This window comes from Mercenaria mercenaria, chromosome 11 (assembly GCF_021730395.1).
Source record: "Mercenaria mercenaria strain notata chromosome 11, MADL_Memer_1, whole genome shotgun sequence".
Taxonomy (NCBI): domain Eukaryota; kingdom Metazoa; phylum Mollusca; class Bivalvia; order Venerida; family Veneridae; genus Mercenaria; species Mercenaria mercenaria.
In genome coordinates this window covers 34978736-35264316 of record NC_069371.1, presented here as the reverse complement: position 1 = coordinate 35264316, position 285581 = coordinate 34978736, and the positions used below count along the sequence as shown (strand labels likewise).

Below are 285581 nucleotides of genomic sequence, written 5' to 3'. Positions count from 1 at the left end.
ACAAATCACTGTTGGAGATATAATATGAAATAAGACACTGCCTCAGACTGCAACTCATCCCATAACACTTGAAAAGAACTGTCTATTGACGGCGGCACGGACCGAATGACACATTTTTCGATAGTAAATATCTCATTTGGTATATCGCATTAATCGTAGAGGGATCGATCCCGATTTTCGTCGTTTCGCGCAGGATCGATTCCCTATCAATTTAAAGGTAGATTTTGGAATAAAATACAACACTGCCCATATTTGTACTGATGTGGAAGACGTTGCGGTTCGGACAAGTTATGTGGATGCTTATTAAGCTTTCAGTTCAATTATGGAATTTTGGACTACCATACCTTTATTGAACGCAACATTTTGCTATCATTAATACGTACGAAGTGTGGTTTAGAAGTAACTGTGTCCATACGACACAAGTGCCCCCACGTACTGTCACTATACATAGTTTCATGACTCTAGGTGAAATATTTTTAAAATATATGCAGCATAAACTTTACTTGTATTTTTCACTAAGTTAAGGACCATAACTTAGTCAAATACTTTTTGAGATGTGTGCGACATCACAAACATCAGGTGCACAAATTCAGGTTAAGGACAATAACTCTGGTATGGCTGAGAGAAATCCCAAACAGAACAACAGGTGCAATATAACAATCTTCTGTTTTTCAAACGCTATGTCAAACACATTTTGAGAATCGTGCAATGCAAAGTTGTATGCCCTGTATGCATCTTTTTGAATAAACCGAGCTTCATAACTCTGGTCAGACCAAAAGAAATCCAGGTGCCCAACTTCACATGTTGAATAATGGGGTCTCCGTGACCTAGTGGTTAAGGTCACATATTTCAAATTACTGGCCCCTCATCGGTGTTGGTTCAAGCCTCTCTCGGGGCGTCGAATTCTTCATGTGGATTCTACCCAGGTGTCCGCCCGTGAGATGAAATAATGCACGGAGGGCACCTGGGTCTTCCTCCACTATCAAAGCTGGAAACTCGTCATATGACCTATAATTGACTCGACATATGGAAACGAAAATCAGTTTATGAATTAATTGAAATCCGTGGGTAAATTTATTAATACAACAACATTTCTATCTTTGTAAAGATAAACTATTATATTAGAACGTCTGGCACGTTAAATCATTCTCAATAACCTCGTACAATAGGCTTGAAATATGCAGATCCATTTAATTTTGAGCAAATATCTCTAAAACTAGAGCATGGACATATACATTTTATTTCACCATATTATTGGCCATATGTTTATTTACGACTGTGAAAAGTTTCATTAAAATCTACATTTGTACATTGTAGAAAAATTTCTATCCGCCAAAATGTTAACAAAATTGTGATTTTCCCATAGACTCCTATAATGAAAACTTGTATGAAGTCTAAATGTTTCAAATCAGACTAGCAAAAAAAAAAAATATATATCAAGCACACGACCCTATCTTTTTTTTATTTGCGGAATTTTATTAGTATATAATGAAGTTTTGAAAACTCTGGGTTTAATTAAATTCTACACTGTAGATTTTTTTTTTGATCCGAACGTGCAGAATGCAGAATTACCTTAAACAGTACTATTTGTTGAATAATCATGTTAATATATTTAAAAAAAAAACATGCTGCCCCATGTGGTTCTGGGACGATCTGTGTCTGAAAAGAATTGGAACCACTGTCTTACCCTTGCATGATCGTAAGAGGCGACTAATAGGGTCTTAACACTTGGTTTTGCTGTAACTCTGTGATTCTAGCAGGTATACAAATTTTGAATCCATACCTCATGTTTTTATTTCGATGTAAATGAGATGTGAAATCAAAATTTGTAGTCCTGTTTGGCGCCATATAACCTATACTGTGTTGGTGCGCCGTAAAACCCAAATCAAATCACTAAAGAAAAAACATGCTAACGTGACACTTTGTTGTAATAATAATATCATGTTGTTTATTATGCATGACGATACCATGTACAAGGCTTTATTAAAATTATGTTCCGATCTCTTTTTCATATATAGTGGAAGGTATATTAAAAACCGCTTTCAAACAAAATAATAAACTAACACAGAGCAAACAAGCTAAACATGGCGACAGCCCAGCATTACGTGATGATACAGACACTAATGTTTCAATGAAAAAAAGGGGGAACACAAAAGTTGAATGTCTTATCTGTCAGAAAATAGCGAAAAAAAAAACATTACCATTACACTTACGGTCAGTTACCAGTTAATGATCATCTGGCCTTTCCATGATTTATGTTCATTTGATTTTGACATGTTCTGTGAAAGTTCTGTCAGTTCTCCTGATAGCAATGTAACTGAAATATATTAGTTAACATGGAAAATACATTAATGTTTGATTCAGCTATTTCCTCAAGCTGGGATAGGAAAATTGTCTTTAATCTAGTAATGACTTTAGGATTCTAGCATTTACAAAAGTGAATAGAGAGGTTAAAAGACGAAATTGGCAGTTCGCTGCACTTTTTGTCAGGCCCCCAGTGAAGGTGTAACCCCGTAGGAGTCGAGGAGCATCCTCCTAACAGCCTTTTAAATGAAACGTGTTAAAATAGGAATAAACATAAACCATTGTCATGATTTTTTTTACAATAAAGTATAAGTGTACTTTCGAAGTTCTGCACACAAGTTATAATAATTACAATTGAGCATTTGAGCAATAATATAACAATTATTTTTCTACAAAAAATATATTTATCTTATATCGTTCCTAATTATAGGAAAGCAAATCGATGTGATCAGTACGAAACAAATAATTCGCTGTAATATCATTGATTTGTCCGAAAGCCGAAAGCTGATAAGGATTAAAAACGAAACATAACTGTATGGAAACCTTTTGAGTTGCGGTCTTTCATTAGCAAAACGTATATGAGCCGTGCCATGACAAAACCAACATAGTGGCTTTGCGACCAACATGGATCCAGACCAGCCTGCGCATCCGCGCAGTCTGGTCAGGATCCATGCTGTTCGCTAACAGTTTCTCCAATTCCAATAGGCTTTAAAAGCGAACAGCATGGAGCCTGACCAGACTACGCGGATGCGCAGGCTGGTCTGGATCCATGCTGGTCGCAAAGCCACTATGTTGGTTTTCCCATGGCACGGCTCATTTTAAGTGATAAATCATTCACACCAGAAATGTTTAAGAAAAGTCTCCTTGTTTTTACATTTATACTCAATTTGATCTTTTATACGTTAAACACATTTCTGAAAAAGTAGTGCATTGGCTGTCGTGTATTATTACGTTTACAGTTACTGCGGTATTTCCAAATAGTCTATCTTGTTTCAAAGTTTACAGTGTTAATCAATCTGTTGATGTCAGTGTATTAAAGTACATCAGCTTTACAATTGAAAGTAGTATTATTTAGTTTCTGTTAATACATTTCCAGATGTTTCTTACAAAGATGCATGACTAAGGTTTCTCTGTTTGATTTACATAATACAACATTTCCCATCAGACAGATTCATAAAACAAAGTTTGTGTTCAGTAAAAAAAAACATTATGAACAAATTCCATTGATATTGTATTGCTTTACATGATGAAAATGAGTTTTGAATTTGGGCCCATATTTTTCTCTGTGGTAAAGTTATGCTAAGTGCATTCTCCCACTTAAGCTCAACTTTAAGTTTGCCTGCCTTTTTAATCCAGACTTGAGATATTTGTTTCAAATTGATGTTTTCAGGCTTTATTACAGTTCCTGACCTTGTTTTTAAAACATTGCCTTCTAAGAAAATATGACATTTTTTCCGAATTAAATACCTGTCTTTTAAAAGCATTAATATATATTTTTGAAATACTTGATTTGATAATTTGCCATTCGGCAATCCAGTTCTGCCTATCTTTTAATATATCTAAAACATCATCTGTACATATATTAAAATTATTGCGATCAGAATCCCAAATATCACATTATGTTACTTTTGATGTAAGAACTGAAAAATAAAGGTTTGTTTCGAAATCTTATATCAGTGTTACAGAAAGAGCATGTGTTCTTTATATCTTGTATCCACGAATTGGTTTAATTTTATTACGAGTTCTAGACGGCTGTGCAAAGGTAATTAAATTCCATATATATTATTATTCTGTAAATGTGCCTCAACGCTATCTATCCCATTGAAGTGTTGAATTTTCCCTTCTATAAGTTCGCTGCACTTGAATATAAACCAAAATCTAATTCTTGTCAGTTAGACACAGCCACCATATATATGTATGACCAATTTAATGGTATCCTACAGATATCTAGCAATTTGACTGAAACATTTTAATTAGCTTTGTTTAAAACTAGAGTACATTAAGGACATCTGCATAGACTGTAATTGTAATTAGTTTACCAACTGCATCATTACAATTATAATGATCTAAGACGAACTCGGACATTTAATGGAAGATAAATGTACACAAAGTTGCTTTTACAGTTGAAAGTCGTAATCTTAGTCAGACAGTACCGAGAAAAACATATTACTGTCACATGAAAAAGTCCTGAACCGGTTCAGTAGGCGTCCATAACCGAGAAATAAATGTCGCTGACTTCAAAGCACTTGTCCCATCACCAAAGTGGGTCTGGTCCCAATTCACGAAAAAACTTAAGTAATTTCTTAGCTAAGTCTGTTATTTCTAATGCTTGTTTTTGCCCTTTATGCGTCTTTAAAATAACAGACTTAAGTATTTACTTAAGTTTTTTCGTGAAATTGGGGCCTGGAGCCTTGCCTAGGGTGAAGAAATCATATGACGACGCCATCTAGCTAGCTCACGGACAGTCGGTAGTTTTACGAAGGTGTCCGACCATACCTAGCACCATGCCCATAGTAACAATTAAAACCCCGAGAAATATTCTACATACATACAGATTAAATTAACATTTAAAACAAATAGCAATTGTGTTGATATTGCCACGGTAATTATAATAATGTCTTTTAAATGGAGGAAATGCATCCTATTAATAATTATTTTTAAAAAATACGTAAAGCTGTTAAACGGTCTGTAAAGAATCAATGTTTATACAGTCAGGATTAATTACATTTCCTTGTCAATATTGGTCTTAACTTTGAATCGCATACATGCTTGCTTAACAAATAGATCTAATTAAAAGAAGAGGTGAAAATTTGCTCTGGATAACAGAATGAAGCAAACCAGCAGCACTTATATGACATAGTGACGTCACTGATATAACGCAGTGACCTCACTGTTAATTTTCTAATTTGGGATAAAATCAGCAATTGCAAGAGGTATTTACATATGCTTTTGAAATTCTAGCTACTTACATCAACTTTATTACACACATAAGTAAATTATAAATCAGATTTTTTTCAGTTACATTTGTTAAAAAAAATAATAAATAAAAACAGGAACACTTTACTAGACAGCATTCAACCGAGGGAACATACAATATGATTAGGATACGGGATTTTTCATGCAGACATATGGACATGTAGTAAAGTCCTTCCCAGCTGTGCTCATACTTTGAAATACCTCATAGCAAATGACTCTTTAACTAAGAGATTTAAATTTCATTCATTCTGATGAGGTATCACAAGCGTAACAGGGAACAAAAATCAACCAGAGGACGCTTGCGGAGATTTTTTTCTTTTCAAATAGTAAGACAAATGTCCCTTTTAAAAGTTTCGTGTTCTTGTAGCAGTAATCAAATGCAACGAAATTATTTTTTTTTTCTTTTGAAAAGCGAAGTTTGGGGTTAGGATTGTCAAAACGATAGCCAATTTACATTTTCGTTTTATATCAATGTTTCCGCGCGCATAATTTTTCCATCCTACGCCATAGTTTAAATTCAAAGAGAAATTAGATATTAAGTTCCACGCCATTTCATGTCATTTAAAGATATTGCAAGGATAACAGCTTATGGTCTATGAATATCGTTAGAATAAATTGAATCTGATCTCAGTTAAAGTTAAAATCTTTACATAAAATAAAGTAATACAGGCGAAATAATTTGAATTATTTAAGTATTCTGACGGAGACATAACGATTAATACTGCATTGTAAAGAAACGCCTTCTGGTAGTAAATGCCAAAATTCGGCCGAAAAATGACCGAATTTATGTAGCGATCATCATCTTCACCGTCGTTACTATATTTATCAATATTACTACTATAATTTTCATCATCATTATTATCATCAATTCGGTCATTTTTTTTTATACCCCCACCAAACATTTTTGGTGGGGAGTGGGGAGGGGGCTATATAGGAGTCAGTTTTGTCGCGTTATCTCAGTTGTTACTGAATGGATTTGATTCAAACTTAAAATAGATGTTCCACCTTATCACCCACATCATGTGACACAAGGTGTATAACTCTGAGACCAATTTTTCATGAATTATGCCCCCTTTTACTTAGAATTTAAGGTTAATTTTGATGCATTTCACTAGATCTCAGTTATTACTAAATGGATTTGATTCAAACTTAAAATAGATGTTCCACCTTATCACCCACATCATGTGACACAAGGTGCATAACTATGATACCAATTTTTCATGAATTATGCCCCCTTTTACTTAGAATTTAAGGTTAAATTTGATGCATTTTCACTATATATCATTCTGATTGGCTTAGAGCCAAAGGGAAGTAACATTTTTTAAAAACTTTTGTACTGAGTTACTTCCCTTTAAATTCCAAGAATTAGTCTATTTTTAGCAATTCTATTTTTAGATTTTCAATATTTTAGGTATTTTGCTAACGTTTTTATTATTAGTGCTATGTAAAAAGTAAATACATTTTTCTGTGACATGTGTCGGTAAGACAGTTTTTTTTTATTCATTTTTAGTGTACCTTTAATATAAGAGATTTTTATATTTACCTCATCCCTCATCCTGGGCACATATACTAGTATTACTTACAAGTGCAGCGGAAGCCCAGGATGAAGTACTCCAAAGACGAGGAAAAATTTTTTTTTAAGTATTAAGTTTTTTTTACGTTTTATGTTATTCTAAGTATTTTTAAAATTTCTTATGGTTGCCATTCTTCTGTGAAAAGACCGTATTGTTGGGGTATAAGTCACTCCTGTGACAGTTGTAGTTATTTTTCGCTGTGGACGGACGTACAAAAGCATTCACCTCCTGAACGTTTTCGGTTCGTATAAAAAATTATAAGCAATATGCGGTTTGAAATAGCTCAAGTACATGAAAGTATTTTTAATCCTCTCCTCATTATGCCTTATATGACGCCCCAAAAAGTGTTACAGTTAACTAAAATATTGGCGTCTGAATAACTGGGAAACATTTATCTTTTAATATTTTACTACATAAACAGAAATAATTACACTGAAATGTTATAGTCAGAACCTTTAATAAAAAGTCAACGAAATTAAGTGCCCATCAGGTAATATAAAGACAACGCCTTCTCCAGATAGGTAAAACCCATAGTTTGTGATTTACTTTATCGAATTTATCGAATTGCAAAATCGTACTTCTTCCAGATGTCGTTCAATATGGATGCGTTCCATTCTACAGTTTTTGACGTCTTTGCATTGAAATCGCAGGTTTTTAGATCAAGAATTAAAAAAAATATATTTCCACAGATCAGTATCTAAACTGCTGAGTATTTTCAAAGAAAACCAAGTAATTGTGTAAAATGTATAAGTATCACAATTAACTGTTAAATAGAGTACATTTGCATTGGAGCGATCTCAAAGTTAAGGGGCGCGAGGATTAATTAAAAATAATAAAAAGAAAAACGTTCTCTTACACTATTCGAAGCGGCTATTAAAAGAATATGCATAAGCCTGTGCTATGGGTGTTGCATGTATCCTTCTCAATCATAGGCAGACTCGGTCAAACATAGTTTGCTATTGTGTTGCTAGGGCTGAGGTAAAATAAGTGCTTGGCGAGGACATATGACTTGTAAATAATCTTTTTAGTTTCATCAAATTAAATGTTCACATCTGTTTTAATCATGCATTAAGTTATAATTTTTCAAAGTGAATTAAATAAAGCAGTGCATTTCCCTCGTTTATATGTACCAACTGCAACATCTAGCACATAGGTGTAAGAGGAGGGGCCACAAAATCTACATTTTCGCAGAAGACAAACATTAAAAAAAGGTAAAATGTATCTTATTCAAAGATCATACAAATAGAAATGCATGTACTATTCACTGAAGAAAGGGAGAGTGTTTGTCCAAAATAGGTCGGGAAAAAGCATGGCCTGTTGTGAAAGGTTATTCTTATCCTTCAAGTGTTCGTCATAAATCTGGGAACCATTGTTTAGCTTTGGAATTTGAGAATGTGGAACGTGCCCCGCCCCCCCATTCTCAAATTTTAAAACTGCTCCTACGCAAATGTTATGCGATAATTTATTTCTCATTTTATTAGATTTGCCTAAGTGTACAGTCATTCCGAGCACTTGAATGAAGGAACTAAGTATATGACAACTAAATTCCCTCTTTATAGTACCGTTATTACAAGTTACGTAAATACTCTGCTACTCATATTCGTATTTACGGTTTGTTAAAAGTAAAAAGACTTTTTAACGACAATGAATATCACAATCTGATTTTTATGGGGATGTTTATTACCATTTTCTGCCTATATGCCGAACATATAAATGGTTACCTAGAAAACGCAACCATATAAATTATCGTACATCTTAATTCTAACTATATTTCTGTGTTGTTAAATAGTAATCTGGGTACAATTGTAAGATAGCCTTGTAAAATGCCTTTCATTTACATGTTATTGAAAATTATGTCTACTATAAGAGAATAACTTCCTCAAAAAGTGTAAATTATAAACGTCGCAAGTCATGTGTCGTCCGCTGAACGTTATTTACGTTATTTTTGTATCAATTAAAATAGTTTGAATGGTACATGCCATTCATTGTTCTACTTCTAATTTATTGGGATCCAAAATGCCGTTTGCTATTTTTGAACGACATTTATTTTTTTATCAATAGACAAATTTTATGTGCCTTTTAGGTATGTCGTTCACTCCTCAACATTATTTAGTTTTCCAACGTCGTATGTCTTTTAAGTTTTGACAAACAAATTTTAATTTCAAAGTCAGAGGTCGAATGTTGTATGTGTATCACTATATAGTATACACTTATTTTTCACAGTCGTGTGTCGTCCTCATTTCTATTTCTTACTAAGAATTTACCTTTTATCTTCCCCTATATAAACACTAGTAATCACACAAAATGTACTAGAATACCTGCCCAATTTAATTGTGGTACTAAACCACCCACTGAGACCAAACAGCTGGTTGAGGGAACAAATGTTCTGGTTATTCAATAACGCTTATTAGATAAAAGTAACGGTTCTTTTTTAGGCTTTCATTTTTTATACTGTAAAATATCACAGACTGTTAGCAGACTGAAAATCTAAATATTTGTCTCGGTAATTACATGAATGTCTTGGAAGTGAATAAAACAATCCAATTACACTTCTATCATTAAAAGAATGCTTCTTTCTGCCTGATACATCTTTCCCGTACTAAGGGTTTTCTCTTTCAATGTAAAATGTGTATTTCCCCATTGTATTGTTTTACATTTTGCTTGATAACAGAAATATTACTTTTGACTGTATTTGTGAATGGTATGCAGTAAGACGTCAGGATATCGTATCGTTGACATAAATGTAACATTTCTGTGGATTTTTGTTTTGTGAGTAATGTTTTTAAAACTTTTGTTTCCAAAATTGGAATTTTGCTCGAGGTTTTACACAGGAAAAACACATTTTTGGCAATAAAATTGACATAAAAGATATTTTAAAAGTTACCAATTGATGCTACTATCAGCCTTAGAAAACCTTTAGAACGTTTTTTACAGTTTGTATTAAGATCTATAATTTATGTATTTAGACCTTGCAAAGAAAAGCTGAAACCCCAAAAAACCCTGTTACAGAAAAGGTGGATCAAACAGTAGCTGATTAGAGCAAAAGGGTGATTCCGAAATAAGAAACATGAGATTTGTGTGATTAAAACAATAGTTCTGCAATCTTGTCTTACGTATGTCAAGTATTATAAATATATCTGTCAATTTATTCATTGGCCCATCTGTTAGAAAATTCTGAATCTCTATTTAATACCCGAAGCCGTACATCTGTTTCCAGCTCAATGAATTGCACAAAATTTGCTTACTGGTGATCTTAATCAAAACTCGAAGCAATGGAACGAAAAAACCTAGTTATGTTAAGAAATGTTTTAGTGCATTGTTACTTAATACCACTGAAAGAAGTAGTACACATTATTGAAGTTTTTCAGATTGCTTGTTACTTCGACAAGAAAGATTCCGTTACAACCTTTTTGACGCGAATTATCCAATTGTTTGTACTGAAAGAGGTATTGGGTATATGCCAGTGATATATTATTATTATTGATTTTCATCATTGCTAAAAAATAAGTATTTTCATGTAAGGACGGACCCAACAGCAGTTTCATTCAACTGCTTTATGTCGGCATTTCTCTGAGCCCAAAGCCCTACTGTTACGTTATTTGTCGTACCGGGTTGCTTATTTGTCGTTCTGACGTGTTGTCGCCGCCCCCTACAGAACGACAAATGCCTTATTTATCGTATCGACGCATTTATGTATCGTTCTGACGTGTTGTCTCCGCCTCATACAGAACAACAAATGCCTTATTTGTCTTATCGGCGTCTTTATTTATTGTTCTGACGTTTTGCGAATTGGCGAGTCAGCAGGGCGTGAACACGCAAATACGACAAATTATTGTATTGCCATGATAGGAGTCCCACCATAATAACAATTATTTGCTTTGTCGTATTGGCTCGCTAATTTGTCGTTCTCGCGTATCGACGCCAACACGACAGAAGGAAATGGCATTCACCGTAATATGTAGGCAAGATGTTTCCACCGATGCTCGTTATCAGCTCACTTAAACGGGTGAGTTATTGTGACTGTATTATGACCGTCGTCGTCTGTCGTCAACAATTTTACTATTAACAAACTAGAGGTTATAATTTCGGCCAAATCTTAGAACTTAGTGATAATGTCTCTTCTAGTAAATTTCCGGATGAATTTGAAACTAGTTAATCTGGGACCAAAACTTAAATCACTACGTCAGATAATTAAAAAAAATGATATCATTCTTGAATCTGCATTTTTTATTTGATTTTGTTTTTATAAAACTTTCTTTTTTAGAAAAATTATCTTAATGAAATCTAGTTAGGAATTTCAAGTATTTGAAAACAGCAACTTTAACCACTCGGCCGCGCAGGTCCCAACAGCCTAAATAGTAATGATAATAACAAGTGCTAAAATCTCAGTTAATTTGTATGTTATTATGATACATTGCAATGCATGCTTAAGTGCACTAGTATTTCATAAGAAGGCTAGACTATTTTGAGCAAATTAAATACTAGGAAGTTCTTAAACTTATTTCTCAACGGGTAAGTATCCTCTTGTAAGAAATTCAAATGATAAGATGAAAAAAGATTCACAGGCATTAACAACATTGAATGTAGCTTTTTTATTTTCTTATATAAATGTATTATTTGACTATCAGAAAAACAGTCTCTTGTCATGCATTAAGACCTTTTGAAACTATTGGTCCTCTTAGGAAACACATTATTTGCCAACAATTCACCAAATAAGCCAAAGAAATAGATCATTCAATTTGACATTACGCTTTTGTATTTATTCAAGATAAGAATTTTATAGACCTGATAACTGATAAGGTTAATTAATATTTTCCCTAAGAATTATTCACGCAAATAATTGAATTACAGTCTTGAAAGAAACATTTCACAAATAAATTCAGTTTCACGCTATCATCCACAATATGCATGCATATCTTACATCTTTGTATTTGTTTCCTTCAGTATTTTTTTCATTCACGTTCAGGAATATTATAGGATTTCTTTCCGGGCCAGAAACTTGAAAGGAGGGCTTTGCGTGTATCGGCGTAATATACTAGACACCTTTAAAACTAGGTTGACCATTTGCAAAAAGCTACGATAATATCTCCAGACATGCCTGTTTTAAAAGGTTTTTCTCTCTATTCTTCTGACTTTCTCCAGCTCTGTCTTCTTGTCAGATCGCTTTTGTCTATATTAGTAGAGGATGAATTTGGCGCCCTGAGTTGATGCCTCCGTTGTGTGTTTGAACATGTTGATCTTGAAAGGAGTGTTTATAGAAATGCTGAAATGATATATTTGATATAAATATGTCGATTAGTAAATGTCGCTAACAGTTTGAAATACCACCATGGATCAATTGCCTGCAGTCACGATATGGTTTATGTTAACTAAACACATAAAAATGGCATTCAGTTCTTTACATACATACAGCAGCTAGCTACAGAAATAAGTAGTTTTCTTTCCATGCATAGTATCAAAACAAAATCAAAATAAATAATGCCAGAAAGCACATCCAGAAAGATCAGCCCACGTTGAAAAGTACGGTGCCCCTAAAGTGACATGTTACACACTTTTTTCCAACTTAGGTAATGTGAGACTTTTTTTATTTCGTTTAAACGAAATCATTTCGTTTTAACGAAATAACTATTTCGTTTAAACGAAATCGTTTCGTTTAAACGAAATAAGTTTAAACGAAATCATTTCGTTTGAACGAAATAACTATTTCGTTTTAACGAAATCATTTCGTTTGAACGAAATAACTATTTCGTTTAAACGAAATAACATTTCGTTTAAACGAAATGATTTCGTTTTAACGAAATAACTAATTCGTTTAAACGAAATCATTTCGTTTAAACGAAATAACATTTCGTATAAACGAAATGATTTCGTTTTAATAAACGAAATAGTTATTTCGTTTGAACGAAATCATTTCGTTTAAACTTATTTCGTTTAAACGAAATGATTCCGTTTAAACGAAATAGTTATTTCGTTAAAACGAAATCATTTCGTTTGAAATAGTTATTTCGTTTAAACGAAATAAAAAAAGTCTCACATTACCTAAGTGGAAAAAAGTGTGTAACATGTCACTTTAGGGGCACCGTAGAAAAGTAATTCACTTTGTGATAGAAATACAGTTCCTGATTTTAATTCATCCTCAAATTAGGTTAAAAGCACATAAATGTGACAAAAAGTAAATTAAGATGCAACTTAATGTTCTTTTTGAAATTTCTGTCGCTAATTATAAAAATATGTTGTTTTTGGAACGATGCCATTTTGAACATATTCTTTTGAATTATATCAGATAGCGCGTAATATAATTGCACTAATAGTGTTTAAGGACGCTCGCTACAGTTTCGTATTTTTTTTTCACAATAATAGATTTTGATGAATGTTCTGTATTTAAAGATCATGTTATGATGTATTGAAAAATGAAATAAAAATACTAGGTCACCAGCTTTGTTTCAATCTAATTTGCCCCTAGATATGGTGCTATTTTTAACATTTTTCAAAATTTCTATACTCCTAAAATATATTTCCGTAAAGTACAATAACCAGCATAAATTTGATATCTAAGCATTTTTATAACGGAAAACAATATATCTAGTTGAAACATGCTCATAGAAATCAAAAGAAAATGATTTTGTAAAGAAAGGAATACTTGTTCTGCAGGCCCAAGGGCTATTTTTGTCAATTTTAAGTTGGAACTTCTGCTATTTTATCGAGTTTCACATAATAGAATTTAATCAAACTCTGCACATACCTTTGGTTATGTCTACCTAATCTAAAACAAGAAGAAAATTGATAGTCACCATATTAGATTTCGCTTAAATCAAATTACAACGAGGTGGTGTGTGGCGGGCATTTATACAACGCAGGTTGGTACGAAATTCTCTTTCAGTGTTTGAGCAAATGACTTAGAAATATATCAAATTATCAAACGGCAGATTTCTTAATAAGCAGATTTTAACGTGTTTCTGAAGTATTTTGATGTCATAGAACGATGTAAGTTTCAGCCTGTCTCCGAACAAAACCTATAGTTTACGAATACGGATGTACGGTATGGGTACGGTACGGGATTAGAAACAGCTGTGACTCAATGCAGAGTTGGAGCACCGGTATAAATTACAGACTCCAGTATATGCCGGATTGAAGCAATTTGAACTAAAAGTACTTTAAATGTATATATTTTGTAACCATGGTGATACTAACCCTAACCTCTAGTCAGTATATCATACATATTATACACTAAATGCATGCGAACATGCAATAATTTGGGCATTTTTGCCGTACGCTACATTAGATAATCACTTCCGGGCATGCGCAGAAGACCGCTCCAACTCTGCAATGAGCTAAAGGTATGAAGGTATTAAATGCATCCGCTACTATTTTCTATATAAAATTAACAACTTTAACAAATTTTATCAAGACTTAGCCTTTCACTTTCCTGCAGACTACCCATTTCTTGAAGGTCAGTCTTAGCAATCAAAAATATCCAAAAAATATGGGGTCGACCTAATGCAGCGAAACATGGTCAACGGACTGAGACACGTGAGAAACGCTAAATATTGGTAGGAGACATCAGAAATACCTACTTTCACTTTCATTTTACAAGCAGCTTCAAATCACTTTTGAAGCAAGTAATAGGCTTTAAAATACTGCGACATTCCTTTACAATCAACATCATAAGCATATATCTGGCAAAGAAAAGCCTTTACAGGGTGGAAAAATGCACTATAATATATGACTACAGTCGAGTGACCACGAGCCATTTTTCATATGCCCACTTCATCCTAAATCGTAAGAAACACAACCAAATTGACACGGTGTTAGGGTAAATATCGACCCGTCCGAAAAAACTATCGCGAGCGCCTTTAAACAAAAGTCAATTAAAATAAACGCTTTCTGTATTTCTATACAAAACAAATAGCGATTGTTAAAACATTAGCTTTTATGTGATGATGTATAGTTAACTGTTAGTGTTAACACGATTCATTGGTGATATTCCTTGAGAAGGGCGGGTCACATTTGTTTTTGAAATTCAAGTGGATATAAGTAATGAAAAACTACTGTGTCTATTACACTATTTACCTCACCTGAACCGAAGGTTCAGGGTGAGCTATCAGCATAGGTGCATGGCCCAGCGTCCATCGTCCGTCAATCACAGTTTACATAATCATCTGCTTCTCTGAAATTATTGGTCAGAATTACATTTAACTTGGTCCGTAGCATCCTGGCAAGGCCCTCTCACCCAAGTGTTCAATTTTAGGGGGTGCCAGAGCTAAAACGCTTGATAGATCTTCATCATACTTGTATGTAGCCTCACTTAAAGGTCCTCTCCTTTCAACTTAGATCTAGGTATAGTTGTGTCCCATTGATAAATAGACTTGCTAATGTTTTCTCTATAGCAGCCTTTGGTAATATTTGAATATCTTGGCTTCTTATTTGTTACAAATAGATGTGAATTATTCAGAACACAATTATACCTAAGTGTGATATTGATAAAGAGTACGTGGGTGTTTTAGCCCATTTCGTCAAAAGGGTCTGAAAGGGAGCTATAGTGATTGCCTTCTTGTGTCATTTGTCTAATATTATCATCAAGTCAATGTTTTTTGTACTCTCAACATTCTAGAGGTTACAGTTTTGTCCAGAATTTAATTATAACTTGATATACGGTGTTTTAACTGAAATCCCTTAACATTTAATCTCAGTCCGGGAAAACCGCTGATAAACACACTACGCCAAATTGACAACCATGCAGCGTTTAGCTCAAATAATGGTAATAGTTTGATTTATTTTAAACGCTGTATTACATTTCTTTTAATTTGCTGATACTGATCGCTGAAATATTGCAATGGATAGTTCACCTTTGCTAGATCAATTATGCGAATGAAAAACTTCTGCCTCTAGGAATGATTTACGCATAAGGAAATTAAAAATAAGATAAAAGCATCATGTCACAGGGTAACGAAAATGTGCGGTGAGTCCGATACTCGAACCCGTGGCATCAGAATATCATTTTAATGCTCTGCCGAATGGGTTACCAGCCGTCTACACTGTTTTCTCTCAGTCTTAATATTCAAGTTTTTATACCATGACATAACTTTGGTCCTAAAGTGATTGCTTGAAATTGAAACACTTTATCTGATCTTATAATTATGTATTTACAGGATAGGCAACGATTGATCCTGTCTATTTGATATATATCCGAGGGTACTTATCGTAAAAACGTTGCCGCTAATGTGTCAATCTGACTTGCACCACGTGACATAAAACTGTAATTCTCCCAAAACTGTCACCTCTGTTTTATAATAATAGGATGCTACTATTTTCTACTAAGTGACTTTTCTGCCGTGAAAGCTTATTTGCTTGATGTCAAACTAATGTCTTCTTTCATCAAGGGACAGTACCCTGTATTTACCGTTGATAAGACAAATTAGATATACGAGTTTCTCCCCTTATTTACCCGTTAGGTAACATAACGTATCTTATCACCAATAAACAGTGTTGTCATTATCATCTATAAAAGAATAGGAAGGACGAAATGGGAGCCCGTATAATTAATGCAAAAATTTTATTGGATAAAATATTTTCATGATCACCTCAAATATGAACAGAATCAATAACCAACCTCATGAAAAGATAGCTATGATGTAATTATAGTCATATAAATTATAATCGTTTTCAACAGTGATATGTGATTGAAATTTCAATTGAAAACATTCAAATTGTGAATTAAAGATATCCGGATAAGATAATTTTGATCATCAACAGCTTTTAAAATTCGATTTGTAACATTTAGTGTTGAAATAACATTTTGCTTCAAGGCTTTCTTTCGATGCGGAGATACCCGGTTATTAAATGAAAGTTCATTTTTGAGTACAGGCTGTGGAATGGACTAAGGCAGTCTGACATTGTGGAAACTTTTACTTGCAGCGATTAAAAACACATGTATTTACAATATGTAACAGTTTGTATGAAGTTATTATAGAGTAACTTAAGTTCAATTTTCAAGAAATCAGTTCAAGTCGTCAGTGGTGAGCAGTTAAAATATGGAGTTCTCAAAATTATTAGAAATCAAAACTGCTGGACGATAAATATTTGTGAGGACATTGCACATTGTCGAAACACAATGACAGAATCTTTGATTCAAGACGATAGATAGACTCTGAAACCATACAAAAGTTCACAGCAGATCAGATGTGAACAAGTTTGATAAGAGAGATAAAGAATAATCAGTTCAATGAGGTGGACTGGTATTTCAAGTGTGTAAAGTTGAGACCAATAGACATGAGAAGTTGAATAAAGAAAGTAGAATTATGCTTCAATCGTTTATTGTCCCATGGATATAAAAAGTCTGTGTTATCCCAGTGTCTATCATTGTATATGAAGAAATACGTAACAGTTTAATATAGCTCAGTACTGAATAATACGCAGTAGTTTGTATAGCTCAGTACTGAACAGTACCACTTACATAGACTGGTCATGCTGGTTTTAAGGCCACTGACAAAATGGATGGTCATATCGCAATTCCCCAGCTTTTGGTAGTGGTTGAAGACCCCAGGAACCACAACGGGCATCAGTTCAGGCACAGGCGGGGACCTTGATAGAACAACCGAGCTTCCGTCAGTTAAATGGTTTCCCGACATGAACGAATTCTACACCAAACGAGGTTTCGAACCATCAGCTTGAGGGACAATCGACTAAAAGTCAGTGGCCTTAAGAGACGCCTACTTTACTTAAGGAATATATTGTGCCTTTGTGTATTAAAGTGTGTTCTTTAAGCAGTCCGGTGTATTCTAGCTTCCATATGGTTACTAAATAATAGCATTTAATTCCTTAAAACGTCAGTATTGTTATCTTGATAATTGATTTAATTGGTCCCAAACTGGAACACATAATTATGCACGCTTTCCATGGTCATCTTTCGGTAAAATGCCCGTTTTCGATATGACGACAATCAAAGTGTAGAAGCCTAGAAAAAATCTACTAATTCATAAAAATTGGAATGCATCAGCTGTGTACAGTTTTATCTCAGGAAACACAAATGCTCCTGGGAATATAGTGTGACAATTTTCATTTCTCTTTTTCTCAGAAAACTCAATCAAAACCAATTATTACCAATGAAGAGGTTCTTTAATACATATATACTTGGTATGTTTAATGGACAAAGCATAAATTATCAACGACTACGAAGGCTAAGGAAAAGGTCGGACTAACAACATAATTCCTGTTTGAATCATTGTTTTTCGAGACTACCTTCAACACAGTTTAGTCAGCGGATCTAAATAGATAAGCGCGCTATAAATAGCCTACAGAACAGAATTATGTCACTCGGGAATGTGAGATGTTACATTTTGAGTAATTATGTAAGTACACTTTTTAGCTGTTATAATTCAGTTAATTTCAAATGTAAACAAACGTAACGGTTATTGGCCCCACCCAAACTATTGTCAACATAACTCGACCCTGGGATGCATACCTCAACCTCAATAGTAGTACTTGGCAACATCCCAGTGTAGACATCTACGCCAAGGGTGACTTTACAGTTGTGCACTGTGAAGTGCTCCAGAAAATAAAAGCTATATACATTTGATATCGGTGTTGTAATGACAGTATCTAGTGTTTTGTTTCACACTGCACTTTAAAAGACAATCTGATGATCAACTTGTTTTTACACTATAAAGTTTCCAGTTTCCTTACACTGTGAATGGTACAAGCTGCACAGAGGATTTAAATGCCTCCAGGCTCGAAGAAATAACACAGGAGTCCGGTAGGAGGTTCCAACTAATCACTGTCCTTGGGAAAAATGAGTATTGATAAGTATTTATCCTTGTCTGATAGGGAATAAATTTTATACTATGGCTTTGGCTTGGGGATTTCACAATTGCATTAACTGGATGGAAGAGTTCGGAGCAGCCACGAGGAAGTTCACATCTTTGTACATTAGTGCAACATCTGCCCAAAAACGTCTTTGTTGTAAGCTAGGCCATGGCAGTCTTTTTTATTAACTCCGTCACACTGGTTGGATTGTGTTGATTAAAAGGTAAACACAAAGCTAGAGAGATTCAAGGATTGGGAGAGTTTACGTAGGGAGGTTTGAGATGGGAGGGGGCGGTGTTCAGGCCCGATCCAGTGCTAGGTGACCCGTGCCTCGCCGCCTCCCCTTCCCCTCTCCTTCCTCCACTCGGCTGAAAATTTTCAGAGGAAATAGATTTCGGCAAAATATTGTTAAGTGTTTGTTTGTTTATAACGTCATTTCAGTTATGTAACTGCGGGCAGTTAACCTAACCAGTGTTCCTGGATTCTGTACCAGTACAAACCTGTTCTCCGCAAGTAACTGCCAACTTCCTCTCATGAATCAGAGGTGGGAACAACGTCATTTATCACATCGACACGGTGAACATATGCCTCGTCCGGGGATCGAACTCACAACCCCGAGATCCGTAGATCTGTGCTGTGATCCCCATTGAGCTAAGCGAGAAACTGCATGAATTGAAAGAAACATGGTGAGCACAAGGGATGTTACTAAAGTGTCTCAGAGAAAATAGTCAACATTTCAGTACTTTGCTAAATGTTAAATTTACAGCAGATATAATAAGTTAAACTAGCATTACAAGAACCTTTTCACTGTCTGTTTGGTGTTAATGAAATTATATAATCAGCACAATTAAATATACATGTAGAATGTCAGTTTGCACACATTGATTAACATTTCGCTTGAACATTTTCTAATCTGAAACCTGCCACGAATGTCTGTCAAATTATGTTCGTGCCTTTGAATTTTGGTGTTTTGCAGCTGATATGTATTTTACAGGATTTTTTTCTTCAGAGCATTGTGGTCTGCATTTGTCATTTGGATAATGTACCTGAAAGTTCATCACAAGTTACTGGTGTTCTGATATCTACAAGGTGTTGTGTTTAAGCCTTTAATTAATTCTAAAACGAATGAACACTTAGCTTTTTTACATTTGTTAAGTATGCGTTTGTTAAGTATTGGTCAGAATAGTCTTCAACAGCATTTAGTTTTGTTATGATGAAGAAAAGTAAAATTGGTCATACTGAAGGATGAATAATATCAAAATATCATTTTATACCCTGTTTTCGAAACGGGACGTATTATGTGATCACCTGGGTCGGGCGGCGTACACTAACGTTGTCCGCTCTCTAACTTGAGCAGTCCTTATCCAACGTTACAATGTGGATGTATCTTAGTATCATATTTCGAAAAAGTTTGGTAGTCAGCTGGATTATCCAAGTGGCTGTTGTATTACGGCCCATGGATTACTAAAACTTGAAGAAAAAAATAACTAACCGTGTAAACTGTTACTTAGGTACTCTTTATCCAATATTCACCAACCTTGTCACAATGTTTATGAGCATAAAATCTCAGACAGATTCGATAACCTGGTAGATACTCCAAGTCATTCTTGAGTTATAGTCATTTAACAACGTCGCAAACTTGAGTCACAGTGTCCCTTGTTAATCATATCCAGTCTTAATCAAACAATGTTTATGGGCGTGTTATAATGGCGAAGTTCAATAACAAGCTGTATAGTGCTTGAGTTACGGCTCTGGAATCAGTCGACATTGAGAAAACTGACAACTAGTCTGCTCAATAAGAATATTATTTAAAAAATCAAAAGTAATGTTCTGTGACGCGTGTATATTGTAACAGTTTGGCTCTCATGTTTTACCAGTATTGAGAAAAATGAAAATATTAACCAGGATTGTTTGAAACTATTTCATGTTAATGAAAAAATGTACAGCTTAATTCCGTCTATTTTTATCACCATTCAGTTATTGCGCCACAAGTTTCTGTATATTTTATTCACTAAAGTGTGTTCTAGTGAAACAAAATTTTCTGAGATACGAACAGCGTAACTGTGAAAATGTTTTTTTAAATGAAATCATTTTCTAACGTTCGAAAAAAAAGAAGAAAAAGAAATGAAATAAAGCGAGGCTTGATTTCCGATGTATGGACTTTTACAATTCAAAATTATTACTGACTTATTTTACCCCATCTCTTTCTGTGTATTTTTATGTCCAATACCATACCTACTAGTAGATAAAATTAACTGAGTTTGATGATTTTGCGATTTTCACAAGATGTTGCTATTTTTGCATAGTGTACAAAAACGGCCTGTAAAAGCCACGTGGCGTCTTATAAAATGCTTTTTTGTTCCTTTTATATGTCTCAGAATACAAATACAACTATTGCCTACAAACTAGAAAATCGTTTAGACATAAATGACACTTGTATCTTTATCAAGGAGAAAATAACGCAATTTATGCCATCTTCTTTGATAAAATACAATGCTGTTAATATAAATTACCTTCAGTGGAGAGAAATATTGTAGAGAAATAATCAATGAAAATCTAGTCTTTAATGCAACTCTCTTTGGAGTAAATCACGAAACATGTGGATAAAATTGTTTAACCTTTAGCCTGCTGGCGGCAAGTGATTCTGCCTTTGCGACCAGTGCAGATCCGTGCAGGCTGATCATGGTATGCGCTGTTCGCTATTCAGTCAATCAATTTTCAGTGAACACCCCTTCGAATAATAAATGGTATTGTCCAGTCCATTTTGAAAATTTAGCAGGCTAAATGTTAATGCAATATCAAAGTCATTAGACTAAACCTATACAAAATATACCAGACAACTCAGACGTTAACAACTATTGACATTGTAAAAGGAATTGTCATACTAACTTACATTTGAACACGAGATTACTGTTTCTAGGAGAAATATGACCTACGATATCAATGCCATTGTTACTTAATAATCGCAATGTTATTTCGTAAAGCAATGTTTCATAGTTTATTCAGTTGATTATCTGTCCTAACTGTACATATCCTTTCAACAAATGGGTTATTAGAGTTTGTTATACAACATATTTTGTATTTTTGAAACAACAACATAATTCATTCGATCTTGTAGTCGTAAGTACCCCGTATATATCAGGCTCTATATGAATGAGTCTGTTCATGAGAGGTCCCCTATTCTGTTACGAAGACATTGAATCATCATGATTCCAAAGAACCCGAAAATATAACAAAACCGAAAGCAACTACAACACGCATGCAAACTGTTGATACCTACAATTAGAGAAGTCTTATATTTTCTGAGCTGATATTTTCAATTTATTTATTGATTTATTTGAGTTTTACGGCACACCAACACAGTACAGGTTATATGGCGCCAAACAGGACTACAAATTTTGGTTCCACATCTCATTTACATCGAAATAAAAACATGAGGTATGATATTTTCAAAGTGCTATTTTATAGAATCATGTATGTTCTACAACACGTAAAAAAGCTGTCATTCTCGATTATTTTGAGGAGTATTGTCAGGATTTGATGGTGGTCGGTGCGAGGCGTTACCAACGGTAAGGGAGGTAGTTGCACCGCCTGACGATTGCTAATCTTTACCTTGGAAACTAGCACTTAATTGATTCCTTATCTATTTACGTGTGTGTATGTTTTTGTGGTTTTTCTGTATATGTTTTCAGTGTATAAACATATACTTAAGCATGGTGACGTACGATTTACACCTAAATCAAACACGCACCACAAACATTCTGTCCACAAACATAACTAAATTTGCACCGCTTTTCGTCAAGCTTTATCACATATACGCAGGTATATATGATGAACAAAATATCGCAAGTATTTCAATACTTGTGCTCGGCTAGCACAGGCTTTAACCAAGAAACATTCAAAACCAAACAATCAATCTGCAAATCTCAGAGCAAAATATATATACGAAACAATACACAATCAAACTGCAGAAATTCAATTTATACACCTCTAATACTCAAAACAACCCATCAACACACAAATTCAAACAAGCAACCAAATTATAAACTTGAAATTCACAAAACAATCAACAATTTAAACCGCCAACAACCAAAGTATCAACTTCAAAACAAAACCACAATTAAACAACCAAACAACCAAAATATTCTCCGAGCAAATCAACAATTATGTACAATGAAATGTACACCACCAATCTCCAACAAATAAATCAAGAAACAAATCTTTCCTTCAAAAATCGAGCCACCAGTTGACTCTAACACACTTTATAACTGCATGTACGACATGCGACTTCACCGCCATTTGAATACATCTGTGGATGTCTCTAAATTGCTTTTTGTACTTTTAGCATGTGTAAATGTTGAGTTCTGCTCAACCCGGGGCTAGAGGGCGTGGACGGTAGCATGCATTTCCACTACCGTCAATGAACAGGCTCAATCAAACCGAGCTTGCAACATTTTCGTTTTTGTCGTGTTGAGCGACCTGTGAAGTTTCCACTTTTTTTCTATTTTCTCTCGCTAAAGTGCGATCTAAACTGATAAAGTCTCATAAAATTGTGTAAAATTCAAACTGTTTGTTGTACCTGTCAACACCTTTTATTTGGCACACACACTCTCTCTCTATACTGCAGTGATTATTTTATCAGCCTTACAATATAGCGTTTCAGCTGCTGTTTAAGCTAGCACACATGATATATTTACAACTTATGGTTTAACGCCGTTTTGCAACAAGCAACAAAAATTATTCTGACAAGTATTTTGTTTAACATTGTAGGTGTTAACTTTCTTTTGGATTTTGCAATGTTTCATGTTTGTCTTCTTTTAATATTATTATTGCTTCAAATGCTCTTCAAAACCAAATGACAGAGTGTAACATATGTTTTCCTTCAAGGAAGAATGTTTTCAATTCGAGAAATTGATCTTACAACGGAGCAATTTTCCCTGATGTAATTTCTGTCACTATATTTTAATGAGAGAAAGAAATTGAAAGAAATGTAATACACAAACACATATAAATCAAATTGTCTTCATTACCTGACCTGAGCTAAAACATTACATGAGCCGTGCCACGGGAAAACCAACATAGTGGCTTTGTGACCAGCATGGATCCAGACCAGCCTGCGCATCCGCGCAGTCTGGTCAGGATCCACGCTGTTCACTAACGGTTTCTCTAATTGCAATAGACTTTGAAAGCGAACAGCATGGATCCTGACCAGACTGCGCGGATGCGCAGGCTGGTCTGGATCCATGCTGGTCGCAAACCCACTATGTTGGTTTTCTCATGGCACGGCTCATATATGTATCCAAATTCAGATTCAAAATTGTAACAGATTTGTCGTAATTGGTTCATAATGATTTACTTGAACTGAGATTAAGTATCCCATCACGTGCTACATGTACAGTAGTTAATATACAATATCCGAAAGACATAAACGACACTTACTCAGTGGTTGTCAAATTAAGTTAAAGCCAGTAAATAAATTTCTCATTCAAAATTAATTTCATAGAATGTTGTTATTGCTAATAAACAATTTCATAGGTCCATGCCGCGTCAGATTGTGTATAATTAATTGCAACATTTAGTCGCACTTATAGTGCGTACACATTTGGATTGCACTCCGTCAAAAAAAAAATGTTTTATATCGTCTTAAGGACATTACGGTGAAAGTAAATGAAATAAAAAAATGTAAGAAGAAATAATAATATTTGTATGACCATGATGTCAGATAGAGCGTCATATGTTATTTAAAACAGTTTCTGTTACAGTAACAAAAATATATTTCTGCAAAATAAGACTTAATACACATCAAGATCAGAAAAACTCTGTTATGTAGCAGAAGAGTTTATGTCTGTGCCTTCTTTATCCACATACCTGCAGTGTCTCATCTTGCTCTATGTCTGAAATTTCAAGAAACGCTATTTCATTTTTCCACGGTTTCAAACAAGTTTTTATTAAATATAAGTATATGGTTACTCACATTGAGTTTATACTACTCTAATTTTACAAAACCTCATAGACTGGTAGCATCTCCATATCTATCTGTGTGCAACTAGACACTTTTGTAGGTTAGTAATTGGTAAGCTAATTAGTAATATGTTAGGGAGATATATAGCTTAGTTACAGTGATGAGTGATAAGTAATAGGTGAGTAATATATAAGTAACAGGTTAACCAGTCGTTAACAGATCAGTATTAGGATAGGTATTATGTTAATGACAGGTTAGTTTTGTAAAAATAATAGGAATGATAGTAACATAGTTACTGGGAAGTAATAAGTAAGTAAATGGTTTTGTAGTAAGTGCTTTGCTAGTAATAGGTTAATAATAGGCTAATATTTGGTTAGCATGTTAGTTTGTTATAAATAAGTAACAGTTCCGTAACAGTTTAGTAATGGGTGCGTAAAAGGTAAGTTATAGTTAAGTCATTGTTTATCTAGTTTGTAATAGGTTAGAAATAAGTAAGCAGTGGTCACGCTAGTTAGTAGTAGGTCAGTAAAAGTTTAGTTACATGTTATTAAGGGTTAGTAATAGGTTAATAAACGGTGGGTATTTGGTAAGCTATTTAATAAAATATTAGTAAAATAATAGGTTTTTAGCACGTTTACAATGAGTAAGTTGTGGGTATGTTCTATAATGTCAAAAAACGGATAAACTAGTTGGAAAATGTTAATAACTGCTAATTATAGATTAGTGAAAGGCTTATAGCTGGTTAGTAGTTAAGTATTTGTAATGGTTTAGCTTATTCGTTATATGCATTGTCTTTCTGATATAAGCTTAAAATATATATGTTGCGGAGCTCGTGCTTCAATGGTAACGTATTTACTCTCGTATTAAGAAACTTTAGATAATAACAAGTTTTTCAACAACGTCAGTGTCATTTTCTTAACGACCTAAATGGGACATCGGTGTAAATTTATGAGCAGAATATGATACATTTTACCGACAACTCCATCCTATCTTTAAGTTATAAGTAATCGTAGCAACATTGATATTTCAAATATCTTACATCTTGCCTTTTTTGTACTTTGTTTAACAAAAGTTTCTAAAAATTTATCTTTCATGTTTCTTGTTGCTTCAACGCTTAAAATACTTACAGCAGTACTCCTAATTTGAATTGTCTATGGAACAATCATGTGTACTTGCAATTATTATTCTCTTAAACTATTCTGAAATGTATTTGAAAACCTAAAACCGTTTTAAGTAGACCAGTGTCAAAGCCTTTGATTTTAAAGTGTGATTTACATGTGGGTCGCTTGGTTCGTTTCCATGGTAACCTTAATTTAGTTCTCAATATTATAATTTTCTTTGTATGGACATTTTCAGCATAGCCTTTAGTATAAAAAACAATAAATTATCAAAGAAAAATGGAAAAATAGATACTAGAAATAAAACTGTCAAATTTATTTGAAAATAGCCGTGAGATTGTATTCTTGCACCAACCTATCTTTTCAATGAAATCAGCTACAACAACTATTGTCTTACATTTAGCGCGACACTTAAATGCTGCAAAATATGGATCATTATTCAAAGCGGCCCAATTTTGAATCATATTTTGGCAAAATGTTTGTTCGATTTGTTCAAGCATCAAAAACATGCTAAAAGATAAGTACTTTCAAGATAAAAGCTATAACCGCAATTATGTTTTGTAGCGTTACTGTTCATTCAGCATTATAAACCATACAGAATAAAACCGGAGACAGGTCAGTATTACAGTAATTGTTTAGAAAAATTATAATAGTTTGTTATAAGTATTGTCGTATTTCGGTTGGGCATGTGCACATTACACTTTTATGGTATACTATTTCTCATAGAACTGAAAATGACGATAACAAGGTTATATTGAACAAGTAGGGCTCGTCTCTCTTAAACCACATGCTATTATCCAGTCGCCTGTAAATGATTAAATGATTACCAAATGGACAATACTGCAAAGTAAAACCAGTACAAAGGTAAGCTCGAATCATTCCTGCAGGAAATCATATTTATATAGAAAATATTATAATCAGATATTTTTTTAAGCTTACAGAACATATTAAATGTATCTCAAATAATACTACTTCATTGACATTATCAATGTCATTTAAACAGCACTTATTGCCAATATAAACGGAAATGGTTTAATGTAAATCTGTAAGGAACATCCGTCTGCCTTCGTATTGAGCTGATTATTTAATTGAACACTGATTGTCATCGCGTTGACAGCTTACGAATGCGTCTTATCAGATAGCAATAATTATGCGACAGTTCTGGTATTATAGACCTCGTTCATGAATCTATGCATTGTCTGGTATTAAAGTGTCATTTTATTGTATGAAAGTATTACTTGAACCACAAAGAAATAATGTATGATGATGCAAACCAGTTGGTATGTCATCATGAAATATTCAGTTATAAGTAAAGAGATGACCGATAAATATACAGACTAGTCATTTCATTATAAGCTTACATTAGTATCACTTTTGCTTAAACCTAATCAATATTCACATGAAATATGTTCATCGTTAAGTCGTGAAATCCATTTAGTGCTACTTTGAAAGTGTTCTGCTCAAGCCGATGCTAGGGGACGTGAGTAGTGTTGCATATTCAGATGACCAGACTCAAAATGAAACCCACGGATGAGTTCTATGCTTCCAAAGGATTTTTATATAAGGTTTATTTCTTGTAAAACATGACATAAAAACGGTTAATATATAATTCTGTCTGTTACAGATTATTATATTAATGAAAAATAACATTTCAGTGCCACAATGTATGTTACATCAGAATTTCAAGAGCTGTATTAAAGATGATCGCTTAGGTAAAATAGTACATCAGTTTCGTGTTAAAATAAAGGTGAGATGCCTAAGTGAACAATAGCAAGTCGTAACCAGACTGAAGTTAACAAATGAAACATCTGGGATTCAAAATTGTGTTTGCACAAATATAACAAAGCTATTGTTTCAAATCAGGACGATAAAATGTAGTTCAAAGTTACAAACCAGGTTTGAATGAAAGACACCATTGAAACTCTCCAATATTCGTCAATATATTAATTGCATGAAAATGAGAAAACGAAAATGATATCAGCATAACACATTTCTTTATTTTTTCAAGCTTTCTTACACGTACAGGATTGTAAAGAATGATAAAGACATATACTGTATGCATGATCCACAATACTAGATAAAAGTTCCGTTAAATTAGACTGTACGAAAAAAAAAACAATCGATTACACCAATAAAAAGGTGTAATTTTATCATCAGTTATGTCGCATTATCGGTCAAAATGATAATTTGCGAAAAAGCTCCTCTAATATGTGTAAGTGTCTCTTTCGAATTTCGGGACAATTTTTGCCTGACTGGTAAAACCAATTCGTATTAGAAAACAACTCGCTATAGAAAGTCTGATCCTGACTAAATAAGAAACCATACTTATCATGATTCTGTAAAATTGAATTGGAAACCGGCATAAAGAATTACATTATTCTTAGTAATGGCGTATGAACAAGGTTTATGTCAAACAAAATATAAAATTTCTCTGTCAAAAGCCACCTATTATGCATCGTACAAAGTTAAATATAACATGTAATTACCAATATTTGTGTAACTTGGTCATATCATTTTCACAGTGTAGGTAGAGCACAAGACGCCTTGCATATTAGACAGACTATCTACTTCCTGTTTTAGATATCGGGCATTAGTCGTTATTCTGTTTACAGTATTCTAAACGAACAATTAATTATGACTTGTGTTTAGTTTATAGAAATTTTAAGAAATAATTTGCAAATATAAGCTAATTCAAATCCACGTAAGGCCACAAGCCAATAATATCATTTAAATATGATCACATCGCGCCAGGTCAATGTTAGGGAATGTTTACTAGGAGGCAGAACTTCTTACAGTACGAAAATAATTACGACAAATATGCAGTTAGTCGGAAGATTGCCTCTAGTGATGGGGTATATCATTATTTTATTTTTTTCACAGTATATTAGAGCTGGAGACAAAGTCTACAAAATGTGAACATACCAAGTCCTACAGAATAATCACAAAATCATTGCACATTGATTTGGTTAGGAAGGGAATATCAATTTTTGAAATATATCACAAAAGGCAGATTTCGTTTTTTTTTTTTTTTTTTTGGCAGAAGCAAATACATTCATGTTTGAAAACGATAAGATTTCAACCATAGTTTTTTCTTGCGCCTATATTCTATTATTCATTATCTTACTGATTAATTTATTGGAGAGGACTTTCACTTTGAAATATTAGTTTACCGAATGACGAACGTCTCGATATTTATGCTTCCAAAAGCGGCACGAGAGCTTCAGTATGAAATAAATTATCACGTATAAATAAACCGGTCTTCCTCAACTGAGCTATAAACATTATCTAAGATTGGATAGTAACAAGTTGTTCGTAATTTGCTTCTAGTAACAGAGATAAATTGTCTGATTACAATTCCATCAGTACCAGCAAATTACTGAATTAAACTCTATTGAATTGTCCTAATGGTGAATTAAACAAGTTTTCCTATTGCTTCTTACCTTTATTTCACTCAGTGGTAACATCATGCGCATTATATGCTGTCTATAGTCAACTATAGAGTACCATTATTTTAATAACTTGTTACACATTGTCAAGAATAAAGTAAAAACAAAGTAAACAGGGACAGATGGAATTATCTTATTGATAAGAAATGATATATGCAGATGTCTGTAATTTTATAAACGACACTATTTGCAATGCTTACCCTGCAGATCTAAACACTGAACTCTACTTTGAAAACAATCGACTTTAACAAAGACATTAAAAAGTGCTATCGATGAAGCTGACGAATGAATTAAAAGTTAAGTATAAAATTATAATATCAAGTTAGTGAAACTGCTGCTTCTGTGTTCACTTCAATTCCATCAGTACCAGAAATGAAAGCAAGTTCTTATTTCTGGTCTCTTAATATTGCTACATACAATTAACTGAGGGACTTGTTTTCTGAGTCATAACTTGTCTAGTCTTTTTCTTCTTAAAAGTTAAACTTTTGTTGCTCTGACTTAAGATGATGTTATCAAGTACAAGATTACTGAGTATACTGAAGTTGATCTTATTTCATTTATCGTGTGTAACTTTTGTAAAACTAAGTATTTTGTCTGTTATGTAAGACCGTTGCCCGTGATTCTGAAGGGCTCCCGATAAAAATTAACCTTAAATATTTAAATGCTCATTACCATGGAAAATTATTTTAATACATAATATGTTACTCGTTTCTATAATAGTCATTGTACCTAAAACCGTTCATATTTTACTTATTGTTTTACTCCTTGTATGAATAATCTTAGATATGCTTACTTATATGATACATTTGATTTAAAGACAGATTATATAATGTTTTGCCCGACTTGAGATTGGACTCTTCCATAATCCCTAATAAACTAACAGAAGAATTTGTCTCTATGAGATGTCAAGTCTAATTTCATCTTTGTTGACACTTCCCAGACTAATATGGAATTAGCTAGACAAAACTTCACATCACAGTCTACTAACAGGCAGTTGGTGATAATTTATCGTGTTAAAAACTAAAACAACAGTGTCATTATATCTTACAAGAAGGTATTAAATAACCACTGTACTTTCTAACAAATCCGTTTGGGATAAGAATTACTTCCCAGTTAGACAGATGTTACAATGCATTGTGTGTGATAAAAATGAGTCCTGCAGTGGATGACAAACAATAAATGACATTCGAAATTTGAATGCCATGCGATTGAAGATCTTAAAACATGTGAAGAAACACTGTCAATTATTAAGCCACATACAACATAGAAAATATTTAAATACTGAGCAATAAACTTAATATAACATCCAAGCCTGAACCATTTTATACAAACAAAGTAATGTTATGGAAAAATCATTCTTTCGTTTCAAAAGTTTTTGTATTATTCTGGAATTCGTTATAAATATTTTTTGTGAGGTATCTTGTAAAGTCCTAAAACTGAACTTAAGAGTCTATTTTATGGTCAGACGTTTACAAAACGTTATAAAATGTAATAATGTAAACAATTTAAATAAATTGTAAAAACAATACTTTTGATTTTGTATTTTAGCGGCTATAAAGATTTTTCTCTTTGTAGAAAACTTTTTCAAACATAAAAAAGGTCCCGTTAACGTTACCATGTCATAGAATGTGTAAATGTAACTTTTATTCTATTATTTATGATATTTATTTCAGATTGTGAGGACACAATGTCGAATTATTTTACAACATTACTAGTAAAGGTTTATTTTGGAAATGGATTAGTAGTTGTCACTTATATTCTAATTGACAGACCAAAACTGTTTATATCACAAACCGGAAATCATGTTAAGGTAAAACACTTAAGAGGAGTTACAAGTTATGTGCCATTATTATGAACAATTTTCTTGCCACAAAAATATTTATATATTTGATTTCAATTGGAAATGAATTATATGTCTATTTATATACTACTTTTATTACTTTTATACGCCGTGGATATGTCGTACAAAGCCAGTTACTACATAATTACATCTTTTTTCAAATCTTTAAAGATAAGACATTCACTTATTGTTATTTACAAAAAAACAACGTATATCGATTACAATACAATCAATTTATATACATGATTAATGAGAAAAAAGAACCAGAATTATACCCAGAAAAATACATATTTATTATACGACCCAAAATTCCGTTATGCATGTATTATGTGTTGTACATACAAGAGATAAATGTAAAAGTTCGCGGTTGCAATGCAAAATGTGGAGAAAATGCATTTATTTAGATAAACAAAAACTTAGAAAAGGAATATATTTGAAATATCACCTATATACTGTCCCTACTGGTATCAGCTTAAAATGTGTTAGGTATAAAAAAATGAAATTTCACTCCCATCCCTAATATTTCTATAAAAGACCTTGTTGTTATAACTTGGATAATCAGGTAGCATGTCCTGAATCAATGTAAACTAGAAGCAATTATTTTCTTGATTTACTGACACGATATAATGTACTTCTACAAAGAGCTCATTTTAATCGGTTTACTTAATGGACATATGGCTGTTTGTGTAACATACAACTGCATTTAACGTCTGATATATCATCAAAGAGCATGACAGCACAATTGCATACCTGTCAATTTTATAGGAATACTCGTACTGTATGCACTCTTCCTGTTTGAAATGTAGTTAACATGTTGACATGAAGCTTAAGTTAACTTGGGGAAATTTACTTAAGTTCCTTAAGATAAACATATTGTATTACAATGCTATTAGTATTTGTCACGTTTATCCAGGAACAGAAAGATTTTAGAGACAGAAGGAGCGTCATGGCAAATAAAACGTTTTGTATTTATATATTTTTTCAAGTATGCAAACAAAGTTGGCACTTCGTTTAAAATAGAATTGTACTGCAAATATACTGCATTTATGAAAAAACGCAAAGCAAACTAAAAAGTCAATAACAGAAGAGTTATGAAAATAAACATGAATATCCAACAAGAAAAGCCACTGAAATGCAGCCTTCCCACACCAAGTTTGGACAATGTACGGACAAAATCATGCCTAGTGTCTGTTTCAAATCAATTACACAACAATACTTGTAGCGTATCATGTCATACGTCTAAACGGACCTTTGACTATCCTAAGTCTTAAAACTAAGAAAGTCAATTTTCAAATTGCCAATTTATTCAAAATTAATGCAAAGGAGATTATACAATTCTGCTGCCTGGATTATAGCATTTCAGAATTACTTATTTCAATAGCCGATTTCGAATGTAGCATTAATTGTTGTCTGTATGTTGGTATAATACAACTCCCCTCATAGAACATTCTGATATGGAAGACGTCATTCAGCAGTATCAGTAAGGCCAGAGGTTATGATTTCTGAAAGAGTTAACTTACATAACGTAATAGAGGAAAAATTAATAGAATTCACCTATGTCGAGTTAAAGTCAATATGAAAAAAACAAGAATCTATCATATTTCTCTTTATTTACCATGTTTAATCAGTGCCTTGAAATGTAATGTGGCTGCTGCAAAAGTATCCCCGTCCTTTTATTCAGTGCTGTTATTTTGTCTGATCCTTTGAAGGCATGGAGACTATTCGATTGTACTATAATTGATGCCGCCCTTCCCGCTAATGCCGGTGCTAGCGGGCGTGAGGTGCCTTGCATGCATAGTTACCTCTCGTGGGCAGACTCATTTCATTCAAATATGCTATTAGTTTGCTTGGTTGCGTTCTATGCGTTCAAAATATCTTTTTACAGATATTATTTCTTTATTCGTTATCTTAGATATGTCACACACGATTTTTAGGTGTACGCAAATTATTGCTAAAGTTTACTTCATATTATTAATATTTTCTTCCTTTTTCTGGAAAATTTATAATTGTATTACAGAGAACCCCTTTAATATTACTGTTACACTTGTATTAAACAATAAATTGGCACAGATATGTCAAATGATTTTTGTGCATTTTAAGATTCTTTTTCGCCTAATATCAACATGATAAATGTATCGCACCAATAAAAAGATCCCTTTCATTTTCCTTGTAACTTACCGTGAATATATTTCAATGACGAATGAGCCGTGTTTAAGTTAAACTCATAAAGTCTGTGGATTTCCTATAATAAAATCCTTAAAAACGATCCTTTCGAAGCATAGAATGCAATGCCCTGTAACTTTAGAACACTGTTGGGATAATCTGTGAGGATTTGCGCGCAACTAACCGATTAGAGCTTCTCAGTGGAGTTTTTGTCACAGACCATTCCAAGGCGGCTTCCCTTTTTGTTCCTTTATACACATGCTACTACTGAATTATGAGCGTGTGGGGGATGTGGTGGGGCTGGGGGTTGGAGGGAATGGCTGCGTTCTTGGAACGTAGTTATTCCAGTTGAATCCTTGACCACAAACTATCCGATGTTTGTCCTTGAATATTCCCTAATGAAAAGTATACTAGTTTCCCTTCATAAATAATCGGGTTATGTTTGGTCCTCAATAATCTGAAAAGCAATAGAGTACAATTTACATCTTAAATATCCAATTTCCCTACGTCGATATTCTTAATGGTGTAAATAAGCATCTCATTTATACAGTCTCTTATGCAAATGTATCGTATTGAATGATTCAGTTCATTATGCTCTTCTTCTGAGAAAAAATGTTTTCCCTAAACAACTTTGAAATCACGGTCAAACACGGTCACTCGAAGTGTGTCATGACTCATTTAGTTTAAAGTTCCTCAAGAATTATCAAGATAGTTATCTTTTTAATGTAAGATAAGCAGCACAGTTTTGTTATATTTTCCGGTCCTTTGGGATCATGGAGCCCATTCAATAGATGTGTAAGTTCCGCTTAAGCCGGTGCTAGGGGGCGTGAGAGGTGTTGCAAATTTTATTACCTCTCATGAACAGACTCAATCAAAGTTGCATTCTAGTTGCATTCTTTGCTTCTAAGGGATCTTTTTATAGATTTTACACACTTTATAAGATATGTTTAGATTTAGGGTCAGAGAGAGAGAGAGAGAGAGAGAGAGAGAGAGAGAGAGAGAGAGAGTTTATATGAACAAATCACCATCACAGACACATAAATATCCCCTTCCCATGTGCCAGTAACGTATGTTCAACATTATTTCCTCACCTTGAAATAACGTTCCATCAATGCTATCTTGCTAAGCAAAATTCATGATCAACGGTAATAAGTTAATATAAATTTGCAACAAACACTTTTTGTCATATTCAAATATAGACGCTGTGGGATGCTGATGATTTTGAATTATCACGAATGGATTTGATCAAATAGCATTTAGTTTGCCAAAAACTTCGAAATGTGACTTTATGGACAGTTGACTGGTTATAAGTTTTCTCTTTCAGTCTATATGTATAAAAACAGAGTTCCGATGAAGTCTTTGCCAAACAGTGTAAAAGTCATTAAATAGACACTATCTTGCTTTGTTGCATTCTAGGCTTCAAAAACACCTTATAGATTTTATTTAGAAACGCTCTTGAACTGACATAGTTTCGACAGATCGAGCCACATATTTGAAATTTTAAAGCGATTTATTTCAATTTTAGATGACTCACTTTTTGCAAAGAAAAAGAAAAGAACAAGCAGAGCCACGCAGCTATTCATATGGCACTTTTTCCTATTTTATATGAACAAAGCAAGTCCAGGACCAGTTATTCGAAATTTAAACTGGCTGTTAAACTAACCGCATGTTAAATTTTGATTCATATTAGTCTTGGTGGGAACACTAGTACGACGTTTTGCTTTAACTGTTTAAACATTTTAATGTTGTGTTCAAAACCCTTAACTCATGTATTTGTTTTACTCGGTCTTCTAAAATGTTGAAATATAACCGTAAAAGTTAACCAACTGTAAGCTCAATCCTGTTAAAAATTCGAACAACCGGGTCCTGAGAAATAACAAAGTCTATGATCATTCGTATTTCTTGATCAACGTCCTTGATTTAGTTTTTGCGTAACCTTCTTATATAAAAATACAAGGTCAAAAACTAAAAATAAAAAAATAGGGTTAGTATATGAGTAATTGTTTGTCAATCTTATATGACTGCCTGTGTAAGGCAGGGTTTTCCAATATCCGAGGGACAGTAATGAATTGAAAACCGAAAACTACCGAGGTATTTTATTCACGCCATCCCGAGGGTTTGGCAAACACGTGCCTTTCTTAGTTATACATGTAAATTTCACATACATTATTATAGTAATATTCTAAATTGAAACAGCTTTTCAAAAATGTCAGCTAAAGTTAGACTTTGATACGGGTTGTGCAGAATTAATGGGACTGTAAGTTACTAGTGTATGTGTTATGATAATGTTTGTTTTGGGTTCAACGCCGTTTTTTTCAACAGCATTTCAGTTATGTAACGGCGGACAGTTAACGTAACCAGTGTTCCAAGATTATTGCCAGTACAAACCTGTTCTCCGCAAGTAGCTGCTAGCTACTCCTACTGAATCAGAGGTGGAGTACAAATGATGTCTGACACAATGTCTTTTATCCAGTCGTCACGGAGAACATATGCCTCGCCCGAGGATCAAACTCACGACCCCGCGATCCGTAGATCCTTTTGAGCTTTTCGGGCAGGCTTTATTATAATGCAGTAGTTATTATAAATACAAATATATTACTCTGAACGGATATGATCATATCAAGTTGTTTGTTTATTACATATTCATTTTAATTGTGCAAAATGTATTGAAATATATTGTCCTTAATATTTACTGTCATGATACAATTCTACAGTGTACAGCCTAGCAATATCCATCCTTCATTATGCTAAATGTTCTCAACTGCTACACATCAAGTCATGTTTTTACCTCAATAAATTATCATGAAGACAAATATATTTTCTTCCCTCGAAAACCATGCATTGCTTAAGGTTTCGGTGTAAATTGAAGCATCATTTAATTACCGAAATAGATATCACTTGTATCGCCGAGGAACATCTGTCTTACAATTAAAAGAGTACGGAAAGGGATGTCTCTGTAATATGATTACAACTATGAAACAGTTTTTGAAACAGATCTATGCTTATAAAAAGATAACAATTTAAAACAGCTTTTCATTACTGAGGCAATTGTTTTCTTTCCTTTTTGTACATTCACTTGAACTTCAACCGATCGATTAAACTATCTAATAGGAATTATAGCTTTCTTGGCCAATTATTATACGCCCGTTTTGAAAAAAACGGACGTATTATGTGATGGTGCGTGCGTCTGTCCGTCCGTCCGTCCGATATAATTCGTGTCCGGAGCATCACTTTATAAACATTAAAGGTCTTGGCTTTGAACTTGGCATATAGGTAGATGACGTAGACAATGTGAAGAGCGCTTGAACCGGCTCTGTAGATCAAAGGTGAATGTCATAGATTGAGCTAAAAATCGTATTTTGTGCCAGGAGCATAACTAAATAACCATGCGCGGTATTGACTTCAAACTTGGCATAAGAGTAGATGGCAATAAGACAATGTACAGAGCACGTAAATCGGTTCTGTATGATTAAGGTCAAAGTCACAATTTGAGCTCAAAGTTTAAATCTGTCCGTCATATTTAGTGTGCGGAGCATAATTCATTTACCATTCAAGGTATGACTACAAACTTAGGATGTAGGTAAGTGGTGATGAGACGATGTGCAGAGTACTTGAACTAGTGTAGTAGGTCAAATGCCTAGGTCAAATCTGCCCAACATATTTCGTTTCCAGAGCATAACTTAAAACATATTAAAGGTATTGACTTGAAACTTGGAATATAGGCAGGTGGTGATAATCATCTGCAACAATCTACATTACACCCCCTTAAGCCCCCACCCCTGATGAAAGATACCCAAGTGGTTTAAACAATTTGATAGGATATATCCATTACAAGTGTGAACATCGATTGGTCAAAATGCATGATGGACGTTATTGCATACCCTAAATAACTGCTAGTCGATTTTCATTGTATGCAGTTTCTTGGGCTTTGGTATTGAATCTTTGGTTTGAATGCTGAAAGAAAAATGAGTTGTGGTGGCTTAGTGGAATTTTTCACCGATGTCTACTTGATCGAAAATAGTCTGTTGTCTTCGTCTCCCATTAAAGGCCTTCGTTAAAAACCTTAGAAATTCCGGTTAATTCGAGGCTAGTGAACTCGACTGGTTGAGAGAGAGGTACATTCCATTACCGCTTTTTACAGACTCAGTCAAACCTTGTCTATTAGAGTTGTGCTTAATTGTCTATGTTTTCAGAGGTCCTTTTCCTAGATTTTTTAGCACTACACTTGTTGACAATGGACGAGAATGAATATTAATCTATGAAAACGCCGTCATGATAAACAGCACCGATAGCTATTGACATCAACCCAATCACACTAGGCATGTTAACATGAGCATAGTTTGGCTAATACGGAGATATTTTTGGCAATATTGAAATTGTATTTGTTAAAATCACAAATTAAACTTTTATTAAGTGTAGTTAAAAACAGCAGACTAGAAGATACGCCGCATGTTTGTTGTTTAGCCCTTTTATAGTCACAGACTCAACGTTTTCCTTTTCGATTTGGCTAACGAAACATGCAGAAATCTCCATGAAAGGCTTTTTCAAAATCCACATAGGCTGATCTGTTTTGGTTCTTGTTTTCTTGTCTGTGTTGTTGGGCTTAAAATGTTTCTCTTGTTGCTCAGGCTTCTGTGCAAAGGCTTTGTGTGTACATGGTAAATGCTTATTTACGTTTGTTATCTATACATATTTTTTTGTTTTGCATATCATGCCTTTGATTACCATTGCATGTGTAAGCCTTGTTGCAAATTTATACATTTTACTGATAATACAATTATTATGACTGTTTTAGTAACATGTCCTGTAATCTTTTTGTTTCATAAAATATCTATTCTAACACGACCAGCGAATAACCTACATACATGTAGAGCAAAATCTATCTCGGGTTATCCTGCAATAAACCACTCGCGTGCAATGACGTCATCCGATCCAGGTGCGTAGCACGGTCGTAAAAAGTAGTTACCGTCTTTTCTAACACTGTTGATACTAGTATGTCGTGTTAGAATTAAAATAACAAGTTCCCAAGTGGGATTTATCATAGAATAACCCGAGTTTTTCGTTCTTATGCGAAACAATATATTCTTACGCATAAGAACTCAAAACTCGGGTTATTCTACGATAAACCACGTTTGGGAACTTGTTATTTCTTAAATAACATGACTAGGTTACTCTAATTCTTAGAACTACTAGCCTATGATAGTAATGAAATCAACTTGCCTATTGTTTAAGAAAGCTTTGTACTTCGATTTGCTTGAGAAGAGGATCAATGTTTGTAACAGATCTTGTTTAAATACTGGACTAGCGACTGATCATGTTCCTGTCCGCAGTGTTAGAAACACAAATAGTTTGATAGACAAGACTGCAGTGTTGATACAACTGTGCTGTTCACTTTCTATAAAAGATGTAACAGATGGTGAAGTATCATACATTACCTGTCATATTAGCAGAATGTAATGACACAATAGAAAAAGGTAAAGTACACACGGATTTCAATTGTCTAGAGATGAACACTTCAAATGCATAGTTCAAAGATATTTTCTAACTGTCTGAATAATTTTTCAATTATCGTGGTAGTAGACAAACGTCCTTCTGACCTAAGTTACCTATAGTTTCTATAATTCTTTTCATTATTTGAAAAAAGTAATAGAATAGAAATACAGACTGATTAATATTTTGTTTGTTCTAAAGGCACATTTTAAGTTCTTTTATAAGTGTGATGCAGATACATGTAAAATCTCTTCATTATGAAATTAGATAAGCATATGCAATATCTGACATCACGGCGGAAGTAAAATAGAGAACAAGTACAGATACTGACCATGAATTGGTAAACATCATAAGTGCCGTCTGACACCGTTACTTACTATACATCTGTTTATATTAGTTCGCAGTATCGGCATAAAATGTTGTCTAAACCTGTATAAAATATAATGTTAAATACGCTCAATGACTGTTTCCTGTACGTTATACCAGTACTAGTAGGGTTGACAGATAATACAATACCAAACAAAGTGTTCCACTAGAGATTGTTTTAAGTTCTACATAAAGGAGGAAATATTGTATGTTTGACGAGATTCATTCATCTCACACCTGAAAGTAGCTTAAAGGCATATGATATCCTTATTTGTGTGTATCTTATTTAGGCCAGAGCTACAAAATAAATTTTAAAACTATTTCCAAACGCATATATGTAAATTTATTAATTCATCAGCAACCACTTTTGAGCAATTTATTTCAAACTATTTCACAAAATCAAATTATTCTTCAAAATATATAGGTAACACAAACTTCGACTCATGATGTTAAATAATTAGCATTACAAACAAAAGCAAATGAAGAAATAAGACTGTTACAATAATGTGAACTGTTACAATAATGTGAATAAATGATAATGCGACCGAGTTAAGAAACCCTAAATAAGGTTTTTCTCATTTTCTTTGAATACAGCGTGAATAATCATTAACAGGCCGAGTCTAACGATATTCATACAATAAATGCTATAAAACAATTTATTTTTATTTTTATTTCTTCTAGTTAATATTTTATTCAAATGTTTAATCATAAGTCTTTTAATTGTGAAATATTAGGAGAAAACAACCTGCCAACTAAAAACAGTCGAAAGGAATGCATTTATTATACGATCAAAATTATTTATTTATTTTGTTGGGTTTAATGTCGCACCGGCACAATTATAGGTCATATGGTGACTGTCCAGTTCTGATGGTGGAGGAAGACCCCAGGTGCCCCTTCTTGCATTATTTCATCACGAGCGGGCACCTGGGTAGAACCACCGACCTTCCGTAAGCCGGCTGGATGGCTTCCTCATATGAAGAATTCAACGCCCCGAGATAGGCTCGAACCCACATCGATGAGGGGCAAACGATTTGAAGTCAGCGACCTTAACCACTCGGCCACGGAGGCCCCTACAATCAAACTTAAGTCACATTTTATTTATGGCAAGAAAACTAGAAAAATAAAAGCAAGATTGAAGAGAATTGTATGATAAATCATCAATATTATACTCCTTATGCTTTCTGTTATCAAATTGTATCTGGGGAGGTTTGAATAAACGGGTCCCCCATCAAATCCTTTAGAGTTTATTTCCATAATTTTAACACAATCATGCAGCTATAAGTCATCGAAATAATATAATTCTATCAACAACATCCGCAGGTCAGAGTTTATTTCATTGTTATTTTTTATAAGAATATCATAAAGTCAATTTGCTTCAGAAGTCAATTTTTACGAAATAAGAGAAGGGGACATATGTTGTTCTAGACAGGTTGTATGAGTTTCATGATCAATAGAGTAACAGACAACAATGTTATCAGGATCGGCAGATATGGGCGGAAGTGGTTCATTAATATCAAAAGACAGTAGCCTGTTATTCTCTATGTATAAGTATTGAAATCCAAATTTTTAGCGCAGGTATATATTATTCGAAATCATATCAGTAAATACCTGGAGAGTCTAGTGTGAGAAGATCAGTCAGTCAGTAGAACTTCATTCATTTCTCAGTATATTAAATGCAAAATACCTGTATTATAAATCACGTAGAAGACATAATTCATGAAAATCATAAACGTCTGAAATTTAGTGTTTTTGTTTTTTTTTTTTATAAGTCACGTTGCAAGTTTGCCAATAAGCTTAAGATCGAAATTCTGTTCCGATTGAAATTTACAAACAAATACATCTACAAAGTAAAGAATTTTTTATAATGTTTATATAACAGGGCTTCAAATGCTGATAACTACGTGTAAACTTGGAACAAGAGACTGTAGCACTTGGAAAGGTTTCTATAAACTGAAAATTATCTAGATTATATTTGCAGAAAAGAGATATGTTTATCGTCTTTAAATAAGGATTACATAGAAGACATAATTCATGAAAATCATAAACGTCTGAATTTTAGTTGGTATCATTACTGGAATACGTAATAAAACATTAATATGTATGAAACAAGAAATGAGCCGGAAAAAGAAGGCGATATAATTTAGAAAAAAAAGTAATAAAATATATAAACAGATAAATAAAAATGCTTGTTCGAAAATAGTTAGAATGACAATTAAAAATTTTGAACGTATCAACACTTATAAATAATATGACAACAGTCAAAACACAGTTTGTATTATATAGAGAGTGGGACAATAATGTCTTCAACAATATGATATATTTCCATATTTAACCACCAACGTGGCAGTAATAGCTCAAATACAGCCAAGTTACTTTAGAATAGGTTTGAAAATCTTTTACTGGAAATTAGCAACATGTACAACAATATTTTATATTTATTACATACTCTATTTCTATTCCCCGTTAAGTTACACTGGTACCGGAAACGTCAATATTTTTCAATACACTGACGCCTGAATTTCATATCGGGTGCGTGACGTAATTCAGTGTGTGTTATTGCACTACTTTTTTTCTATTCAGTTCAATTGTCAATCCTATTCAGGCTATTAAACATATTTATGATATTTACATTATATTTATAAGTGTAGATGCGTATGTAATAAAAAGGTTATTATCTTTGCATCGGGAAATATGCACTCGTTCTTCATCGGAAGAATATTGCGCTCCTAAAGTCGCGCAATATTTTCGCTGAAGAACTCGTGCATATTTCCCGATACAAAGCTAATAACCTATAAATATAGACAACTCGTTGTCTCAACCTAAGCGTAAAGAATATTTGAACATTTCTTATAACAGATTAGATTTAAACAGTAAAAATGTTCAATGAACATTACTAGGTAAGCATATATATACCAAAGTACTGAGGTCATGATTATGTTATAAATATGAAAATGTTGACTGCATGGTAATGAAAAAAACCTACATAATAGATATAACAATATAACAATAAACACACCTATGTGAAATGACGGAAGAGTCGTTGAACAATAATTACTGACTGTCTAACAAGACGTAAAAAGTCTACACTGGAATTTCCTCAATTTGTCGATTTAATTTTACATTGTGAAATGACATTCAGTAACTGTTAGAGAACAGAGTCATAGCAACCGACACATCTAATTGTGATGATAAAAGTCATTGTGACACTTTTGACCACAAGTGGTGATACATTTATAGTGTGAACTGATATAGAAATACTGCGTTACGGAGCCCATGGAAGACACGCACTCATATTTTATTTATATTGCGAATCAGTAATAATCAGCTGATAACAAACCACTGTCAATTCATTTATACATTTATTGTGACATAGTAACATTACAATACACTTTGTGAAAGGAGAACATCAGTTGTTACAGACCATGAATCACCCACATACCCTGGCGTTGTAATATATTTATATCAGATAATTGCATACCATTTGTAATCCATACAGCTAATACATATTTTAAGGCAACAGCTATCTTACAGACAATGAATAGTGCATACAACACAGTGTTGCAATACATGTTTAGTATGAAAAGTAACTGCTTATAAACCTTGAATAGTCCATACAACCCGATGTGGTAATACATGCATATTTTGAAACAAATTATCAATTTCTTACGGACCACGAATACCCCAAACATCCTACTGTGGTAATTAATCCATGTTTTCAGCTAACAAGTACAGTCTACCAAACAGAACACAATAGATACCTACACACCACAACGAGAATATGAGAAAAAACATTGAGTTATTGGTAGTCCGATACTATGAAAAACTTGTAAATGTACTCGGGTAAACATTTAAATGCTATTCCACACAAATACATCCATAGGAAGGATCAAGGTACTTAATGGTGCCTTTATGGACAGGAGACGATGGATCACTGGTTAGCATCTTACTTCATTTCGCCATTTCTTCACTGCATTTACAAGAACACCTGACGTGAAAATCTAAATACATGTCTCTATTCTGAACCTATCAGGTTTGTCAGAGAAATGTAGGTAAGTTACCAGTGTCTATGGCTTGCCGGAATACATTACGGAAAGTAGAAACACGAACGGATTGATCTACATAAAGTGGCCCCAGTGACAGTATTCAAACTGGTCAAATGATAACGGTCAATGACTTTTCTCAAGTCCTAAAACTTTTAGCTTCTATATGTATTTCATTATATAATGGTTTAATTTGTCGACTTACCGCACGTACAAATGATAAGGGCTGTACATAGATTTGTTAACAACACTAAACTATGTATGTATTAGCACAGGTTGAGAGACCTACATTTCATTGTGATAGTTCATTTGTTTCGCAAACTGATTCTTCAAAGCTAGAACGTAATGACATGGTACATTTACATATCAAACTATTCAAATACAAGGCTGATTATTTACATCATTATGAAAGGAGTCGTATGGAAATTAGATATCTAATAATTATGCAAATTAAATACTCATGTTTTTTTCAGTTTGTTGTCAACCAAAGAGAACTATATTATCAATGAAACTTAAATCCAAAGCTCATTTTCCAGATCACTTGCTGCTATAACTTTATGCCCTGTTCGTGAATCTTTGTCTGCAAAACAAGGTGAAGTTTCTTGAATATTCCAGTTTTTCTACATCCTTATAATAAATTATATGTTTAAAACAATACAGTTTATATTTTCCTGTAAACTGTTTTTAAATTCATGAGACTTTAACCTCATTCTCCCGAATCAGGCTTGAGAAGAGCTCTTTGATTAACGCCTACAAATGATATGCTAGTATAGACTACATGTACCTATCTATTTTATTTCATCTAAGTTATCTGGACAATTTCACAAAGACATTTTCTGCTGATATTACGTTTAACCACATTTAAAATAATTTAAGTATAATTTCGTGCGACCTGAGGAATAGTAGTTTTAATTCATTTCAAGAAAATATCGCTATGTTATTCTTAAATCTACAAGTATGAGAAATAATATAGTGTTATTGGCAGTCCAATATAATAAAAAATATGTGTTACGGTATTTCGTTATAGAGATTTAAATTTTGTTTCGTACAAAATGATTACACTGCTTTGAAGAATGTAAGAGACTGTGGTATAGAAATGAATGGAGACAGACGAATGTACTTCTGATAAGCATTTGACTTCAGTCTTCTAATTCACTATATCTACATGACCACCTGACAAGAGTACAGTCTATGAGGTTTGAAAAGGTTTGTAAGTTATCAATGATATGGTCAATAAGAAACCTTTATGGAAAATACGGAATGTTGAACTACAAACGGGTTGAACTGAGCAATTTATGTAAAGTGGTCCCTGTGGCAAGGTATGGTACTTAAAATGTTCATATACCAAAATCATTAAATGCTTATCTGTTTATATCCAAAGGTGAATATGTGTTCCTGATATTCTGTGTTTTATGGTGCTTTATTTAATATAAATAAAGTGATCTGAAATCTGAATGTCTTAAAAGTGCATCACATTCTTTTTATTTCAATACGTTGAGTGAAATCGTTCACTAACTCTAACGAATCCATGATATTGAAACAGAAAAGCGACCTGCACATTTTCTATCATTTCTTATTAGAGCACAAAACAGTTCGTGTATTTTGGAAGTAATAATGGCAGTCTGTAGCCGTTACGTCCATAATCTGTTTAAGAAAGTCTTATATGCAATAGCTGGCGAGTGGCCTTAGACGTTTGATGAAACGTATCCCTTTGTGGGAAATAATAACAGAAGGAAAGGAATAAAGGAAGTCACATCTTCTGTCATTATCGGCAGACAGTGTATACAAAATTAATCCTTCTGAATGACAAAAACGTTGTAGAAGAATAAACGCTCGTATGTCTTAATTTTGAAAAGTGCAATGATATATAGTGTATGATATTAAATGCAACATGTTTGTCCCGTCCGGCTGTTGAACGAGAAGAGATTGCCATAATTACTCGTGTATAGCAAAGGATTCATCGCAGATCAGAAAACGTGAATTTCTAGCTATATCATCCGAATCGATTTCACTCATGAATTAAACATTAGAAATTGTACGCATTTTACCTAAATTAATTTGTTATTTAACATTTTATATGAAATATTCCTAGTAATATATGCTAACAGAACCACAGAAAGCGGGTGTTGTTGAAGCGTTCAGTGTACTTATCTATCCCAAGTATTAAACTATTCGCGTGTAATATCGATATTTTATTCAATTTGTTTGAAGAATGGGTCGTCCGTCTGTTGGTTTTGATTACATAGATTAAAAACGAACTAAGTTACAAAACTGGCTTGATGATAATCAAAGCTAAATGATCTACTGTTTTGAATACTTTTGTGACTAGTTTAATTGCAAGAACTAAACATGTTATGTTCTATGGAAATTGCATGAGAGTATTTAACAACACAATGACCTACTAGTACAAGACATATTGATCTGAACATAATTAAAACTTTAAACGAATTATTTGAAATTGAAAATAATATTTGCTGTGGCGAATTATATTTATTACACACTGTAAATTATTAAAGCGTTATAAATTATTGAATGAATCATTAATATAGCATGATAAGACATATTTCAGAAACATATGTAACTGTCGTATTCCAAAAAAGAATTCCATAACAGTGTACACAATGTACAGAGGCAGTTTTATATATTAATTTGATATAGCAAGTATTTGTGTTTTTCTTTTACTGTGGACGAGTAGCTTCAAGGTTTATTTAGTTTTTTTTTAATTTTAAATAAGGTGTTTCTCCATCGGCTGTATCCGGGGCCCCGAGTACGTAGAGGGAAAATTTGGACAATACTTGTACAACTTTAAGTTATGCTTTGAAGTGGTTCATGAGAAAAAAATTCGCGTTTCCACCTATCCAAGTATTGTTTTAGTGGATTTTGAAGTTATATTGACTTAAACAATAGGCATAACTCAACAAGTAATTTGGAGAAAGTAATCGCCAAAAGTATAAGAAACTTTTATCAGAATATTATATATAGGAATTTCAATATAAATAATTCTTCTTTGTTGTTTTCATGTACTTTTATAAAGATGCGTCTTTCATTATTTGAATAGATTTGAATATCTGTTAGCTCATTTGTTTGATCTTTGTTACTGAAAACTTTCTGACCTAATTTGACCATATTCGATTCACAGTTAATTTGATGCTGAATAATAACTAACGCATACGTTCAATTTGAATGACTGATTGATTTGTTTCTATGACAGTTTCTCAATAGCATGAAATATTTCATTAAGCTTCGGACATTCGTATCCAGTGTTGGCAAATAACATGATCAGTAGGAGATTATATTTGGTTTCAGTAACAAACCCTATAAGAATATCTTTGAAAGCATATGACGCAAGCGAGCAAACTGATGGAAAACTAGGTTTGATGAAGCCTGCTCATGAGAGGTAATGAGTTGAGCAACACTTACCATGCCCCTATCACCGTACTAAGTGAGAGTCTAATTACAAAAAGAAACTTAAATGGACTTCATGGTTCCAAAGGACAAGAAAATATAACAAAACTGAGACCAGAGTAAGAGTTTCCGTGAAGTTCTTTTAGAAAATGATTTGCAGCGGTGAAAGACGGTATTAATGTTAGCAACAGATATTTTAAGTTAGCATGTACACTTATCTTTATTTCAAGGTAATGAGGGTTACATTATTTGACGGAATCGTGCAATTTCAAAACGAATACGAAAATCACCAACCTGGAAATGACCAATAAACTAGTATCGAATTACTCTGTGAATTGAAAAAAAATAAAAACCAGACCAAAATTCAAACAGGAAAGGCAACATTTTAAGAACGCAGCATTCCGAAACCAAACCGTACCAGTGGATTTGTAAAATTTAACCTAGTTTTCTTGTAGTATAATAAATAAATTAGAGTGTCATGGAAACGTTACGCGTCACAAATTTTAAAACTAATTAACCCGTTCTTATTTCTCTATCACTCACAAAAAACCCTAATGCGATATCAAACATTGTACGAAAATTATATATTACATTTCGAAAACAATTCAGAGTGTTTTTGATGTGATGTGTTTTTCTTGCAAATACTTTCGGATGTTTTTTATCTACAATATGTGACTTAAAAGCTACCGCTGGTATAGATATGAACCAGAAGTATTGGCATTATTCCACGTATTCATCAAACGCTCTTTACTACATAACACCAGTCTAAAAATGCCTAATGTATATGTAAAGAAATATCTTACTTTACTTAATCCCTTGTATATATAAAACTTATAAATACCATGTCAACAATAACTGAATGGGGAAAAAAGTGCACTTACATTATTTTGCAAGGAGCGTGAGAGCAATATTTTACAATGTATTGAGATGGCAATATAAATAACATAATATTTTTGCAATATAATGCCTTGTATAAAAGGATTAGCTTGGTTAGAATTTAACGGCGAGGCTTAGAACATACAACGTATTTATACAGTTTTCGCAATTGCCTGCACCATCCTGTTCATTGTCTGCTCAAACAGAAACAGCGACATTGTAGTTTAAAGTAGATAATACATTTGCAAACATATATTTTCACTACCATACCAGACATGTTACGAACATAAAATGGAATTTAATTTTTATTTGCATGATGTTATTCCGTTTATCAAACATAATCTAAACTTGTAATAACGAGATTGCCGCATTTCAATAGAAGAGCATTACGTTTGGAAATAGCATGCTATCTCACATTTACAACAATCTTTCTTTCAGAAATGGTAACTTTTCGTGTGACTTTTCAAATCTGAAATCTTCTGTCTCAAGTATGAAATAGTGTATGTCATGTTCAAATGCTAGAAGTTCGTGCACCATGCCCATTATTGAGAACTACGAGGATGTGCATGATATAACAAAAATTACATTATTATTTTTCAGTGGTAAGCCTCTCGTTAGCGTTATGTATCTTTTATAATCGGTAGACAGCAGTCATTGTTGGTATACGTTTTTTCTGACCCTTTGGTTTAAACAATATTCATTCATATACATTTACAACATGAAACGTTACATAGTTACAGCATGAAGGATTGAGTAGAAAGCCAAGCTTATTTGAAACTCTCTCCTTGTGTATTTTGGTATTTTGTTTCGGTAACATATTAACTTCACAATAAACAGTATTGTATGTAGACCGGTTAGACATAAAATGAAGGAAAATAAATATACGTGTATTCATTTAGTATTTAAAGCAAATGTAAAGACAAAAACATATCAATGAGATCGTACAGGAAAGAAAGGACAGCTAGAAAAGCAAGAAGCAAGAAAAGATAGGTTGTAGTGGTCACTTTAAAGCACTTGGTTATGTTTGACGGACTTATATCATACTCATAAAGGGTCATTCAATAAAGTACATTCTCTATTACGACTACGCATGGATCTGAGAAGACCAATATCATTGTCTTCTTCTGAAGACCTTTCGCTAGCCATATCGATCTTTAAACGGTAACAGCATCTTTGTACAATCTTCTGACCTTGGTTTTAAAAATATTTAATTCTTGTTTTTATGAATTCAATTACCGCCTGAAGATAGTGAAGCCACTTGCTTTGTAAGGATTTGTTCCGGTAAGCATGGAATTCACAATAAACATTTTATTACCCTTGACTATAGAAAAAAGTGTCTGTATTGAAAAATAAGAAAAATACAATAACTGGAAAAAACCAAAATCTACAGAAGCAGAAAGATGGTTGTAGTGTCATCGTTTAAAGATCGTTAGTTACACTTATCATTGTAAAGGGTCTGAATTAAGAAATTAGATAATTTGGAGTCGTGTTATGTTTTAAATCTGTTTGTTTGCTGTATGTATTTTTAAACGTGTAGAAAGATAGAATTATTTTGTGTGTTTGTGATTGATGAATTACCATATAGCAAAGTATGTAGTGTCATGTTGGAAATTAGTTGGACGCTGTTGAATAATTCCGTGCGCTTTCTTGTGTAAATAGTACAGTTGAAGAAATAGTAGTATGTATTTTCAACCTCGCCACATGTACATAGTGGGCTATTAACGATGTTCTTGGAAAAGACGTCTTCATTTAGAGAACTAAATGTGTTCTGAGTCTGCAATGGAGAATTTGGTATTTGCGGTCTCCAACATAGTAGTAGTCGGGGGCTTTATGTCCTCCAGAAAAGAGTCTCCTTTTAAAGATGGCTAGTGTGGGAGAGTTTCGCAGATCTAGTGGTAATTGATTTCATTCGGTTATGGTTGATGGTAGGAAAGAGTTAGCATATAGTTGTGTATGATATTGAAAGTTTCTGATATTGTTTGCATTTCTTAGATTGTATACAGATGTTTGGCCAACGGCATCTGGAACCAAGGAGGAGAGATAATAGGGAGTCAGAAGATTAGTCATTTTATAGAAAAGGATCAGATTATGTTTGTTTCTCCTGATTTTAAGGGGCTCAAATCCAATATTATTGTACAGGTTCTCAAAAGAAACTAATTTGGTTGCTCCAGTAATGATTCAGCAGGCTTCCAGTTGAATTTTCTCAATTTCCAAATTCTTCTGGTGGGTAATATTACTCCATACACATCAGAATACTCAAGAAGAGGTCGTATGAAAGACAGATAGATAGTTTCGATGGATTTGCGATCAAGAATAAACTTTAAGGTTCCCATGATACCGATACGTTCCCACGCCTTTTCCTTGATACTATCTATGTGTTCGTACCATGTTCCGTCTTTAGAGAGGACAACTCCAAGATGTTTGTTGGATTCAACCTCATTGATCTGGACATCATGCATGGTTAAAGGAGGATGTAAGGGTTTATTAACTTTACTAGAGATAAGAAGAGACTCTGTTTTTCTTGGATTAAATTCTACTAGCCAGTCATTCGACCATTTAGTTATTTTTAAAAGATCAGAGTTCAAAGATTCAGCAACTGATATTGGATTATCTACAATGATATATAGACTTGTATCGTCAGCAAAAAGTTTGATGGTAGAAAGTATATCATGAACAATATCACTGATGAAAACAATGAAGAGAAGAGGTCCCAGAATAGAGCCCTGTGGTACACCAGCAGAGCTTACAACTGTATCAGAAGAGCCACCAGGAAGAACTACTTTTTGTTTTCTTTGTGATAAGTAGTCACGAAACCAGTTTAAAAGACGTCCAGAGCTACCTGTGGATTCGAGTTTGAAAAGAAGACATTTGTGCCAGACGCGATCAAAGGCTTTAGAGATGTCACAGAAGACTGCACGGACTTCTTTTCCCACATCTAGTGCTTGACAGAATGTATTGTATATCGAGACAAGTTGGTTTTTTGTTGAGTCATTGGGGACAAATCCAGATTGGAGAGAAGAAATAAAGTTATTTTCTAAGAAGAAATTGAAAACATGTTTGTGGATGATTTTTTCTAATACTTTACTGATGGTGCTTAGTAGAGATATTGGTCTATAATTTGATACTAATTGCGGGTCATTCTTTTTAAAGATAGCACAAACGTGTGCAAGTTTCCATTATGATGGTAATTTTCCAGTGTGAAGTGACATGTTAAAGAGTTTACAAAATGGATTTGCTAATTGCTGTGATAATTCCTTTAGAATTCTATCATTTACATTGTCTGGTCCTGCTGCTTTTCCTTTTGAAATGACTTGAGTGTTACAGTTATTTCATCTTCTGTGATATTGATAGAGTTTAGTGTTGTTCGATTCGGATTTAATTGTATGTGTGGCAGTGTTTTGTTATTGTCGTTAAGTAATGTTTGTGATTGGAAAAAGTTATTAAGTAGGTTTGCCTTGTCAGTGTCTGATGTGATAAGATGCCCATTATCATTTAAGGTTTGAACTGCTGGGTTATTTAAAGGTGATATAATTTCTTTAATATTTTCCAATAATCTGTTGGTTTGAGATTTTCATTTTTTGATTTATCTGACAGTTTTTGAGAATGATGTGTTTTAGCATTTCTGAGGAGCTGGGTTGTTTTATTTCTTATTTGTCTGTATTTGATCCAGTGATGTTCGCTCTGTGTACGTTTTTCCTTGTCGTGTGCTCTTTTTCTTTTTCTGATGAGTTTTCTTATTTCATTGTGCATCCATGGAGGGTCGGCTGGTCTAATTGTAGTTATTTTATTAGGAATATGTTTTTTTTGATATGGAAATGACATGTTGAGTGATATTACTTGCATATGTATCAATATCATCATCTACTAGGGAGTCCCAGTTGGTAGATGCTGCCTCTTGTCTTAAGTTGTCGTAGTCACCTTGGTCAAATTTCCATACCATTCGTTTGTAAGTCTTTAGTTGGGGCTTAGAGTAGTTGAGACAGCAATATATCGGACAGTGAAATCTGATATTTTGATCAAGGAATGGATCTTTAACACCTGACATGTACACATCACATGAGGATGAAACAAGAAAAAGGTCTATGAGAGAGTTAGATGATTCAGTGAAATGTGTGGGTTCATTTATTAATTGTGTCATGTTATATTGTGTGGCTATGTCATTAATTTTTCTTTGTGTTCCAGGCTTAAGCATATCTAAGTTGAAGTCACCTGAAATTATTATGTTACTTATGTTCGTGTCAAAGAGCCAATGAGTTTTCTATACTGGACAGAACAAGAGGAGTGGAGTTGGGAGGACGGTAGAATGTTCCATAAAGACATTTCTTGTGACCAGTTCTAAGTTCTATCCAAATACATTCAATTCCATCCGGCTCCAGGTCATATCTTCGAATAGCTGGTATATGACTTTTTACATAAACAAGGACCCCTCCATGGTTATCTCCTGATCTGTCTTTTCTGAATGGAGCAGTAAAATTTTCAAAGCTAATGGAACCCGACTCAGTATTACTGCCTAGCCATGTTTCGGTAAAAGAAATGACGTCAAAATGTTGAAGTTCTCCTTGCAAAATATCCTTTTTATTCAAAAAGCTTTGAACATTATAGTGTACAAGTGAGAGAGAATTTCGAAAGTCTTCTAGGACTTCAGAAACAGATAGAACAGATGAGAGTGTGCTACATGAATCAGGACCTGGATTCTTGTGAATATCACCAGCACATAATAGTGTCATGGACATCCAGGTTATCAGCTCAAAATTTGTGAAGTGGCGTAGTCCCTTTATATTCATCTGAAAAAAGGCAAAGAGTCCAATCCTCACCCTATACATGGTTAGTTCTATAGCCATTAGGTAATACCAGGACTAAATGCTTCATAGGGTGAGGTTAACCAGTATCTAAAGTGACTAAGACAAAAGGGTAGTAGAACAAGGATAGAGAGAAAAGTAGAGAACGGATCAAAGATATAGAGAAGTACGAGTGCGCAACTGGACATAATAAACATAGATTTAATATACCTCACAACAATTTTGATTTTTAACAAAATATATTTGTTATTACATGCTAGAACTTATTCGACTGTTCTGTATTTTAATTCTCGTGGTCATTGATGTGTTTTGATTGACAGGGGTTACACGGGATGTAACAAGTGCTTTTCATTGGCCGGTACTGCCAGGCAATTAGATGAAGTGTGTATGTTTCATTGTTTGGTCATCGGATTATATAATTAGTAATGAATTAAATGTTTTACAACCTGTTATTACTATAATTGTCCAAATTGTGAGTATATGGAATATTATATTAAATTTAATACAGTTTCAAGTTTTCAACATTACTTACAATTTTGAATGATTATATTTATATTGTGTGTATATTAATTCTCGTGGTCATTGATGTGGTTACACGGGGTGAAACGAGTGCTTCATTTTCATTGGCCGATACGGCCAGACAAGTATATGAAGCGTGTATATTTCATTGAATGGTCATTGGATTATGTAATTAGTAAGGAATGAAATGTTTTCCTACATGTACCTGTTACTATAATTTTCTAAATTGAAGGCATATGGAATAAGATGATGAATTGACACAATTTCAACATTCGTTACAATTATAAATGAATATATTTATCCTGTGTGTAAGTGTACAATATTGTGTAAATTTCAAAGATGTGTGCGTCAGAATTTGTTTATGTAAAGTGGTTATTTTCAAAATGGATTTACTATGGATTTAGGTGCAGTTGCGTTGGATATAGCGTGCCGTACATCTCTGTGAGTAACTTATATATTAAATAGTTTGGTATTGCTATCTTGTAACGTTAGAAAGTATTGAGTACAAAATGTATATAATAATATATGTTTGACAGGGATGACACAGTGAAGTTTTATCTAAAGCAGTTAAAGTCTTGTTTTTTAGTTTCAAAAAAGCTTAGCTCTCCACTACATACTGGTACTTACTAAACATTTATGATACAAATTACATAATACAGTGTATGATATAAAATAATGCTATATCAAATATAATATTATAGCCCAAATTATAAATCACTTCATACAGTACATAATACATTCTCACACAGAGTACTTAAAATTCACACAAAATACAAATATTTCATTTATTACCAATCTATCAAATATATGACTATTCAATTTACACATTATTCTCATGCAGATCTTATTCTAGATTTCACATCAGTATTCCTAATCATCATCATATTATTATTGATTTTATTATTGTTATTTTTATCATTAATATCATTATTAATAAAAAGCAAATCATCACAGGATAGACAATTGTATTCTTATTATTTGACCTACATCTCATGTAATCATTACACTTATTTCTTAACTGTCACATTAGTAGTCATCAATATCATCATCATCATCATCATTATCATCATCATCATCACACACTCATACAAATATTTCTTTTATCACAAATCTATCAAATATATGACTACTTAATTTACACATTTTTCTCATGCAGTTCTTATTCTAGCTATCATATCAGTATTCATCATCATCATCAGCAGCATCATCACCTTATTATGATTTTTTTTTCATTATTATTATTTATAAAAATTTATTCATCACAAGACCTACATTTCATGTAAGCATTACACTATTTTCTTATCTGATCTTTTGGGATCATGTAGTCCATCCAATATACAATAGAATCCTGCTTTAGGCGCGTTAGATGGGTTGCACAATATCAAGACAATAACGGTAAAATCAATGGATACTCCCCGAAATATGATCATTGCATATTAAAAGAACAAAAGTGGAATCCACTGACTGGCCACATATAGTATAGTAATATTAAATAATCAAAGGTCAATATCATCCCACCCAAAAATGATCACCATCTCTTTAAAGTAAAGCATCCTATGAAATGTCGCTGAATTCCAGCCAGTGGTTGCTGAGACATACTCCTGAGTGGGATGGCGATATAGTGTATTAATGTTTAATAATCAAAAGGCAATATCTCAGCGAAAATCATCCGAAGGGAACATGAAGACAATATATGCAACTCCTTTTGGGATTGAAGATTCCTATGACGTTTGATGAATTCAAGCCTGTTGTTGCTGAGGAATACTCCGGAGAAGAAAGGTACAATAGTATACTAATTTTGAAGAAGCAAAGAGCAATAACTCAGTGAATAATCATCCGACCGATACACGAAGACAATATGCAGATCTCCGCATAACGATTAAGCTTCCTGTAAAGTTTGCCTAAATTTCAGCAAGTGATTGCTGAGAAATGCTTAGTACAAGAATTGTGCTATAGTATACTAAAGTTAAATAATCAAACGGCATTAACTTGGTGAAAAATCAGCTGACCATAACAGGAAGACAATATGCACATTTAGTTAAGCTTCCTATGAAGTTTTGATACATTCCATCTAGTGGTTGCTGAGAAATACTCCGGACGAGAATTGTACTATAATAGTACACTAATGTTGAATAATCAAAGGGCAATAACTCGGTGAAAAATCAATCGACCCAAATACGAAGACGATATGCGCATTTGCTTTTTATAGTTAAGCTTTATATAAAGTTTGTTTCTTACCACTGGTGGCTGAGAAATACTCCGGACAAGAATTGCGTGATAGACGGACGGACGAATTATCGAATATATGCTTCCCCGTCGGGGAGCACAAAAGGGCATGATCCTTAAGCCTTTTGTTAAGTGCTGTTTTGCTTTGTTCTAATTTCACGGGATGCGTTGGAGTAGGAGCGGGTTTTCGTATTTTAGTTTTAAATGTAAACCTTCCGTTAGCATCATTATTCATATTAACAATAAGACAAAATGCTTACGCCAGAACATTTATTTTTAAAATCTTGTTTGTACTGTTGGAACTAAAAGTAAACAATATTGCCATTTTGCTATTTAGTTGTGCTCTTGCAGCAAAAAAAAAAAAGAAAGAACAGTTTGGCAAAAGATATGCTGATGAACTGACAAATGTAGAAATGTCTAAAAGGAGTCATAAATATTGTTCTGCCAAAACGGTCATTAATTTGGCAAGAAGCAGAGTCGCTATTGATAATCAGAAGACATATTCCCGGGAGGTTTCTATTAATGTTTCTTTTGGATTGATGTATGAATGGTGTTATTAATTAAAAAAAATACCACATGTGGTATGTCAGATTTACTATTATTTTGAATATTAAGGTTGAAAAGGTTCATAAAATGATGTGTATGAATAATAAGCGTTATCAAAATAATTCAGTTTGACAATTATATCACAAATTGCTGTAGTAACATGCAGCTCTAGTTAGCTTTAATTAGAAATAGTGCATGTCACCCTGATGTGCGTACGTTCCCCTCGCTGATATTCAGATTTGGTACGAAATGCGTATTTAAACGTTACTAAGCATAGATTTAAAACCAAAACAAAGAGATTTTTTTTTTTGGTAAATATGGACTATATCTCACATCGGGGTAACGCGCGCTACGCGCTAATGAAACTAAGCAACTGCCGAAATTTTCCTCATTTGATATGAAATATATTCCGAAATTTACGAAAAACAAAGATAATTTTCACCAATATTCTATACCCAAACAACAGTATGTAAGCCAACTTAATCCTTAACAACTTTTGCCATTTTGAAAGGGACTGTCACGTGAAATGACACGAGATTACTTTTAAATGCACTTTCTCGAAGAAATTTCATAATCTAATTTGATTAAACAGAGGAGACAATCAGTGTTCATAAAAAATCTGCCTTATTACAGGTTATATTTCGCCCGCTTACAGACAGATATCATACCTGCTTTATCAAGAGACTAATATAATTTGTAATACAACACACTGCAACGTTTAAAAAGGCTAATAACATTCATAGCTAAACAAAAGAATATCACTTTACTATGCGTTAAGTTGAAAAAGCACAGGCTAATCCTACATGGTTCAATTGTCTATGGTATCAATTATCTTCATAATGCATTAGGACATGAGTATTTTAAACAGAATAATTGTTAATTGTAGAACTTATCCTCCCTTAAACACAGTTAATGGACACTATAAGATTTTCCAAAGTCATACAGTTGGCATGCGTTTGGTATATGCCTCACAAACATATTTTATGTCCGCCTATCCCAATGCAACTGGGGATGCATATTTGTCAGTTGTTTTCAAAAGAAAGCGTAAATTTTCTATGATGTCTATGATGCTCTTGCAAAATGAATAAGTTGTGATGCATACACATCAAATGATGTCGCTCGAGGGACAACCCCATCTAGGTGGTTCAAACATTGGTTGTAACTCTGGAAAGCCCAAGAACTGTTTTTAGATATCAACGATGTTGAGAAATTGTCAGTTTTAAAACGTTCAGACTAAGATTTCAAGATTGTGTTGGTACATTATTCAGAAGTTGAATAGCGTAGATTGTATGCTACATAAAATACCACTTATTCAGAATAAAGTTATGTATAGTACTGCGGGGGATGAACTCCATTTCGTTCGATTGTACACTGTATCAAGATATTCAGCTAATATTAGATACTTTGCCAATAGCTGTCATGTCTTCTCACTATTGGCATATGTTTTCAACAATTTACAGTAAAGTACGAAATCATTTTCTATATGATTGTTATTTACTAACATGAACAGTGACCATGGAAACATTTGAATATATTCAGCTCAAAAGAATTTTTTTCTAATAGTTTTTAATCTCACTAAATCTGTAATATCAAATGATTTGGTATCTATGGAAATGTGTCGAGTGAGGCAGTGCATTATAGAAGCTAGTGGTCCCCGACTTCGCATGAGAATGCACGATTTCCATGGGCAGCGTCCGTAAAATGAAAGTATTCAACAAATATTGCCAATCATTTGTTTTGGTTTTATTTTGGGTTTAACGCCGTTTTTCAACAGTATTTCAGTCATGTAACGGCGGGCAGTTAACCTAACCCGTGTTCCTGGATTCTGTGCCAGTACAAACCTGTTCTCCGCAAGTAACTGTCAACTTCCCCACATGAATCAGAGGTGGATGACGAATAATTTCAGACATAATGCCTTTTATCAAATCGTCACGGGGAACATACGCCCCGTCCGGGGATCGAACTCACGACCCCACGATCCGTAGACCAACGCTCTCTCTACTGAGATAGGCGGGCGGGCTATCATTTGTTTTGTCTTGTGAATATGCCGCATTTGTGGTAAAACATTTCATGCTAACTAGCATACAATTGCTTTTTACTGAAGTTCTGATTTACTTTTCTAGCATAATCCAGATCGGCTGGTTCAACATTGACACTTCGAGTATCCTTAGTTTTATGCAAGAATCTGAAATATCTAATTACAAAGTAACCTTAATGAACATGTTGATTTTCCTTCCCTACAAAATCAAGTCAAAATCGTTTATTTCACAAATATCATTTATACTTAACTGACTTAATGAGTTGATTGAACAATATATTTGAGACGCATAAGTAAATTAACACCTTTTAAACAAGAATAAGACAAAAGTTCTTACAAAAAAAATGTATCTTTTCCTATATTAAGTTTAACATGTAATATATCAATGATACCGCCATCTAGGCATCTAAGAGTTACAATCGAATTTTACTCAGTTGTTAATCATGGAGATGGAAATATACTCACAATATCAGACAACATAATTTCAACAAACTTGCATTGTTTTATTAAAGCAACTTCTTTTTTTTTTCATTTTCAGTCTTTTTCAATTTTAAATACATTTTGATTTCTTAAGAAGTCTTTTAAACAAAGCAAGGGATAAAGTAAAACATGCCATTTACAAGGGCAGATAACTCTTTTTCAATACCGGTCACCTGTGATTTTTATTGCATAGTTTTGTTTCTTAGATGATTGTCCTTCAAAATCAAAAGTTTGAAGAAATTCTATTATTTGGAAAAGTTTCGACCATCTCATATTCAGGGAATTCTAACGTACGCCTTTAATGCCTTATTTCACATTAATTAAAAAAAAAAAGAACCGAACATTAGCAATTTAATATCCCAACATGGCAAAAACGTATCACTCAGATAAATCATAAGAACCAAACAAACACTGTTTACAAAAGAACCTTTCTAACAGTACAAGGAAAAAGGCAAAACCCAACATTCAAGAGAATTTATGTTACTCATGTTAGAGAATAGTTCTTTTTCCTTCTTATTTATATGCAAATGTATTCGTAAAAACTTCAAAACTTCATTACTAACCAGAAATTGCATCTTGTTACATGGAAATTGAATATTTTCTTAATAGTGTTTTTTTTTTCATGTACTCTGATTGCTAAAAGGGTTTGCATGTCTCGTTCTGTAGACAGAAAGTACATAAGACCTATAGCGTCTGATTCACACGCAGGGATCAGCCTTACATGCTGACAAACAACCGTAATAAACATTGCTAACGGGAAAACTTAATATCTGTTCAATGTCTAATTATCGTTTTCACAATCAAAACATAAACGAAAAACTACTTTAGTGATACTTCTAACTTGTTTCAGTTAAAAGCTAAAATCTATGAGATTTTGTAAATACATTTATTTTTGTACGGATTATATTACGTTTATGCATTATTCTTGATGCTTTATACCTTTCTCGTTAAGGAAATGTCAGGCACTGAATTGTCTCAGTAAACAGGTCGTCTTATTTCTGTAGGCAAATATGGCAACGTGAATGTCACTGTAGAGATTTTAGCAGGCTTCCGTAGTTTATATGAGATATCATCTCACAGAGTCAAATGTCGCCTGCAAATAAACATTTAATTACAGCGCAAACAAGTCCCCCAAGACAAGCTATTAAGGACGATACACAAACGCATTGTCATACGGGTTGCGCGTGTCTCAAATCCGTATTCATGCACAGGAAATAAGGACAAGGACTTAGAAGGAATAGCAACGTTCCCGGAACGCAGTCTCCAAAGACCGTATGTAAACAAAAGGCAAGCAGTAAAGAGCTTATTTTAGTATGAATGTTATTTAATTTAATTCTGTAATTGGTCTTCGTATGCCTTAATTATCATTCAGTTCAAGGCAATATCCCATCAAAATATTCTCTATGCAGGAAAATACTTTTTTTGAGTTAGATGCTACAAAGAAGTCTCCCTCTGATATATATTTTACCTAACAAGGGAAATTGCAAAGAGTCACAGGGACTGAGGTCAGGAGAAAAAGGTGGGTGCTGAACGTGGATTCTTTCCCTAAAAATGACAATACAGTTTTACGTTTGTGGGAAGACGCATTGCCATGAATAAGTTGTATGCCTTTTAAACCTTTATTTGGACGTTTAAATTGACAGAATGTTTGACAGCTGTATACATTTATAAAACATGCGTGTGATGGTTGTACACTTTGTACAATAGTATTATGTTTGCAGCTGATATTTTAACACACACGTATATACATTTTTACATAACTGTTTTTAGATATGCTTTACATTTTTACATGGATGTTTTTAGATATGTTTTACATTACTCATAGTGTTCTTTACATTTTTACATGGATGTTTTTGGGTGAGCTTTACATTTTTACATCAATGTTTATGCTTTGCAGTTGGCATCTGCAATATGACTTCTTCTCGGCGATATTTGACCATTTTGTGTCGATTCGCCGTACAACCCAACTCACTCACTCACTCACTCACTCACTCACCCTTTGTACAACTTGGCCACTAGAATTGACAAAAATAGCATAAAAACTTTCCTTTTTGCAATGACCGGTATAGTTTGACTTTTACACAGCCAATGTTAATTATCTTTGTGACGATGTGGCTCAAATAATGAAACCAAATGAGCAACCAAGAAATATTATTGGACTTAGATGCTTGAACGATTGGTCTGTTATCAACAAATGGGGCATCAGTTTAGCATAAACGTTCTTTTATTCCAAACGGTAAGTAAGAATATTATGCCGATATTTTGAACTATCTGGAAATTAGTATATCTACAATATTCTTCTACAATACTCCTACAATGCTTTTCTTTGTAGCAGCAACAACAAGCCTCCCCAGGAGATTACTGTCTTGAAGACTATTTTGCAACCACTTGAATGTTTTAACCCAACACTTTTCACCATAGAACTACTAAGAATACGACTCAATTCAGAAAATATCTCTTTTTGGAGATACAAGCAAAGAAACCTGGGTTTTAATGTAAACCCGAGTTCTATTTTTTCTCCACACGTTTTATCACACAAAATGTAACATTGGAATATAATCACCCATTATTAGTGTGTATGCATAAATATAAACGTTTTCATTGTTTGTATACATATACCAGATTTATACTTGATTTATGTGACAGCCTGAATAAGACAAATGTTTTGTGATATTAAAGGCTCTGCTTAAAGCTTAAAAGTGTTTGACATATATATAACCAATTTAATATTATCTAATGTAATGGTGTACATGTATGTTTGGTCTGTCTTGATTTCAGTATGACACTAACAGAGAAAGATAAGAAGGCGGTGTTCGAGATGCTTGAGTAACCTTTCAATGATAAAATTGATGATGGAATTTCATTTCTGTTATTTCTAGAGCTCAAAAGGGCAACGTGCTGTCTTAAGAGGGCAGGGTGCTGTCTAAAAGTCTAAAAAGTGTAGGGTGCTGTTTTGTATGGGAAGGGTACCGTAGCATTGGTAGCATTTTCGGCGTCTTTTCTTTCTCCACTATTGCGAACTTATTACATAATACAGTGATAAATAATTTCTTTGCAAAACCAATAGCAGAGCTTACAACGGGACTTACATTACATTATAATTGAATATTCAATTAACAATGTCACCAAGAATGTTAAGCTAATTATAACAAATATCGATATATAAAAATGGTGGGCTCTAATAAGCTTACATTCGAACTAAAATTATTTTACAATATGCTAAAACGGGTCTGTTTCCGCATTAAACAATATTCAAAAGTTCATAATTGATCAGGCAGAACTTTGAGTGGTTACAGAAATTTTGACTTGTGAATTAGTCGAACAAGCCATGCAAAAATGTCTTTTATCAATATTTCATTAACAAGCTTTTTCCAGTTCGTAATACAACACTATGCCATCTTCAGTACACGAAACTTAGAACATATTTGAAATAGGGTTATATGGGATATAAAACTAGGTCACTAGGAAAACTTTTTTAGCACTCTTAAAGTCTATTTTCACCATGATTGAAATAAAAACGGTCAGAAAGTTTGTAGGTTTATTAAAGATGGATCAAGCTTAAAACTCAGTCATAAAGGGGTCAATAACTAAGTCGCTAGGTTAAATCATAGAAAAAAACAACTTTTTAGCACTATAGAGGCAATATTTCCTGTTTGATCTAATAAGTGTATGTTTTAGTCAGAATACTTGTCTTAATGAAGTCTAATTCAATTTCAATATTGCTTTATCCGTTAAACATTAGGTCATTTTGCCAAATTATAGAAAATCTTTTTAGCCATCTACAGCCCTAGTTGCCAACATTTGACCTGATTTCAGACCCGCACGGAACTCTGTTAAGACAAACATTCTTACTAAGTCGAAATACGATCTGCCATAATTGTAATCTCTGGAGTGTTCAAACCGAAAAAATGATTACGTCAACTACTGGCAAGTACACTAGCTCACCTTGACCACTTTATCTCAGATTCATAACTTGTAATGTTGAAGAACATTTCAATGAAGTGTATTGACGACGGTTGGTCACAAACTGTTGGCGATACGTATAACACAAATTTGCTCTTACAGACAGACGGACGGACAGACAAAGCCAAATTTATATCCCCCATCAAAAAGTGGTGGCATAATGAGCCAGACCTTATCATCATCATGAGTATATGTTTCCTTTAGCACAATACAATCACTTTAATACTGTTGAATGTTCCACTATAAGTTAGGATTCTCTCAAAACACTCGAAGGCAATGGTAATGTGAGTTTACCTTGTACTGGATTTGCACTTTAAATGTCCAGATGCATAGCGCCAGGTTTCCAAAGAATGAGAAAAACGCTAGAATGATTTTTCAATGCATTTAACTTTTCCTCGTGAAAATGACATGCACTTTAGAGGCCAGTGAATGAAAACCGTAGAGGCCACTCTCAAAAATATCTTTTCATATTGCTTCATCAAGGTCAGCAAAAATAGCTTTCTTTGTCAACAGGAACGGAAATAGTTAGTAATCATCCGTTCATCCTTATATTGGTCTGATTAATTAAAAGTACACTAGTGGCTTTCGCGTTGATATTTCGTCATTTATATAGCACTACTTCAGTAAATATTTTCAAACACATGCTGGAGAGAACATGTCTTTTAAGATACCACTTGCATTAAGAGACCACTTTTCAGGTTCATTTTGAGAAGTTAAATATCAAGAGACTATTGAGTTAGGAGACCACTTTTGTCCTTCCAATAGGTGGTTTCCTCATGCAAGTTGTACTGCTGAATGTACATAATTCATGATTTCGTTGTGTTTTTGTGACACTTTATGATGGTTGTTATAGTAAAACCCTACTTCCTGCAATCATTTTAATATTACAAACATCCAACTAAAATAACAACGAGAACATTGAATGAGAAATATTATCAGATTAGTTGTTTTCTGCATTCCGTAATCATCGTTACAATATTATACATAATAGACCAGTTGTTCAAAAATTTCGTTAAATATTTAACGATGATATTGCTGAAGGCTCGTTAATTATTTCGTTAAATTTTGCTGTTAAACTGTTCGGTTGTTAAAAAATTTTAACAATAAAAAGTTTGTTAAATTAGCGCAGCTTCGTTAAATATGTCGTTAAAGTTTTTCGTTAAAAAATCTGTTGTTGATGAAAGTTAGTACAATAATTCTGTTAAATTATGCAGTTTAACGATAAATTTAACGCAAATTTTTATTCACCTCTGGAGGTATTTTAAAATGTTCGTAAAGACTTAACGAAGAAATTCTAGATGGCTACCATGTCAAGATATTTCCCAATTATTTTCAAAACTTGTTTATTTCACAACATTTCTTTGAAACACAGGCCTGAAACTTGTTTTGAGAGATTTTATCAACAGTTCTGATGATTTCATGTCATTTCATTTAGTTTTGAAGGACTGACAACACCAAACTCTTCAAGCATGCTATGTATATCTAGTACAGTATAGTATGAAAGATAAAACTGATATAAGATAAGAGAAATTTTACTACGGGTATAGCATTTATAAAACAATAAACAAATATTTCATCCTTATACTTCCTGGCCTTCTCGCTGAATATGGTTGAAATGCCAAATAGTTTATTGGAAAAGCCAGTAATGCAGAATAAGATAAAAGCATGAGATACCCCTTCACATTAGTTCAGAAATACATGTTGATCTCCACTTCCTTTGTATTTATTTTCAATCGTAAACACAACCTCAAAAAATATCAACAAATTTTGAAGTTGCTTACAACAATGAGAATATGAAAATAGGCAAATACACAGTGCCTAACAATCAACTGTCCTAATTTTTTCGTATAGAAATCTCTATAAAGTTCAAGCGCATACTTTTATTTATTTACTAAATTATTTCGATTTATTCTGCTTACAACATATCAAAATAAAACAAGTGAATGAGGCCCTGACAAGAGTAACGAAAAAACTTGATCCTGTGCAATTGCCCACCATCTAAAATGTTCTTTATTCTGTATAAAACTAACCCAGATGTGTACTATGTACCTTTATTTCTCTTGCATTAACTGTTAATACTAATGATAAACATATATTTAAGTAAGAAACATGCTTGATTTATGTGCTATATTTATAAAGGGAGGTAATAAAAATTGTTACTTATTGCAATTAAATACCAACATTTAGAAGTATTAAAATATTTAAAGTGCCAATAAGTTTGGTATAGTAAATATTTTGAACATGTACCTATAGTTTTTATTTAAATTTATATTAAAAACTCTTTTAATTGCCAAAATAGATACAGTATATTAAAACAAGGGGTCATGATGACCCTAAATCGCTCACCTGAGTAATATGTGTCACATGTTTCAAATGGCAAACTGATGCTAAAATATTAGAAAGTAGGTCAGTAGGTCAAATGTATGGTAACTGAAAGTCAGTTTTAAGATCGGTATGCAAAACTGTACATGTCATCCAAATTTCAAGGCTGTATCTCAAAAAACAAGAAAGTAGGTCAGTAGGTCAAGGTCACAGTAAGGTGACACGTAATCACTTGGGTACTTCAGGTAAATATAATTAAACAGTCTAGGTAATATGATCTGATAACTTTTTAAAGTATTTTTCCTATATAATTCATATAAAAAGTGACCACCAGGGCGGGGCCTCTTTTAACCCAAGGGGCATAATTTGAATAATCCTGATAGAGGTCCACTAGGCAATGATACACACCAAATATCAAAGGCCTAGGCCTTGAACTTTCAGACAAAAGGATTTTTTTCCCTATATAAGTCTATGTTAAACTTGGGACCTTCGGGACAGGGCCTCTTTTCACCACAGGGTATTAATTTGAACAATTTTGGTAGAGGACCACAAGGCAATGCAACACACCAAATATCAAAAGCCTAGGCCTTGCAGTTTCAGACAAGAAGATTTTTAATGTTTTTCCCTATATAAGTCTATGTAAAACTTGGGACCCCCTATGCGTGGCCTCTTTTCACCCCTGGTGCACAATTTGAATAATCTTCAAAGAGGACCACAAGGCAATGCTACATACCAAATATCAAAGGCCTAGGTCTTGTAGTTTCAGACAAGAAGATTTTTAAAGTTTTTCCTATACAAGTCTATGTAAAACTTGAAGCCCCCGGGGCGGGGCCTCATTTCACCCCAGGGGCACAAGTTGAACAATCTTGATAGAGGACCATAAGATGTTACATGCCAAATATCAAGGCTCTACGAGTCTACGTCTTGCGGTTTTGGACAAGAAGATTTTTAAAGTTTTTCCTTTCGGTTGGCATGGCAACCAGAGTTCTGCATGGAATTAATTTATTTGAACAATTTTGAAAGGGAACCACCCAAGGATCATCCCTATGAAGTTTGGTGTAATTCTGCCTAGTGGTTTTCAAAAAGAAGATTTTTTTAGAAAATGTTGACGGACACACGACGCACGACGGACAACTGACGACGCACGACTGACTGAGCGGTCACAAAATCTCATCATGAGCCTTTGGCTCAGGTGAGCTAAAAATTGGACAGTTCACTATATGATTGACATTTATGATACTATGCAAAATAAATAAATTTATAATTATTAGAAGTATAATTATGATAAACTATTATATGAGTGTGACAAAAGCTTATAAAATCATCTGAAACAATCCCTCAAGTTAAATGTTGAGAGTCAAGCAAGGGAGTTACCAGTACTTTTCAAACATCTTCGGTATAACACAACAGAGACACACAAAACTATGGCCAGCGCCAATTCCCAACGAGCATGAAGCGCGAAGGTACGACGGAATGATAGCGAAGCGTGACAGTACAATGGCAAAGCGCAACAGTACGATTGTGATAACAAGCCAGTATGAAGGCGAAGCGCAACAGTATGATGGCAAAGTGCAACAGTACGATGGTGACAGCCCGTCATACTGTTGTGCTTTGCCATCATACTGTCACACTACATCATCAGTGTCATGCTTCGCCATCGCACTGTCGCGTTTCACCATTGTAGTATCACCATTGTACTGTCGCGCTTCACCATTGTACTGTCGCACTTCACCATCGTACTGTCATTCATAGCGCTTGCCCTAACGGAACACCTTATACAACCATTGAGCCATTGAGCCAGTGTATCTCCTGTAACTGTTGATTTATTATTCTTTATTTTGATGCCTATTTGGAAGTATTTAGTGGTTGTTTAAAGCAGGTGACTGCTTCAGACAAGCTGAAATAAGAATGTGAAGTCAGTTTGGGAAGTTAGCTGATTGGCTGCTTAAGAAAAGTGGCTGCTTAAAAGGTGGCCATTTAGGCCTGTTCAACTGTAGTCACTTTAAAAAAAAATGTTGAGTATCTGTACCTACTTAATGGTAAGTGTTATGAAGAGAGTTAGAGGTTATAACACACTAAATAGCTTTTGTTCTTTATTCTATATAAATTTGACCTATTTCCAATGTCCGCAGCACACATCAGGACCCATTTTAAATATCTGTAAGCTACATTTTTCTTGAAGAATATTGTCAGTGCTAAATAAAATTCAAAAGAAAAGTTGGGGTCATGATTGATGCAAGAAAAATATTTTCAACCAAACACACAAACTGCAAATCAGCTAAAAAATGAGACCCCAAATTATACTGGTGGTGTATGATCTAAGTTTCCATGAAAAATTTTGTCATGTAGTTATTTTATTATAAAAATGCTACCTACATGTCAAGCATAGATCGGTCATGTGATTTTAGTAAAACAAAAAATGCAAAGAAAATAAGGAAAATGGCTCTACAGAGCAAAAAAAAAAAAACAAAAAAAAAAACTGAGGACTATTTGAATCTGCTATTATGCGACTACCATTTTTTTCGCGCCATTTTTCTATTTAGTGTCTGTATGCCTAGAAAAAGGCTAGCCACTAGACTGGTAGTAAAGAATTTGTCACAAAATGGCAGATTTTTGTGATTTTCTTTTGTTTTCCTTAATAGTGACAAAATTAGTGCCAGTCTATTTTACAGAATCTGATATTGTCGTAGAGAAGTGATGGTAATGTTGGACCTAGGATAATACAGACTAGCTATATTCACAACTTTGAAAACAAAAATTAAATGAAAAATATCATAGTCAGGAGCTAGTCAATGTTAGATGTTGCAGGAATATTTGAGAGAGGACCATATGCATGACCTTAAGATGTTAATAAAATGGTTACTTCATTCATTCAGAATACTTATTAACTCAAATGCTGCCTCCAGAAATATTGCATAAGCATAACCGTGATAACTATGGTTATTATTACATTTTAAACACCAAGTCCCCACAACTGCAAATCAAAGCTTGTGTTTATCAAATTTAAGTCATGGTGTAAAATTAAAATTGCTGTTATATGTCTGCTTAAAGATTTATATAAAATAGTACTTCTTAATGACTGTCATGTGAATTAAATTATGGTATCACACCTAATATCTGATAATCATTCTAACAAATTGTTACTTTTTTCAGTCTAGATGTCCGATGATTTAGATTTACCCAGACATCTCTGTTCTAGCTGTAAGCTGAACTTGGAAATGAATTTAGGTTGCTAATATACATGCATTCTAACAATATATTTTTTGATAATACAGAATTTAAGTAGTTTTGTGCAGTCAAGGACCTTTTACATATTAAATCATTGTTATTTTATAAATCATAAAAAGAGAAGCTATGAAATCTTACACTCACAAAGATCATGACATGCAAAATAATGGGGACAAAAATTAGTTGAAAAGGAGAAAGCAGATAAAGGATTTCTACAGCTAGAAATTAATTAGTTAGTTGCTGGATAATAGTTTAAAATTGTTTAAATTTAAATATAAAACATAGAGAAATCTTTAACTTTGTTTAATCACAGCTGCTGCTTCCTGGACATGTCACAGGCTAGTCCACTGGCAAAGTATCTAACTAGTACCTGCTTGGATTTGAAGTTTTCCACAAACATTACAGTAACTGTTGATATTAATTGCATGTACTGCATGCAAATGATTTAGTGAAAGGATAATTAAGTTGGACTTTTTAGTTATTTTTCTGTCCAAACTCATTTATACATTACATCTAGGTATAATACACCAAAAGAATTTTATTTTACATAAGTGTAGGAGAATGTAATGAATGGTGGAGTAAGTAAAATGTTGTCAGGTGCCACATTTACACAAATAATCTACTTCCTTATAGTTTACCAAGGCTGATCTATATTGTTTCCAAATAATGCAACAGGATTTTTGGGTATGATAAATATATTTTAAAAGGGCACATATTTCCAGTTTCACTGTGAGTCTGTTGTTCACTGGGAAAAAAAAATTAAGAATGCAGAAAATAAAAATTTATACACTTGGACTAGGAATTGTTTTTATCTATTTTTTTTGTACAGTTCTATCTTTTATCTTTTTATTTTGTACCTTTGAATGATATAGTACAAAAATGCCAAATCCTTATTACTTCGTCAAAAAAAGTTTGATATTGTGTACATAATTTGTTAAATACATAATACATAATAATATATTACATTTTGATATTTAATGTTTTCACATTTGCGCAATATAATGTCGAGTGTCGTTGTTCATTGTCGTGTGTCGCAACACTCAATTTTTACTGTAACATTTTTTGCCAAACCCTAGCGCGACAATGAGAGATTCAAATGTTAAAACGTCGTGTGCCGTTGTACATTGTTGTCCGTCGCGTTGCAATTTCGTGTGTCGTTTCGTGTGTCGCGTTGATTGTAGTGTGTCGCCCTTTGATGTGGCATTAACCGTATTCCGTAATACGGCGATAGAACTTATATGATATTGCATGTGCAGGTAGCTGTGTGGTCAAAACCTTTACCTGCCTTGATTATGAATTCGAGACTTACGTCTTACCGTATTATTTATATAATATCCTCCATATATATATGAAGATTACACATATAAATACAATTTCAGACAATATTGAATACCCGTATATCCAAGTAAACACATATAAACATATTAGCAAAATAACTGATCTCTGGCTACTAAATTCTACGTATGTACATATACATAATTGCAACTTTTAATCAAGCATTAAATCTTGCTTTTTTCAAACTTTATCTGTAAAATTAATAGACAGGAAAATTCTCACATTTCCGATCAAATTTATACTTCATTTATTGAGTGAAATACGCTTGTTATCACTACTGTTATCCAGTTAACCGTTGTAGATAATGTCGATTAAAAAGCGTCTTTACTGACAAATTACTGGTCACCAGCTTTCCCAGAAAATAAATACTACAAGAGAAATCATTAAAATTTGTGAAATATGTTCATAAAATAATGTAAGTGTAAAAGCAATATTGTTAACATCACATTACAGTTTTTAAAATGTATTTGAGTTGATTTCGAACCCGAGATAACATGCGTGGAAGACTGACACTTTACCACTTCATCGGTTAACTAACTATACTAGTATTTTTTTAGTAATACAGGTACAAATATTACGTAAACTAACGAAAACGCCGGAAAAATAATTCATGATTTTATATACCTCCATGTGGTTTTATTCTGTCTAAAATCATAACATGGAATATTATCCTTGTGATATTTATCACAGACAATGAAATGGATTTTTAAATATATTCTATTATCTCCAAAAATTATTTTGGCTGATTCTCTGTTTCAGTTTTTATTCTTCTAACCATTTTTATCTCAAACGTCTGTCTGTAACACTTTAATTAATTATTACTGACAGACAGAGACATGTTCTTATTTATTTACATTACCAGGTTCTAAAATACAAATATTATTAAAGAGAACAATTTGATTAATTGTATACACTAAGGGATGTTTAGACCACCACTTAATAATAAAACAATCACACAAGTCTGTATTCCCCATGTTTTGCAGTATGATGTAAAATTACCTCCCTTTAATTGATATGCACTTGAAATCATTGTGAAGTCATTTATAAATGATTTTCTGGAAATTAATAAGCTGAAAATTGATTCTCTCATTGTAAATAGACAAATATTGCAAAATTTAACCTTAGGTAACTTCATTTGAGAAATCTAAATACATCAAATACTAAATGTCATAACCACTGAAAACATGCAGTTTTACTGCATTTTGGAATTGAAGTTCCTATTTTCATGTAGATAAACAGACTGACATTGAGGTTTTTTTTAATGTAGCTGAAGTTTTGGGTAATGTTAAAAATATATTTTGTTGGAAATTGTGGCAGAAGGTCAAATTCTTATCAATGGAATAAATACAAAATAACATATTTCGAGTCATTCCTGTCTATAAAATGGTACTTGATGTAGCTTAATTTGAAACATTTTTTCTTAAAAACAAGAGGGCCGTGATGGCCCTTTATGTCGCTCACCAGAGTTGATCTGGCCTACTGACCTAGTTTTTGACCCCACATGACCAAAAGTCAAACTTGACCTAAAGATCATCAAGACAAACATTCTGACTAAATTTCATAAAGATTTGGTTATATCTGTGGCTTCTAGAGTGTTCACAAATTCTTCCTTTGATTTGTCCAGGTGACCTAGTTTTTGATTCCACATGACCCAGATTCAAACTTGACCTAGAAATGATTAAGACAAACATTCTGGCCAAGTTTCATAAAGATTGAGTTACAACTGTGGCCGCTAAAGTGTTCACAAGCTTTTCATTTGATTTGACCAGGTGACCTAGTTTTTGACCCCACATGACCAAGTTTCAAACTTGACCTAGAAATCATCAAGACAAACTTTCTGACTAAGTTTCATAAATATTGGGTCACAACTGTGGCCTCTAGAGTGTTCACAAGCTTTTCCTTTGATTTGACCGGGTAACCTAGTTTTTGACCCAACATGACCCAGTTTCGAACTTGACATAGAGATCATCACGAATAACATTCTGACCAAGTTTCATAAAGATTGGATCACAAATGTGGTCTCTAGAGTGTTCACAAGCTTTTCCATTGATCTGACCTACTGACTTATTTTCTGATAACATGACCCAGATTCAAACTGGACCTAGAAAGCACCAAGACTAACATTCTGACCAAGTTTCATAAAGATTGGGTCACAAACGCGGTCTCTAAACTGTTCAAAAGCTTTTCCTTTGATCTGACCTAATGACCTAGTTTTTGGCCCCACATGACCCTGTTTTTAACTTGACTTAGAGATCATTAAGACTAACATTCTGACCAAGTTTCATAAATATTAGTTTACAAATATGGTCTCTAGAGTGTTCACAAGCTATTTCTTTGATCTGACCTACTGACCTAGTTTTTGACCCCACATGACCCAGTTTCGATCTTGGCCTAGAGTTAATCAAAATAACATTCTGACCAAGTTTCATAAAGATTGAGTCACAAATGTGATCTCTAGATTGTTCATCAGCTTTTCCTTTGATCTGACCTACTGTCCTAGTGTTTGATCCAACATGACCCATTTTCAAAATACACCTAGAGATCATCAAGAATAACATTCTGACCAAGTTTCATAAAGATTGGGTTAAAAATGTGGTCTTTAAAGTGTTCACAAGCTTTTCCTTTGATCTGGCCTACTGACCTAGTTTTTGATCCCACATGACTCAGTTTTAAACTTGACCTAAAAATCATCAAGACTAACATTCTGACTAAAGATTTGGTCACAAATGTGGTCTCTAGAGTGTTCACAAATTTTTCATTTGATCTGAACTACTGACCTAGTTTTTGACCCAACATGACCCAGTTTTAAACTTGACCTAGAAATCATCAAGACAAACATCCTGACTAAGTTTCATAAAGATTGGTTCACAAATGTGGTCTCTAGAGTGTTCATAAGCTTTTCCTTTGATCTGACCTACTGACCTAGTTTTTGATCCCATATGACCCAGTTTCAAACTTGGTCTAGAGATCACCAAGACTAACATTCTGACCAAGTTTCATAAAGATTGGATCATAAATGTGGCCTCTAGAGTGTTCACAAGGCAAATGTTGACGGACGACGCACGACGCACGCCGACGGACGCCGGACAATGACATGTCACAATAGTTCACCTTGTGCACTTTGTGCTCTGGTGAGCTAAAAGTGTAAAAATTATACTTTTTATTGTTTGGGATAAGATTTCACTCTTATAATCTGGCTTCATAGTATTTAGATATGTCTGTAATTTAAATGTTTGACATAATCATACTGGTCACTTAAATATTGAGGCAAAGTACATTTATTTTTTGTCTTTGTAGACTATACATTTGCATTTTTAACAAATTTCCAAAATAGCTGTTTATTGTAGTATGGAACAATCTTTATTACTTTTTGGTATAAATGTATAGCCCCAATTTGTCATGCTCAAAGCCCTGGTAACACTTAGGGGGTCAAGTCTCATGTAAGATCTAAAGTGTTCAAATTTGATATGAATATTTCTAATCATTCTTATTTTATTAGCATAAAACTCTGCCTTAAAATGAGACAGAGCTTCACATGTAAATCCCAGGCACCTATCTTAAGGCATAGTGCTACACTTTCGGGCCATGCACATTTGATCAATTGTACCAAGAGCTATAAAAAATAATTTTATACATATACTTCTTTGATTGTATCTAATGACATTTTTCATTTTTAATATATTTTGTTCATTTTTAAAACCAACATAGTGCGTTTGCATCCAGCATGGATCCAGACCAGACTGCGCAGATGCTGCTTTCAAAGCCTATTGCAATTAGAGAAACTGTTAGCGAACAGCAAACCCACTATGTTGGTTTTCTCATGGCGCGGCTCATATATTTAGGAACATAAACTGCTGCTTTTCATTTAATTTTTAAAAGCAAATCTGTGTCATTCTTGAAATAATTGTTTCTATATTCCTAAATAATATTTGAGAAGTACAAGTGGTCAGTGATAACAGCTTCCACAGGACACAAATCAAATTGACTGTCTTAAAGATAATAACAAAAAAATATACCCCGAGGTGGGGGCCTCAAAAATCAAAGGGAGTTAATCCAGTCAATACTTCATTTGAGGTGACATTTTGTCAGCTGTAAACATTAAAAATGGAAGAATAACAAAAGTGCTTGGATAATATCTTGGATATAACTTGCAGACTTATATCTTAATGTGGATGTATTACAAATAACTAGGAAATATTGGGTTCTGAAGTGGATAAACTATGGAGAATAACAAACAAAAGAGAAGGTAGCGAAAAAGTGTGACAAAACATGAAAGATTACTGGCTCTTTACATGGTGTTGACTTGTTGTTTTGTATTTTGAACTAGAACAACAATCAACTAAATGTGCTGTCGTCAGTAAAATCTACTAAAACAAAAGTCAGTGACATTACTAGTTAAAAGAAAGAGGGACTGAATACAATTATATATGCAACAAAAACAGGAATATGGACAACATGAAAAGCTACATATTGAAAGGTAACACAATTTTTGGTATTGAAGCATTTTTTCAATGTTATAAGAGGAAGTGTAAAAGGTGGTGTATTATGGGATATGATGTCCTTGTTAAACTTTTAACGATTCGTTAAATGATTTAATGCTTCGTTAGCTAACGAAAAGAAAAAATTAACAGCACTTTCAACAACTGAAAATTAAACAATTCATTAGCTAACGTAATAATAAAAGTTTAACAACCGTTAACTTAACGATTCGTTAAATTTAACGACAGTTTTGAACAACTGGGCCAATATCTAATGAGCATTAACCAAAAAAAAAAAATATCTCCTAATTTCTTGTTTGATACTGTAAGAAATGTTATCGAGAATAAACGTTTCATGTGCAGTGGTGTATAAGTTGACATGCTTTGAAGATTGTTCTTTTTTTTGTGAGAACACAGACATTTAACGAGAGAGTTGTGCTAAAAGATACAGCTATTTACCGAGAACGTAACATGACTAGATAAATTCATCCAGTTTTAACTTTGAAGTAATAGTTCAGAAAATAAATTACCGTTTTAATTCAAAGTGATACATAAATCAGTTTTTCTGGGTTCGAATCTAACTTTGCAATAGTGTTTATAACATCATAACGTAGTTAAAGCATAACGTCGAGGAAATGAGCCAAATAACAGATAGCAAAGGCTACATTTCAATATCAGCAACTAGTTATAAAATATTAAAATTTTGTCGGCTATGTATGCTGCTAACCGGCTTGATTAGCACAAGAAGTGCCCAAGTGCATCTCTGGACACACGAATTCTAAAAATGGATGTCGAACACACTTCAGTGAATGCAAGTGAAGAATTACCATTTAGCAGTCGGTGCGCTTATATAACACTATTGTATGTAAAAAAGCTAGTATTCTGATATCTTACAATACAGTAGTACAATATTCTGACAATACCGGGCAGAAACAAATAAAAGTTATTATGCAATCCTCATATAGTAGATAATGATATATTTATACTCTGTTGTTTTTTTCTTTCAGAATGTAATGATCCAGTTTTTTTTTCCGCAGTTGTAGTGACTCACGAATATATGAACTAGAAAATCCAATATTGAATAAATTCAAAAGCCTCCTGACAGATATAATGTTTGACGGATCTCTTTCTTAATCTTACTTGGTCAACCCAGTAATGACATGTTGGTAGATAAATTGATCACTGTACTTCAGGACGTATAATTTCCAAAGGTCTTATCTTATAAAAAGATCTATCTATTTTTATACAAAGATCCTATTTGATATAAAGATCCGTATTTATACAGAGGACTTATTTTATGCAAAGGTCATATCTTGTACAGAAGCTGTTTTCCTGTTCGTGTCGGAAATAAGAGACAGTCAAATGGTTTGATGAATTTTCATAATAAAAGATATTTTAGGTGCTATACAGACACAGGAAAATGGCGCGATAAAAGTGGTATCGCATAATGGCGGATTCAAATATTCCTCAGTTGGGATTTTATGCTCTGTAGAGCCATTTTCCTTAATTTTCATTGCAATTGTTTGTTTAAACCACACGACAGATCTATGCTTGACATGTACGTAGCATTTTTCTTGATGAGATAATTTCATGACAGAACTTATCATGGAAGCTTCGATCATAAACCTTAATTAACTACAATTTTTGGTTTAATGTTTTAGCTGATTTTGCAATTTGTGTGTTTGACTGAAAATATTTATCTTGTATCATGACCCCGACTTTTCTTTTGATTTTTATTCAGCACTGAATATATTTTTCAAGAAAATGTAAGTTACAGACAATTAAAATGGGTTTTAATGTGTGCTGCAGCCATTGGAAACATGTCAATATTATATTGAAAAAAGAAGTTTTGCGACAGCTATTTTTGGCAACATTTGACGTGTTGTCTAACATTTCTGAAACTGTTGGTATCAAGCATAATCCTTGTATTTGTTTCATGCATTAAGCTTGCTTGTACATTTCTAATGAAACTGACACAGTCTTAGAGAAAACGTTTTTACTTACACCAAGGTCAAGATATGTTTGTGGATAAGATTCGTGGTATATCTGTACTATGTTAAGCGGGTTTAGTTAACCAATCATCGTATATAGTCTTAAGTTTAATAAAGTGTTCTCTACGCGTATTTGAACTTTTTTTTTTAAAGTTCAGGTTGTTAATCAGATTTTGATCAAGTGATGGATTTGTTTGAAAGTTTCAAAAAACGATCATTTACACTTTATTGTGTTAACTGAGTAATATAAACATGTAAAATTTTTACAGGAAGTATTCTTAAAATTCGATTTTCCTATCCTGCTTGCACAACCAAGATAAGAGTTAATTCAGCCTATGTATATATTTAATTTATAAACCTACTTGCCTATGGAATGATATGAACATAAGAATTACTCAGTATTTTAACTGTATCATAATTGTCAAAGACTTCTATTGACAAATATATATTTAGCCAAAATTTATAAGAAATACAAAATTGTAAAATTATTATTACCTCTTTCTTTCTTAGTTGCACAACCAGGACAAATTAGAAATAAATGAATAAGGAAACTACATACTGTCTTAAAACTTGCCTTTTGGTTCAGATTGTAGAAATATCCCAATAACTATCAAATGCAAATGTTTGTTTGTTTGTTTTGGGTTTAACGCCGTTTTTCAACAGTATTTCAGTCATGTAACGGCGGGCAGTTAACCTAACCAGTGTTCCTGGATTCTGTACCAGTACAAACCTGTTCTCCGCAAGTAACTGCCAACTTCCCCACATGAGTTATTAGAGGCGGAGGACGAATGATTTCAGACACAATGTCTTTTATCAAATCGTCACCGAGAACATACGCCCCGCCCGAGGATCGGACTCGCGACCCCCCGATTCGTAGACAAACGCTCTCCCTACCAAGCTAAGCGGGCGGGCTAAATGCAAATGTAAAACTAGAAATCATATGGAAACCAAAAGAAAAAATACTTTTTAAATACTTTCATATTAAAGGGGAATGGTTTCAACATTTCATAAGAATGATAAAATATACATTTTCAATAGCAGTCTAATACTATGTAATGGATCTTTTTGTTCATTAAATAACTCTTTAACAGAATATACTAAAAATGACAATCCTCATAAAATTTGCTCAAATGTGATTGACCACCTTTAAGATAACATAAATGAAAATTCAACGATAATAGCTTTCATAAATAATAAGATCCTAAGTAAAAACTCAGTACAAACTGTAACTAATCTCTTTAGGTTTTTAAATAAATTTAATTAGTAATACATAAAATGTGTTTCTCTCAATGGGTGACAATTTCTTAATCTACAATACTCCTTTAAACAGTTAAAACGGGAATGTTGAAAGTGGTAATCTTCAAAGGTAAAGGAGATTAATGATGCCTTCACCACGTTTAGTTTGATAACAGAGAATATTTTTACAACCACTATCATTAAACTCTCATTATAGCATAATATTTTCTTTTTTTTTTTCGAAAGCTCATTGAATAGTTTTAGTTATTTAGAACAGATGTTGTTTTTGTGTGTTTTTGTTTCGAAAGTCGGTTTAAGTGTATTTGAATATCACACAGTGAATGTGAACTAAATCTTAGGGGTCTCCTCATTTTTTTTTATTTCATGTTGCGAGCATATTTGATGATTCTTTCCTGAAATCCCGTTCAATATGGATCTCTTACATTTTAAGACTTTTATGCACTTGCTGCCTGATATCACTGTACAGTTGTCGACCTTTTGCTACTTTTTCTGACATTCTGATCCTCTTTGTGTTCAAGTTTGTTTTAGCAATATGTCTTCCCTTATGCTTTTAGTGTTGTTTTTTTTTTCATCAGAGACTTCAGTTTTTTTAACTTTAGAGTCTTGAGAAGTCTTTTTGTAGCTCACCTGAGCACGAAGAGCTTTTGTGATCGCCCTGTGTCCGTCGTCGTCCGTCGTCAACAATTTGACTGTTAACACCCTAGAGGTCACAATTTTGGCCCAATCTTAATGAAACTTGGTCAGAATATCACCATCAATAAAATCTTGGACGAGTTGGATACTGGGTCATCTGAAGTCAAAAACTAGGTCACAAGGTCAAATCAAAGGAAAAGCTTGTTAACACTGTAGAGGCCACATTTATAACTGCATCTTCATGAAACTTGGTCAGAATGTTAACCATGATGATTTTTAGGTAAAGTTCAAATTTGTCTTATGTGGAGTCAAAAACTAAGTCACCAGGTCAAATCAAAGGAAAAGCTTGTTAACACTCTAGAGGCCACATTTATGAACATATCTTAATGAAACTTGGTCAGAATGTTAATCTTGATGATTTGAAAGTTACATTTAAATCTGGATTAGGTGAGTTCAAAAACTAGGTCACCAGGTCAAATAAAAGGAAAAGCTTGTTAACACTCTAGAAGCCACATTCATGATAATATCTTAATGAAACTTTGTCAGAATGTTAATCTTGATGATCTTTAGGTCAAGTTTAAATCTGGGTCAGGTGGGTAAAAACCTAGGACACCAGGTCAAATCAAATGTAAAGCTTGTTAATATTCTAGAGGCCACATTTATGAAAATATCTCTATGAAACTTGGTCAGAATGTTAATCTTGATGATCTTTAGGTCAAGTTTAAATCTGGGTCAAGTGGGATCAGAAACTAGGTCATCAGGACAATCAGAGGTAAAGCTTGTTAACACTGTAGAGGCCACATTTATGGTATATCTTAATGAATCTTAGTCAGAATGTTAACCTTGATGATCTTTAGGTCAAGTTTAAATCTGGGTCAGTTTGGGTCAAAAACTAGGTCACCAGATCAAATCAAAGGAAAGGCTATTTAACACTCTAGAGGCCAAATTTATTACCATACCGTGATTAAACTTGGTCAGAATGTTAAAATAAATGATCTTCAGGTCAGGTTCAAATCTGGGTCAGGTGGGGTCAAAAACTAGGTCACAAGGTCAAATCAAAGGAAAAGCTTGTTAACACTCTAGAGGCCACATTTATGACTGTATCTTCATGAAACTTGGTCAGAATGTTAAATCTTGATGATCTTCAGGTCAAGTTCGAATCTGGGTCATGTGGAATGTGACCTACTTTTTTAAGATACAGCCTTGAAATTTGGATGACATGTACAATTTTGCACACCGATCTTAAAACTGACTTTCAGTGACCATGAATGTGACCTACTGACTTACCTTTTTGTTTTTTTAAAATACAGCCTTGAAATTTGGACGACATGTACAGTTTTGCAGACTGATCTTAAAACTGAATTTCAGTGATCATGAATGGGACCTACTGACCTTCTTGTTTTTTAAGACACAGTCTTGAAATTTGGATGACATTTACAATTTTGCACACCGATCTTAAAACTGATTTTCAGTGACCATAAATGTGACCTACTGACCTACTTTCTTAATATTTTAGCATCAGTTTGCATTTGAAACATGTAGCTCATATTACTCAGGCGAGCGATCCTGGGTCATCATTACCCTCTTGCTTCTTACTAAACTTCGATGATTTTTACTTTTAAGGCTAGACTGTCTGTCTCTATTTTAGTGTAAACAATTCATTGACGATTGATTAACGGAGGATTCAGTGGCGCTGCGATCAAATGAACTAATATCCCACTCGGCTGTCACAACATATGAATCAGCCTGCATGCCTTCGGTTATGATAAAACAAAATCTGACCGCGTTGCAAACGATAGTTGCTCATCACGAAAATAAACAATGGTGTTTTAGTGGGGTTTTCAGTTGACATTACTATGGACGTTCAAGACCACAGCGTTTAACAAAAACATGATCAAACCTTGCTGTCTGTAATCCAACCATTTTTCTGCTTGGTCCATACTGTACTAGGTTGGTTTTAAGTCGTGTTAAAAGGATGAAGAGGTTTCCATGTGTTCCTTTTCTTATTATTGTGCGTTTTATTCGACCTGGCGGGGCGGAGTTAATCTCTGACATTGAAAGGGCGGATGGACCGTAATTAAACTTAAACACTTTCCATTAAGGCATATGCCTAACTGTGACGCCAGTTCCACATTACCCACAATCTTGGTTTTTACACAGAAACAGGTAGACCACGGCTTGCAGTCAACGAGTGCTTGCCATTATACGGTAAGCAATAGCTGACATTTCAAATTCTTATGCTCATATTTCCTTTTCCGCACGTTCTCAACATTATTTTGCAGGCCGAGCGACTGTACAGCAATAGGTTTCCTCCTTTTTGTGTGCACGTTTGCTTTAAAGTTATAATCATGTTCGGAATAGATTCCATAGCGAATGTAATAGAAAGGTCCTTTTTTCTACTGCAACGCATAAAACTTCCGTTAACGAATAATTTTACTTGTAAATGGATATATTCTGACGGTGGAGATGGATATATAAATGTTAAGTTTAGATTTCAGTTACACAGAGGCCATCATTCGGATACGTCCGTAAGATTTCCGTAAGGAGTCGGAAACGGCTAATTTGCATACGTTAAAGGAAGTGGCTCTCAGGCTAGTACGAATAGTGAAATCGCCCGCAGGTGGCTATTCGGACGGCAGTTTTGTATTACATTGTACTGAAGTCATTCAACTGATATTTTCAACCGATTTTTTTAAATTTACAAAATTATGCATTCTACGAAAATAAAAAAGGAGCACATTTATTACATTTTTGTATTAACGTATCTATCCGTATCTTATGTATTATCTTACTTCATTATGTATACGGGAGAGCCGTAATTATTATTAATATTTCATTACCGTATATCTTTATTCTTATGTATTACCTTATTTCATATTTCATACTTATACTTTATGAGCTACGATTGAAAGTGCCTCCCCGTAGTTGAATACAGCTACTCAACTGGACAGAGTTGAAACTGTTATTCAACGATAACGGATTCGAACATTTTCTATAACTAATATTCACCGTACGATGACTACAATATTACACATAGACATATAATAAGCATTTTCCTATATTCAAAATCACTTCCTGTTTTTTGTCTTCTCTGGATGTGCGACTGACAAAATAAATAAAAGTAAAGAAATCGGTTGAAAATATATCAGTTGAATGACTTCAGTACCATGTAATATAAAACTGCTGTACGAATAGCCACCTGCACTATTCGTACGGAAAAGCAAAATTAACACATTGTTTCCTCCTTAATTGTAAAACATTTCACCAGCCACAGCATCCTCTACCACCTACAACATGGGGTTCGTGAAAAAAGATCATGTGCCACTCAACTAGTAATGATAGTAAATGACCTGGTTAACGCAGTCTATGATGAAACAAGTTGATCTCATACTACTAGATTTCAATAAGGCTTTCGATAAGGTAAACCATGAGAAAGTCTGAAAATGCACAATTATGGAGTCAGAGGTCAAACTCTCAAGTGGATTAAAAGTTTCCTTGATAACCGAATCCAATCAGTTGTCCTGAATGGCAACATTTCAGATGCCATCTCAGTCCCATCTGATGTGTTCCCCAGGGGTCCGTCCTTGGTCCCATGCTCTTTTTAGCTTATATAAATGACCTCCCATCGGCTGAAGCGGGGTTTTTTCAAAAGATATTGAATAGCTCTGGTATAACAAAAGAGCAGAACATATAACAACACTGACTCCAAGTACGAGGAGACTTGTTGCGGCTGAGGCACGACATTTAAAGACAACTGTTCTAAATAGGTCTATAAATTAGAGCATTGTGAACAACAATTTTTTTACTGGTAATAGCTTAAGTACTGATTTTGATGTTCAACACTTACGCCAAATACGGAATAACTTGCTATACAAGCAATGCTTAAACCTGTTTAATGAATTTCGCTGTGATATTTCGCAAATATTTACTCCAGATCGAAACAGTAGCTAGTAGCCGCAAAACTATTGAGTTTCAAATTTTATATCTTGTTGGATATTTCTCATTTAAGATGTTTCAAATGCTTTAATTAAGTGTCGTATTATTATTTATTAGATATTTTGCCTAGTTAGTGGTATTACGAAACAACGAGCAGTATTCTTGTGTAAAGTTAACCATATCAAAGAACCGCAACTGTTGCAACTGCTTTACAGCTACGTTGAGCTGGAAATATTGTGTAAGATACACAGAAACTTCGGTTTTACAATTTATTGCCTAAAAAGTAATCACCGGTACCTCTTTTTACAAAATGGATCTATGCTATATTTTTGGTATTGCTACAAACAATTTATAAAAATTCCTTACTGACAATACATGTTTTTAAAATTGCTAAACAGATACTTAAAACCATCTTAAATATAACCATAATTATTTAGTCAATGTTGAAACAAGAAATGCGATGTTTCACGTGTAAGGTTATTTGTGAAATCCTAAACTTTGCACACGTATGTCAAGAAAGCAAAATCAAAGAAACACTGCATTCAACAACTCTTAGTAAACAAATTTTATTTGGTCTTATATCACATGTCAGCAAGAGGTGAAAAATATGTTTTCTGTGATTCATGTTATAAGGAGTTTGATTTCCTTCCAAGTTTAGGTTGGAATCCCCCTGTAATCCTCATTAACTAGCCGAAAGCCTTTTTATACTATGAGGTCTGTAGTCTGTCTAATTCAATAATGCATCATTTCTGAGGTTGTCATGTAATTAGTGAGACAAAAGCATCGGATGTTCAGTCTACCTACAACTCTATAGCGTTAGAAATAATAGCCTGCAAGCTTGCAATTGGCCTGTCTTCTGGTGTTTTTATAAGAGTGCACTAAATTGCCTAAAAACGGTGTGGTCTCTGATTGAGAGCTAATATCACTTGTCTGTTAGACAGGAATGCAAATACAGTGTGCTGTGATAATTCATTTCAAGTGTTGCTATTTTCTTTATTAAAACATTAGGCCAAATTATTGAAATGATTTGTGTTGTTGATGGAAGGATCTCACAAATCCAAAACATAAAAAAATAATGAGAAGTCTGACATAAGTTTTGTACCTTTATGTAGACAGCGTTTGTTAATGTGACCTCGGTAGTCCCAATTCTGGCATATGTGCACTTTTAAAAGTGTGTCTCCAGCTGTCAAATTTCATTTTTCTCGAATAGTTGTGTGCTTTCCCTCAAAGAATTGCAGCTTTTTTTAAGTGACAACAGTCATAAAATATTTGACTGTTCCCATTCTATAACTAGACATCGGCAATACAAAATTGATTATCCCTTCGTTAAGACATTTCTAAATATGAAGATAGCATTACATATCATGTTGCAGGGATCTATCTTCTCATAATGAGAATAATTAAAGGGAAATTTATAAATATGTTTTAGAATTATTGTTAAATGATAACACTAAATATGTCAGTTTTGTTATTAGTATTTATCTAACAAAACGATATTTGCTTAGTAATAGAAAAGACTGTAAAGTATGTACATAATGTATTATACACCATTTAAAAGAATACAAATAGTGTTCAAAATTATTTGTACATTTTTAAAACATTAACAAGCTGGAATGTGGTATTATCATTTTGATGAATCAGTATTAAGTCTGTACACATATTTTCAAAGTTGAATTTCAGACTCAGTTTTGTAGTCAATTCATTATAATACCTAAAATCTTAATCATCACAGAAGCAATATAATTCAGAACAAAATGCACATTTTCACTGATCAAATCTATCTATATAAAATTATTTCTAGTTATATCATAGATTTTGGCTCAAAATAGTTTTATATTGTTTGAATTAATACAATAACGACGTAATACGCTTTAGTGTTGTACATATAATACGATTAGGGGGTAAGCCTTTTGAGTTTTGACAGTTACTAAATAACGTAATGAAAAAAATGATTTTTGAGTACAGTGTTGATAATGGTTTAACCAAATCTTATGTTTTCGTGTTTTTTTCAAGAAAGTAAATTAAAAATGTATAAACATGCTTTTATCTCATTTAGAATAATCATGCTTCTCAGTTTAGCTACAGTTATTACTAGGCCTCCATTCGAAATAATAGGCCGATTAACACAATAGTTCAAGAGTTTCTAAGACCTTGACATTGTTTTTAGTTTACGCATATTTTTCGGCGAACGCCGTCTAAGAACGAATTCGTGACCTGGTCTAACCCATACCGCTTGACTTAAGTTTGCAAATCAGATTACTTGATAACGCATTTTTATAGATAATTTATCAAAATGAAAGATTTATGCAACACTCTGCCTGATTGGACGAGAGTGTCTATATTTTTCAGTCTGCTGAATGTGCAACGCTGAGTGACGTTTACCGTTAATGACGCTGTTAACAGTTTTAAAGTTACATTTCGCTCAGTATATTTAGCAAAAATATTGTTATATCTAAAAATGATAAGTAAGTTTAATACATATAATAAAAACCTGTTCAAATACCAGCAGATATCAATTAACAGAAAGAGAGAGCTGAATACGGTCTGCGTATCACATGAATAAGAGTATGATTAGCCGATCGATGAAAGTCCTCTAGGTAGAGAAGTGTATTCCAGACCACAGCTGTAATTATTCGTCGTAGAAAAAAACGAAACAAAATTGCAACCCCTACGAATCTTTTGTGAAAAAGAGAACCATATAAATTGTTAAAGTGTCGTGTTTAGTTTTGCTATTTGCAAAATGTTAGAAAGATGATAGAATAACACAAATGATATGAAAAACCTCATAAACTTCATGTCTTATCACAAGTTGCCGACCATCGTTTTTTAAAGATATTCCTTGTTCGTTTTAATTTGGACATGTTTTGAAAGTTATTCTAAACACAAAAAAAAATGAACAACATAAAAAATAAAAATAAAATAAACAAAAAAGGACGAAATATTGTCTGTTATTGTCACAAAGTACTGAAAATTCGTATAATATGATTGCCTTGTGTGCACGTGCAAACTATTCTGATTAGACCTACACAATGCATTTCTTCCTAAGAACACGCTTAAAGATTCCTTTCACTTGAAAAGCAATAATATTTCTCAATCGGTTTATCAGTGTTCAACTTTGAATATTTTATTTAAAATCAACAAGCAAAATCATTATATTCCTCAATTATTTGAATATTACGAATCGTAGAAAGTGAAAGCATCGCTAGAAGGAAATAAAAATTGATGCGTTATTATCATGAATAATTCTCGTCTGCAACAAATTCTATTCTAAGTTCTTGATATCAGTTGCAAATGAAGAAATTATGTTAAGAATGAGGACGAATTAGGATTTTATTAAATGCAATTTCAAATTTGGTGCTTTAGAATTTGTTAGATTAGAAAATGCATATGTTAGTGATGTTTTAGCGTGTTGAATATATTCTTGTGGAATGGCTTATTCAAGATTCATAAGTAAATAAAATCAGTAAAAGGATCCTTTAGAAGCAAAGAATGCAACCAAGAAGAATAATTGCAGACTCGATTCGATTGAGTCTGTTCATGAGAGGTAATGGAATTGTGCAACGCCTCTCACGCTTGAGCGGAACTCTATTTCACATATGTTGAATGGTCACCATGATTCCAAAGGACCAGAAAATATAACAACACTGAATCCAAGTACGGGGAGACGTTTTACAGCCGCGACACGGCACTTAAAGATTGTTGTTGTGACAGTTAATAAAATCTGTAAAATTATCCTTTAGAAGCAAAGATTGCAACCAAGAAGAATGACACAGACTCGGTTTGATTGAGGCTATTCATTAGAGGTAATGAAATATGCAAAACCTCTCACTCCCCCTAGCACCGGCTTAAAGGCCTAGATTTTGGCAGTGGGCCAAGGGATTTCTGTTTTCACCAGCACAGTTAGGGACTAATGACCATCACAGTATGGTTCCAATAAACAAGGGTCATTGTTTATTGGAGAGTCAGTCTACCTTTCAAGTGTATCAGTTAGTGAGAAGGGGAAACAAAGTAATTTATTTTAAATTAATGAATAATTAATAACATTTAAAGTTATACTAGGTTTTTTTTGGAATTTCTATGTAAAGAAAAATATTGTTGATCAAACACAGTAATAAAATAATGAGAAATTTATTTTCACAACAATAAAATAATGAGAAACTTTCTTAAAGAAATATGCAAGTTTTTATTTTTTTCAAATTCTGTCTGGAGAATTGTGATATTTCAGAAAAATGTGACTTTCACTCATCTAAAGCTGGCAGAATACTGTAGATAACATTTGTCTAAAATTGAAAACAGTATGTGCATTTCAAAGTTACAAAGCAAAGCATGAAAAAAGTCACTTTTGGAACAAACTGAAAATGAAAATTGAGTATAGAACACAATAATTTTATATTAATTTTTTTGTCAGCACAAAGAACTCATGAAGTTTTCACTATACTTGTGTGTTTTATTATCATTATTATTTTCAATATCATTACTGTATCTTTTATCATCCTATATGTAATATAATAATAATAATAATAATAACTATGATAATAATAATAATTATTATTATGATTATTTTTATTATTATTATTATTTTAACATTTAAGTAATAGTTATTATCAAAATAATAATAATTATTATTATCATTCCACATTCACTGAAGAAAAATTAATTTCTTTCAACTCCACTGCACACATCTTCATGGTCTAGTTGGGGTCCCTGCTGTGCTAATTGCCCTCGAATCAGTTACTGTTACATAATCGCTGATAAGCAGCAGATAAGATGGGAGTTGTATATTGGATTTTTTTTGGGGGGGGGGGGGGACACTTATATAGTAGTGAATCTAGGCCTTTAAGCGGAACTCTATTACACATCCATTGAATGGACTCCATGATCCCAAAGGACCAGAAAATATAACAACACTGAATCCAAGTACGGGGAGCCACACGGCACTTAAAGACTGCTGTTGTGATAGTTAATTAATCTTTAAAAATATCACTTAGAAGCAAAGAATGAAGTATTAGTATTAATAGAAAGTATTAGTCCCTATTTTGACTTCTGGAATAAAGCCTACTTATTGTATGTGTATCTAGACATATATGAAACTTTAATCTAAACAAAAAGACTACGCATTTCTTACAATAAATACCATTTTCATGATGGAGGGGAGATAATTTATTACAAAACAAAAATGTAAAATAATGCACATAAAGTCATGTAATGTATGATGTTTCATTACGAATTTTGAAAGGTCATTTCACATTTGAAAAGAAAGAAAATTGGTCTGCTAAATGTTTACCTAAGATAAAAAATGTAGCGTATATTTTATTTATTTTAGAATATACATTTGGTTTGTACAAAACCTCTTTTCAATGATTTTCTAAATGTATTTAAGTTTTTCTTCGTGTTTTGTGCATATAATCCTGAAATGTTCTCTGAGACCATTTTCATTATCATTATGCTATGGTCTTACATAGAAGTAACTTTCTGCCAAAATGAATGAACATTTTTCCACTAGAAAAACTTGAAGATGTAGTTAAGACGGACCAAAAATACATTTATATGGTACCTGAAGACTTTCAGAAACAAGCTTCTACACTTTTTTTTACATATTAACACAATATTGCAACATTAAAAGGTTGAAGCTTATGTAAAAATATTTCTTTTGAACTGTCCTGTTGTTCGTTTTACTTGATAAGCCTTAGCTTGAACCAAGAATAAAGCCTAGATATATAGATATATAGCTAAAGATAAGCCAAGTTCCAGTCGTAATTGTCGAAATTTGTATGTAAAGCCAATGTTACAGCAACGCATTCTCTGTTGCATTGTTTAACTAACTAAAACATGTGCTTTCAAGACGCACTCGCCCTTGTATTTTTGAATTTAATTTAACTAAATCATGTGTTGTTGCAAAGCCCTCCCTACTGATTTGTTGAACAAACATTGTCCGAACTAAACATTTTGAAAACGTAGCTTCAAATGTTCCATAACATATTTAGTTTAGTTTGGCTTAAACATTATCGATGCAAATTAGATGAGCTGTAAAGATAACTCATAGAAATTATAATATTTATGAACCATAAATATACCCATGATTTTTTTACCGGAGATTTTGGTTATGTTCTCGATGATTCCAAAGTGTTGTACAACGAAATTAGTTCCTAACAGATGTTTAAATTTACTCAGAGCATTAGCATGTGAGCGCGTGTTAAAGCGTGAATGCCATGTATAAAAATCTCCGGTTGCTATACGTTATGATAGTAGTGCCATGCACCACAAATGGCAAGGTGTCTTTAGTTCGTATGTTACAGACCGGGCTGTAACTTCTAGCATGATATTTATACAGGCTTGAGAATTCTCCTGAAGAGCAATGAATGTGTGGACATTACCATAGTCTAATCGTACAGTAACTATGATATTGATAATGGATTTAGTAGCATCATTAGTCAGGTGCCGTTTGATTTTAGCTATTCTTCCATATCAATATAAGAATCGAGTACTGCCCCTAGATTCTCCAGAAAAGACTGTAACTGTAAATGTGTCTTCCAACCATGATGTTTAGCATAGAAGAGAAAATAGTGAAATAGTTGCACCTGACACGCCACGTTATGAGCATTTCGCAGTACCGAAGAAAGTCATCCCTATACTGTTTTGGTGCGCCGAAAAACCCAAATAAATAAATACATAAGAAAGTCACCCACTGACCTTTATGATTGCCTTATTTTCGCCACTAATGACGTCATATCCTTATTACATCACTGTATACGCATTTTATTTAGCATCACACACCGGTGCCGGATAGCGGTAATCACAAAGCCTCCGGCAAATTCTAAGAGCTTTGGACTAATTGAAATGTATTTTCATAAGAAGCTATTATTAATTGACAACATTTGAACGTACAAAAAAAACTGCACGAAGCGTTTTTGCACAGAGATAAAGGTTTGTTACGCTAACGTTATTTGAATTGTATCTCATATTTTACAGTATCAATAAGGCGTTTCCATTTTAGATGTGTTTGGTTTGATTAAACATTCTTTCTTCATGTTTCTTTATATCTATTTATGCAACGTGAAACAGACTAATAGACTAATTTCTTTGTTGATGATAACATTTACATAGTCTATGTTCCGGTTCAAGAGACAATCATATTATTCTGTGTATGGGTAATGACATTTATATATGTTCTTGAAAAATAACTTCTTATTTTTATGTTATAATAATGAATCAGAATTATCACTTAAGTAAGTAAACGCGATTCTAAATATCTGTAAAACTCTATTTACATGAAAAAATATGACTATAAAGGAATCGAATGCATTCACTGTGTGTCAGTCAAATTTGATTAAATTCAAATTTATTACATTTTCATATCTAATATTTTAATTTGCCAATATTTATGTGCACTTCTGTCAAAATCATGCACCTAAAACGCATATTTTAGTACATTGTAACCAGAAAAGAAGTAAAATACGATGTGTAATGTTTTTGTTATTATTTCATTGAGAATAAAAGTGTAAATCTAGTACAGACCCTTAGTTTTGCAGAAGATAGGAAAGGTATATTTTCCTCTCTAAAATAATGGCAACAGAAATTACATGTTTTTTGTAAAATATGGTCTGGTACATTACATTTGACGGCGTGTCACTACAACATGCTATCTGTCATATAAATGTTCATACACTGGTTATATAATGGCGGTAATTGACATGCAGATAGATCAAGGGCGCCTGAAAATGTACTACATTATGAAATTAGATACGTGATATTTGAAGAATGTCTGAACACTTTTTTCAGAATTCTATCTATTCAATTTTCAAATTGTATTGCAGTCTTGTCTGTCGGAGTGCTCGATCAAACAAGTAATTTGTAATTTAAATTTGAAATATTCGTGGAAAATATAACCAAGCACTTATTCAAAGCAATGTGTGCATATTATCGGAAACATGTTTAAAGTTTAATAACAAGATCTCCACTGTGATTTAATACAGTGAACATTCTCTGTACTGCAAAAATATGTAAAAACTGCAACATGTAGTTTAGCGAGGGTAATTTAATATTGTTATTATAACACTATCCTAATCTGTCAAGTGAAGTTTGCCAAAACTTATTCCCACGAAAAGAAGAGCACAAAAAAACCCAAAGCTACTCATTTCAAAGTAGGTCAATCAAAAATAAAACTTGTAGTTGAAAGACATAATAGTCGGAATGCTTCAAGTACTTACAAAGTAGTACTTTTAGTTATATGGAATTATATTGATATTGGGATGGGGTGAAAAAAAGGAAAAACTGCAGTGGAGAGTGTTAGTAAAAGATGGAGGCATAAAAAGTGCTGGGTATAAAAAGGGGGATTTGAAGGGAAGAAACACCATCTTCATACAAGGCAATATACGTATGATATATAACAAATCGGATAAAAAGCTAGTTGAAAAAAGGGGCACCGCATTGGAATGGTCAGAAACCTACAAAAAAAAAGAAACTGGTTGTTTAAATTCGTTTACTACCTTACACTCACCATTTTGAACTAGTTGGACGCGACAGTGTTAATAAAATATTTCCTCGATGAGGTAAGCTTGTTATTAGACTGGATAATATGGAAAATGATTTAGGGGTAAATCATACATATTAGTACACAAATGCAGTCAATAATTTGTCTAAAATCAGCGCACCAAGACCATAATTTTAAGAGCACAACTACGCAAGTTTGCAAGACAAAAAAAAAAAATCTACTTCCTCCGTTTTGTAGAAGAAAAGCGTCTTAGAGCCTCAAAAGTGTGTAATCATCACATCATCAGATAGGTGTAGTGGACCAGTCATAAAATAGGCACTGTACTTTACAATGTTTGTATCGCACCAGCTTTTGATAAATGTTTGGACATACATGTTTTCTACAAATATTTTATTTAAATATAGTAAATGTCATTGTTTATTAAATATAACACAGACGGACTTTTTTTATCGGTGAAATATCAAGTTTTGCTGATATCTGGTTATAAAGATTTGAATGAACATAATATGACTTTTAATATAAAAGAAACGAAACTCTATATTTTGAAAATATCTTCATAGAAGACAGACTATTACGTGAAATTGGTATGAATCTTTTAAGTTTTTTTCCGCAATTAAATGGGTTGTGATAATGTGTCGAAACATGCTTCTTATCGAAATTACGGAACCAATAAAATACAGGTATATTATCAAAATTCTATTCAGAATTAAATCTTATTCTCCGCGCAAACACAGGCGCGGTGATGGCTTTTTGTGAGTGCAGTGCTGTGTATGTCGTAAATGACGAATGTTTCTGTTCGATTTGCAAAATTTCAAATTTTTGTTTTCAATGTCTGATCTGGCCCATAATAATTGCATTAGATTTAACAACACATTATTGTCAACTTTTTTGACAAATGTCACCTAACAATTTGTCTCACTTTTTAAATTAATTTACTTGAGGCCCTTTTTATTAAATTACTTTGTTTAAACCTTATGAGCGTGGTAAAGAACAGGCAAGGAACTTCAGGGTGTTACTATTGCATAGCTAATGAAAATAGTTGTTCTTGATAACATTCTTAAATTCTCTCACAAGTATGCATACAATTCATTATTTGAAATTTCTATCTGTGTATAATAATCAATTCAGTGACAATTAAAATCCTGTATGTGACAAAAATGGTTGTAATTCCGTTTTAATATAAAGCCTGAAAGGGGCCATCAAATTGAATATTCTCAAAATATGTGATAATAGACGACTTTTAACACCAGTTCCTAAGGCTTAGATTGATGATTTGAGTAATTAGTCAGTTATAGCTATTTGACCACAAAATGAGTTACAAATCCTTCCTACTTCACACTAATAAAAAGTAAGAGAGCTTTGACGCGGATAGCAGAGCATTAGCGAAGAACTTAGGCAGTGCTTGAAAGGAAGGTAAGTATCAAGTGATATAAGAAAAAAAATCCCTGACAACTGCTGTAATTTCAAAGAGTAATGAAAGTGAAAAGTTATAAAAGCTGATCACCATGTAAGCAGCGTGTGGACTGATTATATGCAAACAATATTTTGTCTGAAATTTATGTGTAGCAGGTCCATTATGGATATGCGAAAGGTTGAGACAAATCACTACGTAGATAAATTCTGAAACGGACCGGTATTTTGTGGTATTTTGGCACTTTAATATATCTTACTATAACAACAAAGCTTGTTTGAAAACCTTTCTAATAATATTTTGTAATACCGTGTCAATTATTCATAGAAAGATTAATCTAACTGTCTGGTATGAAAAAGGCTACTTGCCTTTTAATTTAGGGCTGTATGGTCGCAGGAGTTATAGCGGAAGTAATTCGTTTCATCATCAGAATAAAGCCACATTCAAATGAAATAATGGAAGGGAATTAGGGAAGATATAATGAAAGTTTCCCTAAACGATATTGTGCAAATTGGAGAAGATTAAGATTCCAGACACTTTCTTGTGATAAGGCTCGTTACAATTTGAGTGGTATATAATTATATTTGCATTGACAAGTTAAATGAAAAGTCTTAGAAAATGACAATTGGCTTCACAATATTTATATCACATAATTTGTTTGCTTATAGAATCGCATACAGTTCAACGGAGAGGAAGTTTTTTTTTCCAAATTACTATTGATATAAAGATCCATCTGCCGTTTCACAATGTCGTATTGCAGATGCAATATGTTCACATGTGATGTTGACTCATACAATCTGGCTATTATAGACAAAGTGAAGTTTAAATTAACGCTTAACACAAACATTTTAGTGTGCTTTCATTTTTTATATACACATTTATTTACCAACTTACCGGTGTCATATGTAAGGTCAAGAAGTTAAAATGGTGACGTTGAAAAATAGTTCTGTAATGATTTTGTTTCTTTTTTAATTATATACTAGATACATACGTACCTTCAACGATGAAATACTGTCGATGTTCGTAATATTATCGGATAAAAACCGTATAAAATTCTAGGTAATGCTATACAATCTATGTTCGTCCTAAATTACGTAAATTTCGTCACAAACGTATGTCGTATATCGATGGCTGCAATGGACATAGCGTATGACTGCAATGGTAAGAAATCAATTTCTCCGCGCAGTTCAACAATTCATTGTTAACAGACTTCAGTCAAAAATGCTTTTAATGGGTGCTAACAATTTTTGTTTGGATTCTGTACCAGTACAAACCTGTTCTCCGCAAGTAACTGCCAACATCTGCACAAGTATGAATCGGGGATGGCGGACGAATGATTTCAGACACAATGTCTTTTATCAAATCATTACGGGGAACATACGCCCCGCCCGGGGATCGAACTCAGGACCCAGTGATCCGTAGAGCGCAGCCGGCGGGCTACATATTTAGAAGCATATACATTTAAAAATATATGAAATTTTAACCAAATCCAATAATGCCTTGATATAATTTCATTCATTTTACGAATGAAATTTTTCATACATTTAGAGATCTGTCAACTCTGTTAATAGCATATCAAAAATTCAATAGTATCGAAAAAATGATACATAACCGAGCAAAGCTACCCGATAGTTATCCATGACAGAGGAGCTCAACATGGAAAATGGACACTGTCCTTTTTAGCAGCACCTGCCCTTTTACAGGTCTGTGAAAATACTACCGAAAAAAAAAGAAGAATTTAATAACGGTTGCTCAGTGAAGAGAAATCGTTGGAATGTAATTAAGTGGTTAGTAAAATACATTTGGTCAAAATCAACATTTGCATTTAGTGATATTGTGATCCAATTTTAGAAAAAAAGTAAAATAAGACAAAAAAATTGTAACTTGGCTAGGATGATGCTACAACGCTTGGACGTATTCTAAATAAAATTTCTTTTTATCAGTAGCATTGCTAACCCTTTTACCATGAGGAAAAGTGACGAGGTTTAGTACTCAACTTCTTAACATCAATCAACATTTATGTTTGACTTTGGAATGACGTTTACGACAGCTTTGTTGCCATGGTATCAATAGGTTTTCAAAAAGCAGCGATAACATTTAAGTTACCGGCAATGACTTTTAACAGTTTTAAAAGGAGAAACCATGTCCTGAGGAAAAACTTAGGTGTACGTTGACGTCTAGTGAGTTATTTTGATATCGATTCAGACTGTGCGAATTAAGTGTAAAATCGTTCTGTTATGATATAATTTTGCTTCTGAAACGTCCTGTATCAAAAAAGTAGACGAAATGTGGTAGCACTCTTTCTCAGCGTCTATATGCCGCCAAATAATACGTAGACGTGACATAAATATTGCCACGTTTTAATGAAAATGTGTATGGTCTCTCTCCATGTTAGAATTATTATTGTTTGTACATTTCCTTATGTTCCGTACAATTTGGCCCAAATTTGCAACTGTTTTTAGAAACAGCACCTGTCCAGTAAATGATAAGAACGAAACTTGAGGCTCAGGAATATGAATATTGCCACGTTTTAATGAAAATGTGTATGGTCGCTCTCTCCATGTTAGAATTATTATTGTTTGTATATTTCCTTATGTTCCATACAATTTGGCCCAAATTTGCAACTGTTTTTAGAAACAGCACCAGTAACTGATAAGAACGAAACTTGCGGCTCAGGAATGTGATATAAAAAATTAAAACACGAGGTATTCCAGACAGCTTTATTTACAGCAACACATCGTTTCACTGAAGCCAGCCATTTTGGTCGAAATATTTATATACAGATGCAAGAAAGCAACTCCATTGTCACATCATTCAAATGAGAATTATTTCATTCATACAAGTTCTGTGTAATATGGACTACTAATAACAAAAATAGTACTTAATGCGAAAAATTGAAATGTAAAACAGCAAACTGAAGTTTGTTTTGGGATCGAAACTAAATTGAATCTAAGAACTGATTTTATCAATAAACTTCATGTATAACAAATGTTTATTATTGTTAGACAAGAACTCAAGAATTATCAATCGTGCTAAATAATATATCTTGGTTTGTAAAATCCATACCACTGTTTGTCAGGTCCGTTTTTCATTGTGCTCATACACAAATGTATTTATGTAAGCATTATATGCACATGTTTTATTTAAGTAAAAATACATCCGCATTTATGTATGCAAACGATGTCAACATGCATTCAGTATAAAACTATGTTCACGTCAACATGTATAAGATAAATGATTAGATATTCCAATCAGTAATTCAAGCATTTACTATGAGCATAGAATAATTAAATTTAAAGTAGCTGTAAAAATCAAACATAACACTTATGGACGAATATTCTACATTTATGTGAAGTGTGAAAAAGTATTCGCAAATTTGCTATTCATTGTACGCAGAATAACATCACTGAAATGGGATATATTTTCATGCTGCTTTACAAGTCATTAGTACTCTTGCTGTCGTTTTAGATCTATACAGGGAATGTTGTCTTTAGCATTTCCTCTAAAAACTAGACATAACCTTCGTCAGCATCTTTGTATCCCTTTTCCTCGGCAAGTGGAGTCATTTGGAAGGCATCGTGGGTTGCCTATAAGTAAACAGTTCAGAATTACTAGTGTTTATTGAAAATGTATATGACTGTTCCAGATACGATTAGCTGAGTCTTTCAATACTATAAGAATCATCCGGATTTCAGTTTAAGAAAGTAATTTAACCAACCCATGCTAAAATCAGTGATAAAGGAGTTCAAACGTTATATAAATTTGTTGTAATTGTCAATGATGTCTTTATAGAAGAAACTATTAAATGACTTCATAATAAAGGTATATTTGACTGGACATTCATAATGGTTGAAATCATGTGTATTAGAATAAGTATGTGTCAACGCTCTTTACAACCATCACTTGCCAGATAGCTTTAGATAAAAGAAACATCTATGCCCCATATTAAAACGGACAGTATTATCAAACACGAGGCATTTCGTGTAGCATGTAGCACCTTTGCTTCGTTTTATATGGCATGGAACGCATCCGCTGTTTAGCACAAGAATACCAATGTGGAGTTGCCTTGTTCGATTATCGGGCAAAGTGGATGTTTGTAATTGTATACGTTTTACATTATTTTAGCGAGAAAAATCTTTACTTGCAGGCTTGATTTCAATGGAATTTTGAGTGAAAACGAGCTCATGAACGCCTCGCGGAACTAGTATATAAAGATAGATAGTGTATAAACTCCATGATCTACTCATCCAAATAGGGGGCGACTTTAAAGGGACATCACACTGTACTTACGATCTCTTCAAGGAATTGGGAAGGGTACACATCGCAAATACATTACCAGTTTCGCACTTAAGAGGCCAAACGTTGCTTTCATGAAATCAGGTTTGCCAAGGAGCTCCGATTAATTGAATGCCACTGAAAGTCAGCGTATCGTCCTGGAATTTCGTTTTAGGTTCTCACGGACATTATTAGTATACATATTCTAGTGATATTGCATAAGAATAAGCCGATTTGAAATATCATTTCTTCATCTGTGCTAAGTTCTTACCTTACTCACTATTCCATTATAAGACACTGAATTATCTGAGTAATAAGGCCCATGTCGCTTGAGGATTCCTTTTCCGTTAGGCAAATCTGGTAACGTAAATGTCATTGTAGAACTTTTGCGCCGGCCTCCATAGATTCTACGACTTCCTTCCCGACGAAACATGTCACACCGGGTCAGTTGTCGCCTTAGTATAGTTATTACCTGGCGTATAAAATAAACGCTTTTCCATGTTATAGAACCCTTTAAATAAACTATATTTGAGCAATCGTTCAAGTTGATAATTAACGTATTATCGAAGCTTTTTGTCCTTTGATTGTTTATATATAACGATAAGAAAATTCAAGTTACAGTTCATCTAGCATTTTCCCTTAACTATGGCATGTAATATTGTTTATAAAGATTTATCTTGCAACACAAGTTTTTTAAACAGTAGTAAAATTACATGACTAAATCCAGGTAATGGGGCCGCCATGACTGAATGGCAGAGGTCGCTGACAGTTAATCAATTGAAAATAAGTTACTGTTTTGGATGTGAAAAGCGTTTTGGACGTAGTCCTTTTATGTATATCAAGCTTGACGGAGGACGTTCTCTTGCCTGAAAATGACCCAGGCACCTGTCGTCATCCGTCGTTATTCAGCTGAAAAGTTGCCAAATGACCGAAACTTTGTTGGTGTGACTTTATGCTCAATGATTACAGAAACCAAAAACTGTCAAAAATCGTGCTTAACTAATTGTTTAAATCAAATGAGTGGCTGCACTTTCTTACCAATACTATAATCTCATGATTCTAAGTAAGAAGTAGTATTTTATTTCTGTTGATATTGACCCAATGTGCGTACAAGGCAAAGACTTCAAGACATATCGAAAAGAAAGGTGTATATTTAATTCTTGTCGTAAAAACTTATCATTTATGCACATATATATGGAAACACTCAGACAAAACTGTAATATTTTTACTGTCATTGTACAAAGGTGAAACATTTGCCTTAAGATACCGGTATGTAACATTTGCAAGTCCTGGCGGCATCGATTTAAACATTAAAACATATTACATATACGGGCTTTAGTAGTATGTTATACCATTCTGTACATCCCGAAATGTGTACCAAATTAAAAATTAAGTGAATGCATTGATAGCATTAACTTTTAAATGCGAGTTTAAGGAATAAGGAACATATCACATAGTCTATCCTGTGAACGTCATTTACAAATGAAGCAGCAAAAGACTGAGTTCTAAAATTTGTCAGTGTACCAACTTATGATAATGTTTATCGATTCTGGATAAATCTAGGTATTTATGCTTCTTTTATTGCCTTTTGCAGATAAATAAATGCTGCTCGTATTATATATTTTATACCATGAAACATTTAATAGTTTGTACTAATATCTGACTATACTATACAAAACTGAGTCGTAAGCAAACTTGAAACACGAGCATTTTTGTGTCTTACATACCCTTTGTTATAATTGCCTGTTGGCGGGTATTTACACTGTCATGTTGTTTTAGAATATTCTAGGGGTACAGTCAACTGACCAGGGAAGACTTGTGGTGCTTATGACACTGTCGGTTCTAGAGTGATACAGTATGCCTTATTTTTGTGTAGTACTACATGTATATGCAAATCATGTACTTATTCATAAATACATTGCCTGCTCAAGAGTTGCTTATTGAGAAGACTGCGTTCATCCTGATGTATACAATCCTTGTTTTACAATAGGCCGTTTCCGAACAAACGTTATGAGAAGAAAAGGCTTTGTTGTTGTAACAAGTCCTAAATGCAGAATGACAGAATGTTAAGAAACCCCCGTTATGAAAATATTCGCTTTATTTCGTTGGTTTCCGTGCCCCCATCCCTTCAAAAAGCAAAATAGCTATCTTAATAAAGACCTTTCGAATTGAATCTTTTTAACTCAATCATGTCAATCATGAGCCTGAAAGCTAATTCTAAAGGCAAACAAGCCCTGTTTTTTTACGTATAGTATCATGATATTGATTTTAAACAATTCACAGCAATTTCGGAGTACCACGTCATTTGCGTTGAAACGAACAAATATTTAAAGACCAGAAATTAAAATTTGTTTGTAAATTTATACCAATCCGTCTAATGTTGATTCGCTATCCATTCGAACACATTTAAATGAAACAAAACCTGTTTAAAATCAATTGTTGTAGAACGTTTAAAATGCTAGTACTGAAACACTGTCTATCGAAAACGAGTGATTCGTAATTCTGCATTGTACACATGTGACGAAAACTTAAAACGAACACGTTTGTTTCTACAAAAGGACATGTTCTATATACTTGATATTTGACTAATAAATACATTTAAAGAGACTACTCGGCAAAACAATACATTTTGCATGTTAAACTGATATGCATGAGGCTGAAAGTGTTTTGCCTACTGGCACCAGATCAGAACGAAAGAAACACTGTACATGTTATACCCTAGCCCTAGGTATACTATAACTTGGACTGAACTTCCCCAATGTTTTTTCTAGTCTAGATAAAAATACTCTGATGTGGAAATGTATGTCAATCTCCGTTTACTACACGTGTACGCTAGACTGTGTATATGTAAAAACATATGTTCAATATGAATTAAATAAACAATACAATTGTGTATCAATGTACGACTTCAAAATCTAAATCATTTCTAAGATGACTTTCATTCATCATTTTAAGTACTACTGTGAATATTTTACATTCTGTTTTTGTTTGTTTACATTTCGAAATTCGCCAAATATGTGCTCACGGTCGTGTCGTCTAGACTAGAAATTCGTTAGGGAAGTTCATCCAAGTTTTTTTTCTGTAACGTTGACGAAAGCAGAAAATCTGTGGCATGTCTCTGCGATATATAATATTGAGACAATGTGACTGGTGCATGATGGAAGATGAATTACCACTTGTTCAATATGCATAGTATTCATTTACCAAACTTCACGTTTTAGGTGAGAAATGCGCGGTTGATGTTGATTAATATATTTTCCAGTTTATGACCATAGTTCCAATGGTATACCTAGGGTTAGGGTATAACATGTACAGTGGCTTTTTCTTTCTGGTCTGGTGCCAGTGGTTTTACAACATTTACAGTTAGGTTTACTGATCTAACCGCCAGGTAGGCATCAGGTCCTTAAAAGCTTTAGAAAATATGATGAAGCAGGTTTCCTTATCATTAATCTATCTCTTATTCTGTATTTTTATAAAGATATTATAAAATAAGCTGACAAACTGCATTTTTACTGGACAATTCTAAAATTTAGTCTTACTATTGTTTGAGGAGGATTTTTGAAACCATAGTCGCAGAACATGTTATTCCATATTTTTAGAAAATACAAGGGCTGAGATACTTGAAACATGCAAACAAATAAAGCGAGGAAAAACAGCTGCTCACCAAGGCGTACATGTAACATGTATAATAAATAGTAAAAAAACAACCAAAATATAATGAAATATCCTTTATTTCAGTTAAAAATGAACTATTTTATAAATGTATTTCAACAAATCAGTATCAATAGTTTGATAATACGTTGACACTCTCTGAACATAAATAGTGTTAATCTGATATCATTATTTAACTTTGACATTCCACTTATCGAGAAGGAGGCCTCCGTGGCCGAGTGGTTAAGGTCGCTGCCTTCAAATCACTTGCCTCTCACCGATGCGGGTTCGAACCTCCCTCATTCTTCATGTGATGAAGCCATCCAGCTGGCTTATGGAAGGTCGATGGTTCTACCTAGATGCCCGCTCGTAATGAAATGATTCAAGGAGGGGCACATAGGGTCTTCTTCCACCATCAAAACTGGAAAGTCGCCATATGACCTAAAATTTTGTCAATGCACCTTAAACCTAACAAAAACAAAACAAACTTACCAAGAAAAAAGTTTCCTTTCATCAAATTAAAAAGATGTGTAAAAATTATATTCTTCATGTTTTGCAAACAATCACAGATAAAGAAATAATATGTATTTACATGCTCTTTACATGCTCAATCATACAAAAGGTTTCGAACCACATTACCGTAATATGGTATGAATATGACATCATAATATACAATTTATACAGTATGTCATCAATGTCTTCTAAAGCATACTAAATACTGGACGAATATTTCTAGATTGTATGATTTATATATATTTGCTTTCCTTCAAGTTATCTAATAGTAAGCAATGTAAGTGTGTTTCTACTTCAGAAATGTAATATGACCTGTTTCAATAATATTTCACTGGAATTTCCAAAGACAGTTTATAACAACAGCCTGTTGACTCGTATTTGACTAAATTTATTTGTACCACTGAATGCATTATTGATCTTTATCAAAACCCATAACAGATCTGGTAAAATCATCTATTAATATTATCGTAAATCAATTAATAACAGGACATGGCTTCACACGATTTACCTTCGAGTAATGTTGATCATTCTGACATCTTTAAATCACTTAAATCATCATCGACAACATATTCATTTTCATCGGTCATTATTTTACATCAATTCAATTGAGCAAATCTTACATGTACGCACTTCAAAGTCCTTCAAAAACAAATCAAGAAAACTTATGACTTATCATAAAAGAATGACAAAGACATTAGCATCACCGCTACTATGTATGTCCAAGTGCAAACCTAATCTTGATTAAATGTTGAGCAAACAATAATAAATAGTATAAAATACAAATGTTAGTAAATGAAAGAAAAGTAAAAAGTAGATCCGAATTAAGCGACTTTCAGAACCAAACAATTAACAAATATTTCCCGTCATAATTTTTCAAAAGCAATTCTTAAGTAGTGTATGTCAATAACTAGTCGTGATTGCTTTTAAACAACACATTTCATCCAATGCTTTTTCAATTAAATGGAAGCATAATTGTCGGACCACAAAACATGACAATGATTTTTAATTTATATTACCAAAAGCTGCCCTCTTTATATCATCTTGTTGTGGTTTACATCCATGCACAGTAATACTAAAAGTGTTGAAAGAGTTTAACAGATATAGGAAGGACACAAACTACTGACCTGACTAGGTAACCTCTGACTTCATTGTATAAATTTGATAATGAAATTCCATGACTGTATATGACATTTGGAATATTTTAATTATAGTTAGTATTTGTGCAAAGTTATTTGAAAATGCTCTCGCTCAAAAATAATGCTTTCCGGCCTTTGGTCCCATGCACTGAAGTGACCGAACGCGTTGTTTTTCTTGCCGACACGTTTTGATAAAAGTAGTTCTGCACGTTCGGGTAAATTGTTTTTCTACTATGTAGAAATTTATTAAAACCCGAGTTTTCAGATCTTCAGAATATACTTAGAAAGCCTAGCAAATAAATAAAAGATTCGGATGCTTGATATTTTGCTAGCCAGTTTTAAAACATTTGAACCTACAAGGTTTTCATAATTGGAATCCATGTGGAAAATCAAATATTTAATACATTTTCGCGAATAGAAATTTGTCTACGATGTAGATTTTAATGAAACTCCTCACATGCGTAAATAAAAAATAATCTTTTATAATATTATGGTAAAATAAAATGTATAGGTTAATGCGCTAGTTGTTTGGAGACAACTGACCATGATTAAAGAAATCCTCACATTTCAAGCCGATTGTGAGACACAATCTGTACCTGTTTTGTGATCAATTTTTTAAATATCATACTTCATATGTAGAAAGATACACAGCTTTATTCTACGTTGTCCGGATAAATAACGTTGCAGCATTACTTTTGGTTAACCAAAAGTGCAGAACTTCCTTAACATATGTACCAAGTTATTCCAGAATTGCTCAAAAAGTTTAAAACATTTGGACTGCCTATTTGACATTTGACCTTACCATTTGCTAATGATAATGAACGCACATGTCTGAAAGTTGCGTTCTGCATGTCGTCCAATTACTTGTGCCGATGTATACGAAGAGAGGACATAAAATACTGCTTACCTGAACTTTCATATTATCAATTCAACCTGACATGGCCATAGTTTAAAGGCTGCGAGTCGTCCTACTTGCAAAGTAATTTTAAAATCCGTTCAGGTATTAAAAAGAACTAGTTCTACTTTTGCAACCCAGAGGAACTACAATTGATCTTATGTTGACAGATGAGCACATCAAACATTTTAACTGAAAATAACAGTTAATTGTTTCGGTATAACGGCGATCTATGGAACTTAATCCATTATCTATTGAATCAGTGTTTGCAAACACAACATAATCTTGGCAATCACAAAACGATTAAAATGTGATTCAAGGTGTAGATACACTTCATTACCGTTTGCTTTGCAGCTCATAAAACCCCAGGCAGTCAGTCAGATGTAGTTTTATCACTTTTATAATACTACCGTCACCTATGAAAGGTTAATTTACTGATTCCATTAACATTTAGAGTCAGTGCCTGTTGAACCATCTTTCTGTTCGTACTGCGCAACCTTCCAGCAAGGCAAGTTACTAGATATTTAATTAATGCACATTACAACATTTACACTTAGCTGTTGAACGTATGAATGTAGCAAGTGTCTACACGGACGCAGTTTTTAAGAGAATGTCCTAGAGCTTGATTCATGTACTGTACATGTAAAGTAGTTATGTGGTACAACTTTACAAATAAGCATGCAGACCTACACGTCTTTCACACATGATGCTAGTTGAATTAGATCCTGTTTACACAATGGTCTACCACAACACTTAAGCACAGTATGAATTTGCTGTGAGTGCCTAGAAGTCAAACTCTTTATTCATAACCTTAAACTAATGAAGACTCAATCACAGTTATTATTAGTTGAGATTGTCTGAAGAGTGACCTTAGTTTCTCCCTCAGATGTCATTGATCGCAACATGGATCGGCTTTCACCATTTTGTTTACCGCTATTTTTACTATCGCGGTATTTTTTAGATCTCTCCATCCTGAAGCGGTGCCACTTTTTCTTGAAACATCGGATTACCTGCGAAGGTTCAAAATTTTAAGACATATACGACATTTTTATACCACAATACACTGCCAGGCGTTATTCAATATCACAGTCAAGCAATGTAATCTCTATAATCAGTCATTTCATGTACTGTCCAAAATGGCAAAAAATAAAATCAAATATCGCTTAAAATTTCAACATTAACCTTACGCTGCCGATTTTTTGCACTTGACTATATATCACTAGTACGTATTTCAAAAGTTACATTGCTTGCTTGTCAAAAGGAGAAAATGTTTAAAGACATTGGTTTAAGCACATTTTGCCTATAGTTTCATTAGACGAAAACGTGGAAATGTCATAGCTGACTCCATGCCATGTATTAAGAACCAAGGTCTTTAATTTCAGAAAAGCATGATTACAGGTCTCACAACTGTTCAACCACAAAAAAAAACAAAACTGTCGGACTTAACTTTCAACACAATGAATGGATAAAAAGGATAATAAAAATGTAAAGTTTGCATGCCTACTTATAAATGCGAATAGTAAAATAGTACAATCAAATACATTCTAAGCATTGTAATTTACGTATCTCATCATATTGTAATATACACAACATCAAACAATCACAAAACACATCTAACAATTCATTCAAATATTTTAAGAACTTGGTATGGTGTTACAAAATAAAACCAATTTTGTATAATGTAACTTACCTCTCCATTGAAGAAACAGAAAACAACCGACACAAATACACCCTGAAATTGTAAGATATACTAGTTTTAGTGAAATTAATGACGTTATCGTTACCAAATACACACCCTATTCAAACGGATTTTTGTTTTTCTGATTCCCTAACAAGCTATGTGCCTCTCCATTGATATCTCTTATTCGATTTCCTGTTTTAAAATTTACGTATTAAGAGTCCCAACTGATTTACTTTTTACGTATCAAGAGTCCCAACTCATTCACTATTTATTTATCAAGAGTCCCAACTGATTTATTCTTTACGTATCAAGAGTCCCAACTGATTCATTATTCAGGTATCAAGAGTCCCAACTGATTTATTTTTATACGTATCAAGAGTCCCAACTGATTTGTTTTTATGTATGGAGAGTCCAAACTGATTCATTTTTATGTATCGAGAGTCCCAACTGATTTATTTTTTATGTATCAAGAGTCCCAACTGATTTATTTTTTATGTATCAAGAGTCCCAACTGATTCATTTTTTTATGTATCAAGAGCCCCAACTGATTCATTTTTTATGTATCAAGAGTCCCAACTTATTCATTTTTTTATGTATTAAGAGTCCCAACTGATTTATTTTTTACGTATCAAGAGTCCAAGCTGATTCATTATTCAGGTATCAAGAGTCCCAAGTGATTTATTTTTTATGTATCAAGAGTCCCAACTGATTTATTTTTATACGTATCAAGAGTCCCAACTGATTTATTTTTTATGTATGGAGAGTCCAAACTGATTCATTTTTATGTATCGAGAGTCCCAACTGATTTATTTTTTATGTATCAGAGTCCCAACTGATTCATTTTTTTATCTATCAAGAGCCCCAACTGATTCATTTTTTTATGTATCAAGAGTCCAAACTGATTCATTTTTACGTATCAAGAGTCCTAACTGGTTCAAATTTTATATATCAAGAGTCCCAACTGATTTATTTTTTATGTATCAAGAGTCCCAACTTATTCATTTTTTTATGTATCAAGAGTCCCAACTGATTCATATTTTATGTATCAAGAGCCCCAACTGATTCATTTTTTTATGTATCAAGAGTCCAAACTGATTCATTTTTTACGTATCAAGAGTCCTAACTGGTTCAAATTTTATATATCAAGAGTCCCAACTGATTTATTTTTTATGTATCAAGAGTCCCAACTTATTCATTTTTTTATGTATCAAGAGTCCCAACTGATTCATTTTTTATGTATCAAGAGCCCCAACTGATTCATTTTTTTATGTATCAAGAGTCCAAACTGATTCATTTTACGTATCAAGAGTCCTAACTGGTTCAAATTTTATATATCAAGAGTCCCAGCTGATTTATTTTTTATGTATCAAGAGTCCCAACTTATTCATTTTTACGTATTAAAAGTCCCAACTGATTCATTTTAAAGCAGTTTTAAATGTCAGAATGTTGGTTCTTTCATGATATATGCAACGAAACACAGTACAACAGATATATCTGTAATGGTACGTGTACATAACGTAAGAAATCATCTGAAACAAAATTTAATATAATTATATAAAAAAAGATATATGTACCTGAAATGACACTAAAAATGCCGATATCATGGCATAGACATACTCTCCGTCCGATCCTGGTGGTGGTTTGAAAGGGAAGGCAATATACTGAAGTCCTAGCAACGGTATCAGAATCAATGTGGCTCGCACTGCTCGTCTACAATTATAAATTAACACACTTCAGTAATGAGGTCCGTCATGCTGCAAGCATTACTAACTCACCCACTCAGAAACAACTTACAGACAAGTACATATTGACAAAACAAAATTAATTGTTCTGAGACAATTCAGTCATAATTAGAATGTTTGACAGCGTCGGCGTATTATAAAATATATGAAATTAAAATGTTCATGTACTGCATTGTTCAGTGAAAATTAATGCTACTTTTCAAAATGTCTGTAAAGCGTCTCGTATGTCTACTTTTCATCCGTATATGGGATAATGACAGTGATATGCATGTTCTGAGCTAACAACTCTTTATGACATTACGCTAGAAAAAACCTACCTTGTCTGCATCGTCTCGTTGGTGTGCACTGAACGCAGCTTTGACAGTAGTATTCTCATTATATTGATAGAAAAGATGAAATTCACCTGTATTAAAAACACATGTAGATGCAATTAGACATTGTCTCATTAGGGGGGACACTTGTGTCAAGTAATATTAAAATCCCTTAATGGATGACAGGGTTATGGACCAGACAGGAACAAAACTCTATTGACATTTGACCTCTAAGTGTTATCTTGACCTTTGGGATAGGGATCTTGTTTTTAAGCATGACGTGTGGTCTCATCCAGGGTAATATTTGTGCCAGTTAACGTTTAAATCCTGTTTTGCATGACAAAGTTATTGACCGGGAAACTGAAACTGGTTTTTAACCAGTAGGGGACTAATAAACGGATTCTTTGAAGCAAGACCTACATCAAAAAGGTAATAAGCTATGCCTAAATGAAAACCCTTAATACATGCATCGCTGAAATAAATTTTAGTGTTTAAATAGTACGAAACACGTAGAAGTGATAACATGGCTGTATTACACTACGAAATAGTTGATGTCCACCAGAGCACAAAGGAGAGGAGCCTTAACATTTCAGATTTACATAAATGTCTTTATAATAATTTTGAAAATTATTTCTCCTTGTCTCATGGAATGATTTATGACCGATATTTTCAACGTTATGAAAATGCTTGTCCTTGATATATGCTAATTGGGTTAGAAAACGTATAAAATTAACACAGTGGTATATATAATTGCAATACATTTAATATTCACGTTATCAAGTTCTAAAAAACTGACATTATATGTAATGTGTTGTGAATAGGGGCAACGGTGTAATAGACAAGGTAGTGCCACCCAATCCGATAGGGCTCAGGTTCAATTCCGCTTGGAATGCTGTCTTTTGCCAGAAAACAAATCAACACGAATGTAATTCAGATAAGGTTTAAACATTCTTTAAACAGTCAAACAGAACGTATAACAAAACACAAATACTAAACAAAATCGAAAGAGACTCACAATAAGTGAAGCATTAATTGGTCCAGCCAATATCCAATGCAAGTTTGAATCTCCTGTCCAACACCTATAAAGGCAGCTCATATAGTTATTGTCTGTTAATGTGAAAACTTTCCAATTTCAAAATTAATAAAAAATACTCTTGAGAAGTTATTAATAATTCATACTTTACTAGAATCACTGATATTGACATTTTAAACTTTACGGTATAGACATATAAATCTCGTGGATATCAATATTTATTTCTTCAAATGTAACGCATATCTATTTTATTCACAAACGCGTTATATAGATTTAAATTTTACCTATTATTGTCATCGCTATACAGAGCTCTAATAATCGTATAGATTAGTGTTGGTAGAATGGGGAACACTGCAAATTCATATAGAAATGATAAATAATAATCATAACATATTTGTGACTTCAATTCTAAATATGTCGTGTTAAAATGCGTCATGTATTAATACTATCCTAGGGTTGAGATGACTGCAATTCGCCATCAATAAATTATTATTTTATTATGCAAATAATTACCTTGACCTTACATGAAACACTGTAACATTATACTTACTATGTGTAACATTGTCTGTGCTTACATAAAGTATGTTTTCTTTATTTAGATTGATATAAATTGCAAAGTACGATATATGAGAAATCAAAGTAAGTACAGTAAATTTATTGTAGTATGATATTCTTTCAATGCTCCCAAAGGCTGTACATTAAATATTGAATATATATTTAAAAGTATCGGAACTTACCCCATCCAATAAGATAGCATATTATTAACAACTTCTTGTCTTTGGTGAAAGCTATTACCATAAGGGCGTGTAAGTAGAATCCTTCACAGAACATCCACGCATAATTACACACCGTAAAGTAGTGGGTCAACACATGAAGAATCTGGCACCATAGCTGAAGACAAAATAGTTTTAATTGCGTTTACAAATTTTAAAATATTGGAAATGGAATGTGGTGAAAGGATGTTAAATATGCGAGTAGTGATTGAATATATAGGCCTGATGCTAGAGATGAATGCTGTCATTTACCCTTGCACCTGTAAGACACCGGTTCAAAGCATAAATGGCCTACCTGTGTTCATAAATACTGGTTTATAATTCACTCCGGCGAAAGCCTATTTTCGTAGCAAATATTGGCGAGTTATTTTCTATATAACTTACTAAATGACGTACTCAACAGTTTGCCTAAATTTAACTGAGTGGATCTGTATTTACATGTACATGTACATGATTACACTTCAAACATTTTCTGAAGTAATATGATATGCAATTATGATAATTAGTGATTATATATTTTTCAATGGCCCGATAGGTAGGACTATTCAGAAGAGGAGCAACATAAAAATACAACACGCTTTAATTGTTCAAAGTTTTATTTTGGTGTTAAATTTGGTATTTAATGACATATATCAACATGTTCCTAATTCTATTCATTATTGTCATAACTAGAAAGTGTAGGTACTATGTCTTCATTGTATACGTTTTGGTCTAATGTCACCATAATAACATATTTTTCTTTTATTTGTATCAATTTGATAGGTACATACACTCCATTGCGTTGTTTATTTGTGGGTGGTGTGGTTTGTGGTGTGTGGTATTATTCTGGATCTGATATGCTCAATAGATTCAGAAATTCCCCTTCACTTACTTTAAAAATACAGCACAGAACGAGAATAATATAACAATAAAACACAATCATATTTTAAAGAAAAAGCCTGTCTTTATGCTAACTTCAAGGCAGTATTCAACTTTCTAAAATATTACTCATTTGAAATTCATAGTTTTGAAACGACTGAGATGAACTTTTAACACTTCCAGAACGACATTTCTGATAATCATTAAACTTTATAACAAAATGTCAAGGTTTAGCATGAAATCTGTCATTATTTGCATAAGTTAGTTGTTACACAAAACAATATTGGGCATAGCAGGAAAATCGTTTATATATCCGATGTTTGAAGACGAAAAATGAATTTCAAGGACATGACTGTATGTCAAAGGACATGTATAAAATTTATTAATTAAGCCTCATCATGCTGGACACGACTGATTCTGCCTTTGCGACAAGTGTAGCTCATGTCATCATTCGTGCAGTCTGATCATGATCTGCACTGTTCGCCGCCATTCAGTCAGTTTCTTTTTGGTAAGCACCCCTTTTAAACAGTGAATGGTACTGTCCAAATTGAAAGATGGATAAGTTCATTAAAGAAATTTAGAAGAGTAAGGTTTAAGCAAGTCTTGCAATTAATCAAAACATACCAGGACAAAGACACAATGAGAATATTTGTACAATTTAATTTATTCACTCTGTGTCCCCTTTAAATATATGAGCCGCACCATGAAAAAACCAACATAATGCGTTTGCGACCAGCATGGATCCAGACCAGCCTGCGCATCCGCGCAGTCTGCTCAGGATCCATGCTGTTCGCTTTCAAAGCCTATTGCAATTAGATAAACCTTTAGCGAACAGCATGGATCCGCGCAGTCTGGTCTGGATGCATGCTGGTCGCAAACGCACTATGTTAGTTTTCTCATGGTGCGGCTCAATTATGCTTTCTTTACAACCAATGCTTACCTTGTTAACAGAGCTTCAGATATGGAGATATGCTACAATGTGCACTATTCAACGATTTCGAAAAAAATACGGTTACCTTTTCAGCTGCAAAACCGTTATATCATGTGTATATTTATTAATTAGGGAAAGTGGCTGTCCAATGGTTAAGGTCAATGCTCAACTAGCTGGTCGTGAGTTTCGAGCTTAATTTGGATTATAACCGTAAGTCATGTGACACCAAAACAGAAACTTTCTAGGAAGTGTACTCGAGAGTCGTTTATAAATTATAGTGCCTCTCTTTTTATCTATTTTGCATTTTCACTTTGGACTGGCATTAACGTTTATGTTCCTAAACATTTATGTTCTTAAAGCTCATACATCGTTTTTAATTTTCTTATCTTTTGAATTATTTTAATTTCCCTTCACTATAAGTCTATCCGCAGGGAAGAATTTCACTTTGCGAAATTAACGTCTTTCCATTACTTTATAATGCCTAGCAATAAATCAGCTTTCTAAAAAGACAGGAGGACTATCAATATCAACAAATTGAAAGAAATGTAATACACCGTCAAAAATAAATCAAACCGGCGTCGTTAATTGAACAATAAACATTACAAAACTGTTCAAAGTATTGTTGAAAATATTAACAAGTTGTCCGTAATGTGTTTGGCGGTTTCCTGGAACTAAAATTAATTGTTAGACAGTGTGAGGCACGGACCGAAAAAAATACCTCTAAGCCATAATTAATAAAATAACACTTAAAAATGCTTGAAAAACGACAGTTTACTTAGTAAATGACTGACAGTGTTTGCTTTGATGCTGTTGTTGAATTATAATGTCATTGTAAAGAACTTGGTAGCGATCAATGGGAACTTTAGTTCAATACAAATTCATAAGTATTGTAAAAAACTTGGTAGCGATGAATGTGAGCTTTAGTTTAATGCAAATTCATAAGTACTAGTATTGTAAAGAACTTGGTAGCGATGAATGGGAGCTTTAGTTTAATACAAATTCATACGATCCGTAGTGGTATCATTTGGAATCATATAGTACAACAAAGCAAAATAGTAGTACAGTACGTTCGACCAATGGAATGTATAACATCCACGTAGGCCCTTTTCAATGACTTGATATATTCCAATATATATTATATATATTTAGATACAACTTTGAAACAAAATCACACGAATTGAGTATTTTGCAAAATAACTATCAAAGGTTAAAAAAATCTTAAAAACATTTATGCCCTAAAACTTCTTCTCAGGAACTTGTGTAAAATAACTTGTAATCAACTGATAATGTACCGGATTGTGTAGAAGCACATCTGAGCTCATAGGTACCATCGCGTAGTACATAATCCAGAGAGCACCAGTAACGATGTAAGATGAAAACAGATGTTTGTGCAATGTTACACGAACACATTTCAACTGCCTGAAAAGAAATACATAAATAACAATCATAGTCAAATGGTTATTATGATAATAAGTTCTCTTACTTGAATGGAAACATTTATTCTACTCCAGCTGGCAATGTATAGCAAAACAATTAACATTAGCACTCGTTTTAGCACAAGTCGGAATAAATAAATGAATTTTGTATCTGGACGTTGCCAAACATTTGGCTGTTTATCTGACAACGTTGCCTTCTAAGTACGTTCCAATTAAATTTTGAATTAACAATATATTGTTCTTTCTGCCGCTTCCGTTCTCGAAATATAAACTGATAAAATAAAGCAAATATAATGTAACAAGAACATTTAGGTGCATAGAATGTAACTATTTTAAAGTAATCGCAGAATCAGTTTACGTAATGAGAGAAAGAATGAAACCTGCAACATGCCTTTATACCCCTCATACCAGTACATTCCAGAATACGAGTATACAGAATGCTCCTCCGCGTATCTCAGTAGAAATGCACAGATCTACAGATTGCGGGGTCTTGAGTTCGACCCAGGCGTATGTGCTCTACGACAATTTGGTAGAAAATATAGTGTCTGCAATCATTTGTTCTCTACGGTAACCTCTGATTCATTCAAATAAGTTAACTGCTATCCATGAACACTGATTATCAAACCGCCAGCATTCTGTTCAATAACTGAGTAAACCCAAAAACAAAGCAAACATTTCACATAAAACCTGAACTGATTCCATGATCCTAATGGACCAAACGCTGAAACAAGCCTAATGAAAGTCCCAGACGATGTTAGCCTCCTACCAATATATCATTTGCTTGAAACTCTTCAACCTGAGATAAATTATATTAATATGTTTATTTCTAAATACTGAAAACGCTTACTCACCTAAATAATGAGAATATTATCAAAGAAATTATGAGAAGAACAATAGAGATGCTAAAACCATAGTAGTACATGTATAACACACGCTTGTGGTTCTGAAAAAGAATAAAATGCACAAAATACAGAATCAGTCGTTGTTTGACATATGTATCATGCATCATGTATGAAACCCACTGCCTGATTTAAAAAGATCAAGTGAATATAACTAAGTTTATGCATTGATTTTACTCACTAGAGATTTAATCTCAAATGCTTATCACACTGCTCACGTACAATTTGTCACATTGTCACAAATTGTGGAGAGCCTGAATTTATTTTCCAGAGTAAGACAATATATCACTATCCTTGTGAAATATTTAGCAAATTTTATTGAAAGGCAGTTATAGAGATGTTTTTTTTTTAAATGGTTATGGTATGAACAAGGCTTTTTACAAGCTCTTTCCAATTTCAAAGCTCGCACGGAGTTGGATTTTGATATAATATGAATCTTGAAGAAACGACTGCAAACGCTGACTGTTAATACTTTTAAAGAACTTGATCTTATGGACGAGTGGAGGAACCAAACAAATTATGCTATTAATAAAAAAAATCTAGGGTTTTGTCTAAGTGTTGAAGAATAATTAATTTCTGATCACGGGTCACAAAAAAAAACAACATAACAAATCAGATATAAAACAATAACAACAAAAACAATTTATATAGTGCATATCATAAATGTTGATAATGCTAAGCGTATACAATAAACTACATAAAACGTCTGCATTCAGTTTTAAAATCATTCTAAATATCTAAATATATTCCTGTAATAAAAGGGGGGGTCCCAGTTAGGTGTCTGCGCAGAATGTTTTTTGATTTTATTTATTTACTGGTTTTCAATGGACGAACTTTACCAAAAAGCTAAAACATTTTTCATTAGTTCAGATATTAAGGTGTTATTTTCAGCAGATATTGTAAACTAAATAAACATAAAAATGACAGTATATCAGTACACTCTGATTAATATTGGAAGAGTGGTACACTCTCAAACTGGGAAAAAGTGGGTGGGGTAAATAAATATTCGAAGCAACACTGCTGAAAGTAACACCTTAATATCTCAACTAATAAAAAATGTTTTAGCTTTTGGGTGAAGTTCGTCCATTGAAAATCAGTAAATTTGATTAGACCACTTTGTGCCTCTGTGATGAAAAAAGTATTCGGTACAATTTAAAATGCAACATGTTGTGTGAATGCCCATTGCATAGTTATTTTATCGTGAAAGTTTCAGGTAAAAAGTTAGAACCATTTTCAAAAAGATAACAGAAATTGTGTTCCTGGCTGGTCACATGTCAGATTACCCCACCCACTTTAAATGTGAATATCTATAAAAGTAAGTCAAAACTGGTAACAGTAACACTTGTTAATGAAACTTAATACATGTAGGTATATTACCACGAAATATAAATAAAATTAAAAAACATTTTGCGCAGACACCTAACTGGGACCCCCCCTTTTACTGCTGTGAAATTGAGAATATAGACTTAAAATACGAGGTGTGTCTGACAGTGTAAACAAACACCAGGCTCAAAAATGAAAAAAGAGGCAGTTTTGTCAACAGAAACAAAAAATTGTACCCTTTTGTTTTATATAAACACTTTGTTTCAATCTGATTTAAATTAGTATTTAAGGTAGGCTATAATTAGCGGACATATACCATAAATAAAAAGCGTCTGTCAAATTTATATTACATATACTCGTAAATTTGCTTTTAACGACTAAAGCAGAATAATGGAAATGCACTGTAGTAAAATAAAATTACTTTGTGTTTACAAGCTAAGTCTTGTCCAAATGTTTTCATTATATATTTTATCCATTGAAATTCCAGTAATTGCCAGTCAAATACACTCTTCTGAAGCTGCTCTTTCTTTTGTTGCAGACTTAAATACACAGCTTTAAAATACGTCTCTATCCCTAACAGGATAAGTTATTAAGAGCAAATAATTAGCGAATATACAAGACCATATCCTTAAAACAATTACAGGTTGTAAGAAAATGTATCTTATTTTGATAAAGAAATTTATTAGTTGAATGTGTGTATTGAAAAGATCATTAAAATGACCTACTTCTACTAAGGTATGGTCATAACACATTGTGTAGTTTGTCCAGACTCTTCCTGTCACTGGATGACTGAACCATGTGCCGTCACTGTTGCAGACTTTTTTTGAATACGCTGAAAAGAAAAATGAATTAAATTTATTATTAATCGGCTGGAAATTCCTGCATTTTAAAATTATTTATTAATTTGACTGACGTGAGCTTGTTCTTTCATTTGAACAACTGAAATCAATACATATAATAATTTTCAAATTTTAAGTGGAAAGAGACCACATATGCCAATCTGCAGAGTGGTGAAGTCACGGGCGCTGGTGATGGTAAAAACGCAAGGTGACACGCTAACATCGTCATACGACAGAATTTTAACCATCGACCTGGGTTCAAATCTTCTGCGGTGAAAGGCAAATGATTCGAGGTCGACGGTTTTAACCAATAGGCAAAGAGTGCATATACTGGCTGTGAACAAGTAGCCGGACAATATGCTATTTTATACTGTGAATTCCCCCCCCCCCCAAAAAAAAAAAATATTTGACAAATAAAACTCACATTAAATAAACTTCAGCGCCATCACCATTCGAAGTTCTCCTTTGTTTTAAACCAGTGGCGTAAGACAAATTACTGGTATTTTGCTACCAAAACATTGTCAAGTACTTTGAATATCATACGCAACTTTTTTATTCTTAACCCTCCCAAAAATGCACCTTTAAATAAATTGACTGTCAAAAACATCTTTGAAGGCAGCAGAAGCTAACCCATGACACGAATACTTGATGATTTAAATAGATCAAACACAAATACTGCTAAAATCGACAGCCCTACATTTCATGTGAAAATAAAAGTAACCCATGCCATCATCAAAAATAGAATATATGGTTCCGATTATTTTCCCCCACTTGGCCTCATCAAATTAAAAATAGTGCGCATGCTCAATGCTATCTTCATGTCCTAAAATATTCGGATATTATTGGAAAACGCAGGTGTCGTTAAACAGTTTCTGGACAAAGACATGTTCCTAACTAGTAGTTTTTATTTTGTTTTTTTGTTCATAAATAATCTTTTTGACAGCTGAAACTGGTTAACAAGGGATGGAATATTAGGTTATATTAAATTAATTTCTCCTTGAAACTCGCCTTTTTTTTCTCCTTACGGACATATAATGGAAATCTAATACCCTCGTGACAAAGGAGACTGCTACGAGTTTTCCACAAAGTTTAAATCTAATACACTGTGACTGTAGGTCTTGAATATAAATTTACAAATCTCAGGGAAAAAAATAAACAAATACCTACATCAACTGAAATAAGAAACTTATAAATTTTCTTCACCGAGATTAAATGTCAGACATCGTTTGAATAAACAGAATTTCATGAAGTTTAATTCAAGTGAATTACAATGTGATTCTAAAGAGAGTTTAAAGCAAACAGAAACCCAAAATAGAATATCTAATTTTAAATTATATCTTCTGTAGAAAACAGAATCCTATATTAAAGATTTATATATGAATGTAAGGAAACATAAATTTTTTGTCTGAATAAAGATTGTGCTATACCACCTGTGAACATAAACTACATGTATCTGAAAACACTAGCTTCATTTCAAACTTAAACATGGTCTGTTTATTCAAACCTGTGCTTAGAGACTGCACATAATGACTACATTCTTGCTTCCCTAACATAATTTGGTCTTTATGTACAAATGTTATTGTATTACATTTCTATAACAAAATCTGTCTGTTTTCATTTTCAGTTTGTTTAACTTAACAAGGTATGACAAAGCTTTTATCCAAACCTAAACACAAACATTCATATAAGTTGAAATGTAATTGTCACTAGTTCTTTTCTCAGACTAGTAAGCGTTAATGGCCAGCTATTGTCCCGAGCACCGAAGTGATTTACGACGGTGCGTAGTCGCCTTTGTATTAACGGCTTAAAGACTGTTCCAAACACCCGACTTTATATTCAGAGTGGCAAGGAATCTAACGGACTGAAGAACATTGCAAAATATTAATACTTAAATTTACGGGGGCATAATATATGCATTCAGGGCTCTTGAAAGTTATGTGACACCATATGGATATTGTTAACAATATTACAAGCTTAAACAGGATTTAAATGTCAGCCCCAAGGCAAACAGACAAAAACGATTAAGGAATGGTAAGGAAACATATACCCAATCATAGACGTTTTCCCAAGATTGAAATAGGCCCCAAACAGCTAATATCATGCAGCACTGGAGTAATGAATCCTTCATTCGTTTATCGTTAAAGATATTTTTATATTTTTGTAGTTGTAATACTTTCTAGATATTATCATTTTCTTCTTATTCTTATTGTACTTCCCCTATGCTTTCCTTATTTCTGGCCCTCTAAGATAATCAAGTCCATTAAATTTAACTAGATTCCAGAATTACAGCGGGTCTGAGGGCCGGTCGTTGAACAGTTCATTACCTCTCACGAACATACACAGTTAAACAAAGTCTGCTTTTCTTGTGCTTCCAGAGGATTTTTTTTCATTTATTTAGTTGATAACAAATTTTCGTAAAAATAAGTTGTATGCTTTGCTTGTTTAAGTGAGAATGTATTGTAATACATCCAAAACGACAAGTATGTATAATTATACGAATGCAATTTAAGTTGGTTTTAAAGAATATCAAACTCGAAAAAGACAAATGCAATTAAATTTGCACCTGCCCCATGGTTGTTTACAAAGAAATATGTCTAGCAGATTTTCGGAGTTTAATTCCACTATCATCCAGTCTAACATTATATTACAAACTGTCTATTATATTATATATTTTTCTCAAGTTTTTTTTTTTATTAAAAACCACATACTATTAGTCGGAAAAGTAATCATAGATTAAAAACAATGCGATTTCAATTCACGTACAGACAGTTAGTAATACACTTTTCCTCATGATTAAAGTTGAATAGTTCTTTTAATTTTATGATGAAAACAAGCAAAGCTGTTGTGCAAATAGAGAGTATAATATAAGTCATTGGTTATAAAACCCCTAATTTCAATGTTGCACAGTCATGAACTTACAATATGAAAGTCATAAAGCCATAAAGCGATGTCTAAAACAAGAACTGTCTATATGATTTTTTCTGCTATGTTAAGCCTATGACAAAAATACCGAAAACAGCAAATAACAGAAAAATAATTTATAGTTCTTGTTCTAAGCAAAAAATGGCAGTCTCATTATTAAAGTTCAAGACTTGCAAATGATCTGGCAAATAATCGTTGTGTTAAGTGTATGGTCTGGTATTAGAAAAAATATGTACATAGAAATTATTTGTTATTGATCGTTTACGCAAGACAAACATTAATTAATTAAAATTTTACAACATTTCCGTGCATCTATTTAAGATGCTAGAAAAAATCATTTTCATGTCAACAAGCATGTACATTATGTATGTGCATACTGATTAAGCAAGCGTCACATTAAGTTTATTTTCTACGACAATATTATTTATGATCAAAGCGTACTTTAATATTTTGTGATATATTTTGAAAATGTTTGAGTCTGTTCTTTTCAACATAGTTATCATATAAGAGGTGTAAGATTTCTCCCGTGTACGATTGTGAACCAAAGTGATCTACCACATCCGGCTTTCATAATTAGGAAGCAGAAGTGACACTATTCTCTAAATTGTTACGTAAGGTGTCACCCCGGTATAGAAGTACTTCCGGGTCGTTGTATCCTAGAAAGTAGTTCTTTGAAATTTTGAAGTTCCCAATTTAACGCTATCCCTACTTTGACATGTTATATTCCAAATGTATTTATTGATACTGTGTACATTTTTTGTCATTTCTGATGTCTTTAACAGTTGTTTTATGTTTGTTTTTCAGGATTACATTTCTGTGCGGAAGGATTAAAAAACTACACCAGACTGGTGGCCATGACAGATGTCAGTGGGAAATTTAAACATGGACTAGATACTTTGATGTGTAGCAAAAAAGTTCATCGTTGATGTTGGTGTTTTTCTGTGATATATTGCCTGGGATAGTATTACTCTTAAGAAATACAGAGCTGTCAATGCTGCAATTTTGTTGTGAAATTCACAATCCATGTCCAAAAGTGCTTGTTTTACTATACAGCAAAGAAGGAGAAATTATACCGGGCCGACACCTATATGGCAAATTCAGAAAGTGGAATATCTCAGCAACCACAGGGTTTACAGTCATGAAACTTCACACACTAGTAGCTGATAACAATACAAATCAGTGGCTAAAAGGATATTTCCAAGGTTTGTGAAATTTTAATTTTATTCAAATTTTAAAAATTCAGTAGTTGAATTTTCTTTGAAATTTGAGTAATAGTTGTCTCCTCATGATTTGTCAGTCTTCTACTATAGTGCAAAGACACTGAACCAGCAGGAAGCTTTAAAAAGGCTATATAAAAAGAAGACACATAGTTTTTCACTTTAATTTTAAGAAAAAAATATAAATTTAAATTTCTTAAATTTTTTTTAAAAAATTTCTATTTCGCATAGCGTCTCTTTTCCGAAGAATTTATAAGTATATATATGTGAACATGTTACATAGTGCCGCAGTAGACCGTGGATGAACAGTGTCGTATGTGTGGAAGCTGTTCATTTTGGACCGGATGGGTTTATAAATGAGGCTATAGTCGGTTTCGTAACAGGAGTCGGAGAGACTGATTGCTTGTCGGGCCTGGATCTCGAACCTGTCACGGTGTTATTACACTGATGTTAAAGCCAGTCAGCAGGCGTCTCATATATGATATAAAGAAATTGCGTGAATGTTCGTTCCCTTGCGTATGAGACGCATAACTAATATTGCACGAAATAATTATTTTTCTCATTTCAGTCAAATCCAATGTGCTACCGGCATTTTGGTATTGAAGGATATTGCTTACCGGTGTGCCGAGTGCACTTGTCGGCATTATTAATGTATAACAAGTTTTCTTTACACTGACAGATCATTGGTTGTATTACACAGGGAATTACATGGAGGTTGCTTCAGTGTGATAAAATAGTTGTTGTTGTTGTTGTTTGTGTATTATTTTATTTATTCATTTGTTTTTTTCAGTTTAGAACATATTCCGAGCTTTCAGCTTCAGCCCGCATCAGGCCGTCGTCAGATACATTCTGTCTTGAATGGGATGCTTCTATTCTGATTTGCTTTTCAGGTTTACAACACAGGTCTGTGTTACTAAGAAAATATTTAACGGGGCTGATTTCCTGGGTCGGCCTCGTGCAGTTTCCTTAATATGTATTTGTCCTGGTACCGACTGGAAACACAACTTGACGGTATTTGTATTTCAGTTTTGCTCGATTCATTCTACTTCATTCTTTAGATAGGACATTTCCTGTTGGGACTTTTATTCATGTGTTTCTGTATGTTGTTTTTTCATAGCATAAATGTGTTTCAATTCTTTTAAATGTGCATTTCAGATACTTTGTTGTCTGTGCTGAAAGAGGTTGTCTGGTAATAGTTATTTTAATATTCTTTTCACTGTTTCAGCTAACATATATGTAGAAAATTATTCAGTTACAGTGTTTTAATGACAGACTTCCTGTAAAGTTCCTGAACCAGTTGATATCAGAATGATAAAGAAATGATAGATGGTACCAATCTGTGAATATTATGTCACTTTTTTATATAGGTGTTCCTGATCACACTTAGAACTATACACACACACTCAGCTGTTTCTCAAGAAAGGCCGACACCGGTTCACAATCTTTCTTTTGTCATTTGCAGGCGATGAATTCCATATGTCAGAAGGAAATTTAGAATCGTACAACCAGTCAGCAGCTACCCATAAACCAGACCAACCTATTAAGTCGAGCGGGCAGAAGCTGTGATTCCCAGTGTAACACCGCAGAATGACGGCTAGTTTTCGGTAAGCGATTACCATGTTCCACTGGTGCATTGCCCTCTGGTCTTAATGTCTTTAGTCAGAACTGTAGCCTAAAATGTCAGTAACTGCTTGACAGTTTCAGGGGTACCCTGAGCTGTGTCTGGCTCCAGTTGGAGTTCTTGACCTTCCGCACTTGCCTGCTTCCAAGATGGCGCGGATCGGCTTTGCATTTGGCGTTTTAGGCATTATTCGGCTTAGCCGAAGAAATAATTCATTTTAAGATAGGCTGTGATGTATTGATCTGTTTTACTTCCAGTAATTGTCATAAATATAATCACATATTGGTCTTTGCTTGTGGGTTTTGGTCTTTCAATCATTAAAAGTTTCATTTTTCTGCAATTGTAGTGGGTAAATTATGCATTTTTTACTAAAAATTGCATATTTTTAAAGTAAATACTCATTTTGATACATCATTTTTCAAAATAAATAAGCTTAAAGTTACATAAAACATACTATAAGCATTAACTAGTGATATCACAGTTGATTTCATGAAAATCTGATTGAAATTTTCAGAAGGAAGGCAAATTTTGTAATGTGCCTTTTTTCTTCAAAATTCCGGTTTCCGAGCCAATTTCTCCGCAAAGTAGGTCTAATGTTTGAAATGTTTCTGCGGGACAAAATTTTCTTTGCGATCACAATGTCTTGTGTAACTTTTCTCGCAAAACCCTAAGTTACAAGATTTTATGGGAAAAAATTGGCTAAATTAAAAATTTGATAAGATTTAGGTGTCACCCCGGTATAGAAGTACTTCCGGGTCGTTATATCCTAGAAAGTAGTTCTTTGAAATTTTGAAGTTCCCAATATAACGCTATCCCTACTTTGACATGTTATATTCCAAATGTATTTATTGATACTGTGTACATTTTTTGTCATTTCTGATGTCTTTAACAGTTGTTTTATGTGTGTTTTTCAGGATTACATTTCTGTGCGGAAGGATTAAAAAACTACACCAGACTGGTGGCCATGACAGATGTCAGTGGGAAATTTAAACATGGACTAGATACTTTGATGTGTAGCAAAAAAGTTCATCGTTGATGGTGGTGTTTTTCTGTGATATATTGACTCGGATAATATTACTCTTCAGAAATACAGAGCTGTCAATGCTGCAATTTTGTTGTGAAATTCACAATCCATGTCCAAAAGTGCTTGTTTTACTATACAGCAAAGAAGGAGAAATTATACCGGGCCGACACCATAAATTGTCATTATTCCCTGTCTAGTTAGATTTGTAACTAATAGCTTTCAAAATATCAAATAATGATATAATTACAAGTTAAATACGTGATAACGGATACAAATACACATAATATGGCATAGATTAGGCAAATTAGCTTAAACCTGGCCTTTTAGTTTTTCATTTCAGAATGTGTTAACTTAAACCTTCCCTACGAACCATGTAAGAGGTCAGATAATGCTATTAGAAACAAGGATTCGGATTGGCTGAAAAGTGTGTAGGGAAACCCGTAAGAGTCAATGAGACATCAGCTGATTGGTTAAAAAGGTGTTGCCTTTGATCATGAAAATATCCTTAAAATCTTGAAATGTAATGTTTTCTGTGCAATTTGAGGTATTTTATAGCTGCCTGGCTATATATTTCATTCTGGAATTAGCAATTTAGTGAAGTAAGTACTAGTTGGAAATTCACCACTAAATTCCATGCACAGTTGAGGGTGGTTGTCTATGAATTGAAATAGAAAAAAAATGGATCCTGCATGCCCATATGAAAATGGTACTTTTTTGTGTCTGGAAGGCTATTTGATAGGAAAAATGACACCATATGAGCCAATGAAAGTTTTAAGAGGGTCCTACACTGTCATTTCTTACAATGTAAGCCTATGGGAAAATTAATAGCAGTGTCTGACCAAGAAGGCTTTTTGGTTATAATCTTTCCCTATTCCGGACTACGGAAGCAATTAATCTTTCGAACAAATAAGATAGACATAGGAATGCATTAAAGCGCTGATTTATGTAAAACCAAAAACATACATCCGCTTTTGGTTATTTAGCCTTCACAATCTTCACCCCGTAATAGATATCTTGGTCATAATACCATAACACTAATATATGCAAATTTTGTAATATTGTTGAGATTTGTATTCGGTAAAATTGGAAACGAGGTTCAACATATAGTATTATTTATTTTTTTTTTCAAAACAAAAACCAGTAAATAAGAACGGTAATAAACCTCATTTCTACGGATCAATTAGTCATTTTGCAATACAGTAACAGCTTTCTTTTCCAGACAGAAGAAAGATTTGATTTTAATTAATTAGTATAAGTAGCAAACGGCATATTTTGTTTGTATATAACGATGAACCAATATGTGTACAAGTTATCGTAATAAACTTGTCTTGTCTTGCCTTGCCTTGCCTTGCCTTGCCTTGTCATATCTTTAAAAAGACCTGAAGTTAAATACATTTTGACTGTTCCATTCTGGTAACTATATGTTTGCACTCATTTTTTCAGAATAACGACATACATGCATTATTTTTTTATATTTACATTGATTGACAATTTGTCATTTGTTGTCAAATAGTTGACTAAAGTCAAATATATGGACACCATAAAGATTATTGTTACCAAATGAATAAGATGTTATTTTGAAAACGTTCTCTCGTTCATTTCGTAATCAACCGTTGAATGGAATTACAGCAAGCAACTTATGTACCACTGTGTTGAGAAAAATGGCAGAGCTCACACGTTTGACAATCACACAGTGACCGAGCTTACCTAATGGATTGGAAAGTGTAATGTACGCCGGACATGGTTGTAGAACAGTTTCACCTGCCTTTGTATAGCCCCAGCACTGCATGCGGTCCCATGTTGCATTACAGTAGGTTCCACCTGAAAATAAATATAACAGAAAATAACATGTACAAGTATACATTGTATTTCTCGAATATAATTCATATAATACAAAGTTAACATGTATAATTATGCTCTGAAGTTATGAAACACTTGACGTCTACAAAAAAACTCAATAGATGTTTCAAAATAATGAGACACTCGTAAGTCATGTTAAAATCAAAAGTGCATGTTATACATTTTGTATTAATAAACAACGGTTACCTATTTTTGACATAAAAATATTTAGCTTGTGACTGTAAGTAAGCTTCGGATATCAAACTATATGACAACTTATTCATTCATTTTAAAAACGCGTTTCATGAGTCAGATGCTGAAGCAATGCAATGCTAAAAGTGGTGTTTACAAATATGCATTTATTTACAAAACTATTAAATGAATTTTCGTACGAACGAGAATGAACAACAAGGGAAAGTAAATACACCAGTGAAACTGAAATCTGTTCATTTGAACACACTCATATGTATTGGTTGTCATATAAAGACGTTCTTTCATACCTTAGTAGATTCAACTTGAAGCTTGTTTAATTATAATTGTAATGCTTATCGTTTATAAGCTTATATTTATCAAAGTTTTTACACAATGCTCTCATATCAATAAATAGGCAAAAACGGTATCAAAGATGCTATTTTTGTTTAATTTTACCAATCTTCGTGGTGCGAGATATGTCCTATAAAAATAAAGTAAATCGTACATATATTTATACGCTATTTCTCAAATGCTGAAAATGAAAAATGATATATAATGCACTTAAGCAGAAGCAGCAGGAACAATATTCGTAATTACATTTGTACACAGCGAACGTGTACTTCATAATTTTGGATACAAAGTTATTTCAATTATTTACGGTCCTAGCTTGAAGAATGATGTAGCATTAACATGAGGTTATTATACCTTGCTTACTATGTCAAAGGAATGTAACAGGTTATATTAGTTAAAGAATACATCAAGTAACAACTGATTAACTGATTATTTTAGTACTGCTTTTAGTATTTTTCATGTGGAATATTATGTTATATTTCATTTGCTACACTCAATACGGTGAATGAATTCGAAGGAGTTTTGCCAGTTTTTTAATTCGTACGGAAATCAAAAGTGTCTCCTGAAACATGATTTATTGTTTGGCAAACACATCTTACTGCGTTATTTCTGTCACAAACAAATATAATTGTGACAATAATATTTAAATGAAATGCCTATAATATTTAAATGTAATACCAATTACGCAGTTTGTTTATATACCAATACGTTGATGTGAATTACTTGTTAAATGCCGTTTGTATGTACAACATAAGAACTTTGCCTGCGAGTTCAGGAGAAATTATCTCTAATATTACTTCGTAAAACCCCGGCTGTATAAAACATTGCATCAGATTTCTTTTTACCCAGATGAGACTACTTTTAAGATTTATATACTATACATTCAAAGGTTTTTTTCTCAGGTATCAACTTATGAGATTCCAGAAACTTATATCTAAAATTTATCTGCTCTTCGTACTTGCTTCCTCTCGTATTTTATCTCTCGGTCCTCGTATAAATAATTTAGAATACTATATAAGAAACTGCAAACTATGTTTAATTATGGAACGCCGCGGCTGTCTTATATGGATATTTATTTTTTCATGTTATTAATTCGTTTAAAGAATATATAGATTTATTCACTCATTATTTAAATTGGAAAATGCAATATATGGAACCGTTGCGTCTTATATGGAACCAGCTTTTCATTATATGATAGCAAAACATTATATAGATTCTTAAAACGGATGAATAACATGAAAAATGTCCATATAAGACAGCCACGGCGTTCCATATTTAATCATACTCATAGTTGTCATCATATGGGATCTAACGTAATGATATATGTTAGTTTCCCCAGGTAGATAATTAGTTGTCTTTTGATTCATTACTTATCATTATATGAGCCGCACCATGAGAAAACCAACATAGTGCGTTTGCGACCAGCATGCATCCGCGCAGTCTGGTCAGAATCCATGCTGTTCGCTAACGGTTTCTCTAACTGCTATAGGCTTTGAAAGCGAACAGCATGGATCCTGACCAGACTGCGCGGATGGTCTGGATCCATGCTGGCCGCAAATGCACTTTGTTGGTTTTCTCATAGTGCGGCCCATATATCAATTTACATTATACTAAAAGCTGAATTTCCATAAGCTGTCTTCAATATGGCGTTAAATTACGATCCGTTTATGTAACTCAAGTAAAATAAAAGAGACAATTATACTACAATGGCGAAATGTATATCTGATTTATGTGTACGAGGGTATCATAGTGTGACACATAGAATTTAACTAGGGTTTGTTATTGCTCGAATGAAAAGATAAAACTTCGTATAATTTCTCTAAATATTCCCTTATAAATACTATTGTTGATTCGTTTAGATTTATGTAAATGATCTAACCAATACTCTCGTCACCCACCTTCCATGCTTCAGAAAAACAAACAACTACATCCTTTTAGAGTATATGTTATCAAGTTTGTACTCACAGGACTCTATGGTACCATAGTCATATAAAGAGAAAATTATGCATAACTTGAAAAAAGTGTCATTTCAGATTATTTTCTGATATAAGCCGATATGTGTAGATAAGCCATGAAAGTAATACGGAAGAAAACTTAAAAATCGTAACCATAAGCCTTTATGTTGTACAGCATTGTACAGTATACTCAAGTTGTTTGTGTGTTGGGTTTAAGGATGTACGAGCGTTTTTTTTTTCAGGATATCCGCCATTTTGAAAAATGTTTCTTCGAACATTGCTTTCTAACAAAAGGTTTGCCAAAAATTAATGCTAAATAGTTAAAATATGGCTAATAATGTACCATTTAACCAAATAGATTCTACTTTTTGCGAAAAAAAAATTTCACCCTTATTTTTGGCTGATATTTGCCTAAAATTGACGTAAGATTTACAATGGGTAGGGGTAGGTAATTTCAAATATCTATTAAAGAAGATGAGGTTTGGTTTTGATATTTTCCTGACTGATACATGTAATGATAAGCTATAATTGAAATAAAAGTTTTCAAGATAACACTTTACATTATCTAGAAAATATAAATTAAAACAAAAAGAACAAAAAATACCAAAGTTCACCAGTTTTTAGCAGTTTTTTCTTAATAAATCCCTTAGATGCACGGTGACCACAACTTTTTTTCATTCCATTTTGTAGCATTTAAGTGTGTCATTGAACCTGCAAAATATTTTGAAAATCTTCATGTCAGAATTTGTTTAAAATCTAAATACGTTTTTTTCTGTTGAAAATAAAGTGGGTAGGGTAATTACGTCAACATGCAAAAATGTAAGAGATTTGTTAGTAACAATTATTCTTATATCACACTAACATCATCTTGCATTCTTATTAACCTGAAAGGCCTGAAATCCCTATAACATTAAGTGGGATAATATATGTTTTATAAAGTATCACCATTTTTAAAATTTCACAAAATTTCAGAAATGCTTAAACAGTGGGTGAAGAAAATGCCCTATAAAATTAAAACGAGTTAGGTGACCTATGTTTTTTCTTCTGTTGTTTGTCTTGTAAACTATTGTTCTTCAAGCTCACGGAGTATGAAAAAATTCTTGACGTTAGAAAAAAATCGATCCTTCATCATGAACGTCGCACTGGCGCAATTCAGGCCATATGGAGACTTTCCAGCTTTGATGGTGGAGAAAGACCCCAGGTGCATCACGGGTGGGTACTTTGGTAAAACCACCGACCTTCCGCAAGCCAATTGGATGGCTACCTCACATGAAGAATTCAACGCTTTGAGCGAAGCTCGAATCCACATCGGTGAGGGGCAAGTAATTTAATGTCAGCGACCTTTACCACTCGACCACAGAGGCCAAGTCACAGTTGTTTGATGAATAATGGTTTCACAACGTGAGAGGTCAAAATACTAAACATATGTCTTCTGAAAATGGGTTTTGTGCATCTGTTCTTCTGATACGTCTTTAACAGGGGTTATAATGTAAATTATTTTTTTGTCATTACTATCAGAATGCCCTTCATTCCTATCACTAATATTAATGTTACAGAATGAATGTCCACCAGTTTAATTACGTACTGAAAATCTTACAAATTACATTCATTAAAGCAAGAGAATAGTATTTCTGCTACTAAATACATCTGAGCAAAGGTCATGAAAAAATAAAAAAATAAACTAGAAACGATGCCTTAGAATTCGCACACTATCATGTTAATTTCATTTTGTTATATTTGTATGTAAACTACTAATGCGAAATCTGATCAGCAAGGAAACGAGTATGTGTAGGACTATATTACTTATGAGACGTCAACTGTATAAAAAAAGCAGTAGGCAACCAAAATGTTTCTAAAACTTATACGAAAAAATGTGTGAAGATTTCCGCAAAGCGAGCAGCTCAATTAATTCTTTCAAGCATATTTTAGCACAATTTTAAAATGCACAAACAGTTACTACATGCTACAGTTTGAATTCAATACCTCTCTTATTTATTTATAAACTGTTATCCCATGTGCCTTGGCCTTTTTCCATCATATTTAAAACCGAAAAGTAAGACCAAAGGAGAGCAATCAGATATGAGACAATTTAAGGTAAAGCATAAGTCCAACTGTTAAAACTTTACGTAATAAGCCTACCTTTTTAAATATAAACGACCATGTAGGTAATCAAAATTGATATTACAATAATGCATCACCCACTTCAAGTCTGTTTAGAAACTTTCAAAAACATGATACATGTCAGTATTCCAGTTCTATTCTGTATCTTATGGTGAAAGTCGCAAACATTTTAGTTATAAAACACATGAAATTTATTTTGAGTTAAAATCCAGCGGATCCGTAGTATTGTATAAATAATTTATTTTAGAATTTCCCACACACAATGTACATGTATAACGTGAAAGAGTGAATAAAAATTCGTTTAGTTTATATTCAAGACAAGCAAAATTACGGTATCATATATTATTATTAGTTAAATGTGACCTCCTTATATAAAATATATAATCGGGTTTTCTGTGTTTATCACTATTGCGTATTTGATCACATATTTTCTATGCTCATGAACTGAAAAGGTTTAATTTCTATTGGCAAAGAAAATCAAATTTACGGGATCAAATCTAAATCAAAATCAATCTGCAAATTATAATATCATATTTATTACTTTATCTTTTTTTTTTGCATTGAAACATACCTACGAAGCAAATGCAGTCATAAATGATTGATTCTTTATAATGATTACTTTGCCAGCTGTCAGATAATAAATCAATTTCTGGTAGCTGTATTAGTGTAATATTTTTACCATACATGTATGCATATTTCCAGAAGCTTCTTCTAAAATATTATCGTAATTACATGGGACAACTTCATGTTTTGTAGCGTGATAGATCTGAATACGATTTCTCCGTGACCTGATTATTTCTCTAGAAAATTAGATCCACTAAAATACTTAGGATACTGTCAAATCGAATGATTCGTTTCCAATACATTTTGGTCAAAACCGTAATTCATGGTTTCTTGCAATGCTGTATGTATTATTTGTTGGCAAATGGCAATATCACAGTACAGCGTTTAGTTCAGAGAAAGATTATATGTTACAGCTAGGTCTATAAACCTACACATTTTTGAAAGGTCTTTGAATAATAACACATATCATTATAGTGTTTATGAGAACAAAAACGCAAAAGTCACTAAATGGAAAAAATGGCTTGTTTATCATCACCAAAGCTTACAACTTGGGATTTAAATTATCACTAAACTGTCTTTTGCTTTATCTAACATAACAATATTACTGAATTTTATTTGAATGGTTTTGGTCAATTGTGGGAACCATTTATCACTGTGCCTATAAGCGCATAAAACCAATGTGCTGACAGATGTAAACATTCTGTGACACTGTTTACCGAAGACATCAATACTGTATACAGTAAAGTAAAGCATTTGAGCAGGGAGGAGGGGTGGGGGTGTACCCTAGCTGTAAATAAAATCTGGAAATTAGATCCCTCGGAAGCACCGAGAACAAGGCAAAGAGTGAAAATTGCAGACTCGGTTTGATTGAGTCTGTTCATGAGCAGTAATGGAAAATGCAACACTGCCCACGCCCCCTAGCACCGGCTTATACAGTATTCAATCTTCAAATCTAAATGAGTTTAAATGAATTTTCAGATATCAATTATAAGTGTGAGTGTTTTGACGGGTATAAACATACATTAGTACACAAGTACAACGAATGTGCAATAATACGAGTTAATTAGTTAATGTCTGATGTAATCAGCTGGTACCTATAAGTAATTTATTCTTTATTAATATCACTTATCATTTTGAATCATCCAGTGCAACTTCGTTCATTGCTAATTCTTCTTGCCATATTTCTATTCATTTGTTGAAAAAACTACTGCAACTACGACTTTCCAGAATTCCTTGTTCATTTAACCCTATATCCTTTATCCCTTGGCACCATGAGTTTCTTGTTAGTAGAACATGTTACCTGTCATATTAGCGATCGTGCACTGACTAGACAATTACCCAAACTGACCTACATAGAGTTACTTGTCACAACTGAAACATGATTAAGTTAAATGACAAACACGGTAGATAACTGATTATGATATGCGCGATACCTTTTATCTTTGATTTCGGCGTCTTTCTAAACGTATTGACTTCTATTTAATTTGAAGTGCTACTACCATACCTACACCAACGTCCTACTCTTAGCAGTGCGTGACTTTTACATTATTGCATTCTTGTACAACTATATTACTTACATGACGCTAAAGATAGTCTTATAAAACGATTGTTTAACATTGACATAGTGTGATTCCTGTTTTGGGTTCATTAATCATACTCTAGAAAACGTACAGTTTTTTCTATACATTCACAGCTTTGCTTATGCAATCAGGTCTACTGATCTGTTTCCCACACAGTGCTCCATAGTTATTCAAATCTCTATTTTCCGTTTACGTTTGCATGTCTTTCTACTATTTTTACTTATAACTGGTAATGTGGCAATGGCTGTATGGCTGTGCTATAATTACAGAGTATGAATTTCTCATACAGTCAAGCTGCGAGGTTTCCAGATTTGTCAAGTGCTCAGTGTCAGGTTGTCAGTTTTATGCATGACGTTCATTAATTTAATTTGTAATATATGTTGCAAAATGTTACAAAACAGCATAAAATTTAGATTTATATTAATAAGAGAACATTAATACGTTAAAGTACTTTATATAATGTTATCAGGTACCTTTGTACATAAGTCTTGTTTCCTTAATTCAGTAGTAATCTTTGCAGCTTTTAAAGTAATGAGATATCAAATGTTTAGAGGGACATGACATTGTATTTTTAGCATATTTTTTCTTATACGCACGTATATGCATTTCTGTGCCAATACGTTCAGATGTAAGTATGATTCGCTTATGTCCGTACCGACGTATGCCCGTTCTTTCTGTTCGAATCGAATTAGTACGTTGTGTATGTCGTCTTTTATGTAAGTGGTGTCGCATCCCCCCACCCCAATTACTACATACCCCTTCCCTTTGACCTTACCTCATTTTCATTTCTTCTGTAACTTGTTAGACGGATATAAGACGAACTATGTCTATTTTTTCTGTGTCTATTTCCACTACCACTTCTATAATTATGTAATGACTTGCGGAGAACAATTTTGAAACTGGACATTTGAAACTATGACTATATTTAGCATTGGTCTTGTCTTCGAGAATCATTTGAAAAAGCCTTATTAATTGCATTGTTTTAAATACTTCGGAAATATTTGAAAGGTTTGTTATTTATAAACGTCTCGAAAGTTTGATTTGTATAAAACGTTAAAACCTTTTATCACATTGTCGCATGCTGCACTTAAATCTAAAGGCGATAAGAGCTGCTGCAGTACAATGCATTTCTGTGCAGTGTTTCTTTAACTTTAAGACTGTACAAAAAGATAAAATCAATTATATTTCATACTGTAAAATACTGTTTTGTAAATGTCTGGGCTTGAGAGGTGCTTCGCTACACTCTAAAACACTGTGTATTAATAGAAAATGCTATAGACTGAACTGATACAATTTAGCAACTATATTTGTCAACAGATTATCTGGAGCTCTTTAGGCGTATTCAGCAATGTCTGTGCTCTTTACTTCCTTAATAAAGTACAGCAGACGTATTCTGGCGTCTGTTAATAGGTAAATCACGTTCATTTGAATATTTATGTCTGTATTTATTAACCTACACATTCAAGCATTCATTTCCACACTGAACGTGATTCTATTTATTGGTATTAAAAAGATCGATGGCAAATCAAGAATACACCGTAATTTAGATATTTATTCCAGACCGGAGTCATTTGCTACTATATTTCTTTGGGAACCCAACCGTTTTAAAACGTTTTCTCAATTATGACCACACAGACTGTTATAGAAATACGTTAGTACCTGATCACATGTTCCTTTACGTGGCTTTCAAATGTTTATTAAGACTGCATTAACCTCCCGAGCGTTCTTTCATTGTCAATAAGTTTACTTGCAGCTTATTTAATTACAGTTGTAATGCTAATCGTTTGGAAAGCCATCTTTTACACTCTTCACAGATAATATATGAGCCGCGCCATGAGAAAACCAACATAGTGGCTTTGCGACCAGCATGGATCCAGACCAGCCTGCGCATCCGCGCAGTCTGGTCAGGATCCATGCTGTTCGCTGCCAGTTTCTCTAATTCCAATAGACTTTGAAAGCGAACAGCATCGATCCTGACCAGACTGCGCGGATGCGCAGCTGGTCTGGATCCATGCTGGTCGCAAAGCCACTATGTTGGTTTTCCCATGGCATGGCTCATATATCATGTATATCAAATAATTCAAATACTATTAGGCCAAAAAGGTATCATGCATACTATTTTCGTTTAATTTTAAATTGACAGCATTGGGCTAATATAATCTGTATCGTTGAAGTCTTATGACATAAAAATCAATCGCTTTTATCATAAGATGAGAATAAGAGATGGTATGCAGTAACTTAAAGGTCCAATACTAAGGAAAGTGAACATTTTAATTTCTTTTAAAAAGCACAGAAACTATTTCTTTTTATTGGAAAATGAAAGTTGGTATGTAGAAATTCGAAATAAATCGCAGTATATGTACAATTATTTTTCTATGAGGTATGAAGAAAGTTAAAAAGACCTGGGGGGTCATTCTGTCGATTCATTGAAATTTCAACATAATACACATACATTTCTTTGAGTTCCAAAGACCTTCTGTAAATTTATACCTGCCAATCTTCATTATTTAGTGTCTTGCAGAAGTCTATGCACTGGCTATGAAATAAATTGCCAACTCACTTTCCCTTAGTAATGGACCTTTAATGTGTAAGTACATATGTATTAGATTACAATGGGCATATACTACTTTAACATTTTAATAAGAAAATAAGAATTATTTCCGAGCTAGTCTCAATAATATTTAAGACGTTAACATAAGTTTATTAAAAAGTAAATATTTTCGTTCATGTTTAAAAAAATCTTCATTGCCCTTCATGACGATAAAGGAAATGAGCAGATATATCGTGTGTTTGTGTGTGTAGCTGCATTATGTGGGAATGACTAATATGGATAACCGAGAGCGACTGCTTCAAAAACAAAACCGATACAGTAGTGGACATATGGTTATGCAAATGCAATAAACGCAATTGGACACCGCTTTTTAACGGTCATTGGTAAACCAGCTTCAGAGGTATTTAGTTATAATTCTCGAGTATATTATAAAATTCTTTTACTTCTTTTACATAGCAGAATTCTATTTCTTTTGTTTGAGGTTATGTTGTTTCCATTTATGACTATTCCTATCGTCATCATCGTCATTATCATTATCATTAACATTATAATTATTGTTATTATTACTATTGCTGTTGCTACTGCTGTTGCTGCTGTTGTTATGGATGTGTTTTGTGTCAAATGTCATATGTATTCTGTAAACATATTGTAAACTGATATGAATCGCACTTTATGCATATGAAACCGCCGAGACATCACTAACGACTATTCTTTAAAGTAGAGTTTGTGTCAAATAAAAGTTAACTTGCAAAACAATGGAACCAAACTGTTATTGTGCTGATAATTTATTTGTTCGCGAGTTAAACATGTGACTTACAGAAGGAGTGGCACTCATCAAGATATAGTCTTTGAAAGGTCAAACAAGGACAATGTCCTTAGAAATATGTAGACAACAGCAAATTGTTGAGTTTGATCAAGCATTTTGTCCCACGTGGTTAGCCTAACGAAATGACATTCGATCCCTTGCTTATACTTAAAATATATGTCCGTTGTCTCTTGAATGACATAATTTTAGGAGTATGGGTATTACATGTAAAATGAAATGCCGCAATACTCATTTGTTAGATACAAGTATGTTGACGTGCCATAAGCTTTGTATATATCTTGGTAATATTTATGCGTGATACCATATAATAGCTTTACTGTTAAGAAGAAATGATTAATAACTGTTTCTCATGAAACTGTATAAATTATTGCACTCCATCCCTATGTTAGAACCTTTCCCTGAATTGTTCATATCTGTCAAGTGAAATCATGACAGTCAGAAGGCACTTTGTCATACTTAACTCATTATTCTCTATTTTGAGCCGCATGGAATGAAAAGATAAATTTCCAGCTCTTCAATTTCAATTTAAAGTCTTTTTTTCAGCAGACTGCTAATCCATAACCGGAGGTTGTTTGTTAATAAAAGTTAACTTCTATAAGAAACCGATAAGTGTCTCAGACGCTCGTCGGTATGAAAGGTCATTATCTTTTTATTTTTTTTTCTATCAAATCAAATACAAATGCTACCGGTTTTGATTCGGATAAGTTCTTTCAAAGCCTTTATAAATTTATGACTTATCTTGCACGAAGAGAAATGTATAATTATTGCCTGTGATATATACTAAGTTTGCGAGTATGGATGCTAAAAGCCGTTTTGTTATAGCTCCTTCTATCAAGACTTCTTTTTGAAAATTTCTTTTTAACATCTGTTTTGGTTTTACTTTATTTTACTATAACCACAATTAAGTAAATATTTAAAGGATAGTTATTGTATCAATTATGGTTTCTTTTCAAAGTCCTCATACTCAAAAACTGATGGTGGTATAATATTCTTCTTTGAAACAACTATGTTTATCAATTAAACCTTTGTAAATAATTCATCCAGGATTCGTATGACTAAGCATAACGCTGTTAGAATACAAAGCTAAACAAGAAGGGGTTTGAACATAGTACAAATTTAAGTACGGCGTCAAAAATACATGAAAGGTTGCCGTAATGTTTCATTACAGTATCGAAAGATGCATGTAAATTACATACAATTCAGAACAATCAGAGCATTAGTGTACATAACTGTGTTGATAGATAATGATTTTAAAAGAAGGAAATGTTACAACTGTATTTGGGCATCTAAATACAGCGTTTCTTGATAGAGCTGTGCTACTCAGTGTGGGGAATCACATGATCAAAATAATCTCTAAACCAAAGTTATATTTTGAAGAACATGAATAAATTTCCTAACATAATAAGATATGGAATTTAGACATTGCCTAACATATGACAAATGAAAGTGGTTAAATAATTATGTAGTTAACAACGATGATATATTTCCTGTAATTACAAACACTAAGGAAAATAAGAAGTCTCACTCCCTTAAATAATCAGAAGGTGACTGTGATTGAAATCTGTAGTTTCAGGATACATCTATGTTGCCATATGATAGGCTATACGTAAGATTTACAGCAAAACTTGCTACAGTATTATCCCATATTATTCATAAATTTATTTTGGTTTAGAGATTATTTTGATCACGTGATTCCCCACAGTGCACTGTATTTATATTTATATCTAACTTCGCAATTCAATTATCATAAATACACCTTGACATTAGAAGGATTATATTCTCCTTAATCAAGAAGTAATATATCTCATTTAATGATTTGTCGTTTCAATAAAATCATTGTCTGAAGTTTAGATTCGAAGGAATTATATCACGGGGGCGTGGCCCGAGTGATATTGTAATACGCATCTGAACTACAAGCAATTGTTTTATTCAAGAGCAAATCACTGTTTGAAATGTAATACGTTATCAAGGATCATTATGTACATGATATCGCGAACATTTCTTTTGTTGTTTCTTCGAGCGCGCGCTGTGTTACGCTTGAGTAGATTAACATTGTCGTACAATGTTTTCAAAGATTATACACGCGTCCCATGTATTTGTAATGCGAATAACGATAAAGAATTTTGATAAATCATCTGTGAATGCATAGTTAAATCACATGTACATTATTAAACCCTATGTCATTTTGTGAATAACTATTTCATGAAACAAGCAAACATTCAATTTAATGTGAAATATCGAGAAAAATTGTCAAGTTGAGGAAACCGGCAAAAATTAACCACATAATTTTATGAGAAATATTTAAACAAGAAATTCATTGAATTGAATTATCAATAGAGTCAAAATATTAACAGCAAAAAGTTAAGAAGTACAAAATGCAATGGAATTTTTATCAAAAGCAAATAAGAAAATGAATGGTTGTTGGGGGGTGGGGGGGGGGGGGGGTGAGGATACAACAGTTTACATGTTGATTATAAATATTGATAGAAAATGAAAAATGAAAAAAAAAAAAAAAAAATGGTGGGGGGGGGGGGGGGGGGGGGGCAAGGTAAGGTGGTGACCAGGTGTAGGTACACAACATCACATGTTTCATAATAAATGTTCATGAAAAGATGAAAGAATTTAATGAAATCTTCCAATTGTTGGTTTGTTTTGTAAAGATCTGTGGATTTTTAAACAATTAAAGGGCAATAACTATATGGAAAATTGACCAATCGAAAAAAACCTTGAAGGGCATCGTCGCAGTATGTTGGTTCATGTCTGTTTCAAGTTTGATGAAATTCTACCTGCTAGTTACTGAGAAATGGCTGCAGACGGACATTTTTCATTAAATCAAGGGCAATAACTCTGACGGAAATTGGCCTATCAAAAAAAAAAACTTGACGGGCATCAGCACAGTGTCTTGGTTCATGTCTATTTCAAATTTGATGAAATTCTACCTGTTAGTTACTGAGAAATAGCTGCAGACGGACATTTTTTATTAAATCAAGGGCAATAACTCTGAGGGAAATTGCCCAATCAAAAAAAAAAAAAACTTGACGGGCATCATCGCAGTATGTTGGTTCATGTTTATTTCAAGTTTCATGAAATTCTACCAAGTAGTTACTGAGAAATGGCTGCGGACGGACGGACGGACTGACGGACTGAAGGACGGACAACGCCATTTCAATACCCTCCTCCCGATTTCATCGGCGGGGGATAAAAATATCTACAAGTTTTTATAAGCTATTGTCCATAACTATCAACTCGTTGCGACTATAACTACTGTCAAAACAAATTCATTAACTGCTCATGGACAGAAGTGTCAGTTTCCTCTAAATGCCAATCTAGTAGATCAACTCTGGTTTCAAGAACGAGTGAAAACTAAGTTTAATTCCATTTGTCATCAGACGACATCTGACTTTGTTGTACTAGGAAATTCTCTAATGAGAGCTTATGTTCGTATTTATCTTAGTTCGCTCCTGTGAATAATCTAGATGTCTATAAGCAGAAAATATCTTGATCCATTATACGCTAATTTATATCGTAATAAATGTCAAGTTTCCATAAACCAATGGTCCTGTTATAGTGTCCTTTTTCATATAAATGTTCCCACCTAATCTGTTGAAGGCCATTATGTTCCTATTTTTGAAAGCGCTGTATGTTGGCATGCCATAACATTGATTTGTGGTTAGTATCGTTTAAATTAATTATCTTTATAAAGCTTTACAGGGTATCGTTAAAATTTTACAGACATTCCCTATTGAATTCTACTCGCCACTCTTTCAAATCTGTCATAATAAATGCAATAACACGTGTAAATGATTTCAAGGTATCTGTCGCAAGTCATTAAATTACTGTCACTGCAAAATTATTTCCCAGAAAATCGTCAATATTTTGAAAGCTGCTGTGTTGTACTATATTTAAAGTAATAATTCCATGTATAAGTTTTATTGTGCTTTTATTGTGTCTAGGGTGGTACCCCGCTGTGCTTGTACGTTTGCAGTGTGCGTGCGTGTGTGCGTGCGTGTCTGTTTGTCTGTCTGTAAGTTGTGTGTTTGTCTTGTGTACGCCCGTGTTTGCGCTGCTGCGATTTGCGGTGCAGGGAAATAGCGTTTTTGGAGTGTGGCTTTCACTGTTGAATAGTCACCCTTGCTTGTTCCATTTCCCCAAAACCCAAACCATTTTCTCTACCCCTTAGCTATTTTTGCATTTTGCGTATAATTAGAATGTACGTCTGCTATATTTTACCGTTACATTTTCTTTTTGGAATGCATGGCTTTATGGTTGAGTTTTGGGTGCTCTGTGCTTCCGAGTAATTCTCAGTATATATCAACTGATTTAACTGTATTTTGTAGACAACGCAGAAGAACAATGTACATATATTTTATTACTTTCTGTTCAAATGTGGTCCGTCAGGATAAATGGACTATAGAACTGCTTTTTTAGTAGAAAACATTTATAAACAGACTAGAGTGTAGTGAGGCACGTCTCATAGTACTGATTCAAGGGTAAACAACCAGAAGAACAAAAACCTTTAAATTTAAACATGTGACGTAACTTTATAAATTTATAACAACAACAACGTTACTATCTTTCTAAAATTAAATTATGATATTAAAACATCTGACATGTTATATAATTTCATAAAAAAGTCCTAAAATCAGTGAAGTTCCATTAAAATCTATATTGTAGAAAAAAATCTACTGCGAAAATGTTATCAAAATTTTGATGAAAACTTGTGTTGGGTCAAAATATTTCTAATCAGTCTAGCAAAAAATCGAGCACACGACCCTATCTTTTTTATTTGTCGAATTTTCTAAGTATATTCAGTATAAGTTTTGAAAAAAGGAAGGTTTACTCAAATTCTACATTGTAGAAAAAGAATTTGATCCGAATGTGCAGAACTACCTTAATTCATAAAACGATTTTCTTTTCAGTATACTGAGTCCAGTCTTTATTTAAATGGCGTTACGCAATTACTTCCGGTTTATCAAACGTTCAGAACTACCATAACGGATTTCAAGTTTAATCTCATACAAGATTTCTTTATTTTCCCTCAACACAGCATGTCTGCGCAACTTTTATCGTGAACAGATATACTTCTGACAATGCTTACCAGAAAACTTACGGAACTGCCTTGACAGACAGACCTATCATTGTTACAAATTGGTTGATTATTTATTAATTTAAGTTGCATAATTTACATGTTGATGCAAGACAATAAGAATGTAGTGTATTATATGTAAGAAGAAACTATGAATAACAGTTTCTCATGAAACCCTCATTATATTTAGTACTGCTTCGGATTACATTTAACCAAACTCAAAATGTTTAACCAAGGATGCCTAATCATCAAGTAGACTCCAGACAGACAGAAAGTACTTTGTTACATGTAATTCATTATTATTTTCAGCCACGTGAAACAAAAAGATAAAATTCCAGTTCCTAATAATTTCACTTCTGGTTCTGTTACAATTTAATAGGAAATCTTTCGATAGGTGTTTTATAGAGATTAATATTCTTGGGAAGGTGATAAGTGTACCAGTCTCTCCTCACGTTGGAAGGCATTTACCTGATTGTCGTCTAAAAATAAAAATGCTGACGTTATTGCATTTTGATTCCCGTACTTATTGCATTTTTATGAATTTGTCAATAATCTTGCAAACAGCAGACACTAATTAAACATTTCAGATACGTCGAGGTTATAATTATTTCGTGTTATGAAGTGTAAATATTAGCCAAAAGCTTTTGTTTTAAAAAAGATCTAATACATGAGCTGTGAGTCTGAATAGCTTAGGTTGTTTAAATGATAGTATGGCTCTACCTAACTTTCTAACCCAACTCGTATTGAAAAGTAATAACTCACAGATATATTTCTTGGGCTTGAATGTTGAGTCATTATAATAATTTTGCAGTTTCTTTTTTATCTTCTGGTTTTTTTGTTTTTTTTTCAAACATTTTGATATACAACTTGGTATGTCAGTATAATAGTTGTGTATCCTACAGGATAAAAGAACATGGTCTAGTTACCGGCCGCAGGTATATTGGAATACAACAAGTAGTATAGCACAGTATTGATAAATCACTATTTGATTGATGTTTACTGACATCACAGACATACCGCAATGTAGCACTGATAATAACATGCATCGGTAACATCATGCATTTCAGAGCAAATGCTTTAATTACTTTGTTGAATGTATATGATTTACGGAAAGGAATTGCTGTGGCTAAACAAAACGTGCGTTGGTTTTCGAAATCAAGAATATCGATTTATAACATATCTGATCTCATAAATAAGCTATGAAAAGAAGATATAAATCATATTCACTTTAATACGGAATAACTTTATTATCCATTGTAGAATTAAAATACATCGGCAAATTTATGCCTTGTTACTCTTTTAAAATGTTCATATGAAAGAAAAAAATGTATATTTGTCAGACATACTGTGACATTTAGACAAAAATTAACTTTTCACATTTTGTTTCGCAGCACTTTACTATCTACTTATAAGCGTTCTACATAAAGTATGAACTCTAGCAGACTACTTTCAAATTATATTTATGATATTCAGCTGTTTAAAGGAAAACGTTGCAAACATCAATTGCCCTTAATGAGTTGTTTGTTCTCTTCTTTTGAATTTTTCTCTCTGTATGTGAAAACATATAATTTGCTTGAATTACACTTTACATTTATCACAAAGTGTCTGACTTTGTTGTACCGTGAAAGTCCCTATTGAAAACTCATGTTTGATTTATGCTAGACTTCAATTTTTCTCCGAAAAATGTTCTAAAGATTTTAGACAGCAACAGTCTAAATCCACTTTACTTAAATTTACATCAGAATAAATGTCAAATTTCCATAAACAGATTTCAGAGTCGTGGAGGAAATAAACATGTTAGAGTTGCACTTGAAATGAGCAGTATGTTCAAGTTAACACACTTTTGTGGGTACTTGGTATATATAAAGTGTAAGGGAGATCATTTTAAAGCATTAAAGAATATGCTCTAAATGTTCATTTTCTGTTCCCATATCATGGCTACCATTGCAAACTTATGTAGTTGGTTAATTAAACTTCACTAATTATACTGTTATAATTATGCCAAAATCAAGGTTCCCAACACCATGTATTTTTCATATTTTATTCAACATTACAACTTCTGCAGTAATATGAAATAAGGCACTGCCTCAATCGGGAATCGATCCGACTTCATCTCATCCCATAACATTTGAAAAGAACTGTCAAATGACAGCACGGAAGGACACATGTTTTAATTAGATAGTAAATATCTCATTCGGTATATCGCATGTTACCGTAGAGGGATCGATCGCGATTTTCGTCGCTACGCGTAGGATCGATTTTCAATCAATTTAAAGGTAGATAGGCGCACCCTCTGGAGAGGTATATTTATTTATATGAAATGTGCTCAATAGGTGCTTTTACTTACAAGTGCACACTACGTGTATATATACCATATATCCATATTTGCACTGATGTGCAAGACGTAGCAGTTCGGACAAGTTATGTGGACGGTTATTAGGCACGAGGAAAACGCGTATTCTTCCAAAAAATCCGAAGTCAGACGCTATGGCACGTGTCAAAAGTGCACATTTTTTTGATTCGATAGTATATCTCATTCGGCAAATCGCATGTTACCGTAGAGGGATCGATCCCGATTTTCGTCGATTCGCGCCGAAAATCGGTAGAATCGATTCCCTATTAAACCAGCATTCACAAAGGAAATATATTGATAAGTAATTCGGTTTTAATCATTTTCTATTAAAACAATCAACAAATAATCAAAGCATTCGAGTGGTTTGTCGCCTGATTTATCACGTTTCAGAGTAGTAGTTGAACCACGAGGGAGTAAGCCGGGGTGTTTAAATGAACATCTGAACAGTGAATCGTCGTAAATTAGACGACAAACCACGAGTAGACCTTGATTGTTTTCATTCTTACGTGTTCATTAAAATATACTGTTAAAAATTATGCTGGGCTTGCTTCAATTATCAGAGCAGCAATGAACCGTAGATATTAAAGAGTGGTCCCTATCGTTAGAATCTACCTTTCATAGCTTAATATCATTACGTAAATGAGTAAAGTTATTCGACCACAAAATACTTAACATAGTAATATAAATATGTGGTTAAGATAGTAATATAAATATGTGTACATTATCAATTTATCATAAGCCGCAATCACGACTGAGGTCTGAGTTAAAAATGCAATATGTAACATAAATTTGAATAAGACTGAAGCAAACGGATAGGAACGAATGACTTTGCAAACAAATCCAATAGGAGAATACTATATCTAAAATAATAATGAATACTCCTAATGTAATTTACAAGTCACACTTTGTCTGGCTATTGCGTCGTACACATGGAACTCTGTTTTGTTACTAGTGCTTGCTATGAAAAAAAATATACCATGCGATATCTTATAGTTAGATATTAACTCCAGATATAAAACATCCTCTTTTTCCACTAGCTCAATCTAAAACTAATTGCGTATGTAGAGCTACTTTCGCAATTAAGGTTCAGGAGTAGATCTATATCAAACCACAATACATTTGGTAGACAAACAGAATCTTTACCAGCAATCTGCCTGTCCATTACATGTTCTACCGTGCTGTCCCGTACGACTGGCTCTTTTCAAAATGAATGTCATTTGTAAGAACCTTAAAATAAGAAAATGCTGAAAACTACGTTCGAAGACCTATTTATGTGCAATTTCTGCACTGGAACATTATTACAAATGCATCAAAACGTGGATATGTGACAGTTCTTTGAAAATGGTGCGATTTTAAAAGGCACTGAACTGTCCAAAAATACGGCCTTTTTTTATGCAATCATTTTCAAAAAATAAAGGCATGTATCAGTAAACTGACATTGTTTAATAGAGTAATATACATGTCATTTATACTGTTCAATTTCCACGTAAAACAATGCTTTCTTTCTATGACATTCTGTTGTTTCTTTTGTTTTTGTTTATATATATATATATATATTCTAAAATCATGGGACTAACCGTTAACTGACATTTGGTAAAAAATGCCAGTTTAATGGTTGTACGAATTCATTCTATGGCTACTTATGTATCTGTTAATTGTATACTTTTTAACCTAACACACAATGCATTTTATGTACAGAAACTAGTTTATTTAGTGTTTATGTACACGGTGTATGGTGTCTTTTCATTTTGGTTCCAGATATAATTATGTCTCCCACACCACTGTGATGGGAAACATATTGATTTACTTCGTCTGTCTGTTTGTGTGTCCATCCGTCAGTCTGTTTCAAATCTTGTCCGCGCTCTAAGTCGCACATTTCTCATCCGCTCTTCACCAAACTCGAATAAGATGTGTTTGCCAATAAGTCCTCAGCCAAGTTCGATAACTAGCCAAATCGGCCCAGGCACTTCTGAATTATGGCCCTTGAATTACCGAAAATACTGATGCCAGTGATACAGGTCTTGGTGCATGGTTGACTCAGATACATAATGGAGAAGAAATGCCAATCTAGATGATTAGGCAGTTGTGGGAGACATGCGCTTTTCTCAAAAGGAGCTCTAGTATTTTTGCAAAAAATCCCATTAATAACAACACTGAGTCCTAGTTCGCAGAAACTTGGAAACTGCGCATGTCTCGGTAAATGGCACTATGTCTGGTGCTGCAAAGTACTAGTCAAGAAGAAATATTATCTACTTGTCTAAATGTTCTATTTAACATGTTTAATGACAAACGTCTCACGTGAAGGCGGATCATTAATTGAATACTTAAAGACTTGTTAACCAACGCGTGCAGACGACACCGCACTTTGCTAATTATCTCTTCAACATCAGCTATCATCTCTTGAACATTAACTGCGTGGAATGACCAATTATGAGTGCAAATGTTGACATAAGTTCACCCTTAACAAGTAAATTCACTTCCATTCTGGCAGCAGGTCACAAGAACATGTGGATATCAAGTTTGGTAAATGTATCCCTATGTCCGGTTGACATCTTGGTTGAAGCATGAATTGCAAAAATGCTTACAGGTGTTAGAAGTAACCATGTACTTTCTTATTTGCATTGCAATACTATATTATTGTGTGTAGTGTACACCACAGAACGAGCATATAAATAAGTTAGACCGTTGCATGAATTGCCGGATTTCACCGAGAAAGTAACATTATTTATGAAACATGTAATCTAAAGGTCAGCTTCATACCACGAGTACAAGAATTATATATAGGTATGTAGAGTTTCATTGAGGAAAAATGACAAGAAACATGAAGATTGGCATGACTCGTCTTTTTTTGTTTTTGTTGGGTTAACAGTAACATTAACACAATTCATATGACATTTGATGGTACATGAAAACCTTAGATATTCCTCTGGGTATTTTTTCAGGCTTAGGCGGGCACCTGCGTAGAATCATCGGCCTTTCGTATTCCTGTGTCCTCATTAAAGGAATTCTACACCCAATCAGGTTTTCGAACCCACAAATGGTTCGAAATCAAGGACGTTAACGCTTTTATTGACGTGAGTGATCGTTTTTGGAACCTTCTATTTCTTATATACATATATATGTGTTAGAAACTGTGTTGACAATTTTGCGTATACCTGTATTAACGTGTGTTTTTATCGTTGATAATAGCTGACAAAAACTGTTAACTATGTGCTTTTTTTATTGTATATCCATCAAAAACACGTGAAAGCTCGAGGAATGACATTAATGGAAGATATAGAAAATATTCATTTACGTAAATGACATTGAAATTCATAGAAACTTATGTAAATATATTCATTTCATTACATATCTTTATAATATATGGCATTTAAAATAAGCAAAAATACTTAGTAGCCCCATCTGCAAGTAAGATAATGTCTAGTGTTTGTGAAAGTATACAATGAGCATTAAACACATACAGCTGACTTGCTACGTTCTTTCAAAAACACAGCTTACGACGGCTAATATTTACAGCCAGGCAGCAAAATGTTGAAAACATACGCCAGAAAGAAATGATAAAAACTTCTTCGCTTTACAAGGAAAAACCAACACAGGCAAAAGGAGATCAACTCCCAACCAATCCGGCGTGAATTATGCAGCAAAACTGTTGTAATGGGGAAAATGTCAAACATTTTATATATATGTACATGTGCTGTAATTCCATGATTAGTTAGTGTAATTTTGTACTTCCGTAATTTCGATTCTTTTATTCAATTTTTTGTAAAGTTATTTCGGTTCTACGCCTATTTACATCAATTCGGCATACACTCATCGGCATTTGTAGATGTATCAAAATGCTAACGATTCAATTTCGCGTACTTTTCACTTGGGGAAACCTTTGCCTTGACTTATTTGTAAGTTTTTTGTTTTTTTTATTAATACAAGATGTTTTCTCAATTTCTGCACAATGCTTAGTAAAACAACAACAATGTTCAACCATTCAATACTTGTGTTAAAAATTAAGTTATCTTTGAATTAATGAGATTAACCAAAAATTTAAATATCAGTATACTTAGTACCGTCTTTAGTCATGTTGAAATAGGTATACTGAACAACATTACGTTGATACGGAAACGAAAGGATTTAGGAGAACAAAATATATTTTTGGTGTGTTTTTCATGAATTTCTGTTAAGACTATAAACAAGAAATATCTTTAAAAAAGATGGTCGGCGTGATGTAACTGAAGCACAAGTAATCTATGGGCAGAAACCTGTATTTTAAATCTTTTGGCAATGTTGAAAGGGGCCTCTGTGAAGTTTTGTATAAATGAGGACAGTAGTTCTGAAGAAGACTGTGTTTAGAAATTGTAGAGGGACACACGACGGACACCAAGCAATCACAAAAGCTCTCTTTGAGCCTTTGGTGCTTAAAAGATGGTAACAGTAAGCAAACAATATTGAAATACGTTCTATACTTTATTTCTGGAATTGTTGGAAGCAACATGAACCCTTATCCTACTTCAGCTTATTATCAAATTTGTCTATCATTCAGAATATGTACAGTACTGTTTTCATCGGAAAGATTATTTTAAAATTTAGAGTCTAAAATTTAACAGTATCGGACATGTTTTTGCAGGTTACTTAATGATTTGCACTGGTTAGAAATTGTTGCTGTAATGCAGGGTAAGAAATAATGACTGTATACAACAAATAACCTTTTTGTAAAAACAAAACTTAAGGAAAGGAAACTTAACAAAACAGAAATAACTTAACAAGAAAACTTAACAAAACAGAAATATGTCCGGATGAGCAGATGAATATTTGGTTACGCACACCTGTTCAAGTGGTACGCATACAACCCGATGGTGCTGTACTTATAGAGGTTATAGATGATGAACGCGTTGTCATTTCACTCAGTGTCAAACATGACTCAGAGTGAAGCATTTTCAGCCTTTCCTCCAATCAGCGCCACTCTTACAAAATCTCTCATTATGGCTGAAAATACCGAGAATACCTTACCAAGAAATCCGATTGGTACATTATTCAGGCGGCATAAGGTCATACGAGGTCATAAAATCGTGCTTAATACGGCACCCCGAATAATTTATTTTAGTCAGAATAAAGAAAGTTTGCATTTAACTTAAAACACACTCGCGTGCACTTCCTTAAAAACCAGCATCGGTGTTACTCGTATTATACATAGAGATGCAATGTAAGGCTCGGAATTACAACTTCGTCTTAAGTGACTGACACCGTATCCACTAGGTCACTATCCCAAAACTGAAATTTTGTAAATAGGGTATATAATAACGTCTTCTGCCATTTCTTGCTTCTTTCCATCTTGCCTCTATTTTTCTTTTTTTCGTTAGATTTTTCTTATCATCCTTTTATTTATTTTCGTATTCCTCCTTTTCTCGTATCTGCCATTTTTCATCACTGGCATCCCTATTGTCAATTTATGAAGGAGAATTCTTTTGTACGTTTTGTCTAATGTTCGAAATTGTTCCAGTAAATTGTGTATGTAAATTATTCATAGAGAAATTAATTCAACTGTCTGGTATAATAGAGAAGTGCTAAAGGTCTCATTTAAGGATTTTTCGATCGAGAAAATTACTTAGGACATAATTCATCTTCTTTTCAAAATCAAGGCGCATTCAATTGAATATCAGAGAGGAATTAGAGAAGATATGATTTGTAATTGACGGTAAAGCCTGCTTAATAGATATTGTGCAAACTATTGGTTTGTAAATAAAACTAGACATTTTGGATACAGCTGTCAGAGAAGACTCGTCGATTTACTATAGGAATGATGCATGGATTTTCTAAAAATAAATGGAACGTATATTTTGTTCAAAAATTATTTTAAGTATCGTATAGTTTTACGTGATTTAAATATTTGATAAACATTTTAGAAACGTTCACGTCAACAGCTATAAACAGATAACAGCGTTCATGTAAATGGTCCCCTTCTTGCATAACATTTAACATATCGAGTTTCAACCCGTTTTTTACGTTTAAATACGCATTTTATTTTACTATAAATATTCATGTTTAATTTTTATAGAAATTCTCCGCTGTTCTATGTTGTTCAGTTAATTTAACATGTCAGAAAACAGAAATATTACATATATTTGGTCTTTACCATAAAACTTTACCAACCGAAGGTCTCTGGAAGAAGTCACGAATCGAGAAGCTGACAAACAAAAAATTAATATTTTTAAAAGTCATAAACAAACTATACAAAGAAAACAGTTGTCACATGCATGACCTCATTTTTATAACATTATAAACTTTCCACTACAATGGTAGTGTCCTGTTACAGTATGACAGATACTTCATAGTTAAGATAGCAAGTTAATTAATTAACAAACTTACATCCTACGATAGATACCGTTAAAGTTTTATGCTAACAGATACAATACATAGCGTTTCTTTTCTAAATATAACATAATATATGATAATTGCAACTCTTTGTTACGTGTAAAGTAATAAAACTCGGATTTCTCTCTTTGTCTAACGTACATAAAGTAGCATTTGATTATGAGTGTTTACGACTTTTAGCACATTCTCTACATTCTGAACTAGATAAATTTGTTCACAAAAATGTCCTCAACTTAACATATAAACATGCTATAGTTACAATTAAATATCTGTATAAAATAAAAGGACACTTGAAAAACGTTTTTTGATTTTAAAGTTCTATTAACTTCTCGTGCACAACACGAGTACTAAAAATTTATCGTTGTTTAACCCCTTAGCCTGCTGGCGGCAAGTGGTTCTGCCTTTGCGATCAGTGCAGACCAAGATCAGCCTGCACATCCGTGCAGTCTGATCATGGTCTGCACTGGTTCGCTTTTCAGTCGGTAAATTTTCAGTGAACACCCTTTAAATAATAAATGGTATTGCCCAAATTGAATGATGGACCAGTCCATTGTAGAAATATAGCAGGGTAAGGTTAAAAAGTGTGGAGCGTATGAAGTATTTACCAAAAGTTATCATGTCAAAAAGTGAACAGTTTAGATTTCGTTTAAATATGAAATTACTCATTTTGTTATATTTCGAACTTTCCTCTTACCAACGTAGTGAAAAGAGCAAATTTCCAGAAAATACGTTTTACTTTTTGATATTGTACATGTATATGAGAATTATTTTCATTCTAATAAATGATGAAACAGAGAAGACACTGTCGCATATATCGTTAAAAGTAGCAATTGCCAAGCTCACATTGCACATGTTTTATATAAAATGTTGCATAATGGTAAATGAGCCGCGCCATGAGAAAACCAACAGAGTGCGTCTGCGACCAGCATGGATCCAGACCAGCCTGCGCATCCGCGCAGTCTGGTCAGGATCCATGCTGTTCGCTAATAGTTTCTCTAATTGCAATAGGCTTTGAAAGCGAACAGCATGGATCCTGACCAGACTGCGCAGATGCGCAGGATTGTTTGGATCCATGCTGTTCGCAAATGCACTATGTTGGTTTTCTCATGGTGAAGCTTAAATGATGAAACAGAGAAGACACTGTTGCATATATCATTAAAAGTAGCAGTTGCCAAGCTCACATTTCAAAATTTAAATGTTTTATATAAAATGTTGCATAATGATAAATTATGTTTTGTTTTTATTTAAATGATCTTCTACTTTCTAATTCCTAATTGACGTCAAATACACAAATGTTAGGTTTTATAAATAAAATGCATTACTGTTTACATTATGCAATACTGCAAAAATTAAATAACACATCAATTACCTTGACGTAAAAATGCAATTTTGGTTTCAGTTTTATTTCAAGCCAACTATATAGCTACGATTAAAAAGTGACGAGCACGCTGGCGCTGAGTGAGGTGGATGACCGTTTATAAGTCATTTACGTATCTTAATAGAACTTGATGTATATTATACACTTAGAGAATGGTTTGTCTTGCAAAAGTGCAGAAGGACCTTTATTACATGACATGGGGGTTAATTTTTCATAGACGTTGACTTATTAGCTGTAACCATGTGTTAGATATAGACCGGTCTTAAGACACAAACTATGGACCCTCAATTTATATAACTTCTTACTCTACTATAAATTGTATTTCTGCTCTGTAAAATAATTACTATTATTTTATTACTATTATATATATTTTATATATTTAATAGATATCCATAGGGATTGTTTTAATAGTTTTTATTTTATCACTCTTTGCGACAACGTTTTGGCCCAGGGCCTGCACAAGTCTTAGATTACATATTTTGCAATTATTCTTGCTGGCAAATAAATAAGGTAACGTTATATTGAATCACGGAAGTTACGTGTGACTTGATAAAGGCCATAGGCCGAAACGTTGTCTCAAAGAGTGATAATAAAAACTATTACTTTAAAATATTATACAACTGTAACCGAAACCTCAAAAAGGAAAATACTGATTTGTACTTCCGCGGTTTATGACGTAAATAGCTACAATATATCAGCCCCCTTTCTCAGAAAATGGATAATATTGATAAAAACAAAGTTAAGTAAACAAATATTTCATATCTTTTTGAGTATGGCGCTTATTTATCCCTATCCCTTCAGACATGAAGATTAATGATATTATTGTTTAGGTCTAGTCTTGTTATTTATTGTATAATTTACGTTCTATTGTTTCGGTCCGCCTCGGCGGGACGATATTTCGATAGGAATTTTATATGAAAATCTACGATAAAGTTCGAAAATCTCGGTTGTGGACAAAAGAAACTTGATTAAAAGGTTCCCGTCAAGAATAAATTCTTTGCATCGGACCAGCAGCTGTGCTTATTTTTATTTAATATGTAATGTTCACAGCAAATAGTTAAAGAAATCGATCCTGGAAGCATTTCGCAATTTCTTCGGGAGAAAACTTTATCATATTAGGTTGTGTAACTGAAGGCCTTTTTTACAACAAATGATCTTGTTTTTGGGATGTAACCCGTATTTCCCTAATTTACTGAAAAGTGTAAAGTGTCCCGCTTACCCCATTGTCCCAGTTACCCCATTTTACCCTAATAGGAGACTTCCCATGCGTGGTTTGTTTAAAATTGGCTCGGTGGCTTAGGAGCGGATAGAGTTTGAATAAAAATGTTGACGACACTAGACGGACGAGGAAAACAGCTTAAGTTCAGTATTTTTAAATCATAAAGACATTGTAAAGAGAAAATAATATCACATCCCTTACCTTACTTATACTCTTAGTGTATGCTACAATAAAGTGTCTTATTATTATAGTTTAATCGAGTTAAGATAGTTATTCTTCCTTAAGAATGAGCAAGTGAAATAATTACAAAAAAAACCCTGCTTAGATTGATGTCACAAATGTTTTATGTTAATAGTTATTATATTTTAATGGATAGCGTTTTGTTTTTAAAATAAGATATAACGTATGACATATTTACACTTTCTGTAACAAAAACTTTGATAAAAATAACATTTTGACTTTTTACATGAATTTTCTACATTCCATACAAACGACATTTTTACAAAATTATGCAGATTAGATAATAATCTTATAATTTAACAGTTACATATATAAAAACGGCACTTAAAATAATAATTGAGCCGCGCCATGAGAAAACCAACATAATGGGTTTGCGACCAGCATGGATCCAGACCAGCCTGCGCATCCGCGCAGTCTGGTTAGGATCCATGCTGTTCGCTAACGGTTTCTCTAACTGCAATAGGCTTTGAAAGCAACCAGCATGGATCCTGACCAGACTGCGCGGATGCGCAGGCTGGTCTGGATCCATGCTGGTCACAAACCCACTATGCTGGTTTTCTCATGGCACGGCTCATTTACATTTTCTATGATTCTGATACCGTAAGTGATTTTGATGGAGAAAATGAGCACACGGAACGTGACATTGTTTAAAAGATGTAAATTATTATAACGAAAGCGTGCTGGCATATATCAAAATCTTCTGTCGTATTACAAACAAACATAACAAAAAATGGAGCCTCCGTGGCTGCTGATCGCTTTCTCGGAAAATCGGTCATATGGATACAAACAATTTTTAGTAAATACATATTACCACTTCCGCTTTATAATTCATATCAAACAGAACATTTGATGATATTATCGTTTCATTCTATTGCTCTTGTTCATTTCATACAATTTGTATTACTCACGAAATTGTCTGGACACGAAAATTAATTTACAAAATAACAAGATGTGTTGTCTGATAAAGTTTTGTTGTAACTTTCAATAGCATGACATTTATCTTTATCAAAATAACAAACGTCTCACATGTACCCTCGAAAGACGAATTATATGCGCAAACGAATATGTTCATTATGTAATATGAAAAGATACGATTTATTCAAATTTGGAAAAAATGAAGTGAACAGTGTTGCCGAAAATTATGTATTAGCTACTAATATTGATGGTCAACAGAACCATGATGAAGAACGCGGAGGTAAAATAAATTTAATTTATTAATAATTGAAAGATTCATCACAACCTAGCTGGAATAATTCAGCGCGATGTAACCAGAGATGCTATTAAAAAAAACAATGACTTTATGTGCATCATTAGATGCACATAAAATATCATGGACATTCCAAACAAACAATAACGCTAAAAACACAGTGTATACCGGAGCAAGTCATGCTAAGATGATACCATTGTACAATGTTTCCACTGAAGAACTCGTGCATATTTCGCAATACAAAGCTAATAATTATTTCACAACATTTATTTTAGTCTAAATAAAAATGGAATTATCGTCGTCAATGAGCTTTTTAACACGGGGACAAACATTTAGAATGACGACGTAAGTGACATCATGAAACCAGTATGATATCTGAACGTCAGTATGGAAACAATTAACCAAATGGACTTACTGAATTACCAAAAGCGTAAAAACACTAATACCGTGTTCACACTAGAAGATCGGTTTTATTTTTATCAGGCACTAATTGGCCATAATTGGTATTTGACATTTAAAACCCATCAAATATAATCTAGTTTGCGTCCACACTAGGCAAAGAAATGTGGTTTCAATATATACATGCAATATTGGAAGTTAACAAATATTTTGCAATAAGCAAAAACGGTTACAAAGAAGGTGGCAAACAGAAACAAGAAGGAGTCATTAATGTTTAAACTTCTGTGTTCATCTAAGACTTTCTGTTCATTCCATCTATAGTCCAATTTGAGCAGCAGCATGACTCTATATTGCAATTTAATGTTTTTGTTTCATCAACACTCCAATTACTTTTGCCAGTCATAGCATCAATTGTTTGATACAACAGAGAAACACATTGTATTCTTCCGCCAAAAGGTAAGATCTGTGGTTTTTTGGATTGTAAAACCAGTTATAACTCACATTTTCGTTCACACTTGTAAAATAATGTAGTATTACTTTTTAATATAGTATTAAAACCACCTCCAGTTTTAATGTTATATTACAGAACCTACTTGACCTTTACATAATTCACGTTAAGTTAACGTAGAATTAAAAACGTAGTCTGAACACGGTATTAGTCTAGTACACTGAAGTGTTATCCGGTTACTACAATCGGTTTAAAGATGAATGGCACAACAAGTGACTTGTAAGCTGCCACAATTAACATAGCCACCGTCTCTCTAACAATTATTATAACACTTCCAATTTTTATACACATTGACAACGTTTATACACTTGTTCAAATATAATATATCGGCGATTTTACGTTGTTTGTCTTAGGATGTGTCAATTCTGTTTATGTTTTAATATCAGAAGTGCATGCATAAGCCTTTTAAGAGATAAATATTTTAAGTTTGCTTGCCACTTTATACAGATAAGAAATAAATATTGATAATCATGATTGTTTGCTGTGTAAAACGTCCCAGCGACAGTTATACGGCGACTTTCCAGCTATTCGTGGTGGAGGGCGATCCAAAGCGCCCGTCCGTGGATTATTTTATAAAGGGAGACACCTGGGTAGAACCGGCGACCATCCGTAAGCCAGCCGGATGGCTTCACAACATGAAGAATTCTACGTCCCAAGTAAGGCTGTAACCCACATCGGTGAGAGGTAGGTGATTTTAAGTCAGAAACCTCAACCACACGGCCACAGATGCCTCTAATGTTTTTATGTACTTTGACACTTATTCATTTTGTTCATTCGCCTCCTTAATATATAAAACGTATTTGTCATAAACCATTAATAACATAAAAACTTTAAAAGAGATAAAATTTATATTTTTAGCAGTTAATATGTCACTGTCACGTCGTGATACTGTATTTTTACGGCAAGCAACTCTGTAGATAAATAGACATTTAAATATTTAAAATACTAGTATCGAGAAGAAAACGTTAAATTACTTAAAACGTTACAATCTTTGTTTTCAGTAATGTGTATGTAACAAGAAGGAGAAGTGTTGAACACGTTTAACAAATTAAAAAAAATAATGAAAACATTTAACTAATAGTAATCGAAAGCATCTTTTGAATTCTAAATTACTGCGCATTTCAATTTCCTTTATCGCAGCTTCCGTTTAATGGGGTCTCATAAACGGCACACGTTTGATATGCTTGAATTTCAATAAGGATCGTATCAAGTCTTGCATGCTAAGAGGAATTTCAGAACGATTCACAGAACACCCTGATACACGTGTAAAGCACCGGCACAAAGTCATTACAATGAAACAATATAGAAACACCGTGTTACACCACCTTTCGACATTAAGTGGCAAAATACACTTTGTCATTGGTCATATGTACACTAAATTCAACAACGATCAAATGTTACAAAGTTATCCCCGTCAGGTGCGTCTCTTCAAGCACTGCAAGGCCTCATAGTGGTAACAACGAGATTCAGAAGTGGATTATATGGTGGCATATTTCTGCAAACCACATATCCACTTATTTATCTCGATTTTTTTCGTAAAAATGTCACTTATTCAGTTATTATCTGGCAAGTGACAAAACTGCTTGTTATCCAAGACAGGACAAAACTGCCTGTTAGTGCCCACTACTGCCATCCACATATTCACTTTCGTTAACTAGGTCAGTTAGTCACGTCATGATTCGTAATATCCCGTAATCGTCCCCTACCATTATGGAATAAATGAAAATGCATAAAGGGGCATAACAACTATGCAAATTTATCATTCCAAATCCTGTCTACAGGCACAAACCATTAGGGGTGGCGGTAAGGGATTAGATGGATATACACTCATTCATTCTGTCACAGGGTGAGAAAAATGTGAAGCCAGACCGAGATTCGAACCCTGGACCTCGGAATACCGTTCCGATAATCTACGGACTGAGCTACCCGACCGTCTACACATTTTCTCCACGTTTTGTTATTCAAGTTCTATATTGTGACATATTTACCAACCATTTTGAAATTCGTCCTCGGATTTCAGCGGGTACTTTATAAATCAGGGAATTACAGGCGTTGGAGACTAACCAGTGTGATGCCGTCAAGGCCCCACGTTGGGTGCCAAATGTCACAGGATGAGAAAAATGTGCAACCAGACCGGGACTCCAACCCGGGGCCTCGGAATACCGTTCCAATGCTGTACCGACTGAGCTACGCGGCCGCCTGTAGATACGTTTTCTCCCCGTTTCAAAATTCAGAATCTATACCGTGACATTTACGTATAGCGGACGAAAAGTCTAACCGTTAATCGCCAATTTGGGTACGAAATTTAACTGGATCACAGTAACTACTTATTTATGTAAATATGTTGATGGCAGAAGTGGGCACTAACAAGCAGTTTTGTCCTGTTAACATAGTTATCTGGGTAACACGCAATTTTTCCACTTGCCAGATAATAACTGGATATGTGACATTTTCAGAGAAAACTGTCTACATAAATAAGTGGATATGTGGTTGGCAGAAATATGCACCATAGGATTGTTTTAAGAGGAAATGCGTTTCAATGGAGCATATTGGTTTTTGAAGTCCCCCATGTCAATGTATGAACGTAAGTTTTAGAAAATGACGAGCTAAATTTAGGGATGGCATTTAGTGAGTTCGACCAACTCGCATTTTCTTTGACAAATAGTTACACTCAAACAATTACCTGAGCGTACTGATTTTCTAAACACAGTGCGAAAAACAGGCTCATCATCATCTTCACCGCCATTATTATCATCATCCTCATTACTACCACCACCACCACCGTCACCGTCGTCATATTTTCAACATGTTCATAAATGAACACCATTTTTGTAATTTATTTTACATCACTTCAAGTTGATCAAATCTATATCATAATAGCTCTCTTGTTTTATTTTTCCAGACGAAATCGTTTCATAATATTTCTCTCATTGGTCTTATTAAGACGGGACGTCAGTACAAACACCAATTTTAAAGATTGTCACTAATACCGTTATGTTTTTTGAGTCAGTGAGTACATGTTTAACGCATTTTAGTCTACACTTCTAAATTACTTTATGCCTATGGCAAGCCAATTGTCCAATAATTACGTGAACCCTAGTTCACGGTCGAAAAACTAGGATTAACGATCGATTAACTAGGTTTTTCGAACGTAAAACTAGGTTTTTCGAGTACTAACTTATATTTTCGAGCGAAAACATAGGATAACCATAGTTCAGGCTCGTAAATGTAGGTTCACGATTGTAAACCCCAGTTCACGGTCGTAAACATAGGTTCACGTTCGTAAACTATGGTTTACGAGCGTGAACCGGGGTTAACGAGCGTAAACATAGGATAACGATCGTAAACGTATGATAACGACCGGAACTCATAGTTCATTCGAGAAACCTAGTTTATCAAACGTAAACCATGGTTTACGGTCGATATATTAGGATTATAGAATCAACAATGAATTTCGGGCGTGAACATGGGTTTACGGCCATGAACCTATGTTTACGGACGTGAACCTATGTTTACGACCGTGAGCCATAGTTTACGGACCTGAACCTATATTTTCGAGCGTGAACCTATGTTTACGAACGTGAACTTGGGTTTACGAGCGTGAACTTAGGTTTACGTTCGATAAACCAGGTTTTTCAAACGTAAAACCAGGTTTTTCAAATACTAACCTATTTTTTCGAGCGAAAACATAGGATAACGTCGTAAACCATAGTTCACGCTCGTAAACGTAGGTTCACGTTCGTAAACCCAAGTTTACGGTCGTAAACACAGGATAACGACCGAAATTCATAGTTCAATCGAGAAACCTAGTTTATCGAACGTAAACCTGGGTTCACGAGCGTAAACTATAGTTTACGCCCGGTATCTGATGTTTTCATTCGAAAATATAGGTTAGTATTTGAAAAACCTAGTTCTACGTTCGAAAAACCTAGTTTACCAATCGTTAATCCTAGTTTTTCGACCGTGAACTGGGGTTCGCGTAATTATTGGACAATTGGCTTGCCATATATGCCTAATAAAATATGGTAGCGAATATCTAGATCTAAATTCTGGCACATTTCTTTGGTATTTACTACCCAAAAGCATTGCATCCATTTTGAGTTAAATTCTCGCCTTTCTTGTTTTCTTTATTCCTTTCCAATCTCAGAACGGATTTTTTATGGAACACATAATTCTTTAATATTGTATCTATCTTTTGTCAATATACCGATAATTTATAACTTTAGAGAAATGGTAAGATTTCTTAAACACGTCTAACACTTTAATTTCTTCTTGCTATAATGTTTTAGACAAAAATATTATTTTTTTTAAACAAAGCTCTACTCACCATCTGACGGATATGGTGTTTTGTGAATAGAAGCATTGCAATCTTCTAACACGTGTCTATATTCCACGTAATCCAAAATATAATCCTTGGGCAACTCCATAGCTCCATGTGCATACTTGTTCTGCTCTGCTACAACTATATCATTGTCCCTTGACTGCACTATCTTACCTAACTTCGTAGTGGATTCCTCTACACGAGCCGTGAAATTTACATTATTCATTTCCATTTTTTTTGTTATTTATTTACACTACTTTAGATGGTTACTTTAATGTGTCAAACCACTTGTAGATTAATATGGTGTCACATATTTAGGCAGATGATATATCTTTACTCGTAAATCTGAAATTAAATGAAATTAGTATTAAAAAGTAAAATGACAAACATGTTTAACCCGTTGCATTGTGTTAGCTGAATGATAAACACGCATTGTAATATGAAATGCCGTAAACAGCTGTCTAAATTGTAACATAAATTGTATTTAATTATGTATATCTATATTCCTATTACTCACAATATGCATTTTAATCATTGAAATATGCGTTGAAATGTTCCATCAAATGAGCCACCTTCCTTCAACGCCGGAAAACGAACTATTTAAAGTACTATCTTTTACTCCACTCAATATTTGAATTCCAGGCGAAACATGTAACAGAAACGCATAATGCTAAATGAGGAAACCTTTAACAATGGATATGTAGAAACATCTTAAATGGCATTTTTAGCATGACTTGTCACAAATCTAACTAAATACTAATGAAACTAAAATAGACTAATTTAGTCTACAGTATGCAATGTCTACAATATACGATGCAAACTTTTTGCGATATTCTCCTTATTTATTAATTTGAATTAAATTATTCAATACAATATCATTTTTTACCTTGCTTACGGCAAAGGTACAATAACAAACACACAGTTAAGCAGATGAAAACATTATCCAGAAGAGAGAAAAAGAAAGAAATCATAAATTTTATATTTCTGCATATTATTGAGAATCTTTGATTTTTAAAGAAAATGAATTTGGCTTATTGAAAATAATTAACCTTTTAGATTAACAATTCATTATCAAATCGAACTTGTCGTACTTATGTTTCTATGTTACGTTTGTTTACAACTCTATACTAAAAGTATTGCATCCAACTATATAAGGATGAATTATGCGCCCCATGTGGCTGCATTTGAACTATGTAAAGCGCCTTTGAACGTGAAATTGATCATGAAAAGGGCGCTATATAAATCTGGTATAATAATAATAATAATAAATAATAATAATAATAATAATAATTGAGATGTACAATTTTATTACACACATAAAACGCTTCGTTTCAATAAAGTGGATGTATGCGCCGCAATGTATACATCCTGCACGCCAGTGTTTAAACAATTTAAGGATATCTAATTAGGTCATTTATTAATGCAAATTTTGTGTAAATGAACTTATAATTATAAACTTTCCAATGTAGAGATCATCATGTGAGATACCATCTGGGACTGACTACCATCTGGGACTGACTACCATCTGGGACCATCTGGGACTGACTACCATCTGGGACTGACTACTGGGACTGACTACCATCTGGGACTGACTACCATCTGGGACTGACTACTTCGCCTATATTCTTTATTAGATAAACAGATTAAACCTTTATGAGATAATAACTGACACATTATACGATGAATTATACTCTGATAAATGATACTTAATATAGTAAACATAATATATATCTTTTTATACGAATAATATGTAATAGTAGTACGGTTTGGGCTAATACAGGACTATATTACATTATCTTCACATGTACAATATTTCAAAATAGTTGATATTCTGGCTGTTACACTGACGTGCCTTTTAATAGGCTGTTACACTGACGTGCCTTTTAATAGTTCAGACGTATGACCCTTGCGATTTAAGTCAGTACTTTTGCAAAAGCTTATTAATAATTAAGGAGATGTTGCTAAGACAATTGTACTCTAGTACAATGCGTTTCTTGAACAGTTACGGAACAATAGGAAAAGAAATGGAAAATGACTAAGTATGGTAGTTTTTGGCTGCACTGCTACTTTATGTTTATAATATTTGAGATAACGAAAGTTTTCATTTATTCGGTGTTGTATTACCGATTGCCTTACAGATAGTGTCATATAACTTCATTTTTGTACGTAACAGAATGTTGATTATAACATGCATCAATAATTTCAAGGGTATTGACCTTGACTAAATATTTGAAATGTTAGTAGCCGTTACCTTCTACTTGTTAAAAGTTTTGGACTTCACGATATGAGCCGTGCCATGAGAAAACCAACATAGTGGGTATGCGACCAGCAAGGATCCAGACCAGCCTGCGCATCCGCGCAGTCTGGTCAGGCTCCATGCTGTTCGCTTTTAAAGCCTATTACAATTAGAGAACCCGTTAGCGAACAGCATGGATCCTGACCAGACTGCGCGGATGCGCAGGCTGGTCTGGATCCTTGCTGGTCGCATACCCACTATGTTGGTTTTCTCATGGCACGGCTCATATATTGTTAAGTAAAAGTCGAAAAGAATGACGTGAAGTAATTATTAATGTTCTGTCACAGTTAAATGCCATTTTTACGCTTAGGAATCTACATATTCCCTTCGAGCTTGTGTGGCGTATATTATTGCTTATTTAGATAGTGCAGAACGATAAAACGTTTTCTACTATGTAAAATTTGATTAAACTCTGAGATTCAAAAACGGCAAAAAAAACAACACAAAACAACAACAACAATAACATAGGGTTGTGTTCTTGATTTTTCACTAGACTGATTTGACAATTTTCTACCGCATATAAGTTTTCATAATTTTTACGGGAATTCGCAATTTTGTTTACATTTTCGTCATTTCTTTTCTACAATGTGGACTTTCATTGTCGTTAATAAACGTACGATCTATAATCTGTTGAAATAGAGTGTATAGGACCGTGTGCTTGATTTTGTTAGATATTTGCCCATGATTAAAGAGATCAGCAGATAAACAATAGTGTCTTCAATAAATCTCTCTACATTGCATACAGCATATTCCGGTGTATTATAAACGAAAGGATTTGAAAATATTGGATTCAAGGATAGATGTCCATTGGTACTCCTGTCTTGTTCGACTGTAGTTTGTATGCGAAGTCTGGAATATCATTAGGCCTATAGATACTAGCATTTCAGTATCCTGTGTATGTGTAGTTGAAAGAAATGTTAAATACACGTTTGTATGAACTTCCCATCAAATCTACCTATGGGAACTGCAGCAAATGCATTTGAATGTCTGATACTTTTTACGGAACAACTGTTAATTTTACCCATTTTAAATCGGTTCAATAATGCATTCATGCACTAAAATATTTTGTTCATGAATTTGAAATCTGTCTGAACCCGTTAAAATTGTTTGCAATTTTTAATAATCATAGTAACTGTTTTTAATTTTGATATCGTTTTACATACCAATCTTGAAATTTTACTACGGCTATTTCCAATTGCATTTAAGCACTACGAAAAAGTAAACTAATTATCAGCTATCTTTAAATCGAATTGTGAAACTTGAACTACAGGTCAACTAGAAACAGTCCTCTTTCTTCTTCCTTTCGTTAGAAATGAATTAAAATGGTTACAGGCACGTGCTTATTTGTATAATACCAACACCTTAAAATGTCTCCGTCGGGCTAGAAGTATGCCACTCATCTGTTTACTTATTGAAACATATGTCTTGCATTGACTTGGGTGGGCTTAATTATTACATAAATCTTTACATTACATGTATTCACTTTTACATGCATCAAGTATTTATGTGCAAACGCATTGACCTCCTTGATATTCTTATTTCAAACAATAACATGTTTAACTCGAGTAATAAAGTCTTTTGTTTATTGCCTTGTAAAACGTTTATGGCGTTATTATGCATTTTATAGACATAAAATCTGAAATAGACTTTGAGTGCAAATTCAATGCTCACAAACTTAATATGTTATGATGCGTTGTAAACTGACTAAACACCCAACCTGGGTTAACTAGTAACCTTCATGGTTATGCTGAAAAGAATTCATAATGACATCTTGTTTTCGCATGAATAATTACTATTTTCTCCTACCCAGTATCATTATATCGGGGAGGAAGCCATCCAGCTGGCTTACGGAAGGTCGGTGGTTCTACCCAGGTGCCCGCTCGTGATGAAATTATGCACGGAGGGGCACCTGGGGTCTTCCTCCACCATTAAAGCTGGAAAGTCGCCATATGACCCAAAATTGTGTCGGTGCGACGTTAAACCCAACAAAATAAATAAAACATTATATCGGGTATAGTTAGTTTAGATAGTGCTTAGTTGTTTGAAGTTCATTGTTTCATCGCTTTTCATACTACGATAGAAAAGAGTGAGTGAGTGAGTGAGTTGGGTTTTATGGCGAATCGACACAAACTGGTTATCCATCCGTACAGGGATATTAATATTAGTTTGCGCAATTTTTCACCATAATACGACCAGCTGATGTCAGGCACAAAACCAAGATCCCTAGCTCAGATGTCCAGGTCACGCGTGGAAGTCAAAGGTCAAAAGATTTTCTTCCAGTTTGGACTATAACTCTGACATCGTTAAAGTGATTTTGAAATTACTTGGCACAAATGTTCGTTATAATAAGATGACATGTCAAGTGCAACTCTCAGATCAACAGGTCAAAGGTGATGTCAGTTACTGGTTATTCCCACAGTTATACCAAAAATGCATGTATTAATGAAAATTTAAAGCAAATCAGAATTATATTTTTTTTTAACTTTTAATTCAAAAAAGCCGAAGCAACTTTCTTTCTTACCCTTTCAACGCCAGTAAATGTTGCATAGTGTTATTGCTAACAATGCTTTTAGACATGTCATCATACATCAATTTAAAAACCACATCTGTGTCAAAAAGCATCAAAAACATTATATTTATAATACTGACTTTATCTCAAAGTGTAAAAACGTTTACCATGATGTTAGTTTCTATGCTCATTTCAGAAGAAAACGCAAGATTATATGATTAACTGAATGATAAATTTCATATCAGCATATGTTATCCTTTAACCCTTAGCCTGCTGCAGGCGAATTTAACAGCCTTTGCAAACAGCTTGGAACCAGATCAGACGCCGATTAAACGGGCGTCTGATCAGGTTCCAAGCTGTTTGCTACTCTGACAATATTTCTTCCAATTTTGGAGCAAATTGAATGAACTTTACAATTTTAGCAGACGACATTTCCAGCAGACGACAATTTATCTAGCATGCTAAAGGTTAATATGGTCTGATTACATCTTTTATCTTAAATTCTAGTGTTACTTAAAACTGTGCAGTATGTCATCCCTTTGCAATTTAATCCCTGTAATCATATTTACTTCCTGTTCTTTCATTTCATACTGAGATACTACCATTAAGCGTAACATTTTAGTAGACATTAAATGAGATCATATTTTCTTTAGGCATTCAATGCAGTCACCTTTAAGTAATTTCACTGTGATGGTGTCATATGTAGATTTAATTGTAATAAAGCTTGCATCTTCAGCAAGGTAGTCAGATAATTCTAAAGCAAGTTTTTGAAAAGGTCAACTATAACGCAAAGTTTTGAAAATGTCAATATGTGTGAGCTCCTTTCTGAAGGTTGTTAAAGTAAAACGGAGGCAACTCATCGCAGGACAGAGCAGGACATTGGTCGCAGTACAGAACAAGTCAACGATCACAGGACAGAACAGGACAATGATCACAGGACAGGACAATGGTCACCTAACAGAACAGGATAATGACCAAAGGACAGAACATTGCAATGATCACAGGACAGAACAGGACATTGACATATATATTATATATATATTATACCGGATTTATATAGCGCCCTTTTCATGATAAACACGTTCAAAGGCGCTCTACATAATTATAGCAAACGCAGCCACACAGGGCGCGAAATTCATCCTCTACTAGTACAGATACAGAGCGATCTGACTAGAGGGACAGACATGTCCGGCTAACTTAGCCTAGCTCTTTGCGAATGGACTGTCTGGTTCTTTAACGTGTCTGGTGTATAGCACCGATACACGCGAAGCCGTCTTTCCTGGGAAGAACCAGTACAGGCCTCTAAGTTAGGTGGGAGACACTCAAGAGCATCTCAGAAATTTCCAGTGCCTGGGCCGGGATTCGAACCCCGGACCTCTGGATTGACAGTCAAGCGTGTTACCACTAGACCACCGGCCCACCTGATCACAGGACAACAGGACATAACAGGATATTTGACACAGGATAGAAGAGGACAATTATTACATGACAGAACAGGACAATGATCACTAAACAGAAGATGTCATTGAGTAAGATAAGTTTCAGAAATTTTCTCTATAACAGACAAACTTGGGTCAATCCGTAAGTTTAACGTTTGTACAAAGATGCATCGATGTATACATAGCTTTAGACAATGTTTTTACGCATCTTGTATATGGACATTCTGGCTAATTGCTGATCAATGGCAATAATATTAAAGTTAAGGAAATACATTTGTTTTGTTGATGAGGACACTGACTAAAGTCACTCTTTTAACGAAAACCTTTAATTTCTATGAAAGTGAATATGTAATAGATTTAAACACCTTGGGCCATATACACTAAAAATATTTTTCGTTGTGTTATTTGGTGGTGTTCTATTTGAATAAGCAAAGCAAATTAATATCTTTGCCTGGTCATAAAATGTAACAAAATGTTATTAAATATGCAACACGCATAATTCTTCAGTACATCAACTTATTATGTTGAACTCTGATAAACAGACACATTGAATTAACTCCATGATCCCAAAGGACCAGAAAGTATAACAACACTACTTGTTGCGCTTTCAAATCGCGTAAGGATTTCACTCAACTGTATCCAATATATGTCATATATAACAACATACGCTTGAAATCAACTGATGTACTAACTTTAAGAAGACTTATAAAGTTTATAACCTGTTTTACAAGTCATTTTAATTTAAGGAATGTTGTCGCGGAACAAGGATAATAACCAGTGAGAAAAGGTCAAAAACTAGTTTGTCTTACTTAAAAATAAATAATTATCATCTGAATAAAAAAGCAAAAGTTGACCCTATTAAGCTTAGCTGAAATGTCTTTTTAAATTCAATATCACAGAAATTAGCATGAGTTGCAAATGGAATTTTAATTTTGTGGTTGTTTAGTAATTATTGCAATTCTTTTGTTTTTCTAAGTCCACAAAAAAACTCCTTACCAGGTAGAGATACCTTAAAATACACCTAAACTTTGAAAGTAACATCTATGTTGTACCACAGAAAGGTTGTCTTGGTTTTTTCCTACGGACAATTATAAAAAAGTTACAATATAAGTTATTTATAGTAACAACTAAGGGAAGTTAATCCTTAAAAAAAATCCAAAGCAAAAAGTCCACACAAAAAAACTTTACAAGGTAGAAATAGGTCAAAATACCCCTCAAAATCGGATGCAATATGCATGTTGAACTACAGAAAAGTGGTCTCGATATTTCCCTACGACTAGTAATGAAAAAGTTACAATATAAGCTATTTATAGTTATTTAACAAATGGAAGTAATTCTAAAGAAGGGACCTGCGCATGACACTCCGTCTCATGTTGGTGTACAGTTGTGCCAAGTTACATCAAAATCCCTGCATGCATGAAGAAGAAATGCTCCGGACAAAGTCATTCTTGTGTCTGACCTTTGGCCTCTAAGTGTGGCATTGACCTTAGGCCTAGGGACCTGGTTCTTGCGCATGACACTCCGTCTTGTGGCGGTGAACATTTGTGTCAAATTATATCGCAATCCCCACAAGCATGAAGAAGAAATGCTCCAGACAATGTTTTCATTCTTGTATCCTTTGACCTCTAAGTGTGACCTTGACCTTAGACCTAAGGAACTGGTTCTTGCACAGGACACTCCGTGTCATGATGGTGAACAACTGTACCAAGTTTCATCAAAACCCATCCATGCATGAAGAAGATATGCTCCGGACAAAGTCTGTGGACGCCGCCCGCACGCCCGACCGCCCGCCAGGGGCGTTCCCATGATACGTCCCGTTTTTCAAACGGGCGTATGAAAATGATTAAAAATGACACCTTATTTCAAAGCGAGGTGATAAAAGATCAGTCATGACCTCAAACCGTCTGAAAGGCTTCTTGCATGTCTGAGCCACAATGATCCAGCTTTTCCACTGTATACGTTATAAGAAAAAGACGGCATGTTCATCGCGGCAATGTTATTCAACATATCAACACGGCATTAACAATGCTAGTCATGTACCAAAAATGAGACGGAAGTGAGGAATTGTTCTTATATCGAACCAGCAGTTTGGAACATTAGCATTTATATACATATATAGAAAGTAAGTCCAACCTATGATTAGTTACAATGGAACTGGACATTTATAAACATATAAACAGACCATATTGTAATGCGATAACTACTCCAATAATGCGAACAATAACTATTTTTATTCTATATCTATTTTATTTATCCAATCGTGAAAATTTATTTGCAACACGTGACCGTACAATATATTACCGTATTGGACGCACGTGCGTACAAAAAAAAACCCTGCATTTTTTCCCGTATTTGGACGGTTCAACAGTCCCATGTTAAACAAACGATAAAGCCCGAAACGCGTGAAAATGCTCCGACTGTAAATCGGGTGAAGTAGGCGCTCTATGTACAGAGTTTGATAATGCGTCTTGAAATCAGAAAAGGCAGAAAAACAATATCCAGTGAATCATTTTTAATTTAAAATAAAATGAAATAGATTTAGAATTAAAAGGTTAATATTTAACATTGTACTGTACAATACGAGATATATTTGGACTCGTACCCAGCTGGGAAAACCATACTGGACGAGCCGCTAGGCGCGTCCAATATGGTTTTCTCAGCTGGGTACTCATCCAAATATATCTCCGTGTTGTACAGAACAATGTTAAATAACCTTATAGTAATATATTCACAATAATGTCCCTATCCTTTCTATCAAGTTTAGATTTTAATTTGTGTAAAAGTTTCTTATTAGTACTAAATCTGACATTTTGAAAACGTCCAAGGAGTAAGGTGCGTACAAGGTACCAATAAAATGCCCCAGGAAGGTTATTTTAAACAACTTTGTTAACGGACCGGTCAACAGATCGTTTCGATACATTAAAATCATGGGTCAAACTAGAAATTGGCATTTTTAGAACATATTTAAAGCTGAAAAGGTTGATGAAAACGTCTTCTTAAAGCATTTGCCTTCTCATTCGAGGAGGATGATATTTTTGATATCTTGATATTCTTTTGCATTTGAGCATAAAATGCACAACTCTTGGATACTTCTGAGGGACTTCTTGCTTCAGTCATTCTGGCTTCTAACTTCCTTATCTTCCAGCTTCGAACTTACCTACTTCTAAATACACACTTCCTTACTCTTCAGACTTCGATGTTTATTACCTCCTGATTTCACCTTCCTTACTTTTAATTTCAAAGTTTATTAACCTTTAACTCTCTTAGTTCTAACTTCAAAGTGCTATTGACAGTATGAGTTAAATACCCTTATTCAGGGTCCATTTTCATCAATAGGTGTCTTATGTTTAGACAAAAGCAAAGTGTTCTCTAAATCAACAGGGCTAACTTATCTTAACAAGTGCATTATATCATGCATGTCCTTATGTCCGTTGAAAAGTAAGTTCTCCTGTCAAAAGTAGGTACGGTAGGTGAAACTGACCATGACAAAAATATAATGTCTTTACGACAGAGCTAGTGTTTTTCAATGTCTTTATAGTCACAGTTCTGTCTCGCAAATATATGTTCGTCTGCCCCCACGACTTTAAACTTATCTATTTTTCGCTGTATTTTAGGTTACAGGGCCTACTTTGAAAGGGCGTGCAGACCTACCAGCGAAATGCAGAAAAAATCATCAAAATGCACGTGCTAATTAAGTCAGCTTGATTCGCAAAGAATTCACATAAAGATACCTCTTAAAAATGTGTTTTTACCAATTGCAACACTGACCATGAACAAGCCGAAATATAGACTATAGTAAATGAGAGTTACATGTCAGAAAGTTGGAGTTAAAAGATATGGAAGCTGGAAGTTAGCACCTTACTGGTTAGGAAGTTAGAAGTCACAACAGTAAATATGTAATGACGATCGAAATTAGATAATTATGAGGAAGTCAGAAGATAGAAATCGTGAAGGTAGAAGTGAGGAAGTAGAAACATAAAAATAAGAGGTAATGGAGTTAGAAGTTAGAAGTAAGGAAGTTGGAAGTTAAAAGTTAGTAGTAATAGAGTTAAAAGTTAAAAGTAATCGAGTTGGAAGCTAGTAAGAGTTGGAAGTTACATATCAGAAGTAAAATTCCTAAAAGTCCCTCCAAGGTTGACATAATATGCATATAACAAAAACCTGGTGATACTAACAGACATGGAGACGGTAATGTTATGTTTTGTCATTCAAAAAAAAACCGCTATTGTGTCAAATGAAAATAGGACCTGTTAAAATATCTCACAGGATTTTAAGTCTAGTTTTTCAGATGCTGTTTTAAAATGAGGATACGGTATATGAGCCGTGCCATGAGAAAATCAACATAGTGGGTTTGCGACCAGTATGGATCCAGACCAGCCTGCGCATCCGCGCAGTCTGGTCAGGCTCCATGCTGTTCGCTTTTAAAGCCTATTGGAATTGAAGAAACTGTTAGCGAACAGCATGGATCCTGACCAGACTGCGCGGATGCGCAGGCTGGTCTGGATCCATGCTGGTCGCACACCCACTATGTTGGTTTTCTCATGGCGCGGCTCATATATACTAATGATCGTCGTGTTAATAAACCAACTGAAAAAACTGTAGTTCATTTTTAAGTAACGGTCTTAGATAATGAATACCGTAGTCTAGCTAGGTAAGACATAGCAAATTCTACAATACAGAAATTCGCAATTGAATGTATTTAAAACTGACACTTCCAAAGCAAAGTTAAACAACAAAAGCACATGTAGAATTTAACAATAAACAATGTCAAAGCAAGTACAATGATTGCTGCAAAGGTAGCTTGTTGGTCATTTTTATTTTCAATTATCACATTATGCTTGACAAGAGACCATATTTAATAATATGCCTAACAAATACGGCTAGTATTTCACAAGTAATATACAAACACACAAAAAATAACTTCCGTTTTGTACTTTGTTGAAACCCAATCCCATATCATGCGTGTGTCCTAGTATCTTTACTTAATATTCATGACCCGGCTTTAAAAATGTTTAAAAAATTCTTCCGGCACAAGTTTTCTAAATGCTGATAACGACATAATTTTGTACATCATTTTAAACATTTTCTTACGCTTTTTGAGCAATAAATTCCATGTATGAACGAAGCAATCGGGTATACGTCGTGCGGAAATATGAAAGACATCATAACGTTTCAAAGACGAACTAAACGAATGTGTTCCAAAACACATGTCACATCGCGCTAACGCCCCACGGGCAATCCAGGTCTGGCAAAATCCGCTCGTGCCAAATAGATTACAGGTCAAGTTACTGTTATACTAACATTATTACATTCGGTTTAACATAGCTATATTTATGATGCGGTCATAAAAACTGTCTCAATTCCTCAGTTGTTGAGCGGTCGGACAAAAATTATTTAACTTGGCTGATGATGACCTAGCAAAAGTCTCCTTATTCAGCTAATTATCACACATCAAATAAATGCAACTGTGTCTAATGAAGAATATTAATCCAACTTTGTAAACGAGAATAGATAATGCAAAAGAAAACTTAAGCTAAATGATACGATATACTAACTAGTAGACTGAAGCATGTACTCAATTGGACCTGTAATTTTTTACGCTTCGTACAAAAGCAATTTATGCTTATCTTTTATATTTGTATTCGCTTGATGTTTCTAATGAGGATCGTTGTAATTGTAGTCCTGAATAATACGATATAAAATGGTACAGTTAAGAATAATTCTATGTCCAAATATCCAGGGAAACGAACATGTACCTCCTTTGCTCCTTTGGTGGCTGACTTAAGTAACAAATTGGTTAACATTATGGTATTATCATCATTGTAAACATATTTTACTATTTGCAGCGCGTGACATATGAATAAACTATCAAGTCTATTTTAATAGTGACACTGGTTATAAATGTTCTTTGATTGTGTTTTATGATATTATTTTTTAGTCATGTTCACTGCCTTTTAATATGTTTTAAGTATTAAATACAACACATCAGTTTACGACCTCGAACAAACATTGTGGTTTTCAGTTAAACCATTATAATTTCATAATCTGATTCTGATTTGTATAATTTGCATCATTTTACATTACTTCAACAAATGGAACGTGAGTGTATAGTTAATACATCATTTATTTTATGGACTTTATGGATTCTAAGTGTCATATCAAACAATTAAGTCTGATATATATTTTAAGGTGGATATCCTTTTGAGCCCTCCAGTTTTTACTTTTGTCAGTATGCTTTTTACATAAAAACTGGAGGTGGATCTACTTTAATATTCTATATCTAATGCATCCTTTTCTTTTATCTATATCAGTGCAATGTAATATTCATTTCCTGTCCTTTTAACTGAAACAATATTATCTTGATTTTGTTTTTTAGGTATTAAATAGAAAATAGATATTAAAAGGACTTCTTCGTGAAACTGAATACTATGCGCATAAAATTAGTCTTTCAAAATAGAAAAGCACAGCGCAGAGGCGAAATTAAATGTTAACATAATTATATCAATACAGTCTGTGCATTTTGTAAAAGGCAAAATTGTAAAAAGTCTACGCAGAGGAAAACGCCAACCGCCAGAGGTCGCAAGAGGACGAGCGAATGAACGAAAAGAATGCTAAGTGATGAGAATTGTAAGTTATCGACAAATTACGTATTCCACGTTGTCGGTATCCTCCCGTTTTTACGGAGAGTAAACAAATTGAAGCTATTTAATGTTTTGCCTCCAAATGTGTCCTTGACCTTGTACCAAGTGATCCTGGTTGTGGGTTCTGCATGTCGTCTTAATGAGGTAAATATTTAATTCTAGTTTTATTAGAATCTTCGACAGTATTTAGAAAATATGGACTGGACATTAAGTTTATCCATCTAACTGTGACCTTTGCCTTGGAATGAGTGACCTTGGTTGTGTGCTCTGCAAATTGTCGTGATGAGGCTGATATTTAGAGTTACGAAAATCCATGAGGGTTAGACGATATGGAGCAGACAAAAGTGAAGATTTGTGACATTTGACCTCTAAGTGTGACCTTGCCCTTCGCCATAGTGACCTGATTTGTGCGCTCTGCATGTCGTCTTGAGGGCGATAATTACTGATGCATTTTTTATGAAAATATTCCTAGCGGTTAAGGAGATATAAAGCGAACACGAAGTTAAGTTTTGCGCGTCGTCTTGAACAAGATATTTACTAATGCAAGTTTATGAAAATATTCCCAGCAGCTGAGATGATATAGTGCAGACATTAATACGGACGGACGGACCACCTGACATGTGTGACTTCATCATAACCCTCATATACTATGCATCATGAGGAATTTTGAACCAGATATCAGTACGGAAGATACAAATCAATCATTCGTAGAAATTAATGGCTGTTACACAGGTGTGCTAAACACTATTCTACGTTCGTGCACTCGAGAGGAAAATTTGACTAGTGACAAAGGCATGTTGTGTTGTAAAGAACTGTTACTTGAAAGGGGCTTTGGTCTGGCGTTAACAGTGTATATGCATACCCATTTGGCACTACTTTATATTGGAATTTTGAATGGTTACATAGCCAAAGTTAGAACGTAGCTGCCTGAATTTCGCAGAAATCAGCAATTGAAAGTAGTACACACTATCAAATTGTTTTTCAAAATGTATTTCACTGAGCTCTCTAAATTATAACACAAGTACATTCAGTCATATTATAATGAAAGGCAGGCTTGCAGTCGACTGTGACCTTACCTATAGATCGGGTTTTATTCGGACAACATTGTTGTACTAATGTGTCTTCGTTGTGGGTTACTGTATGACCGGTAATGACCGGACGAAGGTCATATTATTTAACAATCTGTCAAGTTTGTTGTCAAAATATGTCTTTATGTATGCGGAAGATAAATTGACAGCTTGTATACAAACAGATAAGCGAAACTAAGCCTTTCAAGCAGTAATTAACCCTTTTGCTGGACACGACTGATTCTGCCTTTGCGACCAGCGCAGATAATAATCTGCACTGTTCGCCATTTAGTCAGTATCCTTTTGGTATGCACCCCTTTTAAACAGTTAATTGTACTGTCCAAATTGAAACATGGCCAAGTTCATTTAATTTATACAAATTTAGCAGGCTAAGGATTAGATAATGGTAATGCAACACATTTAACGGGGCTTAAAAGTGGGTTCTTATAACTAACTAGACTGTATATATTATACATATGATGTTTACATGTATTTATATAATATAAAATTAACGTAGGAATACAAACTCTGCAATATTATAAAATAACATTAACTATATGTATGAATCCTTCAGTTTGACTTGAGAGTAGTTGAAGTTTTGTCATATATTTCTCTAATGACTTTTGATATCCATTTTCTCTGGTTAAAGTGTTTTAACCATTGATTTATGACAGGTATATTTTACAGTAATGTTTATATATATAACTACATGAATTTCTGTCTAAAAATCTTTCAATTTTTGTCTTTCCCCGTTTTTAAAAAAAATTTTTTGCACACGAAAACATGACAAATACCTTATCTGTCCAGTGTTTGTGTTTTCTCCCCGCCTACACGAAAACACGACAAATACATTACTTTTGAGTTTACGTGTTTTCGCCCCGCCGACATGACAACATGAAAAATGCTACAAATACTTTTCAGACATCGTAGAGTTACTCTCCTTCTTTTAAAATGTTGTCAAATAGTGTTCATACATAAACATGTGATATTTAACATTTTCCAGCTTTTTAATGGTGGAGGAAGACCCCAGTTGCCCCTCCGTGCATTATTTCATCACGAACGGGCACCTGGGTAGAACCATCGACCTTCCGTAAGCCCGCTGGATGGCTTCCTCACATGAAGAATTCAACGCCCCGAGTGAGGCTCGAACCCACATCGATGAGGGGCAAGTGATTTGAAGTCAGCGACCTTAACCACTCGGCCGGAGGCCCCTTCGTACTTAAATAACACTTTGATAAATGCGCGTAATGGATAATTATCAAAACATGTCATTCGATCAGATTACTTATTTATGTGGAATAAATAAATAACTTAACGGAAAAATTCGCTTATGTAGTGCTTTACATATAAACTAAAACAACAGCTATTGATAATTTGCTAAATATTTAGAAATACAGCTTACTTTATATATTAAATATATACATAATCATTTGAAGGACTACTTTCACATTCACCAATACATATAACTTGATTAAACCTTTCCATTCGTTTTATATATTTTGAATATAAGGGGGGTCAATATACGTTTCCGTAGCTTACGGAAACGTATATTGACTCCCCTTATATATGCACCATATAACTTGAATATTAATGAAATATCTAATTTCTAAGATATGAAACTAAATACATGCTATAACTTTTACCACAAATTATTCTTGTAAAATCATATAAAATGTATTGATCGAACATGTTTATGTTTATAAACAGAAGTATGTATGTAACAGATGTATATATTGACGTATGTTTGTAATCTCAAATGTGCGGAAACGTATGTTGACCCCACTTATATTTAAAATATATAAAACGAATGGGAAGGTACGTAAACTCAAAAGTAATGTATTTGTCGCGTTTTCGTGTAGGCGGGGTGAAAACACAAACACTCGACAGATAAGGTATTTGTCATGTTTTCGTGTTGGCGGTGCAAAAACACGAAAACACGACAAATAAAGGGCGCAAACACGAAATATTTATACCCGCCAACACGAAAACTCGACAGATAAATTTGTCGTGTCGGCGTCCTCTTGACGTCGAGTTTTCGCGTAAAATGTGTCGTTTTTGCGTTTTCGCCCCGCCGACACGACAACACGAAAACACGACAAATTAGGTTTTAGTCAAGTTTTCGTGTTTTCGCCCTGCCAACACGAAATGGCAGAAATCATCCACCATAGAAATCAATGGCAAAGGGTTTTAGAAGCATTTTCTTTCTTTTTGAACCAAGAATTCAGAATTTATTTATATTCACTAAAGCTGCATTAGGAGATCTGAGATTTAAAAAAAATACAATAGTATGTCTGATATCAGCTATCGTTTTACGAATAGAAAGTGGATGTATAACAGACCCGGTTCAAGAAATATTTCATTGGGGTGCGGTTAGCCATCTTCCCTCTTGACTGCTGGAAAAACGCGCGCGCTGGTGACGTAATTTTGTAATTATAAACGAATATTTAACAGATGTTTATTTACGGAGATAAAAATCATCTTTAAAAAAAGGGTTATTTGTCTTCATAAAACGTAACTTCTTTCATTTAAGATTACAAACATACGTCAATATATATACATCTGTTACATACACTTTCATAACTATTCTTTTTTAATATTTAAAAGCAATGTTGTTGTTCGGCCAGCGTTCTGTTTATAAACATAAACATGTTCGATCAAAACATTTTATATGATTTTACAAGAATGATTTATGGTAAAAGCTATAGCATATATTTAGTTTCATATCTTAGAAATTAGATATTTCATTAATATTCAAGTTATATGATGCACATATAAGGGGGGTCAATATACGTTTCCGTAGTAGCTAGGGGTGAAAATCTTCAATATTTCGTATTATCATCAAGTTTGGCATAAAATGTATGCACAGAAAAAGGACAAACGGAGTGCAAAGAAGCATTACGATAGTAAAATTTAGCAAAGTATTTACGTAATTCATAGTAACAGTAGCCCTGTTGAAGAAGCTTATTTGTAATATACTGATTACGTTCATTGAAATCCTCAACATGACGTATACACGCTCTTGCAAACCGAATTAACTGCTAAACGCCCACAGTAGCTAGGGGTGAAAATCTTCAATATTTCGTATTTTCATCAAGTTTGGCATAAAATGTATGCACAGAAAGAGGACAAACGGAGTGCAAAGAAGCATTAGATTTTGTTCAAAAGCAAAATAATGTTAATTTTCTGCATTATTTCAAACGTTCTATAGTTTACTCCTTTAGGGTTAGGGTTTAGGGTTAGGGTAAAGGTTCATGCATAAATGACTTTTGTTGTTTAAGAAGTTACAGCAAATTAATTCAGTTCATTGAAGCTTTTCAAGACGTGGGGTCCAACGAAATAGATACAACTTCGCAATAAAGACTATTATGGATATTCAGAAAATTTATACTTGACGGCAAAAACTGTAAACATCAAACAAATAAAGATGCATCAAGCCAAATAGTTACATAGAGCGTGCAATATAGCTAACAAATCAAGGACTAATAACTACATACCTTATATGCAAATACCACGTTTGTTTTGAACAAGGTGACAGCACAAATGCATAAAATACATTTAAATGAAATATGCATATCTTTCATGGCGTTGACACTTTTACAATATAACTGTCATGAATAAATAAATTTACCATCTATTTCCTTTACACAGCGTTACACCAGTTACAATTTACAAAAAAAATGTCTTGAATATACCCATTTAAGTTTGCATTTTTAATGCAAAAGTTACTTATATAAATATTCTTCTACGCTAATGAACACAACAGAACTTAAATTGTAGAAATTTATCATTTGTGTATGCAATGAAAACGTATGTTTCAAATCTGAAATAGACATTGAAGAATTGATACATAACAACCCTACATTATCGAGAACGTTCGCTAAAAATATATATGTAATATTATGACACAAAAAGTGGAATTGATTAAATTTGAAATAAATAATGACTTATATTTCAACCTCTAGCAACGGAATTGTCACTTATATAAAAGTTTTCTGGTCTACTTTTATAATTTGTATAAACTTCTTTTTCGTTATAAATTCATAAACGGTATAAAAAGTTTGACACCATTTTTAGTTATTAAAGACTTATAGCGAAACAATTAATGGTAAGACATTAACCAAGCGAGCTCATAAAAAAGAACGGACTCAGCTGCTAGGTCTCAAAACAATTAATGACAAATCTAACCCTGTCTGTCATGTAACATATTAACATGTCCTTCGACATTAATGGTGTGTTTGTTGTGATTTTTTCGGCGACGCCGTCTAAATTCGTTTTCGTTACCTATGCCACGTGATTCAGTTTGCGAATCAAACTACTTGATAACGCATTATAGATAATTTATCAAAATGGAAGATTTATGCAACACTCTGCCTGATTGGACGAGAGTGTCAATTTCTTTCACTCTGTTGATTGTGCTACGCTGAGTGAAATGTAGACAAAGCGTTTATCCTAAACGACGCTGTTCACAGTTTTAAAGCTAACTTTGGCTCAGTATATTTAGCAAGAATATTGATATATCTCAAAATGATAAGTAAGTTTAATAAATATGATAAAAACCTGTTCAAATACCAACATATATCAAATTAAAGAAAGAGCTGAATACGGTCCGCGTATCACATGAATAAGGGTGTGATAAGAGTCTTTTTATGTAGAGAAGTGCTTTTTAAAAGATTTTCCTTGTTACAATTGTCGTATGTATATGAAAAGGTTTCTTGCTTTTGTGACTTATTCAGATTGCATATTAAAATGAGTACTTGTTTGCTTTGATATATTTGTTATAAATTATTTAACTGATTTATTATATATGAATATTTTTCTTTAGTATGGTATGCAAATATTGAACTCAGTTGAAATCTGTTTTATTATGTATATGCTATATAATGACTGAATCTCATCACACTGAAATGAAGGTACGCTGCATACAGTTTATCTATGTGATATGACCACGGTCAAACTTTGCTTATGAAACAGAAATATTGAAATAATTACAATTGTATGTTTTGCTTGACCTTCACTTTTTATAGGTGTGACGTCATTGTCCAAAGATTCATGAATAGCGAATATGCATTTGTTAAAGCGGGATCAGTTGGCCTGTTTTAGAAATAAATAAAAATAATAGATTAAAAAATCCTTTAATTGATTTTTTCTCATGTATTCTAATCAAACTTGATTTGTAGCATCTTTATTAGGCCCGCAGCCAACTTTGTTCAGCTGGGACATTTGACCCCTTTTAGGGGCTGCTAGAGCTAAAACTAGAAATGCCTTTATACAGCGTCTCATGAACAGCTTGGTGGATCTTTGTCATACTTGGTCTGGAGCATCATTATAAGTTCCTCTTTCAAATTTATTTATATAGGAACTTGGGCCCTATTAAGGACCACTATAGCTAAAAGTAGATATGCCTGTCTTCGCATTAACCACTAAAATGTAATGGATTTTTATCAAACTCGATGTGTAACAATATCGTAAAGTCTCTTGCTATTTTGTTACAAATGGGGATAGGGACCAATTTAGCTAAAAATATAAACACGTTTAATGACCTCTTCTCATGAACCGCTCCATGAATCTTCATCAAACTACTGCTGTAATTATTCGTCTAAGGATAAACGAAACAAAGGACCTCGTACATTTTCCTATTCAGATTGCCTATCTGATTAAGGAAAACGTGACATAGGGATAGACTTCTGAAATTGCATAGTTATGATAGTTGAAGACCATTTCTTGATAAATGCGACTTCATTTTACAAGTTTATGAACAAAAAAGAAGACTTTGTAGACATTTCTCATTTTCTTTTCTATTAAAATATGAACATAAATCATTTTTACGTTTTAAACATCTTTCCCACCAGTGACGCAACAAAATAGTTCACATGCCTTTGTAAGTAATTATTATGTACATATGCTGCAAAAATGGCACTTGGTCACGGGTGGAAAAGCGTTTAAAATTGAAAAAAACTACGTACAGGGTGTCAGCAAATAAATTTTTACATAAATATTTGACACTTATTGCATGTGTTTCCTAAACCTTACATATATACAGCTTTATTCATTTTTGTAAATATTTCAAGCACAGAAAACACTAAACTAAATAAATAGGGGACATAGAATGTGAAGCTAGAAAGCAGACAGATCCTTATAAGTATATCTTATGAATTTTTCAATCAGATCTGTTACCTCTTGACAGTCTAAGTCCGTCGATTGAGTGTTATCAGGATTGAGACAACTGCATCTGTCATAAGTCAAGAACCAAGCAAGTGGCATCGACATATTACATAATTGTGTCTTCAACGTAAACTTGACAAAGAAATACAAACGAACTTTTATGGGAATAGTGCCACTTAGGTGCAACTTTTTACCTTTTGTAGGACACAGTTGAAGCGAACCTAGAATGCATTTTAAGAGCAACATTTGCTTTTATTCGATCCAGCATCCTATACCCTAACAAAAACTACACCAGACACCATCTCATTAACTAACCTAATTGCTTCCAGAACTTACACTGACACCCATAGAACTAATACTGACTCGCCCATAACTAACACTGACACCCCCAGAATTAACATCAGTTCGCTCACACGTCTGAAACTTATTTCGAAGCCAACCGAAATACTAGTAAGGACCTCAAAGAACTAACACAGATACCCCAAGAATATTTATATAAATGTTGATACTAGCTAGTGAAGTTCCACTGATATAAAATGCTAAAAGTAAGGCATCCCTGAACCCACAGTGGAATAGGCAGTCTCCTTCACCCCTCCGTTTCAACTGAAAAAGGTCAACTACGCCAGTGTATGGCCAGCTACACCACTGCATGTATTCAATAATAATCCTCCACATAATGCCCGGTCAGTATTGTACATGCGTATAAATACAGTATAGCAATAGATGTATAGAAAACAAACAATATGATATGATTAATGCATCAGTGTTATCATGGGCACTCGGGTGGAAATAACTGAAGTACAGTTAGGGACCAAATGTTTTGTTCCACTTTTATTTTTTCCGTTTCGTTTATTTTGAAAAATGTCAATAAAATTGATAATCTGTATGGTATCTGTTTATCTATTGTGTTAAAATATTTCATAGTAGACACACCTTAAATACCAATGCTTATTTTAACTAAAAATACACATTTTAAATTTTTTTAAAAATATGACCCTTAGTTACAAACTGTTCGAATTTCAAGAAAACGAATATAAAATAAAACTATTTTTTGTGACAGTTTGATAGGAATATAACTTATTTATCAGTATTTGAAGCTGTTATATAAAACTATCAGCTACTGAAGTCAAGAAATAGCATTGAACTTAGGGCAAAATCCCTAGCATAATGTCCGATGTCCTTCAACCCTACGAAACCTTTGCGAAAAATTAAAAGAGAACCATTTAAATTGTTAAAGTGCGGTGTTTAGTTTTGCAATTTGAAAAATGTTAGATGAAAGATGAATGTTAGATGAAAATTCATAAACTTCTTTCCTTATTTCAATTCGCCGACCATCATTTTTAAAGATATTTCTTGTTTTGGCTGTAAATTCGTTGTTATTCCTTGGCTCATTTAATTTGTTTGTTTCTCATCCGTACTATTTAATGCCCTGTCTATTATAACTTTTATAACTTTGTTTGCCATTTTGCAGTGAGGCTGCATTCAATTTTATTATTATTATTATTATTATAATGTTATTATACCAGATTTATATATCGCCCTTTTCATGATCAATTTCACGTTCAAAGGCGCTTTACATAGTTCAACTGCAGCCATTCATCCCCTGCTAGTACAGACACAAAGCGATCTGACCAGAGGGACAGAGTGAGACAAAGGCTCCCACGACAGAGAGATCAGAAATCAGATACAGGCTTGTCCGGCTAACTTAACCTAGCTCGTTGCCAATAGACAACGTGCCCAGTGTATAGCACTGATACACGCAAGGATTGCCTGGGTTCCTGACCAGTACACCTCTAGTTGGGTGGGAAACACTGAAAAGCGTTTCTGAAAATTCCCGAGTAGCTGCCGGGGATCGAACCCCCGACCTCTGGATTGGAAGGCCAGTGTGCAAACCACTGAGCTATCCGTCCACCACGGATATGTGGTCCTATCTAAATTAATTCCTGTGAATCCTTTACTACTTTAGTGAATACGTTTATGAAACACCCAGTAAATAAAGATAAAACATCTAGCTTAATATAGCTTAATATGTCGTCTTGTATTACCAGCATCAGTGTCATTTTCGTAACAGAAGTTGCACTGAACTGTATTGTCAAGAAGAATGTAAAACATAATAACATGCTTCGCCACTTCTATGAAAAATCTTACGAGTACTGAGCTCTGAAAAATGGTTGCTTTTATCATGCATGATCATGCATGACCTGTCAATTATGCGAATACCAATATACCCTGCTACCCGTAACCCTAAAATGTGTAAAATTGAATCAAAATTGATATTTATGCATAACATATGCGTGTATTTGGATGGCATTATTACTTCCATATATGGAAAATCAATTACAAAAATGTATAGAGTATATTAAGCTGAATTAAACTCCCTTTAATACTACATTCCTCGCTCAAAAAGAAAAAAAAAAAGCTTTAAAAGTGTAGCTGGTGTCAAACGAAGATTTATTGTCACCAGAACATGTATACACAATGTTGAACCCTAAAAATGAGCTTTAGTGTTTTAATTGCTAAACTACCCTTTTGCTCTGTCATGCTATTTTTTTGGGTCACAGATTGTGATAAAACTTTCCAAGAATTTGCTTCCGACAGCTTTAAGCATCTCCACAGAACTTGTACGTGTATATAAATATATGCAAAACCAAGATATTGCAAATAAAATACATGTACATGCCATTCTTGTAGTCTAAATGTATGTAAATATGCTTGAACGTTTATCCACACCTATGTTGTTTACGTTGTAATCTGACAGTTATTTGAAGCCTTCAGCCTACGCATCCGTAAAAGTAATATAAAAATAAGCATTTAATTTGAATTCATTCATCTTTAACCTAAGTATATAAAATGCATTTTAAAATGTTTTGTTTAATTTCAAAGGCATTCAGATTCCTTTTTTAAAATCTCAAACTAGGTTATTTAAGTATGCAAATGTAGTAATTTGCGATGAAACATTGTATCATATGTCGCACACCTATTGTGTTAAGGTATCAATTATAGGGTAGTATCATCACCGAAATCTGTCAAACCATACACGTTTTACGTTTATTCTTTCCTTGATCATACTAGGTTTGTTAGTTTGATACAAAGTTCAGTTAATTCTCAAGCTTTGCTGTAGGCAATATTTGTTCTTTAACCGCTGCGCCTGATATAATATGTAATATATTGTAAATATATAATTATTTAGTTTATTACTAAACTACTTTGTTTTAGCTTGATTGTGATGAAAGCTTCAAGTGGCAGGGGCCAGTTACGTACTTGGCCCGGGTACGTTTTTTTTTTAAGAAATAAAATAGACAGACGTACTTTAAAGGCATTTTTATTCAAGTGGTTATTTATGATGTTTATAGAACTAAGGATTCCTGCGTACGAGTAATTATTGTGTAAAATAAAATAAATATGTGCTTGAATCGATTTTCCTAGCTCCGTGTAGACGGCCGGGTCTAAAATCTTACATGAGGTAACGGAAGTCTGACGAAATGGAAACGGTCATCCATCAATCCAGATTCAGCTCAAATTTGCGGAAAAAGTAAACGGTTATGAGACACTTTTCTTCCCACCATTATTTCCGTCTGGTCACATGCTTTAAAATATATATATCTTGTAGGCCAGTCATTTGCAGATAATACGAAACAGGTCGCACAAGGTGTGCATTTTGGGCCATTTTTGCCTAAAAATTTAGTGTCCTGAAACCGGAGTTTTACTCGTTTTGATCATAGAAACAACAGAATGCTGAAAGTGTCATATAATGAAGTGCTAAGTATATGCAATACATCCGTTCAACACTTACCTGGAATTTCTCAAAATTGGATTTTTTTTATGATTTTTTTTTTCGCACTGGTATCACTGGAATTTTCAAATCTACTGTCCCTTGCCCCATCAAGCTTATTTGAAGCACTCTCGAGTCCGCTTCCTAGAAAAACAAAACCAGTACTGGTGTCATGAGGAATCATGGTCGTGACTAATGTGGGGCTAGAACAAACGACCCCCTGGTTGAGCGGCCGACACCTTATCCACTGGAATATTTTGTTTTCACATGTTCAGCTATACCGTGTTCTGCATATAAGTACCCTAAAGTACATAACATTTTTCCGTGTTTCTGTTGTTTAAATAAGTAAATACTTTAACATATATAATTATGATCCAAGATTATGAAATACACATTCATTAATAGAAATTCGTTTTGATCCGAGTCACAACGGTTGATGAGTGGGGGTCCCCGAGTAGCTGAATATATATATATATTTTTACATTACTTCCTTCTATCTTCGTATTTTTTTTCATCCGTCTACATTAGGTTGAAAAATACTCAGTTTTTACCAGTTTCTACTTCAATTTTCTTCTAAGTTCATTTTTCTACGACGTTAATCATTTAACAGTACTAACCTTGTTGCAACCTGTCATAACAAAAAATTATTTGTATGTATTAGGAAATGGATTCATATAAGTTACCTTGTTACTTTTTTCCTAATCCTAACTGTATTTGTTCCAATGATGTTTATGTTATGTGTACTTGATTGATTGAAATAAATACTGTTTAAACTAATAGAAATTACAATGACTGAGCATGCATCATTATATCAGCTCATTGCAGCTGGAATACAAAATATTAACGGACATGCATTATTTGTTTACCAATTAATACACTTTTTGTTTGATATCGTAATGAAAAATAAAAGAAATGCATAATTAAATAAAAACGACTGACATTTGAGTTATTAGTTAAAGTAAGTCGTATTCAACACACGACATGAATAGTTTAAGTATCATGATCATGGTGAGTTAAATATTTTTGGCGCTGAAAATAACAAGGTTAATACTAATGACATTGTTAACAATAATAATAGTATTTTTATTATTATTGCATGTATTTGAATAAGTTATTAAAGTAAACACTGTTAGTGATCATGATGTAAAAACTGTTAGAGTTTTTATACGAATCAAATTAACAATTATATTGAAAAACAGAAACATTCTCGTTAGACAATATGAACATCAGAACAGAACATATATTTTATTCATTTTAGAAATGAGCCTGAATGGCTCTTATTCTATACAAACACATTTGATAGTATTATACAAGGTCAAAATATATTATTTACACACACAAATACAGTTTAAATTACAGAATGTTAAATTGAAATACATAAACAAAAAATACAACATATCTATCTAATTTGTCAATCATATAAACCAATCTAGTAAATCAGTCTAACGAGGTGAACTATCATACTTTTACCTCATGGTATGATAACAGACATTGACACTAAATTAGAACTAAAATGCAGACATTATGTTCTTACATGAAGCGTAACTGTTCTCATTTTCAACGCCTTTTCAATAAAACTACATAAATTTTTTAAGACTTTGTTATTTTCAGAGCTCAACAGTTCCAACAGTTTAAACATGTTTGGTCTGATAGAATATTTTTTTGGTATATATTCCTTTCTAATATCTTTGTACTTATCACAACGCAGGATAAAATGATATTCATCTTCAATGTCACCGTTATTGCACATCTGACATTTTCTCTCTTGCCTTTCCAGCCTGTTTTCTGCCATATCGAGCTGACTCTACTCGTAGACTGTGAGCCGATATTCTTAGTTTTGTTAGCAAATGTCGATGATGTTTGTTCTTGGTAATATTTAGGTATGGAGCGTATCCAAAGTCCGGTTTAAGATACTTATACACTATAGACAATACTTGATTGGAATTAACATTTTCACGCCAATTTTGTAAAAAACTGTCAAATAGTCTTTGTTTAAATTGCAAAATGAAGGATTTGGGTTCAACTGAAAATGGGTTATCCCATACATAACCAAATTCATATCTGCATAACAATAGTTTGACATTTGATGACCAGTTTGTTTTACCATTATCACAATCTTCAAGAGAGCTTGAATATATATATTGTAATATACAATTATCAGTATATAATAATTTGAACCAGTATTTCATAATTCGTATATATCTATTAATATACAGGGGAAATCTTCCCAATTCACCATACACACCTGCATTACTCGCAGAAATTTTAACATTTAGTATACGTTTACAAAAACGCAGATGTACTCTTTCCATTTCCTTTGCCTTAATCATACCCCAGACTTCACACGAATAGTTAAATATTGAGCTAACAAAAGAATCAAATAACTGTAAATAAGTTCTCGGAGAAAAATCAAAATATTTAATATTATTTAATAACATATTCATGGCCTTAAGTGCTTTGCCTACAAGCATTTGTTGATTACAGTTAAAAGAACCTGTGTGACTAAATACAACGCCTAAATAGTTAAACTGGTTAACAACTTCTAATCTCATACCATTATATGTGACTTCAGCCCTACGAGCAATAAAGCGTATCGAGATGCAGATCAAAGTGATTGCAAGTGATAAAATCATCATGGCGATTCGCTCGACATGAAATGTGCATGATGCATCAAATTCCTCAGGGGATATAACAATTGTAAAAGTAAATACCAATGTAAAAAACAAATGAAATCAATTTTACGGACCAACAATCAATAAAATGCTCGAAAAATTTGGCGAAACGTAAACAATTTATGAGATACCGTTTTACTTTTTTCACTATTCTGTGATATCCTAAATTCATTTATGGATCACACTTTCATTTTTTGGCTATCAGTTATTCATGTTTGGATAATACAAAATAATTTCATGATATCATTATTTTTCTGTTTATCATTAAATGCATAGATATCACAAAATGATCAATGGATATATCTGATTACCTTATGAATTCTTTTTAACCAGTTGTTTTATGAAATCTTTTTAGCGATATTTTTTAGATAAACTTTATGATATCTATAAATGAGTTTCGGATATCACAATATAAACTTAAGATATCATTTTAGGGTATCATCACATGAATTATTAATATTCAAAATCAAAAACTATATCAAAATATCTTTAAATTGATTTTAATGTTCCATAACAATCGTACAATACTACTACCGTGTGTGAATTATTGATATCCGTAAATAGAATTATCAAGTTATTGAGATATCCTTATATGATTCAATGAAGCTGATTTTATTATATGTATTTCGTGATATCGTAAACTGATTTAAACATACCATTAAATCCAATTAAGGATAGGAAAAAGTATCCAGACCTAGAGATATCCAATATTCTTCTTTTTGTGATATGTTTAAATCAGTTTATGATACTTTTAAATCATTTTAAGATATCACAAAATACATTTAATGATAATTAGTGATTTCATTCAATCACTATATCTAAAGATTTGAAAAATATATTAATGATATCATAAAATGAAACTAAGATCATCAAATAAAATTACATTCACTACAGTTTTTGTATGGAAAGAAAAATGTGTTTATTTTCTTCTAAATGACATTGGTGTAATCATATCAAGGACTGATTGCATGCGTTATCTGACGTCATTAACAAAAATAACATGAACACAATGGCACCGTTCGTATAATTCTTCCAAAATTGGACGCGCAATTTCAAAAAAAGACCATTTATTTATAGCTTTAACTAATTTTTCTGAACTGAATCGACACGAATGTATGATTTTTTTTTTCACTGGATTTAACAACATTTTAGATAAAAACCGTGAACTGTGTTTTCATTGGCAGACGACGTGGGTGGGTCTTTAGCCTTTTTTATTTAGATGTTAAAAGACCAATATTTTTATTTTCTTATACACGTGGAAAGTAATTCACTTATTTTAGTAGCAAGCTACCGTAAAAATTGAGTGTTATGTGCATTTATAAGGGTATGAACCACATTTGAACTGCTTCCATATCATCAAAGAATAGTTAGCATAGATTTGCAGGAAGTCCAAATGTGGTTTATCTCATAACAAACGCACTATAAATAGCATTCAATTCTTAAATGAATTTAGTATATCATAAAATAGTGCAGAAATAGCAAAACGACACCCGACACAATTTGTTTCCAACTTGTTACTAGCTGTAATCCTATTTATGTTATATCATTACTTCTTACTTCGAGCTCGGTATAAAGCTTTTGTTCATTTTTACAATGGTGGTACAAGTTATTATGTTATGCTCGTATAACTTCTGGTAGAGGAAAATTACAATACAGAATAAAACCTTTTTTTTTTGTTCTTACAGTATGACAGAACATTCTGATAAATCGAAGAAAGGAATTGAGTAGCATGTATTTTTGTTTTGGTAGTTTTGAAACGTACATTCTACAAGCTGTTACAAAATATAGCAAGTCGTCGCAGTGCACGTTACATGCACTTAATACATATTCATAGGATAGAGGGAAACTAATTGTTTTGGCGACAAAGAACGTCTTTACTCAGCAAAACATTAACCAATCCATTTATGTATTTTCTGGTACTTAAACATTTTAAGATAAACCTAAGGTATTTTATATGCACTGAATCTAAGCTTACATCTGAATATTTGAGTAGCACAACACTTTGTCTTTGTAATGGTTGCATATTTATTTATCATCTTCCCCCCCCCCCCCCCCCCCCCCCCCCCCAAAAAAAAAAAAAAAAAACAACAACAACAAAAACAACAACAATTTCATAACATTTTCCTACCTTGGTATATATAATACAGAAATCTAGATATAGCTCCGGCTAGTCTAAAATTTTTAAAAATCCAATTAACAAGATGTTGTATCATTCAAAACATACGTGCTTAACATATCAAAATGTTAAACAGACAACTAGGTGGATTTTTCGCACGGTTATTATTTTGTTTAAATACAAATATTACTTTCAGTGCAAGTTTCAGATTTACCGCTTTTTGCACACAGATGAACTGAAACATATCCCATTAAAATGACAGTAATGGTCATGAAATTGTGTCTTACCTGACCCAGCCAGGTAAATACTGCCCTTTTAAATGAAAGCTTTATTTCTGTTTTGGTGCATTGATTTATGAACTTCAAAATAAAGACAAGGAGATGCACGGATAAAAAGAAGTTTAAACATTGTTGAACCTTTAAATATCATTAAATTTCGACTGAGTCAGCGATAAACTTGTTACTAACTGAATGAGCTTACCGTTGAAGATTATATCAAGAATAATTGGCATAAACGGGGCGGTCTTTTCGAAAACAAGATTATGTGAGCCGTGCCATGGGAAAACCAACATAGTGGGTGTGAGACCAGCATGGATCCAGACCAGCCTGCGCATCCGCGCAGTCTGGTCAGGCTCCATGCTGTTCGCTTTTAAAGCCTATTGGAATTGGAGAAACTGTTAGCGAACAGCATGGATCCTGACCAGACTGCGCGGATGCGCAGGCTGGTCTGGATCCATGCTGGTCGCACACCCACTATGTTGGTTTTCCCATGGCACGGCTCATGTAATAATGTAACGTTTAAGGTACCGGTACCTAAAGGCAGTAGATCGGCATGTTTTGTTAGATGGCGTATTCTTTATTTTCGATTTTAGCAATTTCCGTTTTTTTAACGTAAACGATATTCATAATTATTCATTGATATTTAGAAGAATGCTTGTTCTTTGACTTACACTTACAGTATGTACACTATATAAATATTTCACTACGCAATGTAAGATATGCGATCAAAGTAGATATGTTATACATGAAATTGATACTTAACATTATCAATATACTGATGTTTATATCAAGAGGGAAGCAATGTAATCATTATATAATACCCTTGACCTAGATTTTTTCTTGCGATGTAAACATGACCCTATTTATTTTATGCACCGCATTATCAATCTTCATAATCACACTAATGTCCTACAAAATACTGGATCGTACGTGTAATTAGATAGGTAAAATGCTCTTTACGTTGATAATTAATCACGTAACGGGGGCACTGCAGTTGCTCTTTACGTTGATAGTCACGCTTACCTCTAATCAAAGTAAATATAACAATGATACTTTTCATGTGTCATCCAGACATATCGTATAAATAGTAACGATAACAGTTATAACAGTGGATGCATATATAAAACGTAGAAATTGTCTGTTTTATTGAAAATTCATGCTCTGTTCTGTATATCAAATGTGGAAGATATGACGTAAGATGTTATTGTTACACGTAGAATTGCATTTATTATTATACCACGATCAATTCACTAATAGTAGGTTGCGCCAAACTGTTGTTACTTATTATTTTATTGATAACTTTGTAAAAGTTTACTGATAACAGGGAGTTTAATGTCTTAAAAACATTTGTATTTGATTCCATTCCCTACTGATACCCTAAATTGTCAGCAAACACTTTTATTCTAGACATAAATGCCTGTTTTTGTTTTTATAAACGACAAAATATTTGGTCATTATGAACTGAGATTTGGTTTCAAAATTGACGAAATAATTTTTAGTTTTTACGAAAAATTACGAAATCTTGTTCTGTTTATACGTAAAAAGTTGTAATATCTAAAGTAAATTGCTAAGGGGCACCGCATTCGAATGACCAGTGTGAACGTTCTAATCAGTTCAGTTCTAATCAGTTGACCTCAGTTAATTGAATCCATGTCCAAAGTCAGATAACAATCAAGTTTATATTCTTTCGCGTTCTCGCAGATTTCCTTCCACACCACCAAATTATTATATCTAATAATCTCCCTTGAAAATAATCTTGATTATAATCTTCCATCACATTTCAGAATACCACTTAAAAGAACAAAATAAATGCTAGGACATAAATGACACAAATACCAGTCAATGAAACCAAAACAAGGCAAGTGGCCAAATATAAAATGAAAGTCTTGCATAGATATCTTGTAAATTTCTCTTTACGTTACCGTATTTCATCGATATAACTACATGTATAACATTCTTCATTAATTTACTTATTAAAGAGGTTAGGTTGAAACATAGCTACAGCATATACACACACAAACATGCATATGCAATAAAATGCAACCAAATATTACCTCATATACTAGTTATAACTGTATGAAGTACTGCTATAAATAGTTTACGAGTACCTTCAATGTCATAAGAATAAATCCATTCGTAACAAATTATTTGCAAATATGCCCTAGATTCAAAAGTACAAACACTTTTATTTCACATTTGAAACATATATATAAACTAATCTATCTTTTGAAGTATACTTTAACTGGATCAATTTGCTTATCTCAATATACTGAATTTTCTTATCCAATTAACTGATATCAAAATGTAAATGAATAAAACACCTTACATTAAAATACTTTCTGATAAATTCGTCAAAAATGTCATTTAAAGTGACCTTGGCCTAGATAATGGTATAAAGTTAACTTCCAAGAGTTGTGGCTAAGAAAATAATTGAGATGGTTGAAATTCATTTTCCAGTACTTAATATCGCGGTAGATTATTTTTCTCATCGGTTGGTATACCGTTATGTTTTATGTAAAGGTTGAGACATAAAGGTTGAGACAAGTGACGCGAGGTAAATTTTGTCTAAGCTTATTTATAGCCGCCCATACGATTAAAACCTCCACAAGATTGTTAGACAGTGTGAGGATAGTGTAAGATACAGCAGACACTCCAATTCCAGAAGTACATTGTATCTAAACCGTGCCAGCTGTATAGCAACCATACAGAGTACTCTTTTTCTAAATGTTTATTATTTTTAGCTAGAATTCACGATACCCGATTTTGTAATCAGTGTTACCACTTGGCCACTTTGTTAGCTTCCATACCCGTCCTTCCTTTTTGATCAATAATCATTCTTCCAATATTTCTAATCAGCACTTTACTTTTCTCTATATTATATATCGTATACCGCAAAGACAAATAAAGGTCAAATAAAAACTTTTTGTCAAGAATAATTCTATGTTTCAAGGATGTAAATTCGGTAAAGTTTATTTCACTGACAGCATAGTTACAAATCATAACCCATGTGAACCCGAATGCATTTTCGTTTTATTACATATCTATGTCAAAGAAAATTACTTCATGTTGCGCTTTTCTCCAAATACGCATTCGGGCGTTATTATTGCTTTAATGCTGTATCACGCTAACTGAATTTTATTCTAAACGTTGTCAATAGTATTCTTAACATTGTCATTTTTTGCACCAGTGGTTGTTATATTTATTCAAGGGAATTTCTGTTCGGATACAAGTTCCCACGGCATTCCTTTCGATTTGAACCACCCACATACTTCATGCAAATTATGTGAATAAGATATGATAATGATTTTAGACTTCATGTAAAATATGTGAAAAAGAAGTGATTTTGATTCTAGACGTCATGCAAAATATGTGAAAAAGAGATGATTTTAATTTTAGACTTATTAATTTTCTCCATTTACCTGGAGATGTATCCTCAGCAACACCTGTCCTGTATCCTCAGCAACACCTGAGGACAGCATGTAATCATGCTGGATACTATAAAGAAAGTATGCATATATAACTTATGAACTGCTTCGGCTAGGATACCGTCCTCGGAGGATGCATGGCAATTTCACCAAATTTTATTATCGCAATTCAGATCTGTGCCCCTATGTTTTTCTTTGTTTTGTCATCTTGAAAGGAGTTGCGTTCGTGGAAAATGACTACTAGTATTCCATATATATAGTTCGATCTTACAGAAATGCCGTCGTCTTCTTTTGATGAACGTGATATATATTTAATACATATAAATGTCTCTTTTATAGCATTTGAATGGGATAAAGGCCTGGTTGCTTAAGGTGATTTCACTTACTTTATGCTTTAAATATCTTTAATCATTCGAAAACATTTACTTTATAACTTTTGAAAATCTTCCTTTTCCATATCAAGATATTTATGTTACTACTAAAGCTAAGAAATGAGCTTACTATTCCCAAAGTAAATCAAAGTCTTTTAATTAAGGATTTTTTTTACATAAATGGACATTGCATTAGCATTTAGAAAGCTACATTCTTTATTGAACATCTGTAGTAAATTTAAATTCATTATCAATTTTTAAGAGTATGTGTTCAAACATAGAAATATTATGATAAAATTTAAGACAGATATAAAGTATAGTTAGATATCCCATTATTGACATATTTGATAGCTGTATCTTATATAAATAACTTACCTAGTTAGTGATATTGACACAAAATTATAGGTTACATTTTATCAAAATTCGACCTTGGTTTTACGGATATTAGTTTTTTTTTTGTGTTTATCTTACATAGTTTATACTAAGTTAAGCCGACTGAATCAAGGCATTTTTCAAGCCTTATGTCAAATCTTCAATGAGTATGCATTTTATCGAGAACCATGCCCTGTGCAGTATTATGCAAATCAGCATGCAAATTCATGTTAATATGACAAAACACATGCACATTATTACATGTTCTTTTATATAGTATTACGTTTTATGTAAAATATATTCTTTTTGTTGCAATAACTGGACTTACTTATAACAGATATAACCCTTGTATCTAAATAACTGATAGAAAAATATGTGTCAGTTAAGTGCAAGTTAGATATATGATAATGTTTCATTAAACAAGTACATGTACCCTAGTTTTTACTCGTGCTAAGGTTATATTTATTTTCTATGAAAATATCGGTCTCCGTAGCCAGAATGCAGAGGCAGATACCTGCAAGCGGCAATCGCATATTTTTTTTTTATTAATAAGTATAAATGGTGCAATGTTGGCAAAATCTGTATCAGTTACGACCAGTCATTCATCTGTTTTGATTAGTATTACCAACAATGTCATTCTTTTTTCATCGTTAAAACCATCTAAAAATTAGGAATGTATTGACAAAGATTAAAAGCAGACGTTTTTCATTTTTTGTATTCTTTCGAGACCACACGAAACCGCGAACATCCTAATAGTATATCATATGTAATATAAACGACCCACTTGCAACTCGTGAATGGTGTAAAACTAACGACACTAACAGGCATGAACATGGTTCATTAAAAGCGATAAACAATTTCCACCGTGACTAGAACTACAAAATAGACTATTTTGCGAAGTGAGCTGGTTCTCTTGCATCAGTAGTTTCGAAATAAACATACATGTATATATTATATACTTGTATTTGTTGTGTTTGTTTTGCATGATTTATAAATGTCGTAAAGCATGAATTATTGCTGATTTGCCACTGAACTTGAACTTGTTCATGTTAACATAGTGAACTTTATGTACTACCCTTTGACAGATATTACTGTGATAATATATGCACAATGTCAGCGCAGCTAGAATACCGAAGAATTCACGAATTTTAAGAGATAATATCTTCTGTATAAATACTGCCAAGTCACAAAGATTTACTCACGGACGGACGGACAGACGGACGGGAAAAGCAATAACAAACTGCTTCATTCTTCATTCACTGGCAGCATAAATGACTGTAGGCCATATGTAGTGGTGTCCTTATTAAAAGATACGTAATCGCATTGTCATTACTGGTCCATTAGCTTAAGTACCCAATTATAGCTGGGAGATACTGATATAAAAGATACATCGGTGATAATTAACACAGCAGAACGACTGGGGAAAACAACCGACGATAAAATCAAGGACGATAACAAATGAACTAAAGAATGTTTACGAGTCAACAATTAATCTTAATAAAAAAAACTTCTGAAGATATCTACATTTGACAGCTTTATTTAAATTCTGGATTCGATACGGAAAGAAAGTCTTGGCACTTTTTATTACACATAATCCTGTTTATTACTTGTCATTTATTTTTGCAAATTTATTGGCAACTTTATACATTTTTGTGTTTCCCTCAATTAAATTAGATGCATGACTGATATTAATAAAATCAATTAAAATCATAGACTTTCAGTACACTCGGTTTGATCGAGTCTGTTCATGAAAGGTATCAAAATGCGGAACACAAATCATACACACTATTACCAGCTTTTGTAGAAAGGTTTTACATTGTATCCGACTTAAGGGACCGGCTCCATGATTCCAAAGGACACGAAATGGTAACAGTCATGTTGTATTACTTTAATGATAGAGGTTTGTAAAGTGCGCAAGCTTTTGTTTCTGTAAGTCAATGTGTGTGCTTTGGCAAGTTATATCATAATAAATATAGTTAGTCTTTTGTCCTTAAAGATTAAATTTGGTGCCATTGATAAAATTTATAACACTTGTAGGAATGAAACGGTACAAAACATAGAAATATACTGCAAGCGTCACTGTTATCCAAAAACCCAGCTAACTTATTTTGACAAAGCAAACCAGCAAGTAACAGCTTGTTTTATAGACCAGACAATAATTCAGCAGTAAATCTAGCCACTAGAAGAACAAATGATGAAAAAAATGACTGTCAACCGGCAAGCTAGTCAATAAGTATATTATACGAACTACCTTTTAACTCTTTTGTGTGTAAAGAAGGTCTCTGAAGAAATAAAGACAAAGATAATCTACTCTCTCATGTCATGAATAGCTATTTCAAAGCTCAATATCTTATTGAGCTTTTATCTTACGGCCAAAGGATGATGTCTATACAACAAATTATATACATCATAATTATGTATTGCACAGTATTTAAGATACGATTGTATACATCATAATTATGTATTGCACAGTATTTACGATACGATTTTCTAATAGTATGTTATTTCTCACCTTAGTTTTTTTTTGTAATCCGGTAAGTAACTTCAACGAACTTTGGCTAACATTAAAAACGTTTAGTAGGAGTAAAAGTTTGTTGCTTAGTTTCAACACCAAAGTCTAAGAAATATACATATTCACATGAAAATGTGTAAGTCACTGGGTATGTGTGTCATTTAATCACTCTACAGATCATTCCAATATATTTTGAAAACTAGAAACACCCACTAAAGCTAAATGACCAGTTTCAAATCAACCACATTATAATAAGTAAGCATGAAGCGAAACATTTCACGTTGTAAGTATAATGCTATCTGTAATATGACTATACCAAGGTGTTATCAAATTTTGTTTAACCCTAACTCAAGATGTAAATATTGTCCGTACATAATGACAGCGTTATTTTTTCTCTTTTTGATGAATTGATGTATAAAGTTCAAAATCAGGGTTATAAACCGGTAGCGCACAGTTTTAAAAGATTTAAATTCTTTCCTTTGCTAAACATCGACCATTAGCATTCTTATTAAAAATACAACATTGCAGTACAAATTTATAATAATTATTACTACAATCGCCGGTTCGTCGAGACAGGCCGGAAAATATTATTATGACAATCGCTACCAGTGATAAAGTATTATAACAGTTATGCAGTTATGTCCTAGTAGCAGAAAGTTGGTATAATTGTAGATTATTCATAAAAGCATAGGTACACTAGTCTCCATAATTTTCACTTCATTAAAGTTTTAAAAAAATTGATATCAATCTTTTTCAGCATAGCATGTCAATGTACAAAATATTTCTTTTGATGCTGTGGAATGCATACCTAGGTCAAATATTACAGCATTACGGATGCGTCTTTGATGCCTGTTATGATGCAGAATAGTCCCTGTATTTGCATTAAGTTACCACCCACCCCCACCCGACGGTACCTGCGGCGGCTATTTTATATGTTCTCTTTATTCCTTACAATACTAGTATATGAATTGATTAAAACAAATAATTATTTTCCGGAAAAAATAAACAAAAAACGTTCACTGCAGATGATAAAAAACGGAACTGTTACGTTGCCTTTGTCTTCACAACGTCATGACGCACTTACTCTTAACGGCCATAAACTTGATAAAGCGTCCGCGCTTTGTTTAATACACTACTGTAAGAAAAATGTCCTGTAAAAATGTCATTTGTTTGATTTTATTTTTACTTTTATTTGTTGAATAATGGCTTCCAGAAAAAAGATTCTAACACTGTTTTTAAGTGCGGATGGGAATAGCTTGCTCTCGGATGACAGTTTACGCGGTAACGTGGCCTCGTTACCACCTTATCAGTTATCCTTGAGTCAGATATTCCCACCTACACATAAAACCAGTGAAAGAATCTTATAGTTGGACATGATTTCTCCATGTTCTTGGGACTTTCTCCTGTGTTCCCCCCCCCTCCTCCCCCCACGTCGGTCAGATCGCTCTGTGTCTCTATTATTTGAATATAATTTTGGATATGTTAAGTCCAATTAAGCGCTATATACATGTAAATATGGCATAAAAGATAAAGTGAACATTTTTTTTGATATCCAAAGTCATAAATAAGAGTGATGTTCTTATACGTATACAGATGACATTCTGATCACTGTCTCATGTAAATCACAAGTGAATGTCTTTGTGCATGTTTTTTATTTTGTATTGTATTAGGTAGTTGATGAACAAAGATTGACCAAACAGCATAAATAAATCATAAGGCGAAATAAAGTCAACGGCCTCATTTGAACTGTATAATAAAAAACTAACAATAACTATGTATCTGATAAAATTAATTCTGCAAACATAAGCAACTGCTGGGTGGCTGCTGTTAAACAGTCTATCCCTACTTGGACCCATCGCCTCGGTAGCCTAGTGGCAGTGCGTCCGCTTCGAGTGCGGGAGGTCGTGGGTTCGATCCCCGGCCACGTCATACCAAACACGTAAAAAATGGTACAAGTAGCTTCCTCGCTTGGCGCTCAGCATTAAGAGGATAGTGCTAGGACTGGTCAGCCCGGTGTCAGTATAATGTGATTGGGTGGGGTATCATGCCACGTGTTTACGGCGTGATATTCCAGTGAGGCAGCACTATAAAGTTGGGCATTGTGCTCACTGCTACAAGCAGACACCGTCGTTTATATGACTGAAAATTGTTGAAAAAGACGTTAAACCCGAACGCGCACGCACACGCACACGCACACACGCACACACACACACACACACCTACTTGGACTCAGATTTTCTGTTCCTTTTGGATACTGGAGAATATTAAATAAAACTGTAGAATGACGACACAATAAGTATTTTATCCAATGTAGAAAGGTACAATTTTAATGCCGATGTTCAGTAGCATTTAACTCAGAAAGTTTGCTGAAACTAAAGCAATAAATTGAGCACTCGAGCTTCCATTTTACAAATATATAACACAGCAGGTTCAGAGATACAGTATAAGTAATTAGAATAGTGAATAATGTTCGACTTGCAGACGTGTCACCTTGCATGAATTTTAACCAATGAAATAATCAAAATAAAAGCAGACTAAGTATGATGAGTCTGTACATAAGAGGTAATGTATACATTACATTACCCCTCACGCCCCTAGCATCAGCTTTTAAAAGCTGAACTCTATTATACATCATTCAAAGGTCTCTCTTATCAAGATGACTAACATGTACCTTGAATGGACTAAATGATCCTAAAGGACAAGAATGTATAACCAGCAGTATATGCCCCCACAAGTTCTACTTCTATTCATTGGAAGTGTTGTGTCACATTTAAGAATTATTGCAACTCCGTAAATGTACAAGTGTCGATTATGTTGCTACTTCAGTGGGCATAGCCATTTAAGTACAGCCTGTTTAAACAATCTCAATTAACCTTAAGGTTCATAAGGTCAGAATTCAAGATATAGTGTAAATACCGAACACAATCCAATACATACATTCGCCAGTTTATGAACGTAGTTTAGTCCTTTTTCCCGTGTTAAGTTTTATCTGTAACACGCTCCTTTTGATCAAAGAATCAGTGACAGCGAACGTGGAGTCAAAGATTAAACTTGACATCTACAACAGAACAAAATAAATATGATACTTATGATGAACACATATCATTTTTTTAGACAAGAAAATCCTATCTTGATAAACTGTATCTTAAAGTGATGTCGCAACGAGCAGGTTACAGTCCGCTACGCACACAGTAATACAGACGGGACTGCAACTTTTACTTGTTATTATCGTTGTGTGTAATTTTTTTAAACGTCACTCGCTTGAAAAGCAAGCTATTTTGTGACAGTAGGGGCCTTTCTCTATTTCCACTAAAATCTGTTAACATGGATTATATGTTTACGGTACATCCTTAGCACTGAGCAATAAGAGTAGCTGCTACTTTCTTGTTGTGATCACGTGATTCACAGGTTATCCCCCAAAAGTGTTTTATTTTCCTCGTTATCTCTTACTTGTTTTCACTTGAAGGTGTCAAGGTTAACCTATCAACTGCACGTACAGTGTGAACTGGAGCATTCTGACTGGTGTTGTGTCTAATGTAAACTTGTTGCTTAAAATTGAAACTGAAGTGAAAGTAAAATTTAAAAAGAAGTATCTTTAAAAAAGATACACGATCGCGTTAGCACACTTATGCTACGAAACGTGCATGCACTCTGCACGTTAATATACAATCGGGTATTTATAAAGCAAAACAACGTGTAGTTTTTAAAGTAAAATTTTCTGTTTTTATATAAGACATATTTTACTGAACACATATTTTACATCATAATCATATTTATAATCAAGGAAACTTTGACAAAAAATAAAACTAAAAAGGAGGGGCCTAAAACTGGGGGACGAATGACCATTTTGAAATCGTCAAGGGATACCAAATGACCAAAATGGGGACGAGTTGACTGTAAATCGTTTACGGGAGATCAGTCCGTATCATAAGGTTTGTAGTCGAACTCTGTCGCAGTTTTACTACCGAGGGGAGTCAGGTTCATGACGTAAGCTATTTCCACAGGAGTCTTGCAACGGATTATAATGTCTAACAATACAGCTCAGAGCACTTGCACATCCCTTAAGAAAATATTATCTATTCCATTCGAAACCCTGTGGAATTTTTCATCCACCAATCAAAATGTACAGTTTTAATCAGCTGTTAAATAACCTTGACCCCAGATATTTACAGGAAGTAAAGGTGAATCTAATTCCGACCGCAGGCCGGAAAGGGGACAAAAGTCTCAATTGCAATAGACCCGAATTAATTATTTGCATAAAGATTGTGATCAAAGGTAATAGGTCATCTGTTAACACAAAAGTGTCTTATTTGTCTTGCTGGTACAATAATACTAAATAGGTAATCAAGCAGCACTTCCGGGCTAGAGAGATAATGGCGAAACGAAAAATATCCGTAGTTTTTCCCCTGTTAAAGTGGCATTTTCATGTTTTATGTAAGCCAGTTCCAGTTTTTATTTCATTGTGAACTTATACTTGACACTTTGGTAGCAGTTTCAAGGAGATTATTTTTTGCATTTACAGAAATGTAAACAAACCTTATTACTCATGTGTTCATACCCACATTTTAGCTGTCAGTTTGAAAGCAATTCCATGACCTGTCGGACAAACAAAATCTCTATTACAAGATACGTGACCCATACTTTTCTTGGTGTTTTTTTGGTGGTTTAAAGGTCATTTAAGAACATAAGGCTAGTAAATCTTTTTTAAATTGGGCCTGGCTATATTTTACAACTCTCCGAAGACTGATAATGTTGTATAGAACATATATCAAATTTATTTACTACTGTATACCGAGTTCGATCCGAGGGCGAGGCGTATATTTTTCGTGACAATTTGATAAAAGATGTTTTGTCTGAAATCATTCGTCCTCCATCTCTGATTCATGTGGAGAAGTTGGCACTTACTTCCGGAGAACAGGTTGGTACTGGTAAAAAATCCAGGGATACTGGTTAGAATAACTGCCCGCCGTTACATAACTGAAATACTGTTGAGAAACGGCATTAAACACAAAACAAACAAACAAACAAACTTTTTTATCAACAACACTATTACTACCAAATTTAAAACTAGAAAGAAATCAAGTTGGCACACACCCTGCCAAAATCTTTCAACTGTTTGCTATAGATATAAGTGCAACTATGACCCCCGCACTATGTTATTTCCTTTATAAAGAAAACACCTTATTTCAAATGTGAAAAAAATCATGATAAAAGGCTTAGAAATTAATGAGTCCGACAAAATACCATGAATTGCACGATGCGACATCTTTGTACATGTCAGTAAAAGAATCTGTGAAAACGTTGTTCATCTGTAGTCAATACAGGTTGAATGGTAATTTTAAAGTGAAAACGTGAAAAAAAACAAAGAAAAATATCAAACAGGGAATGCCACGCATCAAAAACGCAGCCTCCCCAAAACGAAACCCCCAGCACGCAGACGCGTGCACCACACACACACACACACACACACTCAAAGCCAACACATAAGGACAAAACGAACAACACACACGCACACAAAGCAAACACATAAGGATAAAACGAACAAACAAAGGAACACAGTGGGGCACCGCCTTGGAACGGTCAGTGGCAAAAACACCACTGGTGAGCTTAAACCGGTTTATGGTGCACCTAACCTCACTCTTACCCCCACCATGTTCCAAAGACATGGGACAGTGTAAATAAAAGTAATCCCCTCCAGGTGAATCTCTTACACACGTAATGGAAACAAAAAGGCATGGTATGTAAAACACAAAATTGCTCGTGTATAAATATATAAAAACAAACCTTAAGAACCAGATACGTATGTACTCAATGCCTTTTCAGAAGACAGAGCAACAAGAGAAACACCCTTAAGGGCCGGACGAAACAGGCCAGAAGACAAATATCAAAACAGTTAAGTCCTGGTAGGATTTAAAAACTGCTTATCATAGAGTCCTCCCCCTCTTCCGTCAGACGCAATCAAAGAGGGAAGCGTGTGTCCAACTGTAAACGGGTTGAACACTAAACATGCGGTATGTCTCAAAACAGTTGGGTCGTAACCTCTTTTAATAAAACGTTTGATAATCTTTCCAAATACATTTGGAAAATTACCATGACCCAAGATCTTACGAAGTTTGTAAACCACATCCCCATAAAAAAGTTTCCAGTACAAGATATAAACCAAGAAACAGGAACAATTCTTCTTTCTGCTATGGAATAATACAAATGAGCACAAGTTTTACTGACGCCAATGCTTCTGTGAGTGATACTGGGACAATGCAGTTTGAACACTGAAACAAATATAATGGATAACCACATAATATCTAATTCTAACCATTCAGTGCACTGCGGCCTTGATTCATTGTCACATTCACTTATTAAATCACAGGTTTTATTCTGCTAAATTTGCTATCTAATCTAAAGGTGATATCTCTACTCCACATTGTGAAAATGGCCGTTGTTGAATACCCACGGGAGTGTTATTTCAATTCTTTTCATTTGAATGAATAGAAATGGGGTTTTGTCTTACACTTTGTAGCTTGAATAACGTACGCCATTTTGAGACGACATTGTTTAGTTCTGACATTAAATCAAGGGATTACGACACTAACTTCGCAAAATTTTATGACTTTCAGTCACCACTGTTAGATACAGGGAATAATAGATAAGTTTGACCTCAAGCAACTAAGGTTTGTTTGTTCTTTAGTCTAAAACATATACCTCTAACAAGTGTTTCCCAGGAGAAAGAAAAATCTATTATTACCTAATTTTAAACCATAAGGCCTGTTGTGTATTGTCAGTACTTGGTGGCTTTGACTTATTTGCTCTATAGAGTCTGAACGTTATTTCCTTTCACACTTCCAATGCTTTACCTTTCTTGTAATTTTCATTTGGCATTGTATCAAGTCATAGTAATTTTTTTCAAGGATTAAGGACTCGACTGATAGGTGACGTACTGAAATTTGAACATCACCAAATCATAGAAAGAAAGAGTTGTTTTACATGAAAATTGAACAGCGTATAAAATAAGTATATATAAATATTCTAAAAACCAATTGTCAACCTACTGATGGATTCTTGAATTTCCGAAAAGGAACCACATTAAGGGGGCACCCTTCTGAACAGGTAGTGCCTTTAAAATCTTACCATTTTCAAAGAGATGTTGCACATTAATTTTTTTTAGTTTTAACTCGAATACTATGTAAGATTTTACGTATTCATAGAGATCATTGAGAGGGTGTGCAGTGTTAAAGAACCACAACTCTTGCTGATCACAACCTCCGTGACTTAAAAGCCCCTTATGCTACAGAAATGTTGGAGAGCATCCACCGATGTTACCGATCGCCTTTTTTTATTTTACATTGTCGATTGCCAAGAGATTTACCTCATCTTTGATTATTTACTAATATTTTATGAGGCTTGTTCATGTCATAACGCACTATGTCGTTATAAACTGTCAGAAACAGAGACTTGGGTCAGGACCCACTACCACCACTGTCCCGCGCCTCTGCAGCCAAAGGTTAGCGAATATTTGTGCATTTTGTAGATGCCATGGTGACGATCAAAACACATTTCTTTTTACAAAAATTCAGCGGTTTAAACAAATTCACTACAATGCTCCTAATATAAGAAGACTTGCACTTGCGAAACTGACACTAGGAACACTTGCTTGCGCTGGAGCCTTGTTCTTTTATCTTGCGTGTCATTAACAGGGTACCAAAATTGATATGCTTACGACTATAATTATACTGGATCATCACTTTCTATTTTGGTACCCGATTTCAATATGCGCAGTACAAAGCAGGGGAACAATTCGCAGGGAAGTTCTCCATAAAATTTAAATTGATCGATTTATAATAGTTATTGAATTCTCGTCGGAATCCGAATGTCAGTTGTCAGGACTGGTGTCATTTGACAGAATGAGAATGGTAACAGACCCGTCGATTGATACCAGGGCTTCATAGGAAAGTGTTAATTTAAAAGTTAAATCAGCTATTGTTTCCTATTGACCATTACACAGTTGCAACTCTTCTTATTTTCGGAGCGTTGATGGTAAAAAATGTTCTTTTAAAACACGCTGAAATTGTAAATTAAAATGCGTTTTATGATCTTCACCTATTTACAATATGTGCTAAAATGCTAAAAAATGTTCGTTAACCTTTGGCAGGAGCGGAGGACATGGGGTTGGTAGGGGGGCGGGGGGGGGGGGGGGATTGTCCTGACCCAAAGTGTCTGTGCAGTATATTTGTTTTGACGATTCAACAAGCCACTGAAGCTGCAGGTAAGATATTGTTATTGTAACACGGCTTTGGATTGGTTGAAAAGTATGCAAGGAAACCCGTAAGAATCAATGAAATGTAAACTGAATGGACAAAAAGGTAATGTTTACAGTCATAACATTTGTGTATCAATCAAGCAATACAATGTTGTTTTTTTTTTTGTGAAATTTGCAAGTGTCTGACTGAATGCATGACCTTTTATTGGCTGATTTGAATAGCAGGTGTCAGTGGATGGGCATTGTACACTTAATTTCATTCAACAAAGCTGAAGACACATTTTCATGTTAAATTTTGTAACGTGAACGAGTAAACAACATTGAATGCACGCTAGCCTCAACATTAAATCTCAACATTAAATCTATCGATTTTTCACGCCCAACCTGGTTTCAATTAATGTTACAATAATAAAAATACGTAATAGCATGAATATAATTAACAGTTAGCTTAGATAAATCAAATAACAACAGTAATAAGTCTGTACCAGCCATATCATTTGATCTGAAATATATTTATGCCTTGCTACTGTAACTGATAAACGCTTTGAGAAAATAAACCAATGCTTCTCGTGAAGGAATTGCTTACTAACTTAATCAGATATTTCTTGAAACAATATTTAATTATCCGATCGCTTGTTGGACGGTTTTGATATATTACCGTTCATCTTTTCAGGAATATTTTCTTCACAGTTTTCCGCTGTATCTTCATTCTGAAGATTTGCAAGTTAGACTGAACAGGAGTAAAAGCTTAAGTGACAGGGGGTCAGTTTCCTATTTTGACTGGGTACGTTTTCTGAATAAGAAAGGAAGATGTAGTTTTAAGGCATTTCTTTTCAACTAGTTTTTATGATGTTTATAGAACGGACGGGTAGTTGTTGTATGCTAGAGCTCTGTCTAGACGGTCGGGTCTAAAACCTTACCTAGGGTATTGGAAGTCAGGCGAACGGAACCGGTGACCGATTCACCTAGATTCAGCTTGTATTTGCGAAATAAAATTAAGCGGTTATGAGACCATAACTTTCATCTGGCCACATGCTTTAAAAATACACATGCATTTTAGGTCAGTCATTTGAAGATATGGGACAAACCCGGGTAGGTGCGCAATCTTTGCCATTTTTTGCCTTAAAATTTAATGTTCTGAAATGAAATTGAAATGTTACTTGTATTTATCATCAAAAGATTTGTCAGGTTTAAATGTCACATGATGTATTGCTAAGTATATGCTAAGTATATGCAATACACATGCAAATTATTTTGTATGATTTTTTTCGCACTGGTATCGACAAAAAAACTGCGAAATATTCAAATTTACAGGCCTCTGCCCCCATAACAAGTATTATTATCGCTTTTAGTAAGGTTATTACCAAAGTTCATGCATTAGCAAAGGAATATAAGTAGACACATGTGTTCTGGGACTTCAAACAAGTTTTTCAAAATATTAAATTTACGTTAAAGAGAGTGTAAATTTAATCTTTCACAGTGTTCATTATCATTGATGTGTAAAATATTCATATTGCCTGGCACTCATGAGTAATTTACGGTGTCCGAACCTATATAGCGACATAAATATTGCATCGTATGTATCCTTTAACTCACATAATGTCACTTGCGCAGGTAGCTCTGCGGACAAAGCGTTTAACCGCCAATCTCGGGTTAATAGGTGCAAGTTGTATTTCTGACAACACCTTTTTTCAATTTTTATTCTCAGACTTAACAGACTTTACAAAATAATATACGAATGAAAGTAATACCGACAGCATTACACTAAATGATCTGAGGTGATTTGGAACCCATCTTAACGTGACTTTACCACTGCGCCACCGCGTCATCAGCTATCTATTTGTGTTATTTTAGTAAAAAAAAGATATTTTCAGGATACAAAGACTGCGTAAACTAATGAAAACGCACAAAAATATTGTGTGTGTGTGTGTGTGTTAATGAGTGTCGGGTAAAAAAACAAGGACATATATCAAACAGGGAATGCCATGTTCCAAAAACAAAGCCTCCGCAAAACGAAACCCACAGCACGCAGACGTGCACACTACAAACACACAAACACAAGCACAGGCATACAAAGCAAACACACGATGACAAAACGAACAAATAAAGGAACACAGTGGGGCACCGCCTTGGAACGGCCAATACTTATGGACAAAATATGCAGTAAACTTTACCGTGTTTTTATGAAATACATGCAAGTACAAATTCTGTATAATTTCACAAACCACGTTTTAAAGCCGCGCCATAAACATCTGTTTACACATAGGCATAAATTCGTTTGTCATTTCTGGTTCACAATTCAATCAGGTGGTATACATTATAATTGCATCAGGGAATTGCTTCAATTTTCACTATTTTCGAGAGCAATTATTTCTCAATTTAGATAATGGAATTAGAGGCAATACGTTCAAATCATTATTTCACCGTGTTTCCTGCAAAAACAACGTAATATATCAATTGATTCGATATAGAGTTGATAACGTGTGACCACAAGATGTGTTTTAGCGGTAGGTTATGGTAAACTAAGCATGCATTAATGGCAAACTAACTATTAAAATATTCATTTCAAAGAAAGTTAATTTAACATTCCAGCCTCGGCGGTGTTTCAATAAAGCTTAAGTACAATTTTAAAGTAACGAAACAGACACAAAACTTTTATTCAAATTTTCAACTGCCGCAACACGGGGTTTTAACACTGTTGCTGCGATAGTTAATAAAGTGTTGCAGCATATAACGCAACAAAGTCGGAGACATTTATGCGTTACCATTTTATTAGTCATAGAGCAGGCTAAGCAGCACAAAGATCAATTTCAGACGGTATATCTCCGAACTTCATACATGTAGAATTGCTGTACTAGTTTCTTATATTACCTCGAGGTTTTGAGCGAGTCGAACCCTTTTTCCAAGTAAAATGTTATGGACAGGTGCTTTACACGTATAGTTGATAATTTATCAAAAATAAATATTAAATGAAGGATCTAGAATTCTTCAAGAAGTTGGCCATGTCCGTTTACTTTATGCAAAAACACATACTGTTTCTCAATATTTTAACGCTACGTCTTCATATAAAAAAGATATTTAAAATGGGAAATGGTGCATTACACGCCAATGTTTCTGATTAAAGAAGATGGTGCTTAACACGAACGTTTCCTTTTTGTTAGCTTGATGCAGAAGTTTTGCTATGAACAACTATTCTTATAACAACAAAATTGATTTGAAATTCACAGTTTTCAATGAGATATTTACGCTAACGTGAAACAAGAGCGCCATATTGGGAAAATTATCTCTTTGTTAGAGTAGGCAATTAGACCCTTAATAAAAAAAGAGTTGGGTAACATGTGAATGAAACAGTTCTTAAATCTGATCAGTATCTATAAATGTTATTCCTTGAATGTATTAAAGCCATGATTGCCTTTCTTTTTTATAATTTCCGAAAAAAATTCAATTCAAAATCGCTACGATTTTAACGTGAAAAAGTAGGCATACATAAAGTCAAAGGATTGAGAGTTATGCACCCGCTATTCAGTGGTGGAATTGTACGATTTAAACTGAACTTTAGGTGGTGATATGCGTTATTTTCTGATATAAATGTTTGCATGAGGTCCCTTTCAACCATTGTTTTGCATTTTATATTTTAGCACAAACAGTCTTTGACAGGAATGCAGATAACTATACTGACAGCAAGTCCGACCTCTGTGATCCTGAAAGAAGACACAGTAGAAAAGAACCGTGCAAATTATGTGGACGTAATTTTTACACTAAAGCTAGTTCAAAACACGACAAATGTAAGTTTTCTAGTAAAGAATATTAGACATTTTTCTAGTTAAGAATTGTAATAGAGTCTTGTTGTCTTTTGAGGTAAAAGTAAAAAAACACTTGAAATGTGATATATTTATGAAAGAACACGTATGTAAAGAAGGTTTAGTTACATTGGTCTATATGACATATCATTAATATTAACATTGTGTCGATATTATAATCACATAACTTGTCAACTAAATGGTCTGGTAGTCATTTAGTATATCAGTATGCTCCAATTTCTCTGATTTCAGGTAAAGATGGGGTTATAAAATAATTATCTGTTTTGAAGGGAGAAATCAGACATATTAACTCTTAGTTTTAAAACAAAAATTAAAAATGCAGACGTGTTGTTTGCATATTTAGATGCAGTGCCCATGATGAAGATTTCAGGCGGTAAATATCCAAAGAACTTCGGTAAATATTCAAAGAACTTTACACTGCATACGGATTACGCTGACGTGAACGCTGGCACAGCTGGATTCCAAAATGAGAATTTGTTATCATAGAAATGATCTCACAAAGCATATTGACAACTGAAAAAATGTGGTTCATGTGAAAGGTCTACAAGTACCACTCAGAGATAAAACATGTAAACCCGACATTGATGTCAAATTGTTTTGCCTTTTTTTTTAATTCAAGCATTTTATGAACCAGTGTAGTCGAACTGAAAATTTTCAAAGCTTTTACTTAATGTGATATACATTTTAAATGTTTGATAACATCAATCTGCATTTTGTTTGAGTAAACGATGTTTGATGTAAGACTGGTGACTTTCAGCTGTACTGTGTATAACATTAATTAACATAATATCAATTAAAAGTATTATGAGTTTTAAATGTTTTGCTATTTTGACGAAAATTTAGGGTTATGTCTCACTATAGACAGTAGCTGTAATGAACTAACCTAATTGACTATCTTATAAAGTGCAATTTATCTGTGACTTTTCATACATCTACAGTAATATTTGTCAAAGTTCCATTAACAGTAAAGCACTGAAACCTTACTGAGTTGGCGATAGATCAAAATTAAGCCAGAAACCTTTTATGTCATTTATTGTCGTCTTGCGTTAGGGTTGTCACTTATAGCTTCATTCGTTTAAAAATGTCAGAAGAAAGCAATTATCAGGGCTTGTAAGATGAAATAAAAACTGTAGCACTGCAATGTCCGAAATAAAAGAAGTACGGATTCATTTGCTCAAACCAACAACTTTGATTATAAAATAACCATGGACCATTTCAGTGTAACTAAATGATACACTGAAGTAATGGCTGTTTAATTGTGATATTATATATATATATAATGCGGTCTGTAGAACTTCTATGAAAAAATAACAAAGGTATATTTTGCCAAAACAAGACGTACTTGGACCCGGATCTAGGAGATGGGAGTGGCCTACCCTTCCCCAGTCGTCTGAGAAGTGAGCTATACTCACAAATGTTAAGACCCAAACATACACCAGAGGCCAATATTTTAAACATATATTTCAAACATTTCCTGAACTCACTCCTGTACCTACGCCAAAGGTTGAACAGCATAGGGGCTTCTACCAAAATCAGTGAGGGCATTATATGCCTTAGTCTATTCCTGCATCCAGTTTTCATACAAATATTTCTAAAGTAACAAAATGTTGGCTGAATTCAGGTCGTCATACACCCCGGTCTCTCCCAGCATCGATATTTCATATCTGTCTTTTTAAACTTTCCAAGGGAAGACCTCCTGACCCAATTTAAGGTACCCTCTCTCGTACCTACCCCAAAGATTGAACAGAATTTAGGGTTCTACGATCTGCAATGAGGTCGATATATGCCTCGGTCCCTTTACATTTATGATAATGTACCAGCGACTAATATATCATATCCATATTTCCAAACTTTCCTGGGGACCCCCCGCCCCCCCACTAACAGGAAGGGCCTGTCCTTCATGTACCTACCCCCATTGGCGGGTCACGCATTGTCCGTCCGCTCATTTCCCCCACCCCTCCCCCCACCCCTACCAGTAAAATTTTTCTGGGTCTGGTTCTGTCGCGCAAAGGGATAGTAGGATTTTGAAGTTAGTGTCTCGTGAACCTCATTAAAAATAACGCACACTTTTAACCTCAGCGCTTCAGCAATAAAAAAAGATTTACAGTTGCATACTTTATCTTATTATTGAAGCGTAATTATATCAGACTGAAAAGGAAATTGTCTATGGCATTCGGTCTATCATAGCGTGAACAGATATATAAATAACATATTGCAAGTGTAATAAAGGGTAATTTCAACAGTAAATTAACAGGCGAATACAGAACAGATCGTCTGATTGCTATTAAAGCTGTAATAAGGTATTAAAATACCGCATTAATTGCGATCTACAGCCATACTTAGAAGCGATAACTGAACAACCAGTAATTGATAAATTTCATAAAGTGATTACTAAGTCTTCTACAAAAGGGATGAACTATAGAAGTATTTGTCTTATTTTATACTAAAGCGACTAACGCACACATTTTAGGCGAAAACTAATTTATCTCGAAAATCCAGAAAAGGAGTACTCTGAAAGTGACTAGTGGTACATATGTACAAACTTACTGACATGTTAGATTATTAAGACTTTTGCAAGATATTCTTATAAATAACCAAACTCTTTCGAAATTAGGCAGACAATTTACATTCTTCTTGTAGCATTTTTACCAACTTCATCCACTTATCATTTTTCTGTGTCATATATACATTATATGCCAAACTTGGTTGGAATGGACATGTTGAAAATTTTCACTCAAACCACGGGTGAATAGCTTTAATATACTGAATTTTGGTTAAGCCACTGACGCTTGTCGAAAACCTTTGGTTTTCAGTACATTTTATGAAATTAATATTTTAGTTTTTTTTTTGTTTTTTTTTTGTAAATGTATGACAGACGATGCATGTCTATATTCTACGACATTTAAACTGTTGAAGCACAAACGATGTTTTGTTGTATTATTGTTATTATAAAACAAAAATCGTAGATTCACACTCTATGATTTTTATCCACAAGGACGACGCAGTGTGGATTGATAAAAACTGCGTTTGTTAGGTATTACTACTCGAGCACATATAGCGACGTCATAAACATTCAAACGATTGGGACTTCACGACCGACTATGTCATTTATATTTCAACACGTATTGTAAACAACGTAAGCAGATGTCCACACACTACTTTTCTAATGTTATTTGAGTACAACTTAGCTGACATCTAGAGTCATCATTAAAAATATATATGCGTTGTTTCCAGATTTGCTTGGTAACGTTTGACTGAGACGAAGGGCTAAACATTTATGCTATGATTAGTTCCTCTCCATGTGAGTATAGTTAATGCAATAAGAAAATGATACAAACAGACCTATCTCTGACCTTAACGATAATTTCAGTCAAATATACTGTCAATAATAAAGATACACGTAGTAGAGAAAATCTTGACAGTTTCAGGTTCATTAGAATGAAAATGCTTTGGTAGTGTTTAAATGTTACATCAATTTTACTCTTTCTACTTAACCTTTTTTTCACATATTTTCTAGGTAATATGGGTTATAGTCATAATGGTAGTTGAAATATGATATATGTTAAGTAGAAGTTTGCCATACTCTAAGAACTCATCTGATCTGCTAGGCAACAATCAACCATTTATTTTCCATACCGTAATATGCATAAACATATATTTATTAAAATACAATTGAATTCGAAACACTAACAAACAATTCTATATTAGATTAAAGTATGTAAGATTTCCTGTATGATTCATGAATAATGGCAGCAGCTTCATTCGACGGCTTCTTTTAACCTTTCCTTGATTTGATTTTATCGTCAGTAAAAACGTCACAAAAGGTCAGATTATTCAATTAGGACTATAAATTTTGTGGACACTGACCTTTGCCTTTTAGAACAATGTCTACTTATACCCACAAAGGACCATTAACTGAAATGGTGTAAAGGTTACGCATTTTATCTGTAAAATGTTTTACTGGGGATGCACTGGTTTTTTTTCGGAATCATATACATCGCTCGCCGTGCATCGGAATCATATACATCGCTCGCCGTGCATCAGAATCATATACATCGCTCGCCGCGCTTTTCAAATGCTTATACAGACATGAAGAGAACATTAGTGTAAGCTTTCATCTGTTGAATGTTTTGACGTTGGTATGTGTGCTACAATCAGAGAAAGGTAAGGAAATTACATTTGAATAAAACAAATGAAGATTTTTGAACGAACTTATACCTGTGATAGTACGAAAGGCATGTATCTAGAGACCTGTGATAATCTGTGTGATATTTTCTTTAAACTTGTCTACCAAAATGTAAACTCAGGCTTCGATTATAGGCGACACCTTTTGCACAATAAATCTACAAGGCTTAGGTCGGTATTTGAGAACTTAACGACCCATCTGAGAACCTTTGTTATTTCGTCTTGTGCAGATAGCCTGTACTTGACGACTTGTGTAATATTAATCGTTTAAGCGATGAATTCCATTCAACATTTTGTTCAGATGATAGAAAGAAAAATATTAAATTGTACTTTTGTCGTAACTCTAATTGTATTAAGTTAGATCAATTAATGAACAGTAAAATTTAATGCAAAAAAAGGACTTGTTAAATTGGCTATATTTGGTAAAAACAAGGAAGAATATCCAACAGAGAAAGCCACGTTCCAAACACGCAGCCTCCTCAAACGCAAACCCAGCACGCGGACGCGCACACGACCAACACACACACACGCACGCACACAAAGCAAACACATAAGTACAAAACAAACACATAAAAGAACACAGACTCTTTTTATCTAATGTCAAATAGTCATTCTCCCTTAAAATAATACAACCTTTTGGTCTTAGTAATTCCTATTATATGAAACTGCAAATTTTGTTTTTTTTTTATATACATGTTTAGTTACTTGTTTGTTTTGGTGTTATTGTTCTGATCAAATGGTTGTAATAACCCAGGATCTAAATAAATATTGAATCTTGACATTTTTAAATCCTTTCAAATTATTTCATTTGCAAAATAATAAGGAATGCCTTTGATAATAACCTATGAAAATTGACAAATCAAGGCTGGGCTAATATAAGTCTTACGCATCCTCATACTTGTAGAATTCACACTCCTTTTTTGTTAATATGCATATCCAAAACAGGTTCGATAATAAAGAATGTTTCTATTTCAAAGCTTCCGCCAGTTGGCTTGTTTTAGATAGAAAGTGGCCAGATTTATGAACTTTTCGCTTTCATATCCAGACGTAACAGAGCCAGTCAAGTGGAATATCGCCACGAGACATATTTAGTATTATGGAAGGAATGAAAGGTTTCACTTGTAGCAATATCTAGATATTTATATATTTAAGTGGGTGTAGACAGTATTTATTAATTTAATCAGGAACTGATTTTATACTTAATCTATTACTGGATCATGTGTTCTAACTGGTTGTCAGGCAATATTATTAAATAAATTGGCTGGGATCTTTGTGCGGTTTCCCGTCATAATTTAGTCTGGGAGTGCAGTCAGACACTTTACACTTACTTTCTCAGAAAGTAAATCAACACCAATTCATATTTAATTAGCGGTGCATTTATATGCAAACGTCGTTTTGATAAGCGGTACTAGACAGATGTTACATAAAGAACAATGTAGCTTAGGCAAATTGGGTTGTATGCTCCTTGAATGCCGCTAATTTACAAAGGAAAATGTGCATCAATATTGTATTTTTTTTGCCTTCCCTTTGACAGCTTTTTTCGATTTACTGACCTGACTTTCTTGCCTAGAGTTGTCTAAGAAATAAAACAACACTTTAGGAGATTTATAACTAATGTAACTGTTGGTGTTTATATATAGATATATCTTTGTATCAATTTCAAACCATTCAAATTCAAGAGAAAATGCTCCAGAAAGTTCAAATATAACGAGCACTATCATAGAGTTTGGGATTAAAAGATGCCAATGCCGACAACAATGGTCTATTTGTTAAACACTGCCGCATAAAAATGTTTCAATGACCAGACTAGGGGTAGTATTAAGTTATGGGCTCTTTGTGACGTCTGACAAATTTAGTTCTTCTGGCATTAAGTCAGATGTGGTTTGTATTTTTTATTTTCTCTTCCACCTGGTTTCTCTATATCATTGTTACTGTAGTAAACAAGATCATTATGTACGTTAACTAATAGTTTTCATTTCTACAATCTTTAATTCCGTAGGGTCATGTTTCTGCATGAAAATTCATATATCATTCTGTGGTCAAAGCCTTACGTGATTGTGCAATCTCCACACTCTATAATGTGCATTATTCAACTTAATAGAGGAAAAGTATTCTGAGATCCTTAATTAAAAAAAATGCTGGTTGATCTGCCATAGGGAATTTTTTTTGTCTAATGCCACATTTGGTTGGATGAATGTTTAAATCACGCAGTAATATAAGACACGTACAATTTACGGGACGTTGCCCGCATAGGGTAAAGTTATAACGCGACATTTGAATGTTCGCAAGAGCCGTTATTGATTGTCGATTGCTTGGCGTAAATGATTCGTTACTTCAAATGACAGCAATATTAAACAAAGCAAAGGTAATAACTGTAAATACAGTGTTTGATCTGCGGTAATAACTTTTAATATTGTACATGATTCGCAGTAATAACTGTAATATAGTATATGATCCGCGATAAAGGCAACCATGCGGTTCCCTCCATGTCTGATGTTATTCGTGTAAAAAACACGACTTCGTGTCTGCCTTCAAGTAAGTAACTATATACGGCTGCTTATGGCTTAGCTGCTAAATTATTCCGATAAAATGATAGATCACCCTTCTTTATTCAGACATGGTAAGATTTATTTGGCTTTTAAAATTGTCTGGGAAAATTTAATCAGCTATCACTTGTGTTTAATTCGTTTTATTATTGCTGTCTGGTATAGAATTAAATGAACTAGAACAAATACAACTGACAACACTTATTAGCCCACTACCGGTGAAACACCGGAGGGGACTATAGGAATGTCCTCCGTCCGTCCGTCTGTCCGTCCGAGCTGACAATTGCACAGTTAGGTAGCTATAGGAACAATTGGTAACTGTACTTTTTCTTTGATGTCATTTATTCCGTAAGCGTATATGTTGCTTTTTTCTTTTACGCGGCTAAAAGAACAATAAGGAGTAGCAACATAAATTCCACCCGTATGTAGGAAGTCGATCCGTTTTTCCGTCTGTCTGTCGGCAAATCTAGATCCTGCAATTACTCAAAAGGTATTCAAGCTAGGTTCATAAAACTTGAATAGAAAGCAATCTGTAGATTATGCATGTACATGATTTATGCTTGTAGGTCCTAGGTCAAAGTCATTATTGAAGGCAAAGTAAAAACTGTTTATATGCATTGATGGATTATCTCAGTGCTACACATAAGTTTACGTTCCCCATGAGGAGAAAATGTGTCAGAGCTATGCTGGTCGGTTAAAGGTCAAAAGTCACTGTTTAAGGTCAAGTTAACTTTTTTCTGCTCCATAACGTTTAATTGCATTGAAGGATTTTTTATTACTACACAGAAATATTTCCCATGATTAGTATGTGTCGCGCACATGACCCATGGTTGTCGGTCAAAGGTCAAGTAAAAGTGTTTCTGCTCCGTAACTTTTATGTGCATTGAAGGATTTACATAGTAATGCACACAGATGTTCCCAATGATAAAACAATGTGTTACGTACATGGTATATACACGTAGATTAAGGTCACTATTGAAATTGAAGTAAAATGTCTTGTTTTAGGTCCTAAATGCCTCGAAGTCTTTTAGTCCTAACATTGTTGCCAACTTCCACAAGGGACGTGTCAGAATAATTTGTATATTATATATATTGCTAACGTAATAAGTAAGCACAGATAGTGCTCGACTCCTTTTCATTGTATCATTACTATAATTATAGTTTAATTGCTGTAAATTATAGAATTTGGGTCATTTATGGACGATTTGGGTTAATTACAGAGATAGCTGGATCCCAGCATCACACATTGTGTTATATACAATAGTAAAAAGGAACCGACCATTTGTTAGAGCAAGTACTCGTTGTAGAATACTATGTACTAATTTAGACCAATCAGAAACAAGTTCTATAAATAGCACCAGTTAAAGCTCACTTCTACTAAGGTATAAATAGGCAGATGGACGACAGAGATATCATTCTGTATCCAGCGATTGAAAAGACACACCGAAGATTCAACTAATAATTCATCCCAGTACCCTGATAAGGAAGTTATTGCAACTACACTGTCAGGGCGGATAAATTATTAAAAAGAAGACGTTTGAAGTTCATAGACTAAAGAAGAGTTGCAGAATTTCAACAAGGTTTTGAGCTATAGGGCCAGTGCTTAGGAGTTTTACCTTTAGGGTAGTTGAATGCTATAGACGATAGCAAATATAGGCTGAGCATCGGAAAGCTGAGACAGAGACCCAGAGTTTGGTAATCTACTGAAATAGTAGGAAAGTTCCAGCTTATAGACGAGGTTCAGCGTTGTTGGCGAAGTACAGCAAAGGCATCGGGGATATACCTATATGGTAGTTGAATGCTACATGTGATAGCATATAGACGCTGAGCATCCAGGAGTAAGTTAAGTTAGCAAGGAGAAAATTTTATATATATGAGATATATGGTCTCACCAGCTATACGTTTTAACAAAGGACATTCTACATCGTTTGTCAGGTAGTCTAAGACATAGTCACCTCAGCGACTGGACCCATTTCATTGTTCAAGATACTAAAGGCGTAGGCACTTCCCTGGGTCATATAACAAGTATCCTGACAGGACGAACACTAACAAAGTTTTCCACCAGTAGGGGACTTCTGTGTCGTCTCCTATGTATTTAATATGGAATGCTTTACTTGCAGTATTATGTAACTGCTTACTTATGAAAGTCAATGTTTGCTCCTAATAATTTCCATTCACTATATTTTCATACTAACCAAATAAATACTGATATTCCCTGTAAATCGTAAATGCGACCTTATAAAAATAAATGCAAGACGTTTTGTTTTTAGCGGGACTTGACGGTGACGTCAACAAGCATTAGTCTGAATTTGAATTATTTCAATTGTTGTTGTTTTAAAAGAACGCCATGGTGTAGAAAAATACTTGAAATTTATTTGTTTGATAAACTAGTCAATGAGGGCGAAACATTATTGAAATATGAGTGAATATTTTAAAGTATTATAACCTGGTAGCTTTTCAAGTGTAACCTCAACACATTGTTAATGCCATATTAGAAAACCTATAGAATACAGAGTTTGGACATAACCATAACACACTGAAATGAACTATCCAGATTTGCGATGAATACTCCACGATAATTTCGACAAAACTTTAATGCAATTTTGGTAGAATTATATGTTTATTATAAAATAATAATTTAAAATTGCGTTTCGATAAGAAAACAGGTACATAATAACAATAATTAGTACTTAGAGGCCTGTACTGGTTCTTCCCAAGAAAGGCGGCTTCGCGTGTACCGTGCACGTTAAAGAACTAGACTGTCTACTCGCAAAGAGCTGGTCTAAGTTAGCCGGACACGTCTGTATCTAAAAAGGTATTTCTCTCTATCTGTTCTGAGGGCTTTATTTCACTCTGTCCCTCTGGTCAAATCGTCTGTGTCTGTACTAGTAGAGGATGAATTTCGCGCCTTGTGTGACTGCGTTTGCTGTATATAAAGCGCATTTGAACGTGTTTATCGTGGAAAGGGCGCTATATAAATCTGGTATGATAATAATAATAATAATAATTTTACAGTTTACGAAAGTATCTGTATTCAATATTTTAAGTAAAGAGTCTTTTCTATCCTGGTGTAAATGTTGATAAACTAACTAACAGAAGAATTACTTTACATGTAGCCAAGCGACTTTAAAAGGTCAAGCATTTAACACTAAACATCCCTTTTGCAAGTAAACATTTAGATGGCCATGAGGACCCTGGGTCGCTCCTCTAGTTTTATACATCAAACATGTTATCAAACGGAGTCGCACAAGAAATAGTTCAATAATCTAGCCTGAGGATTCTTAGCAAAGTATGTCTGACAAGCCATTTTGGAAATCGAGCCAGCGGTTTCAAAACAGATGTTTTTGTTTCTGTTATAAGCTCTGGCAGGCTTGTTTTTTTATGAATCCGAAAATTGCAAACATTCTTAGTAAATGACACGACAGGAAAATTCCTAATTGGGTCAGCAGTTTCTGACATTACTTTAAATTTCCCCATTATGTCTGTGTCTTTTACAGAAAAAAGAGAGATATGAACAATGCACTCGCAACTGCTGCGAGCGTATACATTTGTATTTATTTCCAGATAAATGTTACATTTATTTGTTTGACAAGACTTCCTATTGGGCCTTTCATTCATGATGGGGACGTGAAAAGAGGTTTTATACGCGTAGAAACTATACTTGTTCCTGAGTAATAATATGTAATACCCGCCAAACTTAACCAAAACGTATAAATTATGCTAATGGTCATGTTTGTTCCCTTTTAAGGATATTTCGTCCAATTTATATCTAAGATGGTGAAGCTGAGGAAACGCTTTTATACGCGTAGAAACTGTATTTGTTCCTGAGTAATAAAATGTAATACCCGCCAAACTTAAGCAAAACGTATAAATTATGCTAATGATCATGTTTGTTCCCTTTTAAAGATATCACGTCCAATTTATGTCTAAGATGTTGAAGCTGTGGAAACGCATTTATGTCAGTTATTGTTCTTGTAGCACTTGCTACAACATGTAATACCTGTTTATCTAAATTATATTTCAATCTACATAAAGGCCAATTTTGTTGGGTGCTTGTTTTTATGTTTTTGAAATTCTGTTCTACAGAGTTAATGCCTTTATCACTATAAAATGGATAGTTTGTTACTAATTTATACTAAACTGCATTTATATTTTGTGAGTTACATTAGTTCTGCAGCTTCGTGCAACCGTTCTTTTCATTAATGTTCTTAAGGAGGTAGGTTACCTTGTTACAAGGGTAAATTCAAATTAGTTGAACCGCAACACATTTTTGTATTTCGTGTAATATGAAGTTTTAACTGCTACAATCTTAATTTCGTTCGTCTCTGTCCCTTCAAGTTCAATTTTTATCCAGGTTTGAAGAACATGACCCTCCAAAGGTATTTCATATTGAAAGAAGAAGGAAAATATGGATATTTAACACTTTTCAGTGTATTTTAGTTTCATTGATATCCGTAGAAGTCTGCATAATTGATAATTTTACTAGAATGCACGCTATCTTTCTAACAAAAGCTTAGAATGTATATGTCGCGGGGCTCGTGTTTCCATGGTAACGCATTTTCTCTCATTTTTAAACAACTGTGTATAAAAGTAGGGATTTTCGACGGCTTCAGTGCCATTCTGTTAATGACCAACATGGAATATTTGGGTAATATTATTAGCAAAATACCAAGCCCTTTACATGGTACCCTATTTTTCTTAAAGTTTAAAGTAACCATCGCAACAGAGATGTTTAAAATAGCTTATATCTTGCTTTTTGTCGTAGCTTCTTATAAAAAATATTGAATCAGATTATCTTTATAGTTAATGTAGCTATAAAACATATTATTTCTAACGTAAGTTATATTTTCGTGTTATTTGCATTTATTCAAACAAATTTCACAGCTTAGAATACTTACAGCAGTACCCCTCGTCTGGCATTTTTCATGGAAAAATCGTTCAGCATGCTGCTATTATTGTCATGGATGTTGTTGAAATGAAAATAAAAAGCCGAAGCTGTGTTTCTTAAAAAGACCAGTGTCAACGCTTTTGAATTTTACATTTAGATACATAGGTCACAGGCTTCGTGTCCATGGTAACATCAATTCAATTCAAGAAACCACATTTTTCTACCGAAATTGGAACAATTTTAGATCTTAGTTTTAGTATATAAGTAACAAATTATCAACGGAACCTGAAAAATAGGTATTACAAATCAAACTGCTAGATTTTTTTATTTGAAAATGGCCGTAACAAGTAACCTTTCACCCAACTATATTCCAAATAACATTGATTACCATCATCCATTTCCTTACATTCCGCATAACATTTCAATATAACTACATAAAAGAAGCAAAATATTGATTTTTATTCAGAGCAAAAGACTCATAAAAATATTTCAGCAAATAATGGTTGTTTGAAAATAGTTAAAATAAAAAAAATGCACAGAATTACGTACTTTCAAGATAAAAACTATTAATTTTGCGCGGTAACTGACACGTCAGTGACGTCATTTTAAGGCAACATTGTTTTGAAACGTTTCTGCGGCAATTTATTCATTATTTCTGAATTATTAAACCATAAAGCATCAGATCGAAGACAGGTTCATGATTTGTTTTCAGAAGAATGAATATACAAACACATTTAGTTTGTCGTAAACGTCGTCGTAAATCGTCACGTTAGCTTCCGGTTGGACATGCGCACATACAAATATGAAGGTAACCTACCTCCTTAAATTAGACAAATACAATTCATTCAAAGGAAGCAGACAAGTGTCTAGATGGTAATATATCCTCAAACACCCAAAGGACTTTTGAAGGACATTAATTGACGGGATGTAATAGAATGGTCACTTACTTTATATCTTTGTGAAAGTAATGAATGACGCCGATTTCTCTTTTTAGCTTAGCACTTATCGACAACTTACGTTAATCAAAGTTACATATCGTTAAATGTACACTGTATTGGACCTTTGTCATAAAAGTAATGAGCCTACAGAAACGTCACATACAAATATATATTTGCCTTTCCTGAACGCATCGTAGAACGCGTTATGAAAACTTTATTCACTAAAATTAATTATTTTACATTCTTTATTTACTATCTAATAAGCATTTCAATACTAACATCTAAATCAATTTACCAAGGTAGCTAGCTAAATAAGCTAATATCGTTCCTCAGCTGGCTGTGGAAATGTTTTATGTAACGAAGGTCGCGGTATTAATGACACAATCTTTATACAAGAGTATTGTACGCAGGAGAGACACTCTTGCCTTAAGCTTGCAAGTAAGCCTAGTGCTTTCATCAATATGGAGAGAGGGATAACTCATCTCTTTTTCAAGTTCTTCACCTCAAGATTATCCAACTAATAGTGTTTCATATTAGAAAGAACTGGAATTATTTCGTTCTATTAATTAAAATAAAATTTTGTTCTCTCTGATAGACATTTTCCTCCTCTAAATGTTATAAACAGTATTGTAAAATGATTGTGTTTTTCATACTGAAAATAAACAAAACAAGATTCTTAATCTAAGAACAATAGATTATTGGGGAACATAATTTCAAATTTTCAAGAAGTATTGAAATTTACGGCAATATATGTCAGGTTTCGGATACTCAACAAGAAAAATGTAATTTGGTTGTATATTCCCTGACATATGTGTCCCATTTTGTGCTGGTATCATTATATATTACCCGCATACATATTATTATACAGTTCATAATTTAAACAGATGCAGCGAAATAATAAATATGAAATTAAGCTTTCGCTGTAGTACACCAAATGTTACACCATGATGTCATCTGTAAAATATAAAATGTTCATCTCAGCCCCATTACTAACAAATGAGCGTAAATATTTTGCCCTCAAATGTCTGGTTTATTTACATATTACATTTATTTTCATGCGTTTTTTCCAACGTTGCTTTGCAATTTCACATTATAGATATCCAGTTGTATTCAAAGTCATTATTGTTGGACAATGAGATGTGATCCATTAGGTAAGTAACACACGAGCATTAATTGTACTAATTTTAGAATTACTTCTTTCAGTAGGTGTTGCCAAATGTATTTGTAAAGATTTTTAATGTCAGAGCCTACTATAATTGTAACTACAATTCTTGAAAATTGCTTTCATGCATGTAAGTTTATCTAGCATATAAATGTCTGGTGTAGTGAAACTAAAGTATTTAGTCTGGTAGCCTGGTATAAAGTAAAAATCAGCCTATAATATTAGATAAACATACAGGCTGTTTTGTCAAACTTTACTACGTACATTTTTCCACGTTTTGCATTCTGTCTCAATTTTTATAACACTCTATTTGCATTTGATTCTTTAGAAGAAGTATCCAGCAATGCAGCAGCTCCATTTGATTGCTACTTTTTTGTTTCGTTTACATTTGAGCCGTGCCATGAGAAAACCAACATAGTGGGTTTGCGACCAGCAAGGATCCAGACCAGCCTGCGCATCCGCGCAGTCTGGTCAGGATCCATGCTGTTCGCTATTAGTTTCTCCAATTCCATTAGGCTTTGAAAGCGAACAGCATGGATCCTGGCCAGACTGCGCGGATGCGCAGGCTGGTCTGGATCCATGCTGGTCGCAAACCCACTATGTTGGTTTTCTCATGGAACGGCTCATTTGATTTTAATAAAGCAGGCATTTGACTGTAACAGAAATATCTGTTTGAATGACAGTCATGCAAATACAGGAAAAAAAATGTTACTAATTAATGTCTCTGTGAGATGAGAGCACTGCATAAGTTAATTAACATTTTGCAAGTAATCTTTAAAGGGACAAACCTACATATTTTAGGCGAAAAATAATTTCTCTAAAAAATCCATAAAAAGTGTCATTGAGTATTCCAAACGTGTCTTGTGATACAAACTTATTGACATAAGATTTTTCCTGTATATTCTTATAAATAACTAAATATATTGTGCAGAAAGGAGTATACCGTTGCAACGCTTTTGAAATAATGCAGAAAACTTACATACTTTTTCCTTTTTTATCAATACCTAACTCTTATTTTCACCCACTTTTACATTTTTAAGTGTCATATATACATTATATGCCAAACGTGTTGAAAATGAATATGTTCAAAATTTCACTCAAATTGTAGGCGAGTAGCTATTATAATTTTGGATGTGCCAATAATTACGGAAACCTATTAGAACCATTTTGTCTTAAGTTATTATGTACTCGGTCTTATGACTCATGTGTTAATACAAAAAGGGGCGATTTTGTGGCTAGGTCACCTCGCCAACCAGTATTCGTGTTCTTTTTTGTTGTTGTTGTTTCTGTTTTGTGAAGAATAATCCGAATATGCAATACTTTATTTTTTATTTATATAACTATTTTGGACTATTTTTAGGCCAACACTTAAACTAGTTTATGCATTATTTTACTTTCATTACAGAAAGAAGCTAAATTTGAACATCAGCACTTTATAAATTCCCAAGGTGTCAACTTAATATTCCTAATAATTTATGCAAAAGGCCTATTAACTAAGTCATCATACCAAATTACTAATGCATAATATTTAAGTAGTAAGTATGGCATTATACCTTATTACAAAGGCAAAATACTTAATAAACGAATGCATGACATATTAACTAAAATAACTGCCCCAAAAATATGATTATATGAAGATATGCCAAGTAGTTACATCAATTATGAAAATAGACAGTAATATAATTAGTAACAATTTTTGGTGCGCAAATGAAATATCATTTACAAGTCTTAAGGCCATTACCATTACTTAGAAAGCTCGAAAATACCTTAATAAGGCCTAATAGGCTTTCTTCAATACTCAAAATACTTTAGAAGTTAATTTTCAATGTATAATTAACTAAACCCTAATAAGACACATAAACATGAAGCTGTGAAAAGTCATAAGGAATTATCTAGCTTGAAAAAAAAAATCAAAATGTTAATTGTAAAACAAGCATTTAAACATATTGAAAGGTAATGTTTCGCTCTCGTTATCATTTTGAAAATACATGAAAAATTAAATTCTACTTAAATCTAAAATTATATTACTTTGTCTGATAAAAGGGGTCTTTATTACGCTATCATGTTATTTGTTGCAATGTCAGCTTCTAACGAGAAATGTCGAGTATTCTCTCTCTTGATTATCGATTGTGTTAAAGCAATTTCCTCTGATTGGATTGTCTCCCTTACATTAGTTAAAAGTCTTATATCAATAGATTTTACATTAATGTTAATATTGCTTTGCGCAATGCATTGAAATAAAGCTGGCATATATATTTATTTATTGAATAAAACGATTTCATATGCTTTTCCATAAGTATTTAATTACAACAAAATACAAACTGGCTATCGGCTCATCAGTGTATTGTTAAATAATTAAATACTGTTGGAAAGGCACGTGAAGTCGTTTTATTTACATAATTTATAGACTTCCATCTTGTGTCATGTCTGTTCATTTTCAAATATATATATAATTATATTTAAAGTGAAGAAATTGTAAATTCTAGTGATTTTCACTATTTGCTCAATATAAGTGATGGTGATACTTTAAACCATGATTGGAAGTAAAAAGATAGTCATTATAATAAATATTTTTACATCAAATTGAAGAAGATAAATTAATGAAATATACTTCCATATCTCCTATTTTGGAAAACATGATTATATGAAAGAAATCGTAAATTTTAGAGATTTTCATTTTGCTCAGTGTAAGTGCTGGCGATACTATTAAAGCAAAATTGAAAGCAAGAAGATATTCAGTTAGTTAGTTAGAGTAAATATTTTACATCAAACTGAAGAGGAAAAAATGATGTATTCTGTCATAACCGCTAAAACATTCACAAATTAAAAGAAATAATTGAAATTAACCATTGAAAATAGTTTCCCTGTGTAATCTATAGCTCAAAGTTCGGGAAACAATTTTGATTAACGGCTTACATTTATCATTTATCAAACTTTACAACTACAAAGATATGTTGTTCTAAGTTGTTGCATACAGTAAAGTTCATAAACATCTGATATGTTTTAAGATTTTCATGATGATAGTTTCTTTATCAATACAGAATCTTTAAATCTTAAGGAAATTGATTTTCTTCAGTTTGAGTGTAAAACTCTTGATAGATTATAAGAAGCAATTAGCGTTAAAAAACTTTTAACATTTCTAAGTAATTATATGAAATCTTGATCGCATAATTTAAATGCTAATTATTATTATGACGACAGATGTATTATATTTAATTTAAATGATTACTGTACGTCAGACCTATTTTTCAGACACCGGAACTAAAAATGCTAACTTCAAGTAGGCTGTTCTTATCTTAGGTGTGTGTGTGTTTCTGGCATCAAATATCAAAATTTTAAAATGCAAAATTAAAAAGATCATTTATTGAAAAACAGTTCTCTGAACTGAAAATACCGTGACACCCGTTAAAATATTTGTGAAAACTGGAGACAATTCCGCTAAATAAAGCTAATGCTATGTGGTTCTTTTATTCGTCTGTACACAATACATTTTTACCAGTGGGCATGGAAAAGCATACATACTTACTACATAATAACTTGAATGAAACAACAATTGTAAAGATCAAATCAAGTAATGACATAGAGAAATTGTGACATATCCAGTAGTAAAATTTATCAACAAACGTATTTTTAAGATAAAACCCAAAGAGTTTCCAGTTAATAACGTTGCAGATGGAAAGAACACAATCTGTATATTAGGAAATATATCTAGAAAAACAGTACTGTATGAGTAAGCAGAGACTGTTTTATGCATATGTTGTTTTGCAATGCATGTTACAAAGACAGATTACTTCTCTATTGCATCGAAATAAGATTTTGACAGATGTTGTTACTCAAGTACCATGCCAGCAATATATAAACGGAGAAAGGATGATTTATGATACTTTATAAGTAATGAGATTTTTACCTAATACGCATCCAGTAATATAGTATATATCGTAAAAACATCAAAATATCATAACAAAAATGAATGTATTCTTACAAATACAACTGAAAGTATCAACAGGTTTGTAGAATACATCATTTTTTTCAGAAGTCAAGAATTATACTTTAACAAGAAAGAATTGACACACACAATCTTTACCGGTTTCATAACTTCGGGCGTAAAAGTTTCAATCTTTCGAACCAAAATAATGATTTTGTGCCTAATGCATTCTAAATGCCTAACTATATAAAATTATACTGTTTTGTGACCTGTCACATTTCATTTTTAAATTATAATCATTCAGATTTGTTTATTGTTTATTGTATGTTTATGATAATTTGCCATGTTATATTGAAACATTTATTTATATATTGAAATAATTCCATTAATCAATCAACTGACATCATTGTAACTTTGATTGTTAAGAAAAAACATGTTGATTAATTTACGTTTATAAAAAGTTTTGTTAGTCTGCAAATATCAAAAGGAAACAACGTTACGTTTTTTCCGCTGGGAAATCAGACGGACCTCTGACAAAGAAAACCATTTAAGGCGTCCTTGCAAGAAAGAAATGACAGTAATTTTCTATTACGGAGATCATTCTCATAACTGAATAAAGTTGAATAAGCAGTAAGGGTTAACTTTCTTTCTATTTAAAAAATGGTATATATTCTCCTCCTGAAAATATGTTACACAATTCAAATCACTTTGAGAAAATGGTTTTAACTCTTACTTGATACTATTTTAATTTTCTTTGCTTTCATGAATGATGATAAATAAAATAATAAAATAAATAGCAGTGGTAGTGGTAGTAGTAGTAGTATCAGTAGTAATAACAATAATAATAAAACCTTTTTTTGAATAAAGGTTACAGACAAGTGGTACATTGCGTAAAATGATATCTGTTTATTATCAGCGCCATAATGAAATAGATTTTATGCATTGTTAGTTAAAATGTTTAGTGAATTTATGTGCATAATTCTTACGTAAATTTTGCATTTTGTGGTTGGGTCATCGGTAAGTCTAGTATCATTCTAATATGTTCTCTGATTATAATGTTCAGTTTGCACAAAAATCATGATTGTGTTTGTTTCTGCGTCTAAGTTTTGAAAGAACAAATGTTAAAATATGTATGAAAATTATGTTAGTTTTCTTACACATATGAATTACATAATTATTTAATCACTTCCGTCTATTCTTAAGTATAATTTTACCAGCGTGTTATTAAATTAATATTTAGTGAGTGTTTAATGTTTATCATCACATAGCCTTGAAACAAGAGGAGGCAATATCGTAGTTGATTGGTTTTTTTTACATTTAAACCAGGACTTACTTCAAAAAATAAAACAAACGTTCTGTATTGTATTAGTACACACAAGTTCTAGTTTCGTTACTTCTTATATGAATTTGTCTAGTTTTGAAAAGATGGAGATGTCAGGTATCTACATGTATATACCAGATAAATAGAAGGGAGGTTTAGTGAAAGAGTAGAAAAATATCTTTATAGAATTAAATACTTACCAACATGTTATGTCCATTTAATTAGACCTAAATTCTCCCACTATATCACTCTTATACTCATGCATTGTTCCCTAATGACCATTAATCTAATTATGTCCAACTGAAAATACCAATTTACCTTAAAAACTAAAACATTATTTGTTCTTAGCTGTTTGATAAGTAAGCTGCTGATACTGGACTTCTATTACAAAGCTGCAGAGATCTTATATATAGGAGTATTAGCCTCTAGAGAGGCGCTACTGTCTTCAGTTTGTCTTTTATCGGCTAAGTGCCGAGCGGATACTGAGTATAGTGTTCAGATAGATAATAATTTTCGTCACGAGTTATACTTCGCTATAATTCCTCTCTACAATTGACTTCTTAACCAGATTGTTTTTTGAAAACGAATACTAGTGTTTATTTTATATTGCTAATTTCTGGCATCGTCGGAAGTTTACTTGATATGTATACAGTATAGTTATCACGCACATCTGACAAAAATGTGTATCTGTTTGGTTTGTCTAACTGACAAGAGGTACGACAGTTCTGTAGAAGCAAAATATAAGACAAGCTTTTTCATAATCAGTTGTACAGGATCAAGTTTGTTCATGTTGCTGTCTTCTCTATTCTGTTAACTTGACATTGGATATTTTTGTTCAGATAAATATTTAATTACAGTTGAACCTGCATAAGTGGCCAACTACGGACACTTTAAATATAGGCCGTTCCATGAAAAAACCTGTATTAGTGACAAAAGATCAAAATTGAGATAAAAATACATTCATGAAGAACACTCCTTTTCCTTAGAAATCCCAAAAATTGAAGAAATTATCTCAATTATTTCAAGAGTTACAATACTTTCAAGTAGGTAACCTCAGAAATTTTGAGACGCGACTTTAGGAACGTCATGAAAGCTGTATGACGTCGTCGGACATAACGTGTATTTTTCAAGTCATGCGTAAAAATAAGTTAACCGTATATTTTTGGTTTCAGCCTTTTATCTTTACACCTCTATCATTTCATGATACATAGCTGCTTTGGAATTGTAGTTGCCACGACAACACAAATTACATTTATTTGTAAAATATGGTAGAATTTGGTTTTGCCTAAAACAGTTTCTGATGCCATACAATATACATGTATTTGAAAACTGTTTCAAAGTCCGATAAGTCCTGTCATCAATAATCAGATTATCAGTGGGGATTTAATATTAATCAATGAAGAGGGCATTGTTTTATTTCTCGACTTCAAGAAGGCTTTTGATACAATAGAATGGAATTTTATGTTTGATGTTTTGCGTAAATTTGGCTTTAAGAATACTTTTGTTACATGGGTTAAAATACTTTACAATGATATTTATTCTTCCGTAATTAACAATGGCTGGAAGTCTCGCTTCTTCTCAGTTACACGTGGTATAGACAAGGATGTCCATTATCACATGTCCATTATCTGCTCTATTGTTTATTTTAATTGCTGAAATTCTGGCGACTAAAATTAGATCATCAGTTTGTTTATCTGGCATTAAAATCGAAACAGGCACACAGATTAAAAGACTTTTAATCAGCCAGTTAGCTGACGATACAACATTATTTTTACACAATACAGATGAAATACCAATTGCACTGAAAATTCTGGATACCTTTGGAAAACATTCTGGCCTTCAGCTAAATCGGTTAAAAACAGAATTAATTCTTATCGGAAAATGCAAAAATGATAACAAAACTGAAATCTATGGAATAACAATTAAGAAATATGTAAAAGCACTGGGTGTCTATTTTAGTACAAATAAGACTGAATGTGAAAAACTTAATTGGGATAATAAATTAGAAGACTGTCAGCTTATGATAAACAAATGGAATAGTAGAAACTTAACATTTTATGGAAAGACAACTGTAATAAAATCGTTGTTTTTGCCAAAACTAACATATCTAATTCAATCGTTACCGACACCAAAATACGTCATTTCAAAAATTAACACAATGATATTTCAGTTCATTTGGTCAAATAAAAAAGAAAAAATCAGAAGATCTGTCTTAATTGGGCCTAAAGTTAATGGGGGTTTAGATATACCTGATATTGCATCCTATAACAAATCTCTGAAAATGAAATGGATCCAAGCATTGAAACAAAACAACAACGCTAACTGGAAAGTTATCCCTAATGTAATTCTTAACCAATTTGGTAAAAATTTACTGATTTTATATATGAATATTGACTCTATAAAATCCCTTCCAAAAACTAGATTACCATTGTTTCCATTTTATTACGAACTGTTAGAGAATTACATAGAATTTAATAATACTCTCAATTCTCAAAAGCCAAAGACATATTATGATATTACAAAAGAAATCATATGGGGAAATAAATACATCAAATATGCAGGAAAACCACTATATTTTGAAAGCTGGATTAATTCCAATATTGTATTTATTAATGATATTGTAAAAGATGGGAAAATTGACGAAAATGTTATTTTAAATAAATTGCAAAATAAAGTGAACTGGGCAGCTGAAACTTTCAAAATAAAGAAAGCAATACCTAGAACATGGAAAACAATTATAAATACTAATGAATCAATAAAGACAAAGATCAGAACAAATTTATCGTGCATAAACTCTAAAATAGATACAATGACTAATAAAACTATACGTGCAATTTTCCTGGAGAATAAAATAGAGAAACCCTACCAACATAATTACTGGGAGCAGTATTTTAAAACAAAAATATACTGGCAAAGTGTTTACTATATAATAAACAATGTAATCGCCGATAATAGGGTCAAACAACTACGAATGAAAATAATTCATAGAATAGTACCAACAAATGAAAATCTTTATATCTGGAAAATTCTCGACAATCCTTACTGTAACTGTTGTAACAACATAGAAACTGCAGAGCATTTTTTTCTTGACTGCCAGTATGTAAAACCTCTATGGGAAAATATTCAAAACACTTTCCAAAGGCTACACATCAATCACTCATTTAAATGTATGAAATATCTTGTTATTGGTTATAAACCGACATATCATAAATACGCAGCTATTAATATCATACTCAGTCAGTTAACCTATAGTATCTACAAGTCGTACTTTTTAAGTAACAGGCGTTCAAATTTTATTAATGTGACTAAAATATTTTATGATGACCTCCTTGTATTAGAACAATATTACAAAAACAAAATGTCACGTAATTATCTGTTGTCCAAATATTTGCATCTTTTTAAAGATATTGTTTGAGTATCCACAAAATATAAATACATCAAACAGACCTATTTTTTTCGCTTTCAACAATAGGTATGTTATATGATGTCTTTTATATAAAGTTATTTTTAATTTTATGAATAATCGTCGCATAAAGACAACTTCAAAATTATTTTGAGGCTGTCCAGATATTGTGCGCAATTTAAAGATACAAACTACATACCGGTTTTGATAATGTTATGTTTATTTTTTTTTCTTTAAATAGTTTGACAAGTATGAGAATATCTTAGAAATTCAAATGTATTATGAAACAATAACGATTGTTAATGATATATATTAGCATACTTTTTTATTTGTAACTATTATTATTGTACATTATGATGTTTTTAAAGAAAATAAACGGACTGCTTCAGTAGTTCCAAAAAGAAAAAAAAAAAAAAAAAAAAAAAAAAAAAAATATTAATCAATGACTAGATAGGTAGGACTATCTGCAAGAGGGCTAAATGGAATAATAAATCGATGTTCGACAAAAGCTTAAGCAAAATGATATAAAAAGACCCGATCAAAACTTTAGTATTACACTTAGTCTTATATGTTACACGGCATATATAAACAATTGTTTTTCATAATTCAAAATTTAGATACTATCTCTATTTAATGAATTTACTGAAATGTATGAACCATTTGGTAAGACAGATACGACTCTTTAAATTTAGTCTGAAATATAATCTACAAAGCCATATCTAGATGTCTATTAAGAACTCTGTGTTAAACCCGTGAAGGCGACCTACCTAAATATCTTTATGTGAAAACCTGTCAATTCTAAACGGCTTCTTCTCATATACCGCTTGATGAATCTCATCATTTATTGGATCCCAAGTTTGTTCAAATTGGAGAAGTTAGCCTCTTTTAGATGCCACTAAGGCTAAAAATAGAAATACCTTTCATTAAATTAAAGAATGTCTCATTAAGCTTTCGAGGGATTTTTACCAAACTTGGTCTGTAGAATTTTTATAAAATCCTGCAAATCGGGAACTTTAAGGCTAACAATAGCTAACAACTGGAATATATTTAAATGACTTTTCCCTTTGATTGAGGATAAGTATGGTTTTAAATGATCATGACATTAAAGGTAACATTTCAAGTTAGACACTAGAGGTTGTTGTTTTTTCATTGAAAACGCATGTCCCCCGAACCTTATTATTCCAACTAGATAAAACAACTGGGCTTGGCGGTGGTAACTGTTGTGAAGTGAGGTGGAATTTCAACCAGTGGTATCGGAGAAGTAGCTAGATCATAGAATTTGACAAATCAAGGGTCATGATTCAAATAGTTCAATCGGAGGATGACAATAAAACGCACAGCTACACTTCACACTAATCACTTAAAGGTTTTAGTGAAATTCAGTTGTATACGGTAAGTAGTGTTAACATTCTAAAATATGACAAATAAAGGGCCATAAATTCGCCGAAATGCTATGTATAACTAGACCTTGCAAAGAAAACTACTGTTGGCTTTGGTGGAAATCTGCCTAGTGGTGCAAGAGAAGTTGCAAACATATCATAAAATTGACAAACCAAGGGCCATAACTCCCCAGAAAATCATCTGCTGAAAAACACCAAACCTGAATTTGCCCTCGTTACATGTACGAACAACTAGGCTTGACAATCATACTATTGTGAAGTTTGTTGTGATTCCTCCTGGTTATATCGGAGCAGATGGCCGGACAAGGTAAAATACAACAAGGCAAGGACCTTTACTCCACTGAAAATCACTGAATCGTATTATGCCGACAACATGCATAATGAGGCTTAGCAATGATCCCTCTCTGTAAGGTATGGTGAAAATCTGCCCAATATTATAAGAGAATTGACCAAAACATCATAAAATTTGATGAATCCGTCCAGTGGTGTCGGATGGGCAGCGTGAAGGGCTGCGTTTTCCAGAATTAGCTCAATTAAGTAATAAAATTAATTATATTTATCACAGTCAAGCCGACCAATACATTCTTCCTATGTTGAGCTGTTTTTCATTTTATTCCACAAGTTTAAGAAGCTTCGATATATTTCCTAGTTTGACAGTGCTTAGATAAGAGTGACCATTCTAAATTACATTTCAAAATCAGGTTAATACAAAAAGTACCTTATTTCGTAAAAAAGTCTAAAACTGCCAAAAGGAACACCAAGAAATATGGTGTGTTTTTTTTCGGATTTCAAAATTTGAAAAACTTTTCTTTACACTGGTGTTTTTTTTTTGTACAAATCGTAAGGTTTTATCTGCGCTAAATCTCTCTTTCTATCTCGACACTTATGACTAGAAAAGCAAATCTGGTAAAACATAACTGTAGAAATTGTCTTGAAAACAATGTTAATAGGTAAAAGGTCTTTCTAAAATGAGCGAGTACATTTGGGATTTGTGCCCATTGTTTGAAACATATCGTCTAATTGTGAGCATTTCCTGTTTTACATCTTTATATATTTTCTTCTTTTGAAGTCACTGATCACCTACAATTTTAAATTCTGCTCCTACTAGTCTTTAGTGAGCATACATGCGCTCTCTATGCCTAGAGGTAAAAAGTGAACACCTATGCATTTTTTTAAAAATGTAACCATCACACTTTTAGAGTTTGTAACAAAGAATTTCTTGAATTCATCGATTGTTTCAGTTTATTTCAATTCCCGAGTAAGCGTTTCCAATAATATACCCAGGGGAGTTTTTCTCTGAAAGATCAAAAGTTTACACAATTATATTTTAGAGCGTATCACATTATGCTTCAGGCAGAACTGCTTGAGAATATCAATTGTCTGAGGTGTTGAAATAAACTTTTCAATTAAAAGAAAAATTGCTCCCTGAAATTAAGAAAGACACGAGTGGCATGTTATTAAGTGCTGAAATAAATTGATTGTTTGAGGTTTTGAAACTTTTCAAAAGGGAATTAAGAAAGACAAGGGTGGCATGATTGATAGTGTGTACATTTTGTAGCACACAAATCGCTGTAGTTATTAGAAAAATACGAATCCTCGTCTGATAACAAATATATTTTCTTTACGTCCAAATACGTCATTTTCAGGTTTTGAAATACTGTTCTAATTGCGCAAAAACGCTTAAACGCAATAATTATATATAAGCACGAATGGAGCAGCGTAAACAAGTTCAAACGTTCTCAAGAGAACAAGGAAACAGGACAGTTGTCCACACCCATACAGGTCTTTTACTGACGATAACGAGAGTAAACAGGACAACTGCTGTGATAAAATTAAGGACAGTATCCTTGCGACACAAGCATGGTTGAAGGAGAGCATTTACTTGTCATGGCGCATTTCCTTGGAATTTTACAGATGTTTATTTGTCGTCAACACAAACAAAGTTTGTTTTGTAAAGGATTTTTATTGTAAGTATTAACACAGTACGAGAAAAGCATGAGGGTAACACAGAACAAGGAAATCATAAAAATAACACAGTACAAAGAAATCATAAAAGTAACTTAGTACAAGGAAAATTATAAAACTAATAAAGTAAAAGAAAGATCACAAAAGTAATGGTTCTATTGAGCTGGTTTATGTATCATTTTGTTTATTTAGTACAATAGAATCTTCAGCCTGTCTTGTTTATGCAAATTTCTCGCATAAACATTTCGGAGTATTGGTCATAGTAATTGAATGGTAGCAGTGGTAAGGATACGTCCTATAAGATTCTCATACACATAATTTCCTCGGCCATGTTGTTATTGAAGCTGATCTCGAATCACTCACCAATCACATATAAGGGCTTGAAAATTCGCTTTTGTTGCAGAATTTTTCAAGTGAGAAGCCACCCAGCAAGATTATTGCTTGACGTATTTCATCCATTCAATAAATCTCTCACCAAATTTATGATCATGCACTTATTGAATCACACTAAATTCGAAACTGAGCACGTTTTCCATGGAACTGTTTCGCTCTGGCCGTGCAATGTGTATCCCCTTAACTTGTTTACTAGAATGTTATCAAAATTATACCAGATGTTATTAATTTGCTTAATTATCGGATTTATTGGATTCTACATTCATTGATAGATTAAGCATCGTCTTACTTAGCCACATGTACATGTTGGTATTCAGTATGACGTCATTAGACGTTCGACTTCTTAGCAGAACAAGTGAAATAAGTATATTGACATTGATTGCAACGTTGAGTTCATAGAGTGAAAAATGGATAAAATAGATAAGACAAAGCCGTGCGACAATACTTGACAAATTACTTAAAAGCGACGTGGAAGTGGTATGATATATCAAGTAACATATAACAATGTACTTGTGCTTTAAAATATATTTGTATTTTTCGGCGAACGCCGTCTAAGAACGAATTCGTTACCTATGCCACGTGACTTCAGTTTGCAAATCAAACTACTTGATAACGCATTATAGATAATTTATCAAAATGGAATATTTATGCAACCCTCTGCCTGATTGGACGAGAGTGTCAATTTCTTTCACTCTGTTGATTGTGCTACGCTGAGTGAAATGTAGACAAAGCGTTTATCCTAAACGACGCTGTTCACAGTTTTAAAGCTAACTTTGGCTCAGTATATTTAGCAAGAATATTGATATATCTCAAAATGATAAGTAAGTTTAATAAATATGATAAAAACCTGTTCAAATACCAACATATATCAAATTAAAGAAACAGCTGAATACGGTCTGCGTATCACATGAATAAGGGTGTGATACGAGTCTTTTATGTAGAGAAGTGCTTTTTAAAAGATTTTCCTTATTACAATTGTCGTCTGTATATGAAAAGGTTTCTTGTTTTTGTGACTTATTCAGATTGCATATTAAAATGAGTACATGTTTGCTTTGATATATTTGTTATAAATTATTTAACTGATTTATTATATATGAATATTTTTCTTTAGTATGGTATGCAAATATTGAACTCAGTTGAAATCTGTTTTATTATGTATATGCTATATAATGACTGAATTTCATTACACAGAAATGAAGGTACGCTGCATACAGTTTATCTATGTGATATGACTACGGTCAAACTTTGCTTATGAAACAGAAATATTGAAATAATTACAATTGTATGTTTTGCTTGACCTTCATGTTTGTTATAGGTGTGACGTCATTGTTCAAAGATTCATGAATAGCGAATATGCATTTGTTAAAGCGGGATTAGTTGGCCTATTTTAGAAATAAATAAAAATAATAAATAAAAAAATCCTTCAATTGATTTTTTCTCATGTATTCTAATCAAACTTGATTTGTAGCATCTTTTTTAGGCCCGCAGCCAACTTTGTTCAGCTGGGACATTTGACCCCTTTTAGAGGCTGCTAGAGCTAAAACTAGAAATGCCTTTATACAGCGTCTCATGAACAGCTTGGTGGATCTTTGTCATACTTGGTCTGGAGCATCATTATAAGGTCCTCTTCCAAATTTATTTATATAGGAACTTGGGCCCTATTAGGGACCACTATAGCTAAAAGTTGATATGCCTTTCTTCGCATTAACCACTAAAATGTAATGGATTTTTATCAAACATGTAACATGTAAATATGTAACAATATCGTAAGGTCTCCTGCTATTTTGTTACAAATGGGGATAGGGACCAATTTAGCTAAAAATATAAACACGTTTAATGACCTCTTCTCATGAACCGCTTCATGAATCTTCCTCAAACTACTGCTGTAATTATTCGTCTAAGGATAAACGAAACAAAATTGCAATCCTACGAAACCTTTGCGAAAAATTAAAAGAGAACCATTTAAATTGTTAAAGTGCGGTGTTTAGTTTTGCAATTTGAAAAATGTTAGATGAAAGATGAATGTTAGATGAAAAATTCATAAACTTCTTTCCTTATTACAATTCGCCGACCATCATTTTTAAAGATATTTCTTGTTGATATTTGTTTTGCAATAAAATCTTAGGCGGTACTAAGCTATATTTATGTGCACAGATAATATAAAAGCAATATATGTATTAAGCGGGTGATTCAGGAAATTCTGTCATTGATCTTCATATGTCTAAATGATCAATCAGATCAAGACAATTTTCACGTCGTCCCTTGAAAGAATACTCTCTAAATTGGAGTATTTCTGTCCATTTCCTAAATACAACAAAAACCTACCCTTGATATACTGTTGTTGACATTGAACAATTGCAGAACCAAGGGCACCTTTAGCAAGGAAAAAAGGGGGAAAGAAGTCAAAGCGACTTAGGTCAGGTGGAATCGGTGGGTGCTCAACGTGAATAACCTATTCTTGTTCTAAGAATAACTGTACAATTTGATCTTTTACTGGCGTAAGCATTGTCATGAATAAGCTTTATGCCTTTCAAAAGGTAAGTTAAGGGTATCTTTTGAGTGAGTGAGTTGGGTCTTACGGCGAATCGACACAAAATGGTCATATATCGCCGAGTGGGTATATATTGATGGTTGATGGTTGTTTTAGCAGATATAAGTAGTTTATTTTGTGTGATGGTTTTACCTTCCTTACAAAACATTTGTACAACGGGGTCATTAGAATTGAGGAAAATGGAATGTGAAACCTTCACGACACGTTTTGTTCTTTTGGCAATGACCGACCTTGTCTGACTTTCACATAGCCATTGTTTGTTATTTATGTGTCGCTAAAGCTCAAAAAATAGTTTTAAGTTTCATCTTTCAGTAAGCATCTCAGAAACTAACTTCCTTTGGATTATCATTTTATTCAGCAAGTTTTGTTGAGCAATGTTTTTATTGTTTCTGTAACAAAAGGTCTTGAAGACTGACTTGAATTCCTTTAATTGCTCATTCGGCACTACAGAACAACCATGAATACGACTCAATTTAGAAATTATCTCTTTTTGAGATACCGAGAAAGACTATTATTTCATTATAGCATTGAAATATATTCATTGTAAATGAGTGTATAGCTCAACAATAACTTGGTCAATTTTAACTGGTATAGAGTAAATCGATATTTTACAGGTATGTTGAGAACACATCAAATATCAGTTATGTACAGTGGCTCCTATGGAAGACCATTGGTGACAGAATTTACTGAATCATCCTCATAAGAAATTGTCGTCCGAATGTATTCAGTATAAGCCTCTCATCACAACAAATGTATAAATTAGTTAAAAACTCCACCAGTAAAGAATTGTTAATTAATGTAGATGATCATGCTAGAATCAGATGTCTTTTATTGCCGATTTTTACATACCCATGGCCAGGTTAAACAATCTACGTAACTGCACTTTAGTTGAATCGGTTCATCTGTTGCAGAAATAATGTCAACCAGCTTATGTAAGCCATGTCCGACACATTCTTGTCCTTGTGTTTTGTCTAGCATTAAAAGCCTGGCTCTTCTTAAAAACATGTAGAAGACTTCTTATGCAGCAACTTAATTAATTAATTAATAATTGCATTGCACTACTACCACATACTCATAAGAATAATTCAATTAACCATTGTATAAGTTCTTCAACAGAAGTTCGAATGTCTATTCGGCATGAACTGTGAATTTGATTATTTGCGGAAGCTTTATGTAGACTGGAAGATCTAATTTCAATTGAATCAGCCTCGATTATACCTGCAAAGATCAATATTATAGGGTAATATAGCTATGTATGTACATATTTATAAATCATGATATTCCATGGAGACAAGTGGTTAAGTTTATCACAAGACATAGACTGAGGCACAGCAATTTAATTTCCATGGAATTAAAATATATTGGCAATCCCAAGACAATAGTGGGAAGACATATTGCGAACGTTATATCGTTTCAAAAAGAAAAGAACATTATCGAACATATTAAAGCAATACGACATTAATTTGAAATTCGAAGAAACAATACTTTGACAGTAGAAATGTAAAATATTTTGTTTCAGTTTTTGAATTGGTGGTTTCTCCTGTAAAACTTTTTACAGACAGATGCAGAATATTTTTTCGTTAATATATTGCTGAAACTCCTGATTTGCGCGTTGTAGAATACTTGTAATAACTCTGTTATACGGAATAACCACATATATATTGTTTTGAACTCCCGTGAAGTTTTTTTTCCATGAAGGATTTGCATATCTTTATTGGCCCCGCATCTGTTCAAGCTCACTTCAGTATTTTTGTTTTCATCGAACAGAATTGTTCTTGCATCCATTGGATATAGGTACAAGAATGCACAGGCTTCATCTCCATAACTGAGCTGCACCATGAGAAAACCAACATAGTGCATTTGCGACCAGCATGGATCCAGACTAGCTTGCGCATCCGTGTAGTCTGGTCAGGATCCTGACTGTTCGTTAACGGTTTCTCTAATTTCAATAGGGTTTGAAAGCGAACAGTATGGCTGGTCTGGATCCATGCTGGTCGCAAATGCAATATGTTGGTTTTCTCATGGTGCGGCTCAAATATTATGTAGAACAGTTTCGCTACATAACAATAATAAGTGCTTGACAAATCATCCCTTCTTATCACTGATTATAGCTCATTTGATTTGCATCTACTTAATCTGTAATATAATTTGACTATAGGTCTTTCTTACTTTCAAATAGTTTCAGCACTTCATGAGATAGATTCAAAATTCCTTTTATCGTTTAAAGTAGATTTCGATAGATATACTTTCTTTTGACTTATTTTATTTTTAATCCCCCGCCACATGTGGTGGGGGTTATAGGAATGGTCTCCGTCCGTCCTTCCGTCCGTCCGTCTGTCTATAACACTTTCGTGTCCGCTCCATATCTCCTAAACCCCTTAAAGGATTTTCATGACACTTGGGTCTAATGATTACCTCATCAAGACAATATGAAGAACTCATAAGTCAGCCTTGTCTGCTCAAGGTCAACGTCACAACTCAAGGTCAAATGTGGAGCCTTCCATTTTGTCTCCACTCTGTATCTCCTAAACCTCTTGAAGGAATTTTATAAAACTTACTTATTAGGTCAAATGATCAACTCATCAAGACGATGTGCAGAATCCATGAGTCAGCCATGTCAGCTCAAGGTCAAGGTCACAAGTTAGGGTGAAAGGTTTGAGCCTTCCATTTTGTGTCCGCTCTATATCTCCTAAACCCCTTGAAGGAATTTTATAAAACTTGGGTCAAATGATTACTTCATCAACACGATGTGCAGAACCAATGAGTCAGCCATGCCGGCTCAAGGTCAAGGTCACAACTTAGGGTGAAAGGTTTGTGCCTTCCATTTTGTGTCCGCTCTATTTCTCCTAAACCCCTTGAAGGATTTTCATCAAACTTGGGTCAAATGATTACCTCATCAAGGCGATGTGCAAAACTGCCATGCTAGTTCAAGGTCAATGTCACAACTGAAGGTCAAAGGTTTCAGCCTTCCATTTTATGTCTGCTCTGTATCTCCTGATTCCCTTGAAGGATTCATATGAAACTTGGGTCAAATGATCACCTTATCAAGGCGATGTGCAGAACTCATGAGTCAGTCATGCCGGCTCAAGGTCAAGGTCACAACTAAAGGTCAAATGTTTTAGCCTTCCATTTCGTGTCCGCTCTATATCTCCTAAACCCCTTGAAGGAATTTTACAAAACTTGGGTCAAATCATCACCTCATCAAAACGATGTGAAGAACTTATGAGTCAGCCATGTCAACTCAAGGTCAAGGTCACAACTCAAGGTCAAAGGTTTCAGCTCTGTATGTCCTAAACCCCTTGAAGGATTTTCATGAAACTTGGGTCAAATGATCATCTTAACAAGACGTTGTGCAGAATTCATGAGTCAGCCATGTCAGTTCAAAGTCAAGGTCACAGCTAAAGGTCAAATGTCTACCCTTTCACTATCCATAGCAGTGGCGGGGGATTTAGCTGTCTTTCAGACTGCCTTGTTTTTTTTTTTTTTTAAGTTGTTATTACTCCTGTAAAACAGACAGCAGCGCTACCTTGCGCAATTTTAAACTGTGTCTGTGCACAGTTCAGTCTTGGTATAATATTACTTTACAATCAGTCTTCATCAAATAGTCTCATTTATATTTTAGCTTTTATACTTTGCAGACTAAAATAAAACGATTTATAAATGCCGAAGTTGCAATCGAACCAACTTCTGAAATACTGTAACCAATTTTTGTTTATCCGGTAGAAAGAAGAAGGCATATTGATAAAACTGCTATAATATTATACCAAGGATTTAATTCTAATACCTCATCAGCTTATGTAAATTTTGATGAATGTCACCTACAAACGAAAACACCAGAAATAAATCATTATATTAAACTAAAGGTGAAACACAATAGTACGATGATGTTTAAATGTATATCCAAAACATTTTACTTTTTCAGTATCCGCCATGGTGTGAAGCTTCCACATTATGATCATTACAATGCCTGGAAGAATTAGCGTTATTACAGTTATTACAGGGAAAATATCCATTAGCGCTCTTGGGAAATAAAGAGAGATTTTCTGAAGGAGTAGACACAAGCTGTTATAACAATACGACCAAACACGATAAAAGCACACTACCTGACATGTTGTTCATTACGCAAGCATTAGATGATGACACCGGAAGCACAGATAAAAATACCAAGAAGATCGGAAGAAGAATTTGTTTTGCAAGGCTGATCACCACTAAATTTGTCTGTTCTTTATTTCATATAAAATCCACTCACTTTATAACGGTTTTTTCGACATTTTCTAGCACATCAGATTTATCAGAGACTTATATTCTCAACAAGAAGTATATCGCTACTTTAGAGTAAGAAAATGGGATGTTAACCTGTACATTTCATTAAATACAATCCGCTGAATTTACTCCTTTTTGCTTCTTTCATTTTTTCTTTTCGAATCATTAAATTCTTAGTAGCATGCGATAGAACATGCCGATTTCAATAGAATGCTGGGTGATATATACTGAAACGCGGTAGAGTAAATGAAAACACGTTGCTATTGAGAACGGGCACGAGTTAGCACTATTTATATTTGGACTACTTGTGATAGACCTGCGGAGGCTTACATTTGATTTGGTAGTAATCTGGCTGCAACAAAACTTTTAGTGGAAAATAAACCGTTACCAATTATTATATTTACCTAGAAAGGTGCACTTATATGCAGAAGCAAATGTTGTATCTTTCTAAGAATATCTAAAAGCTGTTTAATTCTGTAATTAATTGAAACTGTTCTTGTTTTCAGTTTCATTATTGATATAAGGTTCTAGTAAAATTTAAAAAAAATACAAATGTGATGCTACTGCCTTCGTTAAATGCGTGTGATTGTTTGATACTAGACCTCCTTTCAAAGAAATATCAAATTGTCATACTAAATACTGGAGGATTGATATAAATACATAATATATTTCACTATGCCTAATCAATCAAGTTAATTTTTAATTTTTAGTTAATCTAATAAAACAATTGGATGTTCTATTCATGTACTTTAGTCAAAAAAGGTGTTACCATGCACTGTAACAGTATTAGATTACAGTAAAATAAAAAGGAGAAAACCTAAAGGCCGCCCAACACGACAAAGATGAAAATAAGGCAGCCTCTTTTTGACTGATCATTTTCATTGACGGTAATGGAAATGCATGCTACTGTCCACGCCCTCTAGCCTTGGGTTAAGCAGAATATGCTGCCGAAAATTTTACTTAATGTTCTTTTATTCAAGTAAAGCCTCAGACATCTAGTCTATCCTGTCATCATCAAATGTCACAGGAGACGAGACCAAGAGATGTTATCCATTAAACTTTTAAAAGCAATGTGTCGTTTCTGTCAAACTTTCCTAGGGAGACGCCATTTTCTGTTGAAACGAAATGCGTAATACCATTATTTTCCTTAGACTTAAATCCTTTGTGGACTCCAGAGGGCTGTGTGATTGCCAGAAACGGCTATTAACATTTAAGAGTAGCATGCATATGCAGTATTGCTGGAAAAAATTATTTAAGTTAATGTTTAAAAAGCAAAACAACACCCTTTTACGCTTTGTTTACGGTACGGGTCTTAACATCTTAAATTACCTTTCTGTAATGTTTCAGCAAAATTTGTTTGGGTAATCCTTATTGACGTATTGTAGTAATATGCAATATTCTATGGAGACTGAATTTATGCAAACACCTCAATCAGAAAATACTTATAAAACCTGTAGGAAGATACTTTGAAAGCTATAATGGAGCTAAACAAAATCATGGAGGATCCAGATTGATTGAGCCTGATCGTTAGAGGCAATGAAACATGCAATACATTCACCCCGCCTTCGCGTCCCTTAGCACTGCTTAAGAAGAATGTTTGTACATAAATATTGAACGGGGTTCATGATTCCTAAAGACCAGAAAATATAACAACACAGAGTTGTTTCAACATTGAGTATGACGATTATAAAAGAAAGTGATACATTCTGATTTCATTAACTGCTCAAACTGACGTTATATGAAATACTCTCTTGTAAATTCTGTTTGACTGGTACATTCAAAGGAAAATTGTACCACGAAACATCAAAATTATTTTATAAACCGCGTTTCAGCTCTGAAAGAAAAGACAAGTTTCAAGCGACATTGTGACGTCACATATTGGCGTGTGCCCTTACGTGTTTACGTGAAGCAAAACAGGCTCGTGTTCTGTTTACTTATGCTTTATGCATTGGGAAATATGTCCTAATATTATGATTCCAAATACTATTAAATACTTTTAAAACACTCAAGTTTTGAAACTCTGTAAGATAAAAGATATGAAGTAAGGGCATGCTGCAGATAGTTATCCGTAGTAAATTACTGGTATATATTCAAAGAATGTTGAACTATTTTTTTACTGGGCATGATTACTTGTAAGTTTGTGATCAAGTCCACGGCTGCCTCAAATGATGATAGAGTAGACCAAATATCTGTAACGATAATGACGTCAGAGGTGATAAATTATTCCGCATTGGACTACATTGTACAGCGGATAGATACGAAATAATTGTGAGACAGTCTATTCCTGATTAAATTCTGCGTTGTTACATGGAGAAGGAGATTTTGATAAATCACCTTCCAAAAATGATAAGAATTCTAAAATGTTATTATAGTTTGCACTGACGATAGAATATCTAATTTTTACCACCTTTTAATCAAATAAACATAATGTTGAAAACATATGCATCAGTATACCCCAGACTTCATTAATCAGTTACCCTTAAAACAGGTAATGAGTTGATGAACTACCTCCTCTTTTGATATTTATTTTGAACGCATACCTTTGATATATTTGCTTTCATTTTCATATTTCGTCCTAAACATAGTGTTGAACTAAAAGGAATTTCTTTTCACCATCTCCTAAATTTCTCAGTTATTATACTCCTAGAATATTGCAAAACGATCTGAAAAATAAAGATATTTTCTGTAAAATATTTAGAATTATGATCCTTAAGATGGCCGCCAGCTTTTTCAGGGGAGATAAATGTTGTAAACATTAAGGACGCTAACGTCTGTGCTCACTACATAAAGTGTCCATTTTATTTAAGGTATGGTTAACATACACTTTTAGCCGGCCTATGAAACAAATAAATATTCAAAGTTTTATTATGTAAACATTAAAATCTTTTTTTGTTCATATATATAGGATTTAATATTCCTTGATATTGATCATAACCTCTTCAAAAATATCACAAAGGTGTGCAGTGTATTTCGAAATATAACGGGAATAAGATATCAAGTTAACGCAGATGTATAAATGTTTATTTCCTGTTTGCCCTTTGTCCTAGAAACGATGTTTTAAAAACCCACAAACAATTTTTGAAAAAGGATATTATTCATTTATCATGTAATTTAAAATTGATTATCTATTCCAAATAATTTATGAAAATGTAAAAAAAGACGGATAATTTTTAGAATATTAAGAAGTTCTTGTTGACCAACTTGTAGATCATATGACTCAGTTGAAATCCTACTGACCTTAAGGAGAAATACATCAGAAATTTACCCTATTTCTACGTTTACGATACACATTCATCAGGTTAAATTGGGGTATATTTATGGGAGCCGTAATACATTTGCGCCGGAACACTCAAAGGGCAATTTAGACCATTGTGTATTAACAGTTTGACGTAAACAAAGTAAATGTTTAAGTTCAATTTATCATGAAACAGTAGGTTACAACATATAGAAGTAGCATTTATCTACATAATCCAAAATAAAAGAAATACATAATGCATTGTACTGTGCACTGACTTCCGCTGAGAAAACAGAAGTATGATCCTTGCACACAGGTTGTTGCTCTAGACATGTTTATCAACTTGGAATTTCGATTAATGGGAAAAGAAATAATAGATATGAGAAGGGTGTAACTCGGGATCTCTTTAAAGAAACATAGATGCAAAGATCAATTCCACCCTCTCCCGCCCTTTTTAACTAGTTTTTTACACCATATTTGTAAATTATGAAATATTAAGAACACTTATGATATTTTTAGCATGTTAATGCATTAGCAATTTAATTTTAAAAAACACTTATTATAGATAAAGCAATTAGCATTTATTTTAGGACATGGCTAATAAATATAGAAGTGGAAAATTGTTAGATATCGATTTTTCCAGCTGTTACATGACTTCAAGAAACAGTTTTCAAATGCATGGATAATCTTATTCCAAGGAAGCCTTTATATATGAAGTTCTAGTTGAGCCGTGGGATTTTATTTGTGAGATAAAATCAGTTTGAACTGTTAAACGTTAACTCATATCATATAAATCTTGAGATAAATTTATATCATAAATTGCTTGTTGAGATTTGTTTGACGTGTTGATAATAAATATTTTCAAATGATATATTGAAATCTTATAACTGATTATAACTGCTGAAAATAACAAAAAGAACATACTTATTAGGTGGTTTATTCGTTAACTAATTCAGCAAATAAAAACTGCATCCATATTATGAAATTACATTATTTTCATTAACATATACAATGGATTTATGAGAATGAATTTATTATTTTTCCATTCCAAATATTGTCTCCTGATTTTCCTGGACGAATAAAATATAATGTAAAATTTAAAATTGTTTAAACAGAACTGTTAAAGAAAAAAAACATCAATTTTATTTTTATGTTGCAATTGTTCACAATATACTGTTCCTTGTTAGACAACAGGTATTGTTTCATCGTATATTTGGTGTGAATTGAAAGATAAAAAGACACGTAAATTCTGTTTTCTGCATTTGACAATTGCCCCGCCATCTCAATCCTGGTCGGCAATGGAACAATATAGACATTAATCGAATTAGTCTACTCAGGACATTGTAAGATTTGTAGACATTTCTTATAAATTTTATCATGATTCGAAATCGATTTTTGCTTCTGTTCATTGAATTTTTAGGCTCTCTATCAGGCACGAACATGCTTCACAAAGAAACAAGACGGTAAAAAAATGTTTTCCTAAAATGGCATACAAGGCTAGTTAGCCACTGGTCAATTAAGTTTGTTGTGTGCAATTTATAAGGAATCTTTGGAAGCATATAATACAGCCAATCAAAATAAAAGGAGAATTTCTTGGTAACAAATGTGAACATAAATAGCTATGAGTGTATAAAATGCCAACAGGGACAAAAGTTGTAAGTGCAAGTGTTTATAGTGAATATTCTGTTATATTGACAGAAACTGATAGAAATATGACAAGTTAACGATTAATTTATGTCAATCCTCATTATATTCTCATAAAACTATGTTTTGTTTTTATTTGTAATGCAGGAGTACAATATCGTCGCCTTATTTCCACAATGCACCAAGTGCCATTTTTGCAATTTTGGGAAATGCAAATCGAAAGTTTAGGTATCAATAACTTTGCAACTATTTGGTAAAAAAAATGAAAATTTCAGAACTTGTTTAGTTTGTATTCTTCAGACTTATGTCAAAATTTCAAAAGAATTAATAAAATAGAATTTTAGGAAATTAAAAAATGATTTTAAAAAATCGCATGAAAATGAATATTATAGTATTGAAAGTTAATTCCAAAATGCAACTTCGAGTTAGGCCGTTGTGGAATGAAAAGAACTTTCAAAAAATAGGTAAAATTGCCTTGCAAACAGTTACTGTCTTTTTCGATATTTAACACTGACTAAAAATGATATTCACAAAGAGTCATATTAAAGTCTTAAAGAAAACTGAAAAAGCCCTATTCAGTAACTTTCAAGCATTACTTCTTACAAAGAACTATTGAACAACTTTCTATAATGCAATACTCCGAAATGATCTCCTTACAAATATTCAACAACCGATACTGAAGCAAAACTATTGAATGACTTTCAATATTCAATATAACCATTGTTACCTGCTAAACTAACATTCAAGAAATAACTTCCATCTCAGCATATTTATCATGAAAATTGTAACAAAACCAAAAGGACGCAGTATACCAGTCTTTTGACTTTAGGCCTATAGATTTCACCATTACCAGAATCAGCTTTTAAAACATAATTATGTATCTTTTGATCAATTTTAGAATAAAACATCGATAGTATGAAACTTTATAGGTATTGCAGATATTTAAAATGACTCCTTAACACAAATTCGCAACAGCAGTATGAATACTGCATCATTTCAAAGTACCATACTTTAGATTAATAGAAATTTTAAGGAACACTTTACCCAAATTTCATACAAATAGTTTATGTGTATGAACAGTACTATGCATTAGGATAAAAATAGTACACCTTGTATACATGTAAAGCTGAACACAGTATAAATGTGCATGTCCACTAAAAACACAGAATGCTTTTTTAAACAGTCAACTGTAGCTACTCCAGGATATTTTGATTACAACTGTTGCCAGTGTCGTAAAATATTTTAGATATATATAAGAAACACTGGACTGTATGCTTCTTGAAACAGTAAATTATTTTAAATGTTACTATGGACACTATCAATTTTTTGGTATAAAAGTGGCCTGGACAACAAAACTTCTATAATATCTCATCATCATCGTTATCAATCACGAATCTTTCAGTGCAAATGTAATTATCTAATTCCTATTTTGGGACCAAAGTGAGTTCGACATAATGGTTGAATGCTCCAGGACCTGTTAACTAAATGTAATACTAATACTAAAAAACTGGCTATCTCGTTGCTTCGTCGGCATGATATGCAGTTTTATCGATAGAAAAATAGGCCTGTCAGATTGTACATGTTCAATTTTCTTTTGCTGAAAAAGTCTTAAAAATTTGCCCGTAGTAACAGAAAGGACATTATCTAGATAAAAACATATAACCAACCTGTTTGTATTATTTCTACAAGCCTCTTGCTCACCCTTTGTATCGATTTTGTCCTGTAAGTATTGTTCATATCTATGTCTAATGCTTTTATCTATATGCTCAAAGTCATCAACCATCGATCTTCACAAATGTCACATTTGTCTTCTATAGGTATATTCAATTCTATTTTATATGTTTTGGAACGTTCTTTTTCAGCAGATTTAATCCATTCTATTAGCATTGAACAACATATGTCATACATCTCAGCCACTGACAAACATTCTAGGTATTCCTTTCGGTAAATATAGTGGTTCGGTTCGAATTCTAAAATTCTTTGGTCATTAACCCCATAAAAGTTATTGATCAAAAGTGAAAACTGATCGTTTATTGGACACTATTGTTTCTCTATTTATACAATATATAAATCACTAATAAAAACAGTAAAACACTAGTCTTACACTGAAAGTACAATCAAGTATCCGAAACAAAAACCATCCGAAAATGTAATACACATTAACATTGAGTTTGCATCAAAGGCTGCACTCTTTTGGCACAAATTATATACACTACTAATTTATGAAATTGTAAAAAGCAATAAATAGCAAGTAAATATTCTCTATTTGCAATAAATAATCTGCAGTCTCTGTTTCAAAGTATGTACCTTTTTAGTTGAAACTTCGCCATGTTCCTCATATTGTTGTCACGTGATGTGATATGACAATATCATTGGTGTTTGAATATGTGGCATTGTGGAAATTACCTTTAGTGTTTTCAACGACTTAGGGCTTTGTGGAAATGCGATTTACTCTAGTTATATACGTTCCACAAGTAAACAATCAGGATATTATGATAGAGCTCGGCGAGACGAAACACATGATACCAAACACTCCAAATTGACCAAAATTGACATATGGCGTTGTGGAAATCAAGCGACGATATGTATGCACGAGTATTATTCAGAGTTATTATTAATTCATTATGGTAACAAGTAAATTGAATCAATAGTCTTCTGGCTATGGTTGTAGTTTGGCCATTCAAGCTGTTAATGAGTATATAATATGTACATTCGATTAACGGACGAACGTCTCTAAGCCTTTAACACTGTTACAGAGTGTGTTGACATAGTACATGTATATCGGCATAGTAAGTTCATACAATTTTATCTACATTTATATTCATAAAGGCTGTTTTCAATCTCTTTGTTGTCTCAGTTTCAAATGGAAACCAGTTCTACAACACTTACAACTTAGTCAGATTTTCCCCCTTGAACCAAATTTAGACATTTTAATATAATTATCGTACTGTTTAAGAAACAAAAAGATATGTTTTTACCGTGCAAGAAACCCTTTGTCCAGGGCTCATCTTTCACCGGAACTTTAGTTATATGAAATCTGATACTTCACGTGGTAAAATAGCGTATCAGTATAACCGTGCGCCACTATCCCCCATCCCTTCCAATGCATATCATGGATTGTTCATGTTAGATAGTACAACAAATAATAGTTAAAGAGCCCCATGTGGTTCTGGAACGATCTGTGTATGAAAAGAATTGGAACCACTGCCTTACCCTTGCATGATCGTAAGAGGCGACTAATAGGGTCTTAACACTTGGTTTTGCAGTAACTCTGTGATTCCAGCAGGTATGCAAATTTTGATTTCATACTTCATATTTTTATTTCGATGTAAATGAGATGTGGAACCAAAACTTGTAGTCCTGTTTGGCGCCATATAACCTATACTGTGTTGGTGCGCCGTAAATCCCAAATAAATAAATGAATATAGTTAAAGAATATTCTCAGATCTCTGTCTTATATAGTCCTGAACCTCGTATCTCATTTGATTACTTCATATTTGCTAGGGCAAACAAATTTTAATACAAGGATGCATAGACAAATGTCGCGTCTTCTTCTTCTTATTGTGTTTCAGTTTTCATTTATACTGATAAATGTATTGTGATGGGTATGATGATCGTATTAGGTCAGGCGTTTTCTAATGGGCTGATGTAATGTCATGTTAGCCTTAATAATTGTTTTTGGTACGTATTTCTAAATAATGCATGAGAGGTTTACTTCTTGCAGCTATCATATCCTGTGTCTACGGTCCATTGCCAAAATAAAAACACAAAATGATTCTGTTTGTATACATTTGTATATGGTTCTTGTTTGTATATGTTGTTTACTAAACAGGTATCTTAACTGCATGAGAGAATACAGCTTAACTTACAGATGACATAACTCATCGTACATTTGTAGCATTCTCTAAGTCTTTTTATTAAGATTTTATTTTATTATCGATCTACTCAATAACTTTTCTTTTTCTGAATGGCTATCCTGTAATTTTTTTAGGAAGCAGTATGCTGTAAATTATTATATTACATCAATTGTCAAAAAACCTGATAAGGTAAATCAAGATTTATTTATTTGTTTTTTGTTACTCGGTAATATTTGTGGTATTTTCCTTCGAACAAACACAGCAGTTATCTATCTGACGTTACCAAAACAAAATGTATGCTTGGCCGACGTATTTAACCAAAGGATGTAGACTGTAACGCGATTTGTACATATAGGGAAACATTAACTTTCTCTAATATTCATTTAACTTTTAGTGTATTGAGAAGAATTATTCTTGTCCTCATTTAATTTTTGTTGCCGTTGTAATAGATTTTTTGTCAATGGTGATCATTTATTTGCCTCATATAATCAAACTTAATATGTAGGTCTGTTCTGCTGTTCATCTACCTACAGTAATATACAGCACTATACATTCCTTTCGCAGGCCTGACGTTCCAATCAAATGCTTCGATTGCATATGATTATATTAAAGGAACTTTCCACAGGGCAATTAAATATCATTACAGAGAAACATTGTCCTGCCGGTATGTGGACAAAAAATTGTTTTTAATATTAAAGCAATAACTTAAAGATTGTTACAATTGACGTATTTTCAAAGATTCCGTTAAGAAATATCACTGAAATACTGTTGTCCACCACACAGCGATTACAAAAATGTACTTTTGGCCTCGGCAAATGCTCAGACAAATAACTTCGGATGTAAACAAGCTAGACAGAAACGATAAACAATAATTGTTAATCATTTCTGTTATTTTTCCGCATTGTTAGTAATAATATAAGAGATAGTATTATTTCTATTTATCAAAAGCAGACTACCAGCTAATAGAGTTCACTTGCATTTATGGCATGTAAATTTCAAAATGATTTCTTAAAATTAGTCTTGATATATGGACACAATCTCTGTGACGGCCACAGGTCTTATGCCTTTGCACAACTAAGTAAATAACAATGAATGAATTAGTTGCAGTCAATAATGTTTTGTAATATTTAGATTGTTGATTTTGGCTGTTACTTTCTTTGAAATCATGTAGATACATGGTTTTGTTAGTGTTATAACACAACATACTTTCATTTTTACACTGAACAAATGAAGAGGCCTAAATGGTCAAAAAAAAAAAACAACTTCATCTAAGTTCTGTTGACTGTCTTGTTTTACAACAACACCTAGTGGTGACAGTATTTAAAACATTTTTCATAATGGAAATTTCTACGTCGTAAAGTAATACGTATTACAAAGTGTGTATAGACCAAAGTCAGAAAGGACGATATCCCCACCCCACTTGCTCATATTGCATATTCTGTTAAACAGATAATAAATATCTAAAATAAAATATAAAGAAAGAATACGGTCATAACGGGTACAGTATTCCTTCAGTGGTCAATTTAGTTTGGAGTCATAAGGTTTATAATTTGGATTAAAGTTAGCTTCGTTTTATACAGATTTAAATGCCCTTCCAAAGTGTATAGATTTATATGCTTCCAAAATAAAATACAAACAAAACATTGAAGATTTTAGAGAATCAACTTTTCATGAAGTGTTTCTTGATAAGTTAGAGATAGAAGTGAAAGCATATAATAAATCCAACATGTATAGTTCTGGCTACCATAACTTAACTGACGCTGTTATTATTTTCTGATGGCCACGTCCATTAAGTTATGGCGAAACCCCATTTGGTTAACTGACCAGTATCTAACAGCAACATCTCTCACAGACTCTCGTGAGAAACTGATGACGTCATGCAATAGTTCAGAGCACTTGGTTATTTTTGAAAATCAAAATCAAAGTTTTACATATTTATGACTTTAATTTAATTATAAACATACTAGTAGCCATTTTCGATAAAATTCATAAAAAACATACATTAGAAGTCTCAGGAAAGGTCAATAAATAAAGATTCTATACCGCCTATTTGTTTTCGAAATGAAGAGTACCCTGATCAGGTGACAACTGCAATGGAGGACAAAATATTGCAGACAGGGGTACCAATTTGAAACTTGTGTGTATAACTTGTGTTAAAATTACGTTGCATGGATTATTTTATACCAGATCAAAAGAAAAATGGATTAGAAATATTTTAAAGTAAAAGTTGAGTCCACTGCATTTCATTTGATGAAATTATAGCGTGACGGATTTCTTGCACGATTCCTGGTTAGGTTTCAGTACGGGCTTCGTTTCAGCTCAGAATTCCATAACAGCATCTAAACATCTCTGAGCTAAAATTTTTTAGCTACAGCATGTAAAGAATATATACATTTGTATGTACTTATTCAATTCATGTCGAGGGTCCATTGTACTGCAAGCTGTGATGAACGCAAGCTTTGATGAACGCAAGCTGTCGATAAGTGCTGAACAAAAACGAGAAACTGGCGACATTTATTACTTATTTTAGTATATGAGGTAAGCGACCTTCCTATTATTTCCCGTTAATTATTTAATTCAAAGAGCCCCTTTGAGTATTTGAGGTTATATTGCCATCTAGACAGTTGTCTGCTTCCGTTTAATAAATCGTATTTGTCTAATTGTAGATCGCTAATGAAAGGAACGGTTGCACGAAGCTGCAAAACCGTCATATCTCACGAAGCACGAGTCTGCTGAACTGACTTTACACATAAACTCTAAATACAGTGTAGTACAAATAACAAATACGTATTACTAAATAAAACGCAATTTTATAATAGTGATATATGCAGTACATATTTAGAAAAGTATATTTGAAGATGAAAACAAGCACTCCGTCAAATGAGCCTATTTGTCATCATATCCAACATAATATAATAAGGTACGTGATCCTAAAATAAACAATCAGTATATCTATAACTGTAAAATTATAGCGTTTATTATTATCAGGAATCCATAGTTTGTGCTAGTGACCATGCTGTACAAAGTTTGCTCGGATAACTATTAACTTCAAGCAACAGATATGAAAATTGCATTTCTGATGTTAAATAGTCAAAATCATTGGCCTTCGGTCCTTCGAATCTCGGGCGATAGTGTGTCTATTGACCGACAAGCATCTTAGTAAGTGTATATTATGAACGTTTTAGTTTGTTTTTTAAATTGTAGCGATTACATAAATAAACTTTGCGAAAATATTATCCGACAAATGTTTGCAAAATCTGTTTGATTAAACTGTTCATTGCTCTCTTTGACATCTGGCAGATTTGCCAGTTTTTGTGCTTCGTGTTTCGTACTTATTATAATGGAGCATAGAAACTATTGCGAACTATTATAGTTTTCATTTTTTTTGTTGCGTTTAACGTCGCACCGACACAAGTACTTTCCAGCTTTGATGGTGGAGGAAGACCCCCAGGTGCCCCTCCGTGCATTATTTCATCACGAGCGAGTACCTTTCTAGAACCTCCGACCTTCCGTAAGTCACCTGGATGGCTTCCTCACATGAAGAATTCAACGCCCCGGGTGAGGCTGGAACCCACATCGGTGAGGGACAAGTGATTTGAAGACAGCGACCTTAACCACTCAGCCCCATTATAGAAACTATTGCGAACTATTATCATGGTTTTCAGCAGTTCATTTCTGAAGATGCGATAAATTTCATTAATCGTGACAAGAGACATGATGCAGTGTAAAACAATTCAAACTATGTATCCGTTATCTCATCAATTAATAAATAGCAGTACAAATATGAATGTTATACAAATGCCACGAAGTGTACAAATAACATTTACGAAACATTTATGAAACATAAACTGATTCGGATTTTACGACGGACGAACGTACATGTAATTTGGCTCCAGACGTGACATATATATTTAAATTTTACATCACAATTACATAGAAATAGAATATTAGGTATGGAATAAAAACTTTTATGCCTGTTTGAGTGACAGAGATAAAACAAATGTAAGGTTCCAATTCTTTTCATACTTTCGTTGCCATCCCCAGAAACACGTGGGCTTAATACAACATAGACAAAAAAGAGAGAATAGTACACTCCTGTTTAGTACACATGTACACATATACAATGTACATGCACATGCTTTCGTTTCGTGTTTATCTAAGTGCAAAGAAACGTCAAGAAAGCGTGGACTTACAAGATGGACATAATTATACATGCTATACATTTGTACATGTAAATTACTTAACTAAATTAAACATTAATAAAGACTTGATGTGATGATAAAAACAAGCATTTACTCTCGGTGCATTTATTGTTATTCTAATTTGTAAAATTGCCATATCGTCCAGTATTTGGGTGACTTAAACTTTACATTTATTACAATATGATATAGAAATATAAATAAAACCAAATTGCTTCATGTGTTCCGTTCACTATGAATTTAATATAAATTTGATGTATTATGAAATTTAAAAATTTCAATTTTGTTTTTTGAAATTTCGTCACTTAGGTCTAAACGGTTGTAATCGTGGGAATTTGAATTTCAAACTTTGAAGACGAAATAAACAGGTACTTCTTTTTTCATTGTGGGTTTTGTGGCTTAGTGCAATAACAAAATCTTCAAACAAACTATTCACCACAAGTATTAAAGTAAAGGTTCGAAATAAAATGTGTGATGAAGGTCAAACTATTGTTACAATACACACGCATACTTTTCAAATTGTCAATTAGTTTAAGCATACGTATATTTTCACCTACGAATAAAAATGTCCTAGTGATTTCGATACAATATTTAAACATAAACTAATACTTTAGTTTTATGGTTCCTTTATTTGAAAACTTACAGGAAGGAAATCTAATTTAGATTAACATTTATAAAGTTTTACAGGTTTCGTTATCTCAAAACTGGCTGAATGGATCTTACAATAAGATTAAAGTGAAATACTATATTTTCACCTAGGCCTAAATATCTATGTCATAATCATTTCGACATAATGTATAAAAATATAGTAATACTTTAGTTTAATGGTTCCTATATTTGAAAACTTACTGGAAGCAAATCTAATTTAGATAAACATGCATTGAAATTTTATAGGTTTCTTCATCTCAAGCCTGACTAGAAAAAAAAAACCCAGATTAAAGTGAGATATAATTTGTTTGAGTGAGCTGTAAAGAAGAAGTAAGATATTTGTATAAATGATTTAGATTTTGCTTAATGTTTTATAGGTATATGTTTAATATAAATATAATTGAAAATCTCTAGATCCATCTTTGTTCACATGTTTTAACATCAACCGAAAAATAAAAGTATTTTCTCAGAAAATCTGTACGTTTTATTTTTAAAGGGAAATAAAAATAGGGCATAAGTATAAGTTTTGCTAAAGATTTTCGGGCGATATAATTTATTGTAGATGAACAGATATAGTTTCTACGTGTATACATGCGAAAACTCTTTTCACTTCTCCATCGCGAATAAGAAGTTCACTTGGAAGTTGTAACATTCATCTGGTGCAAAATATACGAATGCAGCAGCCCGCCCGCTTAGCTCAAAAGGGAGAGCGCAGATCTACGGATCGCCGGGTCGTGAGTTTGAGCCTTGTGTGAGGCGTACGTTCTCGAGTTCAAATCGAGGCGATTTGATAGAAGACATTGTGTCTAAAATAATTCGACCTCCACCTCTGACTCATGTTGGGAAGTTGGCAGTTACTTGCGGAGAATAGGTTTGTACTGGTACAGATTCCAGGAACACTGGTTAGATTAACTGTCCGCCTTTATATAACTGAATACTGTTGAAAAACGGCGTTAAACCCAAAACAAACAAACAAACAAACAAATTAAATAAAAAAAGAACGAATGCAGTAGTTTTGCGAGTGAACTCTCCATGTCGATCGTAGTTTTTGTTTACGACACAGACTTTTATAAAAACAGTTCTGTTTCGATTCACTTTAATTCACCTGAGTACAAAATGCCTGGGACCAGCTCTTATATCCGCACACCGTCCATAATACGTCCGTCCACACTTTTAAATGACATCTCCTCCTATTTTTTGTGCAAATCGGTGAAACTCATAATGGATGTTTCATGAAAGGCCCTGAAGGAATTTTATTGAATAACACGCACGCTTAGCTCAGTAGGTAGAACGTCGATCTTCGGATCGCAGGGTCTTGAGTTCGATCCTCTGGCGGGGCGTATGTTCTCCGTGACTATTTGATAAACGACATTGTGTCTGAAATCATTAGTCCTCCACCTATGATTCATGTGGGGAAGTTGGCAGTTACTTGCGGAGAACAGGTTTGTACTGGTACAGAATCAAGGAACACTGGTTAGGTTAACTGCCCGCTGTTACATGACAGAAATATTGTTGAAAAACGGCATTAAATCCAAAACAAACAAACAAACTATTTTCTGTGGCTATGGACAGATTCAGAAACAACTGATCAAATTACTAGGATTGTTGATGTTATAGCCAGTCTCAAAAATATGACCCCTAGGGATCTTGGTCTCCTTTCCTTATATGTATAGTATAGGAAATCTAAAAAAAGTTCAGAATATGCTCACCTGGTTTTATAATTCTTTCACAGAAATGTTTCTTTCATAAACGTTTAAAAAGAATGTTTTCAATGATCGGAATTTATAGAAAACAAGGCCAACAGCTCCTGATATTGAAACATTCAAACAGCTGGCTCGATTTCTGGAATTAATTCACAGACATATTCCTTTGCAAAATAATTTGGCAGCATTGTTTTCTTGTGTGACTCTCTTCTAAGCTTGCTACTATTGGCTATCACGGCTATCTTAATTTTCACTTGCAAAGCGGTTCATTATAGCTTACAGCCTTTTTGAGTCACATGACACATGGAAAGGTATATGAAATTTAATTGAAAACCTTGTTTTATGAGTTAATTTATCACCACTTATACAGGGATAGAAAATAGTTTTCAAGTGTTAAAGAGGAAATGAAATACTTTTTGTTGACTGAATTGTTTTAAATTTATCTACCTCATTATCGAAACGCAATATTGCACATCAGCTTCATAATAAAACACTTTTGATAAAAAGTCAGCATTAAAATTTTTCAAATTTATCGTAAAATTCTAGACTCAAATTACATATTTATTGGAGGAGATGACAATGCGTAATGATTTCAGTAGTGTATATTTTCGTTTTAACTGCTACGACATTAACAAAATGTTGGGATTGCCTTAAATAGCCATCTTGTTATAGTTTCGTACGATTTAAAAATCATATCATGTGTCTTTCCTAATAACGAATTAACTTACTTCAATTTTAAATATCTTTATATTTGTCTAGACTGACGGTAATTGTAAAAAAAAAAAAACAAAGACAAATATCAAACAGAGACTGCTATGTTCCAAAAACGCAGTCTCCCCAAAACGAAACCCACAGCACGCAGACATGCATACCCTCCCCCCCCCCCCCCCCACACACGCACACACATACAAAGCAAACACACCAGGACAAAACGAACAAATAAAGGAACACAGTGGGGCACCCCCTTGGAACGGTCAGTGGCAAAAACACCACTGAGCAGCTTAAACCGGTTAATGGTGCGCAACCAATCTTACTCTTATCCCCACCATGCTCCAATGACACGGGGCAGTGTAAATAAAGTAATCCCTACAAGGTGAATCTCTAACACACGTAATTAAAACAAAAAGGCACGGCATGTAAAACACGAAGATGCTCCTGTATAAATATAAAAAAACAAACCTTAAGAACCAAAAACGTATGTACTCAATGCCTTTGCAGAAACACCCTTAAGGGCCCGACGAAACAGGCCAGAAGACAGATGTCAAAACAGTTCAGTCCTGGTGGTGATAAGCAGTTTTTAAATCCTACCAGGACGCAATCAAAGAGGGAAGCGTGGTGTCCAACTGTAAAGGGTTGAACACTAAACATGCGGTATGTCTCAAAACAGTTGGGTTGTGACCTCTTTTAATAAAACGTTTTATAATTTTACCAATTATAATTGGAAAATTACCATGACCCAAGATCTTACGAAGTTTGTAAACCACATCCCCATAAAAACGTGTGTAAGCCACTATATAAAAAGAACGATTGAAAGATATTTATTAAAATATACCTTTTGTAACAGACAAAGAAAATTCTTCACAGAAAATAGACATAGACACGTTTAAACATGTCCTCCTGGGTCCATTAGTTGACAGTCACATCTGTCGCCGGATTTGCAAACGACAGTGTCTTCACCGAACAGCACAATATCTGTTCTGATCTCCTTTTAAGTTTTTTGTCTGATATCACGATCGCTCGAACTTGTAATGTTATATTTACTTGTGGACATCTATTTTGTACAAGTGTTCTTACTATAAATTTCTCTTACAAATGTCAACCATCTGTATTCTATATTATTCATTTATCTTTGTCCTGCAACACTGCAATCGCCAAATCGTTGATTCACATTTCCTCTTTAAGAATATCATTGTCAAGACAGGCGTTGTTTTTGGCAGATTCGTTCTTTAATGTTTCCTTCCTTACACTGATCTGTTTATGTCATAGATTTTTCAGTGCCTGCTCTAAAAGTCAGGATATAGTAATACAAATAATGTTATAATTCATACCATTCACGCCACAAGATCAACAAAATCATTTATAATTGTTGCCATTCCTATTAGCAATATAGTGCTAAAGTGCTTTTAGATAATACAGAATTTTTTTCCCAGACAATTTTAAAAGCCACGTCTGTATAAAGAAGGGTGATCTATTATTTTAGCGGAATATTTTAGCAGCTAAACCAGTATTAATTGTACATAGCATCTTACTTGAAATCAGATATGACGTGTTATTCTGTATTTGTCATTCGTCGTTATGACCTTTTTGTTGTTCTATTTATTTAGTATCAAGTGACAACCAACAACGGCTCTTGCGAACGCAACATGCGATAAAAAGTACGTGTCTAATATTGCCACGTGATATACGCCGATTGAGGCCTGACGAGGAGAATCCCGATGACAGATTTACCAGTCTTTATAAAGATAATAAGTTATTGATAGAATGCACATAAAAATTAAACAAGTTAAGACTCTAAAAAGTATAAAAAGACATAAGACTCATATTGGCACATTCTTGATTTCTCCGTTTAAAGGTTATTTTCGAAGGCATACGCAGATTGTTTTGCAAAACCACTTTGAAATGATTTATAGCGAGCTCAAATAGCAGGCCCGAAGGGCCTGCTCGAGAATCGAGCTTTACGGTAACGCAAGTATACTTCCACACTTGGTGATGGATTTGAAAAGTTTCGCACCCTAACGGATAGGTGCTCAAAGGAAGTACTTCTTTCCGGAGTGAATACAGAACTTCATTCAATTGCTAAAAATATTCATCACTCAACAATTATGAAAGAATGCTTCCCAGTTGTTTGAAAAAAAAAAACTATTATTTTCATTTAAAAGATCAAGCATCGGCCAGAAAATGGAAAACATGTCATTAAGGAGGAACCACACTATAACTTTTTTTCAGAGCCCACGTTATTGACTAATACCAACAAAAACTGGACGATATTTCTGATTTAGATCTGTGTATATTTTTACGTTTAATGCATCAGTTACGTTTCCATGACGTCGCAAACATGACCACTTCGCGCACTTCTAACGTCAGACAACGGGGACGAAATCTGCCTACCGGCAATATCTTTTAACGTAAACCCATCAATTATACATGAAATGAAAGCTGACATGAAACTCAATAATTTCAAGGCAGATTTCGTCCCCGTATATCTGACGTCAAAAGTGCGCGAAGTGGTCATGTTTGCGACGTCATGGAAACGTCACTGATGTCTTAAACGTAAAACTATATACAGATCTAAATCAGAAATATCTTCCAGTTTTTGTTGGTACCAGTCAATAACGTGGGCTCTGAAAAAAAGTTATAGTGTGGTTCCTCCTTAATAAGCAGAAAGAAACGGGAACGCGGTAATGACGTCAACGTGACACCGACTTCCCATAATTTTTGCAACGTATGATATTCACTGTTACAGGTATGTTGACATTAAATGTAGACTTTTTCAAGTGAATGTGTTCTCCTGAATTCTTGTGAGTAGGGAATAGTTTCTTTGTGACAAATAAATGATGCATAATAATTTTAGCTAAATCCGTTTTCAGTTTGAGTTCGCTTTGAGGCTTTGCCTTATTTCATATTAGAATGTCGTCCATGACGGACAATCGGCACAAGCCTGAAAAACACAGGTTCTCACACTAGACTTAAGCTGGCTTTGTAGGTTTTTTTTATACAGTCGCCCTTAATCGCGACCTGTGTGTATATTTTGGCAAAACAGTTCAAAGGGAACAATATTTCTTACCTTTTTATCATACAGAAATAGCATTCTTATTTCCGGCGTTGGAAATCATTGCTTTAAATAAAACCGACTTCACTACATCTCGATTTGTTGTCTATCGAAATTAACCAAACCAAAACAAATAAAATAGCTACACTGACAGTAATATAAATATCATCCTTCACAGTGTCAAAGCCCCTTTGATGAACAACAAATTTAATCAGACACAAAGACGGACGCAAGTGAGCTTATAAGACAGGCAAAAGAACGGAATCTCTTCATCACACATCCTAGAAGGATTCAGATCTTGTCTTAATCTATCTGTGGACGACACAAATCTTTTATGTCCATAAAATCGTTTAGCGGTCCGGTATAGCGACAGATCTTCGCATGTCTAATATTCAAATAATTTCTACTTTTTAAAGAAATGACAGGAGAATTTGGATCCCTTCAAATGCAAATCTTATCCTCCCCTCAAAATATTCAATCAGTACATACAAGATTTACTCAAACATCTGAGAATCTTTTTGTCAAACATCTTGGAATATTTCTGTCAAATGAAAGGATACTCCATATGCTCCACGTAACAATTTGCACTAGATGTTCACTTACTTATTAATAATTCGTGAAAACAAAACACCTCCATTGTGCCGGTGTCTAATTCTTCATACTGCTTCTAAATCCGACGTTGCTATTTGGTAAAATAAACCATTCTGATCGGGAAAAACTATAATATTTTAGGATTGTACTTAAAACGAGCCTACATATCAGACGGCAAGACATTCCTTTAGTAACACATGCCAGTTCCTCTGAGACATTTTTATTAATCTTTACATTTTTAGTTTTCAGCTTTCTGTAAAATACATTAACTGTACTTAAAGGTTTCGGTATTATTATTAATATTTTTATTATTGGTTTTTCTTCTAAAAGTATCCCCAATTTTGTTTGTTTATCAAGCTTACATTCTATGTCCAAATACAGTTCACAACATTTGCAACAAGTCTATGGCCGTTAACAACTTTCAAGGATCATTAAAATCTATACACAGAGACCAGTAAAGTATAATCTTCTCTTAATAACGCATAATTTTGTAAGTCTATTTCTATACATTTTGATCACATAACAGGCAGAACATGTTACACAATATCATTTAAATAAATTCCACATTTCATCAGTCTACAATTCATCTAATATATCTTAACATTATAGCTTCAGCTGTGGCACTGATATTTTCCACAGTTTTTGCTTGCCGCCTTCTCTTTTTAATTTTTTTCAGATTTAGTTATTGCCAGGTATATGTTTGATATCATTTTCGGTATATCAATGAAATACTTCATGGACTGATTGTCTAAATTTATGTTACAATTTAGTTTTCTTATTGCTCAGCGCGAAATGCTGTGCAATAAGACAACATAGAATATTGATTTGGTTTCTAAAATCGTATTTTACTATCCTTGTAATCACTTACAGGTGTCCAGTTCAGCCTATTTACTGCACATATATTGACAACTGGAGTATTTGGATTTACTTTTTGTCTTAAATCATGGCGTTTAAGACGAAACCGACACAATCTATAAAAAAAAAATGAAGCAAAAGTAAACACGCAACTAAAGAAAAAATAGAAAAGTTTAACTCAGTTCGATTAAGTCTGTTCGTTACAGGTAATGAAATGTGCAACACCCCTCGCGCCCTTTAGAATAGCTTAAATGGAATTGTGTTAACATTAACTTGAAAGTATCCCTTGATCCCAAAGGCTTACTACTATAACAACACTGAAACGAAAGGATATCTTTACAGCCGCCCCTCGTCATCCGAACTCTGCTGTTGGGATAAAACGATCAAATGAAAGGACACAATTCACCTTTTATAAGACTTATAATAACTATTCAAATGAAGACTGTTAACAAATGTTTTATACTACATATGATCAACCAACGATGATCAAGAATCGGTGACAAGAGTCTTATTACTGTAATCATAATGGATACAAAGACGCAGTAATTAATATCATAAACATTGAAAAATATTGGTATTGTAAAGTCAATATTGAGTAGAAAACTGTAATATGATAAATGCGATATTGTATCAGAAATATAATTTCAAACAATATCTTTTCTTCGATTTGGTGCCTGTTTCACCTATAATAGGTAATATAGTCAAGAATGGACATAGTACCTATTTATGAAATATGTACATCATATACATATACTCTGATAGATCTAACTACAAGAAAAACAAAGTTGTATTTTGCAAACTTGCCATTTAGATTATTCCTAAAATATTGTTACAAATCGTCAAAGAATTTGAAACAGAGTGAATAGGAGGCATGAATATGGAAAGAAAAACAAATGTTTTGAACAACTGTATCACTATTCAAGCGATATACTAACCATATCAACATAGGTATTTTGTAACGACATCAGAAAACGAAACAGTACGAAATAAATTCCTTATATGAAAAAGATATGCAAATTAGGATCAGTTGCTTTTTACCGAAAGTGTACATACACCACGCGTGAAAAAATATTTTTTCATACCATGAGATGAAAATAAAAACTTTATTTATGATATAAACTTGAATTTGTTGTATATCATATTAAAAAGTGATTGCAAACGTTGTTTGTCTACATTTAGGATAAGCGTCAACAAGAACAATAACCGTACAGCCGACATTTAGTTGATTTTTGTTATAAACGGTAATCGTTTCCTTTATACATTAGCAAAGATATTAATGATGAAAATGTAATTGTAAGTACTGCGTACAACTGACATTTTCCGATAATTTTGACATGTAGCTTCCTCTTTTTTTTAAAGTGAAACAGTCTCACGTGTAATGGCAGAAGGTTAAATACCATTTACATACCTGACAGAATATACAATAGGTGGAATTCGATCACTGTAAATTTTATGTAATTATTTGACTTAAAATAGTTATTTCACTATCTATACACATCTTATCTTCAAATTATACCAAAGTCGCTGACCAAGAATACAAAAAGAGTTCCGGGAAATATGCTTTACTGCAGTGAAAAAAAAATACAATGAAAACATTTCATCAATATTTTTCAATATTTCATGACAAGGTATATTATGAAACTTAACAAATCTTCATCTGCCTACATGGCACACTTAGCACATAAAAGATGCTCATATGTAACAAATCTTGAGGAAAGTAAAACAAAACGCATTATTGCATGCAGCATACGAACAAGTGCAATATCAACGCTGTTTTACTTCCCATAGAATGATTCAGTCACGTGATACAAATAGCCCCGGAAGTATAGTCATAATAAATTTTGCTATCAAAAGTCCTGTTTGTTATTTTATTCAAGTAAAACCTCACACATCTACAAGTACATTAAAATTAACAAGCAAATATCTCAGGAGACAAAGGCATGCTATCACTTTAAAAGCAATATGTCGTTTATGTCAGGATTTTCCAGGAAAGCACCTATTTCTCTTAAAATGAAACGTGTAATTCCGCACTTTTTTCTCGTGAATTTCTCTTTGCGAACTCCGGGGAGCGGTTCTCTGTCGGAAATGACTGTCCTTTTTTGGAATAGCATTAATGTACTTCAATTAACACTTGCACCGAAAATATATCTTAGCTTTCTCTTTTCTTTTCTCTGACTTTCAAATACATTATTAATAACAGAAATGTTCCGGGTGCAAAATCTGGCTAATTTAATCTTACACTATGTAAACATTAAAGTCACTGATGTACAGATCGCACGAGAACAAAAAAAGGAGACATTTTTAAAGGTATCAGGAAATTAATGCTATATTTCTTAAGAAAGCTTCGAAACTTAATTATGGAAACACGAGAACTAGCTGTTTTTACTAATTTTTACATTCAAAATTAAAAAGCGTTTGTTGAAGGGTAGTCGAGGTAAACAACTTCCAATCGATTTAAATGATTATAACGTATGTATTGTTCCGTGGTGTATTAGTCAAAACCACAGGGAATTATCTATTGCCGCCCCGACCCTGGTTCGATTCTGAGGTCAGTTCCTTTAACAAGTCACTGTGTATTAACCGTGCCACGCATCAAGTTAATAAAAATGTATAGCTAAACACAGTATAAATGTGTAATATCACTAAAAATCTAAGGCAACAGTTCGATCCACAGATACTGCAAGACATTTAATTGTGAATTTAGCTCTGCATATACAATTAATTCATATATGAAGTAAATTCAAATATATCTCAGGATTTTCTGCATTGGAGATAAATAATCTAAAGATATTTTAGTGGAAAGATGCACATTGGAAATCTTTAACTTCTCTACAGGGCCACATGATGACAACGCTTTATTCAGTATGCATTTATACATGGCCACTAAACAGATTAAAATCTCTTTATATCGTTTCCAAAGTGAACATAAGATTTATCTGGTCGTATATTAATTAAAGTACACTGATCATGATTATTGTCTAAAAATGTAAAATGCAATGTTAATTGCCAACCAAGTATACGGCATGGCAAAGACAGAGCTCGTCAACAACATGTTGACCAAATATGAAACCAATACATTCTGTTTTCTGTTAAATAGTATCCTTCGTATATGTTTGGGACAAATGGATAAAAAGATGTTACTGTAGTGGTACATATGAAGAAGGTTTCTTTTAGCGCTTTATCCTGACTTTTTATAAATACTAGTTTACAGTTTTCACCAAGCCGTTTTTTTAAGCATTGCGCAGGCGTATAAACTACATAATGCCTTCAACCAATCAATTTAGGGCATCACGTTTCTTTAAATAGGTTCAGTACTGCAAACTAATTCGATTTTGAAGGTTTTAATTCACCTTTGGGAAATTGTCATTTTCACTTCGGAACTGTTGACTCGATTAACTTATTTTTAGATAACTTTGAAATTCTTAGAAACAGAAGGGAAGGACATGTAATTAGACAGCTTCCATGTTAACTTCAGCATTACCATGATTACACAGTGAGGATTAAATGCAAAACTAACTTATCTGCATTCAACTAGTTTCGCATTACATTGTACGACTTGATATTTGCGATTACATGTTAGTATTGCTTTGAAGTTGATAACTATGTGTTTATATGTCTAAATTATTCTCCTTTTTCAAGACACTTTCGAGATATCTTAACACTAGCATACATTCAACGCTTAACAGGAAATAAATGACTGTCTAAGAACGTCATCTAATCAGGCATATTCCGTATTAACATGACGTCTTTTCACATTCAATATCTTACAGTGTAAACTTGAGTGTAAAGTAATATCCTTTGGAGGTACAGAGCAAAACGCGGCAAATAAATGGTTTACCTGTTTTTACATTGTTTGGCATTCTGAAATGAATGCTTCATCAGTTGTATATGTATTTACTTTACAGTTATTCATATCTCATTTAAAATTTATACTGAACTTTACTTACATACATCGAATTTTGTACTTTGTTTTCATTACAGAAGGACTTTTGTAGATATTTGTCTAATAGTTCTATAGAAATTTTAAACGTTTTCATATAATACAACATATATCTCTTAGTCTGGAATTATCTCTCCTAATATAGATTGGACTTACTTATTGTAAAATGTTTATCCCATTACTAGTGTAACACTTATTTCTGCCTACGAGATATTTACTAAGATGAATTAAACGAAATGAAATTATATTATGTATGATTAGTTCATTATTAATTTCAACGTTAGTGTAATGCCACGAGGAGTATAAAGATTCAATGCTATAATTTCCTCTTATAATTGTTAAAATAAATTATACCGCATTTTGCATAACGCACAGAAGGAAGAGATAGGTATTCAATTCACATGCCCTTTCCTTTTATTTGTAATAATGTATTTTGTTTGTATAGCCTGTGTATATTTCATGGCCAAGAAGTATAAAATCGAGATCCAGTCCAATTTTCAGTGGCAGACCATAGGTGGATAGCACATGGTTGGTCTTGTTGCTACGAAGGAAACTATACAATGCTACCTGGAAACAAACAGACGAAATCTTTCCTTTCTCCCTGTTTGCTAACTCTTAACTCTATGATTATAATACTTTTACCAAACCCATATTTTTACATAAAGGAAATAAAACCAACAACAACAACATCAAATTTGAATAAATGGATTACACTTCATGAAAGCGCTTAACACAACAGCGAATACTACAAACAGTTCCTTGTATGTATTCTTTTTCGACCCCTTATTTCTGATGCCTTTATAATTCGTGTCCAGATGTTCATTTGTTATCTGTTCAACTTTGGTCTTATTTAAAACAGAAATGTCTGCGTTAAATCTTTCAAAGATTCCGTTTTCCTAACACATGAGCTGATAATTTGCTGAACGACTATAAAAATGTTAAAATCATATAGTACCCTATTTTTTCAAAACATAGGCATGAAGGTAAAAAAGCTTTGAAATGCATGCAAATGTCCATAGATTTCTCAAAAAATATATATTTATATTTATAATATTTTAACTACAAGTGCATAGTTATCAGCATTTAATATTTTCATATAAAAGCAAACTTTTTAATCAAGGAAATGTAACTCTTCAAGGCCATATAGAACAGAAATATCAATTTGAAAGAAACATATTGGATATTTTCTATTTTGGTGTATTTTATTTCACATTCAACGTTGCTCGCTAAAGATATAGAACATATAGAATAGTCCGATAACCTTCAAATGTATGGTGTAACAGAATACAAATAATTAAGCTCTGACCGGTACCAAAACCTAGGACCTGTCACACCTAAAGCAGACACTCTTACCTATCGCTATAACAACTGAATCTATAGCTAGGAAGTGTAAGTGCACCCTTATTCATTAAGTGAACTGGAACAATTTTATGACAATGTCGTGTTCGTAGTACTCTGGAATATCAGTGTATTGTCTTTGTAGCTAACGGCAAGTTTCATATAAAAAATATAATGTAATTTTTCCAACATTTTTAATCGATCAAAACTGTCCAAATTTCTCTGACGTGCTTTTTTACAGTATGAACGTACTAACTGGCAGTATCAGTGAAATATAACTTACACCAAATGTTTTATATATGCTCTTTCATCAGCAGGCCAACAGCGAAGACAGCGAGCTTTGTCCAAACTTCAGCAATAATTATCGAGTTACAAACTAAATACCTTTCTGCATCACAAAAAGTCACTAGCATTCACTGTCAATCAGTATTATGACTGAGATCGACTGTCATGCATTCAATCCAATGATTTCTAGACATAAAGTTGATTGTTTGTATTTTACTGCTTATCGGTGGATGTATAATTTCCATTTTATTTACAAAATCCAAGTACGCGAAAAACTCTTGTACGGTCTCTATATCATGGAAGATCTGCAAATAATAATCAATTCAGGCTTGTCTACCGACTGATCTAAGATCACGGAAACGCTTTTAATCTAGCTTCAATCAAAGACCCTGCTCTGTTTCCGAGACACAACGCCAGTTTTGTCTAATAACTTGCCACCATTTTCCTACTGCTACTTTTGAAAAAAAAAACATTATGTTTTACATAAATTTTGTCAAATTGCGTTTTCTTCAGTATTTATCTGTCTGGCATAAAGTGATTGCAGTTTGAAAACTAATAAAGTTGTTATATGTTCTGGTCTTTGGGTCAATGGAACCATTCAATATATCTATCGAATAGAATTCCACTTAATGGCTATTTACTCAATACGGAAACCTGACACTCCAGATTAAGACTTCAACCTGAATATCTCCATGAAAGTTAACATGTTAAGCTAGGATCACACTGCCCCGGATGGGCTTGCGGATGAGTTTCGGATTCCCATCTCCGGATTGCTGCGGATTTGTAAGGAAAAATTGGGGTTAGTGAATTTTTTTACGTTATAAATCTCTAATGCAATCATAACAAAACCTTAATTAACCTTATTAGAACAGGAATAAAACCGTAATAGCTCGTACTTTTATATCATAGTGATTGTCTTCCGGTCTGTTACGATCTTTTCAGAACTGTTATGGATTCCTTACGAATATATTATCCAGCATGTTCAAAACTTCGTACCCATGGTCCCTGATGCCCACGATTTCTGAAATGATACACCGGTTTACTTACGAATGAGTTAGGAGTTCTACGGATGCGTTACGGATGCTGTCCGGAACTCAGTTGCAAGCCCATCCGAGGCAGTGCAACACATATATCTCAGTGATTTCACTACATAAGCCATTATATTGAATCCGATATACATTACATACAAACCTTTATAACTGAAACAGCCGAAGATGCTTAAGAACTTTCGACGGTAAATGAAGATTACTTCTTATCCATCACATTTATATAAACATTTCAATCATTTTTGTGTTGACATACAAGTTGCAACTGTTTAGGTATTTTTCACATAAATATGACGATTCAGATGTGTTTGCATCAGAACAGCATTGTTAAGTAGACTTTTATAAATGACTTTGTTTTTAATGAGTGAGTTGTCTGCTTCAATATAGAATGCATATCAAGACAATCAAAACTATACCAAAAGTTTAAGTTGGTCATACGTCGTCAATGCACGTCAAAGTGTTATTCGTTTTCATGGTAGATAAAGGAAATTTGTAAGTGATTAGAGAGTGTATGATCAAAACAAATTTCATCTAAAATTTTGTGCTTGGAAATGATTATTTGAGCTCTATAAAGTCACGTAAATTTTTCTCGTTTTTATTCTTTGGCTTATAACGGTTAAACATTTGGGGTTTTTTTATCACTGTAAAGAACCATTCAGTGGAATCATTACATATTTCTTTTAAGATCAAGTTATTTTCAACACCCACCGGGTGTTCTAAATATGATAAAGATTTAATCTTCAAATATAATTAGATTAGTGAAAATTAACAAGACTACATATTTTCACATTTGCAACGTTTTAATAATTATAACGACACCGAGAATATTTCGTCATTGAAGTAATTTTGGAAAACACAATGGCATCTTAATATTTTGCAATACTCCACCTTACGGATAACAATGACGTGTTGCTATTTATTTCAGGAATTATGAGGACGTATTCAAGATGTAAACATTAATCAGTTCTGGCGTAAAACAAACCAGGAAATGTACAGAGAAAATTTCAATTTGACAACCCGTCACTATATACCATACGCTATATATCTTTTAGCATAACCTCTCAAGTGTACAATTCACAGTATAAAGTCTAGACAGACTTCAATTGCTGCAAATACTCAGATCCTCAGACAAATTACTCGTTTGTCTTTGTAAGACTTAATTTCAATTAATTGACATAAGAAGATATTGGTAGCCCGGATTATTCTAATACAGTCAATGTCCAGGTCTGATAAGCAGTGACAAACTAAAATTTCAGTCTTAAATTTACTGTTCATGTTGAGGGTTTCGTTCAATATTTTTGTTATTCGAGTTGTTTTCTTAAAAGGTGGTATTTTCAATCGAAGTCTGGCCTTGCCCTGACATCGAAGATGTTTTCTTGTCCTCATTGAAGAAGAGTATCGAGTATCGATAACTGATATGGATTCACCTAAGATAAGATAAGACAAGTTAAACCATAGATAAAGTTCCTTCCAGGGCACATCTGTATAAATATATAACAATCATTTTGTAAAATTGTGGTTGCAATGTCTGTTTTGAATATTGGTCATCATTGTGTGGAACCCCAGGATCGGACATAAGGACAAGACCATTCTACCTTATTGACATTCCGTATACCCCTGTTTTTAATCAGGGAGTCAGTGGCGCAGTGGTTAGCAGTTTGGACTACAAAGACAGCGATCCGGGTTCGATTCCCGGTTGCGGCTGATATCCCGACTAGTGTTCAGTGCCGGGTGATACTTTTCAGACTGGATGCTTGGGAGGTAAATATGACGCCTGCCGTGGGCTAGGCTGGAAATAAGTTGTTCCATCCATTCCAGGTGGGGAAATTTGTCGACTACCCATATTAAATAGCATCTCTGGGGGCGTTACATTTTGTACCCCAAAAACACTAAAAGTTTGAACTATGTTGTTTTATACTGCCAAAAAATGTCAAGTAAGTACTTACGCTAGTTATTTAACAGAAATTGTTCAATCCAACAACAAAGTAAATCCGTTACCACTTTCAGTTGAGTAAATACGTCAATAAGATATTGACCCGATCAATCCATTTCCACATGTAGTGTACAATTCGATGCGTGAATTTGTTGCGCATAATTAGGGGGTTGCAATGGGGTTTGTTCTCACATATTAACCATGCATTCGAAGGTAACGATAATATTTAGTTGTTTACATGTAAATTTGCTGATATATGTCTATCTGTTTGTATATATGTTATGTTCTTCAAGAATGGAGGAAATGAAAGAATCATATGTAATCCGCGGAGCGCGTTCAGTCAGAGAGCCGCCTCAGTTAGGAAAGAATAATTTTAACGTCAGAGGTTATTTCTAAGGTCACGGAGTTTGACTGGCCAGCTTGTAATGACAACAGGTCAGTTGCTCAGCCAGGTGTGACTTACGGAATCAAACTGTTCCTTCTCAAGAGAAGTAACAATAAGATAAAATAAGGTAAGGTAAGATAAGATACGTTTATTATAGCCTCACTCTGCATGAATACAAATATAAAACAGTTACATTTACATATAAAATATTCATGCAAACATTTCTTAAAAGGAATATGAGAGACTGGGTAAACGTATATCCATTACAGAATTAAAACTTTAGAATGTTTTTATACTAATACTTTTTTGTTAAAACTTTAAAATGATTTTATACAATTCACAGAAGAAATCTCCATCTACTAAATGCACAATATGTAGATATTTCACATTATATATACACTCTTGTCGTTAGCCTTTGGAAACAGATAGACTATATCAGGCAAGAACAACCTAAACATGGTGTTCATAAAACGTATATTACAGTTAAAAAAAGACTGAAGACTGATGCAATACCTAAATGTAGTGAAAATTAACCTAAAACAAACTGAAATATATTCTTTAAAATGATCTAGAAAATCTTACCACAATACATAGGTTATCATCAGCCGTTAGTTATACCATGCTTAAATTCTTAATAGACAAAAGCTAAGTTAGTGACACAATTATTAAATGTAAGCAGGACATCCAGTGAAGTGGAGTTGAGCGGAATGGAGTGAACTGAAGTATATAGTGACACAGTGTGTACTGGAATGAAGTGAGTTATTGAATGAGACATTGAATGAGTATAGTGCGTTGCACTGAAATGTTTGATGAAGCAGAGTGTATTGGACTGAAGTGAGATACTGAGTGAAAATTAAATGAGAGCAGTATAATTGAACTGAAATGGAATGGTATATAAGTGCAGAATGAAGCAGTTTATTTGATTGCAACAAGTTCATAAGTGGACCTTCAATGCATGTGTTTGTATAGGAATTATAATTGGTGTGTACTACTAGGTAAATGTGTACATGCATAAAAACAATTTAATAAAAAAAGGCAAACAATTTTCTATGAATATCTATCATGAATGAGATACAGTATATAATGTGTCCAAGGACCAAAGGTTATCACTACTTTAAATTCAACCATACCGTACGTACTATTGTCTTTCTGTTTAAGATATTAAAACAGATTTTGGCACATAAAAATACAATGTCAATACACAACTTTACCAGTATCAGTAAGGTCTGTATAATTTGTATTCAAGCTTGAAGCTATTTGTATTACTTCTGCTCGAATAGAACTATCCAACGGACAATCTAGTAGAACATGTATTTCCGTGGGGATATCATTTACTCTATTGTCTCTAATTCCTACTCTACCAATGGTCTTACAAAACTCTTTACACCCAAAGAGCTATAAAAATAAATAGATTGGCAACTTGAAAGGCATATAGAGCAAATCTCGCCAACCTCCCGTGACAAAAAAACGAGATCTCGTTTACCGAAGTGGCGCTTTCTCCACGCGCCATTTTGTTTGCGAAAGCAATTATTCATCGGTAAAATAATTATCACCGTATGACCACGCTTCTTTCGATGGCAAAAAAAACGTGTACCATTTCACATTAAACTAATTTTGTTTTAGAAGCTAACGTGTATTTTAAATGTAGTTTTAAAGGTACACATTGTAACTCCATGCTCGCTGATGTTTGTTTTTAGTAAGATAACGCCGAATCACGCTATGACACGAGCTCACGCGAGATTACAGCCAGTTGCCATTCTGTGTATTTTATACTTCTTTGTTACACCTAAGTTTATGCTAAGCTGTACTATTAACACTGCATGAAAGACACTGGTATATAATCCATAAGAAATGTCGAACTTTATTTCAGAATTACTTTTTAATCTTTTGCAAGGGACTCCTTGGCCAGGTGATTAAAGGCGTTGATTTCAAATCACTTGCCCTATCCGCTGCTGGTTCAAAACCCCACAAAGAATGTAGAATGTGTACGAGAGGAAACTATCCACCTTGCCAACGAAAGGACGGGAAAAGGGGAAAAATGCGATTTCAATAAGACACCTGAATGACATGCATGTAATGATTCCCTGTTGATATACATGTAAGGTCTTGTTTGAAATTAAGTATCCGGTTTGTGAAATTATAAAACCAAGTGCCCTCTCAATTCGGGTTTTTAATCACATATAAACATTATGCTAACATGAATAACGTTAATATGTACGTTTGCTCGAAAATGACTTAGTCAAAATATTCATCTTACACTGTAATGTCAAGATGGTAAACATAAGAAGCTTGCGTTGACGAGATGAAACGTTCCCAGTCATAATCATCATTATCCCTTTTGAAGCTACTATCGGTTTAAAGAGGCTTGTTAATTAGGGACGTGTAGCAATTTAAGCTAATGGTAATATCTGGAAATGTAATTGTTATCTCCCTAAGACTTGTTTTAAACCATGCTGTTGACGTTTTCCAGTCATTACTCGCTTTGAACTGTACTTCAGTAAATTAAAAAAAAAACTAATTGAAAAAACAATGCGTCATCATATTTGCGATCTGAGAATGAAAAGTGGTATTTTAGCTGTTGTAGTGCAAAATACTATCGGAAATATCATCGGGATATGCGTTCTAAGCATCTATTCATTTCAATCGTTACTAAAATTTTAATGAAAAGTTCAAGTGATTTGAACAAAACATACTACCCTGTCATATAAAACACGACAGGAGACACACAATATAAAACCTTCAAAAGAAATATGACAATCCTGTTGCGTTTTCCCAGGGAGGTACCATATTTACCTAAAACGAATTATTCAGTAGCAGGAATAGTGGTGGAGCCTTTACGCTTCAAAAACAGTAATCTTATAGAATGTCTGTATGCCTACAGTAGTATTAGCCTACAGCATTTTCTTAAAGAAATTTCATAGCAAAATCATAGGAGGTTGAGGAATAATTTCGGTATTTCTCTCAACATATCCTTACAAATGGTACCATGTTTACCTAAAACGAATTATTCAGTAGCAGGAATAGTGCTTGAGCCTTTACGCTTCAAAAACAGTAATCTTATAGAATGTCTGTATGCTTACAGTAGTATTAGCCTACAGCATTTTTTTAAAGAAATTTCATAGCAAAATCATAGGAGGTTGAGGAATAATTTCGGTATTTCTCTCAACATATCCTTACAAATGAGCATTTGACGCAAAAATATATTCATTCCTCTCTTGGAGATTCCCACATTTTCAATAACGTGAGAGAACAAAACAAAGAATTTGTTTTTCCACTACCTCCGTGAGCAGGCACAATCAAACCGAGCCTGCAACATTTTTATTTTTGTCGTGTTGAGCGAATTAGGGGCAACTCGGACCAAAGGACAACCCGGACCACGTTTTAGCACCTGTTCAGCGACTTGTGGAGTTTCCACTTTTTATTTTAATAAATAATTTCTTCAAATTTAATTGTTTACTCTCCATTCGGAATAAGCGTTGATAAATTTCTATAAACTAATTTGGTTGTTATTGATAATGTCCACACATTTATTCTACTAAACTGTTCGTACGTGGTGTCGTTTAACTATGTATTCACTATTTTGTGATATCTTATCTATATCATCAATAAATTTAATAATATCACTAATTAATTTAAGAATATCGAAGAACATGAAATAATTTTATGTTTTTTATGATAAAATAAAACGTATTTAACTTAATTATTTTAATATTTTAAAATAATAGTAAATTATTCTATTTATCTCAATTTTTTTTGAAGATAGCTTGAATTAGAAATAGACAGAATAAAAGATATCATAAAACGATCGATTTTGTGATATCTCTGAATCAATTTTATAATATCATTGAGTAAATATTAGATATCTTAAATTCGGTTGTATGGTATATTGATATCAATAAATCGATTTCATGATACTATCAAATAAGAAAAAAATCTTACAATTATATCCATTATTTACAAGTTATTGAAATACATCAATTTAATTCGGAATATCGTAAATGAAATAATATATATATAGGATACATATATGGCATATACCATATATACTATTTATTGGTATATGTAAATGATGTAATGATTCTTAGATATCACTAAATACTTTTAATGATATCATAGACATCAAGAATAGTGAATAAATGAGAATGACAATGTACAATAACTGGCTACATTAGATAAGTAGGAGAGTGTTTATTGTGAGTTATAGCTGTCCTTTCAACTTTTTCGCCACAAGCGATGAGGGTTCGGTTAAAACTACAGGGAGATGCTTTGGAAGCATTGAATGCATCAAAGCAAACTAATAGTAAGGCTGTTCAAGAGAGGTTATGAAATAAGCCCTCTTGCACCGGGACAAGCCAATACTGTCAGCTACTGTATATCTGATTCTTTTCTTATACATTTCAGACGAATAAATACGCTTTTTCGGCGTATTAAAATCAACTTTAAAGACGATACGTCCATAAACTGAAATAAAGTAAAGTTTAAGCGCTTTTAAACTTTAGATTTAAGGCAAAAGCAAAAAATGAGTATAGAGGTCCGGTTTGTTTGGCTACATTTAGAGTATGCTATGTATTCTTCTTTTTTTCTTCTGAATAAGAAATATATCGAAAGTAACAATTCGCGGTTATAAATGTCTTTATGTTTCTACAGTTTTCCGCAAAAATGCTGCTTATATCCATCAGACAAGCGTTATACAGAATGGAATACATCAGACTGGTAGATAGCTGCTCTGTTAGGTTTCCAGCGGTTAGAATGCCAGTTAAATAATACAATGAAAGCCCATGAAACGTACCAAAATTTTCTGTTACCGCATATTGGCTTCAAACAAAGAATTATCAGGTCATGTATTTAATTTGGCTTATCATCCTTTTAAACCAGATCATTTCGGAACTAATTAATGTCCCATACATTGTTACGTCACTGTAACCTTTATGTTACTGTGAAGTACTAGCTCTTCAATTTTGCAATGTGGTCTGCTTCAATTTGTTTATTATGTTATAATGTGAGAAACAAACGTTTTGTTTAAATTAACATAAGATGCATTTCTTGTGATAGAAATATGACAGATACACATAAATCGGCCTCAGATTGGAAATTGATGACAGAAGTGCATTTCATTTTGATACTTTTACAGCTAAACTATAAAAGACTGTGAATGAACTAAATACAAGATTACCAACACAAGTGAAAATAAACAGAAAAAAACGCAACAAAAATCTCCTGTGACATATTTCCAAACATCTACAAACTAGGTTTTATTTAGCTAAATGCCACTGAAAGCTCTTCATCACATAAATAACATAGCTTAACCACAGTTGACCAAGTTTCCAAGTTTACACAGATTTCATTCAGATAAACATTCTGAAATAGTGTCATGTAGATCAGGTATAAATCAAGTTAAACGATTTAGCCAAGTAATCTAGTTTTAACCCTACATTATCTAGTTTCTCACGTGAACTTTATTGCATCAAAACAAACTTTCTGAGGTTGTTTACTTTTGCTAAAATAAAAATCAAATAGAAAATCCGACCTGTGGAATATAAACATCCGAGGGATCTAATTTCCAGATTTTATTTATACTATTTAACCAAGTGACCATGTTCTTTATCCAAGTTCTAATTTGTCTGCAAAAGTAATGCCAAGACAATATGAAGAATCGTAACAGGAATGCCGCTTTCGGAAACTATAATAATGGTGATTAGAAACTACGTGTATATTGTCATTTAATCATTTTGCGTAGTATTAGAACTTAAAACATTTACTTAGAAAGAAAAAACTTTGCGCTGGGGAATTGAACGGCATTTCATTGTGCTAAATTTAAAAAAAAAAGGTTTTACCGTCTTTTGTCTGCTCGTAACCTGAAAATGGGAAGGAATGCTTAGCCATAAATTGACTTTACGTGAAACCCACCGTACAAAAACTTATAACGCTGAAGAAATCTTTAAAACTGGACCATTTCTGAAAACTGTATGTCAGACATATAATGAAATGTAGGCAGCCGTTTCAGTGTATATGATTCATTCACACACTGTTGATATTTTTTATTTAGCGATAAATACTCTTCTAAACAGACCAATGTTTCTACTTTCTTGCGGTGATTGTGTTCTGGGAAAAGATGAAAAAAAAATTTTTTAGCAATAAGGAAATACTGTTCTGTTAAATAACTAAAACTGTCCTAAATTCTACTTTGGAATAAAAACAAAAGGTCTGTCATTTTTTTCTCAAACACGGTAGTGAGCGTTAATTCCTCTTTATCACCTGTTTGCCGTCGCTGAGGTTAAATAAAGTCATAACATAAAAATGATAATAAACTATTGGTGTAATAAAGCTTTGACGTCGACGTCGTTTTAAATATAGGAGAGGTTGGTCAAATTGACTTGTTTATAATAGTTAAAGAAAGTAGAATGAATTTTGGATGTTTTGGCAGGAAAAGCTAAAATTTGACAAAAAGAATATTACATTTGTGACTTTCCACATTGAATTTATTAAACTCGTTGAATAAAATTGATAAAATGCTCTGCATAGCCTCGCATTCTATTATTGTATTAAAATCATTAAACAAGTTCAGTATGAAAAGACACACATGTAATATCCTCTATTTATTCTGGCAGTTTTGATAATTATTCCACTAACTTAAAAATCAAGAAGACCTTTCGGAGAAAATATAAGAGTACATTTTCCTTAAGGTACCAAGGCGCTTTCCCTGGAGTTGTGGTGTAATCAAGGGACAGATATAAAGGAGGTTTGATAAATGATTATAATTATCTTTGTAACATGGAAGTACTGGCAAATTGTACATGTATTCTAATAAACCTTTTTGGTAATAATTCGGAAAAGTTTGTTTTCGAAGATATTGCATATACATGCTAAACCTAAAATACACTTGTAGAACTTAAGCGTTCGCTTAATTTCTGCGTTTAAACGTTAGAATGATTACATACTAAATCACACAACATAATATTTCTTTCGGGACGTTAAATATAGCGATTACAAAGATATACTGCTTAATTCAGGCAGCTTGTTACATCGAGTATTCACTTGAGGCCCGTGAAGATATTATAGTTTGCATAATAATTTACATTGGACGTAAAACTGGATGCCAGGTGAATAAAATCTCCTTTTTGTTACTTTGAACACTAAGCTGTCTGGAATTGAACTATTTCTGGTATTCAGGGTTCGTTATTATTGAATCAATGACTAACACTCCATGTATTCGCAAGGAACATATATATTTGCTATAGTTGTTATTCGCCTTTTTATTTTTTTAAACTACATGGTCCCTTAATGTCATTTTCACTGAATTAATAAAACAGTTTAGACAGTCACGATGGGATTTGACATTGACACCAGTATAATTTCTATCAGGATATGTTTTTCTTTATTTTACAGCTGTAACATTACATAAAGGTGTAACCTAATAGACTGACGTTTCGTTTTAAACTGCTTCTGTCATTCTATGCAGACATATTACGCTTTTTCTTATTTTCTACAATGGATATTTTCCTGTTTTGATCTCATAAATAATTGACGGAGGATGTTTTGACGAAACTGATTATTATTTTTCAGTCATCACATTGCATAATATAGAGTGAAGAGTTTGAACCCACGAGGATTCATTCTTCACCAAATGAATACTTACAATAGACCATGTCGGTCGTTCTACAACAGAGCTGCTAGAAAATCATTGAGAACATATTTTAAGTTAGATATATTAAGAACAGGTGCTGTGAAAAAAAAAGACCTGTTAAAATGGATAATCTTTCAGACAGCTAAATCGCTGTGATTTGTAATGCTCTTGCTTAGCATCACTGTCAAGAATATTTCTTCTATCACATGTTGTATTTAAACAGATGATTCACGTGTGCAACATTGCTCCATAAAATCCGGAAAAAGTTAAATGAGAAAAGATTGAGTTATCTAAATAAAACAAAACATTTCCACTGTTTTGCTGTCCTAAATGAATATATGTCACATATATGTCTGGGTGGAAGCAGATTATTTGATTTTACAGAGTTGCACTTTTCATTAACTCTCACAAACAGACGTTGCGTTTTATTTTTCCAAGGGTTCTTCCTATAGACTTTATAAACTATCATTCATAAACGTCATTTGAAAATGACAGTTCTGGTAATAAGAAATAGAATAACAACTCTTTGATTAAAGTATTTCGGCACAGGCCTTGATCAAGAATGGAATTCTATTCACAATTATCTTACAAACAGCTTCATATAAACTGACAGCATATATTAACACTGTTTGGACGTAACGTCATTTCTCGTTATAACGTTACAATATCACCGCATTTCGTCACATTCATAGATTTTACATAACAATCAGCTTTAGATATTTTGTCATAATTTTTTGCCAGTATATTTAATCATTAGAGAAGTCTTTACTTCGTTACTTAAGTATGGTCTACACTTTTATTGAAATATTTGCATCTCTTTTAAAGCACAAATTGCCGTTTGTAAACATAGTTTTAAGATCATCAGGTACTAGTTTTATTCAATGAAAAAAAATAAAGTGAATTTAGACCAAAGTGTTTATTTCAATTTTATTACTTCGGTAAAGGTTATACACATATCTGATGGGCATTAGTTATACTGAACAATAGGTAGACCGCATGTGATTGCAGGAGTAGCGGTTATATTGATAAACACGCATCCCTCTGTTTTCTCAGTAGAAACTTCTTACTTACAGGTAAATGAACCTTATGGGAAAAGTCCTTTTGATGTAAACAACAGTTTGAATGATTTGACATTATAATATACGCAATTAAAATGATAACTTTCATGATACTTACACGAAGTGACCATTATATCTACGAGATATGTATTTGATGACATTGGTGTATTTGTTGGGAAATATGAATATTATTCCGGAACTTTATAGTGGCTTTTATACGTTGTTTGTACTGTCATTTTTTGTATTAATATCAGGAATCGTTAAATTTAGTTTTCCTATAATGTTGTTGTATTACTTATTGACTAAGGGACTTTTATAGCTAAATCTTTTTCTTGGGTCTCAATAATATCACCATTTATTAACCTATTACAGTTTTTTACATATTACAAATATTTTGACATATATTTATAATACATAATTTTAGTTTGTGAGAGAATGCGACGTCGTCCAGTGATGTTATGGCGTTTTTATGGGAAATGACAGTACGTCAAAACAAGATTTGTTCAATATTTTTATAAATTACATGAAAATGGGTGTAACGTAATTATGAATGGTACTCATTTCCTGATAAAGGCTTTGTGATCGATAATTAAAAGCAACGAGTTGTGGTTTTATAACCGATTATCATTACAACAGTGTTTAATTACATGTGGCTGCCATAAACGTCTCCATGTATTGTTATATTTTCAGCAGAGTGCATTCAGTGTATCTGTATGATTTAGCTGTGCTTTAGCTGTGATATGGAGACGTAAATGATGTTGCACATTTCATTACTTTTCATAAATATACTCCATCCATCTAGGTCTACTATAATTTTACCCGTTTGTGTCACTAATGTTTTAGCTTTTCTTTGCGAGAAGTTATTTAATTTACACTACACTGTCTAATTTATTGAAAATATGGTAGGTGCGAGATTAGCATGCACCAAACGCGTTTGAACTCAAGTTTCGTTAATATCAGCTACCGAACATTCCCAGGCGGTGCCCATATTTTCAATTTGGTTTTGGTCCGTTTTCTTATGTTGTTTTGTACGTTGGTGGTGTTGCTAACCTTTTTTTCCACTTCCCGACCACCCAAACTTTCGCGCCAACTGGCTGGACTTTTATACTGGTGATGTTGTCATGTCCTGTTGAATATTTATCTTTATACCATTCCCTAAAACTCCAACGCCTTTGTCCACCCAATATCCGTTTCTGTATTACATATAATTATGTAAATTAACTTGTTTTTAGGCAACTTGTATGCTATATATTTCCACTACAATTTCTCTTTGTGACGGCCTGGTTTGCGATGTATGGCTCTGACTGTGCTTTATTTGCTTTGTGCTTCCGAGGAATCTAGCCTTATATTTTAATTTTCATGCTTCCAACGCACCTCTTTGTAGATTTTATTAATATCCTTGTCTGCCATTGTAAAAAAAAACAGCCTTCCTTTCATTCAATGCAAAATCTTATGGAATTATTTTCTTTCTCAAACAATCACCAAGCACAGTATTTTACTGATTTTATTTCCGCTGTTGCCAATATTCTTAAAACTTAAAGCATATTTATTGATGTTTATTAAGGATTTATTTAGCTTTAAGTTAGTTTTTTCACTTGCTTTTATAAAAGATATATATGATTATCGCATGTTATTTTCTATTTATTCTGTAACACCATTAATCAAACTACATTTAGCACAATTTTAGTATCCTTGCATGTTATGAACTGCCGAGTCATGCAAATTGTAATATTTGCCCGCAGACGAAAACACTACATTATTCAATCAAAGTGTCGGTACAACATATAAGAAGCTGTAAATTACGTAATATCTATCAAATATCTCGCAAATTGGCACGCAAACGCATATACTATGAGAAGAATCAAACGCCCTGTATGTGTTTAAAACAACGTAATTATAAATCAATTTTTTTCTTATTAATAAAGCAGCTACATTCAGAATTTTTTCCTGAAGCAGTTATTTATCTATTTGAAATAGGACTGAATGTGTTATTCACAAATTATGAACAAGACAGCTCATTTTATTATCAATTGTACTGAGTATGAAATCATTGTTAAGTCATTTTACTGATTAATGTACGTCTTCTACACATATAATTCACTGATAAGAAAATAACAATGTTCATCATTGTCTTTGTGACTGTTGGAATAATAACTATACCTGTTGTAATAAAATCGATATGACCTTTAGCATGGCAACTTGATCACATTATAGAAGCATAAATTGAATAACTTTAGGCAAAGAAGTTAAAATGCTACTTAATGTAAGTAACTTAATCTAATTTTTCCCTGTTAAACGAGATGTTTGGGAGTGCTAACATTGACACGTCGAGATGTTTGGGAGTGCTAACATTGATACGTCTATAGAAGGATCATTATAAAGAATAGAACGCAACCAAGCAAAATAATAGCAGACTCCGTTTTATGAAGATTTCCAATCAGAGTTGATTAATTGAGAAACATTTCTCACCTCGCGTCCTCTAGCATCGGATGAATAGGACGTCTAATGGGTCCCAATGGACTAGAAAATAAAATTCTGAATCCTAGTACGGAGAAACTTTTAACTTTTGTCATGTGGGCATTTATATTCAGATGTTTTTATAGTTAATAAAATATTTAGGAAAACTCTTTTGGGAGAAAACGGGTAAAACTATTGAATACTCCGTTAGTCTGATCATGTGATGTAAAATATGGTATTCAACTTTAAGTTTGATAACGCGTACTTGAAACACGTTCTGAATAATAATTGCTGACTCGCTAAACCGCACATATAGTGCAAGATGAAATGTTGACTTCAATGTTCCTATAATATTAGTGCCCAATGCTGACAAATACTGATTCTGGCCTTTAATGTCCATTTATTACCCGATAAGGCTTACTTTAAAGCCAAGAGGCAAACATTTGGTCGTTAAACAAGCAGGAAAGAAACTAATTTAGACATTATTTTAATGAATAGTTTAAAATAAATAGTTCAAAATGAAAAGAAATATATTTGTAAACAGATTAGTGTATCGATACTGGTGTGTTATCTATTTTTATTCAGGTAAATAGTATTCACCATTCAAAAAATGGTAATGACCACATAATAACTTCGATTTTTTAATCTGAAATGTGTATACCTGAATGCAAATTTATTAAATTAAAATAGCATTGGTTTGGCTCTAATTCGTAGTAAAATTTCAATGCAGATAGATTACCTAAAAAAAGTCTAAATACATAAACTGTTAAGGCATTCAATTGTAAAATGCTAAAAGGGTGGTCATACCTTTATTTTTCCTTTCATACTATTTAGTCAAAGGTGTTATAAGGATCTTATATGACTGCTTGTGAAAGACAGAGTTTTCCACATCCCGAAATACAATGGGAATAGAAAACCGAACGGTAGAGAGGTCTTTCAGCAATGCTATCCATAGGGTTCGGAAAAGACCTGCCTTCCTGAGGAACATATGTTAGAGACTTATTCTTGACTACCACTGATGATATGAAATAAGGCACTGCCTCAATCGGGAATCGATCCGACTTCAACTCATCCGATAAAATTTGAAAAGAACTGTTTAATGACATCACGGAAGGACACCTTATAGTAAAAAATCTCATTCGGTATATTGCATGTTACCATAGAGGGATTGATTCTGGATCATTTTAAAGGTAGATTTTGGAATAAAAACAACACTGCCCATATTTGTATTGATGTGTAAGACGTTGCGGTTCGGACAAGTTACATGGACATTTATAAGGCTCAAGGAAAAAGCGTATTCTTTCAAAACATCCGAGGTCAGACGCTCTGTGCGCGTGCCGGAAGGACACATTTTTAGTTCGATAGTATATATCTCATTCGGTATATTGCATGTTACCGTGCGACGAAAATCGATAGCATCGATTCCCTATTAATTCAACATTTTCAAACATATTGTAAATAAAAAAGCGCTCATACACGTCATAATAAAAAAGCGCTCATACACGCCAATTAATTATAGCATACGACCTATAATTGCGTGCAGATGCAAATTACTAAATCATACTATATATTCACCTACGCATAAAAAGCTATGTTCTAGTCATTTCGACATAATGTATGAAATAACCTAATAGTTTAGTTTAATGGTTTAGGAAGGAAATCTAATATAGATTATCATGCATATATTTTTACAGCTTTCCTTATCTCAAAACTGGCTGAGTGGATATTACAATTAGATGAAATTGAAATACTATATTTTAACCTCATAAAAGTCTGTGTCCTAATCGTTTCGACGTAATATATAGAAATAAACGAATACTTTAGTTAAATGGTTTCTTCATCTGAAAACTTACTGGAAGGAAATCTAATTTAGATTAACATGCATTGAAATTCTATAGGTTTCTTCATCTCAAACCAGACTAGAAAAAAACCAGATTAAAGTGAAATATAACTTGTTTGAGTGAGCTGTAAGGAAGCAGAAAGATATTTTTATTGATGATTTAGATTTTTCATAATATTTTATAGGTATGTGTTTAATATAAATATTATTGAAAATCTCTAGATCTATCTTTTTTCTTTTTGGAATCGTCTTACATTTGAAGAACGACCCGTTTATTTTTTCAAATTAACATATACAATATAAAAAGCAGTATAAAAGAAAATATAAATGTATAGAATGTGTGACAAAGTATTATTCAACATTTGTTACATTACATGTATTTCAAAAAGGTTTTCAACATAGGTATTCTTGTATTTCTTTTTTCCAAATAGTCTATTAGAACAATAATATCATTGTACAGGACATTACTAATATTTGAATATTTAGTTCGTCTAGTACGAAATGGTATTTAATAATAAATTTACGCCTTGAAACTCTTTAAGTTCTATTTTATAACCAATGACGATACTTTCTAAGTTTTTAAACGATCTCGAAAAACCACATTTTTTGAAGACGTTAGAAATGATTGTCCAGAAATTTATCAGATATCTGCAGTCTAGGAAAAAATGCGAATAATCCTCAATACAGTTACAGTGTTTACAAAACGGATTATCAAATATATTCCAAGTAAATAAATTCAGATTTGTAGCAACAATACGATGGATAAGTTTGTACTTAAACTGTTTTACTTTGTTGTCTAAAGTGACTTTATTTAAAACATAATAGAAGGAACTCCACATAATGTGTTTACCAAACTGCTGTTCCCAGTATTTATGGGCGTTCAAATTTTCTTTTTAGAAGTATATCATATATGATTTTATTTGTCATATCTTTTAAAGGTTTATTAGGTTCAATAGATAAAGCTAATTCTGTCTTTACCCTTGTTGAGTACGAATCTTTTGATTTTAGTTTCGTTTTCCATGAATTTGGTATTGCCTTCTAAATGATTTGAGTTTCAGCTATCCAGTTATGCTTAGATTTGAGAAGAGTTAATATTTTATTAACATCAATTTCTCCAGTATTTGAGATTATATCATTAACGAAAATGATCTTGGAGTCTATCCATGACTTAAATATAAGACATTTGCCGCTATATTTTATTAAACGATTGCATATTTCTTGAAAAGATTCTAATTTAGTTATATCCATCTTTGTTCACATGTTTAACATGAACCGAAAAATAAAAGTATTTTATTAGAAAATCTGGACTATTATTTTTACAGGGCATTAGACATATAAGTTTTGCTAAAGATTGTCATGCGATATAATTTATTGTAGATGGACATAAATATTTTTTCTACGTGTAAACATGCAAAGCCTCTTTTCACTTCATCATCGTGTATAAGAAGTTCACTTTGAAGTTGTGACATTCATCTGGTGCAAAATATACGAATGCAGCAGTTTTGCGAGTGAAATATCCATGTCAGTCGTAATTTCTGTTTCCGACACTGAACAGTTCAATTCAATTCTACTCATCTAAGCACGAAGTGCCAGTGGCCAGCTCTTACATACGCACACCGTCAATAATACGTCTGTCCACACTTTTCAACGACATCTCCTCCTATTTTTGTTCAAGTCGGTGAAAGTCAGAATGGATGTTTCATGCAAAAACATCAAGACTATTGTCTTTGGCAATGGACAGTTGCAAAAACTATTGACCAATTTGTTAACAAGTTCAATCTTTCTTGCGTGGCCAGTCGTCAAAAAATATGACCACTAGGGATCTTGGTCTTTTCCATATATGTATATAAACGTAAAATGAAATCGAAGGAAAACTGTCAGAATCTGCTGACTATATTTTTAATTCTTTTACAGAAATGTTTCTTTCGTGAACTATTAACAAGAATGTTTTCAATGATTGGATTTTATAGAAAATAGGTGGCTCGATTTCTGGAATAAATTCACAGACATTTCCCTTTTCAAAGTAATTTGGCAGCATTGTTTTCTTGTGTGACTCTCTTTTAAACATGTTACTATCTGAGGTTTGAATCTAGAGGAGTGGTCTAAAGCTATCACGGCCATCTTAATTTTAACTTGCAAAGCGGTTGTTTACAGCTTTCAATGATTAGCCTTTTCGTGTCACATGGCTACATATAAAGGTATTCAATGTTTAGTTGAAAATATTAATTTAGCACCATTTATATAGCAATAAAATATACTTTTCATGTGTTAAATTAAAGATGAATGAATATACTTTTCGTTGACGCAATATTGCACATCAGTTTTATAATAAAACATATTTTTTATCAAAAAAATAATAGCTTTAAAACTTTTCAAAATGATCGTAAAATTGTGGACGCAAATCACATACTTATTGGAGGAGATGGCAACGTGTAATGATTTCAGCAGCATATGTTTTTGTTTTCTCAGCTACGATATTGACAAAATGTTGGGATGGACTTGTGAAGTGTTGAAGAGGAATTTAATTACTTTTCGTTGACTGAAAAATATTTTGTTTTTATTTGTTATCTACTTTCTTATCGAAACGCAATATTGCACATCACCTTTATAATAAAACATAATTTTTAATAAAAAATCAGCATTAAAGTTTTCCAAATGATCGTAAAATCTTGGACGCAAATCACATACTCATTGGAGATGACAGCGCGTAATGATTTTATCAGTGTATAGTTTTGTTTTCTCTGCTACAACATTGATAAAATGTTGAGATTATCGTTCGTACGATTTACAAAATGTCATGTGTCTTTCCTATTACAAATTAACTTATTTCAATATTAAATGTTCTTATATTTGTCAGATTATTCATTATAATTGTAAGCCACTACATAAAAGGAACGATTGAAAGAGCTCTGTTACAATAGACCCTTTGTAGCAGACAAAGAACTTTTTTCACAGTAAATAGACATAGACACATTTATACATGTTCTCCTGGGTCCAATAGTTGACAGTCACACCTATCGCCAGATTTGCAAACGTCAGTGTCTTCACTGAACATTACAATTCTGATCTCCTTTGAAGTGTTCTGTCTGATATCACGATCGACCGAACGTGTAATGTTATATTTCCTTGTGGACATCTATTTTGTACAAGTGTTCTTACTATATAGTTCTCTTACAAATGTCAACCATCCGTATTCTATATTATTAATTTTTCTGTGTCCTGCAACACTGCAATCGTCCAATCATTCACATTCTCTTTAAGAATACCATTGTCAAGACAGGCGTTGTTTCTGGAAGATTCGTTCTTGAACGTTTCCTTCCTTAAACTGTTTTGTCTTTGTCATAATTTTTTCAGTGCCTGCTCTAAGAGTCAAGATATAGTGATATAAATAACGTTATAATTTATACCGTTCACGCCACGAGATCAACAAAATCATTTATAATTGTTGCCATTCCTATTATTTGGGTTTATTTAGTTTCATACCAGACAGCAATAAAGTGCTTTTAGATGATACAGAAATCCAGCAAATTAAATAAAATTGATAGCTTATTAAGTTTTCTCAGACAATTCTAAAAGCCACATAAATCTCATTCTGTCTGTATAAAGAAGGCTGATCTATTATTTTAGCAGAATAATTTAGCAGCTAAACAAGAAGTAGTTGTACAGATATGTGGTGTTCTGAAGTTGTCATTCTTCGTTATGAACTTTGTTTTGTTCTATTTATTTAGTATTAAGTGACAATCAACAACGGCTCTTGCGCACGCTCGAATGTAGTACCAGACCTTATAGTTTATATGGGCAAATATTGCCCACATGGTATACGCCGAATGAGGCCTGGCGAGGAGATCCCGATGACAGATTTACCCGTCTTTATAAAGATGATAAATTATTGATATAATTCACATACAAATCAAACGAGTTAAGACTCTAAACGTATTAAAAGAAATAAGGCTCATATTGGCACATTCTTGATTTCTCAGTTTAAAGGTTACTTTCAAAGGCATCCGCAAATTGTTTTGCAAAACTACTTAGAAATGATTTATAGAATGACAGACAATCTACACAAGACTGAATAACACATGTTCTCACATTAGACTTCATTTGGCCTTGTAGGTTTTTTGTACAGTCGCCCTTAATCGCGACCTGTGTGTACATTTTGGCAAAACAGTTCAAAGAGAACAATATGTCTAACTATTTTATCATACAGAAGTAACATTCCTATAACCGGCGTTGGAAATCATTGCTTTGAATAAAACTAACTTCACTACATCTCTATTTGTCGCCTTCCGAAATTAACCAAACCAAAACAAATAGAATATTAGCTACACTGAAAGTAAAACAAATAGCATCCTTAACAAACGTTTTAGACCCTTTAACGACCCATAAACAATTAGACGGAGTGAGCTTAAAAGACAGGCAAATGAACGGAATCTCTTCATCACGTCGTAGAAGAATTCAGGTCTTGTCTTAATCTGTTTGTGGACGACACAAATCTTAATGTCCATGAAATTGTTTAGCAGTCCAATATAGCGGCTGTTGTTCGCAAGTCTGATATTCAAATAATTACTACTTGTTGAAGAAATGAATCCCTTCGAATGGGAATCTCATCCTCCCCTCCAAATTGTCAGTTAGTACATACCAGATTTACTCAAACATCTCGGAATCTTCTTGTCAAAAATCTTGGAAAATTCCTGTCAAATGCAAGGAATCTCCAGATGCTTCACATAAGAAGTTGTTCACTTACTTATTTAATCATTCGTGAAAACAAAACACCTTCACTCTGCCGTTGTCTACATCTTCTTACTGCTTCTAAATACGACGTTGATTTAAACACGGTTCTATTTGGTAAGAAAAACCATTTTGATCGGGGAAAACTCTTAATATTTTAAGATGGTACTTAAAACGAGGCCAAGGTATTCCTTTAGTATCAAATGCCAGTTTCTCTGAGACATTTTATTTATTTTTACATTTTTAGTTTTCAGCTTTCTGTAAAATACATTAACTGTACTTAAAGGTTTCAGTATTATTATTGTTATTATTATAATAATTATTATTGTTTTTTCTTTTAACATTATCTCCAATTTTGTTTAATTATCAAGCTTACATTCTATGTCCAGTTCAAAACATTTGCAAACAGTCTATGGCCGTTAACAACTTTCAAGGATCATTAATATCCATACACAGAGACCAGTCAGGTATAATCTTCTCTTACTAACACACAAATTCGTAAGTCTATTTCTATAAATTTTGATTATATAACAGGCAGAACATGTCACGCAATATCATTTAAATATATTTCACATTTCATCAGTCTACAATTCATCTAATATCTTAACATTACAGCTTCAGCTGTTGCATTGATAATTTCCAGAATTTTTGTTTGCCGCCATCGATTTTTAAAGTTTTCAGATTAAGTTATTGCCCGGTTTGCTTGATATCATTTTGGTATATCTATGAAATAATTCATGGATTGATTGTCTGAATTACAGGTTACAATTTCGTTTTTTATTGCTCAGCGCGAAACTCTGTTCAATAAGACATCATGTAACCTTATTGCATTATCATTTTACGTAGCAGGTTCTCAAACTTAAGAGTATTTTACTATCCATGTAATCACTTAAAGGTTTCCAGTTCAGTCTATTTGCTGCACGTATTATTTGGATTTAATTTTGTCTTGAAATCATTGCGTTTAATACGAAACTAGCAAAATCTACAAAATGATATTTTGAAGCAAAGAAAAAAACAACAAACAAACACAAAAATACGCAACTAAACAAATAAAAGAAGACTCGGTTCGCTACAGGTAATAAATTGTGCAACACCCATCACGCCATTTAAAATTGCTTAAATGAAAGTGTTATAGTAAACTTGAAAGTACCCCTTGATCCCAAAGTATCGGATACTATAACAACACCGAAACAAAAATCCAACTTTTATACGGCTTAAATTTACTATTTAAATAAAGACTGTTAACAAATGATTTATACTATATTTGATATTAATACTGTGACAACAAAAGAATTTCTCTTTCTGAACATTTTTAAAAGACTGACTGAAGAGGTTAATTGACAACAAAGTTTTTGTTTTATCTTTTTATTCTTTACAACAATAAATGACAATGCTCACTGAAAAAGTAACAGTAAGATTTAACTGATTATTAAAATTAAAATATGCATTATGTATGCGATGAGCTCTCTGTATTTGATCAAATAAACAGTGACATTGCACATTCAGATGGTGTGCAGTTGCTGCCTTACGCATAAAAAGCACAGTCTTGACTGATTCAACAAACGAAGATCATGTATCGGTAACGCGAGTCGTATTACTGTAATAATAATAGATACAGCGACGCAGTAATTAACATCATAAACATTTGAAGATATTTGTATTGTAAAGGCAATATTGAGTAGAAAACTGTTATATGATAAATATTATATTATATCAGAAATACATTTATTAATTCCAGCAATTTTTTTTTTCGATTTGGTGATACCTATGATAAGTTATATCTTGCCAGTAGAACAGCTTGACGATAAGAATGTTATAAAGACGTTTAACACTTTGCTTAAACGTAGATACACGAGGGTTTTCTCGGTATAACTCCATCAAACATAAGACGGCTGGAAGACGTCTTTATCCGGTTGTTTTAGATCGTAACGTCAGTAACAAGAAACATATTATTTTTGATGTGGTTTAAACGCCATAAACATACCTGACACAATATCCCATAGGCGGAATTCGATCACTGTAAATATTATATAATCATTTGATTTGAAATAGTTTATTTCACAGTCTAAACACTTATCTTCAAATTATACCGAAGTCTCTGCCCAAGAATACGAAATGAGTACAGCGAAAATATCGAAGGTATGTTTCACTGCAGTGAAAAATCCATATTTCCCATTGGCAATATTTCATTAGAAAATATTTTATCAAACTTAACAAATCTTCATCTGCCTACATGAAACAATTAGCACATAAAAGATGCTTATAAGTAACAAATGTTGAGGAAAGAAAAAACAAAACGCATATTGCATGCAGTATACGAACTAGTGCAATATCAACGCTGGTGTTAATTTCTGTAGAATGATATAGTCATGTGATAAAAAAGTCCCGGAAATATAGTCGTAATAAATTTTGCTATCAAAAGTCCTGTTTGTTATTTTATTCAAGTAAAACCTCATACATCTACAAGTACATTTAAATTAACAAGCAAATATCTCAAGAGACAAAGGCATGCTATCACCTTAAAAGAAATATGTCGTTTATGTCAGGATTCTCCAGGAAAGCACCTATTTCTTTTGAAATGAGACGTGTAATTCCACGATTTTTTCTCGAGAATTTTCCTTTGTGGACTCCAGGGAGCTGTTCTCTGTCGG

The 285581-nt window shown here is 33.3% G+C and overlaps 1 protein-coding gene and 1 long non-coding RNA gene across 5 annotated transcripts; one reads left to right on the top strand and one right to left on the bottom strand.

Annotated features, from left to right (window-relative positions):
• Positions 1-99003: 99003 nt before the first annotated feature.
• Positions 99004-222198, bottom strand: LOC123530882 (calcitonin gene-related peptide type 1 receptor-like). 4 transcript variants are annotated; one of them, XM_053517119.1, is made up of 14 exons: positions 222021-222198; positions 193718-193838; positions 155155-155493; positions 121803-121916; positions 113198-113304; positions 111102-111193; positions 110107-110233; positions 106990-107143; positions 106537-106603; positions 106235-106298; positions 105226-105311; positions 104741-104876; positions 103176-103217; positions 99004-102495 (listed from the first exon to the last, which is right to left on the bottom strand). In XM_053517119.1, exons 3-14 carry the CDS (start codon positions 155378-155380, stop codon positions 102313-102315), a joined length of 1398 nt encoding a protein of 465 aa, XP_053373094.1. In that variant the 5' UTR covers positions 155381-155493; positions 193718-193838; positions 222021-222198; the 3' UTR covers positions 99004-102312. The 4 variants fall into 4 exon arrangements, with proteins under 4 accessions (XP_053373094.1, XP_053373092.1, XP_053373093.1 ...); XM_053517117.1 differs by lacking the exon at positions 193718-193838; XM_053517118.1 differs by lacking the exons at positions 193718-193838; positions 222021-222198 and adding an exon at positions 190781-191026.
• On the top strand, positions 117233-120228 carry LOC128546516 (uncharacterized). The gene is made up of 3 exons (XR_008366000.1): positions 117233-117435; positions 118913-119054; positions 119986-120228. It is a non-coding gene; the product is annotated as an uncharacterized LOC128546516 (long non-coding RNA).
• Positions 222199-285581: the final 63383 nt, after the last annotated feature.

Coding starts and splice junctions, on each gene's coding strand:
- LOC123530882 (XM_053517119.1), bottom strand. CDS start 155,380: ATGGAAATGAATAATGTAAATTTCACGGCTCGTGTAGAGGAATCCACT. Junction 121,917..155,154: donor AACACCATATCCGTCAGATG/GTGAGTAGAGCT, acceptor ATTTATTTTCAG/GTGGAACCTACTGTAATGCA. Junction 104,877..105,225: donor AACGAGACGATGCAGACAAG/GTAGGTTTTTTC, acceptor TTATAATTGTAG/ACGAGCAGTGCGAGCCACAT.